This window comes from Hemicordylus capensis, chromosome 6, assembly GCF_027244095.1.
Source record: "Hemicordylus capensis ecotype Gifberg chromosome 6, rHemCap1.1.pri, whole genome shotgun sequence".
In the NCBI taxonomy this organism is placed as follows: Eukaryota; Metazoa; Chordata; class Lepidosauria; order Squamata; family Cordylidae; genus Hemicordylus; species Hemicordylus capensis.
The window spans coordinates 96,242,962-96,513,293 of NC_069662.1; the positions used below are offsets into that span (position 1 = coordinate 96,242,962).

At 43.5% G+C, this 270,332-nt stretch overlaps 4 protein-coding genes and 2 long non-coding RNA genes across 22 annotated transcripts; 2 read left to right on the forward strand and 4 right to left on the reverse strand.

The window, feature by feature from the left end:
* Positions 1-1,793: 1,793 nt before the first annotated feature.
* Positions 1,794-52,650, forward strand: UBP1 (upstream binding protein 1). Of its 8 annotated transcripts, XM_053262497.1 has the most exons (16): positions 1,815-2,745; positions 7,872-8,023; positions 9,072-9,148; positions 11,042-11,147; positions 13,281-13,387; positions 14,038-14,190; positions 14,346-14,456; positions 14,955-15,062; positions 29,222-29,325; positions 30,193-30,247; positions 30,379-30,472; positions 33,392-33,482; positions 34,182-34,294; positions 36,318-36,460; positions 39,919-39,970; positions 50,912-52,650. In XM_053262497.1, the coding sequence occupies exons 1-16, from the start codon at positions 2,633-2,635 to the stop codon at positions 50,947-50,949; spliced, it is 1,617 nt and encodes a 538-aa protein (XP_053118472.1). In that variant the 5' UTR covers positions 1,815-2,632; the 3' UTR covers positions 50,950-52,650. The 8 variants fall into 8 exon arrangements, 7 of the variants coding, with proteins under 7 accessions (XP_053118475.1, XP_053118471.1, XP_053118477.1 ...); XM_053262496.1 differs by lacking the exons at positions 39,919-39,970; positions 50,912-52,650 and adding an exon at positions 36,954-37,870 and having other exon boundaries at positions 1,802-2,745; XR_008309979.1 differs by lacking the exons at positions 39,919-39,970; positions 50,912-52,650 and adding an exon at positions 33,661-33,794 and having other exon boundaries at positions 1,805-2,745; positions 36,318-36,339.
* A 365-nt stretch (positions 52,651-53,015) lies between these two features.
* On the reverse strand, positions 53,016-157,320 carry FBXL2 (F-box and leucine rich repeat protein 2). 6 transcript variants are annotated; one of them, XM_053262515.1, is made up of 18 exons: positions 157,072-157,313; positions 140,024-140,157; positions 102,671-102,732; positions 102,188-102,232; positions 98,542-98,596; positions 97,532-97,606; positions 97,085-97,210; positions 93,767-93,861; positions 84,221-84,289; positions 84,034-84,129; positions 83,658-83,784; positions 83,420-83,494; positions 71,531-71,661; positions 68,327-68,387; positions 67,266-67,310; positions 64,420-64,476; positions 55,338-55,550; positions 53,016-54,898 (listed from the first exon to the last, which is right to left on the reverse strand). In XM_053262515.1, the coding sequence occupies exons 7-18, from the start codon at positions 97,163-97,165 to the stop codon at positions 54,791-54,793; spliced, it is 1,158 nt and encodes a 385-aa protein (XP_053118490.1). In that variant the 5' UTR covers positions 97,166-97,210; positions 97,532-97,606; positions 98,542-98,596; positions 102,188-102,232; positions 102,671-102,732; positions 140,024-140,157; positions 157,072-157,313; the 3' UTR covers positions 53,016-54,790. The 6 variants fall into 6 exon arrangements, with proteins under 6 accessions (XP_053118490.1, XP_053118489.1, XP_053118486.1 ...); XM_053262514.1 differs by lacking the exons at positions 97,085-97,210; positions 102,188-102,232; positions 140,024-140,157 and having other exon boundaries at positions 157,072-157,320; XM_053262511.1 differs by lacking the exons at positions 97,085-97,210; positions 102,188-102,232; positions 140,024-140,157; positions 157,072-157,313 and adding an exon at positions 156,798-156,862.
* On the reverse strand, positions 141,390-156,789 carry LOC128330145 (uncharacterized). The gene is made up of 2 exons (XR_008309981.1): positions 156,562-156,789; positions 141,390-144,298 (listed from the first exon to the last, which is right to left on the reverse strand). It is a non-coding gene; the product is annotated as an uncharacterized LOC128330145 (long non-coding RNA).
* A 38,737-nt stretch (positions 157,321-196,057) lies between the features above and the next one.
* LOC128330144 (uncharacterized) lies at positions 196,058-199,212 on the reverse strand. The gene is made up of 3 exons (XR_008309980.1): positions 199,117-199,212; positions 198,320-198,450; positions 196,058-196,567 (listed from the first exon to the last, which is right to left on the reverse strand). It is a non-coding gene; the product is annotated as an uncharacterized LOC128330144 (long non-coding RNA).
* SUSD5 (sushi domain containing 5) lies at positions 197,916-232,195 on the forward strand. 5 transcript variants are annotated; one of them, XM_053262505.1, is made up of 5 exons: positions 197,928-198,381; positions 203,997-204,174; positions 210,637-210,755; positions 218,783-218,971; positions 230,263-232,195. In XM_053262505.1, the coding sequence occupies exons 1-5, from the start codon at positions 198,288-198,290 to the stop codon at positions 231,312-231,314; spliced, it is 1,632 nt and encodes a 543-aa protein (XP_053118480.1). In that variant the 5' UTR covers positions 197,928-198,287; the 3' UTR covers positions 231,315-232,195. The 5 variants fall into 5 exon arrangements, with proteins under 5 accessions (XP_053118484.1, XP_053118480.1, XP_053118481.1 ...); XM_053262506.1 differs by lacking the exon at positions 197,928-198,381 and adding an exon at positions 199,200-199,321; XM_053262507.1 differs by lacking the exon at positions 197,928-198,381 and adding an exon at positions 199,359-199,693.
* A 14,390-nt stretch (positions 232,196-246,585) lies between these two features.
* CRTAP (cartilage associated protein) lies at positions 246,586-269,666 on the reverse strand. The gene is made up of 7 exons (XM_053265258.1): positions 269,038-269,666; positions 265,094-265,243; positions 263,441-263,612; positions 256,857-256,985; positions 255,970-256,115; positions 255,296-255,379; positions 246,586-250,266 (listed from the first exon to the last, which is right to left on the reverse strand). The coding sequence occupies exons 1-7, from the start codon at positions 269,521-269,523 to the stop codon at positions 250,210-250,212; spliced, it is 1,224 nt and encodes a 407-aa protein (XP_053121233.1). The 5' UTR covers positions 269,524-269,666; the 3' UTR covers positions 246,586-250,209.
* Between the last annotated feature and the right edge of the window lie 666 nt (positions 269,667-270,332).

A 270,332-nucleotide genomic window follows, 5' to 3' on the forward strand; every position in this document is an offset into this window, starting at 1 on the left:
AAATGTTGGCTTGAATATCTTGACAGAAATGGAGTGCAAATTTTAGTAATAAATAAAAGCCACCAGGAAGGGACTTGGGTCTTATTACAGAGCAAGTTAAGCAGCTGAAACAAATGGTGGAGTCACAGGAGTCATGAGAGTTTTCTGTAGCCTTCCTTGTTTTGGTCATATCTGCTCTGTTGATTTCATCAGTTTTATTACCTGGAGTATGGATACTAGAAAAATTGGTTACAGGAAATGAAACTCATGCAAGAAATCTATGGAAAGGTAAAGCAAGGTTGGAGTGGTTTCTGGAACAAGATGCTCCCCCTCCATCTTCTTTGGAGGTCTTCTGGTAGCAAGCATGACTTGTCCCCATAGCTAAGCAGGGTCTGCCCTGGTTGCATATGAATGGGAGACTTGATGTGTGAGCACTGTAAGATATTCCCCTCAGGGGATGAAGCTGCTCTGGGAAGAGCATAAGGTTTCAAGTTCCCTCTCTGGCTTCTCTAAGATAGGGCTGAGAGAGATTCCTGCCTGCAACCTTGGAGAAGCCGCTGCCAGTCTGTGAAGACAATACTGAGCTAGATAGACCAATGGTCTGACTCAGTATAAGGCAGCTTCCTATGGAGAGGCAGGAGGGATGTGTGAAAAGAAAGCTGTCACTCAGCTGGCAAGGACCTCTTTCCCTCAGGAGCCCAGAGCTATTTGTTCCCCTCCCTGGTCCAATTAGCTATGCCCCTGAATCTATGCCTCTTGTTTGCTTGAGATCAGCAGGTTGTTCAAGTGACTGAATAGCATAGGAAGCTACAGTGGTGCATGGAAATAAAGGAGAATCATTCAGGCCATTCAAATGTTAATCCACGTTTGCTTAGTAATTTTCCATGCTAATTAAGTGCTTGGGAATTTGGGATCAAATAACTCAACCCAAGCAGTAGTTTCAGTCTGCAAACTTTTCTTTCAGCAATACAGGTAAACTCAACACCTGTCAGTCTACAGCAGGGATTCTCAAACTTGGGTCCTCAGCTGGTGTAGGACTGCAACTCCCATCATTCCCAGCCATAATGGCTGATAACTGTGGCTGAGGATGATGGGAGTTGCAGTCCAAAAACAGCTGGGGACCCAAGTTTGAGGACTCTTGCTCTACAGCAGGCATCCCCAAACTGCGGCCCTCCAGATGTTGCTGAACTACAACTTCCAGCATACCCAGCCACAAAAAATTGTGTCTAGGGATGCTGGGAGTTGTAGTTCAGCAACATCTGGAGGGCCGCAGTTTGGGGATGCCTGCTCTACAGCTTTGCTTAGGAGTTATTTTTTCATTTAGGTTCAGGACTGAAATTGTTCTATCACATTAGAAGAAATGTTCAACAAATGTTTGAATAAGAATCTAGTCAAACTTTTAAAATCTAAAGAACTGATTCGCTTTCATCTATTTAAAATTGCATTTATATTAGACATGAATTAAAGTAATAAATACCAAATAGAACTGACTTGCCTTTGCTTTTGAATTCAAAACACCGTACCCTAAGCCTACAAGCTCCTGTTATTTTTCTTTCTTTCAGCATTCTTTTACTTTTAACTCATCCTTTCAACAATTAGTATACGTCCAGTTGTTTAGAATAATGGGTCAGCCTGACAGTCGCTGGGCAGGATAATTGTCATTCTCTCTGCTCTGTGTTGGACGAACAAGAATTGCAAAATTTCGTGTACGTGCCCTTACATAAGAATGATCAGCTGAGCGGGGGGGGCTCCCTATCCCTACGGCAACGTAGTACTTTCCCCACAGCCAGTATTGCATTCTGGGTCTTGTAGTAGCCATGGCCCCCGAAGCGATTGAACAAGACAGAAGGAAAATCTTGCGCAGTAGTAGGTGCGCGCAGAGAAGGGGCGGGAGTGCCTTTTGATTGGCTTAAAAGCAGAAACACTGTCCTCTTGTCTAGCTTCTGAATAGTCAACGCTCGCTGTCTGTCAAAATAGGTTTAAAGCAATCACCGCCTCCACCAGCAGCGACGGGGAGGAAGGACAGGATGAGGAGAATGCGACCGCCATGTTAGTTCAGGCTCGCCTGTTGCGGTTGCTGCTGTCGCGCACCAGGAAGGAGGCGGAGACGCCGGAACAAGCCCGACCGCTGGCGGAGCCGTTGCGGTTTGCTAGGCGGGGCACCCACAGAAGTGACGGCGGCAGCAGCTGCTGTTGCGGCGGGCGAGTCCCCGCGTTGCTGCCGCCGCCGCCGCTGCCGCAACAGCAGCAGAGGGTGGTGCTGATGCGGCTAGTCGGGAGCAGCTCGCGACCGGGTCGCAGAGGTGGCTGTTGAGGAAGTGGGGCCCCGGCGTGGCTGGGGGACGGCGGCGGCCGGCGAAAGCGCAGGATGCCGTTGAGTGCGTCGCCGCCGCCCTCTGCGACCCCCGGTTCCTGCGCGGAGGGGAAGGGGCTCCCCCGAGGCTGAAGCGCCTTTCTCTCCTCTTCCCCTTCCTCCTCGCCCCTTTCCTGGGTTTTCGTTATTTCCTTTCTCCCGCCAAGCAGTCCCAACTCGGTGAACCTGCCGCAGGGGGGTGGGGAGGAGATCCTTCTCCCTTCCTTCCTTCCCTGCCGCCGCCGGTTTCTCGTCTACCTTCCTCCCTCCCTCCCTTCCTTCTGGGACCGCTGCTGGAAGATGGCGTGGGTGCTGAAGATGGACGAAGTGATCGACTCCGGGCTGGCGCACGACTTCGATGCCAGCCTCTCCGGCATCGGGCAGGAGTTGGGCGCCGGCGCCTATAGCATGAGGTGGGTGGAACAGCCGCCGCCGCTGCTCCTGGGAGTAGGGGGCGGGGGAGGGAGGGTGGCGGGTTGCCTTGGCTATGATTCCTCTGGCTCTCTGTGCTGGAGATGGAGAAGACTCGCTTCTCTGACGTTCGGCTCTTCCCTTTCAACGGAGAAGCCCTTGGATGGTGGTTCATCTCCTCTTTCTCCTGCGCTGTGGGTATCTTTCATATTGGCTTCCTTCTCCCGAGGAGGGACCCTCGGCGGAAGAAGCGCCGCCTCATTAGCCTGCTCATCTCCCTATGGGCTTGTTCCCTCTTCAGAAAGAAACAAGCGATTTGGCATAGATAGGTCTTGCACGGATGTTATTCGCAGAACAAATAGAGGGAGCAGTAGTCGGAAGGGTAATCTAGCCTCGGGGTCATGCCAATCCCTTGCTTTGTAGTGCAGAGGAAAGAATCGCAGGATCTGCTCTAGTTCAAGGGTTATACATGGTACTCTTGGTGAAGGAAACCCCATACACCATCATATCAGCTTTTCAGGCTGCTCCCTGAACATACGTTTTGTGCTAAAGGGCAGTTTTGGGAGTGTATTTTGAAAGGTCCACACTCTAGGTGATCTTCTAATATAACTCTTTTAAATGTATGGCTGGCATTTCTGACTTGTGTGCATGTATTGTTAATGGAAGAGAGAGTCTCTGAAGTAAGTGTACTCTCATGTGAGCTTGTTCTCAACTTGTGGTGGGCTAGCAGAAGTATATGGTTCAAACACTGGTCCTATAGGGCCTTGCTGTAAAGAGGGATTTAGTACGAAAGTTGGGTAGTCTACTGATTTGATAGTAGTATACTGATTTGGTCCCAGTAGTGGGGTTGGGAGTACAGATATGAGTGAGGAGAGAGAGTACAGAATTCTGCCCGTTTTCCTCTTCCAAATTAAATGAAATTTAACTGTTCGTTGTTGATTCTAGATTATGAATTTTGTTCTGTGTATTCGATTTGTCTGCATTTCCATAGCTTTAATTCAGTTGTCATTGAAGTTTCCACCCACCCCTTCCTGATGTCAGACTTGGTTGTTGGTTGTGAGGTTGAGTCGGTGTCGACTCCTGGCGACCACAGAGCTGTGTGGTTTTCTTGGTAGAATACAGGAGTGGTTTACTATTGACCTTCCTCCTGCTCAGTGCAAGATGATGCCTTTCAGCACCTTCCTATATCGCTGCTACCTGATATAGGAGTATTCTGGGAAACACACCAGTGGGGATTTGAACCAACAGCTCTCTGCTCTCTAGGCAGGTTACTTCCCCGCTGAGCCATGTGGAGTGGTTTCAGTTGCCACAGATCCATCCCCTCCCCCAACTCAGAGAGGTGTGGGATCTTGCTACTGATGTCTGGCTAAATTTCAGGGCACTTAGAAGCAGCAAACAGTCTTGTTGCTTCTGAAGCCCGGAGTCAGCGTTGAGCCTCTGCTCTTGTCTCACTTTGGACTGTGCCAGGTGCTTACCAAAACAACATGCATAGTCAGTGTTGGTTAACACCTTGGTGGACCCCAGACCATACAATTCAGCACATATATTCTTTTAAAATCATAACTAATTCTGGATACATTAGAGCCTGTTGCAATGTCAGTGCAGTTGCATGGAAGGGCAGCCTTCCCCCCCCTTGACCTTTAATTCTCAGACTATTTCCAGTGTGCCAAGGGCCTGTGTATACAGTTTGACTGAAACAGCCTGTAATTCACAACTTTCAAGGAATTTGGCCTTCCCTGATAAGTTAACCAGAGCACATTAAGTTGGTCACACACTGGAAAACTTTAATGTGAAGCTCACCCATGGGAATTATTATAGGAATCAGGTTATGTGAATGAATCTGGCATCTTCAGCTTTCCAGTTTGACATAACATTTAGAGATAATCTAAATATTATTGATCTTATTTATTTATTTAACATATGTTTATACTGCCCAAAACCTGTGTCTCTGAGTGGTTTATAAAATTGCAAAGAGCATAAGGGATGTATAGAAGGAAGTATTTGGATAGAGAGGAGACTAGGATAAATAAAGTTCAGAAATTTAACTGATCCTTGAACTCTTCAGATAATTGAATGAATGCTTAGGATTTGGCCTATGAACCACTAGATCAGTTCACATGCCATGTAGTTGTACAGGTGCTGCATTGTTGGTCTATTCACAACTGAAAAGTGTGGCTTAAAAAATAGCAAAGAGATAATAAAATAGCAAAGAGTAATAAAATGCTGATTAGCATTTAAAGATAGTTAACCTAGCAGATTGCCACTCTACAGAAGATGAGAAATCCCACGGAATATTCTGCCCTACTTTTGAAATTCTCAGGATTCTTATCTGAATAGCAGCAGCAAGCAATACTGAAGAAAATAATGCTGCACATGTTCAGGGGTTTGAAACCCTGGTTTGAGGATTTTCACTCTTAGCTTAGTTATCCTCTAGTATTAGTCTCCTTAAGCTCAGACTAGTGTGTGTTTGCTGTGGGTTTCTTTAGAAATTTGTAGACAGCAAGGAACTAATAAAAAGTCATCAAGTCAATCACTTTTCAATTTTAGATTTTTCGTTTCATTGGTAGGCAGTTTGATGGTTCTCCTCCTTCTATATGGTCCTGCCTGTTTAAAAAAACAGCCCACACACTTACAGGAAGGCCTTTTTGGTTGGGATGCTTCAACTTGGGATGTTGCTGTCTTTAAACTGTCAGCTGTTCTGACAGACATTTGCTTGATAGAATGTGAAGTAAAGCAGTTGTGTTGAGCTTTAGTATTTCTTTTTCTATAAAAATGGTCTGAATGGTTGTATTTGGAATCCTATAGGGATGTGCAGAACTTTCCCAAGAAACTCCCCTAATCTTACGATAGGCTCCCATGAAATCCTTATGATGTTTTGCTTAAGATATCTCCCATTTTTGCTTTGAATTCCACTTTAGTCAAAACTTACTGACAGCTTTTAGACAGTCTGAGTGGTATGAATACTATAGATGTAAATTGCTTTTTTGTTGTGACAAAATATAATGTAATCAAAAATTGTCACCACATTTCTCCTGTCCTCCTTCTGTTGAGGTACAGTCAGTCACCATAAGCTTGTAGTCTGGCTGCTAATCAGCACTTAATTGAAAACAAGAATTATGTTCTGTGAGATTTCCAGAGGATGGGAATATTAACAGTGGAAGAAAGTCTTCTGCTGGACAAGGTTCGATTCAAGTTGATTAAAGAGCCTGTGAGCCAAGTCTGGAGGGGGGAAAGTAATCAAAAGTTAATCTGCAGTCATATCTTCTGTATGTGTAGTTCAAATATCGTACTTAAGGGCTTGTGACTAAATCTGTCCTGATGTGTTGGTACTTCAGGGTAACCTGCCAGAACATTCTGATAACCAAGATGGCACATAGCAGGAAGGTGACTTCTTGGGTAACTCATCTCTGTTACAGTTAAAATTTTGTCTAGAGTAACCAGTACCTTGGATGCTTAGATGTGTGGGTCATTAGCTTATATATCACTTAGCATTTGTTGGCTTTCTAAGAGGTGGACTAGACTGAAGATTTGTCTATACTAGATAAGTGGTGTGTTTACATTTTGCTCCCATGGTTCAAGGTAGCTTTATGCAAACTTCATTGAGTGCTGTTTCCAACTATCTGACAAGGGCTAAAGCTGCTGCTACTGTAATATTTCAGTTCTGAATGTTTAATAATGTGTTGAATGAAAATCCTGCTGCTCTTGCTTCCACCTCATTTTAACCTTGTCTAATCTCTCTACATTATTAAAGTCAGGTTTTTGCATCCAGATAATGAAGCTATGAACTGTTCATGTACTTGTTTTCCTATACCATTTGCTTACTTTGAAAACTGATGCCATGTGTTAATGAGCGGTATCTGACTGTATGAACTATTTGATTGACTAGCCACAAACTTAAGATTTGCAAAGATAATGAGAAAATCCCTGGAGATTTTGAGGCAGATGGCATCTCGCCATGTGTTTGGGGCTCTTAAGCCATTAGGTTAAATGAATCCTTTTTTATTCTTTTGTCACTTTTTCTACAGTTTCTCTACAGTATTAGCTTTAAGTAACTAGACCAAAGTTTGTGAGGAGTCTGTAGGATTGACTATATACTAAATTGAAGCAGGGACTAAATTTTTAGCCGTTTTTGCATTAAGTGCAACGTATCATTAGAAATGCCTGATTTATTTGTGTGTGTGTGCAAACAGCAGCTAAATACCAGTGAGTTAACATCTGTGATAAATAGTTACATAATCTTGATAGTCAATACACATGGCAGACGATGGGTGTCTCCCCGCCCACCTCCCCAAAGAGTTTGATTACCATTATAGAAAGATGTGGAATGGTCATGTGTTAAGCATGTGATTATCAAGATTATAAGTGCTTCAAGACAGTAAACAAACAAACAAAAACAGGTTATGCCTAGACTATAATTGACATTGCCAGAGTGTACTCCTATGCCTTTCCCCACATGGGATCTCTTGCTTTCCCCTACTTCCTTCCTTCATCTAAGGTCAGTAAAATACAATTATGGCTAAGACTGACATTGAGGGAGAGAACTAGCATTGGAGAGAGAATGAAGAGGGAGCATGCAATCTCATTGGCTTATACTCAAAACCTTAACTGGGTTTAAGGGATGGGCTATAGCAGGGCTAGACAACTTTAGTTCTCCATCTTTTGTTGAACTGCAACTCCCATAATCCCCAGCTACAATTTAACTTGGAGAGCCAAGGTTGTCTACCCTTGGGCTACAGTATGTCTGCACTAGTCAGACGTAATGAGCAGTGCAGCCATAATGTAGCCCATCCTCTTCCTCTTGGTGCATTAAGACCACTGGAATGGAAACTGGATTTTGAAGATCGCTTTTTAACTAAAAATAGTTGGTGCTGCTTTTGTTGGCAGAACTATTGCTTGCAACATTAAATTGCAAATTGTGAGTGACATGTTGGTGGCTTAATCAACAGAGTCATCGGTTCATTTACAAAACTGCTAGAATTTCCATATAAGATGTTGCTTTGAGAATGCTATTTTTAAGAAAACAAATAGGAGTGCTGCTTGTACCTCTGCCAAGTAAATAGCTTGTTGCTAGTATAACCAAAAATTTCAGTTTCTTACATCTAATATTTTAGCTTTTTTCTTATTTCAGTGATGTTCTAGCGCTGCCCATTTTCAAGCAAGAAGACTCTAGCCTTCCACCTGACAACGATGCAAAACATCCACCATTTCAATATGTTATGTGTGCTGCAACCTCTCCAGCAGTCAAGTTACATGATGAAACCCTCACTTACTTAAATCAAGGTTAGAATTATACTTGCTGTAGTTACATTTTAACACACCTGGAATGCCTGAAAACATAGAGGTGTTAAAATATTTGTGCCACGTGGGGTCATTATACATAGCTGCTGTTGTTCACTGAGTGTGTGTGTGTGAACACACAGAAAGAAAGAACACAAACAAATATTGCACTAGAGGAGGTGTTTTGAAAATATAGTAGGTCCAGTAGTCAATTATTAATAAAGAATAGAAACATCTTAATTAACAGGAAAACTGGGCTTTTGTCTAGGTGCTGAAAATCTATAATCAACTGTTAGCTGAACCAGACATCAAACAGAGTGGTGTCATTTAGTGTTTTTAAAAAAAATATTCAAGGAAAGAGCCAGGCTTGAAGTCATAGCACTGCAGGAATAAGTAACATTTGCAGTCAAGTCTAGTGGTATTGCTAGAAAAAGGTAGTTAAAAACTCATGTGGCTACTTTTATTTTGTTATAGCTATCATATATAGATATGTTGTGCTGTATTTAGTTGTATTTTACTCCAGTATATGATTGTACGGACAGATGATAATGGAGTCTTCAACTCCATTAATGTGTGGACTCCCAACTAATGGAGTCTTCAATTCCAAAACCTTTTTGTGCTCTGAAAATAAAAAGCAGATGAAAAAGCTGTTGTGACTGAAAAGCTTGTTGTGCAGACCCCTTAAATTGTGGTCCTTGAGCTCTATCCAGAACAGTTGATAATATCTGTAATTTACTCTACACTTGGTTTATTTTTCTATTATATATGAGTTGCATGCTTTAATTTGTAGAACAAAAACAAGTGGTTTGCCAAGCCCCCAAGCAATTTTCAAGTGAAAAAATGTTCTGACCTAGAAAATTTTCTTTTGTCCTTGAGCTAAAGATGCCGCTACTGGCACCTCTTGATTCCCCTGCCCCCCTGCTTTCTGCTTCTCCTTTAAATAAATAAATAAATAAATAAATAGTTTTAACATGCTGTATCAGATGAGTTCTAAATTAAAGTAGAATCTGGCTTTGTACATAAATCCTTTTCTTTTTTTCCCTTCTGGAAGGTCAGTCCTACGAAATCCGCCTGTTAGATAATCGAAAAATGGGAGATATGCCAGAGATCAGTGGTAAACTGGTGAAGGTATGTTATTGACTCCATCCTGATTCCTGAATCTCTTTGTGTTTGTCTCTTAGTGAACTTTTGGGCTGCTTCCAGCATTAACATTTCTCTGTTTTGGGTCTCAGAAAATGTATAGAGAACATGGAGGAAGCATTTGTAATATCTCAACTCATCAGAGTTCTGTGAATGGTGACTCTTCAGACATTACAAAGATGAATATGTTGCCTGTGTGGGTAGTGATGTTCCAGTATTTCTACATGGTAATAGCAAGACCCCAAATACACTAGAACTGTTATACCAGTTCAAACGTATGTGTAATTCATGATTAAAGTATCAAAACATGAATAGTTGAATGTGAAAACTTCAGACAAAAAACCACTACCTAAAACTCCTCCTGTATTCTACCAAAGAAAACAAGAGGGCTCTGTGGCCGCCAGGAATAGAAACCAACTCAGCGGCACACTTTACCTTTAATTACTTTTTAGTTAGCCACTCAACTATGGGAAGGAAAAACTTATTCTATGTGAATAGCTTGCAAGGCTCATTGTTTGAACAGCTCTGTGACACATTAGTGCTTGTACGTAGATCTGCTTGCCTACAAGATGGATAGCACCCAAGTAGTCTTTGCTTTCTATTGGATGCCTGTATTAGCTTAAAATCTTCATTGTAGAAGGGGAAGAGACTGATATAGAGATTAAATTATGGATTTCTGAGCACCTACAACTCATCTAGTCATAGCAGCTGTGAATGTTTATCACCTTAGGAAAAGCATACCCTAAGCCACCTGGCAAGTTGGTGAGAAGACTCCTGGCTCTCATGATTCCCAGTTCTCCAATCTGTTGATGTCACCGGATACTTCTAAATCAGTATTAGGGCTGTAGTCGACAAAATAATTTAGAGTGGCTGTCATAGGGTACATTTTAGTTGAGTCATACAAGTACATTTCAAGTTGTTTATCTCCTTGGCATCAGAAAGGAAAGTGAAAAGGACAACTTGCAGGATATTCTTAAATGAAAAATAATTATATTGGGAAGCAGAGAATAGGTTGTGATTTTCCCTTAAAGAAATGTGTGGTGCATATTCTTGCTGTTTAATCACCATTCAGACAAAAAACCTTTTAAAGCACAAGTACTGAGTATCTTGCTGATGGATTTATAGAGCCTAGACTTGATGGGTGATATTCTCATTATGCACACTAGTGTGCTGTTGTGATAGTTCCAAGATCTTATAATGGCTTAGATTTTTCACTGTATCAAAATAAATCCAAATTATAGCTTCTGCTAAAGTAACTTGTAATCAGCTTTCTCAGCTGCTTTCTCACTAATTTAGTTTCTTTTGTTCCGCTACACCCCGCCCCCTGACATTTTATCTTTTTAATACATAGCTTTACTCAAACCTATCAACTTCTCTAGATTTTGGGGGGGTGGTCAGATGCGCCCTATCATTTCTAATGAGGTTGGCCCCTCTTTGAGCCCAAAAGCATCCCAAAACTTTGCCCATGTATAAAGTGATTTCTCTAGGCTTTCCTAAGTTAGTTGTGTGTTGTTGTTGTTTTTAATTACCCTTATGTTACCAGGGAGAGAAGCATCAGAATATTTGCAGCCAGTTTAGAACTAAGAATATTATTGCTACTCTGGAGGTGATCTGAGAAGAGCTCATGTCTCTATATACTCCTACTTATCCTCTTTATGAAGGCATGCCTCACACAGTTGTTGAATCAGTTATTAAGAGAATTTGTTTGAGAACAGAAATGGTAGATGTTTGTGATTTCTAACTACATAGTTCTGCCATACTGCTATAACACTGTGGTCTTAACTTTTTTCATAATATTTTTGTAAAGCTGAAAACTGAATTAAATACTACTATGATGTGATTATTTTTGCAAAAAGTCTATGTGGTTATTTTTTCTGTTAGAGTAACATAAGAGTTGTGTTCCATGATAGAAGATTACAGTACACTGAGCACCAGCAGCTAGAGGGTTGGAAGTGGAATCGCCCTGGCGACAGACTACTTGATTTAGGTATGAATTGAGATAATCCCTTAATGAGAACATTGTTATGACATTATTACTGGAGAATCCTGTTATTCATAGGAGCTCCGTTCCATGGCGGGGGGAGCGGGGAGACTAGTGGTTAGAGTGCTGGACTAGGGGCGGGGAGACCTGAATTCAAATCCCCATCCAGCCATGATACTTGCTGGGTGACTTTAGGCCAGTTACTTCTCTCTCAGCCTAACCTACATCACAGGGTTGTTGTGAGGAGAAACCTAAGTATATGGAGGAAGAGTGGGATATAAAATGTAATAAATAAAAATAATAAATAAAAGAATTTTCAAGGGAAAGTGCTTGTCCTGTTCAGGATGCATGTTGTCCTGCTTCTTTACCACTTTATTATTATTATTATTATTTTTTATTAACGTTGAAAGCTGGCGTGTGAAGGCGGTGAGAGCTCTCCCAACAGCAGAATGGCATCTGCTGCTGCTAGGGGCTGGGCTGGGGCAGGCACATTGACTGAGGGGCCGGCTCAACAACTCTGAATCCAAACCACTCACCAGTGCATGAGTGACTGCACCGAGGAGCTCTCAGCAGCAGCAGTGGAGGGAGGGAGGCTGTGGAGGAGAGAAGGCAGCTGAGCTGACAAAATACTGCCTTCCTCCAGCCCCGCCTTCCTCCAAATGAGGGAGAAGGTGTGCACAGGTTGTGCACAGGTCCCTCAGTCAGCATGCCTGTCCCAGCCCAGCCCCTAGCGGCAGCCATTCAGCATTTGGGAGGCGGCCCAGGAGAGCTCTCACCGCCGCCGTCGCACGCTGCCACTCAGTGGCAGCTTAACACCATGTTGGCAGCTGTAGCGGAGGTGGGTGGGCGGATAGTGAATCTGCAAATAACGGGGCATTAGGGCTATGGGAATTGGAGGGGTTAAGTTACTGCACCACCCAAATGCCAAAAACCACAGTTTCCCACCAAATCTCTCCCCAAAGAGCCCTGCTGTGCTCCAGAGGTGCTCACAGCGCCAGAAATCACACACCCCATTTTCCTCCAAAAATCATCCCCAAAAGAGCCCTGCCATGCTCTAGAAGTGAAAATTGGTTGAAAATTATGCCCTCTTTTTCTTCCCCAAATCACCCCTAAAAGAGCCCTACAATGCCCCAGAGGTGCCCACAGCACTGAAAACTGGTTTCTCCCCTGTTTTCCTTCCTCAATCACCCTCAAAAGTGCCCTGCTGTGCTCTAAAGGCACCAAAAATTGTTCCCCCCCCCCCCCGTTTTTCTGTTCCGGCTACCTGAGAATATGCAAGTTTATCCCTCCCCTCCTCCCATACTGAGGCCAGGTGCTAATTACCCAACTGCGGATATGCAGAATCGCGAGTACTAGACCCACTATTAAAGTCTCTAATTGATTTTAGGAAGATCCTTTTACAGCAACATCCAGTGTAAGAGACTGTGATGTCTGGCACAGCATTTGTCTTAAGACTCCTTTTATACTTGTGTGCTGCTTGGAACTTTAAATTTCTTGCAAGTTTACCATATAATGCTGCTGCTTCTCCACTGACATGATAGGGTTTTCCACTGTGCAGGAAGGTGCAATCTGTCTGTGCCTCCTGAAACTATGTCTCTCAAGGACATAGTTTCAGGAAGCTGCAGCAGAAAGGGGTTTTTTGGTCAAAAATGGCCTCTCCCCACTTACTTGTGCAGTAAAAAACCCTTGGCTTCAGCTGAGGATTAGTTTGGGTGTCAGCCACCTTTTTATAAAGGTTAAAATGTGCATGTTGAAGGGCCAGTTTAAATGTCACATGGAGCCAAGATTAAACCTTGGCTTTGCACAACATCTCTGAGCCTTGAGAGTGCACTTCTCCCTCCCTTTGTGCCTGAGCCTTAGAAATGTTATGCTTCCAGCTGCCATTAGAAGGAAGGCAGGATCGGTCATGACATCCCAAGCGCCCAGTCCTGGTTTATCTAACTATGAAAACAAACCCCAATCTGAACCATACTTCAAATCTTGGGTTAAGGTCATGATTTATGTTTTAAGGCATCTGATTATTATAAACCAGGATCAGTTAGTTTGGATATCACAACTGATCCTGGCTGGTTTCTAACTACAGCTGGCCCCTATGATATATTGCTTGGTTTCCCTAAAACGTGTGTGTGTTTTACATAGATATTCCTATGTCAGTTGGAGTAATTGATGTAAAGACAAATCCAAGCCAGCTCAATGCAGTTGAATTTCTCTGGGATCCTGGAAAACGCACATCTGCCTTTATTCAGGTTTGAAAACTTGTTATCCTGAGTAATGATGGGGGCCAGAGGTGACCCTCCCCCCTGCCAATCAAACCTAAGTGTGGTTCCCTTACTAATTGTTTCTTTGACCTATGTAAGGCTTCAGCCAAAATGGAATACTCTTTACAGTCCCCCGGCACCATGCGGAGATGGCCTTTCCCACCCTTCAGTGCTGCATTTTGCCCAGGGCTGGGGAGCTCCTTTTTAAGGGAAAGGGAGCCCTCCTGAGCCCTTGGATCATCTTGGAAAGCATGCACAGAGTGCTGCGATGTGTAGCCCTTCCCAGTGCTTCTCTCCTAGAGCTCTTAAGAGAGGGCTACTTATAGGGCCCTCCCAGCACTGAGAAAAGTACTGTACTGAATTTAATTTGCTTCCTGATGTGCCAGAATAAAGTTATTGAAAATAACTATTCTGAGTACTTGTTTTTTTTCCTAAGATCTTTTACTGAAGCATTATGAAAATATATAAATGGTGTGAGTGTCTGTGGGCAATATTTGGGATCTAGGAGAAGAAGTGGGGAGTCTGTAGGGTAAAAAGATTAAGAGCCTCCCAGAGTGAATAGATTGTGACTACTTCATCTTTTCCAAGAAAAATGATAAGTAGTGACAAACAAGCAACACATATATGGTTTTTTCCAGGTACACTGTATCAGCACTGAATTTACACCTCGTAAACATGGAGGTGAAAAAGGAGTTCCTTTTAGAATTCAGGTTGACACTTTTAAAGAGGCAGAGAATGGAGAATACACTGATCATCTTCATTCAGCAAGCTGCCAAATCAAAGTGTTTAAGGTAAGAGATGGAAGTGAAGATCAGGAAAAAAGTTGGTATAAGCAGGTTGCTTACCTGTAACTGATGATTTGGTAGTGATCTGTTGTATTCAGTATTGTAATTCATTTTTGTAACAATGTTTTCAATAAGCTTTCTGTGTGTAACTTTGTTTTTAGCCGAAAGGGGCAGATAGAAAACAGAAAACAGACAGAGAGAAAATGGAGAAACGAACTGCTCATGAAAAAGAAAAGTATCAGCCTTCATATGACACTACAATTCTCACAGAGGTAATAATATGGAAATGCCTTCATTTTTTAGAGAGAAGTGGTATGAAGTACACATGGCATACTTTAATATAAGCAGTGTTAGCGTCTTGGGGTGGGGTATAAGTTATATATATATTTATAAAGGTAGGCTTTTTATTTGACAAATGTTTTTCATGAAGAAACAAAGACCTGTAAGATTTAGGATCAAATGTAAATAGATGTTTTATTAAAACATTTAGTATTAATTGAGGGTGTCTCATTCATGTCTAAAAATCTTTCAGTGCTGGAAAACTGTGTTAGGATTTATTTTTTGTTTCTCCACTTTGGGTCCACAGCTGTATTTTAGAAATTATTGAATTTATGGGCAGAGCCTCACTGGGTTTTTGCATTTCTTTTTATTTAAACACCAGTGAGTTTTCTATAGCTTTCTAAAGATTGCAGAAGTTTTTAAAAGGCTTTAAAATTTTTCCTCACTGTATAATGAAAAGAAATTGATCCACATCTTTGGTGTTTGTCCAGATGAGGCTTGAGCCTATAATTGAAGATGCAGTTGAACATGAGCAGAAAAAGTCCAGCAAGCGGACTTTGCCAGCAGACTACGGTGATTCTCTGGCAAAGCGAGGCAGTGTAAGGGACTTCTGCTTACTTTTCATTGTGCAAGTTATCTTGTGCAGTGTTAGATATAGGACCAATTTCCATAATCAAAGTTCAAAAAACAAAGATTTTGTCTGCCTTGGCTTAATTGCATTCACTTTTGCATACCCACAAATTATTTCATGCTTGTATCTTAGTGAGAAATGCTTCCTAAATCTAACACGTGAGAAAAATGTTAGCAGGCCTGTAACTTATTAAAAGCAAGAGCTTTGATTTACACATGAAATGGCTGTATTGAGTAGCTGTGTTCTTGAAAGCTGTTTTCTCACATGCAGTTAAATGGATTAAGCAGTAGCAACATCATTGAGTTAAGATGTATTTTTCTTTATTTCCACTTGCATGATTCCACACACAGTGGTTTTTCTTATCCCTGTGTTTCATCAAAAACTACTTGCAGTAGTAATGCTTTTCTTTTCTTATTACTGCTATTCTCTTTCTGATCTTTATATTCTTTCAAAGCGAGTACAACTTTAATAATGAACACTAAATTTCTTAATTGGCTTGCTCTGATCATGTATTTGCTTAAGATGCAAACATGCATATGATATGCTTCTTCATATACAAGCAGACTCTTAAATAATGCTATATATGCACCCATTGCTCTTTTACTTACTAGTTCCTGTACGATTGGACCTTCTCACGTCAGTAGTATGAAAGCACATTGAAACATACTTGCCTATCTGGGCTACTGACAGTCCATATGGGGAGTAATGTTTGTGTTCTCCTTCCCCTGTGCACTAGCCTGTTCATTCTACCATTACCTTACCAGCGTTGTCTCTCCCTGAGATGGGTAATGCTGGTGTGCTGTCAAATGGTTAAGATCACTGGGACCCAGTAAAAATGTTTTCATAGGTCATTTTAGCTTGTGGGATGTCATTAGCCTCCCCTGCTGTATATCATCTCATGTGAGGTGCAGGGGCATTTTCCTTATGCAGGTTTTCTGTCTAATGTGGGTCAGGTTTTTTTTCATTGCAAGGCTCGCAAGTTGAGGACAGTTGCTATTAGCCCTAAGTACAGCTCCCTGACTAATTGTTTGTTAGGCCTGTGCAACATTTTGGCTGAAGCCAAATACTCTACACAACCCACCTCTGGTCATTGTGCAGAGACAGGTGTTCCCACCAAACAGTTCCACTCTGCCCAGCAGCAGTGGAGTCCTTTAATGGAAATGGAGCCCTCTAGAGCCCCAGTGCCATTTTGGAAAGCACGCATGGAGCCTCCCCAGCGCTCCATGTATGTCTTCTAAGACGACTCTGGGGCTCAACAGGACTGTTACTCTTAAAAGCCTCTTCCCCCAGCACTGAGTTGAGCACAGCTCTGGCAGCCTCCCATGTCGAAGACTTTTGCCAAAGTGAACATAAGAACAGCCCTGCTGGATCAGGCCCAAGGTCTACCTAGTCCATCATCCTGTTTCCCACAGTGGCCCACCAGAGCCTCTGGGAAGCCCACAGGAAAGAGGCAAGGGCATGTCCCATCGCTGTTGCCTCCCTGCAACTGCTATTTAGGGGCATCTTGCCTCTGAGGCTGGAGGTGGCTTATAGCCACCAGACACCAGAGGAATAGGAGCTCCTATTCATTATTTCACAAAAATTGTGAAGATCACTGCTCTGATCTTTGAGGTGATCAATGTTCCCTCACAAAATGGCTTCTGTGCCTGCGCAGTAGCCCTGTGGAAGAATTGAAAGGCTCCATGAGGCGCTCTTAGGCTCTGATAAACTGTTCATGTACTGTGACCATTATTTTCAGCGGGAGAGTGCCTTCTACTCAGTTCCTTCTCAACCGCTGTGTTTCTTGCATCATGAAGGATTTGCTCCGTTCATTCCCAGTTCCTGAAAAATTTAAACTTGTTGGATTACTCTGGCTTTGATCTTTGGACTGTTTCTGGCTTCTCTTTTGGATTTTGACTCAAACTTGTTCTTCTGTCGGTGAAATTGCTTTCTGACAACAGTTCTGTTTTAACGTTTCTCCTTCATCTTTACCATAGTTGAGGTTCTAACTTTCAAGTGCTGTGCAACCTGTAAAGGGACTCTGCCCTCCTCTGACAGGCACGACGAGTGCATGATTTGCCTGGGGGGAAATAGTGTGAGTTCCTGCAAAATCTGTTTCTTTCTCAAAATAAAAGCAAAAGAGCAGAGAACTCGGTTTAAGAGCTGCATTGTACAAGAACGCACTCTGACCCCCAACTCCAATGCCAAGCCCATCGACATCGAGACCAATGTTGGATGACTGTTGACCCTCTGGCTGGAGGTTGACATCAGAGATCTCCCTGAGTTTGATGAGACTACCTTCTCCACCTAACAAAGACTGTGGAGGACTCAACACTTAAAATACCTATGTCTGTTGATAAGGGAGATCAACACCAACACCATAAGAAGCGAAAGCACGGAAGGGCTGACTCATCAAGCCGCTTGGACTCTAAGCACTACCATACTTTGACATCCCCCAACTAGACATCAGTTTCAACTGTGTTGGTAAGGGCTTCTATGTCTGCATCGACTTTGGGGGAATCCCCACATACACCATTGCCATCCACGGTACAAGGACACTTACCGAGCTTCAAAGGTACACCAGATACTGCAAAATTCTCAAATTTGGATTCCACAAGACCATCAACAGCGGGATCAATGCAGACTTGGATACTGAAAGTGTCTGTATACTAAGTCTACTCCACCAACTTCATGGATTTTGCACTCGACATCGACGGCTACTGCAGCTGTACCTATATAAGTGACATCGATTCCCTGGACTTCTGGCAACCCCAACCAAGACCATGTCACCAGTCATTATAGATTTTTCACCAGAAGCCTCTCCAGCTCACCTAACCCATGGAGATGAGTCTGACTCCATCTCTCTTCAAAAGACAGCCTCTCTTCTACATGAGAAATCCCCAGCAACAAACTTGGAATCTCTGATGGGTTCTACAACTGCTATTTCACTTTCAGAGACTTCCTTATACATGGCCTGAATGATGATGAGGATTTGGACAACTCTAGTCCTTAAGACACCTTCAGCTTCTCTTGTCAGACCTACTCCTTGCTGTTCTCCTTCCTGCCCCTGGTGAGTACCACAACTCTGCTTCTACTTCCTGTCCTTAACTAGACCAATGGACTATCAGAGCTCTCCAGGGGCTCTGGATCCAGGATACATAAGAGGCCACAGACGCTATGGGGACCCTTCGTTTCTGTTGTCACCTGGCCTACATTATGATTTTGATGATTACCACATGTGGAAATCAGTGAAATTAAGGGGTGATCTGGAAAGGCAGTCAGCCCCTAAAGAACAAGGCCTCTCGTCTAGACCCATTGCTGGTTTCCCTTTCAAAAGGCCAGGGGTTCCAACTGTACCCCCTTTGACAGAGGAACAGAAGACCTCAACCCTTACTCACCTGACTGAACTGGACATAGAGATTGTACACCATTCTCCAGCTCCATAGTCACCTCTGGTGGAGAATAAGATTCCACTTCTTCTTTTTGAGGGGGGTTCTATTCAAACTGAACATCCCTCAGACCCTTCCCCGCATGAAAATGTTGCTAACCCACTCTCTAACTTGCCTTCAGAGAAGACAAAATCCTATAGAATACAAGTAGCTGACATGGCAAAGGCAATGAATGTAGAGCTCAAAGCATCAGTGCAAGAAGTTGGAGATCCTGTTTATGATTTCATAGGCAGCTCTTCTACATCTCAGCCAGTATCTTTACCTATGCTGCAAGTGCTGTTTAACAGCCAAAACATCTTGGGGAACTCCATAACCCTCCAACTCCACATAAAAGATACTAGAAAGCCTGTACAGGATCCAGGAAGAGTCTTTTCCCTTCCTCTTCAAACCTCCCCCGTCCAACTCCCTGGTAGTTGATTGTGCTGTAAGTAACAAATCAGGAAAAAAAGCACTCTGCACCAGTGGATAGGGAGGGAAGAAAACTGGATGCCATGGGGCATAGATTCTATTCAACTTTGTGTTTATCAATAAAAATAGCGAATTACATGGCTTGCATGGCAAAATATCACCACTCAGTCTCAGACAATCTGAAGGAAGACCTCCAGAGGGGTTTGGTGAGAAATTTAGGTCTGCCCTCTATGAACCAGGCATTACCAGGCAGCACCTGAGTACAGCAAAGCACTTAACAAAAACAATCTTGAACCATTGCTGGTGCTGTGTCCCTTCTAGAAAACACGCTTGGCTTAGATCAACATCCCTTCAACTGGATATGAAAGACAAAACTGAAAATCTGCCACTCAAGGGAGAAGGTATCTTGTGCACTCAAACTGATAAGACCATAGAAAGGATGAAAAAGTCACGATACACAGCAAGAACATTTACTTCAAACCCACAACCAGCATCTTACTCACAAAAGTACAAACCCTATGGCAGACAAAAAATATCAATAAACAGTCTGATAGGAGAGGCTTCAGGAAGTATTTCAAATATAATGTGAAACCGTAGAGGCAGTCTCAAAGGGCTAAATCCCAAGACTAGTTTAAGCAGACTCTTGGATGCTTTACTTCAGAATGTATCTTGAGTAACATTCCCCTCTTCCTTCCAACTCGTACTCTTTTCCCATGCTTAACATCTCATAACATCGGCTGCCTGGGTGTTGAGCATTGTAACAGTTTGTGCTATAGAATTCACCAACCTCCTGTTTTTTTTTTTTTCAGGGATAAAACACATCCACTCAGCTTCTACCTTGGAGAAAGAAGTTCTTTCCTTGCTTCAAAAAGGGGTTATAGAACCAGTCCTTAGTGGGGGTTGGGAGAAGGGCTTCTACTCAGGATATTTCCAAATACCCAAACCTCCATCCTAATGCGGACTTATGACAACTGAACAAATACATGAAACCAAGAAAATTCAGGGTGATAGCCTTACAAGGCATCCTTCCTCTTCTAGCAAAGGCAGATTAGTTTGTGACACCGGACCTAAAAGATGCCTACTTCCATGTGCGGATAAGGCCAAGACACACACAGTCCTGAGATTCACTCTGAATTCAGGAGCCTTCCAGTACATGGTCCTTCCATTTGGGCTGTTGACAGCACCATGTGTCTTCATGGAATGTATGAGCACAATAATAGCGTGCCTGAGGACATGGGGCATTTCAGTATTCCTCTTCTTAGATGACTGGTTGACCTCCAAATGCAAGGACTCCCTGATCACTCATATTAGTCACATAATAAACCTCCTAGTAAACTAGGAATCAAAGTAAACTGGAAGAAATCGAACCTAGAATTGCAAAAGCAGATTCAATTCATAGGAGCAATATTGAACACAGAGATAAAGATAGCATACTTCCCAGAGGACAGCAGACTGTTAATGGTTCAAATAATCTCCACCTTCACACTCAAATCAAAGCAGAAAGCATGTGCTGTGCAAAGAGTGTTAGGGTTGATGGCCTCTTGCACAGCCACCATTACACATGCAAGGCTAAAGATGTGCCAGTTCCAAAGCTGGTTTCTATTGGTGTTCAGACTGAATGTAGATAACCAGAATGTGTGGCTGATCTTTCCACCACCTGCGCTATGCTATCTACACTGGTGGACGAGAACAAAATCCCTATCGGTGAGTGTAGCCTTTGAACTATCAACCACATCGATCACACTAATGACGGATGCCTCCCTAAAAGGATAGGGAACCCACTGTGTGGGTTTTCACACCCAAGGCAAATGGATGCTGCTGCAGCAATCGCTATGCATTCTGGAACTGCTAGCAGTGCTACATGCCCCGAAATGATTCCTCCTACTCCTGAAAAATTGAGTGGTACAGGTTCTGCTAAACAATACAGCAGCAATTGTGTACATCAACCACCAGGAAGGAACAGTCTCCCAGCTGCTCTACAATCTTGCACTACAGCTGTGGGAGTGGAGCATAAACCATTGTATGCACTCAGTTGCCCTGCACATCAAGGGAGAAGTCAACACCTTGGCAGATGACCTGAGCAGGGAGTAAACCCAGAAATTCTCCACAACATCTACCAGAACTGGGGAACCCCACTGATGGACCTGTTTGCAACAGGAAACAAAAAAAAAAAAGAGTAAACTCTACTGTTCCAGGGCAGGCATAGAGAAGGACACAGTGGGAGATGCTTTCCAGATGATGTAGAAGAAACACCTATTCTATCTGTTTTCTCCATTTCTCCTGTTCTCCAAAATGGTGAACAAAATACTGCAAGAAGGGACTTAGTACATTCTACTCACCCTGAGGTGGCCCAGACAGCCATGATTTCCCATCCTACTGCATCTGTCATGGGGTCAACACCAGTGCCTTCCACAGCGCCAAAATCTCTTGCAGGGGTCAGGCCACATCTTCCGTTCCAACCTCGAAGTGCTGAACTTAACTGCCTGGAAGCTAAGTTGTTAGATGACATCCTCCTGAATAAAAGTAAAGAGTCAACTAGGAGACTGTAGTTGTAAATGAAAGAGGGTCACACACTATGCAACTACAGGTGAAACTCGGAAAATTAGAACATCGTGCAAAAGTCCATTAATTTCAGTAATGCAAATTAAAAGGTGAAACTGATATATGAGACAGACGCATTACATGCAAAGCGAGATAAGTCAAGCCTTAATTTGTTATAATTGTGATGATCATGGCGTACAGCTCATGAAAACCCCAAATCCACAATCTCAGAAAATTAGAATATTACATGGAACCAAGAAGACAAGGACTGAAGAATAGAACAATATCGGACCTCTAAAAAGTATACAGTGTACTGTGCTTGATTGGCCAGCAAACTCGCCTGACCTGACCCCATAGAGAATCTATGGGGCATTGCCAAGAGAAGGATGAGAGACATGAGACCAAACAATGCAGAATTGCTGAAGGCCGCTAATGAAGCATCCTGGTCTTCCATAATACCTCATCAGTGCCACAGGCTGATAGCATCCATGGCACGCCGCATTGAGGCAGTAATTGCTGCAAAAGGGGCCCAAACCAAGTACTGAATACATATGCATGCTTATACTTTTCAGAGGTCCGATATTGTTCTATTCTTCAGTCCTTGTCTTCTTGGTTCCATGTAATATTCTAATTTTCTGAGATTGTGGATTTGGGGTTTTCATGAGCTGTACGCCATGATCATCACAATTATAGCAAATTAAGGCTTGACTTATCTCGCTTTACATGTAATGCGTCTGTCTCATATATCAGTTTCACCTTTTAATTTGCATTACTGAAATTAATGGACTTTTGCACGATATTCTAATTTTCCAAGTTTCACCTGTATAAAGGGCTTTGATCCATACAATGTCTCTGTTGGACGATCCTATTATGCTTGATGAGCCTAAAGCTATCTGGTCTCTCTAAGACGTCCGTCAAGGTTCACATGGCCACACTCTCTGCTAGACATCCGGGTTGTAGTAGTAGTAAATTTATTATGGTCCTTAGACCAGCTTAACATTTAAAATAATACAATTATAATTTACAAAATATTCAGATTGCTAATACAAGCTCTATGAAGTTTGGATGCAACAAAACAGAACTTGGCCACGTTTATAGAAGTAACAAGTTTAAAATTTGACAATAAAACATCCAAGTAAAATTGATCTGTATGCCCAGGATAGTTCTTTAAGAGAGGAGCAATAAACTTACTACGAGCATCCCTATAAAATTGACAATACAGAATAACAAGAAGAACTGACTCTATATCCCCTGAGCCACAAGGGCAATGACACAGTGCATATGGGACTCGTTTATATTTCCCGTCTAGGAGTGCAGAGGGAGACATCCGGGTTGGGATTGACACACTGAGTTCTCCCACCCCAACTCAAAGAGGTTCCTTAAAGGGACCAATTTCCACCAGTAAGAGAGCCAATTGAACCCTGGAGTCTCACCTTAGTTGTATCTATTCTAATGGTGGCTGCTTTTGAGCTGCTAGTCTCCCACTTAAAATACTTGACTCTGAAAACCAAGTGCTTGGTTGCCATTACATTGGTGAGGAGAGTTGGCGAACTAACAGCTCTTCGGGCTGACTCCCCTTACAATTCTACCCTTACAAAGACATTACAGACCCATCCTTCAAACCAAAAATCGTATTGGAATTACATCTGATATTGTCTTACCTACGTTTTTCGTAAACCCTTCTGTGCCCCTAGAGCAGGCCTGCTCAACTTACCCACCCACCCCCGCTGTTTTGGGGCTATAACTCCCATAATCCCCAGCCACAGTGGCCAATAGCCAGAGATTATGGGAGTATATGTTATAACAAACACAGCATCAAGCCTCCCTCTAAAATGAAGGTGCATTCCACTGGAGCTATGGCCACATTGATAGCCCATGGTGGGCATTAGCATGACAGACATTTGCAAGGCAGTTACATGGTCCTCACACCTTCCCTTGGTTAAACATTATGCTGTAGACATCCACTCTGTGGCGGAAACCAGTTCAGACAGGCAGTTCTTTAAAAGGTGCCAGGATACTTCCACAGTAATAGTGACTCACTATTGGACCTCATTCATCCACAGCCTCTGCTCATGGCAGTGGTCTATCAGGAACTGAGGAGAAAGTGCTCTCCCGCCGAAAATAAGTTGCCATGCGTGCAATTCGGCAAAGCCGAAGAGCGCCTCATAGAGCTATTGAATCATTTGCTGGGTTACTGCACAGGTGCAGAACCCATTTTGTGAGTGAAAATGGATTACTAAAAAGATCACTTGTTACAGGTAAGCAACCTGGTTTTATTTCAAGGTTTAATACAACTGGTTCTAGTCCTCTGTCAGGTGCCTAATAAGAAACCACCATAGTCATATAAATACAAATACGACAAGTATTTATATACCACTTTTCAACAAAAGTCTCCAAAGTGGTTTACATAGATATACATAAATAAAATGGTTCCCTATTCCCAAGGGGCTCATAATCGAGCCATCCTTTCCTTGTTAAAAGCCAACAGGATCCTATACAGATGCTCCTTTGGGGGATTTTGTGAGCTGTTGTAGCTTCCAAAAGAATACACACAATGCAGTGCAGGAGCTTGCTTGGCAAAAAGCTAAGAGGATCTGTATTGAGATAGAATTTTTGGTAGGCAACTTCCTTTGCACCCCCATTTGCAAAGAGAATGGGGCCAGGTTTTATTATTATTATTAATTCGATTTCTATACCGCCCTTCCAAAAATGGCTCAGGGCGATTTACAGAGAAATAATAAATAAATAAAATGGCTCCCTGTCTCCAAAGAGCTTGCATTCTAAAAAACAAAAACAAGAAAATAGACGCCAGCAACAGTCACTGGAGGTATTGTGCTGGAGGTGGATAGGGCCAGTTACCCCCCCCCCCGCTAAATAAAGAGAATCGCCACGGTAAAAGGTGCCTCTTTGCCCAGTTAGCAGGGAATTGCCCAGTTAGCAGGGGATTTCTCTCTTATTTAGAGAAGAGAAATCATGGGTTCATCCACATTCTGGCTTTGATTCCTCCTTGAATCTTCAGTGTGTATCAACTTTCTCTCACTGAATCAATGAGCAACATTATACCTGGCCTAGACAGCTATAATCAGATGTGTTCTCCAGGTGTTAACTCTTCTTAACTACATCATTAGTTACTTTAGATAGGAATATGACGAATATTTATATACTGCTTTTCAACAAAAGTTCCCAAAGCGGTATACATGTATATAAATGGCTCCCTGTTCCCAGAGGGCTCACAATCTAAAACAGAAACCTAAGATAGGCAACAGCCACTGGAGGGGTTGGGCCAGTTGCTTTCCCCTTGCTAAATAAAGAGAATCACCACATTTAAAAGGGGACTGCTAACAGAGCAGTAGCGATCCAGTAACTGCTAACAATTCAGTAACTCCAGTATCCTTGCCCCTCTGCTGCCTGTGCTCCAGCTCTGTTGAGTGCTTTCTGCTGGAGGGGTGAATAGTGCACTTAATATATTTGTTTGAACAGTGCCTAGTTGATATAGATATTTAATAATCACAATCCTCTGGTATATGTTCCTTGGCCTGTTGATGCTCTTTTTTTCTAGAGCAGCCTGTTTCACTGTTTATTAGGACATTCCTCTTAATGTCTAACCTAAATACCTTTACTTGTAATTTCAATCATTTCTAGTTTTGTCCTCAGATAATAAGTCCTTCAACTTCAGGTTAACAGCCTTCAAATATTTGGAGAGCTTTCATATCTCCACTTAGTCTTCTCATCCCAAGTCTAAACATACCCAACTCCTTTAATCGTTCCTCATATAACTTTATTTCCAGACCCCTCATCATCCTTGTTGCTCTCGTTTGAACCCATTCCAGTTTATCAATATCCTCCTTAAAATGCCCAGAACTGGACACAGTTCTGGACTGCACAGAAATGGACACAGAGGTCAGACCAGTGCATAAAAGAATGGAACTATTGCATCTTGTGATCTGAACATCATGCTTCCATTACTGCACTCCAAGGCTGCATTCACTTTTTTTAGCAGCTGTACTGTGCTGCTTGTTCATGTTTGATTTTGATCCATCAAGACACCTAGATGCTTTTCACATGTACTGCTGACAAGCCAGGTCTTCCCTGTCTTATACTTGTGTGTTTGATTTTTCTTATCTAAATGCAGAATTCTGCAATTGTCACTGTTGCACTGCACCTGGTTGGTGTTAGGAGAGGAGAGCTGGTCTTGTGGTAGCAAGCATGACTTGACCCCATAGCTAAGCAGGGTCTGCCCTGGTTGCATATGAATGGGAGACTTGATGTGTGAGCACTGCAAGATATTCCCCTCAGGGGATGAAGCCGTTCTGGGAAGAGCAGGTTTCAAGTTCCCTCCCTGGCTTCTCCAAGAGAGGGCTGAGAGAGATTCCTGCCTGCAACCTTGGAGAAGCCGCTGCCAGTCTGTGAAGACAATACTGAGCTAGATAGACCAATGGTCTGACTCAGTATATGGCAGTTTCCTATGTTTTTCTATGTTCCTATGTGTTGGCCCAGTGTTCAAAGCTGTCAAGCTAACTTTAAATCTTGATTCTGTCTTCTAAGTTGTTAACTATCTACCCTGCCCCCCAAAGCATTGTGTAGTCTGCAGATTTGATCAGCATCCCCAAATTGTTGAACAATTTAAAGGATTGTTGAACAGCACAGGACCCAGAACAAAGCCTTGTGACATTCAATTTGCTATAGTCTTCCAGGCTGACATGCAGCCATTAACAAGCACACATAGGTACATTTGTTCAGCTGTGAATCCTCTTAACAGTGGTATCATCTAGTCTGTATCTTACTATCTTGTCAACAAGGATGTGTTGTGAGCCTTTGTCAAATGCTTTGCAACAATCCAGTTAATGCTATGTCTATGATATTCCTGTGTTCTGCTAAACGAGGAATTCTTTTTTTAAAAAGAGAGAGATAAGATTAGTCTGGTGTGATTTGTTCTTGACAGACCCATGCTGGCTTCTGCGAATCACCATATCCATTTCTAAGTGTTCACAGACCAGCTTCTTAATAATATATTTAAGGATGGATCCTGCCAGGTAGTGACATCAGGCTGACCTAGCTAGTTTCCTGGATCTTCTTTCCCCCACTTTTTGGAGATGGGGATTGTCTTTTTGGAGACTATTTGCTTGTTTGCAGTCTTCTAGGACTTGATCTCCAAGAGTTCTCAGATGACAGAGAGTAGCTCTGCGATAACCCCTGCAAGTTTCTTCTATACCATGGGATGCAGTTCATCTGGTCCTGGAGACTTAATTTATTTAAAGTTGCTGAAATGTTCTGTTGCCCACTTGAGCCATCATTCCCTCCTTTCGTTGTTAGGCAGCTGTTGCTGGGTTGGTCCAAGTTTCCTTTTGAGGAAGAAAATAGATGCAAAATATGAGTTAGGCAACTCTGCCTTTCACTTGATTGCTCCAGATGGACATCTTCCTTGAGTTTTGTCTTGATTCAGATATGGCAAAAACAATAAAAAGGGTGGTTTTTCCCCGAATGAGTCATGACCCTCAGTGTCTGTTAGTTTTAGCCTTCTTGGTATCATCCCTCTGCCATCCTGTTTTTGCTTTTGTCACATATATTCTTGTCTCTAGTGTTTGACTTTATACCTGGTTCTGGGCTTTTTTTCTCCTACCCACTCTGGATTCAGTTTAAAACTCTTGATGAGGTTTGTAAGACTACCACCAAATATGTTCTTCTGAGCCCTCATAAAATGAAACCCATCTCTTGCCAGGAGTTCGTCATGTTGGTAGCACAGATGTGGTCCAAGAATCCAGACCTTTTCTAACGTATCTTCATAGTCAGCTGTTTTCTTCCAGGATTTGACTTTCTCTTCCTGTTCCTTGATTTTTGATGGGAACAATCCAGGAAAACACCACTTATGCCCCCAACTTTCATTCCCAGAGCCTTACATATATATATATTTTTTAGATCCACTCAAGATTTTTTCTGACAGAGATGGCAATATGATTTGTTCCTATGTCTCTGCAATCTCTCCATCTATCCTGGGTGCCTGTACCTTGGAGATGACATATTGGGTCTACACATAACTACCACCTCTCCCTGTTTGCCCATCATGAGTGCCCCAGAATGTCTCTTGACTCTACTGCTCTTATTTGACATTTGCTTCAATGTTCAGTACCTACCTCTTTCAATGGGATTTATTCATCCTTTGTGGAAACTTCTTCCTTCTGTCATCGTCCCTGGAGTGCTTTTTGCGTCCTAAGAATTTCTCTTCTTTCCTAATAGATCGCAGCATAGAAGATATGCCTCAAGCCCTTTCCATTTTCTTCCAGCATAGATACTGGTTCACACTTGCAGTAGGTGTAGTTCATTTCAGATAGGAAAACAACATGTGCCCTGCAAGTCACCAGAACACATCCACTGTTGTCCATGTTGTCTCTCAAGAGAGCTGGCCTAGAATTTTCTATTTTTATTGGTGCCTGAGTTTCAAATCAAATAACCTTCACCCAGAACTTTCAACAGTGAGTGCACAGAAAATGTGAAATAATACTTCAGAAATTGGGGTAAAAAATGATAATCTTGGATTTTTAAAAAATCATTGTGCAATTTCCCTAATCCAGTAATGTGTTCTGGATGCAGGAACTCTAAAAAGCAGTGCCTTGGTTTGCAGCATCAATTGACTTAAGTTCTGCAGCAGCAACATATATAGAAATAGTTTCTCCATATCTGGAGCTGCTGTTTTCTCTCCTGTTCCACACCAGTTTTGAAGCAGAATATAAATTCTTTGCTGCAGCTGTCTGTAAGCTGAGGGCAAGAATCTCATAATTTCCAAACTTTTACTTGCAAGAGCTCAAACGTTTCCTGCTATGCACAAGTACTTAGATGCTTTTTGGGCTCACATACTTATTCATCTAATCTCTTGTGAGATCAGTCCCCTAGGCCACATGTACACTGCAAATTTAAAATTGTTTAACAATTTTACGTTGTCATGGTTTCTCTTGAGGAACCTTCAACGTTACTTTTAAAACTGTCTGTGAGATTCCTGCCCCTCATTATCTTCCATTTCCAAGACTTCTTTGAAAGGAAGCAATGTCAGTTTAAGCTGATTTACAGTTGTAGTCCATGAGTGGTTTCCAAAGGGGTTTCTTAGTTTCTAAAATGTACCTTCAGGTGGTTTCTGTTTATAGTGGTGAATTCTGGTCAGCTGTATTAGAACAAATCCCCTGAGCAAAACCCTTAGAGAAGTGATAAGACATGGTACATTAATTAGCTTTCCTTTTAAGCTATGAAGATTTTAAAGCTAAAACCTTATTTATATTTTTTTTAAGTTCACTTTTTAGTTCAGAGTACATAATACTAGAACTGAAAGAACTAGTGTATTGAAGGTGTGTGTTAGATTATTAGTTGTAAGGCCTTTATAAAATTTATCTTGCTTTCTGATAGGTGAAATTTCTGTAGCCATTCATTGGAGGCTGAGTTAGTTTAACATTTTAAGGACCCAGGCTTGATTATTTCTGGGTAAATTATTTTCTGGGTAAATGTAATCGGTTCTTATTGTTTGTTGTTCCCACAAGGCAGCAACAAACTTAGTTTATTTCCTGCACATAACAAGAAACGTGCTTCGTATAAGAGGAGAAAAGTACAGAAACATGTATTTTGCGGATCTTTGAGCCACATGCATAGCAAAGCATAAATGAGGGCTGAAACCTGTAGTTCTGTGTTTTAAAATGAATTTTGCTCCTGCAACATGATGCCCAACTTTAAAGGTAAAACTGCTGTTCACTGTATCTTTTTACTCTAGTGTTCACCATGGCCTGATACGCCTACTGCATTTGTGAACAATAGTCCTACCCCAACTCCAGCTTTTACCTCTACTCCACATAATACTTACAGTGTCCCAGACAGGTATGTCTTCTACTCTAGGTGAACATGTTCTCTTAAGATGAGTTTCGGTTTAAGGTAGTATCATACTATTGTGTGTGTGTGTTTTGTTTAATGCTATCAGTGGCACATTCCAACATGGGGAAAATAAGTGTTATGTGGAACTCTTACATGGTATTTTCTTCATGTGTGCATGTTATCCCTGTTGGCTTTTGATTATGGTGATCTTTTGTATACTTTAGCAAAGGTATGAGGGAGACTAACTAGCCACGTATAGGTGTGGATTAGTGGTGGGTTTTGGAAGACAGGGAAGTCCTAGTGACCCTGCAGGCCTCCACACTAGGTGATGAATATAAAGATCCAAGCAGCATAAGCATGACTAGTCCAGTTCTGCATTATAACGCTACTCTTCTTTCACTTCTGAAATAAAGTCCTCTTGTATGGCATTGTTGCTTGTTAGTGTATTATTTAGATGCTTCTACATGTGTGCAGCACTTCAGAGGTACTTTATGGTGTTTTTCTGTCAATCATTTTGTTTTAATAGTGAACTTGCTGCTTAATCTTTGCTACTTGGTACCAAAGGTGCTGACAGAGAAATGCGTAGATGTACACACATCACACAAGCGTACTCTGGAGGCAATTTTCCTGGTGACAACTCTAGCACCAACCAACTCTAGCACCAACCGATGGCTTGTTAAACTTTAGGAAGCTGAAGCAGTAGTTTAAGGTTTGCTATGAAAAACCGCTAATAGGAAAATAGTTGTGATGTGCCCCTCTGCATTACACCTTAATTCTATAAAGTTTGATTTCAGAATCTTGTTGAACACTGATTAATGAAATCAAAGTAAATTAAATTTGTAATACTTCTTTCCGCATCTTCCTCCTTTTTAGTAATTCATCATCTCCAAATCACCAAGGAGATGGCATTCCCCAGACATCTGCAGAAGTAAGTACTGGTTTATATTACCAAAAACTCCTCTCACCTTGTTCATTTGTATTGTCTTTTTAAAAACTTACGATTGTACAGTGAATTATACAAAACACAGAAATAAATACCGGTATTTTCTCCACCCCCAGCAACTTCATCCGTCAGCCACAATCCAGGAAACCCAACAATGGTTGCTTAAACATAGATTTTCCACTTATACAAGGCTGTTTTCAAATTTCTCAGGTACTTAAACTTTTAGAAGTTCTTATTTTGTATTTAAAAGTACATAATCTATTGAACATTTATTCTCATGGACCTACTTATATTCATGATTTATAGGTCGACTGGGTTTGAGGTGTATAGATCTAAAAGGCCACTTTGCAACTTAATGTTTCATCTGAAATTTAAATCTGTTTCCCTTATGAAGTCTTACCAGTAAATCTTGCTGCCATTACACACTGAATTTTCATTGAGCTATCCACCATGATCCTAAGACCAATCCTGGGTAGTTGGTGCCAGTACAGGCCATATCAGTTTATATGTGGTTGGGATTTTTTGCTCCATTGCCCTATACTTCAAACATTATTTGCCATTTTGATGCCCACCCATTTTGGAGCTCTTTGGAGCTGGATTATATCTTATATCTCTGAATAATCTGGAGTGCAATCTTGGCTACCATAGTCCTCATCTCCCTCTTCCCAAATAAATAGCACCTGGAGCAACATAATACAATCATTATGTTTCTAATTTGAGTTTAGGCTTTAGTTGTACTAAATATCTTCTCTTCTCTACCGTATCTGCTGATTCCTTGATGCACATTTTCATATGTTAGGAAAATCAAACTACCTTTTTTCCTATTAAACTTTTTTTTGTTTTTCTGTCTCAAATTCTCTTCTGCCAAACAATGTGTCAAGATTGGGTTTTCTGTCCCCCTCTCCTTTTATACCTAGCCACTGATCAAGCAAGTCCTGGAAAACAGCTGCACACTGGTTAGGGCAGTGCTGAACAACATCAGTGCTGCAGTTGTTGTTGGGCTGCAGCTCCCATCTTCCCAATGATTGTGGATAACAGCAGTTGTGATCCAACAACAGCTGGAGAGCTGGAGTTTTGCAGCCTTGGGTTAGTGCAATTGTGAAATGCTATGTTGGAAATAGCAAACACTTATCTTGGGGTTGTGGCTACTGTATCCTTCTCTTTTATCAGTGTGTTATTACTTCCAGTCATCCAGGAGAGGCATAGTTTGAACCCTAGCACAATTTCCATTGATTCTAGGGAGAGGAGAGGAGACAAGGCAGCTTGAGTGTTTATCCTAAAGCTGAGCTGCTATACTGCTATACTGAGTGGGAGGAGCAAGAGAAGCGGTAAATGCAGGCAACTGCAGTGGGAGCATCAATCATATCACAAGTTGAGACCAAAGTAGGGGGAAAGGTAGATAGACTAAAAAGAAGGCTGAGTTTCTTAGCTTTCCATTTTAATCTTTTGAAAGGAATACTTGAAATTTATTTTCCTAGAGAATCTCCCCAAACGCCTCAAAAGCAAAAAAGTGCTTTGATCATTACTTTGGGGAATCTGAATCTATGTCTTAAGATTGATGTAAACCACCCAGAAATGTAGGTTTTGGGTGGTTATAAAAATATGTTAAATACATAAATAATAAATAAGATTCGTTGGCGGAATACCATAAATGAAAGTGTGTGTGTGTGTTGTAAATGCGTGCTGCTTATTAGGATTCCCATATGGGGTAAACATATAAATAACATACTGCGGGTTTTCCCCCTCTTATGTATCTTCTGGCAGTACTAACAACAAAACTTGAGTCCTGTCAAATACAGATACTGCTCACAGGCATTAAACAACTAAGTTAGAGCAACTGCTTTTTTGCTGGCTTCCTGAAACCAAACTTCCTTTCCCAAACAGAGCTATATGGCTGAGCATGCATCTCTGTTCAGCTAAATACTTTGTGGGTTGAGGGTGCTAAAGTATCCACTACAATGCATTCTAGGCAACAATGGGCATTACCAGCTCTTGTGTCAGAAAGTAATATCTTTTGCTCAAAAGAGCCATTAGCCTATATGGTATGGCAGACTTGGTCACTTGGTTGCCAAAGACTATCCGGAATTACATCTAGGTGAGTTGCAGTGGTGAGCCTCGTTCCCCCTTGTTTATGTTGCATGGCTGTGGGCAGTTGTAGCTTCAGTTGTTTGAGGTGCTGTTGCTGTTCGATAGCCAGTTTAAATTGCCTCCCTCGCCCCTCTAGAATCTGCACGGAAGTGATCCTTTGACATGCGATAGGGCCATTTCCCAACATGTTTCAGAGGGGGTGGGGGGAGGTGACCAGCAGCAAATGTTGCTGAAGCTGCCGCTGTCTACAGAAGCATTGCATAAAAATCTGCTTGGATTGTGTCCAAACCCTTCCTTCTGCTTGTATTATCTAATGCTCACACAGGAGGATGGGGTAACGGTCAGTCCACAAACTCTTGGTAGCAGATTTTTTTGAAGGTGCAGGGGCTTTGAAGGGGCAATAGTTGAAAATCACGCCCTCCCTCTCATGCAAGTGCTGGATAATGTGAGTGGGTGATAAGGATGAAGTGCGAGCCAGAGGAAAAATGCCTGCCTGCCTTCATCCACCTCAATATTGGAGGCAAGTGAAACTTGTTAGGGCTTGTAGTGTTTGTGGTCAATAGCCATGAGGCTGCTTGTTAACTCTTCCTGAACTTCATCTTATTGAAACACATGTTAAACATAATCTAAATGTGTGCTAAATTGTGGTACAGAATGCGATCTGATTGTACATAATCACTGACTTTTAAAATGGAAGGTTGAGTTTATAGTCCAAGGAACTGAAGAGGGAGGTGCTCTACAGAGGGTTCTATAGGCTCCCTTTGAAGGCTCTGATATCACTATGCCTTAAGGGGCCGGAGCACCTAAATGGAGCTAAAGATTCTTCTGTGGGCCTACTGCATAGGTGCAGAAGACCCTGCTGTGAGGGACCATGGATCCCTACAGAGATCATAATCTTCCTTAAAACAGTTGCTGGTTTACTTGTGCAGAACTTTTGTCAATAGTCTGGCATGTCTGTGCATGGCAGTATTGCTTTCCAGCAGTTAGACTTAGCATTCTAATCTAGAAACTGTCTAGATGGTCTTCTGTGTATCTTTGTAGGTGCTGATTTATTGAAACTGACAAGAGAAGATCTGGTACAAATCTGTGGTCCAGCTGATGGAATTCGGCTATACAATGCACTTAAATCAAGGTAAATTGTATACTGGTGCTAACTCTGCTAGTTTCTAATGTGTAAGAAAGTCTGTCTTAGATTAGAGGGATTTGGGAGGTATTAATTTAGATTTTCAATTGGCATATGCCTGTGTGAGCTCATGCAGGAGTTGGAAGTACTGTGCTCAAAAGAAGAATGTTTTGTTGTACACCTTCAGGGCAGGCCACAGATATGATGCAGGCACTGATGAGCTCAAAGGTAGACTGTAAGACTGATAGCAATGCAGTTGGGCAGTACTGATTTCTTGAAGACGGATGGGTTTGTTGCCAAGAGACAATTCTTCTCATTTAGGTGAGCTATAACCAACCTAAAAGTTCTTGAGGTCATGGCTACTAAATATTAACAATTGCAGATTTCTAACTATGAATTAAGCTGGCATAATAGATTATGTTAACTTGCTGTTACTTCTGCTATTTCGATAGTTGTATTGCAAAATTGCACCATACACCAATATCTTAATTGCTTTAATTTAAATTTCAAGATTAATTCACCAGCATCTGACAGTCTCAGTGGTTCTGAGATCAGTCATTAGACTAAACAATCTTTAATAGTTTGCATCAGATATTAAGTAGTTTGTAAAGTAGTAGTAAAGAATAGTGTTAAAGTAAGAGAATACAAATACATTGTATGTCCACTATATTTTTTACAAGCCATTTATTTTTCATCTTTACATTTCAGGTCAGTTAGGCCACGTCTAACAATCTATGTATGTCAGGAGCAATCAAGAAGTGTGCAGCTGGAAAGGCAGCAAGACTCAGGCAGTGGAGAGAGCAGGAATGGTGCAATATATGGTATGTGTCAGTACCTTCTTTTAGTATCAAAATCTGCTGCTGCTGTATGTTGGAGGAATACCATTTAGTATCACAGCTGCTTTGGGAGCCTTGCAATAAGTCAGAGGATTGCAAGTTCTTTGAATATTTATATTATACAACAATGACAACAGTGCCATTTTGAATGGTCTATAATGAACATGTGGGGAAATCTCAGAACTATGGGCTCTTACTGTCAAAGACATGGAGAACAGATAATTGTACTTCAGGAAGTTTAATCTGATCTAACACATAGAAAGATATAGCAGTGTATTACAATTTGCAAGCACTTAAAGGAAAGTTCACTGGTTCACCCAACATTGATGTTGTCCCACTTGCCTTAAGTATCAACCACACTGATGATATGGGGTGGAGTGTGGGTGCAAGGAACGTTAGCATTCAGCCGTGAGGTTCCCACGCAGGCACAGAACCCATTACTTATGGCTGGCGACGGATCATGATCCAGATCAAATCATGCTAAACCTACCTGTCTCAGTGTGAGTTAGTAAACTAATGAGATGCAGATGATACAGACTAGACATAAGCAAAATTTAGATATGATCCCGTAAAACAGCTTTCTGAAGAAAAGCTTGAGAAGGGATTGCCATTCACAGCTGACTGATAGACTAGTATGAAATGAATCCGCATTAATTTCCAAAGGAGTGTAGTGGGGTTCTGCAGTTCTTGGTCTGATGATCAACGTCTTCATGTATGATCCGGACAAAAGGTAATATAATCACATTTGCAGATAACAAAACCGGGAGAAATTGCAAACACCTCTGAGAAAAAGCTAAAACCATCTTGATGCACTTAAAAAATAGATTAGCATCACTAGCATGGAATATGAACAAGTGTAAAGTGATACGTGTTGGAAAGATCAAAGACCCAAGCACAAAATGTAAGCCCTAGTTGGGGTGGCTGCAGATAGTAGGCTAGGTTCTGTGGCAAAGAAAGCTGTGGGCACTTTACACTGTCTTAATCAACTCATTTTATACAAATTGTTGGGAGTTACCTCTGTGCTTTGCACTTAAAGCCACATTTCATGGTTCAGTTTTGGCCACTGCATTTTAAGGAGAATTGGCAGATTGGAAAGGAGACACCGAAGCAGAGGGCTTGGAAGGCAAAACATACAAAGAGAGCTAGTGGGAGTCAGCATGTCCAATCTAGGGGGAAAGCTTAATAAAGAGGTGCATGGAACCAGGCATCCACAAATCCACTTGCCAGAGACCAGTGCCTGTGGCAACAAGGATGTCTAATAACATACATGCCCTCCACCAAGCACTCACTTCCGTTGCAGTTTGGAGAAGGTGATAAACAGCAGGAAAATCCTGGTGGTGGTCTATTTTCTTCAAACCTCAGCCCAAGTGAGATAAGACCTCACCTTTCTTTCAAGCCATCTACATGTGCCCAAGGGCCCATGTGGTGGTAATACTTTCAGGCCTTGAGAAGAATTCCCAGGCTGATCTCTCCTATCCTTGATGCCTACCATGGTATTACCACAGAACCTTCCAGTTGCCATGTAGGTGCATTGTATTGAAACTGGAAAGTCATATTGCCCACTCTTCTTAGTAGTAGATAGGCTTCATTTGGAAAGAATGACTGTTCAGAAGGAATCATTGTGTGTTAATGTACTTGGGAATCCACAGTACTGCAGAAAGAAAATGATGCAGGCTGGTTTAGGATTCTGGCAGTTGTTTCAGGCAGTTGATAAGAGACTAGAGGTTGTATTCTGTGTCGCTGAGAAACAGATACCTGCCCTTGAATTGGAGGGGAAAGATCTTTAGGCCATATGTTACAAACATCAGCTTTGGGAGATGGAGAATGCAAGGGAGTCTCTTTTCCAAGGGCGCATTCTCCAATTTTAATTTTTATTCTACTTATTTATTTTGCTGAATGGCGTAAATTGTTTAGAATAAGATTCTAACAACTTTTACAAAAGGAACAGTGGGGAAAATCTGTGTGTGAAGAATGCTGCAGGAGTATTTAAAGATTTCTTTACTTTTAGTTTATCATGCAATCTACTTGGAAGAAATGGCTGCCTCAGAAGTCACTCGCAAACTTGCTTTGATATTCAATATTCCTTTACATCAGATTAACCAGGTTTACAGACAAGGTCCTACTGGCATTCATATTCTTGTCAGTGACCAGGTAAGCTAAATTATATATTTTTCATCTGCTTATTCAAAGTTTTGGAATGGGAGTTTTAACAAGTTCAAATATTGAGTAAAAAAAGTACAGCTGAGTTCCATGTTTGAGCTCCTTAGTGACATGACAAAGGACAAACACATGTAATTAGGGATTTAAAAGTCTAATGTAAAATGAATTGTATACACACCAGCAAACTGAATAATTTTTAGCGACTTTGGTCAATAGCAAGATTTGCTACACCAATCCTGTTTTGGAGTCGGATGTACCCCAAGAAAGCCATATAAATAATGCACATGGGAGAAGACTTGAAGCACGACACCAAAAAGAATATTTTGGTAACATTGCTTTTTCAGTAAAACAGTATCTTGGCAAAGAGGTTATTAGAATCAGCAATACCTTGTAAATGGCATAATGCCTAAAAGAATGGTATGTTGGCTGATCCAAAAGGCTCCCCCCGTCACCAACACTGCTGCTTTCGCTCTTGCTCCTACAGGCTCAGTTGCTGTGCTGTGACAGCAAGAGGGAGACAGCCCAGTCCATTCCCAGCCTACATGCTGCTTTCTGTTGTCCTCTTTCCTTCCCTATCTGTCCATTGTCCAGGAAGAGATGGAGACAAGCTGCCCAATTGCCTCCTTTCCTTCCACTGAAAAGTGAGAGCCAGGAAGGGATTGGGTAGGAAGGACGAGCACCATTGACTTCTCTGCTGCATCTCTGTGACAGATACACCACCAGCTTTGACAGCAGCAGGAGGGAAATAGCAGCAAACTCGCATTCATAATATTGTTTCCTGTGAGGAAAGAGGTTCCAAGTTATGATCGTTCAACTTAAGTTATGATCGTTCCAAGTTATGATCGTTCAGGAACCAGTTGTATCATAAGTCTGCGGACTTCCCATATGCCTGAGGGCAACTCTCAACAACACATTTTGTGAAGATCTTTCTGTGAACAGAAAAGGGTCATCTAAATGTTCTTGATTGGGAAGTGCCAGTAAGCCTGGTCACTTGCTGAAGTTTGAGGATGAGGGTTGCTTGCAAACATTTGCGGATTCAGTTGGGGTCAATTGACATCCAAAAGCAGAGTTAGTGAGGACTGCTCAACATGAACTTTGCAAATAGCTGTGATGGGGGGAGGGAACAGTTTTGTTGGGTCAGAAGGAAAGTTCTAAATGGAATCCAAATGTTTCAATAATTCATGTTTGTAAAAGCATTTTATAACTCTTAAAACCATTTGTAGTGATATCAGTGATACTACAAAAATTAGAAGTTTGTCAATGAAAATGTAATATTTTGTATATTTTTTCACCTTCTATACTGTCTCATAAGAAAGAATATTTTCTGGTCTAAGTATCTATGGACAATTAATAGTAACTGAAATATTAAACGGCATTTTGTGAGGTCACTTTGATTCCTAACACCTTATGTGCGTAGTTTTCAGTTTACTTTCTCATGCACAAAGGAGAAGAATTTGCCCCCCAAGCACTGTATGGCTATACATACCAGTTTTCACTAGAATTAGGAGAGGGAGCCCTAAAGCACTCCTTGACAATTCAAGCCTCATCATAGCTGAGGAATGTATGGAGTTCTAGAAGACTCGCATAAAAGTGTTCTGAATTGTCTTTATCACACTCTGGATACATTTGACATATGAAACGGTAGCTTATTTTCCCCACCAGTGTTCCCTCTAACAGGAATTCCCAGATGTTGTGGACTACAACTCCAATAATCCCCAGCCAAAGGCCATTGCACCTGGGGATGCTGGGAGTTGTAGTGAACAACATCTGGAAATCCCTGTTAGAGGGAACACTGTTTCCCACACTATTTGCTATTTAGCCATTCAGTTTCCATCTTGCCTTGCTCTTTTGGTGTAAATTTGAGGCAACTAACATCTCAAAACAACAGTAACATTACAGTAAAACAAAAGCTGATTAGTTTCTCTTGGCTCATTTCTCCTACCTGTTGGTACTTGCTGTAACCATAATGTGTACATAATGCCAGAAATATTTTCTATTGTGTGATGTTTCTCAATATACTCAGTAAATGTAAAGATTGCTATTTCAGTTGATTTAGATCAATTTAGGAAGATGGGTATGCAAATACTTTTGAAAACAAAGCTATCAGCACTGTGTAGACCAAAATGACAGATAAGCTTCACTGTTTGACCTGAGGGCCCAAACCAGTCATTGCTCCCATGGGCATGCCCACTGGTGCCTCAGGCCCTGCTTGCAGGTTTTCTGCATGTTCAATATATTAAAAATGGCTATGTGTACACACAGCCAGCTGAAGCAACTATGTAATGCTGCATCACTGTCACATTTTGTTGAGATGCAGTCTTTTTTTATTTTTGGACCTACTTTCCAGTAGGCTTATGAGATCACCCGGCATTATCTGTGTGTGTCTGTGTGCCCTCCCCCACCCATCAACTGTACCCAAATAGGGTACAGTTGTAGGGACGCATAGGGACATCTCAATAGCATAGTTTGTGATGATGTCATCCACCCTGATCCAAGATGGCGGATGCGTAAACCTTTGAGGTGCAAGTGGGCTAACTTGTGAACTGCCTGATTTGAACCAAATTTGCTACAGATGTAGAGACACATAGGGATGCCCAAAGGGTGTGGTGTGATGATGTCATTCACTCAAATTCAAGATGGCAGCTGCATGAACATCTGACATGCAAGCGAGCTAATTTTTGAAGTGCCTAAGCTATTTGAACCAAATTGGGTACATTTGCAGTGAGTGACACATAGGGACACCTCAATAACGTAGTTTGTGATTATGTCATCCACCCCGATCCAAGATGGTGGACACAAATTTTTGAGGTACAAGTGGGCTAACTTGTGAACCACTTAACTGATTTGAACCAAATTTGCTGCAGCTGTAGGGATACATAAGGGCACCTCAATGGCGAAGATTGTGATAATGTCATCCACCTCAATTCAAGATGGTCGACGCGTAAGCTTTGGAGGCACAAGTGCACTAACTTGTGGACAGTCTAACCGATTTGAACCAAATTTGCTACAGCAGAATGGACACATAGGAATGTTCCAATGGTGCAGTTTGTAATGACATCCACCCTGATCCAAGATGGTGGACACATAAACATTTGAAGCGCAAGAGATCTAACTGTGGACCTTGATTTGCAACAAATTTAGTCCAGATACAGAGAGTGAAAGGAAAGTAGGCTGATTAGTTCTTACTAGAACATATTGTTTATATAGTGCAACCCATATGGTGGAAGTGTTGGACATTCAGGAGCACCAGCAGCCATTGAGAAAGCGACAGAGCAAGTTAAAAGTATGAAGACTGAGATGGGGAGAGGAAGGAATCTAAAGTTTGAGTTACTGCTTGTAGAACAGTGGTCCAGCTCTTCTTGTGACAGCTTTGCATGAAGTGTATAGAACTGTGATGCAAATTGCTGTGCATGTTGTCAACAACAAATAGTATTTAATTTTCTTCCTAGATGGTTCAAAACTTTGAAGATGAGAGCTGCTTCTTAGTTACCACAGTAAAAGGTAAGATGCTAATAATTAGGATAAACAAAACCCACATACTATTATCTATTATATATCAAAATAAATACATCACGTGTGTGTTTGTAAAAGTTCCAGGCTTTTTACTGCGCCATGTTGATTGATCTTTCTGGTTATTTTAAATTACTCTGTATGTGTAGTTACTTTTTAAACTAGCGATAATGGTTCTGATTCCAATATGGTACATACACACACGCACAAGGACACACATCCCTCAAAGTACATCTTAACATTTCTGCATCTCTCAAAGAGCTTCTAAATTGGGCATACAAGTTAAGTTATTTCTCAGAAGAGGACATCATTCTGGCTGACCAGACCCACTGGCAGAACATGCAAGCAACTGTGATTGGTTCTGTCCCTCCACCACTCCAAAGCAGTGGGTTTGGGTTGCAAGAGGAATGAAGGCCAGAAATAATGCTGACTTGAGGGCATAAGCTTTGCTGACTCCATGCTCTGGAGTGAGATGGGAAATGAGAGCTAAGGGAGCTCCACCCTACCATATAATGCTATCTGAAGCTGAAATTTAATTGGCCCTATCCTGGTGCAGGTGGGAGGAGTAAATCTTCATCAGATATACTCTGCCACTGAGGGAGAATGGAACAAATTCATGGGAGGGCAAGGAAGATGATTATGGTCTTGATAACAAATCCTGTGAGGAAAGACTGAAGGAAGTGGATATGTTTAGCCTAGAGAACAGAGTGGGGGTCATAATAGTATTCTCAAAATACCTGGAAGATTATCACTTGGGACAAAAACAGTTTTCTGATACCCCAGAGGGCAGAGCTAGATCTGGGTAATTTGCACTCTTCTTGGGAGTGGGGGCTCTAGTTCCTATACTACTACCTGCTGAATTCAAGTGTAAGATGCAGGATGCTTATCTATTATTTAGGGGACAAGAGTTGGACTTGTTTCCAGAATCTGGTGGGTGCTGCTTTCATACATGGCTGCAGCAAGATGCCTGTTTGGCAAGGGAGCACACAGCCCAAGACAATTAATTGCTTCTGGAAAAGGATATATTGGCCACTTGTGCTGGGCTCCAAGACCAAACAGGAAAGTCTGCAGGAAAGCTTGCAGGGGATTTTCTCCTTGTGAGTCCCAACAAGATTCAAGGGCTGACTGGAGGAGTTCGCCCACATCATCTGGACCTTCTCTCTCAAATAATTGATTAAGACAGCAGGGATTATATGGAGCAATTCTTGTCTTGGATTTAAAAGTTTTGCTATGAAACAGGCAAACACTTTCCTCCTCAGGAGGAAAAGGGAACAAATCTCTCTTTGCACTATTGAAATTAGTACCCATTTAAGGCTCCTGTCCTCTGAGGCAGAAAGGGCAACATTCTTTCTTGTGGTCTCTGTGCAACACATTTTGGTATGTGCTTGCACAGAGCCATGGAATCGGAACTTTCCAGAGCTGCTTTCCTTGATTGATTGGTGACTTAATCACCACTAATGCTGAGAAGAATGACACAGCACTTACCTCAAAGGACATTTTGTGCAGTTTGGTCTGAATTCAGACCAAACCACGGGTCTACAAACTGGTTTAGTCAAATGGACTGGCTGCCAGAACATTCTCACTATGCCAGGATGCAAGGGACAATGTTGTGAGCTACACCTGGTTTCACACTCTGTATATGCTCAGAGGGAAAGAGGCAAAGTCACATCATACATAAACTGAATTGGTTCTTGGAGATGGTGACCACATAGGATCTGGGCATGCAAACAGAGATAGAGGAAGACACACTCAGAAAGTTCAATGGGCTTTATTACAGAAGTTGTTCATCAGGATAAAATTCAAACAGGTCATCCAAATTAAACATGTTTCCGATTCAAGGTGTAGTGCCTAGCTATGCTATGTTGCTGGGGCTTGGGAGCCATGCAGGCTTCAAGCAGTCAGGCAGGCTGGTGGTAGATGCTCAGAGCAAGGCAGAGAGAGAGAGCACCATGGTTGGGTAGTCTTGACTTCTCACTGCGCAGCAGAGGTCACAGACAGTCCCTGTCCATAGAAAGAATTCCTGCTTTAGCCCTATGGCTTGAACAGCGAACTTTGGGATTGCTCTTGAGCAAAGATAAACAGGTTGCTCACCTGTAACTGATGATCTAGTAGAGATCCGTCGACATCCATAAGAAGTGGGGGTACTGCGCCTGCGCAGGGACCATGTGGTAGCTATGCCAAAGCTCGTTGAGGCATCTTGGCCACGCCGCCACACTCTGCGCGTGCTATTTAAGGGCGGCCAGGACGCACGTTCCTCAGTTCTTGGACGACCGCCGCCAAGGTGACGACCAGCCAGGTGAGTTTGAAGGTTTTTGGTTTTTTTAATACACATATAAGATCCTTATGGAAACAAATGCTGCACACCTGGCACACTACTGCAGAGGGGTAGGAAGGGAGGGTCTTATGGATGTCGACAGATCTCTTCCAGATCATCAGTTACAGGTGAGCAACCTGTTTATCTGGGTTGAGATCCATAAGAAGTGGGTGTTTGGCAAGCTCCAACAAGGAGGAGGGTGCAGTAGCAATTAGGGTAATACCCTTTTCAAAACACTCCTCCCAAAGTTAGCCTCTGCAGCAGAGCGAACGTCTATAACATAATGTTTCACAAAGGTAGTCTCGGAGGACCAGATTGCTGCTTTGCAGATGTCCATGAAGGTCACTCCGGAGAGGTGTGCAGCCACGGAAGCGTGGGCCCTGGTAGAATGGGCTTTGATGGCTTCTGGAGGGGTTTGGTTCTGAATCTTATATGTAAACAGTATCAGGTCCACCAGCCATCTGGATAAACGTTGGCGAGAGATCCAGGTTCCCTTGGAGGAGCCTGCATAGGCCACAAACAAACCGAACCATGTTGTGAAATGACTTTGTTCGTGTCAGGTAAAAAAGGAGCGCCCTGCGTACAGCGAGAGAGTGCATGGATCTTTCCAGAGCTGAAGATAGGTTCCTAAAGAAAGTCAGGAGGACAATGTCCTGGTTCAGATGGAAACCGGAGACTATTTTAGGTCAAAAGGTAGAGTCCATGCGCATCAGGACCTTATCCTAGTAGAATTGAGTGTATGGGGGGTCACTCCTCAGAGCCACGAGCTCACTAACATGTCTGGCCGACGTGATGGCGACTAAGAAAGCGGTCTTCCAGGAGACTAGCTTCACAGGTGCTGTTGCCATGGGTTCGAATGGCAATTCAGTGAGTGTGGAGAGAACCAAGGAGAGACTCCAAGGCTCCACAAGCGGTTTAACTGGAGGGTAGATGTTAGTCAAACCCTTCAAAAAGGCTTTACTTTCCGGGTGAGAAAAGAGGGTTGTGCCATCCAAACCAGGGTGACGTGAGGACAGGGCTGCCGGGTGCACCTTCAAAGAAACATTAGCTAGGCCTTGGGCCTTTGAGGAGAGGTAAAGTAATACTTGCTTGACAGACGCATGTTGGGGCCAAAAAACCCTGATTCTTGCGTAGTTTCGGAAACGGAGCCATTTGCTAGCATAATTTCGCCTTGTGGACTCCTTCCTGCGATTCAAGAGGACTTCTTTCAAAATGCTATGCGCCACACTGTCAGTCTCAGGGTGTGTACGTCCGGGTGAAGAATGAGGCCGTCGTCTTGAGAGAGCAGATCCGGTACCTGTGGAAGACGTTGGTACCTGTTCTTGGATAGTCTGCGTAGCTGTGGAAACCAAGATTGCCTTGGCCACCACGGCGTTACTAGGATACAAGGGACGGGAGTTGCTAGAAGACGGGCCACCACTCTGGCAATTATCGGCTGAGGCGGGAACATGTATGGTAATTCCTTCGTCCAGTCCAACTGGAAGGCATCCCCCCAAAGACAGTGGGTCGTGTCCCGCTCTGGAGCAGAAGCGGGCACACTTCGTATTCAAGGCTGTTGCAAATAAGTCCACCGTAGGTTGAAGCCACCGGTCGAAAATGGGGGTGATCTACTCTGGTTTGAGTTCCCATTTGTGGGGCTTGTCCTGAAGGAAAACCCGGCTGAGGTCTTCCGCTAGAACATTGTCCAACCCCTGATGTGGACAGCCACGGATGAGACTTGGTGGTGGAGGCACCAATTCCATATTTGAACAGCGAGGGCACACAGGCTGCGAGACACCATCCTGTCCTGGCGGTTTATGTAAGTCAGAGCTGTCGTGTTGTCCAGTTGAATTTGCACGGACGAGCCCTGGAGGAGTGGTTGGAAAGCTTGCAGTGCAAGAAAAACTGCTAACTATTGGAGAAAATTGATGTGTAATTTGGCTTGTTTTGGTGTCCACCTTCCCTGAGTCCGGTAGCGGCCACAATGTGCTCCCCACCCCTGAAGAGAGGCGTCTGTCGTCAGCCAGACTGATGGAATCAGGGTTTGGAAGGGTATGCCTTCGAGGAGATTCCGTTCCTCTGTCCACCAGGTGAGTGAGTCCAGGACCAGGGACGGGATTTCTAAACGTCTTCGCTGGCTGTGTCTGGTCGGGGGGGAAGACAGACAGGAACCACAGCTGCAGTTTCCTCATCTTCAAGCGCGCAAAGCGGATGATGGTGTTGCAATAGGCCATTAGGCCCAGAAGGCGTTGTACTGTGTGAGCCATTTGAACAGGGGATTGTTGGCATAGACCCACTAGGTCCCAAATGCATACATATCGCTCTTCTGGCAAGTATGCCCTTTGGATGTTTGTGTCCAAGACAGCGCCTATGTACGTGGTCACTGGGACTGGGTCCAAGTGGGACTTCTTCCAGTTCACCTGGATGCCCAGGTCGTGAAGTAGGTCCAGTACACAGCGGATGTGCTAAAGTAACTCATCTTTGCTCTTCAAGAGCCAATCGTCTAAGTACGGATAAATCGAAATCCCCAGTGTCCTTAGATGGGCGATCACTGGGGCCATGCACTTTGTAAAGACCCTTGGGGCTGTTGAGGTCTGATGCTGATGTGGAAGTAGGCGTCTTTGAGATCCAGCGGCGCAAGCCACCTTTCTCCTTGTAGGAGAGGGAGAATTTGTTGCAACGCCATCATGTGAAACTTCCGGGCGCGTACAAACTAGTTCAAATGGTGGAGGTCCATAATGGGACAAATTCCCCCATCCCATTTGGGGATTTGAAAGTAGCGGGAATAGAAGCCTCTCGGCCTGTCCGCCCATGACACCAGGGCTATTGCTCCTTTTTGCAGTAGCTCGTTTACCTCTTCCTGTAAGGCACATGTTGGAGGAGTGAACCTCATTCCTGTGAACCGTGGTATCGTCCTGAATTCGATGGCATACCCCGAGGATATGATCTTGAGGACCAAGCGGTCTGATGTTATGTGGTGCCATGCGGGGGCATGGCTTGCCAGTCTGATGTAATGTGGCGGCACAGATTATTGTTGAACCCCCGCAGGCAGGGATGGGGAAAGAGGAGGTGTCAGTGAGTGGACAGATGGTTCAGGGACGCTTTTGGGTGTCGGTGGATTTGCGCTGAGCTTGGCCAGATTTTGATTTGGCTTGATAGTCTCTCCTTTGGTACTGGGTGTAAGGCCTGCGGTGATCCTGGCGATGGTATGGAGGCCTCTGTCTCTGGAAAGAGGAGCCGAACCATGACTGGTAGGAGGTCAAAGTGGAAGCTTGATTTGTAAAAGTTTTTGCCGTAAACTTCGATTTTTTTAGTTGTTCCATCGTCAAGTCGGTTGCTTCGCTGAAAAGGCCAGAATCATCAAAGGCCAACCCTTCTATTTTTTTCTCTCATATTGGGCTGCAAATTAGTGGAGTGCCGCCAGGCATGTCTGCGAAGGCAGAAAGTGAGTGCAATGACTGCAGCAATCACCCAAGTGTTTTGAGATGCTAAGGAGCTGTCTGGTCAGGTCACCGGATCGTTCCAAAGTGTGGCAGAATTTCTTTCGAAACTCATCTGGGGGTAAAGTGTCCAAGTCCATAAGTAAGTTTTCCCAGATGCTGTGGCTATATTTAGCTGTACAAGCGGAGTAGTTAGCCACCTTAATGGAAAGGCAGGAGGTTGAGTAAACCTTCCTGCCCAAGAGATCCAATTTTCTACTCTCCTTGTCAGGTGGTACTGTATAGCGCTTCCCAGTTTTAGATGTAGATGCGCAATCAATTACCAAACTATCTGGTGCAGGATGTTTGTGGAGGTAGGCATTATCCTTGTCCTGGATGCGATACAAGCTTTGCAGGCATTTAGACATTGGGGTGGAGGTGTGAAGTACCTCCCAGGTGCATTTGGTGGCTCGCGTTGTAACAGGAAGCATTGGCAAAGCAACGGGCACTGTTGAATGGGTCTTGAGCATGAAATTATAGACCAGGTCATCTATGGTGTCTAGTTCTGAGCGAAGATCCAGTCATAATGCCTCAGCCATAGCCCGCACGTGTTTATGATACGTCTTGAGCTCTTTATTTGGTGACACATAGGTGGCAGGGGCCACCTCAGTTGGCGGCTCTACAACAACTTCCTCCTCCTCCTCCTCCTCCTCCTCCTGGTCTGATACGAAATTGGAGGAACCACAGTGGTCAGAGTGTGAGGTAGACGGTGATGCAGGTATTGTGGTCTGGGTTTCTGCAGCAGTTCTTTGAAAGACAGGGATATCCGTCTGGGTGGACACCGAGCGTGTCCCAACGGATCTAGTCTGCGAGGCTTGGTGTGTCAGAGTAACAGCATTAGTCTGCGTGGAGGCTGTGGTGCGTTCTGGGCGTGTAATCACAGGCAATGTTGCACGTAGGGAAAGTTGAGAGACAGGTCTCCACGGTCTGGCTGAATCACACATGTTGGCAGCCGCCGGTGAGGAAGAACCAAGACCCCAGATAGACCCTGTGTGGGTGAAACCGCATGTGTGCCATGAAAGAGGGCTCTGCAGGTGGGCTGTTGTCAGTGTAGATGATGGACGAGCGAGCAAGGATGCAGGCTCTGGATTCTCCATTTCTGGAAGAAAACCCAAAAACGTTGACGTCGATGGAGTGTTCGACGTCGAGTCCAGCAAAGTAAGGAGTGCATTTGACTCCGTTGGAACGAGAGGTACTGCGGGATCGAGGGGAGACTTGCCTGGATACAGACACCACTGGTGTATGAAGTGTCAAAAGAGGAAGGGCCGTCGTCCTCAGTGTGGGTGGAGGAGAAGAGGCAATCGGCGTCGGAGCCGGTGAAAGGGAAAGGGCTCTCGGAACAGTAGCATTCGGCTTCAGAGTTGTGTGCGTTGGGTGTTGCACTGGGGTCGAAGCCTCGGTGTCGATCGAAGACTGTGGCGCGCAGGTGGTGCAGTCAGGCTCTGGTGGAAGGGAGCGAATTTGCACACTTGAGGGTGATGGAGTATGTTCTACCGTCAGGTCAATAAGCCTTTGACGCTTCCCATTCAGTGTCGAGGGGCAATCGGTGTTCTTGCGCTATGGCGATGTCGGTATCGAGGGGAGAGCAGCCTTTGAACCTGAGGTCGATGTCGAAGGGTGGTCCTCTTTGCGCATCAATGTGGATTTCCCACTAGATGTCGATGGGGGTTTCGGTGTCGATGTCAAGGGTGGCGTTGGATGAGCGGTCGGTGTCGAGTTTCGTTTGTCAGGTTTACTCGGAACAACTTTGGAAGGACGGTCAGGACTTGGGGTCGAGGCTCGTCAGGGCTGCGATTTAGTTTTGTGCGAGGTCGACGGAAGAGCCGAGGAGGACTTAGGGGGAGTTCTCTTTCCCGACGTCGAAGGGCAGGGTGTCCCCGGTGTCGAAGGGCTCAGCATGTCGTCATATATAGCAGCGTGAAGACGAAGCACGCGGTTTTTCCGGGTCTGCTTGGGAAAAGATAGGCATATCTTACACGTGGTGACGTTATGCTGTTCTCCCAAGCAGATGACATAAGTCATGCAAATCCTTAGAGGGGAGTTTTGCTTTACAGTGCTCGCACCGCTTAAAGGATTTCTTTTTCATCAGCCATCTCGCAGTAAGAGAGTCGAAGGATCGTCAGCCAGTCAATAAGTTAGAAGAGCCAGAAGAGTCCATCAGCCAGTCCGAGTTGAAGAACGAGGGAGAGAGTACGTCAGCCGGTCCAAGTTCACAATGAGGGAGAGTGTACGTCAGCCAGTCCGAGTAAAAAAAACCGAATAAACAGGTCCGTGGAGAGAAAAAGAGATCACAAACTCCTGAAGAAAATATGAGGAACTTCCCGACTAGCAGCAGACCGAGGTCCTATCACAACGGCGGTCGGAAAAGAACTGAGGAACATGCGTCCTGGCTTCCCTTAAATAGCACGTGCAGAGTGTGGGGGCGTGGCCAGGACGCCTCGACAAGCTTCGGCATAGCTACCGCATGGTCCCTGCGCAGGCGCAGTACCCCCACTTCTTATGGATCTCGACAGATCTTGACCCAGATCTGCTGGTTAGGCAAAGCTTGCTGATTGGCCATGTCCAGAGACCCCTTTTTATAGCAGCTGGATCCTATAGACCTGCACTAGGAGTTTTTTCAAGATAGCAATCTATGTCCTCTATCTCCAAAGTGTCAGTCACTCTTATCATAAAACTTCCCTCTTATGAGAAAACTGTTTCTTTGTTAGACCAGTTCAGAGCCGCATCATCTGCATACTGTCTTTTTGTTGTCAGGAAGCAATTTGCTCCTCTGTTTGTACTCCAAACATCTGCATTTCTTAAGTTGTTGGTCTGTCTTTGCCTAAGAGCCATTTTGGAAGGGTGGTATACAAATTAAATAAATAAATCAATAAAATAAGAGGCAGGCTCCTGGCGCCTCTTGCTCCAAAGAGTGTTAAAAGGTCAAAAGGGGTTCTTTAAGAAGGAAAAAGCTAAGCTATATGTGCGACAGCAATTAAATTACTACTTGTGTACATCTACCTAGTGTGTAATTATTAAAAAGAATGTTCAAAGTAACAGCAAAAGGGTACATGTTGGAGGCTAGTTAATCAATGCCTTTGACTAAGGCAGAACAATATAGGCGACATCACCATGATACGCATTCTGTCAGAGGAAGTAAGGGATTAGCTTCCAGCTTGTCTCCTAGGAGTTAATCATTTCACTCCAGAGTTGAGTGAGGCCCTGCAACAGGGACTCTCTCAAAGGAATTGTTGGCAAAGACACACAGGCCTTAGCCTGGCCCGCTGGGCTATGAGTTCTGCTCCAATATGAGTGGCCTGGGCCATAACAACAGCAAGAGGCACCTGTCAGAGTAAATGCGAAGGTGCTTACTGGCGGTGGTACTGAGCAGTGGCACTTCCCCACCAACCAGCAGCGTGGCTCTACACTCCTCTGGCCTCCTGCTTTTGGGAGACAATGCACTGCACCTTGGATTGGGCTTCCCCTAGTTGCTTGCACGCTTCCTGGTGAGAAGGCCAGCTCATTGGTCAGAGAGGCCTCATTGTCACTGCAGCCCTCGTACGTAGCCATGGCTAAAGCCAGCCAGTTGGGTGAGTTGGAGGCAAGAAAACTTGTTTCCTCACGGTGAACCCTCGCCTGCCTGCCTGCAACTATAAACCATAGAGAAGACGAAACAGAAAGTGGCACCAAAGGCTCATGCTCTGGAGCAGACAGGACAGAAAACGGAGGCTGGTAGTAGGCTCCTCCCCATATATCTGATCTGAACATCATTCTAATTGGCTCTGTCTCGGGAGCGAATGGGAGGAGCAACCCAACACTAGATACACTCCCTGCCCTCAGCCCCCAGGAGAAAGCATTGTACCAAGATGCTTTATTCAAGGACTCTGATCTGTCGCATTCATAATAGTGGGTATGGTTCCTGGTAGCTCAGAAAGTTATTAAACAAGGATTAAAGAGAACAGTTCATATAACTGACAGATTTTAAATTTGGGGGGTGGGGATGTATGGATTTATACTTTTGCATAGTTAGAACTATAATTACAGTAGTTATGGTTTGCTTAACTGCTAACTGGGCAAGAAGCACCTTTCTAAAGTGGTAACTCTTACATTTAGAAGGGGGAGCAACTGTCCCAATTCAGCTCAATCTAGTCTCTCTCCAATGGCTGTTGCTGGTGTCTCCTCAGAGTGGGTGGTTGTGTTTTAAACATTGTGAGCCCCTTTCGAACAGGGAGCCAGTTTCTCATATACTACTGTTTAAATCACTTGAACTTTTTTTGTTGAAAAATGTAAAGTAAGTTCTTTTTAATAATAGCTAAACAGTCTGCCTTCTTGAAACACAGGCATTTTATGTAGTAAACTAGTTGTCCTAAACAGATAATAACCAGGATCCAAAGCACTCTCTGTGGTGTTTCTGAGGGCTTTTCAGCCCGCCCCCCCTTTTTAGGGCAACTCCCTGAAAGCCAAGCATGGGGGGAACTAGAGAGGCTGCTGCTTTGGAAAGAGGCCAGTTCCCCACATATGCATGCACGTTCCTGGATTTTGACCCACAGATACTATTTGTGGTGTTGCTTAAGGCAGACTTGCACTTAAATGCTATAACACTAGAATTAATTTTTAAAACTTTTCTATAAGGTATTGTGCTCTATACTGAATATATTATGATGGTTGCCTTTTATATTCAGCAGTTCAGCAGCGTTAAGAACTACTTTGGATTAACCACCTATGTAGATATAGGGTGGAGACTTTTTGTCCTTTCTAGTAAAAAGTCAGATTTTAGAAACCAAAATGACTAAAACTGCACTTGAGAAAAGTGTTTTAACTGTTTAAATTTTGTGGAATGTGATTTTTCAGGATCTCCAGAAATCCATAATTGCCTGATACTTGGACACAAGAATGATGTGATCAGTTTCTATAAAGTAGAATGAAAACATGAAGAAAATTCATTCATGAATTGAATGGGGGGGAAATGAAGCCACTAAGTAAGTGGTTTCAGGGTTTTGTGTGTGGGTTAGCTTTGCAGTGAGCCATAGAAACAGTTTATAAACAGTTCCATTTAGCTTTTTTATATTCATATGACCATAGGAACATGTTTGCTTTTTGAAACTAGTCTTTTGAATTGGCTACTATGAACTTTATTTAAATGGCACTCCTTTAATTGAATTGCTTTCTCTCTCTCAACAGCTGAAAATGGCGAAGGCTTCCATATAATTTTGAAGTGATGTTGCCATACCTGTGATGGACTGATATTCCAGTATAGAATGAAGTCATGCTCAAGAATGACAAATAAGATCACGTCTCTTCAGGGATCTGACTTCACCATATAGAATGTTTCATATTGAAAACACAAGATGACCTTTCTAATGAGCTGTTTAGTAGATGAACTTATCACTGCCATAGCCAAATGTCCTCATAAGAGGTATAAATGCCATGACAGCTTGTGTACAGGCATGGAAAAAACAAAGTAAGCAAAGGTGTTTGCCCTTCTTCTGAAATAAGGCAAGCTATGGCCAGTAGATGCAGTTGCTAGAAGCAGTTCTATTACACTGTATCCAGTTTGAATGTAAACTTATTCTGGGCATTTACCTTTCTGTGCCAGTTTGTCTATTACTTGCTTGTACCTTTTTATGCTGATTTTATTTTTTGATGTTAGCAGAGCACATAGCAATTTGTGTGGAGATAAGTAGTAAAGATGATAGCAATCAGGTTTTTGGGTCTTGAGAGTAAAGCTGTCAAAACAGCAACCTCTGTGTACATTGTGTATAAGCGTGAATGTAAGAAGTGTAAATGTCAGAGTTGGACTTCTTAGTCCTAGCCAGATGAAAATGAAGCATGCAGCAGAATGCATTACCATGAGTACCTAATTGAGAGGATTAGTATAAATCCTGTGAGGTACTGTATTTTGCTTTGTAACAGGTTCATTGGAAAAGATCTGCCTATGCAGCTTGTCTTTTTGTTTTTGTTTTTTCTAAGAAGCACTGTTGTAATTCAGTGTGTGTGGTGTTTTTTTAAAATCACATGATTTAACAGTAATGAGTTGGGACTTCCGAATGGAGAAAAAGGGAATGTCACTTTCACCAAAGAACAATTTTGAAGCATTAAGCAAGAATCTGTAAATCGCTCACTAAAACCACCAGTTAAGTTATAGGCCATTGTCTTTCCATGATGGCTCCTAGGCATGAATTGTCACTTCCTTTTTCTCTGCTTTTCTGGGAGGACCATTGTTACAGTGCCTCTTCCATACAACCAAATACTTGACTGGTAATGGCATACCTTAATGAAGTACTGCAAAAATATTGCAACAGAAGATCAGAGAGAACTATCCATAGATACATCAAGAAGAGAGATATGCATCAGTATGGGTACTTGTGGGAGGCTCTCACACATACAACTCAGGTGCTTCAACACCATGGTCTGTGTGTATGCCCCTTTACCAAATAGTTGGCGTTTTGAATGGTGTAGTGCATGTTAGAACAAAACACTTCATCATAGCAGTATGTCAAATACTGCTTTTAAAAATTTCATTCCCATATCTGATTATGCCTGGGCTACATATGTAAAGTCTAATTAGTATTTTTAAAGAAAATCTTATAATTAGAATGAGTGCTTGCTCCCCCTGCCCCATCACCTGTGACTTAGACTATTCTGCACTGATGGAGATGGGGAGTGGAGTTTGTAAACCTAGTTAGAGTATTTTGAGTTTTCCCTTCTTTTAAATTATTTTTGGGTGTATTTAGATGTCTTGAATTGGCTTGACCTGTCATCTCAGCACCATTTTTCAAATCTGGAGAGTTTTCAGTCACTAAATTCTAAATGCTGTATAGTAGTTTGGTTCACTTGGAATTAATTATGGCACCAGCAAATTGCTTTTGTTTTAAAATAAGATGTGCACATTTCAATTTCAGTAAAAACATTTTCTAATACTTTTGTAAGTATTGTTTCTATAAGTTCTTTACAAAATCCAGTAACAACTGTTGGAAGTGCAGGTGGTACTAAAGTACTTACTTGGAAAGAAGTGTTCTATCCCTTTCTTGCTGCTGCATTTTATAGAGCTCTTAATAGGGTGATGTTTGAGATAATACACACATCCTGTTAATTTCAAAGTGTGCTGCTGATCTAAAGCTTTCAGGGATACACTGATTTTTCCATTTCTGGAGTTTGAAATGATTTAAGCCAGTCTAAATATGGATGATTTTATTTAAATGGTATCCTGTACCAAATTATTGGAGCAAGTATGTTAAACTTAAATGTCAAACACTTGATCTATAAATCACACATACCAAAACAGTTTCATTTGACAAGCTATTAATATTTTTCATTGACAGCTTACATTACCATAGACAAATAGCAAATTTTAACAGTTATGTGCTGCAATAGAATATGCCACTATAGAAGTTGAAGAATAGTTGAAGAATTTTCTATTATTGGTGCTTTCAGTGCAGTATATCCTTTTCTCATATTTAATTATTTAAGTAGTTCCCATTTCAAATCTTGCTCTAAAATAGTCCTAAAGACATTAATATAAAGCTCTTTTACAATACATTCCAAGCAATACCTTCAGAATTAGAGGTCTTGAACCTTGGCAGAATTGAATCATTTAAATAGAACTGTGTTATCAAAATGCTTAAAGAACATTAAAGAAATAGCTTGGAGTAAAACTAGTTGTATGATCTTTAAGAAAAAAGTTACACATTAGTTGCATAAGAATGTGTACATATCTTAACTCGACAATCTTACAGAAATGCTACCTTAGTCGATCCAGTAGCTAACACATCCTGCCTATGCTGAGTTCAAAGCAGTGAAGCCAGTGTACACAACTAATTGCAGACAATGGCTAACACGAGGAAAATCCTCCACATAATCCCACTTAAATTAAAATGACAAGTTAGGTATGGCCTAACTTGTCCTTTTTAATTTCAGTAGGACTGCTTTGAGTAATTTTCCTCATGTTGGTACTGTTTTTGCATTTGGAGTATGAAATCTGTCATGTTTGAGGTGATCAACCAGGGTGTGCTGCGTCCTCTCCAACTATAGTACTACTTGTTCACCACCTACTCTGTCCTGCAGCTGTATCTTAGCAAGGAAGGACCTAGCCAAGAATCATTCCACTGCTAAAGGCTAGGGCAGTGGTTCCCCACCAGGGTTCCTCCAGATGTTTCTGAACTACAACTCCCAGCATTTCAAGCCACAATAAATTATAACTGGGTATTATGGGAGTTGTAGTTCAGCAACATCTGGAGGAACCTAGTTGGGAACATGCTAGAAGCCTCTGCCATAATGAAAACGCTTCTGGGGAGTTCTTTGGCACTAAGAGTATCCAGGTAAAGATGATGTCCCAAATACCTTTATATATGAGAGAAGAGAATCTGGGATGATGCAGGTATGTTTTCCTCCAACAAAATTTTCAGAGCAAATATAACTCCCAAATTTTCTTAAAGATCTGTCCTATTTAGGAAGTACTGTATTTGCTTGCTTTGACAACATATGGCTGACAAATGTTCTGTGATACTTGAAGGGTTCTGCTTAAATAACTGCATCCTGAAGAACTTGGTAATCTGCTTAAAGCTGCACTTCACAAAACAAACTGGTTTGTTCAACAAATGAGGTTGTTTGTAGCCTTTGTTTAAAAACATGGTTAACTTTTTCCTGAATTATGCTCTTAGTTGAAGATTTCATGAAATTCTGTTCTAGCACTTCAATACATCTTTGCTATATCTTCTAGTTTACTTTTTCCTGATTGTCTAATACTTACATTTGAGCTACCACTTATATAGTAGGGATTTACTGTTGGTATTTAACATCTTCAGCCAGCCGAATTCCTTAATTCACCAAACCACTTAGTACTATTTTGGCATTGCAACAGCAAAAGTGCTAAAATAGACATCAATCAGAATGCCAATATTGCTGTATCTCTGTATAATAATTTATCTAAACCTGCATTGAAATCATGATCAATACAAAACGGGATGATTTAAGATAGAGCATTACTTCCATGGGTTCTAGATACACCCAGTCATTCTTTCGTTCATCAAACAGCTCTCAATCTTCAGCACAGCTCTTCATCTAAAGAATAATGCAACAGCGGCAGAGTCGCTGTCGAGTGCCTCCTACAGAAGGAGGTGGAGTTACTGGAGCAAAGTAAGCATGAACTTTCACATCTGGTAGATGAGCCTGTAGACAGAAATTCAACATTAATGGAAGTCTCATAACTGCTATCTTATAGTAAGTCTTGCTACAGGACCCCTCCCCCTCACACAGCCAGGCATTCTGAGTTAACTAAAGTCGCAGCAATAAATTAAGCTAAAGTCGCAGCAAGGGACAGCTTTTGTCCTTAATTTATGGACCTGCAGAATAAAACGAAGGTCAACAGAAGCCATACACTAGCATTTCTCACAGCCCTCAATAGGGTATCTGAAAAAGCAAGCTACTATCTAGAACAGATTCTGATATCGGACTTCACTAGTGCTGATTTCAGTAGTGAGTGCATTTTTTTTTGCTTATGATATAAGTCATTATTAACCCTTAACATTTTAAAAATATGCAGCAAGCTAATTCATGACAACAGATAACATGAGGCACTAACAATTCAGAGTAATTGTGTGGTACGTACTCTTATTCTTTTGATGCCTGCACGGGTGACTTGCTGACAGTCATATAGCTCAATTCTCTCTAAGTTGTGGCAGTTCTCAAGGTGCTCTAGAGTCATATCGGTGATTAGAAGGCAGTTGTCCAACTCAAGTACCTGTAGTCTTTCATGCCCACATGTGCTGCTACTCAGATGAAGAATCCCATCATCTGTGATCAGTTCACAGTGGGACAAGCTCTACAGCAAAGTGGAAAAGATCACAGCTCATCAATATATATTTCTGCAATTGGGTTTTAACACTGTCCCCTATTTTATGGACAGCTGCTGGAGGTCGTAACATCCCCAAATGGTCAATTTATCCTAGCCACTTAGAAGGCAGAGCATTGAGAACTTTAGCTTCTAGAGGGAAAGACCACCCTTTTATTTGTCCTGCCTCCACTGAAGAAAGCAGGGCTGTATCCGTTCTAGAGTATATGATCTAGAGGCTATTGCTTAAGCTAAACAAAAGAGTTTTTCTTCTCTCCCCACCCCACATGCTCATTCATTTCAGATTTTGAGGTTCCCTTTATTTTTCCCGTGGTCTCTTCCTTGCATTTGAGTATCTTATTGGGGAGCAACAAAAGCAAACAGTAGTTGCTAGGTACGCTAGTGTTCTTCCATGGATGGAAAGTTATTGTACATGCTGTTTGGTTTGTAATCTTCAATATGAAGTGAAACCAGCACACTAGAGCTCAGGTAATTTGGAGGGCATAAAATAGAAGTAAAAAATTATGCACATAAACTCAGTAAAAGCAGATTGTTTTTAAAGAGAGATACTGTAAAAGTGTTTTTTAATCCTTCCCCACTACCTTCATATTTTCTGGACATCAGGTTTGTTGAAATATGTCTGCATTGCCTTTCTAGTCACTTCAGCCAGCTCGGAAGGGCGGTATAAAAATCAAATGAATGAATAAATATGGGCACTTAGGTCAATTTCAACAAGACACCATGTTAATTTAATTTAAAAGTCACACTTTGCCATCTTCTTGTTTCCCCGCCCGCCGTTGTCTTGTTCCCTGTTTGCCCCTGCCCGTCGTCTTTTTGTTTCCCCATCCATCCAATGCCCATCTTCCTCCTTCGCTGCCTGACATCTTCCTTCCCTACACACCCACTGGCCGTCTGTTTCTCCACCTGCCCGCCACGGTTTTTGCCGGCTGGCCAGCTGCCACCACCATTTGCTTCCCCCCACCCATCCCGTGGCTATCCAGCAGCTCTCTGAACAATCGCAAGAGCTGCCACACATTGGATTAGCCATGGGTATGCCTTAGAGAAATATACATAAAGAAGATTGAACAAACAAATAAAAATGCCAGCAGCCAAAAATAAGCAAGATCCAAAAGACACAACAGTACGAAATATACCCAGGCAACCACTATATCCGGCCACAGGCCTGGTGGAAGAGGGTTGCCATCATAACCCTGCAGAAGGAAGAAGCCAGGCTGAAGAGGGAATTCCACAGCCTGGATATGACCAAAGAAGAGGGAATTCCACAGCCTGGATATGACCACCAAGGGAGGAGGCTGAAGACAGAGCACTAATACTGACAGTTGAGACTAACGACAAGTAAGGTGGTTCTTTCTGAACTAAGCAGGTAGCATGTCCTTTTTGCAGTATCGTGGCAGGGCCGTGAAGAAGCTGGAGTATGGGATGGAAAACTATAGCACTCACGGTATTGCTCTGGGAATTGCAGAGCAATTCTGGGAATTGCAGAGCAATGCAATAGGAATTGTCTAGAACATGGTTTCTTAACCTTGGGCCCCCAGATGGTTTTGGACTGCAACACCCATCATCCTCAGCCACAAAGGTCATAGCTGGGGATGATGGGAGTTGTAGTCCAACAACATCTGGGGGCCCAAGGGTAAGAAACCCTGGTCTAGAAGGCTACTTTGAATACCTTGTGTAAGTAGGGGAGTTTCTAGGATGACACTCCCAATCTCATTGTTAATGATACAGGGTTGATCACCATAACATTGCTCCCAATAAACTGCTCTTTTCTCCCTGTAGAAGTCACCATTAGCCTTCCAATAATTGTCAGAATAGCTGGCATCTTCCCAGTAAGACCTGTAGTGAACAGTATACGTGGTGAGAGTGGGCAGGGAGATTCCTCCACTTTGAGCCTGATAAGATATACTGGATCTTGGGATCATCTTGGGGAGAACAACTTGTGGGCAGGATAATGGTCTGGATCTTGCTTAGAATAGGAGGAGCATCAGACTGTGCTCTATTGTTGATTCTCTGAGGTGGGTAGGAGGGCATTACTTACCCTTTGGGTTTCCACTCCTACTTAGACCAGGAGGCAGGCCTCTAGACTTAACTCCTCTAAGGAGTGGACCCAGCATTCCACAAACTTTCAGCTAGAAAACAGGGCTTCTCAGCAGTGCTCCTTAAGAGCTTGCTGAAGAGTGACATTTTAAATTTTTAGTTTATTTCCTTTTTGTGTTATTCCTCTAACCTTCCCCACTCTTGCCTTATCCCTAGTAGGGACAGGTTTTTGTTTTTTTTCCCCTCCTCCACAGGGAAAGGGAGGAAGCCTCCACTGGGACTATGCCCATGAGGCTGAAGGTGGGAAAAGACAATAACTTGTACAATGCAGCAGCAGAGGTGGTGTGATCCAACAATCCTGGCTGAGATTCCAACCTTGACTTTTCCTCCGGGCAGGGCAGGTGGACAATGTTTCTGCAACAGGATCACTGCAGTTTTGTCCCCAGCTGTGGACACTCCAACACTGATCATGGAGGAGTCTTCTGCTTCAGGACCAGAACCAGTACTTCTGCCATCTCAGCAATTTGCTGGTGGTAAGATTTCATTTCATTTCTTCCATTGGCGAAATGGAAGGAGCTACAAACACATCCTGGCTGGACTCTGGGATATGTCTGAACCCTACCTGGAGGAGTCCATAGCATAACTTTCTTCGTCAGAGGAGTCTGAGCTATCATCAGGAGGTTGGTTGGAACCACCCTGCGTGCTTCAAGCGTCTGATGTGGGTAGTTTTCTACTATCCCTTCTTCTTTCATCACTATTCTGAATTGTCTGAATCGCTGAGTATTGCAGTGTCTGTGAAGATTGCGAGGGTACCCCTGGTAAGGGTGGAAAACTCTCCTGAATTGAAACTGTCCTTATCTGAGCTTTTGGTTGCTGTGGAATCAGTGTCTTCGCATAGGTGTCTCTGACAGGCTGTCTTACTGGTATGACTTGTGTTGCTGCTTGAGATGACTGCCATCTCTGTAATTGCCATTCTCTAAACAAGGAGTATTCCTTTGGGGATAAGGTAATGGAAGTGTCTCCCTAGCCTCCATGTGGTAACAACCCTGGAATTCTACAGAGGCTTACATATGATACCGAAGGTGTCCTCAGTATCGAAACATGTTAGTCAGAGTCTTCTTCATCTTTGATGTCGATGAGTCAGGAAACTCCGAAATGTCGATGTCGATGGGGTAGTCTCTCCTGATTGTAGGAGTTTAACGATATCTGGATCTGGCTCGGTTATGACGTAGTGCTCAACATCAAGTCCCATGTCTAGTTCAGTGTTGATGTTCTGCTCGATGTAGATTTCATGTTCTATGCCAAGGTTGATCAATGTCCGCTCAGCTGGCCTCGATGCCTGATCATTCCTTCTCATATTTTCGATTGAGTGAGGTGTAGGTTTTGACGCTGAGGTAGGCGTCGACAGAGGCCATTCACGATGATGGGATTTGCTCGAGTGGCCACCCGGCTTCAACACCAAGACTGTAGGTACTGAGTGCGGAGTCGACGGTGACTATTGTGGAGTCGGAGCTGGCAAAAGCGATATTGCACTATGTCGTGTCCTTTGAAATTGTAAGTCCAATGATGGAGTAGCCTCCGATGGGTGGCCATGCTGTTTCTTCTTTAGATTCTAACGGAAGCTGCAAGGCACGTGCAGACGGGCGGGGCGCGAAGAGGAGCTAGCTAGTCAGCCCGGGAGGTCCCTGCGCAGGCGCAGAAACCCAGTTCTTATGGATACAATGGATCACAATCCAGATCCTTGAGCTTCTTGGCCGCAGGTGCATCCAGTGACGGCTTGTCCTTTCATTTTGGGCTTGCCTGCATGGAGGCTGGTCTTTTAAAAGGAACATCCTCCTTTGAGGTCAAAGCAGCTGTTTCCAACACCGAGAGTTTAGACTGCGTCTGAACTGCAGTTCTCGGTGCGGTCTTCTAGGTCAAACTCAAATTACTGGGGCAAAGTGCGGCTCCATTAAAGCAACCTTAAGACGTGCAGCCCTGTTCTTTAAAGTTTGCTTAGAGAAGCAGATTTCACACGCTGCTGTACTATGGCCCTCCCCTAGGCACAACAAACAGAGCTGGTGCCCGTCCGTCGAGGGGAGTTTCCTCTTGCAGTTTACACACCTTTTAAAGGTGGTCTTCTCCCTAGATTTCACACTCTTGGGAGGTATGGAAAAATGAACAAGGGAGTGCACACAGAAGAATAACCAAAATCAGTCCAGGGATAAGCCAGTAAATCCCGCCATCACCAAGATAAAATCGTAAAAGCTTCTCGTATGTCATTACCGTTCCAAACTGAAAGTCCATAAAATTGATAAGAATTATCTTTTTTTTTAATGGGGGAAAGCAAAGAATAGTCGTTCTGCACCGATTTCAAGCCGCTGAAGAGATATTAGCTATAATAGTATCTGGATCGTGATCCGTTGCATTAATAAGGAATGGGTTCTGAGCTGACAAGATCAGAAGATGTGATCGCTAAGGTGGCCAGAAAGAAACTGAGAGGAGGATGCCTAATCCCCACTATGAGGTAATGCAGGGCACGTGCAGGAGGTGGTTGAAGGTGTCTTGAGGAGCTAATGTGTTCTACCCGAAGTTGATCTGCGCAGGTGCAGAACCCAAATTTATGATTGTTGATGGAATCACTTAGATCTTGCTCTCTTGGGCTTTCAGTTGGAACTCCAGAGCACACACCTCCTGATCAGAACAGACAATATATCCACAAGGGGCTACATAAACAGACAAGGAAGTACCAAATCACAGATCTTTCATCATGAGGCAAGCTCCTCCTCTGAGCCACTCACAGAATTTGTTATGGGGTGGCTATTAAAGTTTATTATAACTTCACACAGACACATAAAACATTTCCTCAGGGGCATAGCATTGTTGAACCCCCAGATGGTGCATTGTTACCCTAATTGGAATGTGAATCGGGTCTTTATAGCCTTCTTGGGCCTGCCCCTTGAGCCTATGGCTATGGTGCCACTTAAGGAGCTTACTCTTAAAACTCTTTTCCTTATGGCTATTACATAGGCTAGATGAGTCTCTGAGAATGGGGCCTTATCATTTAAATCTGAATTGTGTAGCATTTATCCCAACAAGGTTATGCTGTGTCTAGATCCTGCCCTTGGGCCAAAGGTTAGCACACTCTTGCATAGGTCCCAAGAGATTATTCCTCCATCCTTTTGTCCAGATCTGCAACATCCTCAGGAGAAGAGGCTGCACAGATTGTACTACAAAGAGCTATTTGTTTTTATCTAGGATAGGAAGGGAAAATTTTGTAAGGCAGAGGCACTATTTATACCCTACCAGGTCAAGCATAAAGGGCAAAAGGTGTCTAGCACCAAGCTTTCCAGGTGGTTGTGAGAATCCATAGTCTGCAAGGCTATTCAGAAAGAACTCTCTTTAGGGATTACAGATCATTCTTTATGAGGGGCTACAACTTCAGCAGCATTCCATAGTTGGGCACCTTCGGTGGATATTTCTTGGGCCACCACTGGCGCCTCTGTTCATACCTTATAACATAAGTGCAACTTGGCCCTACTGGATCAGGCCCAAGGCCTATCTAAATCCAGCATCCTGCTTCACAGTGGCCCACCAGATGCCTCCAAGAAGCCCACAGGCAGGGGTGAAGGCTTTCCCTCTTTCCTGCTGTTGCTCCCCTGCAACTGGTATTTAGTGGCATCTTGCCTCTGAGGCTGGAGGTGGCCTATAGCTACCAGACTAGTAGCCACTGATAGACCTGTCCTCCATGACTTTGTCTAAGCCCCTTTTAAAGCCATCCAAGCTAGTGACCACATCCTGTGGTAATGAATCCATAGGTTAATCATGCGCTGTGTGAAAAAGTACTTCCTTTTGTTAGTCCTGAATTTTTGTTTCATAGGTTTACCCTGGTTCTAGTGCTGTGTGAGGGTGAAAATTTTCTCTCTGTCCACTCTTTCTACTCCACACATAATTTTATACACCTCCATCATGTCTCCCCCATAGTAGCCTGTTTTCCACACTAAAGAGCCCCAGATGCTATAGTCTTGCCTCATAAAGAAGTGCTCCAAGCCCCTGATTATCTTGGTTGACCTCTACTGCACCTTTTCCAGTTCTACAATGTCCTTATTAAGATATGGTAACCAGAACTGAACACAGTACTCCAAATGTGGCCGCACCATAGATGTGTATAAAGGCATACTAGCATTTTTATTTTCAATCCCCTTCCTAATGATCCCTAGCATGGAATTTGCCTTTTTCACCACTGCCGCACACTGAGTCAATACTTTCAATGAGCTGTTGACCCCAAGTTCTCTCTCCTGGTCAGTTACTGACAGCTCAGATCCCATCAACGTATACATGAAGTTGGGGTTTTTTGCCCCAATATGTGTCCCTTTACACTTGCTTACATTGAACTACATCTGCCATTTTGTTGCCCATTCTCCCAGTTTGGAGAGATCTTTTTGGAGCCCCTCACAATCGGTTTTGGATTTCACTACCATAAATAGTTTAGGGTCATCTGTGAGCTGGGCCACTTTGCTGCTTACACCAACTTCTAGAGCATTTATGAACAAGTTAAATAGCACTGGTCCTAGTACAGCCCCGAGGGACACCACTTCTTACTTCCCTCCATTTAGAGAACTGTCCATTTATTCCTACCCTCTGTTTCCTGTCCATCAACCAGTTACCAATCCTTCAACCAGTTGCCAATTGACACATGAACTCGTCCCTTTATTCCATGACTGCTAAGTTTACGCAAGAGCCTTTGGTGGGGAACTTTGTCAAAAGCTTTCTAAAAGTTCAAGTTAATTTTTAGTTTTTCAAGACAGTTTGGAATACTATTTCTCATCACCTCAAAGTGGCCCAGTCTTCAGCCTCCAATCCTGAGAAGGTATATGGTCAGTATCCTCTGCTATGAAGACAGATGCAAAGAACTCGTTCAGCTTCTTTGCAATCTCCTTATCTTCCTTAATAATTCCTTTCACACCCTCATCATCTAAGGGTCCAACTGCTTCCCTGGCAGGTTTTCTGCTGCTGATATATTTAAAGAAGTTTTTGTTATTCCATTTTACACTTCTAGCTATATACTCCACAAACTCTCTTTTAGCATCCCTTATTGTCTCACTGCATTTCTTTTGCAAGAGTTTATGTTCCTATCTGTTCTCTTCATTTGGGCAGGACTTGCATTTTCTGAAGGAAGTCGTCTTCCCTTTTCTAGCTTCCCTGACTCTACTCGTTAGCCATGCTGGCATCCTCCTGAACTTAGTGGGACCTTTTCTCCTTTTTGGTATACATTCCATCTGAACTGCTATTACCTTCACTAAACACTACAAGGTGGATGTGTTTGCATCGGCTGATGTAGCCTTTGGCAGGTGGGTGTTATTTCCTAGAAGGTTGTGTCCCAGTAAGGTCTCATGACTCAAACTGAGCCCATCCTCATTTCTTTTGTTACTGCTGAGGTCTATCCCAAAGGATAAATAATGCCCTCTTATCTGCCTCTGAGGAAATCACATTTTTTATTTAACAAATTCCTGTTATTGAGGAAGTTGGAGGGCATGATCCCACCCAGTTATTGAGTTGTGATCCATAGGGACGTGCATGAGCTGGTTTGGTGCATTCTCTGGGGAATGCCAAACCGGCTCGACAGCATGGATGAAGACTGCCCTTTTTAAATAGGCATTTGGCTAATGAGTGCCCCCTGGCTCTCTTTTTAATGTAGCTGTGTTCTTGTTTTACAAGTCTTTACTGAATTTTTATTACTGTTTTTATCTTGTTGCTAGCCACCTTGGAGTCTTTGAACAAAGGTGGTATAAAAATAATAAATAAGATGCTTGGATGGAGTCTGGTACATTGATCTTTCTGAGCAGCTAATGAATTTGTTGCCAACAGAGCTTTTCCCCACACAAAAACAAATGAAGGTGAGACGATCTATTTGTTCTCACCTGTTTGGCAAATTTTAGACAATGCTGACATGTGAACCTCTCTCAGGCAAAGGAAATATTGTTAGTGGCCATTCAAGATAGGTAACGTGGCCTTACAAGAGGTGCACTTTTAAAACGTTACTTTGCCAGCCATGAGATCAGGATCACAACTGGGCAGGGAAGGATAGGGATGGAGATGTGGGGTGTGTAGAGGACAAAACAAGAATACAAAACAAAAAGACAGAGTTAGGCAAATTAAGAATGAACCTAAAATAAGAAAGGGAACAAAGAACTAAAAACTCTAGTTTTTGTTTTAGGGAAGAAGAGGAGGTAAAAGAGCATTCAAGCTACAGGGCAAGGACGAGGTACACTTTGCCAAAAAAAGAATGGAGAGGATAGTGGCAACTGCATCCTCTAAAAGGGGCAGTTTGGAGGGTAGGTTTCCTACCAAAAAAGGACTGATGGGAAATTATAGAAGGTTCTTGACCAGCTTCTGTGCAGGTGTAGAAGCCCTGTGAATGGCACAGAGATTACAAAGAAGTTGGCCCTTTCCCAGGCCAGCATTGTGTTAGCAACAGAACGTGGAACAGAGTCTCTCCAACTAATCTCAGAGGGTGAGCAACTTGATTGTCCAGCATAGTTCCTTGACCTTCCCCATGACTGACACATGCAAAATAAGCAAAGCTATGCAGATTTTATACATATAGGATACAGAATGCTGCTTTTCCATGTGCAGAAAGTGGGTAACCTTTGACGCATAGTATTTTGTTGAAACTGCCTGTGCTCCACATAATAGCAGGGATGTGATCTTAGATTTCCTACTTCCAAGACTCCCCTAGCAACAAGATGAACCAGAGTATTTCTTATCAGCAAATGGAATGAGTTTATTTTACATTTAACAGACAAGGAAGTGACAAGAAACTAACCAGTGCTTGCAGTTTAGGACAGTGAATGGAAAGTTGTATCAATGTATTATCGGTTATCTAGAAAAGAAAAGAAAAAAATAGATTACATGTAGAACAGTGGCTAACACAACAGTGAGCAAAAATAAATCTGTGTAGTCTACAAGTTTTTGCTGGAAATGAGTATGTCATAATTTTATATATTTATCATAATATATATGCCAGGTCTGAATGCCAGGCCAGTAAATGCACAAACATCTCTCATCCATGATTTAACTGTGGATGAACATGCTGACCTGGTACATGTGACTGAGACCTAGTTGGGCAAGCTTGGGGGATCGGGCCTCTCCCAACTCTCCCCTCCAGGATTCATGATCCTACAGCAAGCCCGCCTTGAGGGTCAGGGAGAAGGAGTTGTGGTCAGCCATCATGAGTCCATTTCCCTCTCCAGATGCCCAGTTAGGCAATATCAGGATATCGAGTGTTTGTCCCTGAGGGTGGGCCTTTGAGATAGGCCCACCCTCAGGGATTCTGTTGGTGTTCCAAACACCCTGCTGCACCTCAATCTCTCTGCCTGAGCTCGTGGGGGTGGTCTCAGAAGTGGCATTTATTTATTTATTTATTTATTTATTTATTTATTTTTACTTTACATATTTTATACCGCCCACAACTTACGTCTCTGGGCAGTTTACAACAAGAGTGTGGCATTCAATGTCCACAAAGAGCCGCCACCCCCAGTAGGAGCAGCTCAAGACTCCATGACCGTCATGATATCCATAGGCCTATCTCAACTAATATTGGGCCCTACTTACATGGTGGAACACACGCTGGACCTGGTTTTGTCAACCAGGAACTGAATGATCTGCAGGTGGGGGAGTTTGCTATAACTCCTTTGACATGGACAGATCATGATCTGGTGAGGTTTTAGTTCGACTGCCTCAATGAACCTCACAGGGGTGGTGGACCAATTAGAATGGTCCATCCCCAAAGGCTTATGTATCAGCTCGGTTTCCAGACCTGGAGAGTTTCCAGTGTCCAGAACTGGTGACTCTGTTGAGGCCCTGGTGAATCTCTGGAATGTGGAGACAGCCTGGGCTATTGACATGGTCGCTCCTAAATGCCCTCTCCAGTTTGGTGGAGCCTGTTCCACCTCTTAGTTCTCCTTGGAGCTTAGGGCGATGAAACAACTCGGACAGCTAGAGTCAGACTCGTAACGAATCTGACTGAACACGGGCTAGAGCCCGTTTCAGGGACGACTCCGTAGTAGTGGGGGCAGCAAAGAAACATTTTTTCTCCGCTTCTATTGCATCTGCCCAGTGTAGGCCAGCAGAGCTGTTTCATGTAGCAAAGTCACTGCTTCACACAGGCCCCCACGTGATGGGGGAAGAACCAGCAGCAGCCCACTGTGACCAGTTTGCATGTCACTTTGCAAAAAGTCACTGGCATATGTGCCGATTTGGACTTCAGGATTTTGGCAGTTCCAGAAGATGTGCCTCGGGAACCATCTGGTCCAACAGTAATGGATTCTTTTCAGTTAGTGCAGCTCGAGGAGTGGCCAAGAGCCTAGGCAGTGTGTGCGCAACATCATGCACTCTGGACCCTTGCCCTTCATGGCTAGTAAAAGTATAGGTAGGTGGTTGGGGCCAATTATTAATGCTTCACTAAGGGAGAGCAAGATGCCACCAAGCCTCAAGCAGGCAGTGGTAAGACCATGATTTTAAAAGCCCTCCCTTGATTCCACCAACTTTTATAACTATCAGCCTGTTTCAAATCTCCCTATTAAAGCAAGGTGATAAGAGTGTGTGGCAGCTGCAAAGGGTCTTGGATGATATGGACTATCTAGACCCTTTTCAATCTGGCTTTCGCCCTGGGTTTGGGACTGAAACTGCCTTGGGAATGAAACTTCCATGTTTCCCCTGCTGGCACTGTGTTAAAAAAAACGGTCCTGCGGAGTGACAGCATACCTCCTTGCCACCCCGGTGCATGTTGGACCAGAAGTACACCCAGAAGAATCCAGTGTGTGTGCCGCCCCATGGAGCCATTTTTAACACAGTGCCGGCAGGGAAAATGCAGCGGTGGTGGGAGGAGCAGCACCCTCCCCGGTCCCTTAAAGCTATCCCCTCCCCAACCTTCAAACTGGCAGTCACCGGTTCCATGCACATCCCTACCGGGGACTGGAGGTGGCAATGGGCTCAGTCTGTGCTAGCAAATGGAGATTAAATCCAGACAAGACAGAGGTGCTATTGGTCAGCAGAAAAGCCAGTTGGGATAGGGTTGTACTCCCCTTGAAAGAGCAAGTGTGCAGCTTGGGGGCTCTCTATGGAACTGCTCATTCGGAGCATATTACAGATACTTTGAAAGAGCTGCACTGGCTGCCAATTTGTTTCCAAATCCAATTCAAGGTGCTGGTTATTACCTTTCAAGCCCTCAACAGTTTGGACCCTGGATACCTTGCTCCATGTGCGGATGTTGAGAGAAGCTAAACTGCTGTGCAAGCAGGACAGGGCTTTCTCTGCTGTTGCCCCCAGGCTCTGGAATGCGATCCCAGTGAATGTCTGCTCTTTGACATCTGTGGCTGCTTTTTAAATAAACAACTAAAGACCTTCTTATTTGTTCAGGCTTTTACCTGCCTAGGGGCTGCCAGATCTCTCAGCTTTTCTGCTTCTGTTTATCTTTTCAATGGGTTTTGTTTTTTTGGTGTGTGATGGTTTTTACTGTTTACTGGTTTTAAAGTTTTAACTATTATTTCTATGAAATTTTTATTGTATTTTAACTTTTGTAAACCACCTTGGGATGCCTTACGAAAGGCAGCATTACAACTGAATGAATGAATGAATGATGCACAGCCCTTGTGCAGAAATGGTTCTCACCAGAACACATTCTTCTAGGTCCATCTTTTCTAGTTCATGGCAATTCTAAAAGTTAGAATAGACATTCCACAATTAGAAACGAGACTAAACTTAACATTTATTATGACAGTCTCATAATTTGTATAGCAGTGCTTCTCAACGTTTTTGGAGTCATGGACTGGTATATTATTCATGCACAGTTTCCTGGACCAGCCGTTAGTAAGGGGGTTGCCCCCCGCGCCTCCACCCCCAGGCACCCCTCAAAAAACAATTGTGGGCAGCTCTCCGGAGCTCATTTCCAGGCAGTCCTCGCTGCTGGATAATGTTCATTTTGAGGAAGTGAAATGAATGTTATCCAGCAGCAAGGGCTGCCTGGAAATGAGCTCTGGAGAGCTCCCAGTGGCCCCCTCCAGCCCAAAATTGGTTTTTTTGTTGGGTGGGGGGTATTTTTTTATTAGTGATGCCTCATGGACCGGTACCCAACGCTTCGCGGACCGGCACTGGTCCACGGACCGGTGGTTGAGAAACACTGTTGTATAGGACTCACATGTATTATAAACGATGAACAATGCAAATGGAAAATGTATTACTATTTGGGACCATTTTTTTCTCACACCCAGGCAACACACTATATCCTCAACATTTTAGGCCTTACTGAAATTCCAGTCACTATTTCAAGGGTACTGGATCAGTACAAGCATGGCAGCTCCACCCTGATGTACAGCTGGGCAAAAACAAAGATCACAGCCATTTCAAGTCTTACCTTATCAAACTCTCTTGAATAAGATTCCCCCTCCCACCACTCTTAAAATCAGGTAAATGTGAAGATGTATTATTAAAACCCATATTTTTCAAGAGCCTATGTCAGTGATGCCAAAGGTTTGTTGGACAGGGTGGGTTCAGCTATCACAAACCCAGTCACATGTCCCCACTCAACACTGAAGCTCACTAAGTGACCTCAGGCAAGGAACTATCCTTTAGCCTAACCTGTTCCAAGGAACTGCTGTGAGGCTAAAATCCTGGTCAAAGCTACTTAGCAGAAGAATAGAATAAAAAGTAATAATAAAATTAATCTTACCTACCCGTGCTAGAAGAGTAAAACCGGCATCAGTGAGATGGGAGCATCTTGCAGCCTCCAAAATCCTGAAAAAACAATGTTTATTTTTAGAGTTGAGAATAATTAGTAGCAAGTCCTTATGCTGACACTAGACAACAGAACCAGGAATGAATCCACAGCAACAATGGTGTCCACTGCCCTAGAAAATGGCTTTACCATCTCTGTTGGCAATGGAGATGCTAACCTCAGAACCTGCAATATGGCTAAGAATGTGTTTCTATGTCAATATATTACAACAATTGTAAAGCTCCTTTATTTTAGACCTGAAAACATTTTAACTGGGCCAAGGGAGATTAACAAGGCTGAAATCAACAAAAACGCAACTGTGATGAGGCAGGCAATCTGAACTCTCATTTATAGGGTACAGACACCCCATCTTCCGCAGAGCATCAATAGTCTTCTGATGTTCTGGGCTTCATAACCTGCTCAAATTTCAGGTTAGTCTTATGTGCCTACATCACCTTTGTTACATTTAGACCAGGGCTGCTCAGCATCAACCCTCCAGCAGTTTTTGGACTACACTATCCCAGAATCCCCAGCCACAGTGACCAATAGTCAGGGATTATGGGAGTTGCAAGCCAGGAGGCCTACAGCTAAAGGAGGACCAAAGTTGAGCAGCCCAGATTTAGCCCATGAATCCATGCCTTCCTATGATTAGGCTAGACTAAAATAATGTGCTCCTAAACTAGTATGCACCCAACTACCCTCTGAAAAATTCAGCTGTTGCATAACCTGGCAGCTTGCCTCTTTACTGGGTTTGGTTGTACTAGGGCTATACTTCACTCTATTGCACCAGTGGGACTAACTTGCTATAACATTTCAGGTGCAATTCAAGATACTGGTTCAGACTATTTAACAGTAGAAAGTTATGACACAGTAGAGATATGATGGCTTGCAATGGAAGGATAGTAATATGTTGCAGTATATCTCATATAGTTTATTACTTTATTGACTTTCTCCAAATTAAAAGGGAACGGGCACAACTACCTCTTTTAAAATTTACAAATAAGCCTTTAGTTTCTATTTCATCTTGCACATACCAACTTTTCTCGTTCTGAATTTGAACCATTCAAACCCACACATCCTAGTTTGATATTTTAAGCTACTAGCAGCAGTTCTATTGTTAAGGAACAGATCGGAGGAGTGGAGTCTATGTTCCTGGAAAGGCTAGAAATTTTTTAGAAAATAAGTTGAAGAAAGCCTCAATTGCTTGGAGGGAAGAGAAACTACTTATTGATGTAATGGCAATATTTCCTAGCCACAAGAGTCTGCTTTTACAGCAGGATTGCCCTTTTTATCTTGCTAAAGAGGTGTTTCGGCATTTAACATTGCAGCTACAGTGTGCTCAAGAATGAGATCTTTGGGGGGATTAACTCCTGGTTTTGCGTGGCATATCCCTTGACTAATTTTAACAGTAATGATTTTTAAAATGGGAAAAAAGCAGAGAGAAAGCAAAAAGGTTGCAATCATAGCTATCAGAAAACAAAAATTAGAAAACAAAATATAAAATGCACCAACCTTTCTATATTCACCTTAAGGGAAATAATGCAGAAATACATTGCAAAGAAAAATTCACCTCCACAAACAGACCCTAAGAAGAAGTGGGAGGGGAACAATATCAGGAAGAGGGAGACTCACAACAAACAGAACTGCCAATAAGTATCAATTTTGTTAAAGACTAGTAAATGTCTGCAATTGTGTGGGCAGGAAAAGGATGGAGAAAAAGCCCATATACAACAAGGGGGTGAAGGAAGCATATCTGAGTGCTCCCTGTGGGTTACCTTTTAGAGGAGAGAGAGCTACCCAGTGTTAGAAGTGGGAGACATATCTTGCCCCCAAGTACATTTTATTTTCATCCACATAAACTAGTGCATGACATTCATTTCTATGGGGAAAGGGTAGATGGGTGCACTCGGACTCTGCTTGTCCCAATGACGATGCTGCTCGCCTTCTATCCCATTTCTTGAGGGTGTAGGTTTTTATCTTTTCTAATTAATGGTGTCTAAAAGTACTGGTTTATCCTGTACCAATAAGGAATGGAGTCTACCATGTTATCCCTTGCAGTCCTAAGAGAAAGGTTATCCCCAAACTATGCTCATGTCTCAATGCCTAGTGATTCTTTAGCAGGGCTTTTGCTTGCCTACCATTCTTCTAGATATTTAAAGAGTTCTACATTTATGGGGGAGGGGGAAAACATGATTATATATTCCCACAGTGCTGAAACGCATTAGTGTACACGCCCTGGCAAAATGGATAAAGAAAGCAAGGGAAAAGGATGAAAGAAGGCCCAAAGACAGACCACAATACTCAGAGGTTTAATTAGCAACTCCATATATTTTTCATAGAGGAAGCCACACTGTATAAGCAATCTAATCATTATGTATATTTTAATTTCATAAATAATGAAAAAGACTTGCTTTCCCATACAATTTCATATTAGTAACTTTGCCCCCTTCAAAGTGATAAAATTTCAACTGTAGAAATGATGTATATTGTGGTATCAAACCATATTTTTCCAGTGTAAGCTTATGAGGCCTTCTATGATTTAAATTGCCTTCCACACCAACTACTAGAGCAGTCTTACAAACGTTACTAGCCCCTAAACATTTTTACTGATCCAAATGCCCTTACAGACCCATGCTAGTCATATCAGGTCTAGAAACAAAACCAATTATTGCAGAGTCATCTGAAGGAGATCTGCCCTAGGAGAAAGACTATTTTCAAACCAGTGTAGAGGAACCCCCCAGAACACAAGACACTTCGGCTGCAATCCTGTGCATACTTATCTGAACACAGAAGTAGGGCTTACTTCTGAGAAAACATCCATAGGATTGTGCTGCTCATCTCACAAACCTTGTTGGCATTTGAACTGATGCCACTTAAATGTTCCTCTTAAATACAACCTATCAAAAAGCATGCATTCAAACTGGCTTTTCCAAGATCATAGTCTAATCTAAATTACATTTTTCAGTTGGTTTCCAATAATGTGTATGCTTGAATATAACTGAACCTTTAAAAACATCAGCAAAATATTGTAGTAACAACTTTTACTACAAGTCATGCAGTTTAATGCAGAAAAGTATTCGGTATCCATTATCTCCATGAACACTAATTCAAGACAGAAGATAGACAACACCACTCACAAATATAAAATCTGAGAAATACTCACTTCAGTCTTGGACAGTTCAAACCAAGTGCTATGAGAGAAGCATCTGTAAGGTTTGTACAACCAGAGACACATAGTGACTGGAGTCTGTGACATCCTCTACAGATACCCGCTATGCCTTCATCCGATATTTGCTGCAACAGAGAACAATTGAACATTTTGTCCTCTAATGTTACATGATCTGTTTAAAGATGTACCAGGTTAACACAATTTACAGGTTAACACACTAATTTCCATTGCAAGAATAGTTGCCTTGATATAGGCTTACCCTTACATCTACCTTTGTAGGCTACAAACAGTTGCTTATTCTTACTAAAGTCCTTAGTCCAATCTAAGTAAAGTAGAAGTGTCAACACTAGTTGACACTTGACAGCATTTGAAATACAAAGATGTGGAAAGTTCACTAAACAAACACTCAGATTTGCAAGTTGCTTCATAATATGGTGTAGCTATTTCAAAGATTGAGTTCCTCTCACCCTTGATAATTTGATCATTAGTACATTTCTTTAAAAATAAAATTAAACATTTAAACATTTAATTAAAATTTCAAATGTTTTCTTTATTTAAAATAATTAAAACTAAAACGTATAGTATAATCAAATCAAAAAAAGAAAATACAAATATAATACACACACACACATACTAAAAAAGAAAAGGGGGGTGGGGAGAGAGAGCAGGAAACCCTCTTTGGCCCGGCCTGGCTCAACTTCGAGCCGAACTGGGCCTGGGCCTGCTTGAGGGCAAGCCCTCAAGCTGGGCCAGTTCAAGTGCAAGCCACCACAACCTCGAGCTGACTTGCATATCCCTACTCACTGGTTAACAATTGTTTGGGCTTGGTCTGGAGGTTAGTGTGGCAACTGCCGAGTACTGGGATTGACAGGGAGAGTTCCATGGCTCTCGGAACCTAGGAAGGAGAAGCAGTTGGAGGTGGACTGCCAAGGAGGAGGCTGGTAGAAAGGGACTTGGACTATAAGATGGAAAGTGTAACTGACTGAGTTCTGAACTGTGTGTTACTTGGAAAGGATACACCTTTGTTTCATTTGTTTTTCCTTTGTGAAACAAATCCTATTTATTTTTACAATATTTGGACTTTTTTCTATTGATGTAACACCCCATGCCTAAAGCATTCCTTGCTATCAAGGCTATTATTATAGGTCTTTTGTTTTCCCCAAAAGCAAATGTTTGACTCATTCACCCCAAACTCCCAGATTGCTGCTGCATTCCACTATGTGCACAACTAACTTTAAGTTTAAAGACCCTCCTTGCTGCCATGGAATTTCCATGCCACAGAAATATATGACGGAACCAGACACCTGGCTCCCAGGGAGATTCCACGGCTGGCCATGGTGGCAGAGCCTGCAGGTCTGGAGGCAAGCTCTGGCCGTCTGGGTGCCATTCTGCAGGGTGCTGGCTCTGCCTCCCAGGGCAGCTTTGGAGGTCCCTGGCTGTCAAGTGCCCACCTCCAGGGAGCTTTCCCCTTTCACCACAAACTCCCAGCCAGGTACTTGGTTGCTGCTGCATTCTGCTATGATGCACCTTTGTGTTTAAAGATGCTAGGGTAGCTGACTCTCCCTACAGCCATGGGGTGCCCTGCAGGAAAAAAAACACAGGTTGCTCACCTCTAACATGATCTGTAAGTGATCCACTGACATTCAGTGGGTTCTGTACTGGCATAGGACCTCATGGGTGGAGTATCTAAGCTCCTCATGGCATTCACGCACCATCCCTCACACTCGACGTGTCCATTTATTTTGGCATGTGGAGCACCATTCCTTCAATTCCTGGATGACCACCTGCTTCTGGCAATCATACCACCAAGTCTTCAAGAGAGCATAGGTAAATCTCCTTCTATGCACTTAATGCTGCATAGCGGATGTGCGGGTCAACGGATCACTTACAGATCATATTTTACAGGTGAGCAACCTGTTCATCTGTAGCATGATATGTTGGACATTCATAAGTCTGGGTGTTTAGCGAGCTTTCCTCAGGCAGAGAGAGCAGTAAGTTATTGCAAGACTCTCTTCAGAACACCTCTCCCAAAGTTAGCCTCCACCGCACAACAAAGGTCAATTGCATAGTGCTTCACAAAAGGCAGCTCTGATGATCAGGTGGCCACTTTACAAATGTCTTCAGTTAGAATACCTGAGAGATGTGCTGCCGGTTTAGCAAAAGCTCTAGTAGAGTGAGCTCTAATTGTGCATGGTGATTCTATCTTCTGAAATTTGTATGCTAAAGATATTAGTTCTGCCAGCCAATGAGACATTAGTTGCCTTGATATAGGCTTACCCTTACATCTACCTTTGTAGGCTACAAACAGTTGCTTATTCTTACTAAAGTCCTTAGTCCAATCTAAGTAAAGTAGCAGTGACCTCTTGGGCATCCAATGCATGTAAGGACATCTCCAGAGCAGTGATCTCTCTATTCCCCCACCATCTATGTGAAGAATGTTTTGTTCTGGGTGGCAGTATCAAGGCAGTGTGTGTGCATGTGCATTCAGAGTGGGGCCTTACTAATTCAGCCTGAGCGGGGTCTAAAATTAGCAGAGTGGACATAAACTTGTATGTGCACACACATCATAGAGGGAACACTGCTCCAGAGACGTAGTAGGGTTTCTGAGAAAAGTGGGCAGCACTATATCCAGATTCAGGTGAAAATCTGATAGCACTTCATGAAGAAACAAGGGTTCTGTCCATATGAGCATCTTGTCAGGATAAAAACTAGTATAAGATGAATCAATCTTTAGAGCTTTGCAGTAGCTATGGCCACTAGAAAAGCAATATAACATAAGAACAGTAGCCACTAGCTCAAAAAGTAGTGCAATCAGAGTGGAAAGAACCAATGAGAAAATCCATGTTCAATAGGCTAACTGGAGGACAGAAATTATTTAACCCCCTCAGAAATATTTTGCATTCTGTGTAAGAAAACAACAGTTCTACCATCCTCTTCCCAGCCCTTATGTTTTGAGGATATTGATGCCAAGTGAACCTTGAGAGAAACATTACCAAGCCACTGTTTTTTTAGGCTTGTCAAATACAAAAGTACCTGGCCAGGAGAGAAACCCTTTACCGTGCATGTTTTAAATCTCTTCCACGTGTAAGCATAATTATACCTAGTGGAAACTTTTATCTTGTTTAAGAGTATTCTATCTAGAAGCCAACCCTCCAAGCTGTCAGCTTTAGAGTCTTTAGATTGAGTTGTAGAATCTGACCCTCTTCCTGGGACAGTAGATCTGAACTCTGAGGTAGTCAACAGTAGGGAAGTGCACATAATTGGTTCCATGCACTCCCAGGAGGGTGGGGGGGGTTTACTTTAAGGGGCAGGGAAGGTGCTGTCTACTTTCCAGCCCCCACCCCACCAGCGCTCTCCCAAAAAGTGCGGGCACGGGACTGCAGTGTTCCTCCTTGCAGACACATAAATGGCGAACACAGGTGTGTGCTGTGCACCTGCACATTGGCCATTTGCGTGGTAACGCTAAACTTGGGCACTATACCCCATTGTTGGGCACTACTCTGCCCAACAGTGGGTAAGGAGGAAATATGTACAACAGTCCGTTCCCCCAATTCTGTTGGAATGTTCCCCCAGAGCTGCCCTGGAGCAATATTTGGGGCACTTCTGTTCCATCACAAACAGATCCAGTGTTGGATGCCACAGGAGTTAAATATTTTTGTTATGTACTCTGGGTGAATCTCCCACTCGTAATACTGCAAGCCCATTGTTGCCCTGCTCAAATTGTCCACCAGAGTATTCTCTATCCCTTTTATATGCAGAGCAATTGGGTAAATGTGATGAACAATGCACCAGTTCCACAAATGAACACTGAGGGTGCAGAGGGAACGGGGGATCATACCCCCTTGTCCGTTCAAGCAGGCAATGGCAATAGTATTGTCTAGTTCTATCCGAACCACCCTTCCTTAAAAGGTAGGAAAGATTTTAATGCCTAGAAACAGCTAATAGTTCCAGAAAATTTATGTGAAACTTCCTGAATAGAGTTGCCTATATTCCCTGTGTTTGGCAACCCCCACAATGCAACCCCCAAGCTGAGAGTGACTCATTGATTGTAACCCTGGCAGTAGGAGTTGGAATCTTGAACGGGACCCTTCCAGATTGTTTCTATCCAGAGTCCACCAACACAGGGAGTATAGAACTGATACAGTGATCTGCAGGTTCATTGGTTGACTGTTTACATTGGGTCTGAAAACAGAGAGAAACAGATATGTTTCTAGACAAAGTACTGGTTATTACCTTTAAAGCCCTGAAAGGCTTAGGTCCGGGTTACCTGAGAGACCTCCTCTCTTTACAAGATCCCTACTGCTCATTAAGACCATCAGGAGGGACCAGTCTTCAGGTGCCATCGTTTCATCTGGTGAAGACCTGGAATTGGACCTTCTCGGTTGTCACCCATGGGTTGTGGAATGCGTTCCCCGTGGATTTAAGAGAATTATCTTCCTTGGAGGCCTTCAGTAGAGGCTTGAAGACCCATCTTTTTAGCCTGGCTTTTAATGATATCTAGTTTTAATTTTAATTCTAATCTGGTTCAAATGTTTTATTTTAATTGTTTTATAATGTGTGTTTTATTTTAGTGTAAACCACCCTGAGCCTCTTTAGGAAGGGTGGTATATAAATGGAATAAATAAAAATAATAATAACGGAAGAGAGTGCATCCTTAGACGAGCACATTGGACAGTAGCATTGAATGAGGCCATAAGCCCCAGTAACCGTTGAATTTTGATGTGATCTCTGTGTAGACTTCTCCCAGAAATTCTGAACTAATTCTTTTATCAACAGGTATCTCTCTTCTGATAAGTGTGCCCTTTTTGTTTGTGTGTCTAAGGTGAACTCAATGTATTCTTTTCACAGGGTCCAGATGTGACTTCTTCCAGAAGGTGCAACAGAATACAATTTGAAAATGTAACTCTTTTCCCTGCCCTGCTGCTATGAGACTATCGTTGAGAAAAGGAAATATTGTAACATCCTTCGTCCTCAGATGTGCTATGACCGCACTCATGTGCTTTGTAAAAATTCTTCAAGCCGTTGACAATCCGAGTGAGAGCATATTATATTGTTACACTGCATTTCCTACTGTGAATCACAAGTACTTTCTGTACTATATGGAAGTATGCGTCCTTCAAATCCAATGTTGCAAGCCATTCCTCCTTGTAAAGGAGGGATAGGATACCTTGCAGCGCTATCATATGAAACTTTCCAGTTTTAATATATTTGTTCAGCCATCTTAAATCCATTAAGGGCCAGATTCCTCCATCCCTCTTTGGAATTTGGAAGTAGTGATTGTAGAAACCCTCTCTTTGATAAATCTACCACACAAGGGAAATAGCACTTTTTTCCAACAAAACCTTCACCTCTTCTATTAGAGTAGATGTTGCAGAAGTATATTTTATGCCTAGAAAAAAAGGTAGAGTTTTGAACTCTATTGCATAACCAATGCATTGACAATGCACAGTACCCACGCATCTCATGTTATGTTTTGCCATGCAGATGCATAGCTTGCCAGTCTTATGGATGTGGAAGTTGGAATGGAGTCCGTTGGAGCAATCAAAGCATCCAAAATGCTGTTTAGTACAGAAGGACCTCATTATCTGCAAGGGTTCTGTTCCTGCAAATTACTGCGGGTAACGAAACCGCAGATAATGAGGCATTGATGAGCAATGGGATTGCGGGAGCTAGATTCCCAGACTTCAGAAATACCACCAAAAAAGAAGCCACCTCAAAGGCAGGCCAAATAAAGTGCCCTACCATGCTCTGCAGTAGACATGTGCACGGTCCGGAGCAGTCTGGACCGGACCCGAAGGGGGGGCCTTCCTTTTAGGGCGGGGAGGGCTTGCTTACCCCTCCCGCCTCTTTGCCCCCACCAGCGCCCGTATTTAACAGAATAACGGGGCGCTGAAAACCAGCCGCCACCCCCCGCCGCCGCGAGCAGATTTAGCCCAAAAACTACCGATACCACTGCCGCTGTCGCCCGCCAGCCCTCCCTCCCTCCCTCCCAGCCGCCCGCCTGAGTCCTCACCCGAAGCTTTGTAAATAACGAGAGGAGCTACCGAACAGAGCTCCTCTTGCTAGGAAGTCCTGCAGCATACTGAAGCTTTGCGCGCATGCGCATGCGCGCGCCGCAAGGGACGCCGATTGCTGGATGCCCGGTCTACCCGCCGGGAAAAGGCCGGGTAGACCGGGCATCTGGTGATCGGCGTCCTTTGCAGTGTGCGCATGCGCGCGCGCGCAAAGCTTCAGTATGCTGCAGGACTTCCTAGCGAGAGGAGCTCTGTTCGGTAGCTCCTTTCATTATTTACAAAGCATCGGGTGAGGACTCGGGCGGGCGGGCGGCTGGGAGGGAGGGAGGGCTGGCGGGTGGCGGCGGCAGTGGTATCGGTAGTTTTTGGGCTAAATCTGCTCGCGGCGGTGGGGGGGGGGCGGCGGTGGGGGCGGCTGGTTTCCAGCGCCCCGTTATTCTGTTAAATACGGGCGCTGGAGGGGGCAAAGAGGCGGGAGGGGTAAGCAAGCCCTCCCGCCCTTAAAGACATACCCCCCACCCGGACCCGGACCAGCCAGGGCCGAACCAGTCCGGCAGTTCGGCCATTCTTTAGAATGGCCGCCGGACCGGTTCAGACACACCCCTACTCTGCAGGCCTCCAGGAGTCCAATGATCCCCCCCCCGCACAAGCCCCAAAGTCCCCGAAATTTGGCAAAAAATTTGAATCTTTTAATACAAACAAGCCACAAAATGGCAGCTGGAGATGACTTCTAAGGTCATTTCCGGACACCACCCACGGATACCCAAATTTAATCCCTTATTTCCCTTCCCATCAAAGGGAAGGCCCTCAATTTTTTCCTTCATGTCTGGCTGTAGGTTTGCTGACTGTAATCATGCATGCCTGCATGTGAAACAGCAGAAGTCAGTGTACATGGCTCTGCCTCTGCCAAGTGCTTTGCTGTGCTAAGATGTTAGCAAATAATGTTTGTGACTTTAGCCAAAGTCTCTTTGAACTTCTGATGGAAGAATTGTTTTGTACTGTATTTTGTTTTTTGGGTGTGTGTGTGTTGTGATTTCATGTGTTTTTGCGAGCCACCCAGAGAACAATTTGCTATGGGGCAGCTAACAAATAATGATTATTATTTTTAGGCAAGAAAAGGATGTGCAAATGTGGCAGGTCCTTGTATTATGATCCTTGCCTAAACAGAGCAAGCAGGAGTCATGTTAATCTGCTGAGGGCAACTTTCCTTAACAATCCTTACATTGCTTGAATGTCTAATGTCCACTGAGATAAGAGAAACCTAAAATTAGACTTGTCGAACTGGAAAAAATATGAATTCTTCAGCAAAACCAGTCTGTTCAGCAGGAAAAGAGTAAAAAAACAGTCCGATATCAAAAGCGCTTCACAAAAACTCTCTCCGTCTATAGCAGGCCTGCTCAACTTTGACCCTCCTGCAGATGTTGGCCTACAAATCCCATAATCCCTGGCTATTGGCCACTGTGGCTGGGGATTATGGGAGTAGTAGTTCAAAAACACCTGGGGGCCCAAAGTTGAGCAGGCCTGGTTTATAGGAACCAATATAACCGAGGAACCCAAGCCAACAAGGCGAACACTTGGGTGGTTAGAAAGGAAGGGCACTCCAACTGTCAAAATAAATGGTCACACTGAGCATGAGGGGCAGGTGCATGAGTGCCATGAGGAGCTCGGATAGTCCACCCGTGAGGTCTTGTGCAGGCACAGAACCCAGGCTTATGAATGTCCAATGGATCATGCTACGGATCAGAAAGATACGATGGCACCAGGCACTGACTTCCAAGGAGCTCCAAGAGTACCCCTGACAGGACAGCCAGCACTCTATAAGCGGGCACCAGCCGGCCAAGGAGAGTGCTCCAAGGGTGCCTCTGCTGACAGAGCCAGCACCCTGCTGGTGAGCACCCGAGAGCCAGAGAAAGCATGCCAAGGGTTTCCCTGGCAAGACAGCCAGCACACTGCAGGTGGGCATCTGACTCTCAGTGAGGCAGCCTTAGAGGCCACTAGGATGCCGTCTGGCAGGGTGCTAGCTCTCTCTGGCCAGCTGCTACCTGCTTTCTGGCTCTGCCACCAGGGATGCGCTTTCCCATTATCCCTATCCAAAGGGAGGATACAGAGAATGGTGGCAGCCACACTGCACTCAATGATGGGGGAGCCTCACACAGGTGACACCACCTGGGCCTTAACCCTCCCCCCTGCTGGGGTGACAGCCAGCAGCAGTCCATCCACACACATGGGTGGGCTCCACTGACCAGCCTCCGAGGGAGGTGTCCTAGCAGAGCAGAAGGCAAATGTCTTTCTCACCTTCCTAATCCTGTTAATGATCCTTCCACAGGTTCACCTACAGAAATCTTATGACTTCCTCTAATCAATGCAAGCCTATTACCTGCACTTGTTGGGAATTCATTGTTCATGGGGGATAATTGCAATCTCCGATCTCCATCACATATGGGGTTCAAGAGGCCACCCATATTTGTCAATAGAGGGTAGAAACATGCAGAGCCAGTCAATGTAGCACATGTGCAGCCCTGGACATCTAAGGGCTTCTCACAGACCTCCTACTGCTTAATCTTGGGTGGCTGAACACTACCTGTCCCTCTAAGAAGCTAGATACCAACTGCTCACAGGTCACATAACTAGTTAGCATGCCAGAATCTAGTTCATTATCAGAATTAACTAGACAAATTGCTCCACCAACTATGAACAGCCATGCATCACCACCCACAGAATTGAGAAGGAGCTATTAATCTGTCAGTTCTTTCCATGTCCAGGCCAGGTGACATTTCCTGTAATGAGGCAAATTAAGCTGCAGGCTATACTCCTGGTGGTGCCCTTCCATCCATTCCTTTAAGTTTCAGCTTTACAACCATTGTTCCCCCCGAACCCAAAGACTTTGGTTTCCTGGAAACTGCCTAGTGGATCATGGGAATAATGCTACCAGATTGACAGTCGGTATCATTTATGGTTGAAACCATGATGGTATCTGATCATCTTTGAACCTCAGACTTTCATTCTTGATTAATGAAAACATGATTGACAAATGATTTTGCTCTGGTTCATCTTGTACCAGTCCTAGAATTTCACCTCTAGTGGCACAATATGAATGCCCTTGGCTGTCCCTCTTAATAAAGGTCCCAGTTTAAAAAACCAAGAAAGTAGAACCTATTCCATTATTCCTAAATTGAATATTCTGTCAACTGGCCTGCTCTGAACTCCTAATTTTTCCAAGTAAACTAGCCTACCCCACACAGAGCATCTGTGCACTCTTTGGGGCCAGTGGTTACATCTTTCCCCCCACCTTCTGCCCCAGTTTCCGCTTCTGGGCCCAGCCACCTCTCCTCCCCACTGCCACTTCTGCCCCCCACCCACTTTCTTTCTTCCCTCCTGGGCCTTGCCTCCGTGGCTGGGCCCACCACCACCTCTCACCCACTGCCGCGGCGACCAATCCTCCTGGGTGCGCCTCAGCCAATCAGGCGCATCCGCCATCCAGCCAATCAGCTGGGTTCTGGGACGCACATTCCAAGGCATACCCAAGAGAATTAATAGAATAGATGCTTCTGACCCCCAGGACACGTTAAGAGTATCAAGGGAGCACCAAGGGGCAAGGGCTGGGATATGCGATAGTTCACCCTGAGGCAAAATGCCAGCTCAATCCCAAGATCCAACTATGAGCATTTTAACTGCAGCAAATTTAATACACATTATTGCATCTCAAATTACCATGGTGGCTGGCACCAGATTTGCCCTCCAATTGATCCTTGCTAAAGGATTTAATATGCAATCATTTCAACTGCAAGGTCTCAAAAGAGTCCTGTATTGATACTTTTTGTCACAACCTCACTGGGTTAGGAATGGGTAATTTGTGAAACTGCTGCCTTCCTTGGATGTGGTAGCTATTTTTCAGGCTCCTTCTCCAGAACTGAACCCTGATTCTCCATTACTCACCATGTTAGGCTTAGAAAGTACTATTGAAAGCTGATAGGCAAACATTTGAATATGTCATAGCTGCCACAAGGGCATGTGATCGATTCAAGGTTATCTAGAGTCACCAAAGCAGCTGGGCAAGCCTGGGTTGCATCCATAACTGATTTAATGAGTCATTCGCAGTTTAACTGTAATGCCCATGTGTACTTAGACATGGATGGCTTAATCTTTAAGACAACCGTATGATACTGGCAAGATCAACAAGGTAGCTGTGCTGCTGTTACCTGACAGGCCCAGGTGAGGTACCTGGAAGCCCCACCTCGCCTCTCCCTTCCAGGAGGAGGACACAGGAGGCCACTGCACAGTGGATCAGACAACAGAGCCTTCTACTCCAGGAAGGGCAGGAGGAACAGGAACTTGGGAGCTGTCAAAGGATACATCCACAGCAGCAGGTCAGGGAGTGCAAGCACCATGCACCAACAGGCAAGAGTTCCCTGGCGCTGAAAAATCAGATCGGCCCCAACCATCAGAATGTGCATGGCCTCCCCTGAACAGGTCAGGGAAAGGCCCCCTTGGAATTTGCTCACTCTGGGCACCACATGGGGGGGGGGAGGTATCCACTCCACCTGAAACACTGACCCACAGGCTGGCCCATGGAGGGCCCTTCCCATGGTGGCAACAGAGACCTTGTCTCGATTAAGCAACACAGCAGAGTGTCTGCCACTGTTGAGCATGGGCCATCCCAGCTCTTCCCATTCCCCAGTGGGAGAGAAGAGCCAAGCCATTCCCACCCCTCCCAGCCCTAAGGCATAGTGCCAGGCACAGGGGGCCACTCTAGGGTTCCCAGGACCCAGTGCATGGGACTTCCCACCACAAAACTGACTCCACCCCTTTCCTCCCAAACTGCCAGGGGAGAGAGGGGGCTGCTCATCAATTCAGAGAGAGACCTGGAATCAGTCCACTCACCAGACCCAGACAGGGCTCTACTGGCTGGGTAGGGGTAGCCAGGAAGCTTGGGAGTTCACTGGTGGTTCTCCGAGGGTCCTGAAAACCCAGTTGACAGAAATGTCCACAGGCACTCCCCTGAGTGGGTATGGCTTCCCCCAGAGTCCATCCAGGGACCTGGACAAATCCAAATGAGTGTTTGGGCCTCTGGAACTCCTTCCTTGGTAAGTTAGTCAAATTTGCTCTTATCCAGAGATTTAGAGGTCCACCTCAGAGAGTAGGTCTACCCATTGGCTCCAATGGATGGACCAGGCCTCCTTCCAGGACTTGAGCAGTCAACTTGCCTCGGAGAACAGTTCCACCAATTAGCTCTGACAGTTACACCAGCCCTCTCACCTGCCCTTTCTCCTCAACCTTCCTGGGTGCTCAACCTGTCTTTCCGGCTAGACTCTGAATGTTATTAAATGGGGTGGGGTAAAAAATGTGCACCGTAATGGGGAAAATATGGTATTTAATTTTTTGAACTTGCCTACAAGTGTAATCCTCTCAAAATGACTTTGCCCAGTGAACAATGGGTATCACCTCCTAGTAAATAATATTTTCAGAACAAAGTAGGGGAAACCCATCACTCAAGAGTTGGATACAGATACAAGATGAACAAATCAAAGTGCCGGTGATCCCTCTTGCACCTTCCCTCTCAATCTTCCTTAGCCATATCTTCTTATGGATCTAGGCTTGACTTTTTCTAATTAAAAAAACTATAGGCTGCCTGGATGCAGGAGCCCACTAAAGACTGCCTGCAACAAAGACAGGAAGGCATTTGCCAGGGGGTGGGGGTGGCTTTTCTAAAGCTAGCTCTCCTCCTCCCCTTGAGGGAAGAATCAGCTGTTTTTAGCTGCAAACTCTTATGCATTTCCAGGAGCTCTAGGTGTCCCAAGATCTCAACTGCGCACGCACACTCCATTATGTATGCATTCCAGGAGGATCACGATAAGGATGAAGTACTTACCATACATGACTGCAAGTTTAAAATAACCAGTTCATGGCAGTGAGTCTCAATTTGGTGAAGTGCTTCATCTACTAGCTGTATCAATGAATAGAAAACAAATCAGAAAAAGATTTAGAGATCAGCTGTATGGTAGTGGATGATATATATAAATATTTTCTCACTGTAAGGGAGTTTTCCAAATATCTCAACATAAAATTAACCCATAGAGGTTCAACCTGGCACCTAAGCAGGTCTGTACCTGTGTGCATCCTCTAAGAAATAATGCCTTTAGTCCATTACACCCTTTCACCAGTGCTTCAACACCATCCTTTGTAATTTGATCACACCATGAAAGGTTCAAGAGTTCCAGATTCTGGCAGCCCTCACTGCAAGAAGAAAACAAAGGAAACTTAGAATAATTTTTACAGTGGTAAACCCAAATTAAGCCCATGTTTAACCATTACAGATAACTACCATCCCTTTTCAGAAAAATATTGGGAAAAGACAACATGTGGCAATTTGACATAATTTATACATCAGCAGTACCAGATACAGCCAACACAAATCAGTATCAATATATACATCAATGATAAACTGTATCACATTAGCATATGTTGAGCTGAAAATGACCTTACCTTAAACTCCTCAAAGAGTTGTTTGTGATAGAAATACAAGATGTGAGATCCAGATGTTTTAGCCTAGGGCAGAATTTACTAAGGCTGTAACAAGTACTGTAAAGAAAGGAACACAAAAAATGTCATCAGTGCATTTTTTAAAAATTGCAGTTGCTACACCAAATTATATTTGATACTATTCACTTACCTATCAGTAATTTTTGTGCATCCATTGAGGTTTAGATGTTCAATGTTTCTACAGTTTTGTGCAAATGTTCTGCAAAAAACAAAATAAAATAGCTCACTTTAAGTGGAACATGTTTTTATTGAGAAATATTCTCCCTTCAGGCACTTCTAGTTAATATTTCAGAAAATATCAAAACAGTAATATCAAACAATAATCAAAAACCTATTCTTCGTCCTAATCTGTTCCAAATCTGTAACCAAAACACAAACTATCCGAGGAGCTAAACAGTCCAAGGTGTTGACGCAACGGCGGTCAAACAGAAACTGAAAGAGACACGCCCCAACTGCCAAGGTTAGGGAGAGCACGATCTTGTGCATGGCAGTTAGGGGCGGCACGAGGAGCTAGCTAATCGGTCCGTGAGGTCACTGCGCATGCGCAGAACCCCAATGTTATGAATACAACGGATCACCTCCAGATCATCAGTTACAGATAAGCAACCTGTTTTTCTGTTACAGCCTTGACTCTCAAAATCTATTTGCCAGTTTGCAGCTTATTAATGTCATATTCGTTTTTTAATTACCATGTAATCATATTAAGGAGGAAAGTCCCATTCTACTGAAATTCCCCAAGCAATCAAAAGACGTTAATTACAATAAGAAGTTTCAGTGTTTAAACCAGAACACACATTAAGAGATTAACAGCCGAATCCTACAAAGATTTGAAATAAACGAATTAAGTGTACCCAACTCTGCACAAGTTCACCGTTTTTAAGAGTCCAATTCACAATCCCATTGCCAGGCAGCTCCAAAGGGTACTGCGCTGATGGTTCTGGGTAGCTCCAGCATGCGTGGGAAATTAGCACCCAGTGCCTGCTTTATCCTACCATTGTGTTTTTTACAGTAATGATACTGCAGCTGGGAGAAGCAGTTTCAGCAGCTTCTAGCCAAGACCTCTAGGTCTGCAGTGCTCTGTTCCAGGATTGGAGGCTGTTGAGACTGGTTAACCTGAAACACAAAACCCTGGTTGCTCACCTGTAACTATTGATCTGGTAGAGATCTGTTGACATCCATAAGAATGGGGTTCTGTGACTGCACGAGACCCTCATGGTTGAATGCTGCAGCTTGTTGTGGTGACCAAACTCCTCCTCCATGCCTACAGCATGCTATTTAAAGGCGGGCCAGCAGCACCATGTTCTTCAATTCTTGGATGACCACCATGGAGAACGATCATCTGGAGTCAGATGAGTTCATCATCGAATGAGAATAGCATGCACACGCAATATACACATAGTGGAATTCTACTGCAGAGGGGTGATTCGGGAGGGTCTTATGGATGTTGACGGATTTCTACCAGATCAATAGTTAAAGGTGAGCAACCTGTTTATCTGGATCGAGATCCATCAGATCCATAAGAATGGGTGTTTAGCTAGCTCCCAGTGGAGGAGGGCGCAGTAGTAGCTATTATAACACCCACTTCAAAACCCGAAGCTTGCTTCAGCAGCAGAGCACACACCTATGGTGTAATGCTTGATGAAAGGTAACTCTGAGGACCAATTTGCTGCTTTACAGATGTGTAGAAGGATCTCTCAAAAAAAGTGGGAGGAATGATTTCTTGATTGAGGTGGAATTCAGATACCACTTTAGGTATAAAGTCAGGATCTAAATGCATGAGAACCTTATCAGGATAGATCCTCATGTATGAGGAGTCAATCCTCAAAGTTGTCAGTTCACTAACATGCTTTGCCGTAGTTATGGCCAGAAGGAAAGCAGTCTTTAAAGTTACCAGATTGATGGAAGTAGTGCCCATTGGTTCAAATGGGTTCTGGGTCAGTGCTGAGAGAACCAAGGATATGTTCCATGGTCCTACAGGAGTACGAATAAGTGGGTACACATTCATGAAGCCTTTTAGGAAGGCTCTACTGTCTGGGTGAGTCTTCCTACCACAGCCTGGATGTTTGGAAGAGAGTGCCACCAAATGAATTTTGAGGGACACATTAGCCAGACCCTGCGATTTTAAAGTAGTCAAATAGAGAAGTATGTCCTTAATGGTAGCTTACTTAGGGCGAAAACCATGTGCCTTGGCATAGGTCTTAAAACACAACCATTTGCCAAAGTAATTACACCTGGTGGAAGGCTTTCTACGGTTAAGTAGAATGTTACTCAGAAGTCGATTCACCATGCTGTCAGACCAAGTCTGGGTGTAGGGTATGACCATTGCCGTGTGTCAAAAGATCTAGTTCTTGAGGCAATCTCTGGTACTGGTTCTTTGATAGTCTGAGTACCAGTGGAAACCATGGTTGTCTTGGCTACCATGGAGTCACTAGAATGCAGGATGTTGGAGTGGCCAGGAGATATGCCAACACATAGCTGATTAATGGGCATGGAGGGAACATGTAAGGCATCTCTTGAGACCAGTCCATCTGGAAGGCGTCCCTCAGTGATTGTGGTTTGTGACCCGCCTTTGAACAAAAATGAGTGCACTTCATGTTTTCCGAAATCACAAAAAGGCCTATGGTGGGGATCATCTAGATGTTGAAGAGGGGAGCAATATATTCTATTTTGATCTCTCACTCGTGTTGATGCTGTTGCAGAAACGTGCAACTCAGATCATCCACTAGGGCATTGTCTAGACCTTTTATGTGGATGGCTATTGGGTAAACCTGATGCACCAGTGCCATAGTTGAAGGCTGAGAGCGCAGAGGGTCCATGACACTGTTCCACCCTGACGGTTGATGTAAGCAAGAGCAGTAGTGTTGTCCAACTGCACCTGTACAACTTTGCCTTGCAGAAGTGTTAGTAGGAAGGCTTTCATTGCCTGGAAGACAGCTAGTAACTCCAAGAAGTTGATGTGAAACTGGATCTGTTGTGGTGTCCATTTGCCTTGAATTTCATGGTTCTCATAGTGAGCTCCCCAACCCAGTAGAGACGTATCTGTCGTCAACCAAATTGAGAGAGAAAGAGGCTGAAAAGGAACCCCCTCTAAGAGATTCTGGCCATTTGACCACCACAAAAGCAAATATAGTATCTGAACTGGAATTTCCAGACGCTTGTTCTGACTGTCTAGGTTTGGACAGAAAGCTGACAGAAACCAAAGTTGTAGCTTTCACATCTTCAACTGTGCATAACATACTATTGTGTTGCAGGAAGCCATGACGCCCAAAAGCCATTGAATGAGTTGAGCTGGCTGTGACGGAATACATGGATCAGGTCCCTGATACACTTGTACCGTTCTTTCGGTAAGTAAGCCTTCTTGGTCTCTGTGTTCAAGATTGCTCCACTGTAGTTGATGATTCATACTGGTTTCAGATGTGAATTTTCCCAATTTACTTGACTCCCCAAGTCTTGGAGGAGATCTAAAACATATTGTGTCTGAGAAAGTAACTTTCCTTGATCTTTTGAGGTCAGGAGCCAATCGTCCAAGTACAGGTATATTGCTATACCCTGTGTCCTCAGATGGGCCACCACAACAGCCATACATTTGGTAAATATGTCCTTAGTCATGTCACAGCTGGATTACTGTAACATGCTCTACGTGGGGCTGCCCTTGAAGAATATCCGGAAACTGCAGCTAGTGCAAAATGAGGCAGCTAGGATTTTATCTGGAGCTGCCCAGTGGGAGCACATCACACCCATTTTGAAAGAGCTGCACTGACTACCAGTTTGTTTCTGGGTCCAATTCAAGGTGCTGGTTTTGACCTTTAAAGCCCTTAATGGTTTGGGCTCGGGATACCTGAGGGACCGCCTGCTCCCAAGGTTTACTGCCCGCTTGATGAGGTCATCTGAGGGGGCTCTGCTCTGGGTGCCGACAATGAGGGAGGCCCGGTTGTCGTGCACGCAGGACAGGGCCTTCTCTGTTACTGCCCCCAAACTCTGGAATGCTCTCCCGGTGGCTATTCGCTCCTCGGTCTCCATCACAGCTTTTAGAAAGAGTGTAAAATTGTGGCTTTTTGCCCAGGTATTTATTTGATTCTCTGCTGCTGTTCTTTGTACTCTGCATTGCTTTTATGCTTTTGTTTTAAATTTTTAAATCAGATTTGTTTAATATTTTTCACTTAATATTTTAATTGTGTCTTTCTTACCATCTTGTTTTTAAATTTTGCTGTAAACCACCTTGGGATTGTTTTAATGAAAGGCGGTATATAAATTTAACAATAAATAAATAAATACCTCGGGGCGGTAAAAAGTCCAAAGGGTAAGACCTTGTACTGGTACACTTGTTCTCCTACGGTAAATCTTAAATACTTCCTGTGTTGTTCTCTCATGCTGATATGTAAATATGTGTCTTTCAGATCCAGCGTTGCGAGCCAATTCTCAATAAAGAGGTAAGATCTCCTACAATGCTATCATGTGAAATTTCTTACTTGGATAAGCTTGTTCAGGAAGCATGGGTCCATGATATGGCATATCCCGCCATCCCTCTTTGGGATCTGAAAATGACAGGAGTAAAAACCTTCCCGTCTGTGTGCCCACCGCACGGGGTAATTGCACCCTTTCCCAACAACTCCTTCACTTCTTCCCATAAAGAGAGGGACGGTTGAGTGAACTTTATTCTTGAAAAGTATGGGGTTGTTTTGAATTCTATGGTGTATCCCAAGGATATGATCTTCAGGACCCAGCAGTCTGATGTTATGCGGTGCCATGCAGGGGCATGGCGTGCCAGTCAGATGGAACTGTGAACTCACTGATGGTATGGAATTGAAAGGTTGGTGTAGTTGCTCACTTGCCAAAATGTTAATGTCCCTGAAGTTTGGAATGGGGAGGAGTGTAGAGGATGGTGGGCAATCCTGATCTTCAAAGATGTTTTTGAGGTTCCGCCTGTTGAGTGCATTGGGACTGAGTGCTTCTCCCTTTCCCTTGATAAGGATGCTTATGATTTGGGTGGAATTGCTTGCTGAAATCCCAGTGCTCCTGTTCTCTAAATGCAGGTTTTTGCCTGGAGTAGGAGCAATATTTTGTCCCATATGAAGAAGCTGAAACAGTGGTGGTAAAGATCTTAGCAGTGAACCTGGACTTCTTCAGTTGGTCCACTGTACAGTCAGTCGTTTCACTGAAGAGACCCTTACCATCAAAGGGTAAGCTCTCAATCTTCTCTTTCATATCACTCTGAAGAGAAGTGGAGCGAAGCCATGAATGTCTCCTTAGAGAGACCGCCGCAGTCATGGAGTGAGACTCTGATTCGGCAAGATGTTTTGCTGTGCTCAGCTGTTGCCTAGTGAGTGCTGCCGACTTATTTAAGGTTTGTTGGTACCTCTTTTTAAATTCTACAGGTGACAGTGCCTCTAGGTCATTCTAAAGAGCTTCCCATAGGCCATGATTGTACTTGGCTGTCCAAGCTGAATAACTCCCAATTTAAATTGATAAGCAAGATGTAAAGTAGATCTTCCTCCCTAGGAGATCCAATTTTCTCCCTTCTTTATCTGCAGGAGTCGTGTGGTGTGTCCCAGATTTCACCAAGGTGGCGCAGTCGATGACCAGCGAGTCTGGAGCAGGATGCTTTAGTAGGTAAGTATTGTCCTTTTCCTGTATGCAATACAAACTCTCCAAACGTTTGGAGGTAGGAGTTGATGTATGAATAACCTCCCATGCACACTCTGCTGCCCTGGAGATCGCTGGGAGAACAGGGAGAGCTACAGGTTGGAATGTTTATGACTTGACCATGAAATTATAGACAGGGTCATCTATAGTGGCTAGTTCAGATTTCAGATCGAAACCCAGAGCCTCCGCCATCTCCCTAATGTGTTTGTGGTAGGCCTTCATTTCTTTGTTTGGGAAAGCAAAGGTAGAGGATCCGTCAAATTATCCGGATCATCTGGATCCAATTCAAAGTTGGAGGAACCATGATGGTCCAAAGGTGATCCAGTTGGGAAAGGAGGGATGTACAGGTGAAACTCGGAAAATTAGAATATCGTGCAAAAGTCCATTAATTTCAGTAATGCAAATTAAAAGGTGAAACTGATATATGAGACAGACGCATTACATGCAAAGTGAGATAAGTTAAGCCTTAATTTGTTATAATTGTGATGATCATGGCGTACAGCTCATGAAAACCCCAAATCCACAATCTCAGAAAATTAGAATATTACATGGAACCAAGAAGACAAGGATCGAAGAATAGAACAATATTGGACCTCTGAAAAGTATAAGCATGCATATGTATTCAGTACTTGGTTTGGGCCCCTTTTGCAGCAATTACTGCCTCAATGCGGCGTGGCATGGATGCTATCAGCCTGTGGCACTGACGAGGTATTATGGAAGACCAGGATGCTTCATTAGCGGCCTTCAGCAATTCTGCATTGTTTGGTCTCATGTCTCTCATCCTTCTCTTGGCAATGCCCCATAGATTCTCTATGGGGTCAGGTCAGGCAAGTTTGCTGGCCAATCAAGCACAGTACACTGTATACTTTTCAGAGGTCCGATATTGTTCTATTCTTCAATCCTTGTCTTCTTGGTTCCATGTAATATTCTAATTTTCTGAGATTGTGGATTTGGGGTTTTCATGAGCTGTACGCCATGATCATCACAATTATAACAAATTAAGGCTTGACTTATCTCGCTTTGCATGTAATGCATCTGTCTCATATATCAGTTTCACCTTTTAATTTGCATTACTGAAATTAATGGACTTTTGCACGATATTCTAATTTTCCGAGTTTCACCTGTATGTCTGAGTCTCAGAAGTAGATTTCACCAGAGATGGTGGTTGAGAACGCATTTGAATCCCCACATCCAAGCATGTAAGTTTGGGAGAAGGTGGAGCTGTTTGTGTTGATGTATACACCAGGGTCAAGGTAATGGTTTAAGTAGCCACAGATAATTGAATAAGTGGCCTATGCGGTAAAGCAGGTGCACTTGCATCTGCCAAGGTGTTAATAGTCAAAGAAGAAGAAAGGTGATGGTAAGATTTTGAAGGGGTCGACTTCCATGGTCTTCTCTCTTGATAGTCGTATGGAGCACCAGGAGAGGTGGCTCCTAAGGCAGCCATAGACAGAGTAGATTCCGCTGCTGAAGTCTGTGTAAAACCACAGGAGTGCCAGACAGATGGTTCCTCTAAGTGGACAACATACAGGGTGCCAGAAGATGGTTGATCTACTATGAGAACAGGAACAGATCCTGTTGGTGTAGTCATTCCATCAGCACTTGATGGTGAAAAACCTTTTAATGAGGACATCCAAGGAATGCTGGAAGATGAATCAAGGATTGACAGCAACATTCTTGCAGTGGAGGGACCCAATCCTGCACTTCTGTTCGAATCTTCTTCTTTGTCAACATCAAACATAGGCATTGGCATCTTACATTGAGGTAAGACCTGTCTCAATGCCAATAGCACAGGTGTGTGTAGTGCCGATATTGAACCTGGAAAATGAGGAGTGGGAGTCTCCGGCGTCAATGGAACATCTCAATATCGATCAGCATCTATCTCAGCATTGATCAGTTGAAGGAGCCAAGGAATCAATCAGTGATGGAGCTGGTGACAGAGATCGAGCCCTCAATGTCAATTGCGTTGGTGTCCGGATGGCATAAACAGGTTGCTTACCTGTAACAGATGATCTGGTAGTGGTTCCATACATTCCATACATTGTAAACTGCCCAGAGACGAAAGTTTGGGATGGTGTACAAATCTGATAGATAGTGGGTTCTGCGCCTGCGCAGATCAGCTTCGGGCAGAATTTGTTAGCTCCTCGCGACGCCTGCAACCGCCGATTGCACGTGACTGCAGTACCCTCTAGTGGCGGTTGGGCGTCTCTTTACTCAGTTTCTTGATGACCACCATAGCGATCAGACCTCGGAATAGCTGGTTCCTCGGAATATCGGATTTCAGTTTGATTTCAGTTTGTGTCTCTATTAAAACCCTCTGACTACTTGCTAACGGACTTTGACTATTCTTTGGCTAACCCTTTGGTTTCGGTGCTATTTCTGACTCTCTCCTGATGACATCTGGATTTGGACTTTGACGAATTCTGCCTGAAGCTGATCTGCACAGGCGCAAAACCCACTACTTATGAATGTTGGAACCACTACCCAGATCGAAAGGTGGCTTGGTAGATTTCTTCGATATCGAGGGAGTTGATGGTCAAGGGTCAATATCGAGGATCACTTTCGATTTTGAGGGTCGTACATCCGATGACAGCTGTTGTAGTGCCAACAGTGACGGTATACAATCTTTAGTTAGGTCTATAGTCTTAGACTTCTTTGGTCTTGGGGGCAGAGGGCTAGTCTCCAAGGCTGACTGCTTGGTCTTTGATTTTGAATGTTTCAATGCCGAGCCTAAATCCAAAGGCGGTTAAGAGCGTCTAAAAGTTGTGGATGTCAAAGTTGATGCCAATGGTCTTAAAAAACTTTGGTGTTGAGATTGTCTTAGATGGTGATTTCAACATCAGTGTTGAAGGGCAGGGTTCGCCTGGAGTCAAGGGGCTTAACACCTCATCATATGGTGGCACAAAGTCTCAGAGCCTGATTTATGTGCATCTGTTTTGAGAAAGACAAGCATATTTTCCAAGCAGACACATTGTGCTCTTCTCCAAGGCAGATGAGACACAAATCATGGAGGTCTTTAGAGGGGAGTTTAGCTTTGCATCCCACGCACCTCTTAAAGCTCCATTGTTGTTGTTTTTAGATGAACTCATGATCAGCAAAAAACCTTTCTGAAGAACTTTCCAAGAGGAGCGACAGACCAAGTTCTGAACGCAATGGCAGTTGGAAAAGAACTGAGGAACATGGCACTGACCCTCCTTTAAATAGCACACTGTAGGCATGGAGGCGGGGCTCAGTCACCACAACGAGCTGTAGTATTCTACCACAAGGGTCTCACACAGGCGCAGAACGCCATTCTTATGGATTTCAAAAGATCTCGATCCAGATCCTGGGAACAAGGAAACATTAGTGCACTGCCCAAAGCACTCACTGTAGCAGAATCACTGCTTATAGAGACACTCTAGGCAATGCATCTCTCGCTGCCTAGACAGTTTTGCACAGCAATGGCAGGCTTTTCTCAGTGACTGACCCACACGGGGTTCAGAGCACAGCTGCACTAGCTGTGCAGTTCAACTGCACTCAGAGTTTAGACTGGATGAGAGGCCAGGGAAAGACAAGGAACATAGGAAGCTGCCATATACTGAGTCAGAACACTGGTCTATCTAGCTCAATATTGTCTTCACAGACTGGCAGTGGCTTCTCCAAGGTTGCAGGCAGGAATCTTTCTCAGCCCTATCTTGGAGAAGCCAGAGAGGGAACTTGAAACCTTCTGCTCTTCCCAGAGTAGCTCCATCCCCTGAGGGGAATATCTTACAATGCTCACACTTCTAGTCACACTTCACTTCTAGTCTCCCTTTCATATGCAACCAGGGTGGACCCTGCTTAGCTAAGGGGACAAGTCATGCTTGCTACCACAAGACCAGCTCTCCTTTCTCTCAAGGAAGACTGCATGTGTTGCTCACTGCCACAGAGTGTCACCTCTGCTCTTCTGTCACACTGAAGGTTGTGACTGAAGAATAGGCATTTACATATACAATATGTATCATACACATCAGGTATATGCATAAAGCTGCTAATATTTTAAGCTAATACTTACTTCAAAGAGGAGTCTCCAACCCCAAGGCAGCCTCTCAGACTTAGTTGTCTCAGGAATCCACCACATCTTTTGGAAATATTTTCTAATACCCGGCCCTTAAACAGATGAAACAAATGTCAACTTCATATCTAATCAGATGGATTTCAAGATGAGGTCCATGCCAGGAAGCAAACTGTCTAAAACAGACAAGAAAAAGAAAACATGTTTCTTGTTGAAGACCTGATTCTTCAGGAATTCTGGAAAGAACCATAAAAGAACCCAGCAAAATTACTACTTTTTAAAAAACAGAGATTTCTTAAAATAAAATATAAAAGTATATGATTGCTAAGCACCCCACATATCTGAAAGTTTTAGATCTGGAAAATGTTTACCAAATATTACTGAGAATCAGTGACACAGAAATGGCTTGCTAAATCACAGTTATTTTAAGTCACATACTTCCCTCTTCATCAGTATTCCATTCTAGAGTTCTACACTTCTAGAATTTAGTTCCAGTATTAATTCTTCATCAGTTTTGTTGACTTAATTGCATGCACTCTGGAATTGTGACCATTAAGAATGCTTTTCAGAGAAGAAAGCTTTCCATTAAGTCTATTCTGAGGATTTCACTTGGCCTATATGAGTCATTGAAGTCTCCTCCAGCCCCAGTTTTCATTTTGTAAACTATTTGCAAATGCTAGCTGTAGAATGTTTATAATAAGGATGAAGGGGGGAAACAACCCCATCACACATACATTAACCAAATGAAATGAACTAAATCAGCTCAGCTTAAGGTCTTTAGCCACCAGTAAGTAAAAGAGACAGTCTTTCTTATCTGCCATACACCCTTTTGAAAGCCTAAATGGTCAGATCTACAGCTTCTAAAATGGATGTGGGGTGAGAAGAAGCAGCTGCTGAGGGCCTCCCCTCTACCCTGGCCAGCACCATTCTCTTCCTCATGGAAGGAGGAGAAAGTGGTAAGAGTGTGGAGATGGAGAAGCCACTGCAGAAGCAGTGGTGGCAGCTGGCAGGAATGCCTGCATGAATTGTGCCCTGCTGGGATGAGGAGAGGGAAGAGGCAGTAGCAAGGGGCAGGCAAATTGTGGTGCTTGCAGCAGTGGAGGGGAGCAAGGTGGCAGTGCCTGTCACACCTGACATATGAGATGTCCACCCCATTGCACCTCATAAGATGGCTGGCCCTGAACTGAATTATTTTTGTTTCAGATTCTTCATATGCCATAGTTTGTCCCTGCTACCCAGAAGACTGGAGAACATAAACTAAGAAGTTGTTTCATCTCTGACAGAAAATTGAGCTTTATTTTTTCATATCCGTTACAAAAATAGGTTACTATATCAACATGTAAAAAAATTTACATTCCCTATAGGGATCCTTACCCTGATGGACATACTTTCCACATATGGAGGGAACATATATTCACAATAAATTTTCTACCTGTACCAGCTTTTCTGATATAATATGCTTTAAGTGAACTTCTGCAATAAGATAACCTAAGATCTTTTTACCCTGAAGACTGTAAATTGAAACACATTGGGCATGCCATCAACTTTCTATTTCCGAGCATCATTGTGAAGCAGGTGGATCGGATACTTCCAGTTAATTCCAGTAAACGGGGGCAACAGAGTGGCAGGGAGGTACGCTGCCACCCCATGGACTTTGCCAAAAAGGAGTAATGTTGGGGTGAAAGCAGTGGGAGGGGTAAGTGAACCCTCCTACACCCTTAAAGCAGCACCCTCCACCTTCGGTGGAATCACCTGCTGTTTGAACCGGTTCAGAGGCTCATAAAGGCCCTCTGAACCAATTCTGTGCACATCCCTAGGCCACCCCATGGACTTTGCCAAAAAAGGAGTAATGGTGGGGGGAAAGCGGCGAGAGGGGTAAGTGAACTCTCCTCCACCCTTAAAGCAGCACCCTCTGCCTTCGAACCAGTGGTATCACCTGCTGTTTGAACTGGTTCAGAGGCTCATAAAGGCCCTCTGAACCAATTCCGTGTACATCCCTAGGCTGAATGTATGTATGTTCAAAGGTATACTAAATGAGTATGTTCCCTCCATATGTGGGTATAATATCCATGTCAGAAAAGATCCCCAAGAGCTCAATAAAACCTAGTGTCCCCTCCCCCACTGTCCCAGCAAGTGCAGGCACTCTGGAATGTCCAGAAGGGGTTATGAGAACCAAACATAGATCTTTCACTCTTCATACTAGCCCACTGTACTGCCTGCCCATTTGCAGGCCTGGAAGAGAGAAACCCTCTAAAGATCCCTCTCTATATAGATCAGGTCTGCTCAACTTCAGCCCTCTCGCTGTTTTTGGACTACAACTCCCATAATCCCCAGGCACAGTGGCCAATAGCCAGGGATTACGGGAGTTGTAGGCCAACATCTGCAGGAGGGCCAAAGTTGATCAGGCCTGATATAAATGGGAAAGGACAATATCCCATGTGAATAAACTCTTTGTTATATGGTTAAAACTCAAAGTATAGTTATAATCTAGCGTGCCCACCTATCTGCAGTAGAAATACCTTTGATGCACTAGATGATTTTTGTTAAGGGGTCTGTTTCTGAAAATGAATTACTATATGGTATTAAAATGGATGGGCTGAATAGTTAACATCTTGTGTTATTATACAGAAAAATTGTGGCCAACATGCAGTACACAATATCACGTGTGATACTCAAGCAACTAAAATTAGGCTTCCTCTTTCTTCCCTTAGCCCCTTGACTGGTAAAAAAAAGCAGAGAAAGAACCACTACAGCAACAGATTGGTAGTCTATGTGCACAGAGAGCCACATAATATCCTACTATGCTGAAGATACAAGTGTGTTATGAAGAGTGTGGAGTGTGTGTGTTACAAGAGGAATGAAGACAAACACGAATAATATATAGGAATAGAAAAGATTTGAGGAGAGAAGTTATTACGCAGCCTGCAGCTGCACAGGACAGAAAGAACTGGGGTAGGGTTATCCCCATCAGGCTCGAGTGGGCATGTTTTTTAATCTATTAGCAAATCAAAGCTGTCCTGCCTCAGAGCTCGTGAGGGATATAACCCATGGAGATGTCCTTGACCCCAGCAACTGAGAAAGAAGGCCTTAAAGGAACTATGAACAGGCAGATGGTGAAAGTTCAGGACACTGTTTGAAGCAACCTAATGCTTGTGGTTTTTTTAAAAAATCTGGCATTTATAAACTATAGTTACAGATCCAGTCTACCAACTGAAGTTGGTGGACACCAATAGGAAACCACTGTCTGATCTCAAAAAGGTATTTATATAGGGAGTGGAAAAAACAAATAAAGTTTGGGTATAAAAAGTGTATTCTCACCTTTAGGTGCAATTCTCTATAGTCAACCTTTTGAGAAAGCTGCCTGCCCCAGTGCATGTGTTCTGTGCACAAAGAAATCATTCTTCATTATCATCAGTCCCATGCTTCATACAAGTTTGTGACAAACTAAAAAAAGGTAACCAAACCAAGTTGATTCTATGATGTGTTGCAGAAGGTCCAAAGAGGCTTCAAATAATTCCCTGCTGCTCTTAAAAGCTATTAACAAGTTTCAAATACAAGCACAACCAATAGTATTAGAATGGTACTAAAAGTATGTTTTATCTTCCAGAATCTTACAGTGCAATACTATGGACATTTACTCAGAAGTAAGTCCCACTTTGTCCAATAGTACTTACTCCTGGGAAAGTCTGTATAAGATCATAGTCTTAGTTTCATGTTATGTGCATATTGCTTTTAACAATCGTGAAGAACAACAATATTACTAACCTCTACATCTGTTTGAAAGTTGAAAAGATCTATTCTTTGCCAGTTACTTCCATCCAGGGCCAAGACATTCCAGGACTAAGATACAGAAAATACATAATATACACTTAAGTCATATGAAGACAATAACCATAGGTTTTTCCCCCTATACTTGCCTCTCAAAGGTATGATAAAGGCATTTAAAAAATTAGAACCAAGTTTTTTCATGCTAAACATGATCAGATTATGAATACAGTCTACTAATAATTGAACTGGGTAAAGCAGGATTTAAAATTTTAAGGTCCACATTTTTGGGCGAGAGCTCTTGGCATACAGGAAAATTGACTAACACATTAGGGTAGGAAGAAAGAATTTCTACATTATAGTATAAGAAGAAAGAATCCTAAATTTTTAAAACAAGTTCTTGTATTGATTGGTGTGGTTATAATGGCTATGAGCTAAGCCCTGGTTCAAAGCTCATTTAGCCGTAAATTCACTAGGAAGCCATAGGGAAGAAACAATTCTCTTAGACTGAAACCTGCCCCCTCTGTAATATTTCTTTGGGGGGTAATACTGCAGGGGTGGCATTTAGACAGCATTCAAACTGAGCTAATATTTAGAAATGTGGTTCTTAAATATTTGCACATGAAACAAAGATTTTTAAAGTACAAAATATTTATCAGCAACTGTATTACAAAACCTTGAATAGTAAATGCCACATGCTACAAAATGTGATCTTGTTTGAAGGGATGGGCTTCCAATATCTCTCTTCAAGAAAAAATGTCTACAAGTATATCTTCCTTTTATTTATTTATTTATTTATTTATTTATTTATTTATTTAATCAGTCAATTAAATTAATTAATTACATTAATATACCACCTCATCCAAACGGTTCTCTATACTATATCCCTGAGAAAATAGACTGGGAGTATAAAATTCAATCCAATTAAAGTGAAAAACCACTTACACTGGCTTTTTGGGGGGGGGGAGGGGGGTAACAACAAACATTATAAAGCAAATACTTAGCTATACCTTAGAAACTTGTGCACATCGACACAAAGTAATTATGTCCAAGAAGGAAAATATTCTACAAGAAAACAGGAAAGAAAAAAATAAAAACATGTTTTTCAGTAAATCAGTCAAGCATACTTCTGTAAACGCAATACCTCAAGTTTAAGAACATATGAATTATTATATACTGGGTCAGATCTGGGCTCAAATCTCACGATGTGGGTCGCTCTTACTATTTACCACAAAAAATGCTCTAAAGCACTATTGTAAGTTCTCACATAGTCAAAATCAATAATTGTTACACAGGAAAGTGTATTACAGAAAGATGTGAAAAATATGAGATACAGATGTATTCCATACAATGGAATACATTGAGCTTCTAGCCTAAATCATCTTGCTTTCTGTCCTCATAGGGGACAGCAAAGGGCTTTTGCATGCATTTAAGAATGAAAATATCACAGCTGGGGAAGAGCTTACTGGTTCTAAAACAAGACAGGAATGTTCTGCCCAGCTGTGTCTCCACGTGGTTAAGACAGGGCGTGACAAATCCCAGACACCAGGGAGTCATGGTACCTAGAAATGTAACCATGGTGTGCAGGGTGGATTTGATTTAAATCAAACTGATTTAAATCACGATGTAAATCATGATGTAAATCACTAGCAGGGTGGATAAAAATAATAAAAATCCGATTTAAATAAAAAAAATCCAATTTAAATAAAAAAAATCAGATTTTTTTATTTAAATTGGATTTTTTTGATTTAAATCAGATTTTTTTTATTTTTATCCACCCTGCTAGTGATTTAAATCGTGATTTACATCATGATTTAAATCAGTTTGATTTAAATCAAATCCACCCTGATGGTGTGTAACCTCAGATATTCAGAGGCAGATATAATTTGTCCCAGGAAGTTCTGTTTATGTTCTAAGTATGTTACTTGTAAAGGAGATAAAGAGAAGCCCATTTATTCTCCCTCTTCACAATGCATATCACTGAGTCTAGTAATTTTGTCAGGTTTCCATAGTCCAGCTCCTACATTTTTGGGAAAGTTCCTAGATCCAAATAAAATTTATCAAGGCCTGAGTTCATTAAAGACCTTGCTGCAAAACTCAATATGTAGGGATAAAACACAACACGAGAGCCTTAATTTGCCACATTTTCAATCCTATCATTGGGCATTTATTCTATCTTCAGTCCTTTGGTGGAACAATGAGTTTCAGTTTCAGCCATGCCTTAGGCACAGCTTGAAAGTTTTTTTTTTTATCCCATTGAAATCTTGGCAGGTGCTGAGTTCATTATTTGTTCATGTATCTAGGTCATTACCGGTGTTTAAAGCCACAAGGCATATATATGGATAATTTTGGGTTCTATATATGGTTTCAATCCTTTCTTGCATGAAAAGCTGAAATTGTAGGAGAATCCCTGTTTGAAGATGACTTGTAAATCTTTTTATTGGGCTAATTGGACCTCCCACAACATTATTACATTAGATCAAGGGATCTCTTCTGGAGCTGTTTTTAAATCCTTTGAAATTTTGAGAACTGAGTTTGATTTATCTCTAAATGCTAGTTGGTAGTTTATTCAGCTAAAACATTTATCATCACGGTTTTTTGGTCGTGATGCAATTGCAACTTCTGAAACTCCATTTCTGTTATTCGACCGGGAACATTTATTGGATGCACCTAAGCCTGTAACCTTGCTCCATCAGAAGCGTGAAGACACTGATAAGATTATATCTGAGATCTTTGGAACAATGATCTTGAATACCTTATTTTATTAAACCAATGGTGTAGCTTTGAAAGCAGTGAAACATGCCTCTTTGGATCTTAAAATGAGGCTAATACAGCAAAAATATTCCACATTTATTGGACACCTCAGAGAATGTTTAACAAGGGCTGGTTGGAGGTGTAATTTGTATGAGGGGAACACATACACATATGGTTTGGTCCTGTCTGGTTATTGTACCATTCTGGCTTGAAATCCATAAGCTTGTTAACACGACTCTGCAGCAATCATTGCCTGTCAAAGACATTCATGTTTTGTTGGGATACATTCCCAGCATATGGAATCTAGCATTACATCAAGAATTGTGGATTCTTCATGCTTGGAGGGTCACCAAAAGGATAATAATACAGCACTGGAAGTACAAATTTACTCCTGAATTGCAACTTTCGACAACTGATATATATGTGTTCCCTGTCAGCATTTGAACTGGGCTTTTTCCGACAGAAAGGTAAAGAAGAGGAATTTTCAGAAATTGGTCAAATTTTAATGACTTGTGTTGATGTTTTTAAAAGAGATATATCTACTTGACTACTGCAATGCACTCTATGCAGGGCTGCCTTTCTATGTAGTCCAGAAGCTGCAGTTGGTACAGAATGCAGCAGCCAGGTTGGTCTCTGGGTCATCTTGGAGAGACCATATCACTCCAGTATTGGAAGAGCTACACCGGCTGCCGATAAGTTTCTGGGCAAAATACAAGGTGCCGGTTATAACCTATAAAGCCCTAAACACTTTAGGCCTTGGGTAGTTAAAAGAACGTCTTCTTTGCCATGAACCCCACCACCCATTGAGATCACTAAGAGACATTCATCTGCAGTTGCCACCAGCTAGTCTGGTGGCTGCTCAGGGACGAGCCTTCTCCATTACTGCTCAAAGGCTTTGGAATGAACTCCCTGGTGAAATTAGAGCCTCCCCATTTCTGACAACTTTTTAAAAAGGCAGTTAAGACACATCTGTTCACCCAGGCTTTTAATTAGCAATAGCACTAGCACTTACATTTTTATACTGCTCTATAGCCAGAGCTCTCTGAGCGGTTTACAATGATTTAGCATACTGCCCCCAACATTCTGGGTACTCATTTTACCGACCTCGGAAGGATGGAAGGCTGAGTCAACCCTGAGCCCTTGGTCAGGATCGAACTTGTAACCTTCTGGTTACAGGGTGGCAGTTTTACCACTGCGCCACCAGGCACAGTGGTACTGTTTTAATAGTTTTAAACATTGTTTAATAGTTTTAAATATTGTTTTAAATTTAAAATTACTGCAATTTTTTAACCTTTTTATTTTTTTTTACTGCCCAGAGATATAAGTTTTGGGCAGTATACAAATATGTCAAATAAATTAAATATCCTTAGAAGAAGGTGGTTCCCCCCTTCCCCCTTTTCTTCTTGGTAGGTTGTATTTTATCATGTTAAAGTTAAAATTTTTCTTATTATTATTCTCTTTTTCAGTTATTCTTGCTTATGTCATAGGCACTGCTATAATCCTATTGAAATAAAAGGAAATTGGAGTGGGGGGACATAAGAACACAAGAACAGCCCTGCTGGACCATCCCAAGGCCCATCTAGTCCAGCATCCTGTTTCACACAGAGAAACTTGAGAGCCTAGTTATTACATTGGCCTTGTCAAGCTATATTGGGCTGAAGGAGGAACAGAACTGTTTGTATTGCCACTGCTGTGCGTAAAATCAAACCAAAAGCAGCATGCCTCTTTACAAAAACTGCAAAGAAACTTATGGCAAGTGAGCAGAATTTGATCTGGAGAGAGGACCCTTGTGACCCTGCAGTCTGCTCTTGAATCACAGTCAACAGAGATTCAAACATTACATCTCCACCAGCCACAGACACAATACAGAATGTTATGAGTACAAGTGAGCTTAGCTAGTACCTGTGGACTGAAAGCCAACACCATCATGACACAGGATAATTTAGACTGGGGAAAACCATATGAGAGGGAGTATTAAACATTTCTTTTAAGCATGTGGAGTCACTCACAATTCTCTTGCATTATATCAGTTTGGGCCATGACTGGACAGTTCTCAGTTAGTTGTTACATAACTTTGGTTACCAAGATAATTCTCTTCTGTACTTCCTCAGTAGACATAAGACATCCTGTATTTACCAAAGCTTCCCACTTGATGTTTTCACAGATAGTTACCAAGCAGAATATACCATCAATATAAAATTTACTGTTTTCTAATTGAATTGTAATTTTTAAAAATTATCCCCAAATTACATATTGATTCATTTTGTACCAAATGCAATTAAAACTAAGCCTATATTAACCATTCTAAATCTCATACTTCAGCCAAGGCAGTTTATTCTATGAGCAATAATAAGTTTCAAATTATAAATTGTAATCTAAAATTACCTTAGAAGAAGTTCTTTGGGTAACTTTTTATTAATAAGGGCTTCATCATCATTTGAGAAAGCCTAAAAACAAAAACAAAAACAGTTTGAAGGAATTTTAAAGGAATTGAAAGAATATGTGTTTTGTCTAATTTGTTTAAAGGGAAATCCAAAGGACAGCTTCAAGCAGGCTGGAAATAATGGTATAAATCTTCAAGAAAAAATATTGGCCGACATCTGGACTAACTTACTCCCAAGCAATCCTACAGGAATTGAATAGTCAAAGTAACTCCCGGGTAGTACCATTGAGTGACTTAGTCTGGATGCCAGACACTGAATTTAAAGTTTCCCATTTTGAAATTAATGCATTTCTTCACAGGGTGGGTTAATTTCAAATCAAGACTTACATCAACAACAAAAAAGTTGATTTACTTCACATTTCCCACTAATACTTCTTAAACAAACTCTGGTCACTAAAATATGTTAATTTACAACTCAATAGAGCTTTCAAATTTAAAACATATAGGAGGGTATACCTTTTTCTAATTTTTATATAGCTTGATTTTTACCAATTTAGGAAATACTACACATTACCAAGGTTTTTATGTAACTGATATGTAAATGATATCTTTACTCATTACCTGTGTCAAGTAACAGATGCAGCAATATTAATGTTCCTAACATTACCAACAGTAAAAATGTTAAGTAGTAAATCACATGCACACCAACAAAACAACACTTTTAGTTTATTAAACAAAATAATCTCAAGTGTTACATATATTGTTCACATTTGTAAATGCAGAAGTCTGAGTTGCCTAGGCTGTCCTTGAAACGTGTTATTGTTCTTGGCAGACATGTTGTACAACACTCAATGTGGTTGATTCTGAACTGCCCATGCCACTGCGGGGATTTTAAAGCAAGAACAGGGCTCATCTAAAGCTCATTTAAAGCAAGAACAGGGCTCATTAACCCCTGCTAACTTGGCAAAGAGGCACCTTTAAACGTGGTGATTCTCTTTATTTAGGGGGAGTATAACTGGTCCTATCCACTCCCCAGCACAGTACCTCCAGTGACTGTTGCTGGTGTCTATCTAATGTTTCTTTTTAGATTGTGAGCCCTTTGGGGACAGGGATCCATCTCATTTATTTATTATTTTTATGTGTAAACCACCCTGAGCCATTTTTGGAAGGATGGTATAGAAACTGAATGAATAAATAAATAAATCTGCTCCTACCTAAAATTGCACAATCTACCATAGAACCTACCTATGATAGCTAGGGTAGCCAAGTGCACATTGCCAAAAAAAAAAAAAAGGAGGACAAAGGATAAAACAATGTATAAATGGAAGTTTAGAGATGATTACTGTTAATTTAAATAGAAATACAATACAGCTCACCATAGTGGAGAATACTATGACCAAGTAACCTGTGTACCTGATTAGTCTGCTATCCAGGTGCTAACTGCTCTCAAAGTTCTTAATCTTGAATTCACTCCAAACAGCTTTCTGTTTGTCTCCCCTTGTATTGTTCCTGGCTAGCTTTAACAGCCCTTCTTCCAACTACAAGTAGCTCTAGATACACTGGGGCTGTTCAGGAATCCAGCCTTCACAGCCAACTGAACAACTGGTATGTGCATGCATGTGAGAGAGCTATATACATATACAGCATGCACTGCATATATTAAATACATTAAAATATGCACTGTGACAAAATATGTTCTGCATACAAAATTCAAAACAATTTTTAATGAAGGTAAGTTAGCTCTTGGTTTGATTTTTTAGCTAGTGTCCAACTCATCAACTTAGCTCCATCAATATAAGCTGACGGGGTGTAGGGAGCTCGCCGGCAGCTGTGAAGATTTTGATTGGTGGACCCGCCCCTGTGGTGATGGCCACACCCCTACATATGACAATATATGCAAGGGGCATGGTCACCAGTAGCAAGACAGGCATGCTGCGCTCATCTGTTTGCTGCACTCAGCGCTTCATCCACGCACCGTTGGGATAGGGGCAAATGTGTTCTTTCTCTGCTCACCCAACCAAACTCCAATGGTGCATGAACGAAGCACCCAGTGCAGCGGGCAAAAGGGCAATGCACCCAGTGTGGAGAGAGTGTGGGTGGATGAGCAACTCCAGTGCTCCCCAAAGGTGTGGGGGGAAGCAGGAGTGAGTCTCTGGAGGCCCTGGAAGTGCACAGTGTGGCCACATGCCTGTTAGCTGGCATAACTATCTGTCTTTTGACATTATTCACAGGCTATTTCATAACACAGGAAGAGTGCTGGATAAAATGTAAGATGCAGAAGACTGGAAACATCTCTGCACTGTATTCAAAACAAAGAAGGAAGAAGTGAAGCAATTTACTACATTTACAATCTGAATTGAGTTGAATTGTTGAGTACTGTAAATTTTGACTTTTTAGCTTCTCCAACATCTTGTCAGTTTAGGCGCTAACCAGACCATTGCCATTGAAAAGGAGATCCTCAATCCTTTTTCTGATGTCTGGTAATGAGGAAGAACAGAACCAGGCATGACAACTCAACACCACTGTCCACACCAGATTCTTAGATTCACAGTCCAGTGAATGGTTCATATTCCGAATCAGTTGTTCGCCAGATCCTCTGACTTAGCACAAAGTCAGAAAATACTTCTTTAAATCTTCCAGACAGAAGTAAAGGTGTCCTCGTAACTGCTCCCAAAGGGAATGTTAGAATTTTGACGTATATTACATAAAGTTGGCAATACAGATAGAAAGAGATGAAGTGGAATTAAAATCTCTTTCCCAGAGAGTCCAGTTTATGACTCTACTTGTCCACCGGTGCTGAGGGTCTGCAACTGGTATGGCCGAGCACTATAAGTATGCACTATCAAATATGGCCGAGCACTATAGAGGTAAGGACGAGGTAAAAGTACACTCCTCCACCTGCAGGCTATACATATTTTCAAATCTCCCAGAGGTAGATTTGAAAACAGAAGGAGGCTTAATGCGAATTTGCTTGGCTGTTTAAACCAAATATGGCAGCACAGGGAAAGCTACAGAGCAAGAAGAGGAAAAGGTATGCACAAATTTAAACACAGGGTCCTCAGTTTGTATGGAGGTTTTTTAATGAGTAGATCAGGAGTCTTTGTTGTGTCCAGGTTATGAAGACTGTGGTTTTCTAAGTCTTCTGAGGAAGATGATAACTTCCTAAGCCACACTGCATTATCTCCCAATGGCTCTGAAGGTTATTAGTGTAGGTAGAGTCATCTTCAGAGTAATAAAAATTCTCCAATACCAAAACCGAAGCCCATTGATCTTCACTCTCTTTTGCAGACAAACATTGTGGACCCAACACTGGAATCCAAGACAATGGAAGCAATGCTGAAGTCACTACAGTAGGCACCAAAAGGGATGTAATTGTCTGCAGTGCAGAGACAGTTACAGTCAACATCAAATGCACTGTCATAAGATCTTCCAGCTCAACATCTTCAGGTAAGGAAAGATGCTCTATAGCAGTGGCCTTGAAACAGTAGTGGGAAGCTGCTCTCCTCTTCTAGAATACTGAAGCACAGGTCGATGTGGGGATTGCTCTTTCCATGCCAAAAGTCAGTGTTGAGAATAGTAGCATGAGTATCAATACCTCTTCTTGCAGCAGGAGTCTCCTGTAAAGGAAGCAGGCAAGTAAGGTTTGCTATGACAGTCACATACAGGGTGATAAGAACACACACACACTGATCTAACAGGAGTTTCCCAATGTCTGTAAGGCAAGAATGATGGATTCCCAGAAGGATAGCACTGATTCCCATACTGTTCCCCCCGAAAGTCAGTAATAATAGTAATTTCAGTAAGCTGAGTGGGGATGTACTCATGAGGTGCTGCCAAAACTGCCCTTGCCAAGATGAAGGAAGTTGGAATATAACCCAGTCACATTTGACTCTTGACTGGGAGAAACCAGAGTCTTCAGTACTCCACTCCTCAGACAGTGGATCAGCCATGAGTAGTGGCAGCTGCAATGATGAGTTAATTACCAAGTATAAAGAAAGTCTAATAGGAATCAATGTCAAAGTCGAGGTTGAAGTCAAGGCAGATGTTAATGCTGGCACTGAAGCCTGAATCAATGCTGCAACTTATGTCGCCTCAGTCAATATCGAAGTTCCCTTCACTGTTGATGTCGGCAGTGGTAAATGACGGGACTGAGGAATGCTTCCTCTTTTTAAACTTCTTTAGGCTTAGCTCCTGTTCCCAAAACATCTTGCCGAGTTTTGAGCCCAGTGTTGTCTTCTCACAGGACTGTCATCCACCAGAGGACACATGCCCTGTCCATTCCTCGGCTGCACCTCACCAGTCACAGCCAGGGCAGGAGCCACTCTCTGTCTCGATTGCAAAATGTCAACAGTTAATATTGATGGTGGGGATGATGATGACACCTATTTTGAAGAGCATAGCGAGGACACTGAAGGAGTTGCAATCAACACCAAGCCAGACACCAAAACAGGATGAAGTACCAAATCATACACAGCCACCCATAAGCATAATCCCTTATTCTTTCACATTTGTTTTGAAAACTCCAAACAAATCCTGCAAGCACTGATACTATGATTCTCCACCAAGCAGACCAAACTGCTACCATACCTGTCAGATGAGGGAATTTTAGCTCTACACATAATATTGTTTGAAAGCCTTTTTCAAGTCCAAAAGAGCCTACAAAGAAGCATGGCACTGGAATCCTCTTCTTTGACTAAAGCAGGATGCTGCTGGAAACACAGGAACTAGACAACAGAGGGACCTACATTTGCTCAGCTTCACATCTCCCCAAAAGCATGTGGTGGCATAGTGTCATCACCACCATAGTATTGTTGCTATGACAATGCTACAGACAATGCAAATTTCAACAAAAAGGTAGGCCATCCATCAGGAGACTATGATTGGGAGATGTGGCAACAGATCGTAATAGCTTATACAAGATAGCAACAATGGCAATACACTGCACTGACAGTTTGCATCCCAAAACAGAGAAATAAGATATTGCTCCAGACAGAGAAGCCCCCTTCAGATGTTAAAATAATTTTTTTTAAAGCCCCAGCTTTCTGATCACTGAGACAATCTACCCATGGTTAGAGCAGATAGCAGGCGGGTGGGGTTTCTGAGCATATCAACGCTTCAGGGCACACTCTCAAGACACTGTACTTGAATAAAACATCTATGTTCTTTTTCAGTCTACTTTCCAGTAGACTTATGAGGTCAACTAGCATTCTGTGTGTGTGTTTCTGCCCCGTCAACTTCGAAATGCCAGGACCAATATAAACCAAATCAGGTACAGTTGTAAGGACACACAGGGAAACCACAACAGCATAGTTTGTGATGTTGTCATCAACCCCAATTCAAGACGGCAGACACATAAACGTTTTGAGGTGCAAATGGGCTAAACCGCCTAATCGATTTGAACCAAATTTGCTACAGCTGTAAGGACACCTCAATGGCGTAGGTTTGTGATGATGTCATCCACCCTGATCCAAGATGGTGGATGCATAAATGCTTGAGGCGCAGTTGGGCTAACCTGTAGACTGCCTAACTGATTTGAACCAAATTTGGTATAGTTGCAGTGGGTAACACCCACTACACAGGGACACCTCAACGGCGTGTTTTGTGATGATGTCATCTACCCCAGTTCAAGATGGCAGACACATGAATGTTTGAGGTGCAATTGGACTAACTTGTGAACTGCCTAACTGATATGGAGCAAATTTAGACCAGTTGTAGAGATAGTGAGAGGAAGGTAGGCAGATTAGTTCTTACTAGAACAACTTGTTAATGTCTGAAGAGGCCTAGCAAGGGCGTATGCTAAATTAGGCAGGGGGAGACAGTTGTCTCCTGGCCCAGTTGCCTCAAAGGTCCCCCCAAGAGGCCAGTCCCCCCCATGGTGCAGCACGGCAGGGCATATGTACACCCTCACCGCTGCTGCCTTCCCAAGTTGCAGCCAACCTGAGCAGGCCGCACAATGGCTTGCCGCTGCTGCCCTTGGTGTGGCAAGAGGGCAGGGGCTTTCCCTTGCAACAAGACCAGTCGCACATGTGTGCCCTGCCCTCTCTCTTCCGGTCTGGGCTTGGAAGGGGTGGTCAGAAGCCGCCTGTTTGCATTGCCAGAAATTGTAATTTAAAAAAAAAGAACGAGAAGACCGGAGACAAAAAGTAGCAGCTCCACAGTAGCTGCCTCAGCTGCTCCCCAACGACTGCTGGGGTAGGGACTCACTGCTCCCTGTCGGTGGGCCAGCCGCTCTGTTCCTCCTCCTATTGTTGCTTGTTCCAGCAAAGAACTTGAATGAAGGAGACAAGCAAGGAGTGGTGCTGGGATTCCCACATTCTGGACTGGAGCTTCCTTGTCTTTGTGACTGAGAAGAAATAGCTCTTCCTCGTCCCTCACATCATTCAGTCAGAGGAGCATGGAGAGGGTCGGAAAAATTAAATCCTCCCTCCCAGTCCCCAGGATACTGAAGCAGAAACTAATCCTTTCCTTATTCTTCGTCTTCCCTCCATCAAGGGACTTATTTATTTAATTTATTTATTCAATTTCTATACTGCCCTTCCAAAAATGGCTCAGGGCAGTTCCCTCCCGCTCCCCAATACATAGCTGCGCTTCTTTTTCCACCCTTCTTAGCAGGCAGGACAGAAAGCTCAAAACACTGGGGAGCACACAGCTACAACCATCTGCTGACTGCTGCTCCCCCCTCTTAAACACATCAGAATACCTGCTTTCCCCCCTCCACACACACTGTTAGTCCCTTCCTTGCCCTCTTACTTTGTGCATTCCATCTTTCTCTTTGCTGCCCCCTTTATTTGTTCTTTCCCCTTTTTCTTTTGCCCCCCCTTATGCTTTTTCTCTGTTGTCCCCACCCTCTTTGTTGCCCCCCTTTCTTCCACAACCACAGCCGCTCATCACCTCCCTGAATTCCTGTCTGCTTGTACTCTTCCCACCCTGCCCCATCCTTAGCATTACTTATTAGGGATGTGCACGAATATCTTCGGCGGCGGCGGGAGTAGTACTTTAAGGGCGGGGGAGGGTGTACTCACCCCTCCGGCCGCATTTCCCCCACCGGCACTCTGTTATTTTTAAGCCCCTCAGGGCAGCAGCATTCTTCCCTGCCATCCCGTTTCCCCCATCGGCTGGAAGTAGCAAGCATGCGTGCACCAGTTGCGTGCACGTGCGCTCGCTACTTCCAACCACTTCTGGCCGATGGGGGAAACAGGGCAGCAGGGAGGAACGCTGCCGCCCCGAGGGGCTTAAAAATAACAGAGCGCTGGTGGGGGAAATGCGGCAGGAGGAGTGAGTACACCCTCCCCCGCCCTTAAAATACTATTCCCGCTGGTGCTGAAACCGCCCCCCAGTGCCGAAACATTTCGGAGGCCTTTATAATGGCCTCTGAAACGTTTCAGGCACATGCCTGTTACTTATTTGAAGATTGAATAAGTTACTGCTCAGATATCTATCTGAATCTGCTGAAAAACATTTTATTTAATTTTACTATAGTGAAATGTACCTGGAGGTTTTCAGAAGCAAAGGGAGCCTCTTACTATATAAATCCCTCCATAGTGTTCCGTGTTCTGTTCTGTGGTGTTCCGTGGGTGGGGACTCCCGTGATTTCCCCATTGTCATGGACAGACCACCATCTGGTTAAGGTTAGGCTTACAACCACTTTCCATCTCTGCAGGGCCGAAGGGCCTATTAGAATGTTCCGCCCAAAGAGGATATTGGTTCCAATAGGATTCCAAGAAGCCTTGGAGGGATTTAATGTTGGTTCTGCTGGTGATCGTGTTGATGCCCTGGTGCAAAACTGGAATAACATGCTCACCAGGGCAGTAGACACAATTGCTCCTAAGCATCCCCTCCAACCCGCTTCAAAACAGGCCCCTTGGTACACAGAAGATCTATGGGGGCAGAAGCAGCAAGGCAGGCGACTGGAGCGCAAGTGGAGAAAGACTCGACTTGAATCCGACAGGTTACGACATAGAGCACATTTAAAGATCTATGCTCAGGCAATACGTGCGGCAAAGAAGCGGTGCTTTTCTGCCCATATTGCATCTGCGAGTTCACGTCCAGCGGAGTTGTTCAGGGTTGTGAGGGGATTAGTATCTCCCCCCCCCCGCCCCGAATCAGAATTTGGAGCCATCAGTTACACGCTGCGATGTGTTTAAAGAGTTTTTTGCAGATAAAATATCTTGGATTCGGGCTGACTTTGATGGAGACTCCACAATTAATTCGATGTCTGAATTGGAGGTGTCCGACAACTCCTCTTATGTGGTTCTACTGGATCAGTTTCAGTTTGTGACTCCTGAGGATGTGGACAAGCTGCTCGGAGCGGTGAGGCCTACCACTTGTTCTCTTGACCCTTGTCCAACATGGCTTGTTCGATCTAGCAGGGAGGCTGTTGTAAACAGCCTGGTGGAAATCATAAATGCTTCTCTGAGGGAGGGCAGGATGCCTCCTTGTCTTAAGGAGGCAATTATTAGACCACTTCTTAAGAAGCCTGCATTAGACTCCTCAGAGTCGAGCTACTATAGGCCTGTTTCCAACCTCCCATGGCTTGGCAAGGTAACTGAGAAGGTGGTAGCCTCTCAACTCCAGGCGGTCTTGGAGGAAATTGATTATCTAGACCCATTTCAAACTGGTTTTCGGGCAGGCTATGGGGTGGAGACTGCCGTGGTCGGCCTGATGGATGATCTCCAATTGGCAATTGACAGAGGAAGTGTGACTCTGTTGGTCCTTTTGGATCTCTCGGCAGCTTTCGATACTATCGACCATAGTATCCTTCTGGAATGTCTGAGGGTGTTGGGGGCACTGTTTTACAGTGGTTCCGCACCTACCTCTCAGACAGATTCCAGATGGTGTTGATTGGAGACTGTTGCTCTTCGAAATCTGAGCTTATATATGGCATCCCTCAGGGCTACATACTATCTCCAATTCTCTTTAACAACTACATGAAACCGCTGGGAGAGATCATCAGGGGATTTGGTGTGGGGTTTTATCAGTATGCTGATGACACCCAGATCTGCTTCTCCATGTCAACATCATTGGGAGATGGCATAACCTTCCTAAATGCCTGCCTGGAAGCAGTAATGGGCTGGATGAGGGAGAATAAACTGAGACTAAATCCAGATAAGATGAAGGTACTTATTGTGCAGGGTCAGAACTCTAGAGATGATTTTTATCTCCTTGTTCTAGATGGGGTCACACTTCCCCAAAAGGAACAGATTCACAGTCTGGGAGTACTTCTGGATCCACACCTCTCCCTAGTTTCTCAGGTTGAGGCAGTGGCCAGGGGTGCTTTTTATCAGCTTCGGCTGATACGCCAGCTGCATCCCTTCTTGAGATGAATGACCCCAAAACAGTGGTACATATGTTGGTAACCTCCAGACTTGACTTCTGCAATGCACTCTATGTGGGGCTGCCTTTGTACATAGTCCAGAAGCTTCAGTTGGTACAGAACGCGGCGGCCAGGTTGGTCTTTGGGTCATCTCGGAGAGACCACATCACTCCTTTGTTGATAGAGTTACACTGGCTGCCAAAAGGTTTCTGGGCAAAATACAAAGTGCTTGTCATAATTTATAAAGCCCTAAATGGCTTAGGCCCTGGGTATCCAAGAGAACGTCTTCTTCATTATGATCCCCACCGCCCACTGAGGTCGTCCGGAGAGGTCCGTCTCCAGTTGCCGCCAGCTTGGCTGGCGGCCACATGGGGACGGGCTTTCTTGGTTGCTGCCCCAAGACTTTGGAATGCACTCCCTACTGAGATACAATCCTCCCCATCTCTGACAATTTTTATAAAGCTTTTGAAAACCCACCTCTTCACCCAAGCTTTTTCTGTTCTTTAAATTTTTAAGGTTTTAATTCGTGGTTGATTTTAAATTTTTAAATTGTTTTAAGTTTTTGTATATATTTTAACTTGTTATATACTATTGTTAACTGCCCAGAGATGAAAGTTTGGGGCGGTGTACAAATGTAATAATAATAATAATAATAATAATAATAATAATAATAATAATGTGTATATGTGTGTGTGTCAGTGCTGTAAAAGAGATTAATTATTTTGACTTCTAAATGTTCACTGCCACACCTCCCTCTGTCATAGTTGAGATGTAGGCTATAATAAGTTGGAACAGCATATAAGTTCAGTCGGAACTTCAAAAGTGATATGGGGAAAACCATGACCGTAGCTGTACGTGGCTAGAGTAGTTTAAGAGGTGACCAGTTTTGCTTTATTATTTGTACATTTTGTATAAAGAACAGCCAGGCTGATGTTGGGCTGCTTCCTTCTTGTCCCCATAGCACTTCCTGCCAGTTGGAGATGTTGTGGAGAGAAAGGGGCAGAAGGCAGAGATTCTTTTAGACCTGTGGTTCAGTGGAGGTGAAGCCTTACACCCCCTGGAATGTTTCTACTAATGTATATATGCACAGAGAGTCTTGCACATCTTTACAAATTCAGTTGTTAAATATTGGATCCTTTAGAGCCAGAAGGGGTGCAGGAGGGGGAAATATGTGGGATGGGAGTATGTTAAGTTGTGTGTTGAAATGTTTCTGCTAATGCATATTTGCATGAATATATTTGTTTTTATATTCTTACTTTCTTGTGAGTTCAGTTGCTGTTTGTGCCCTCAAGAACTCACATGTTAAAAACACTATATGTGTCGCAGAGAGAGGCACAGAGAGAGAGAAAGAGATGATGCTTAACTTGTCAGCGGAGTGGGGGAGGGGGCCTCCAAAAACCTTTAGGCCAGGCGAAGGAGAGGAAGGCAGTGAGGGGCCCATTTTAAAATCTCATCTCTGGGCCCACTCCAACCTTGGTATGCCCCTGAGGCCTAGAGTAATAAGGAAGGTACTCCCAAGTTTCTTTACTGTTCTATCATCTCCTTTATTCATGCATCTCCTCCAACGATAATTCAAACTATGCACATTTTTTCAGATTAATGGCAGTTATATGGCACTGAAAGACAACTTTAAAATAATTGCCTTTACAATTACTACAACTGTATACAGATAGGAGTGTTTCACCATATGCATTTCCAGATATTTAAAAATGGTTTTTTGTTTTTTTTAAAGTTGGGGCTTTTAAAAGCATACTGCTTGGAGCATTATCAGTTTCACAAGCAAAGAAGTAACATTGGGGGGGAAATCTGCAATATTTACCCTCAGACTGACTCCATATCCCCAGGGAATACAGATGGATCACAGACATGAAAAAAAGTGCTTGGGATATGCTTGTGCATAAGCACTTTAGCATTACAGGATGAGATTTACATCTTAAACATAAAGTGAATGATAGCAAGAAAAAGCAGTTATAACCAGTGTTGCATGGAAAACTATTAGCTGTGCAATGAAAGCTTGTGCTACAATACATATGTTAGTTAAGATGAACAAGATACTTTGTTTTAAAAAGAAAGTAACCCTTGTTTTCCAAGCAGTTATTTAAGTAACTGGTGAATAATGTTAAAAGAATGTGCTTCAGAACATAGAATTCTGCTCCAACATCTTAAGTACACTTATGGAACAGGATCCAGACTAAGCTAGTCATGACTGAGTCCCACTGAAAGTAATGGGATTTAATTTAGTTATGACTAACTTGTCTTATTTATTTCCAATGGTGCTTAGTCATGATTAAGTAACTTAATCTAGTGACTGCTCTAGGTTCCTGTGGCTTTTCAGTTTTAGATCATGCATGGTCAGGTTCTAACAAGACCATAGTTTTAAGACCTTTCACCTCTTATAAGAAATACGTATTTTTTCATTCAGCATATACAAATCAGATTATTATAAGGCTTTGAAAAATTTAGAACCAGAGATATCGGGTGGAAAATTATTCCATTTCTAAAATTTCTTCTTGGCTGCTTGAAAATCTTTTGAGCTATAGTGAGGGGAAATTAATAAGGTGGAGGGTTTTTTTTTACTGTATACAAAGGTCAAACAACATGGCAGATCATAATATATTTAGGGCATCAGGAAAATTTGTATAGTGATTTTTTTTTTAGAAAAATGCAAATGAAGGTAAGTTTGCATGGGAAAATTTTCTAATTCTTTTTTTTTCTTTTCAGAAAACCCACAGCTCTGTCCAGGACATAAATATTATTATTATTATTTATTTGATTTGTATACCGCCCTTCCAACATGGCTCAGGGCGGTTTACAATTAAAATATCTATGTGGGACAAATGTGCCTGATTTTAACAGAAGAAGGGTGTACATATGAGGGAACCTGAACTCTCTCTCCTGTCTTCCCCACTCACAAACAGTGACATCATGCATTTTTCTCCTCAGTCTGTCTAATTTCTGGTATAATACATAGGGGAGCAGGGAGACACGTACATGGTTTAAAATGTCCAAACTGTCTAAGCTGTTACATGTATACACTGAAATAGATGGTAGCAGCCACATTTGCTGGTTCACATGTCTGTCCAATTAAAACAGAAATTCCATAACACTGCTTGAACACTACCCACTGCGCCAACACTTTTCTCCCATACCCAATACAGAGAAATAAAGACCTGGCAATGGACTGCAAGAAGGTAAAGTGAGAAAGGAAAGAAGGTTCCACTCCCCACACTTGTGCACCCCTTCTGACGTTAGCATTAGACCCTCCAATGACCCTGCTCTATACATTATTCAGCTAGTGTCTGACCTAAACATAATACATGCGAAATGCTTTGCACACTCATAAAACACTAAACAAATGCCAAGTATTATTGCTGTCAATGTTACATCAAGTTTGACCCCTAGAACAGTTTCGATTGGGCTTCTTCAGAAACAAACTTGTTACAAAAGCATAAGACATCACCACGCTGCTGTTTGATCTGTATGGGACACAGCTTAGGGTGCAATTCAAATTGGGAAAATAGCACAGTGAAAAAGGTTAAGCAGCCCCACTCACTGCTATCAACAAATTGGAAGAATCGCCCCCTGCTGCCTTTTATTAAAAATATGAAGTTGTTAATCTCCTGCAAAATGTGTAGTTTAGCCCTTTTCTATATAAAACAATTATCTATAGACCACAATAGATGATACTGTCAAAATAGTAACATATGCAGTTAGAAAAGGGGTCATGCCAAGAGCACACCCAATGTCGGTGCACTTCCTGATGAACTATCTGCACATCCTTTTATCTCACAAAGGGGACCTGTTCATCTGAATTGCCCCTCTATACACACTCCAAATACCTGTTTAAACATGCAAAGGAGAGACTCACAGGACACACAGAAAAGGGAGAGAGGTTGGGTTGGAAGGGAAAACCAAGGAAAATTTCCGGTGGATGAGGCATTATGGGGTGGTGGCTTATGGAAGCAGTATTCTTAATTGTTAGAACTATGGTAAGGAACAAAGAGGCAAAGTATGGAAAATGCAGTTTCATGGTGGAACATGAAGAACACTCATTCATGAATGCTCATTCTGCATGTTCTGTGGGCTTTGTCTCTCAAGCATTCTCTCTGACAAACACCTCACATAAGTCTCCCCTTGTAAGGTAGAATCCAGTGCTGAATCCATATTTTTTAATGCATGCACTTGATAATGTAATATGCAAAGCCACCTTATAACCAGGTAAGAAAAACACAAAATGTACATTTAAAATATTTTAATTAAATTGCAGTAGTTTGTTGTTATTTTAATTGTCATATATAAAGCAAAAGTTAATGTATGGAGTTCCACAAGGCTCCATACTGTCTCCAGTGCTAGAATATCTACATGAAACTGCTAGGAGATTTCATCAGGAGATTTGGTGCAGAGTTTTATCAATATGCTGATGATACCCAAATCTATTTCTCTATATCAACTTCATCAGGTAATGGCATTACTTCTCTAAATGCCTGCCTAGAGGAAGTAATGGGCTGGATGAGGGATAGTAAACTGGAATTGAATCCAAACAAGATGTAGTTTTAGTATCTTCAGTATCTTCCTAAAGTTACTGGCAGTTGAGTTTGGGGTTGCTCAGCTCTTTAAGATCTTGTCCAGAGCTTGTATATTTCTGACTGAAATGAGGTTGGTGGGGTCAGAACTCAAGAGATGGTTTAGCTCTGCCTGTTCTGAAAGGGGTTACACTCCCCCAGAAAGAACAAGTACATAGCTTGGGAGTGCTCCTGGATCTGAAACTCTCACTTTCTCATTTCTCAGGCTGAGGCAGTGGCCAGGGACACTTTTTATCAGCTTTGGCAGATATGTCAGCCATACCCATTTCTGGAGGTAAATGACTTTAAAACAGTTGTACATATGCTGGTTTCCTCCAGGCTCAACTACTGCACTCTACATGGGGCTTTCTTTATACGTAGTATGGAAGCTACAACTGGTACAGAACATGGCAGCCAGACTGCTCTCTGGGATAACCCAAAGAGACCATATAAAACTGATCTTAAAAGAACTACACTGGCTGCTGCTAGGTTTCTGAGCGAAATACAAAGTGCTGGTTATTACCTATAATGCCCTTAACGGCTTGGGCCCAGGATATTTAAGAGAGTGCATTCTTTGTCATAAATCCTCCTGCCTATTAAGATAATCTGGGGAGGTCTGGTTATGACTACCACTATCTCATTTGGTGGCTACTTGGGTCTGGGCCATCTATGCAATTGCCCCAGGACTCTGGTATGCACTCCCTGCCAAAATCAGAACTTCTCTATCGCACTCCATAAATTAAAAAATAAATAAATATGAGACATCTTGCAATGTCTGTTCTGATACCTTTTGTGGGATGTGTTTGAGGTAAAGAAGGGGCTCACCTCCGCCCCTCATGTGAGTTTAGCTTTTCTTTCCTTCCCCTGGGGGAGAGCTGCACAACTTCAACTCTCTTGCAGATGTTGGCCTACAACTCCCACCATTCCTGACTGTTGGCCACTGAATCTGAGGATGATGGGAGATGTAGTCCAATGCTGGAGGGCCAAAGTTGTGTAGCCCTGCGCCTGGGGCATGAGAACAGGGTGATGAGTAATAATGCCCGCAGGCAGCTCCTACCAAATTCCCATTCACATGTGTATACTAAAGTCTCGATTTCCTTACCTCACATCTTGCCTCCCTGATCAGTCAGTTACAGCTCTATTTTCATACACAGCAAACACCTACCTAACTCCCACTTACGTCCTCTCCATCTTGGCATGCATCCTATAAACCTATTATCCTCTACACACATCCTATGGGCACGCCCAGTTTTCTTTCCCATGCACCAAACTACCCCAACACGTAGGTAGCCCCCCTTCAGATGTGTACCGCTTCCAAACCGCACTTCCAATGCCCACCCCGAAAGTCTCCCATCTCCGCGCGGCGCCCAGTCGGTTGTCTTCTCCATTCCCAGCTAGCCCCATCATCACCCTCAACCCCACAAACGCATAAACCCCACCCTGCCCACAATATTTTATTATCCCGGGAACGGAGGAAACCGACCGGGAAATGGGGGCTGCCAGCTCACAGGGACTCCTTTTGTATCTCCCCCTCCCCTTAACGCCCCGCCTCCTGCGCGTGAGGGGAGGCGGCCGGTTCAACGGCCCAGGTGTGACCGTTGGGCGAGCCTCACCATTGTCAAAGGCAATAGCGACACCGCGGGCCGACAGTTGTCCCGGTAACGAAGGAGCCACTTCAAAGGCCGACCAACCAGCCAGGTGCAAGACCTGCGCTCGCGCGCCACCCACCGAGCGAAGAGGGGAGACGGAGAGAGGTAGGCGGTGTCATCCCTGGCACGTGACAGCAGGAAGGGCCCTGCGGATTGGAAACCCAACGGCAGGGGCAAATGCGCGTGACTTCTAACCGACGCGAGCAGCTTGGAAGGGAGGGCGGGAGAGGGAAGGGGAGGAGGAGGAGGAGCTACCTGAGAAAAAGGAGGAGGAGGAGGGCTTATTAAATTACCTGCCTCCAGTCCAGTGTCAGTGGTGTAGCTTTGGCTGGAATAGAGCACGGCATAGGAAGGACGGGATGTATGTGTCATATTTGAGCGTTTCCGCCTTTAAAAAATGCTTCTTACATAAATAAAATGTTACTCACACACACAAAAACTGGACGTCAGGGGGAAGATCTCTCGCGATCTCCCTTTCTCGCTGCGTGCTTCGAATTTAGATTTCCCCGCCCTTAGGGGAGCATTTCACTAGCACACCACAGCGCATCTGTTATGGCAACACTGAAAAGCTTATCTTTACAGAGAACTGGGGGAGCCTACTGATGACATCCAACTCCAAAACAGAAAGATCTCTCAGCACAGCAGATTCAGCAAGATATGCTCAGCGCTGTTTCATATCCAGAGCCAGCGTGGTGTAGTGGTGGACTAGGACCGGGGAGTCCGAGTTCAAATCCCCATTCAGCCATGAAACTAGCTGGGTGATTCTGGGCCAGTCACTTCTCTCTCAGCCTAACCTACTTCACAGGGTTGTTGTGAAAGAGAAACTCAAGTATGTAGTACACCACTCTGGGCTCCTTGGAGGAAGAGCGTGATATAAATGTAAAATAATAATAATATCCTACAGTGGCTTGGTAAAGAGCCAAGTGCTCCTACTGCAACAACCATTACTACTGCTTTGGCCCTGGGGGACTGCATAAAAAAAGAGTACCAACCTGGGAAGCTACCATGGGCAGGGGCCAGAGAAGGAGCAAAATTGCTTCCCCACTCTCTGTCAGTGAGAATATATTGCACCAGCTGCCAAGGTCAAACTACATATTACTTTAACACGTGCTATGCAGCTACATGCTTGTTTTTTCTTTGTTAAATAGCATATGCAGAGCCCCAATTCAGACTGGGACTGCTGGGCGGGGGGAGGTTCTTCAACACTGACCAGAGAGAAAAGTTCTCATTGTCCAAGGAATGCAGAAGCAAAATAAATTATATTTCCCCCCAGTTCAGCAATCCTTGGTTGGTTCTCTGACCCATAGCCACTGACTAAAGAACTAAGGATTGCTAAAATGTATGTGGGTTGCGGAGTTAGTAGTAATACTACTGCAATCTCCTGCAAATGCTCTGAGGATCATTTGAAGACTGGGGAAGGAGAAATCCTATGATTATAAACAAACACATTCAAACCATTTAGATCTAGGCATTAGACAAGTAAGTGTCAGCTCTTTTGCCAGGCAGTACTGGCAAGGCACTTTTTTTTTTTTTTTTTTTTTGCACAATGATTCCTATCATCTATTTCCAAAAGAGGTGATCTTTATGGATGCATAACCAGAGCACCTACAGATGAAAGGGAGGTACTAGCAGACTCAGGGTAACCCGCAAATACATCAGTTTCATAAAAATCAAAGAAAATAAAATCTAACGGGGTTTTTAAAAAAAACCACCCAAAACTGCCCTAATGGAACTTAATGGAGCAGAATGTCTATTAACTCGGAGGGCAGTTAACAGACAATCTAAAACTTTCACAATGCTCAGGCACAGGCTTAGGTAACACATGTACACCAAAGATAAACTGCAACATTTTGTTGCAAACAAGCTTGCAGAATTTCTGTCTACCATGCAGCTATTACTGAATCTCTTCCGGGGAAAAAGAGTCTTAGCACAGAGCAGTAGGGATGTGCACAAAACAGATTGTGTGGTTTGTTTCAAGCTCAAAACAAAGCATAGATGGCTAAAATGTTTAATCAAAACAGCAGGAACAAAACTCAAAATGTTTCAAGTGTTTCAGCCATAGGTAACAATGGAGAAATTTGAAAGACCCCTTTGTTCCCCATGGGTAGCTCCTAGGAACACCAAAGTGGGTTAGGTGGAAGGGTATGATGGGTACTACCTAGGTAAAGGTAAAGTTGTTTGTCAAGTCGATTTCAACTCCTGCCACCCACAGAGCCCTGTGGTTTTCTTTTGGTAGGAGGGGTTTACCATTGCCTCCTTCCATGCAGTATGAGATGGTGCCTTTCAGCATCTTCCTATATCACTGCTGCCCAATATAGTACCAGCAGGGATTCAAACTGGCAACCTTCTGCTTGTTAGTCAAGCATTTTTCCGAGGCATGGGGAGGGCATCCTCACATGATGGGTTGTCAGCCTCCGCATGCTTCGAGACAGGGCCAATCAAATTTCAGGACTGCATATATTTTGCTGCAGCAGCCACACCCAACCCAGTTCCGGTCCTGTCTTGCTTTGTAGTCTCTGTCAAGCTTGTTTTTTGTCTTCCTTTCCTTTCTCTGTGTGCAAGGGTCAGAAGGGAGTCACATTCATTTTCTGACTAGCTCCTCGCGACGCCTCCAACCGCCCTGCACGTGATCGTGCCCATACTTTAATAGGCGGTTGGGGGGTGTCTTCCTCAGTTTCTGCAGACCGCCAGACACCGTCGTGCATACTGACGATCCTTCTTGAAACTTCAATTTCACCGCCTTGATGTTGCGGGGAGGCTGGGTGGGTATTATGAATACAACGGATCACCTCCAGATCATCTGTTACAGGTGAGCAACCTGTTTATCTGGATCGTGATCCGTTGCATTCATAAAGAATGGGTGATTAGCCAGCTTCCCGCTTTGGTGGCGGGTCATCAAGGCAGCACCCTCTTCAGGATACTTCGACCAAACTCTGCATCTTTCGCTTGCCGTATGTCCAAAGCATAATGCTTCACAAAAGGATGACATGAGGCCCATGTGGCTGCCCTACAGATCTCCGGCAGTGGCACACCTGCCAAATTTGCTGCTGATGCTGCATAAGCCCTCGTTGAATGCGCTTTAATAGAACTTGGGGGTGTCACACCCTGAGCATTATATGCCAGCCGCACGGCACGTACAATCCACTGCGCGAGCCGCTGACGCGTCACTGATAAGCCCTTAGGCTTGCCACGGTAAAGTACAAACAACTTGTTCGTTTTCCTTATGGACCTAGTGGCGTGTAGCTAATACAGCAAGGAACGCCTTACATCTAGCTTATGCATCTTGATTTCCAACTGCGTCTGTGGGCCTTGGAAGAACACGGGAAGCACAATATCCTCATTGATATGAAACTCCGACACTATTTTGGGCCTGAACCTAGGATCCAGGCGCATCACTACTTTCCCCGGGTAAATTTGGGTGTAGGGCCGATCAGCCCGTATCGCAGCCAATTCGCTCACCCTACGTGCTGACGTCATTGCTATTAAGAATACAGTCTTTAAAGTCAGCATGCCCAAGGGCGCAGCCCCCAAAGGTTCAAACGGTGCTTCCGTCAATGCATTCAAAACTAAAGTTAAGTTCCATTGCTGAACGGGACGCCGTACAGGTGGGTACATGTTATTAACCCCTTTCAGGAATTTCTTAATCTTGGGGTGTGAAAACACAGTCTTTCCATCCCAGCCACCATGCCCGGCAGATATAGCCGCCAGGTGCACCCGAAGTGATGAGTTTGCCAAGCCGGACATTTTCAAGGTCGTCATATACAGTAACACCTGCATGATAGATGCCCGTTTAGGGAAGAATCCTTTCCTTCTCGCATAGCTGCGAAATCTCTGCCATTTACTATTGTAATTACGCCGGGTCGAAAGCCTCCTACTATTAAGTAGGATCCTTTTCATTAACCTATCAGCCACGCTGTCAGCTTCAGCGTGTGTAGTTGTGGGTGTAAGATCATCCCCCTTTCTCGACTTAGCAAGTCCGGGTAAACGGGAAATTGGTGATACCGGCCCTGCGACAGCTTCAGCAGAAGAGCGAACCATGGTTGTCTGGGCCACCATGGTGCCACCAGAACCCCCTGCGTCTCGTCTCTGAGAATTTGCGCTAATACCCTGGGGACCAGCGGTTGTGGGGGAAACAGGTAATATAGGCCCCCCCCTCCAGAGACGCTGGAACGCATCTCCCAGTGAGTGTTTGCCATGTCCTGCACGAGAGCAATAACTCTGACATTTTTTGTTCGCAGCAGTGGCAAACAAATCTATTTGCGGCGTACCCCACTTCTTGAACAGCGGCCGAAGGTAACACTCGCTCAATTCCCATTCGTGCTGCTGGTTCAGCTGAAACGATCTGCTCAGCATGTCCGCCTGAACATTGTCCTCCCCTTTGATGTGCAACGCCATAGGGCGTATGGAGTTCGCAATACACCAGGTCCACAGACGCTGGCTCAAATGACACAGGGTTCGGGACACCGTTCCACCTTGTTTGTTGAGGTAAGCTATGGCGGTTGTGTTGTCGAGGTTCACTTGTACAACCCTTCCCTGCAACTGGGGGCGGAAAGCCTTCAACGCCAAAAACACCGCTAAAAGCTCCAGATAATTTATGTGCTTCAGTTTTTGCTGTGGAGTCCACCGACCCTGTACTTGACAATGACCACAATGCGCTCCCCAACCCCATAGGGAGGCGTCCGTTGTCACCCAAAAGGATGGTGTCCAGGGTCGGAACTCCCTTCCTGATAGTAGATTGTCTCGTTGAATCCACCACCGCAGTGACCTCAGGACACCGACAGGGATGAGTAACATCTTTTTCTGGTTGTCCACATTCGGACGGAAATTGCAGAGATACCACAACTGAAGGTCGCGCATATTTGGACGGGTGTAAGCTACAGTAGAGTTGCAGGATGCCATTAGCCCCAGAAGCCTCTGGACGGCCTCCGCTGGTTGACGTGGCAACTTCTCGAACAGAAGCACTAAATCCCTGATCTGCTCGTACCGTGACTCCGGCAGAAAAGCCCGCTTCTTCGCCAAATCCAGTATCGAGCCTATAAAGTTCACTCGTCTTTGGGGGTCTAATTTGGATTTCTTCCAATTCACATTGATTCCCAACTGTTGAAGCAGCTGCAAGACCAATCGTATCTGAGAAAGTAACCCTTCTCTGTCTGCGCTCACCATAAGCCAGTTGTCGAGGTAAGGGTACAGCCTTAGGCCCTCTGTTCTTAAGAACGCTACGACTGTTGCCATCACCTTTGTGAACACACGCGGGGCTGTTGAGAGCCCGAATGGCAAAACTGTGTACTGGTACGCTGTATCGCCTACTGTGAAACGAAGGAATCCTCTGTGATTCTCGCGAATCCCTATGTGAAAATAGGCATCCTTCAAATCCAAGGTGACCGCCCATTCTTCTTTCAGTAAGAGATGCAGAATGCCCTGTAAAGTGACCATTCTGAACTTCTTCGTCTCTATATAACAGTTCAGCTCTCTTAAATCCATTATTGCCCTTATTCCCCCATCCTTCTTGGGGATCTGAAAATATCTGGAGTAAAACCCCCTCAGTCTGTCCATCCACGGCACACGCATTATTGCTCGTTTCTCCAGCAGCACCTGCACTTCGTCCTGAAGTGCTGGTGTTGACCTGGTGTATTTCACACCCTGGAAAGGTGGCAAATTCTTGAACTCTATTGCATAGCCATAAGTTATAATTTTCAGCACCCACTGATCTGATGTTATGTTGTGCCACGCATTGGCGTGGCGTGCCAATTTGATGGATACATTGGCTAACGCGAGGCTGTTCTCGGGAGCCTCGGGTACTCTGGCTAATGCGAGGCTGGTGTTGGAAGCCTCGGGTATTATAGTTGGTGTCGATATGCGGTGTTGCAGTGGATGGACCTTCACTTCAAAGAGACTGCTTAGATTGGTCTTTAGCAGCCCTCTGGCCTTTAGGTTTCTGATAATAGGGCCTATTCCTTTGATAAGGCCTGTTTTGTCTCCTGTAGTCTCTTCGATCCTGCTTATTCGAATACCTATTTTGCTGTCTTCCGTAGGGGCGACTACGAGACTGCTGACTAGCTGAAGAAGTGGATGTCATGAACGTTTTTGCCGTGACCTTCATCTTTTTCCAGGATTCCATGGTGTCATCCGTAGAGTCTGCAAATAGCCCTTTCCCATCAAAGGGCAAATACTCAATTTTATCTTTCATCTCTGGCTGTAAGTTAGTAGACCTCAGCCACGCGTGACGCCGCAAAGTAATAGCTGTTGCCATTGCCCGCGATTCCGTCTCCGCTAAATGCTTGTACGTGCTCAGCAACTGCCTGGTCACCACCGTAGACTTTTCATAGGTCTGTGCTAGAGCCTTTTGTAAATCATCTGCAGACAACGTGGACGAGTCCTGGAAAAAAGTGTCCCACAGATGGTGGGCATACCGTGTCATACATGCAGCATAATTAGCGATTTTCACTGCTAAACTGGATGTAGAATAAACTCTACGTCCCAGGACATCAAGCTTTCTCCCCTCTTTATCAGCAGGGGTAGTATGGCGTTGTGCACCCTTTGACGATGCACACTCCACCACTAAAGAGTTCGGGTCTGGGTGCCTCACCAGGTAAGTGTTATCAGCTTCTTGCACCCTATACAAACTCTCCAACTTTCTCGAGGTGGGCGTTGAAGTCCTCAAAACAGCCCATGCCGACTGTGCCGCCTTCGTAATTGCTGGAATCATTGGTAGCGACACAGGGTGAGTGACCTTAGCTTTTGCCATCATATTATACACAGGATCTTTCAGATCTAAGACTGGTAGCTGAACTTCCAGGCCCAAAGCCTCCGCCATCTCACGTAGTTGCGCATGGTACGCTTTTAGTTCCTCTGAGGGAGAGATCGAGGTACCCGGCGCTACCTCCTCTGGAGGGTCAGGCTCTCTGGGCTCGTGCATGGTGCTTCCCTCAGTGTCTGACAAATATGATGTGTCTGAGTCGCTGTTCCTACTGCTCCCAGTCTCATGTGATGAAACACACTGCGTAGCAGGGACAAGGTTAGAAGGTGCTCCTTGCAACGACACTTGGGGACGTATGGACTCTGAGCGGTGTGGCAAGGACGGGTTATTTTGCGGCAATCTGGCCTCCAATGGACGCTGCCGCTGTGGCAGTGGATCTTCACGAAGTGACTGCTGCGCCTTCCATATCTCGTATTCCGCATAATCTGGTGGAAAAAACACTTCGGGGTTGTGGCGGAAACCACAAGCATGTGTGATGCGGCCCACAGCAAGAGACGTGGCCGTTGATGCATCTGCCGTTCGTGCCAGAATAGGTATCGGCTTCGGCAGATTACGATGTTCCACCAAAGGAGTCATGAGCTGTCGAATGGGACTCGTGGCTGCTGAAATGAGTCGAGTAGTCTCTGGAGTATGCATGGACGGTCGCCCCGGAGACGCAGATGGAGTCTTAGGCACCGCTGTCCCACTCAGCTGGTCGAAGGTAAACGCGTGAAAGGTCGACCCGGATGGCGTGCCTTCACTTGAATCCAATAGGGCCAACAATGGAGTCCGAGTTTTCTGCACAACAGTTTGTTCCTGCATGACTCCCTCACCAAAGTCCATATAGTCCTCCGGATGATAAGTCACCCTGGGCGACGCCAGAGAGTGAATTGGGGTTCTTGCAGGAGTTAAGTCCGCCACCAGCCGGTGTCAGTCTCCAGTCTGGAAAACACTCGGTGTTGAAGCAGTACATTGTTCTGTAACCTGAACTCCCGCAATCTGTGTAGACGAGGCTTGTAACTCTGACACCTTCGGTATCGAGTCGAACCCCGTCGACGCCGACAGCAGCGGGTCTATCGATGTCGGTGGCGAAGTTGACGCCGGTAATGCCCGATCTCTAGATTCCGTTCGATGTCGAGCTTTCGATGCCGACGCGTGTTCGTGCCTCGACGTCGATCTCGGCGCCGACCTCGATGTCGATGGCGAACCTTCCGATGACGGGGAACTTTGTTGCACCCATGGAGACGGAGTCACCTTTAAAGTAGTATCCCAATCTTCCGCCTCGGTCTGTAAACCCGTTGGCAAAGGAGTCCTACTACGGACTCGTGTCTTTTTGGACCTCTTCCTCGGTGGCGAGGAAGCGCCCTCTTCGTCTGTGGAGGAATATCGCGCCTTTTTGTGTTTGCGCCTCTTCTTCTCCACACTCCCGGGCCTTTTAAACTCCTCTTCCATAGTGGCTTTAGACTGCGATGAGGCAGAGTCCACAACAGGAGGAATCGAAGTCGACGGTATCGTAACGCTCGTTACCGACATCGATGTCGAGGGCCCCGAGCCCGGCCTCGGCGTCGGGGGTCTAAGTGCGTCCTCGTACAGTGCCGCCCGCAAACGCAACGCCCGATTTTTCAAAGTTTGTTTAGAAAAAGAGCAACAAATCTTGCAGTTCATCGGGTTATGTTGCTCACCACGACAAAGCAGGCAGGCATCGTGTGTATCCGTTGATGGTAATTTTGCTCTGCAGTTAGTGCAGCGCTTGAAAGTTGTCTTAACCGCCGCTTTCGACGCCATAGCGCTCAGCGTCTCACGGCCAATAATAATGTTCCAATTTACGAATTTCTTAAGGGATATCCAAAAAACGTAGTCCAAAACAGTCCAAAGTTCAAAGCCAAACGTAGTTCCAAATCCGTTCCAGTCGTTGTACCGTGAAAACTATTAATTTACCGAGGAGCAATCGATCTGAGGTTTAGACGCAATGGCGGTCTAAAAGAAACTGAGGAAGACACGCCCCAACCGCCTATTAAAGTATGGGCACGATCACGTGCAGGGCGGTTGGAGGCGTCGCGAGGAGCTAGTCAGTCGGTCCGCGAGGTCCCTGCGCAGGCGCAGAACCCATTCTTTATGAATGCAACGGATCACGATCCAGATCATCTGTTACAGGTGAGCAACCTGTTTTTTTCCTCAGTTTGCTGTTCCTTGTGTTCTTTTTGTTGTTGTTAAGCCTTTGATTTTTGCTGTTCCATTCTCCGTTTGTGAAGCCCATTATTTTTCCTCTTCCTCCTCCATTTCTGTGTTTTTTCTGGCTCTGCTATGGAGGTCTCTCATTTCGGGGACATGTTGAAGGGAGCCCTTTCAGAGGGGCCCCTCTCAGAGGCTACTCCAGTTCCCACTCCCCTGACTCAAGGGTCCATGATTGCAGCAATGGTGGCTTCCCAGGAGGGAACTGTGCCCAGTAGCTCTGAGATGGCTCTGCACCTAGAGCTCGCGCTGCCGCCGTGAAAAGTGGGGGGGAAAGTCCAAGCACCTCAAAGACCAAGAGGGTGGCAAGAAAAAGAAAATACACAAGCTGGTCTCTGGCAGGGCTCCGCTCAGTGAGAGGCTTCAGCTTCAGGCTGTATGGGCGCAGCAACCTAAAGCGGTTGCGTCTGAGATTCCCGCCCAAACTCCAGTGGCCATTTTAGAGTCTCCTCAGCCTGCCTTGCTGATAAAGAATGCCCCTCCTATAGCGCCACATTCAGCCAGGGGAGATTTACAGGGGACGCACGCAGAGACAGCCGAAGCTATACTTGGCCCGAACAACGAAGCGTTGTCTGTGGGTGAGTTGCAGTGGTTGGGGGAGTTTGTAAAGAAGCAGTGTCTATCTCTGGTGTCCCCTTTACTAGATCGGTTGGGTTCCTCAAGTCAAGCCCCTGCAGTAGTGCCTCCTCCTGTCAGTTGTGAGGGGCCTTCCCACTGGGGGTGGGGGCGGTGTTGTTTCAGAAGTTTAACCAGGCGCCCGTCCTATTCATCTTTGCCTGATTCTAGTCCTATTAGAAGGGCTATTCCGCTGAGTGAGCACTGTCAATTTTCTACGCCTCCTAAGAGGCGTTTACATAAGAGAAGGAGAGTTACTCAAACTTCCTCCAATGAGGGAGTTCAGTTCCCTAAATGACCTGTGGTTGTCCCTATGACAGCAGCTGCACCATCTGCAGTTAATCCAGTCCTTCTAAACCCCTTGCTGTTACTTCTACTAACTCTCAGAGTTCTGATTCAGAAAAGGAGGAAGGGGAGTTATCTGATGAACAGACTCCTACAGAGAAACCCAGCTCTTCTCATTTATTCTCCTTATCAGAGTTTGAGGTATTATTGGCCAAAGCAAAGAGGGTCATCAAGGATGTGACTCCGGAGTCTGGGGTTCCTCCTGCATCAGGTTTGGATCAGGAAGTTTTCCCTTCTACTTCCTTTTCTGCTGCTACGGTTCCTTTTCCCTCCCTCTTTAAAGGTGTAATGTTAGCAGAATGGGGTGTGCCAGTAACCACCAAGCCTGTCTTAACCTTTCCTAAGAAGTTTGTATACATTACCACCTGACATTATGTCCTTGTTAGCTATACCTGTTGTAGATGCTCCTGTGACCCAATTGGTGTCAGGTGCTCTGTTGAATAAAGAGGGCGATGAGTTTCTCAAATCACCCGAGGAGAAGAAAGCGGATCATCTTCTGCAAAAAGGTCATGAAGCCTCTGCCACCGTTATTAGAGCAGCGGCAACTAACTCGATTTTTGCCAGAGCGTCCATTCCTTGGGCAAAGGAGCTAGTTAAATTGGTGCCCCCAGACAATATTAAACTTTGCCAAGGCCTTTATAAGCTAGCCAGGGCTTCGGATCTTATGGCTGATACAAGTCTTGATTGTCTTCAGCATGCTTCCAGGGCTATGGCAGCAGGGTTGGCGGTTAGGAGAGGCCTTTGGTTAAGGCATTGGAAAGTTGACACAAAGTCTAAAGTCGCCTTGGCTGCTACCCCTTTCTTAGGAGGGAAGTTATTTGGAGAGTCTCTGGAACCATTTCTGGTAGACACCCGTGACAAAAAGAAGGCAGTGCCTATGGGGCGAGGGGAAACTCGTAGGGGGTTTAGGGGCAATTCCTCTTTTCAGAGTTCCTTTTGTTCCTACAGAACCTCACCCGTGCGGGCTTCGCTGGCTTCAGGGATCTCCATAAAGACAGAGACAACCGAGGCTTCACTTTCAGAAGCTCCTGGAGAAGCTCCTGAAAGAAGCTTCCTGGCCCAACAAGAACAGGGCACCAAATAGAAATCTACCAGGGTCCTTCACCAGCAATGCTGAGCCAAGAAATTGTAAGCAATGACTCACTTCAGGTGGGGGATCAACTTTTGAATTTTGCCAACACCTGGGTGCTGAACACCTCCGATCAGTGGGTGATTGTATGGTCACTCAGGGTTATTTAATAGATTTTGTTTCTGTTCCTCCTGATTTTCATTTTGTAACCCCTGTGTACAAGCTGAGTTCAAAAAGGTTACTGATGGAACAGGCCATTCTTCATCTGTTAGAAATTCAAGCTATAGAGCCGGTTCTATCGATGGAATCATGGCTAGGCGTGCTTTCCTTGCTCTTCTTTGTTCCCAAGAAGGCCGACTCCTGGTGTGCAATTCTTGACCTGAAGCGCCTGAACAGTTTTGTGCAGAAGTGAACCTTTTGGGTGGAATCTTTAAAGTCCATCAAAAGATCGATTCACCCGGGAAACTGGCTTTCATCAATAGACTTGTCGGAGGCCTATCTCCACGTTCCCATCCATCCACGGTGTCATCATTTCCTGAGGTTCCCCTACAATCAACAACAGTTCCAGTACAGAGCTCTTCCTTTTGGCCTGTCATCAGTGCCAAGAGAATTTATGAAATTGATGGTGGCAGTCATTGAGCACATTCGCCAGCAAGGAATTCATGTCTGTCCATATTTAGATGATGTGTTAATCAGGTCTGTGTCTTATCACCAAGCAGTCCACGATGTCGCCTGCACAGTTCAGATCCTGGAGGAGCACGGGTTTGTGATCAACCATTTGAAGCGCCATCTCCAGCTGTCTCGCATCCTGCAACATCTGGGCATTCTTTTCAATTCAGAATTGGCCTTGGTCTCCCTACCGTTAGGGCGCCAGGACAAACTCATAGCGGCTATATCTCTATGAATGTCAAGGAGAAAAGGGAACCTCATGTCCCTAGCTCAAATTTTAGGTCAAATGATTGCCTGCTTGGACTGTGTTCCTTGGGCCAGGTAGCACTCGAGGCCACTCCAGTGGTTCCTGCTTCCTTTTCAACTTGCAATCATGGAGAAGGGGCATGTGGAGGTCACCCTTCCATCCAAAGTCAAGGAGTCCTTTCTTTAGTGGCTGTCTCCAGACGTACAGAATGGTACCCCTCTCGATGTTCCCCAGAGGATAGTGGTAACAACAGATGCCAGTTTGTCTGGTTGGGGGGGCGCATTGTCTCAACCGCCATGCCCAGGGGCTGTGGGAGCAGCTAGACCTTCAGTTCAATATCAGTTGGCTAGAACTGAAGGCTATTCGCTTCACTCTATTGGAATTTCAGGGACTAGTGAGGGGCCATCACGTATTGGTCAGAATGGACAATGTGATGGCCAAGGCCCATGTGAATCATCAGGGCGGTACGAGGTCCCGGGCGTTGATGAAAGAGGTGGACCTCCTTTTGGCATGGGCGGAGTTTCACTTACAGTCCATAGCGGCCAAACATCTAAGCAGTCAGGAGAATATCCAGGCGGACTGGTTGAGTCATCAGCGGATAGACCCGGCAGAGTGGTCGCTGCTTCTGGCAGTCTTCAGCCAGATTGTGCACAGATACAGTCTTCCTCTACTGGACCTTTTTGCAACAGCGCATAGTACCAAACTTGCGAGGTTCTATGCCAAACATCACTGCAGCCAAGTGGAACAAATAGATGCCCTTGTGTCTCCTTGGCCGCTGTATGCCTTTCCTCTGATTCTTGGCCTGGTGCTGTGGAAGATCATGGCAGAAAGGGCAGAGGTCATTCTGATTGCTCCGTATTGGCTACGCAGACCTTGGTTTTTGGATCTGGTGGCCATGTTGGTTCAACTTCCTTGGGCCCTTCCTCTCAGGAAAGATCTGCTATTCCAGGGGCCTCTTCTGCATCCAGACTTGTCTTGGTTGAGACTTCATGCCTGGAAGTTGAGCGCAAGCTCTTAGTAGATAAAGGGTACTCTTCTCGGGTTCAAGACGATTCTGGCATTCAGAAGGGCTTCCACCTCTCGTATATACCAGCTCACCTGAGCGACCTTCTGCTCATGGACAGCAAAGCGCGGTATTGTTTCTACTTCAGCAGGGGTTTCGGAAGTCTTGGGTTTTCTCCAATCAGGATTAGAGAAGTGTTTTTGACCAAACATGTCAAAGCGCCAGGTGTCAGCATTGTCTTCGGTGTTGGACATAAGGGAGTCAAGCTCCTCCACACTGCATCCCCATATTTCTCATTTTTTGAAGGGAGTGTGTAATTTAGCCCCACCACCGGTTCATTGGTTTCCCACTTGAGATTTAAATAAGGTCTTGAATGCCTTGACTAAGGCTCCTTTTGAGCCCCTGCGTACAATTTATTTCAGATTACTGTTGTTCAAAGTTTTGTTTTTAGTGACTATCACCTCCTCTAGGAGAGTTTTGGAGTTTTGGGATGAATTGTGTGTTTTTCAAAAGGAATCTGTAGTTTTAAAATTGGACCCTACCTTCTTGCCGAAGGTCAATTCTATTTTCCATAGGAGTCAGGAGGTGGTCTTACCATCCTTCTGTCCCAAGCCCACTCATCCCAAGGAATGAGTGTGGCATAAACTGGATGTCATAAGAGCCTTGAAGGTTTATATAGTCCTTTCTAATTTGAAGGTTTACTAAGTCCTTTCGGAAATTGGACTCTCTTTTTCTTTCCAGCTGGGTTCTCTAGGAACCAAGGCTTCCAAGTCATATTTGGGTCGGTGTATTAGGGCGACTATAGCCCTGGCTTATGAGGTGCTGAAACTTCTGGTTCCAAAAGGCATTGCAGTGCATTCCACGAGGAGCTCTGCTACTTCGGCAGCTTTCTCTGCGAGAGCTCCTTTAGACAAAATTTGTAAAGCTGCCACTTGGAGTTCGTTTTCTCCCTTCTTGAAACATCATAAAATTCCACCTTTCTATGATCAGCAGGCGGCAGTTGACCGGACGATCCTGCAGCAGGTGGTATAGGCATCCGCTTCCCGCCCTAGGTAGTCTGAGCTTTGGTATGTCCCGTCATGTGAGGATGCCCTCCCCATGCCTTGGGGAAAAAACCATTGGTCGACTTACTGTGAACTGTTCTTTTTCAAGGTATGGGGAGGGCATCTGGCCCTCCCGCGGATGCTTAAGGGGAGTGTTTTCCATCGGGTGGTGGAGCGACTCCTAGGGTTCTAGATTTTGGTATCCCCCTTTTTCCTTTTCTGTGCTTCATTAGATTATCCTCCTGCTTTCTTTCTGTTAATTCTACTCTTTTCCTTTAGTGAGGAGTATTTTTTCTCCAGAATGGGGCTACAAGCATCTCGCTCACAGTCCCAGAACTGGGTTGGGTGTGGCTGGTGCAGCAGAGTATATGCAGTCCTGAAATTTGATTGGCCCTGTCTCGAAGCATGCAGAGGCTGACAACCCGTCACGTGAGGATGCCCTCCCCATACCTCGAAAAAGAGCAGTTTATAGTAAGTCTACCAATGTTTCTTTCCCCACTGTGCCATTAGGTACTGCCTACTACCCACAAAAGAAATGGGCAAAAGGGCAATTTTAAACAAATTTTAAACTTTCCCCTAAAACCACCATAGGATCGCAAGCCAGTCAGAAGCCAGTGCCAGAAACCCAATCAGCAAGGGTAAAACAGCTCTCCAAAATGGTGCTTGAAATGTCAAAACATTTTGAATCAAAAGGGGATTGTTTTGTTCCGAGCTCAAAACAGGCCCTTCATTTAAATGAAATTTTGTTTCGAGCTCAAGACCCATTTCAAATGGCCCATTTCAAGTTAAAATGTTTCAATGTTGAAATGTTTTGCACATCCATACAGAGCAGCTGCCACTTTACTGTTGGTTGGTTTTTCTCTGCCTCTTTTTTCTCTACCCTGCACTTTCCACAAAGAGGCTTGAGCACTTCACTTTGTTCCCCAAATGGAGCAGACATTTCTCCCCCAGGTGCCTTGGTAGAAGGTGCATGGGGTGGGCAGAAAAAGCAATCTCTGAGCAAAGCACAGCTCTCAAGCCTCTTTGTAGAAGGCTCAGGGTGGAGAAGGGAGAGATGGAGAAAACAAACCAACTAGGAAGCAATGGCTGCTCTGTACTGGAAGTTCCTCCTTGCTACCACCTCTACTGGAGTTGTACTTTTAAAATGCAGCTGGAGTTGCCATGCCCCCCGGAATTCCTGTCACTGGCCACATACCCTGATGTCACCACTAGCATCAGGGATGGGGGTCAACCTTGCCTGCACAACCCTTCCTCTTCTTGCAGTGTGGCTACCCAGAAGATAAATCAGCTGCATCTAGGGTTGCCATATTCTGGCTTTCCAAATCTGGGTGCCTAATTCACATATTATGTAAATTGGCTTGAAAATAATTTTTGAGCAGAAGAGTGACTGCACATTTTGCTCCATAACTCCACTTCTGCAAGGGCTAGAGATTAGCTTCCTTTTTAAAAATGAAATCTGAAATCTGGGAGAATCTGGGTGGGCTAAGCAATCTGGGCGAGATGCTTAAAATTCAGGTGAAACCTGGAATTCTGGGGGGCATGGCAACTCCAGCTGCATCTTAAAAGTACAACTCCAGTAGAGGTGGTGGCAAGGAGGAACTTCCAGTACAGAGCATCCATTGCAAGTTTTCAAGCTGCCACTGATACTCTGATATAGTTATCAAATTATCTGAATTTCAGAAGAAGTAATGTAATATCCACCTGTCAGGTATGGCTTGGCTCACCCACATGTCCAAAGATTTCACACAATTAATGTTTGTGGTACATGCTGTCAGTCTGTGGCCTGCCATGATGCATATATTATTGCTATACATTTTTTTTCTCAAGTTCCAGTTAGAAAATTATTGAGAAATCTTATTTGGTGTTTAAACACAATCATAATGTGACTTCCAATGACATATCTTAGAGGTAAACTTTCAACAAATTCTTTCCATGGGGAACATGAAAAACTTTATACCCTATACAAATGCAGTAGTTGTTTAAATGCATTTAGCATACCTTAATAGCTTATATTGAAAAGTCAAAATTCCAACTACTGAACTGAGATTCAGCAAGCTCAAATAAATTGTACTAGCTGATCCAGCACAGAGAATCTGTGCCCCTAGTTCGCCACCACTGCCGCTTTCTCCCCCAACCCTAACCGCCCCCCACTTTTTTTGCCTGCCCACCTTCTTCTTCTCCCCCCAACAGCCGTCTTCTTCTTACCCGCCTGCCACCCCCTCTTCTTCTTTTGTGCCTGCCGCCGCTGCCATTTTGTGGCTGCCTGCTGGCCAGACAGCTGCCTGTCATGGCTGCTTGGCTGACCACTCGCCTACCACCCGGTAGCGGCCACTCAGTTGCACCTGCCTGCTGCCTGGTCACAGCCACTCAGCCACACCCTCCTGCTGCTCGGTCATGGCTGCTTGGCCGCCCGTCTTCTGGTCACAGCTGCCTGCCTGTCCACCGGTTGCAGCTGGCCGCCCGCTGCCATTTTCTTTGGCTGGCTGCCACCACCGCTGCAGCCACCATTTTCTTCCACCTATCCCTGGCTATCCGGCAGCTCTCCGAACTCTTGCGAGAACTGCCACACATGGGATAAGCCACAGGTATGTCTTAGAGAATTAAATATATAGATCGTGCATTATCTCTATATATAATTCTCTAAGGCGTACCCATGGCTAATCCTGTGTGTGGCAGCTCTCATGAGAATTCACCAGCAGCTGTCGGGAGTTGTGAGAGCTGGCGAGGAGGGAGGGAGACCAAGGAAGCGGAGGTGCCATTGCAAGCCGCTGAGGATGGTCAAGCAAGCAACGAAAATGGGGCTGGACAAGAGCTCGCAGGGGGAGATGGGGGGAGGTTGAGGAGAAGGCGGTGGTGCCACACCGAGTAGCTGAGCAGCCGACAAAAATGAACTGCCGGGCTGCTCGCGAGGACAAGTGATGGTGGGGGAGGGAGGTCGATGGAGGAAGAGGCCGAGCAGGCAGCGAAAATGGGACTGCCAGCCTCTTCATGAGGAGGATGAGAGCTGTGGGCAGAGAGGGCGGCGAGGGAGACTGGATGGGAGGAGAACTGGCTGAGCCCTGAAATGGAAGGAGAGGAAGGAAGAACTAGGGACGCAGATGCTCTGTGCCTGGGTCAGCTAGTTGTTGTTTTTTTTATAAAATGCAAAGTTTACTCTCCAGTTTTGCTTCAAATTAGGTTTTATGGCTTTTATGTAAAAAAAAGTTATTCTGGAAATTGGCAGATGGGGCACAATCCTAGACTTTTACAATACCAGTTTGAATGGCACAAATTCTGTCAGTCCAGGATCAAACATGGAATAGCGATTTGGGCAGGATGGGCAACTTATGCCAAATTCCATACCCCACAGATACTGTGCATGCCTCCAACAACAGCCTAACATTATGTCTAATTTAGAAGAATAAATTAAAAGGCATCCAATAAACAACTAATGAGAGCAAACAGCTACTGCCACTATCTCCTGCTTCACCCATTCTTCCATAACAGAGTATAAGTTCCAAATTCATCCTCTACTCAATCACAGCATGACTACCCTAGTATATGAATCCCTGATAGGGAGATTGGCATGTGGCATCGGGCTATATCTGGCCTCATGCACACAAAGGGGAACTTTGATGGCACGTGAGTGCATTAACTAGCTGAGCTGTGGGGCAGCCACACAGGATGGCATTTTGAACAAAAAGAGAACACTTTCTACAAATAGCCTATTGCCATCATAACACAGATGAGAAAGCACTTTGCTAATACCTGTCTTTTCAGCATCCTTATGAGTTGCTGTTGGCACATTACCAATTTCTTCTTAAACATTGCTGAATGAAACACTAATCCCCAGCTTTTGCTTTTTGCCACGAGCCAACACAGGTAGTGCACTGAATCAGGAGGGCCTAGCCAAATTATGCTTCCATGGTTATGATTTTGTAGGCCAGTATAATATCCAGACTGGCTATTCAGATCTTTTGCCCTCATGGCATGAATATCACAGGCGATCAAATTTCCTCATTTTTTGGAGCGCAGTTGAGTTGCCATATCCACAACTATCCTAAAAGTTTTTCCCCCTTTAATTGAATGCCCTTGCTTTTTAATATAGAGTGCCATATGTGCCACCCTCAATATAAGGGTGTTCACAGCAATGAAAGTGAAAAAATGCAGGTGTAATAAAGAAGCAGGCATCAGTGCTTGGGTTTAAAACAAGCCATAACTTACATTAACAAAAATGGGGAATATAGTAGGCATGGTGCAAACATGGTAGTTTTAATAGTTGAAGCATTACTTGCTTCAGTTCTGACTGTCAAGCATCTGAAATACAAGGAGAATATCAACAGGTGCTATTTTCACCCTCATATGCACTTGTTGAATGTCTGCCGGTCACACAAAAGCCCTTGGCCCTCTCGCCCTTACAAGGAACTCAGCAAACCTTCCCCCATATGAGATAAGTTGAAGGGTTATAAAAACCAAACAGGAGCACTAATGCCTATCAATTCTGAGGTAAAGTCAAGCCAAATGATAGAGGAGGCCACTGTCAGATAGAAGCAGTAACACCTAAGAAGCCAAAGTCTATGTGATTGATCCTGCTTCCTTATCTATCTCAGAGATTTAATCCATGTAAGTGTAATGGCTGCTCTTTATTTTCAAGACATTTCTCTTTCTTGGGAAAGATTGCATCAGCCAGACCTGACAGAGGCCCTTCACAGCTGTTTCCAGGTCTGAAGACAACAAGGGCAGAAGCTGTTTACTCCCCACTCCCTTTTCTGCTGATTCACTCCCTCCCCCCTCCAATTTTATCCTTACAAACATTTCAAATGATCTAAGCGCATGTGAAACTGACATTACAATGCCATCTATTTTCTTAAATCTGTAGAAATTCAAAACATATTTTCTTTGACAAACCCATCAAAGAGCCTCATGCAGAAGACAATTCGATCATAAAAATGTCCCTTCTAGCATGAATAGTGGAAACAGAAAGCTTTGGGAAATCACAGAAGGTTGGAGGGGTTCTGGTGAAATAATATGACAAAATGCTGTTTTACCTTTCTATTCATAATATGCAGGCATTCCCATGCCTGTGTAATAATTATGACTGGCATAGTGCCTGCTGTGTGTGGGGTGGGGTGCTGTGCTGTTAAGGGGCATCTTTACAATGACATGCTGATGTCACAAGGATGTCTCCACATCAGCATGGTGATTGTAAAATAATTAAATAGAAAATATGAAACAAAGCAATTTAAAAGTTCACTAAGTGGTTCAAGCATGGGCGAGGGAACGGCATCACTCATCAGCAGTATCCACAATGTGGTAGGATACTCATACAGCCACATACCAACATGCCATTGCTCTCATAACTGATGTGCTAATTGGAAAACACAATTTTGCCACAAAGTATTGCAGATCAAGTGTTGGGAAAATATAATTTACTTTTAACAAATATGATTTCCTTCAAATATACAGGAGAAATATGTTTATACAGCTCACAACCAGTGTTCCCTCTAAGGCATGTGCATGTGTGCACAAACACAAGTTTTTTTTAATGTCCACTTAGTTAATTTTAGATCCCACTCAAGTGGGGAAGGCCCCACTCTGAATGCACATGCGCACATACCACCTTGATACTGCCGCCTAGAACAGAACTCATTCCGCACATAGATGAAAAATTTTAGAGAGAAGACTGCTAACAACCATTGAATAATAACTCACATTTATTGCAGTTTTTCCTTTGGGGATGATGGAACAGTTAAGGCTTGGGGAGAAGGAAAGGGACTGGAAGGTTTGTAGACATGGCAAAAATATTCCTAGAAATAGTGTCCCTAGGTTGACATTATTATTCCCTACAAATATTTGAAGGCAGCATTTTATAAATATGAATAAATTTACGGTGCTGAAGAAGCAGAATTGATTAGTTCATTTTTACTAAAGAAGATAATTTCCAATGGAAACTCTTTATGATTTCATATTTTCATTCCCAAGCACAATCAGAAACAATATCCAGAAGCTGGGCATAAGGAAAAATAATGTCTCTTTCATTCACATGAAAGTTGTTATATTTTCCTAGAAATCTATGACTTCTTTTATGATGAGAAAAAATGAGACATATTCAGAAGCAGAGTTTTCTTTCATATTTTATTCCTGCCCTCCTGTCAACTGCAGTAACACAGAGAGAAACAACTAATAAGTCACATGAGCAGAAGTGGCTGTACCTGTTACCAGTGCGTGATTGGAAAAACTTTAACATGTTTTAACATTTTTAGCATGTCTTATAATAATATAGACGAACATGCTATATGATGCCAAAAATGTTGTTATTGTGGGCAGAAACTATTTCTAGTATATGCAATGTTAAAGTAATTTCATTTTCTATGGTATAATCCTATACTCCCAGCACACCAGCCAATTACTACACCACGGCTAACACTGGTGAAACATAGTCACAACAATCCTATGCCCAGTCAGCAGCACAGTCAACAGAACAACTATATCTATAGAAACAAAAGCTAACCTAGTAATACTGATACCCTTGCAAACAGTATCCCTGGCAACTCCACCAATCACAGGGTTGTTGCAGGTAACCCCACATTACCCAGGCACAAAAGGCACCAACATTTCCATTACATCACCCAACCCAACAGATACACATTCTGCACAAACAACACATGACTAGAGAGTCAGAATGAGACCATGACACCTTGTGAAAGAAAGTCTCCATGTTGCTATAGGTAAAAACCCTGCCCTAAACATCAGTGTTCTTCATTGCAAGGCCCGGGGGCCCCATCAACCCTAAGGGTGGCCTCCATCATCCCTAAGGGTGGCCTCCTGATTGTTTATTGAGTGACGCTTCAGACATAACTGAATACACTGCACAGTCCCCCTGGCACCATGCAGAGACCACCATTCTCACTCTGCAGTGCTGCGCTTTGCCCAGTGCTGGTGGGGGAGCTCCTTTAAGGGGAATTTAACCCTCTTGAGCCCCTGCACCATCTTGGAAGGCATATCCTTGTCTAGTGCTTTCCTCCTAGATCTCTCAGGAGAGGGCTCTGTCTCTCTTAAAGGGCCTTCCCAGCACTGAGAAATGGGCATTATTTCAGTGTGATACAAGAACAACTTTCACCCCATTATGTTAAATGATATGTCAGGAAATTGCTCACAGTTCTACAAAAATGTTCTCTTTAATATAGTGCATATGTGAAATACATTATACCAGGGAATGCTGCTGTCAAATATTTATTTAGTATCTTAATTCTTGGAACCCTCTTGCCAATCAGATAAAATTCGTTTTGACTTCTTTGCTCCTGACATCATATTCCTAGCTTGCACATTCATTTCTAGACACAGAATTAACAACTGTCTTGGCATTGGCTTGTTGTGATTAGCATGAATGATTAGGAATTTCCATATACAATTTCATGTTTTCCAACAGTTAGTGTAAATTGGGGCTTAATTTTGTATGGCAGCAATTTAAGAGTAGTTGTTTGATGTATTTTGTTATGGTTCAACCTAAATGTGGGGGTTTTTTTTTAGTTCAACCTAAGTGTTAAAGTTTGTCAATTACAAGAGTTTTGCATATCGTATCAAAAGCTAAACATTTCTCAGACTAGAACTGCACCTCTTCATTGTTCAGACCATGCAACACACATAATCAGATTCCTACACTGGTTTCTCATCCTTCACAGTCCACCACACACACCTTGCCCCAGCTCTTCACGGTTCTCCCACCTCATCTCTCCTTATCTATCTGCTCTTATGTCCCGACATATCCCGACATATATCTTGCTTTATTGATTTATTTTGCCTTTATATACTACTTTTCAGGTGAACCTCCCAAAGCGGTTTACAAAAAACTTGAATAAAGAACAATACGTTTACATCAAGCCAAAAGCTTACTTCTTTACGTGGGCCTTGGTCTCACTTCTTTCTTCTCTCTTCCCCTCAGAGCAAGATGGTCCCTGGTCACTTTGTGGTGGTAGTTGGGGGAGGGAGGGGCCACTTCAAACAAAGGATAATGTGGATATAGCTGCCTTGAGGGCCAAAAGAAGAGAAACTCCATGTATAAACAATTAGTGCTCAAAATGGATTTTGTTTCATTTTGAGCTCCAAATGAAACACAAACACATTTCATCTCATTTGCTATCATATTATAAACAGGGCTGCCCCAGGCTAAGCCTGTCCAGGTGCCCCCCAACACCCTCGTCACCCACCCTGGCACCCTCCTGGCATCAGCAGGCAGGAGGGTGGCTGGGCAAAGGGGAGTGTGCACTTGCCCTCCTTGCTGCCACCACCTGTTGCTTGGTGGCAGCGGCAAGGAAGAAGGTGGGCAGGTGGGTATTGGGGAACAGCCACCCACTTGTCCGCCCTTCTCACCGCCACTGCTACCCACCGCTTGGTGGTAGCAGTGGCGGCGTGGTGGGTGGCCGGCCAGGCAGGCAATGGGGAACACCCACCCACCACCTCCCTTTCCGCCACCACCTCCACTCACCGCAAAAATGGCAGGTGGAGGCACTGCCAGTGAGGATGGTGGGCAAACAGGTGTTCCCCATCACCCTCCCTCCCTCCTCACCACTACCACTGCTGCAGGTAGCAGCGGCGGTGAGGAGGGCAGGCGAGCAGGCAGGTGTTCCCCATCACCCACCTGCCCACTGGTGGCCACGGGGAGGCAGTGTTCCCTCTAAGAGGGATTCCCAGATGTTGACTACAACTCCCAGAATCTCAGGCTGGAAATAATGGTATAAATCTTCAAGAAAAAATATTGGCCGACATCTGGACTAACTTACTCCCAAGCAATCCTACAGGAATTGAATAGTCAAAGTAACTCCCGGGTAGTACCATTGAGTGACTTAGTCTGGATGCCAGACACTGAATTTAAAGTTTCCCATTTTGAAATTAATGCATTTCTTCACAGGGTGGGTTAATTTCAAATCAAGACTTACATCAACAACAAAAAAGTTGATTTACTTCACATTTCCCACGAATACTTCTTAAACAAACTCTGGTCACTAAAATATGTTAATTTACAACTCAATAGAGCTTTCAAATTTAAAACATATAGGAGGGTATACCTTTTTCTAATTTTTATATAGCTTGATTTTTACCAATTTAGGAAATACTACACATTACCAAGGTTTTTATGTAACTGATATGTAAATGATATCTTTACTCATTACCTGTGTCAAGTAACAGATGCAGCAATATTAATGTTCCTAACATTACCAACAGTAAAAATGTTAAGTAGTAAATCACATGCACACCAACAAAACAACACTTTTAGTTTATTAAACAAAATAATCTCAAGTGTTACATATATTGTTCACATTTGTAAATGCAGAAGTCTGAGTTGCCTAGGCTGTCCTTGAAACGTGTTATTGTTCTTGGCAGACATGTTGTACAACACTCAATGTGGTTGATTCTGAACTGCCCATGCCACTGCGGGGATTTTAAAGCAAGAACAGGGCTCATCTAAAGCTCATTTAAAGCAAGAACAGGGCTCATTAACCCCTGCTAACTTGGCAAAGAGGCACCTTTAAACGTGGTGATTCTCTTTATTTAGGGGGAGCATAACTGGTCCTATCCACCCCCCAGCATAGTACCTCCAGTGACTGTTGCTGGTGTCTATCTAATGTTTCTTTTTAGATTGTGAGCCCTTTGGGGACAGGGATCCATCTCATTTATTTATTATTTTTATGTGTAAACCACCCTGAGCCATTTTTGGAAGGATGGTATAGAAACTGAATGAATAAATAAATAAATCTGCTCCTACTTAAAATTGCACAATCTACCATAGAACCTACCTATGATAGCTAGGGTAGCCAAGTGCACATTGCCAAAAAAAAAAAAAAAAGGAGGACAAAGGATAAAACAATGTATAAATGGAAGTTTAGAGATGATTACTGTTAATTTAAATAGAAATACAATACAGCTCACCATAGTGGAGAATACTATGACCAAGTAACCTGTGTACCTGATTAGTCTGCTATCCAGGTGCTAACTGCTCTCAAAGTTCTTAATCTTGAATTCACTCCAAACAGCTTTCTGTTCGTCTCCCCTTGTATTGTTCCTGGCTAGCTTTAACAGCCCTTCTTCCAACTACAAGTAGCTCTAGATACACTGGGGCTGTTCAGGAATCCAGCCTTCACAGCCAACTGAACAACTGGTATGTGCATGCATGTGAGAGAGCTATATACATATACAGCATGCACTGCATATATTAAATACATTAAAATATGCAGTGTGACAAAATATGTTCTGCATACAAAATTCAAAACAATTTTTAATGAAGGTAAGTTAGCTCTTGGTTTGATTTTTTAGCTAGTGTCCAACTCATCAACTTAGCTCCATCAATATAAGCTGACGGGGTGTAGGGAGCTCGCCGGCAGCTGTGAAGATTTTGATTGGTGGCCCCGCCCCTGTGGTGATGGCCACACCCCTACATATGACAATATATGCAAGGGGCATGGTCACTAGTAGCAAGACAGGCATGCTGCGCTCATCTGTTTGCTGCACTCAGCGCTTCATCCACGCACCGTTGGGATAGGGGCAAATGTGTTCTTTCTCTGCTCACCCAACCAAACTCCAATGGTGCATGAACGAAGTACCCAGTGCAGCGGGCAAAAGGGCAATGCACCCAGTGTGGAGAGAGTGTGGGTGGATGAGCAACTCCAGTGCTCCCCAAAGGTGTGGGGGGAAGCAGGAGTGAGTCTCTGGAGGCCCTGGAAGTGCACAGTGTGGCCACATGCCTGTTAGCTGGCATAACTATCTGTCTTTTGACATTATTCACAGGCTATTTCATAACACAGGAAGAGTGCTGGATAAAATGTAAGATGCAGAAGACTGGAAACATCTCTGCACTGTATTCAAAATAAAGAAGGAAGAAGTGAAGCAATTTACTACATTTACAATCTGAATTGAGTTGAATTGTTGAGTACTGTAAATTTTGACTTTTTAGCTTCTCCAACATCTTGTCAGTTTAGGCGCTAACCAGACCATTGCCATTGAAAAGGAGATCCTCAATCCTTTCTCTGATGTCTGGTAATGAGGAAGAACAGAACCAGGCATGACAACTCAACACCACTGTCCACACCAGATTCTTAGATTCACAGTCCAGTGAATGGTTCATATTCCGAATCAGTTGTTCGCCAGATCCTCTGACTTAGCACAAAGTCAGAAAATACTTCTTTAAATCTTCCAGACAGAAGTAAAGGTGTCCTCGTAACTGCTCCCAAAGGGAATGTTAGAATTTTGACATATATTACATAAAGTTGGCAATACAGATAGAAAGAGATGAAGTGGAATTAAAATCTCTTTCCCAGAGAGTCCAGTTTATGACTCTACTTGTCCACCGGTGCTGAGGGTCTGCAACTGGTATGGCCGAGCACTATAAGTATGCACTATCAAATATGGCCGAGCACTATAGAGGTAAGGACGAGGTAAAAGTACACTCCTCCACCTGCAGGCTATACATATTTTCAAATCTCCCAGAGGTAGATTTGAAAACAGAAGGAGGCTTAATGCGAATTTGCTTGGCTGTTTAAACCAAATATGGCAGCACAGGGAAAGCTACAGAGCAAGAAGAGGAAAAGGTATGCACAAATTTAAACACAGGGTCCTCAGTTTGTATGGAGGTTTTTTAATGAGTAGATCAGGAGTCTTTGTTGTGTCCAGGTTATGAAGACTGTGGTTTTCTAAGTCTTCTGAGGAAGATGATAACTTCCTAAGCCACACTGCATTATCTCCCAATGGCTCTGAAGGTTATTAGTGTAGGTAGAGTCATCTTCAGAGTAATAAAAATTCTCCAATACCAAAACCGAAGCCCATTGATCTTCACTCTCTTTTGCAGACAAACATTGTGGACCCAACACTGGAATCCAAGACAATGGAAGCAATGCTGAAGTCACTACAGTAGGCACCAAAAGGGATGTAATTGTCTGCAGTGCAGAGACAGTTACAGTCAACATCAAATGCACTGTCATAAGATCTTCCAGCTCAACATCTTCAGGTAAGGAAAGATGCTCTATAGCAGTGGCCTTGAAACAGTAGTGGGAAGCTGCTCTCCTCTTCTAGAATACTGAAGCACAGGTCGATGTGGGGATTGCTCTTTCCATGCCAAAAGTCAGTGTTGAGAATAGTAGCATGAGTATCAATACCTCTTCTTGCAGCAGGAGTCTCCTGTAAAGGAAGCAGGCAAGTAAGGTTTGCTATGACAGTCACATACAGGGTGATAAGAACACACACACACTGATCTAACAGGAGTTTCCCAATGTCTGTAAGGCAAGAATGATGGATTCCCAGAAGGATAGCACTGATTCCCATACTGTTCCCCCCGAAAGTCAGTAATAATAGTAATTCCAGTAAGCTGAGTGGGGATGTACTCATGAGGTGCTGCCAAAACTGCCCTTGCCAAGATGAAGGAAGTTGGAATATAACCCAGTCACATTTGACTCTTGACTGGGAGAAACCAGAGTCTTCAGTACTCCACTCCTCAGACAGTGGATCAGCCATGAGTAGTGGCAGCTGCAATGATGAGTTAATTACCAAGTATAAAGAAAGTCTAATAGGAATCAATGTCAAAGTCGAGGTTGAAGTCAAGGCAGATGTTAATGCTGGCACTGAAGCCTGAATCAATGCTGCAACTTATGTCGCCTCAGTCAATATCGAAGTTCCCTTCACTGTTGATGTCGGCAGTGGTAAATGACGGGACTGAGGAATGCTTCCTCTTTTTAAACTTCTTTAGACTTAGCTCCTGTTCCCAAAACATCTTGCCGAGTTTTGAGCCCAGTGTTGTCTTCTCACAGGACTGTCATCCACCAGAGGACACATGCCCTGTCCATTCCTCGGCTGCACCTCACCAGTCACAGCCAGGGCAGGAGCCACTCTCTGTCTCGATTGCAAAATGTCAACAGTTAATATTGATGGTGGGGATGATGATGACACCTATTTTGAAGAGCATAGCGAGGACACTGAAGGAGTTGCAATCAACAACAAGCCAGACACCAAAACAGGATGAAGTACCAAATCATACACAGCCACCCATAAGCATAATCCCTTATTCTTTCACATTTGTTTTGAAAACTCCAAACAAATCCTGCAAGCACTGATACTATGATTCTCCACCAAGCAGACCAAACTGCTACCATACCTGTCAGATGAGGGAATTTTAGCTCTACACATAATATTGTTTGAAAGCCTTTTTCAAGTCCAAAAGAGCCTACAAAGAAGCATGGCACTGGAACCCTCTTCTTTGACTAAAGCAGGATGCTGCTGGAAACACAGGAACTAGACAACAGAGGGACCTACATTTGCTCAGCTTCACATCTCCCCAAAAGCATGTGGTGGCATAGTGTCATCACCACCATAGTATTGTTGCTATGACAATGCTACAGACAATGCAAATTTCAACAAAAAGGTAGGCCATCCATCAGGAGACTATGATTGGGAGATGTGGCAACAGATCGTAATAGCTTATACAAGATAGCAACAATGGCAATACACTGCACTGACAGTTTGCATCCCAAAACAGAGAAATAAGATATTGCTCCAGACAGAGAAGCCCCCTTCAGATGTTAAAATAATTTTTTTAAAGCCCCAGCTTTCTGATCACTGAGACAATCTACCCATGGTTAGAGCAGATAGCAGGCGGGTGGGGTTTCTGAGCATATCAACGCTTCAGGGCACACTCTCAAGACACTGTACTTGAATAAAACATCTATGTTCTTTTTCAGTCTACTTTCCAGTAGACTTATGAGGTCAACTAGCATTCTGTGTGTGTGTTTCTGCCCCGTCAACTTCGAAATGCCAGGACCAATATAAACCAAATCAGGTACAGTTGTAGGGACACACAGGGAAACCACAACAGCATAGTTTGTGATGTTGTCATCAACCCCAATTCAAGATGGCAGACACATAAACGTTTTGAGGTGCAAATGGGCTAAACCGCCTAATCGATTTGAACCAAATTTGCTACAGCTGCAAGGACACCTCAATGGCGTAGGTTTGTGATGATGTCATCCACCCTGATCCAAGATGGTGGATGCATAAATGCTTGAGGTGCAGTTGGGCTAACCTGTAGACTGCCTAACTGATTTGAACCAAATTTGGTATAGTTGCAGTGGGTAACACCCACTACACAGGGACACCTCAACGGCGTGTTTTGTGATGATGTCATCTACCCCAGTTCAAGATGGCAGACACATGAATGTTTGAGGTGCAATTGGACTAACTTGTGAACTGCCTAACTGATATGGAGCAAATTTAGACCAGTTGTAGAGATAGTGAGAGGAAGGTAGGCAGATTAGTTCTTACTAGAACAACTTGTTAATGTCTGAAGAGGCCTAGCAAGGGCGTATGCTAAATTAGGCAGGGGGAGACAGTTGTCTCCTGGCCCAGTTGCCTCAAAGGTCCCCCCAAGAGGCCAGTCCCCCCCCATGGTGCAGCACGGCAGGGCATATGTACACCCTCACCGCTGCTGCCTTCCCAAGTTGCAGCCAACCTGGGCAGGCCGCACAATGGCTTGCCGCTGCTGCCCTTGGTGTGGCAAGGGGGCAGGGGCTTTCCCTTGCAACAAGACCAGTCGCACATGTGTGCCCTGCCCTCTCTCTTCCGGTCTGGGCTTGGGAGGGTTGGTCAGAAGCCGCCTGTTTGCATTGCCAGAAATTGTAATTTAAAAAAAAAGAACGAGAAGACCGGAGACAAAAAGTAGCAGCTCCACAGTAGCTGCCTCAGCTGCTTCCCAACGACTGCTGGGGTAGGGACTCACTGCTCCCTGTCGGTGGGCCAGCCGCTCTGTTCCTCCTCCTATTGTTGCTTGTTCCAGCAAAGAACTTGAATGAAGGAGACAAGCAAGGAGTGGTGCTGGGATTCCCACATTCTGGACTGGAGCTTCCTTGTCTTTGTGACTGAGAAGAAATAGCTCTTCCTCGTCCCTCACATCATTCAGTCAGAGGAGCATGGAGAGGGTCGGAAAAATTAAATCCTCCCTCCCAGTCCCCAGGATACTGAAGCAGAAACTAATCCTTTCCTTATTCTTTGTCTTCCCTCCATCAAGGGACTTATTTATTTAATTTATTTATTCAATTTCTATACTGCCCTTCCAAAAATGGCTCAGGGCAGTTCCCTCCCGCTCCCCAATACATAGATGTGCTTCTTTTTCCACCCTTCTTAGCAGGCAGGACAGAAAGCTCAAAACACTGGGGAGCACACAGCTACAAACATCTGCTGACTGCTGCTCCCCCCTCTTAAACACATCAGAATACCTGCTTCCCCCCTCCACACACACTGTTAGTCCCTTCCTTGCCCTCTTACTTTGTGCATTCCATCTTTCTCTTTGTTGCCCCCTTTATTTGTTCTTTCCCCTTTTTCTTTTGCCCCCCCTTATGCTTTTTCTCTGTTGTCCCCACCCTCTTTGTTGCCCCCCTTTCTTCCACAACCACAGCCGCTGATCACCTCCCTGAATTCCTGTCTGCTTGTACTCTTCCCACCCTGCCCCATCCTTAGCATTACTTATTAGGGATGTGCACGAATATCTTCGGCGGCGGCGGGAGTAGTACTTTAAGGGCGGGGGAGTGTGTACTCACCCCTCCGGCCGCATTTCCCCCACCGGCACTCTGTTATTTTTAAGCCCCTCAGGGCAGCAGCATTCCTCCCTGCCATCCCGTTTCCCCCATTGGCTGGAAGTAGCAAGCATGCGTGCACCAGTTGCGTGCACGTGCGCTCGCTACTTCCAACCACTTCTGGCCAATGGGGGAAACAGGGCAGCAGGGAGGAACGCTGCCGCCCCGAGGGGCTTAAAAATAACAAGAGCGCTGGTGGGGGAAATGCGGCAGGAGGAGTGAGTACACCCTCCCCCGCCCTTAAAATACTATTCCCGCTGGTGCTGAAACCGCCCCCCAGTGCCGAAACATTTCGGAGGCCTTTATAATGGCCTCTGAAACGTTTCAGGCACATGCCTGTTACTTATTTGAAGATTGAATAAGTTACTGCTCAGATATCTATCTGAATCTGCTGAAAAACATTTTATTTAATTTTACTATAGTGAAATGTACCTGGAGGTTTTCAGAAGCAAAGGGAGCCTCTTACTATATATATCCCTCCATAGTGTTCTGTGTTCTGTTCTGTGGTGTTCCGTGGGTGGGGACTCCCGTGATTTCCCCATTGTCATGGACAGACCACCATCTGGTTAAGGTTAGGCTTACAACCACTTTCCATCTCTGCAGGGCCGAGGGGCCTATTAGAATGTTCCGCCCAAAGAGGATATTGGTTCCAATAGGATTCCAAGAAGCCTTGGAGGGATTTAATGTTGGTTCTGCTGGTGATCGTGTTGATGCCCTGGTGCAAAACTGGAATAACATGCTCACCAGGGCAGTAGACACAATTGCTCCTAAGCATCCCCTCCGACCCGCTTCAAAACAGGCCCCTTGGTACACAGAAGATCTATGGGGGCAGAAGCGGCAAGGTAGGCGACTGGAGCGCAAGTGGAGAAAGACTCGACTCGAATCCGACAGGTTATGACACAGAGCACATTTAAAGATCTATGCTCAGGCAATACGTGCGGCAAAGAAGCGGTGCTTTTCTGCCCGTATTGCATCTGCGAGTTCACGTCCAGCGGAGTTGTTCAGGGTTGTGAGGGGATTAGTATCTCCCCACCACCACCGCCCCGAATCAGAATTTGGAGCCATCAGTTACACGCTGCGATGTGTTTAAAGAGTTTTTTGCAGATAAAATATCTTGGATTCGGGCTGACTTTGATGGAGACTCCACAATTAATTCGATGTCTGAATTGGAGGTGTCCGACAACTCCTCTTATGTGGTTCTACTGGATCAGTTTCAGTTTGTGACTCCTGAGGATGTGGACAAGCTGCTCGGAGCGGTGAGGCCTACCACTTGTTCTCTTGACCCTTGTCCAACATGGCTTGTTCGATCTAGCAGGGAGGCTGTTGTAAACAGCCTGGTGGAAATCATAAATGCTTCTCTGAGGGAGGGCAGGATGCCTCCTTGTCTTAAGGAGGCAATTATTAGACCTCTTCTTAAGAAGCCTGCATTAGACTCCTCAGAGTCGAGCTACTATAGGCCTGTTTCCAACCTCCCATGGCTTGGCAAGGTAACTGAGAAGGTGGTAGCCTCTCAGCTCCAGGCGGTCTTGGAGGAAATTGATTATCTAGACCCATTTCAAACTGGTTTTCGGGCAGGCTATGGGGTGGAGACTGCCGTGGTCAGCCTGATGGATGATCTCCAATTGGCAATTGACAGAGGAAGTGTGACTCTGTTGGTCCTTTTGGATCTCTCGGCAGCTTTCAATACTATCGACCATAGTATCCTTCTGGAATGTCTGAGGGTGTTGGGGGCACTGTTTTACAGTGGTTCCGCACCTACCTCTCAGACAGATTCCAGATGGTGTTGATTGGAGACTGTTGCTCTTCGAAATCTGAGCTTATATATGGCATCCCTCAGGGCTACATACTATCTCCAATTCTCTTTAACAACTACATGAAACCGCTGGGAGAGATCATCAGGGGATTTGGTGTGGGGTTTTATCAGTATGCTGATGACACCCAGATCTGCTTCTCCATGTCAACATCATTGGGAGATGGCATAACCTTCCTAAATGCCTGCCTGGAAGCAGTAATGGGCTGGATAAGGGAGAATAAACTGAGACTAAATCCAGATAAGATGAAGGTACTTATTGTGCAGGGTCAGAACTCTAGAGATGATTTTTATCTCCTTGTTCTAGATGGGGTCACACTTCCCCAAAAGGAACAGATTCGCAGTCTGGGAGTACTTCTGGATCCACACCTCTCCCTAGTTTCTCAGGTTGAGGCGGTGGCCAGGGGTGCTTTTTATCAGCTTCGGCTGATACGCCAGCTGCATCCCTTCTTGAGATGAATGACCCCAAAACAGTGGTACATATGTTGGTAACCTCCAGACTTGACTTCTGCAATGCACTCTATGTGGGGCTGCCTTTGTACATAGTCCAGAAGCTTCAGTTGGTACAGAACGCGGCGGCCAGGTTGGTCTTTGGGTCATCTCAGAGAGACCACATCACTCCTTTGTTGATAGAGTTACACTGGCTGCCAAAAGGTTTCTGGGCAAAATACAAAGTGCTTGTCATAATTTATAAAGCCCTAAATGGCTTAGGCCCTGGGTATCCAAGAGAACGTCTTCTTCATTATGATCCCCACCGCCCACTGAGGTCGTCCGGAGAGGTCCGTCTCCAGTTGCCGCCAGCTTGGCTGGCGGCCACATGGGGACGGGCTTTCTTGGTTGCTGCCCCAAGACTTTGGAATGCACTCCCTACTGAGATACAATCCTCCCCATCTCTGACAATTTTAATAAAGCATTTGAAAACCCACCTCTTCACCCAAGCTTTTTCTGTTCTTTAAATTTTTAAGGTTTTAATTCGTGGTTGATTTTAAATTGTTAAATTGTTTTAAGTTTTTGTATATATTTTAACTTGTTATATACTATTGTTAACTGCCCAGAGATGAAAGTTTGGGGCGGTGTACAAATGTAATAATAATAATAATAATAATAATAATAATAATAATAATGTGTATATGTGTGTATGTGAGTGCTGTAAAAGAGATTAATTATTTTGACTTCTAAATGTTCACTGCCACACCTCCCTCTGTCATAGTTGAGATGTAGGCTATAAGAAGTTGGAACAGCATATAAGTTCAGTCGGAACTTCAAAAGTGATATGGGGAAAACCATGACCGTAGCTGTATGTGGCTAGAGTAGTTTAAGAGGTGACCAGTTTTTCTTTATTATTTGTACATTTTGTATAAAGAACAGCCAGGCTGATGTTGGGCTGCTTCCTTCTTGTCCCCATAGCACTTCCTGCCAGTTGGAGATGTTGTGGAGAGAAAGGGGCAGAAGGCAGAGATTCTTTTAGACCTGTGGTTCAGTGGAGGTGAAGCCTTACACCCCCTGGAATGTTTCTACTAATGTATATATGCACAGAGAGTCTTGCACATCTTTACAAATTCAGTTGTTAAATAATGGATCCTTTAGAGCCAGAAGGGGTGCAGGAGGGGGAAATATGTGGGATGGAAGTATGTTAAGTTGTGTGTTGAAATGTTTCTGCTAATGCATATTTGCATGAATATATTTGTTTTTATATTCTTACTTTCTTGTGAGTTCAGTTGCTGTTTGTGCCCTCAAGAACTCACATGTTAAAAACACTATATGTGTCACAGAGAGAGGCACAGAGAGAGAGAAAGAGATGATGCTTAACTTGTCAGCGGAGTGGGGGAGGGGGCCTCCAAAAACCTTTAGGCCAGGCGAAGGAGAGGAAGGCAGTGAGGGGCCCATTTTAAAATCTCATCTCTGGGCCCACTCCAACCTTGGTATGCCCCTGAGGCCTAGAGTAATAAGGAAGGTACTCCCAAATTTCTTTACTGTTCTATCATCTCCTTTATTCATGCATCTCCTCCAATGATAATTCAAACTATGCACATTTTTTCAGATTAATGGCAGTTATATGGCACTGAAAGACAACTTTAAAATAATTGTCTTTACAATTACTACAACTGTATACAGATAGGAGTGTTTCACCATATGAATTTCCAGATATTTAAAAATGTTTTTTTGTTTTTTTTAAGTTGGGGCTTTTAAAAGCATACTGCTTGGAGCATTATCAGTTTCACAAGCAAAGAAGTAACATTGGGGGGGGAATCTGCAATATTTACCCTCAGACTGACTCCATATCCCCAGGGAATACAGATGGATCACAGACATGAAAAAAAAGTGCTTGGGATATGCTTGTGCATAAGCACTTTAGCATTACAGGATGAGATTTACATCTTAAACATAAAGTGAATGATAGCAAGAAAAAGCAGTTATAACCAGTGTTGCATGGAAAACTATTAGCTGTGCAATGAAAGCTTGTGCTACAATACATATGTTAGTTAAGATGAACAAGATACTTTGTTTTAAAAAGAAAGTAACCCTTGTTTTCCAAGCAGTTATTTAAGTAACTGGTGAATGATGTAAAAAGAATGTGCTTCAGAACATAGAATTCTGCTCCAACATCTTAAGTACACTTATGGAACAGGATCCAGACTAAGCTAGTCATGACTGAGTCCCACTGAAAGTAATGGGATTTAATTTAGTTATGACTAACTTGTCTTATTTATTTCCAATGGTGCTTAGTCATGATTAAGTAACTTAATCTAGTGACTGCTCTAGGTTCCTGTGGCTTTTCAGTTTTAGATCATGCATGGTCAGGTTCTAACAAGACCATAGTTTTAAGACCTTTCACCTCTTATAAGAAATATGTATTTTTTCATTCAGCATATACAAATCAGATTATTATGAGGCTTTGAAAAATTTAGAACCAGAGATATCGGGTGGAAAATTATTCCATTTCTAAAATTTCTTCTTGGCTGCTTGAAAATCTTTTGAGCTATAGTGAGGGGAAATTAATAAGGTGGAGGGGTTTTTTTTACTGTATACAAAGGTCAAACAACATGGCAGATCATAATATATTTAGGGCATCAGGAAAATTTGTATAGTGATTTTTTTTTTTAGAAAAAATGCAAATGAAGGTAAATTTGCATGGGAAAATTTTCTAATTCTTTTTTTTTCTTTTCAGAAAACCCACAGCTCTATCCAGGACATAAATATTATTATTATTATTTATTTGATTTGTATACCGCCCTTCCAACATGGCTCAGGGCGGTTTACAATTAAAATATCTATGTGGGTCAAATGTGCCTGATTTTAACAGAAGGGTGTACATATGAGGGAACCTGAACTCTCTCTCCTGTCTTCCCCACTCACAAACAGTGACATCATGCATTTTTCTCCTCAGTCTGTCTAATTTCTGGTATAATACATAGGGGAGCAGGGAGACACGTACGTGGTTTAAAATGTCCAAACTGTCTAAGCTGTTACATGTATACACTGAAATAGATGGTAGCAGCCACATTTGTTGGTTCACATGTCTGTCCAATTAAAGCAGAAATTCCATAACACTGCTTGAACACTACCCACTGCGCCAACACTTTTCTCCCATACCCAATACAGAGAAATAAAGACCTGGCAATGGACTGCAAGAAGGTAAAGTGAGAAAGGAAAGAAGGTTCCACTCCCCACACTTGTGCACCCCTTCTGACGTTAGCATTAGACCCTCCAATGACCCTGCTCTATACATTATTCAGCTAGTGTATGACCTAAACATAATACGTGCGAAATGCTTTGCACACTCATAAAACACTAAACAAATGCCAAGTATTATTGCTGTCAATGTTACATCAAGTTTGACCCCTAGAACAGTTTCGATTGGGCTTCTTCAGAAACAAACTTGTTACAAAAGCATAAGACATCACCACGCTGCTGTTTGATCTGTATGGGACGCAGCTTAGGGTGCAATTCAAACTGGGAAAATAGCACAGTGAAAAAGGTTAAGTAGCCCCACTCACTGCTATCAACAAATTGGAAGAACCGCCCCCTGCTGCCTTTTATTAAAAATATGAAGTTGTGAATCTCCTGCAAAATGTGTAGTTTAGCCCTTTGCTATATAAAACAATTATCTATAGACCACAATAGATGATACTGTCAAAACAGTAACATATGCAGTTAGAAAATGGGGTCATGCCGAGAGCACACCCAATGTCGGTGCACTTCCTGATGAACTATCTGCACATCCCTTTATCTCACAAAGGGGACCTGTTCATCTGAATTGCCCCTCTATACACACTCCAAATACCTGTTTAAACATGCAAAGGAGAGACTCACAGGACACACAGAAAAGGGAGAGAGGTTGGGTTGGAAGGGAAAACCAAGGAAAATTTCCGGTGGATGAGGCACTATGGGGTGGTGGGTTATGGAAGCAGTATTCTTAATTGTTAGAACTATGGTAAGGAACAAAGAGGCAAAGTCGGGAAAATGGAGTTTCATGGTGGCACATGAACATGAAGAACACTCATTCATGAATGCTCATTCTGCAAGTTCTGTGGGCTTTGTCTCTCAAGCATTCTCTCTGACAAACACCTCACATAAGTCTCCCCTTGTAAGGTAGAATCCAGTGCTGAATCCATATTTTTTAATGCATGCACTTGATAATGTAATATGCAAAGCTACCTTATAACCAGGCAAGAAAAACACAAAATGTACATTTAAAATATATTAATTAAATTGCAGTAGTTTGTTGTTATTTTAATTGTCATATATAAAGCAAAAGTTAATGTATGGAGTTCCACAAGGCTCCATACTGTCTCCAGTGCTAGAATATCTACATGAAACTGCTAGGAGATTTCATCAGGAGATTTGGTGCAGAGTTTTATCAATATGCTGATGATACCCAAATCTATTTCTCTATATCAACTTCATCAGGTAATGGCATTACTTCTCTAAATGCCTGCCTAGAGGAAGTAATGGGCTGGATGAGGGATAGTAAACTGGAATTGAATCCAAACAAGATGGAGTTTTAGTATCTTCAGTATCTTCCTAAAGTTACTGGCAGCTGAGTTTGGGGTTGCTCAGCTCTTTAAGATCTTGTCCAGAGCTTGTATATTTCTGACTGAAATGAGGTTGGTGGTCAGAACTCAAGAGATGGTTTAGCTCTGCCTGTTCTGGAAGGGGTTACACTCCCCCAGAAAGAACAAGTACATAGCTTGGGAGTGCTCCTGGATCTGAAACTCTCACTTTCTCATTTCTCAGGCTGAGGCAGTGGCCAGGGACACTTTTTATCAGCTTTGGCGGATATGTCAGCCATACCCATTTCTGGAGGTAAATGACTTTAAAACAGTGGTACATATGCTGGTTTCCTCCAGGCTCAACTACTGCACTCTACATGGGGCTTTCTTTATACGTAGTATGGAAGCTACAACTGGTACAGAACATGGCAGCCAGACTGCTCTCTGGGATAACCCAAAGAGACCATATAAAACTGATCTTAAAAGAACTACACTGGCTGCTGCTAGGTTTCTGAGCGAAATACAAAGTGCTGGTTATTACCTATAATGCCCTTAACGGCTTGGGCCCAGGGTATTTAAGAGAGTGCATTCTTTGTCATAAATCCTCCTGCCTATTAAGATAATCTGGGGAGGTCTGCTTATGACTACCACTATCTCATTTGGTGGCTACTTGGGTCTGGGCCATCTATGCAATTGCCCCAGGACTCTGGTATGCACTCCCTGCCAAAATCAGAACTTCTCTATCGCTGGCTGTTTTTAAAAAGACCTTAAGACAAGCCTGTTTTCTCAAGCTTTTAATTAATTAATTAATTAATTTCAAATGGTCTGTTTTATATCACAAAATTGTTTTAATCATTTAATCATTTTATCTTTATAATTCTTTAAAATAAGTACACCACCTGGGGATGCATATCTCATAAATATGATAAATATTTATAACAGTAATATTTGCTGCTCCAAAACAATACCCATCCTATCCATTAACCCACCCTTTTCATTAACCTTCCCATAAAAGCAGGATTACTGAATAAACAGGAAATTTCAGCACAAAGATTGTCTGTCTTTCTCTCTCACAGAAAGTATGTGGCCTTTGGGCCATTTTTGCAAAATAGCAAGTTTACTGAAAGGAGACAACAGGAAACACAGTAGAATGAAGCTGTTAAAAACTCCAAAATTAATTCTGGGAGTGATAATTTTACTTAACTATATGAACTTAAGGCATTAATGGAATCAAATACTGCTATGCAGTTTGCCTGAATGCTTCAATGCAAGTAAATAGCAATGGGGACTTTTGTGCTTTGTCAGACAGATGAATCATTACTACTTTTGCAGCAGGCAGGGCATTAGTATTGAATGCTAGCAGTTACACAAATTAGAATTATTTCCACATATGCTAAAAATTGATGTTTTCAATATCCTACACCGGTGGTTTGAATGCACAATACTTGCACAGCCTTTTGAACATAGCTGATTTGATGCTACTGTTCATTATTTGTGCTGCATCATATGTTATTACTACTATCTCAGATGTAAACTTTACTAAGTTCAAGGTGGTGTTAGAAAAGTCTATGTTTTAAATTTTGCTTTAATGGTATTTTTAAATTGTAAACTGCCTAGAGACATGCGTTTCGGGTGGTAGATAAATTTGTTAAATTAAAAAATAAATAAATATGAGACACATCTTGCAATGTCTGTTCTGATACCTTTTGTGGGATGTGTTTGAGGTAAAGAAGGGGCTCACCTCCGCCCCTCATGTGAGTTTAGCTTTTCTTTCCTTCCCCTGGGGGGAGAGCTGCACAACTTCAACTCTCTTGCAGATGTTGGCCTACAACTCCCACCATTCCTGACTGCTGGCCACTGAATCTGAGGATGATAGGAGATGTAGTCCAATGCTGGAGGGCCAAAGTTGTGTAGCCCTGCCCCTGGGGCATGAGAACAGGCTGATGAGTAATAATGCCCGCAGGCAGCTCCTACCAAATTCCCATTCACATGTGTATACTAAAGTCTCGATTTCCTTACCTCACATCTTGCCTCCCTGATCAGTCAGTTACAGCTCTATTTTCATACACAGCAAACACCTACCTAACTCCCACTTACGTCCTCTCCATCTTGGCATGCATCCTATAAACCTATTATCCTCTACACACATCCTATGGGCACGCCCAGTTTTCTTTCCCATGCACCAAACTACCCCAACACGTAGGTAGCCCCCCTTCAGATGTGTACCGCTTCCAAACCGCACTTCCAATGCCCACCCCGAAAGTCTCCATCTCCGCGCGGCGCCCAGTCGGTTGTCTTCTCCATTCCCAGCTAGCCCCATCATCACCCTCAACCCCACAAACGCATAAACCCCACCCTGCTCACAATATTTTATTATCCCGGGAACGGAGGAAACCGACCGGGAAATGGGGGCTGCCAGCTCACAGGGACTCCTTTTGTATCTCCCCCTCCCCTTAACGCCCCGCCTCCTGCGCGTGAGGGGAGGCGGCCGGTTCAACGACCCAGGTGTGACCGTTGGGCGAGCCTCACCATTGTCAAAGGCAATAGCGACACCGCGGGCCGACCGTTGTCCCGGTAACGAAGGAGCCACTTCAAAGGCCGACCAACCAGCCAGGTGCAAGACCTGCGCTCGCGCGCCACCCACCGAGCGAAGAGGGGAGACGGAGAGAGGTAGGCGGTGTCATCCCTGGCACGTGACAGCAGGAAGGGCCCTGCGGATTGGAAACCCAACGGCAGGGGCAAATGCGCGTGACTTCTAACCGACGCGAGCAGCTTGGAAGGGAGGGCGGGAGAGGGAAGGGGAGGAGGAGGAGGAGCTACCTGAGAAAAAGGAGGAGGAGGAGGGCTTATTAAATTACCTGCCTCCAGTCCAGTGTCAGTGGTGTAGCTTTGGCTGGAATAGAGCACGGCATAGGAAGGACGGGATGTATGTGTCATATTTGAGCGTTTCCGCCTTTAAAAAATGCTTCTTACATAAATAAAATGTTACTCACACACACAAAAACTGGACGTCAGGGGGAAGATCTCTCGCGATCTCCCTTTCTCGCTGCGTGCTTCGAATTTAGATTTCCCCGCCCTTAGGGGAGCATTTCACTAGCACACCACAGCGCATCTGTTATGGCAACACTGAAAAGCTTATCTTTACAGAGAACTGGGGGAGCCTACTGATGACATCCAACTCCAAAACAGAAAGATCTCTCAGCACAGCAGATTCAGCAAGATATGCTCAGCGCTGTTTCATATCCAGAGCCAGCGTGGTGTAGTGGTGGACTAGGACCGGGGAGTCCGAGTTCAAATCCCCATTCAGCCATGAAACTAGCTGGGTGATTCTGGGCCAGTCACTTCTCTCTCAGCCTAACCTACTTCACAGGGTTGTTGTGAAAGAGAAACTCAAGTATGTAGTACACCACTCTGGGCTCCTTGGAGGAAGAGCGTGATATAAATGTAAAATAATAATAATATCCTACAGTGGCTTGGTAAAGAGCCAAGTGCTCCTACTGCAACAACCATTACTACTGCTTTGGCCCTGGGGGACTGCATAAAAAAAGAGTACCAACCTGGGAAGCTACCATGGGCAGGGGCCAGAGAAGGAGCAAAATTGCTTCCCCACTCTCTGTCAGTGAGAATATATTGCACCAGCTGCCAAGGTCAAACTACATATTACTTTAACACGTGCTATGCAGCTACATGCTTGTTTTTTCTTTGTTAAATAGCATATGCAGAGCCCCAATTCAGACTGGGACTGCTGGGCGGGGGGAGGTTCTTCAACACTGACCAGAGAGAAAAGTTCTCATTGTCCAAGGAATGCAGAAGCAAAATAAATTATATTTCCCCCCAGTTCAGCAATCCTTGGTTGGTTCTCTGACCCATAGCCACTGACTAAAGAACTAAGGATTGCTAAAATGTATGTGGGTTGCGGAGTTAGTAGTAATACTACTGCAATCTCCTGCAAATGCTCTGAGGATCATTTGAAGACTGGGGAAGGAGAAATCCTATGATTATAAACAAACACATTCAAACCATTTAGATCTAGGCATTAGACAAGTAAGTGTCAGCTCTTTTGCCAGGCAGTACTGGCAAGGCACTTTTTTTTTTTTTTTTTTTTTGCACAATGATTCCTATCATCTATTTCCAAAAGAGGTGATCTTTATGGATGCATAACCAGAGCACCTACAGATGAAAGGGAGGTACTAGCAGACTCAGGGTAACCCGCAAATACATCAGTTTCATAAAAATCAAAGAAAATAAAATCTAACGGGGTTTTTAAAAAAAACCACCCAAAACTGCCCTAATGGAACTTAATGGAGCAGAATGTCTATTAACTCGGAGGGCAGTTAACAGACAATCTAAAACTTTCACAATGCTCAGGCACAGGCTTAGGTAACACATGTACACCAAAGATAAACTGCAACATTTTGTTGCAAACAAGCTTGCAGAATTTCTGTCTACCATGCAGCTATTACTGAATCTCTTCCGGGGAAAAAGAGTCTTAGCACAGAGCAGTAGGGATGTGCACAAAACAGATTGTGTGGTTTGTTTCAAGCTCAAAACAAAGCATAGATGGCTAAAATGTTTAATCAAAACAGCAGGAACAAAACTCAAAATGTTTCAAGTGTTTCAGCCATAGGTAACAATGGAGAAATTTGAAAGACCCCTTTGTTCCCCATGGGTAGCTCCTAGGAACACCAAAGTGGGTTAGGTGGAAGGGTATGATGGGTACTACCTAGGTAAAGGTAAAGTTGTTTGTCAAGTCGATTTCAACTCCTGCCACCCACAGAGCCCTGTGGTTTTCTTTTGGTAGGAGGGGTTTACCATTGCCTCCTTCCATGCAGTATGAGATGGTGCCTTTCAGCATCTTCCTATATCACTGCTGCCCAATATAGTACCAGCAGGGATTCAAACTGGCAACCTTCTGCTTGTTAGTCAAGCATTTTTCCGAGGCATGGGGAGGGCATCCTCACATGATGGGTTGTCAGCCTCCGCATGCTTCGAGACAGGGCCAATCAAATTTCAGGACTGCATATATTTTGCTGCAGCAGCCACACCCAACCCAGTTCCGGTCCTGTCTTGCTTTGTAGTCTCTGTCAAGCTTGTTTTTTGTCTTCCTTTCCTTTCTCTGTGTGCAAGGGTCAGAAGGGAGTCACATTCATTTTCTGACTAGCTCCTCGCGACGCCTCCAACCGCCCTGCACGTGATCGTGCCCATACTTTAATAGGCGGTTGGGGGGTGTCTTCCTCAGTTTCTGCAGACCGCCAGACACCGTCGTGCATACTGACGATCCTTCTTGAAACTTCAATTTCACCGCCTTGATGTTGCGGGGAGGCTGGGTGGGTATTATGAATACAACGGATCACCTCCAGATCATCTGTTACAGGTGAGCAACCTGTTTATCTGGATCGTGATCCGTTGCATTCATAAAGAATGGGTGATTAGCCAGCTTCCCGCTTTGGTGGCGGGTCATCAAGGCAGCACCCTCTTCAGGATACTTCGACCAAACTCTGCATCTTTCGCTTGCCGTATGTCCAAAGCATAATGCTTCACAAAAGGATGACATGAGGCCCATGTGGCTGCCCTACAGATCTCCGGCAGTGGCACACCTGCCAAATTTGCTGCTGATGCTGCATAAGCCCTCGTTGAATGCGCTTTAATAGAACTTGGGGGTGTCACACCCTGAGCATTATATGCCAGCCGCACGGCACGTACAATCCACTGCGCGAGCCGCTGACGCGTCACTGATAAGCCCTTAGGCTTGCCACGGTAAAGTACAAACAACTTGTTCGTTTTCCTTATGGACCTAGTGGCGTGTAGCTAATACAGCAAGGAACGCCTTACATCTAGCTTATGCATCTTGATTTCCAACTGCGTCTGTGGGCCTTGGAAGAACACGGGAAGCACAATATCCTCATTGATATGAAACTCCGACACTATTTTGGGCCTGAACCTAGGATCCAGGCGCATCACTACTTTCCCCGGGTAAATTTGGGTGTAGGGCCGATCAGCCCGTATCGCAGCCAATTCGCTCACCCTACGTGCTGACGTCATTGCTATTAAGAATACAGTCTTTAAAGTCAGCATGCCCAAGGGCGCAGCCCCCAAAGGTTCAAACGGTGCTTCCGTCAATGCATTCAAAACTAAAGTTAAGTTCCATTGCTGAACGGGACGCCGTACAGGTGGGTACATGTTATTAACCCCTTTCAGGAATTTCTTAATCTTGGGGTGTGAAAACACAGTCTTTCCATCCCAGCCACCATGCCCGGCAGATATAGCCGCCAGGTGCACCCGAAGTGATGAGTTTGCCAAGCCGGACATTTTCAAGGTCGTCATATACAGTAACACCTGCATGATAGATGCCCGTTTAGGGAAGAATCCTTTCCTTCTCGCATAGCTGCGAAATCTCTGCCATTTACTATTGTAATTACGCCGGGTCGAAAGCCTCCTACTATTAAGTAGGATCCTTTTCATTAACCTATCAGCCACGCTGTCAGCTTCAGCGTGTGTAGTTGTGGGTGTAAGATCATCCCCCTTTCTCGACTTAGCAAGTCCGGGTAAACGGGAAATTGGTGATACCGGCCCTGCGACAGCTTCAGCAGAAGAGCGAACCATGGTTGTCTGGGCCACCATGGTGCCACCAGAACCCCCTGCGTCTCGTCTCTGAGAATTTGCGCTAATACCCTGGGGACCAGCGGTTGTGGGGGAAACAGGTAATATAGGCCCCCCCCTCCAGAGACGCTGGAACGCATCTCCCAGTGAGTGTTTGCCATGTCCTGCACGAGAGCAATAACTCTGACATTTTTTGTTCGCAGCAGTGGCAAACAAATCTATTTGCGGCGTACCCCACTTCTTGAACAGCGGCCGAAGGTAACACTCGCTCAATTCCCATTCGTGCTGCTGGTTCAGCTGAAACGATCTGCTCAGCATGTCCGCCTGAACATTGTCCTCCCCTTTGATGTGCAACGCCATAGGGCGTATGGAGTTCGCAATACACCAGGTCCACAGACGCTGGCTCAAATGACACAGGGTTCGGGACACCGTTCCACCTTGTTTGTTGAGGTAAGCTATGGCGGTTGTGTTGTCGAGGTTCACTTGTACAACCCTTCCCTGCAACTGGGGGCGGAAAGCCTTCAACGCCAAAAACACCGCTAAAAGCTCCAGATAATTTATGTGCTTCAGTTTTTGCTGTGGAGTCCACCGACCCTGTACTTGACAATGACCACAATGCGCTCCCCAACCCCATAGGGAGGCGTCCGTTGTCACCCAAAAGGATGGTGTCCAGGGTCGGAACTCCCTTCCTGATAGTAGATTGTCTCGTTGAATCCACCACCGCAGTGACCTCAGGACACCGACAGGGATGAGTAACATCTTTTTCTGGTTGTCCACATTCGGACGGAAATTGCAGAGATACCACAACTGAAGGTCGCGCATATTTGGACGGGTGTAAGCTACAGTAGAGTTGCAGGATGCCATTAGCCCCAGAAGCCTCTGGACGGCCTCCGCTGGTTGACGTGGCAACTTCTCGAACAGAAGCACTAAATCCCTGATCTGCTCGTACCGTGACTCCGGCAGAAAAGCCCGCTTCTTCGCCAAATCCAGTATCGAGCCTATAAAGTTCACTCGTCTTTGGGGGTCTAATTTGGATTTCTTCCAATTCACATTGATTCCCAACTGTTGAAGCAGCTGCAAGACCAATCGTATCTGAGAAAGTAACCCTTCTCTGTCTGCGCTCACCATAAGCCAGTTGTCGAGGTAAGGGTACAGCCTTAGGCCCTCTGTTCTTAAGAACGCTACGACTGTTGCCATCACCTTTGTGAACACACGCGGGGCTGTTGAGAGCCCGAATGGCAAAACTGTGTACTGGTACGCTGTATCGCCTACTGTGAAACGAAGGAATCCTCTGTGATTCTCGCGAATCCCTATGTGAAAATAGGCATCCTTCAAATCCAAGGTGACCGCCCATTCTTCTTTCAGTAAGAGATGCAGAATGCCCTGTAAAGTGACCATTCTGAACTTCTTCGTCTCTATATAACAGTTCAGCTCTCTTAAATCCATTATTGCCCTTATTCCCCCATCCTTCTTGGGGATCTGAAAATATCTGGAGTAAAACCCCCTCAGTCTGTCCATCCACGGCACACGCATTATTGCTCGTTTCTCCAGCAGCACCTGCACTTCGTCCTGAAGTGCTGGTGTTGACCTGGTGTATTTCACACCCTGGAAAGGTGGCAAATTCTTGAACTCTATTGCATAGCCATAAGTTATAATTTTCAGCACCCACTGATCTGATGTTATGTTGTGCCACGCATTGGCGTGGCGTGCCAATTTGATGGATACATTGGCTAACGCGAGGCTGTTCTCGGGAGCCTCGGGTACTCTGGCTAATGCGAGGCTGGTGTTGGAAGCCTCGGGTATTATAGTTGGTGTCGATATGCGGTGTTGCAGTGGATGGACCTTCACTTCAAAGAGACTGCTTAGATTGGTCTTTAGCAGCCCTCTGGCCTTTAGGTTTCTGATAATAGGGCCTATTCCTTTGATAAGGCCTGTTTTGTCTCCTGTAGTCTCTTCGATCCTGCTTATTCGAATACCTATTTTGCTGTCTTCCGTAGGGGCGACTACGAGACTGCTGACTAGCTGAAGAAGTGGATGTCATGAACGTTTTTGCCGTGACCTTCATCTTTTTCCAGGATTCCATGGTGTCATCCGTAGAGTCTGCAAATAGCCCTTTCCCATCAAAGGGCAAATACTCAATTTTATCTTTCATCTCTGGCTGTAAGTTAGTAGACCTCAGCCACGCGTGACGCCGCAAAGTAATAGCTGTTGCCATTGCCCGCGATTCCGTCTCCGCTAAATGCTTGTACGTGCTCAGCAACTGCCTGGTCACCACCGTAGACTTTTCATAGGTCTGTGCTAGAGCCTTTTGTAAATCATCTGCAGACAACGTGGACGAGTCCTGGAAAAAAGTGTCCCACAGATGGTGGGCATACCGTGTCATACATGCAGCATAATTAGCGATTTTCACTGCTAAACTGGATGTAGAATAAACTCTACGTCCCAGGACATCAAGCTTTCTCCCCTCTTTATCAGCAGGGGTAGTATGGCGTTGTGCACCCTTTGACGATGCACACTCCACCACTAAAGAGTTCGGGTCTGGGTGCCTCACCAGGTAAGTGTTATCAGCTTCTTGCACCCTATACAAACTCTCCAACTTTCTCGAGGTGGGCGTTGAAGTCCTCAAAACAGCCCATGCCGACTGTGCCGCCTTCGTAATTGCTGGAATCATTGGTAGCGACACAGGGTGAGTGACCTTAGCTTTTGCCATCATATTATACACAGGATCTTTCAGATCTAAGACTGGTAGCTGAACTTCCAGGCCCAAAGCCTCCGCCATCTCACGTAGTTGCGCATGGTACGCTTTTAGTTCCTCTGAGGGAGAGATCGAGGTACCCGGCGCTACCTCCTCTGGAGGGTCAGGCTCTCTGGGCTCGTGCATGGTGCTTCCCTCAGTGTCTGACAAATATGATGTGTCTGAGTCGCTGTTCCTACTGCTCCCAGTCTCATGTGATGAAACACACTGCGTAGCAGGGACAAGGTTAGAAGGTGCTCCTTGCAACGACACTTGGGGACGTATGGACTCTGAGCGGTGTGGCAAGGACGGGTTATTTTGCGGCAATCTGGCCTCCAATGGACGCTGCCGCTGTGGCAGTGGATCTTCACGAAGTGACTGCTGCGCCTTCCATATCTCGTATTCCGCATAATCTGGTGGAAAAAACACTTCGGGGTTGTGGCGGAAACCACAAGCATGTGTGATGCGGCCCACAGCAAGAGACGTGGCCGTTGATGCATCTGCCGTTCGTGCCAGAATAGGTATCGGCTTCGGCAGATTACGATGTTCCACCAAAGGAGTCATGAGCTGTCGAATGGGACTCGTGGCTGCTGAAATGAGTCGAGTAGTCTCTGGAGTATGCATGGACGGTCGCCCCGGAGACGCAGATGGAGTCTTAGGCACCGCTGTCCCACTCAGCTGGTCGAAGGTAAACGCGTGAAAGGTCGACCCGGATGGCGTGCCTTCACTTGAATCCAATAGGGCCAACAATGGAGTCCGAGTTTTCTGCACAACAGTTTGTTCCTGCATGACTCCCTCACCAAAGTCCATATAGTCCTCCGGATGATAAGTCACCCTGGGCGACGCCAGAGAGTGAATTGGGGTTCTTGCAGGAGTTAAGTCCGCCACCAGCCGGTGTCAGTCTCCAGTCTGGAAAACACTCGGTGTTGAAGCAGTACATTGTTCTGTAACCTGAACTCCCGCAATCTGTGTAGACGAGGCTTGTAACTCTGACACCTTCGGTATCGAGTCGAACCCCGTCGACGCCGACAGCAGCGGGTCTATCGATGTCGGTGGCGAAGTTGACGCCGGTAATGCCCGATCTCTAGATTCCGTTCGATGTCGAGCTTTCGATGCCGACGCGTGTTCGTGCCTCGACGTCGATCTCGGCGCCGACCTCGATGTCGATGGCGAACCTTCCGATGACGGGGAACTTTGTTGCACCCATGGAGACGGAGTCACCTTTAAAGTAGTATCCCAATCTTCCGCCTCGGTCTGTAAACCCGTTGGCAAAGGAGTCCTACTACGGACTCGTGTCTTTTTGGACCTCTTCCTCGGTGGCGAGGAAGCGCCCTCTTCGTCTGTGGAGGAATATCGCGCCTTTTTGTGTTTGCGCCTCTTCTTCTCCACACTCCCGGGCCTTTTAAACTCCTCTTCCATAGTGGCTTTAGACTGCGATGAGGCAGAGTCCACAACAGGAGGAATCGAAGTCGACGGTATCGTAACGCTCGTTACCGACATCGATGTCGAGGGCCCCGAGCCCGGCCTCGGCGTCGGGGGTCTAAGTGCGTCCTCGTACAGTGCCGCCCGCAAACGCAACGCCCGATTTTTCAAAGTTTGTTTAGAAAAAGAGCAACAAATCTTGCAGTTCATCGGGTTATGTTGCTCACCACGACAAAGCAGGCAGGCATCGTGTGTATCCGTTGATGGTAATTTTGCTCTGCAGTTAGTGCAGCGCTTGAAAGTTGTCTTAACCGCCGCTTTCGACGCCATAGCGCTCAGCGTCTCACGGCCAATAATAATGTTCCAATTTACGAATTTCTTAAGGGATATCCAAAAAACGTAGTCCAAAACAGTCCAAAGTTCAAAGCCAAACGTAGTTCCAAATCCGTTCCAGTCGTTGTACCGTGAAAACTATTAATTTACCGAGGAGCAATCGATCTGAGGTTTAGACGCAATGGCGGTCTAAAAGAAACTGAGGAAGACACGCCCCAACCGCCTATTAAAGTATGGGCACGATCACGTGCAGGGCGGTTGGAGGCGTCGCGAGGAGCTAGTCAGTCGGTCCGCGAGGTCCCTGCGCAGGCGCAGAACCCATTCTTTATGAATGCAACGGATCACGATCCAGATCATCTGTTACAGGTGAGCAACCTGTTTTTTTCCTCAGTTTGCTGTTCCTTGTGTTCTTTTTGTTGTTGTTAAGCCTTTGATTTTTGCTGTTCCATTCTCCGTTTGTGAAGCCCATTATTTTTCCTCTTCCTCCTCCATTTCTGTGTTTTTTCTGGCTCTGCTATGGAGGTCTCTCATTTCGGGGACATGTTGAAGGGAGCCCTTTCAGAGGGGCCCCTCTCAGAGGCTACTCCAGTTCCCACTCCCCTGACTCAAGGGTCCATGATTGCAGCAATGGTGGCTTCCCAGGAGGGAACTGTGCCCAGTAGCTCTGAGATGGCTCTGCACCTAGAGCTCGCGCTGCCGCCGTGAAAAGTGGGGGGGAAAGTCCAAGCACCTCAAAGACCAAGAGGGTGGCAAGAAAAAGAAAATACACAAGCTGGTCTCTGGCAGGGCTCCGCTCAGTGAGAGGCTTCAGCTTCAGGCTGTATGGGCGCAGCAACCTAAAGCGGTTGCGTCTGAGATTCCCGCCCAAACTCCAGTGGCCATTTTAGAGTCTCCTCAGCCTGCCTTGCTGATAAAGAATGCCCCTCCTATAGCGCCACATTCAGCCAGGGGAGATTTACAGGGGACGCACGCAGAGACAGCCGAAGCTATACTTGGCCCGAACAACGAAGCGTTGTCTGTGGGTGAGTTGCAGTGGTTGGGGGAGTTTGTAAAGAAGCAGTGTCTATCTCTGGTGTCCCCTTTACTAGATCGGTTGGGTTCCTCAAGTCAAGCCCCTGCAGTAGTGCCTCCTCCTGTCAGTTGTGAGGGGCCTTCCCACTGGGGGTGGGGGCGGTGTTGTTTCAGAAGTTTAACCAGGCGCCCGTCCTATTCATCTTTGCCTGATTCTAGTCCTATTAGAAGGGCTATTCCGCTGAGTGAGCACTGTCAATTTTCTACGCCTCCTAAGAGGCGTTTACATAAGAGAAGGAGAGTTACTCAAACTTCCTCCAATGAGGGAGTTCAGTTCCCTAAATGACCTGTGGTTGTCCCTATGACAGCAGCTGCACCATCTGCAGTTAATCCAGTCCTTCTAAACCCCTTGCTGTTACTTCTACTAACTCTCAGAGTTCTGATTCAGAAAAGGAGGAAGGGGAGTTATCTGATGAACAGACTCCTACAGAGAAACCCAGCTCTTCTCATTTATTCTCCTTATCAGAGTTTGAGGTATTATTGGCCAAAGCAAAGAGGGTCATCAAGGATGTGACTCCGGAGTCTGGGGTTCCTCCTGCATCAGGTTTGGATCAGGAAGTTTTCCCTTCTACTTCCTTTTCTGCTGCTACGGTTCCTTTTCCCTCCCTCTTTAAAGGTGTAATGTTAGCAGAATGGGGTGTGCCAGTAACCACCAAGCCTGTCTTAACCTTTCCTAAGAAGTTTGTATACATTACCACCTGACATTATGTCCTTGTTAGCTATACCTGTTGTAGATGCTCCTGTGACCCAATTGGTGTCAGGTGCTCTGTTGAATAAAGAGGGCGATGAGTTTCTCAAATCACCCGAGGAGAAGAAAGCGGATCATCTTCTGCAAAAAGGTCATGAAGCCTCTGCCACCGTTATTAGAGCAGCGGCAACTAACTCGATTTTTGCCAGAGCGTCCATTCCTTGGGCAAAGGAGCTAGTTAAATTGGTGCCCCCAGACAATATTAAACTTTGCCAAGGCCTTTATAAGCTAGCCAGGGCTTCGGATCTTATGGCTGATACAAGTCTTGATTGTCTTCAGCATGCTTCCAGGGCTATGGCAGCAGGGTTGGCGGTTAGGAGAGGCCTTTGGTTAAGGCATTGGAAAGTTGACACAAAGTCTAAAGTCGCCTTGGCTGCTACCCCTTTCTTAGGAGGGAAGTTATTTGGAGAGTCTCTGGAACCATTTCTGGTAGACACCCGTGACAAAAAGAAGGCAGTGCCTATGGGGCGAGGGGAAACTCGTAGGGGGTTTAGGGGCAATTCCTCTTTTCAGAGTTCCTTTTGTTCCTACAGAACCTCACCCGTGCGGGCTTCGCTGGCTTCAGGGATCTCCATAAAGACAGAGACAACCGAGGCTTCACTTTCAGAAGCTCCTGGAGAAGCTCCTGAAAGAAGCTTCCTGGCCCAACAAGAACAGGGCACCAAATAGAAATCTACCAGGGTCCTTCACCAGCAATGCTGAGCCAAGAAATTGTAAGCAATGACTCACTTCAGGTGGGGGATCAACTTTTGAATTTTGCCAACACCTGGGTGCTGAACACCTCCGATCAGTGGGTGATTGTATGGTCACTCAGGGTTATTTAATAGATTTTGTTTCTGTTCCTCCTGATTTTCATTTTGTAACCCCTGTGTACAAGCTGAGTTCAAAAAGGTTACTGATGGAACAGGCCATTCTTCATCTGTTAGAAATTCAAGCTATAGAGCCGGTTCTATCGATGGAATCATGGCTAGGCGTGCTTTCCTTGCTCTTCTTTGTTCCCAAGAAGGCCGACTCCTGGTGTGCAATTCTTGACCTGAAGCGCCTGAACAGTTTTGTGCAGAAGTGAACCTTTTGGGTGGAATCTTTAAAGTCCATCAAAAGATCGATTCACCCGGGAAACTGGCTTTCATCAATAGACTTGTCGGAGGCCTATCTCCACGTTCCCATCCATCCACGGTGTCATCATTTCCTGAGGTTCCCCTACAATCAACAACAGTTCCAGTACAGAGCTCTTCCTTTTGGCCTGTCATCAGTGCCAAGAGAATTTATGAAATTGATGGTGGCAGTCATTGAGCACATTCGCCAGCAAGGAATTCATGTCTGTCCATATTTAGATGATGTGTTAATCAGGTCTGTGTCTTATCACCAAGCAGTCCACGATGTCGCCTGCACAGTTCAGATCCTGGAGGAGCACGGGTTTGTGATCAACCATTTGAAGCGCCATCTCCAGCTGTCTCGCATCCTGCAACATCTGGGCATTCTTTTCAATTCAGAATTGGCCTTGGTCTCCCTACCGTTAGGGCGCCAGGACAAACTCATAGCGGCTATATCTCTATGAATGTCAAGGAGAAAAGGGAACCTCATGTCCCTAGCTCAAATTTTAGGTCAAATGATTGCCTGCTTGGACTGTGTTCCTTGGGCCAGGTAGCACTCGAGGCCACTCCAGTGGTTCCTGCTTCCTTTTCAACTTGCAATCATGGAGAAGGGGCATGTGGAGGTCACCCTTCCATCCAAAGTCAAGGAGTCCTTTCTTTAGTGGCTGTCTCCAGACGTACAGAATGGTACCCCTCTCGATGTTCCCCAGAGGATAGTGGTAACAACAGATGCCAGTTTGTCTGGTTGGGGGGGCGCATTGTCTCAACCGCCATGCCCAGGGGCTGTGGGAGCAGCTAGACCTTCAGTTCAATATCAGTTGGCTAGAACTGAAGGCTATTCGCTTCACTCTATTGGAATTTCAGGGACTAGTGAGGGGCCATCACGTATTGGTCAGAATGGACAATGTGATGGCCAAGGCCCATGTGAATCATCAGGGCGGTACGAGGTCCCGGGCGTTGATGAAAGAGGTGGACCTCCTTTTGGCATGGGCGGAGTTTCACTTACAGTCCATAGCGGCCAAACATCTAAGCAGTCAGGAGAATATCCAGGCGGACTGGTTGAGTCATCAGCGGATAGACCCGGCAGAGTGGTCGCTGCTTCTGGCAGTCTTCAGCCAGATTGTGCACAGATACAGTCTTCCTCTACTGGACCTTTTTGCAACAGCGCATAGTACCAAACTTGCGAGGTTCTATGCCAAACATCACTGCAGCCAAGTGGAACAAATAGATGCCCTTGTGTCTCCTTGGCCGCTGTATGCCTTTCCTCTGATTCTTGGCCTGGTGCTGTGGAAGATCATGGCAGAAAGGGCAGAGGTCATTCTGATTGCTCCGTATTGGCTACGCAGACCTTGGTTTTTGGATCTGGTGGCCATGTTGGTTCAACTTCCTTGGGCCCTTCCTCTCAGGAAAGATCTGCTATTCCAGGGGCCTCTTCTGCATCCAGACTTGTCTTGGTTGAGACTTCATGCCTGGAAGTTGAGCGCAAGCTCTTAGTAGATAAAGGGTACTCTTCTCGGGTTCAAGACGATTCTGGCATTCAGAAGGGCTTCCACCTCTCGTATATACCAGCTCACCTGAGCGACCTTCTGCTCATGGACAGCAAAGCGCGGTATTGTTTCTACTTCAGCAGGGGTTTCGGAAGTCTTGGGTTTTCTCCAATCAGGATTAGAGAAGTGTTTTTGACCAAACATGTCAAAGCGCCAGGTGTCAGCATTGTCTTCGGTGTTGGACATAAGGGAGTCAAGCTCCTCCACACTGCATCCCCATATTTCTCATTTTTTGAAGGGAGTGTGTAATTTAGCCCCACCACCGGTTCATTGGTTTCCCACTTGAGATTTAAATAAGGTCTTGAATGCCTTGACTAAGGCTCCTTTTGAGCCCCTGCGTACAATTTATTTCAGATTACTGTTGTTCAAAGTTTTGTTTTTAGTGACTATCACCTCCTCTAGGAGAGTTTTGGAGTTTTGGGATGAATTGTGTGTTTTTCAAAAGGAATCTGTAGTTTTAAAATTGGACCCTACCTTCTTGCCGAAGGTCAATTCTATTTTCCATAGGAGTCAGGAGGTGGTCTTACCATCCTTCTGTCCCAAGCCCACTCATCCCAAGGAATGAGTGTGGCATAAACTGGATGTCATAAGAGCCTTGAAGGTTTATATAGTCCTTTCTAATTTGAAGGTTTACTAAGTCCTTTCGGAAATTGGACTCTCTTTTTCTTTCCAGCTGGGTTCTCTAGGAACCAAGGCTTCCAAGTCATATTTGGGTCGGTGTATTAGGGCGACTATAGCCCTGGCTTATGAGGTGCTGAAACTTCTGGTTCCAAAAGGCATTGCAGTGCATTCCACGAGGAGCTCTGCTACTTCGGCAGCTTTCTCTGCGAGAGCTCCTTTAGACAAAATTTGTAAAGCTGCCACTTGGAGTTCGTTTTCTCCCTTCTTGAAACATCATAAAATTCCACCTTTCTATGATCAGCAGGCGGCAGTTGACCGGACGATCCTGCAGCAGGTGGTATAGGCATCCGCTTCCCGCCCTAGGTAGTCTGAGCTTTGGTATGTCCCGTCATGTGAGGATGCCCTCCCCATGCCTTGGGGAAAAAACCATTGGTCGACTTACTGTGAACTGTTCTTTTTCAAGGTATGGGGAGGGCATCTGGCCCTCCCGCGGATGCTTAAGGGGAGTGTTTTCCATCGGGTGGTGGAGCGACTCCTAGGGTTCTAGATTTTGGTATCCCCCTTTTTCCTTTTCTGTGCTTCATTAGATTATCCTCCTGCTTTCTTTCTGTTAATTCTACTCTTTTCCTTTAGTGAGGAGTATTTTTTCTCCAGAATGGGGCTACAAGCATCTCGCTCACAGTCCCAGAACTGGGTTGGGTGTGGCTGGTGCAGCAGAGTATATGCAGTCCTGAAATTTGATTGGCCCTGTCTCGAAGCATGCAGAGGCTGACAACCCGTCACGTGAGGATGCCCTCCCCATACCTCGAAAAAGAGCAGTTTATAGTAAGTCTACCAATGTTTCTTTCCCCACTGTGCCATTAGGTACTGCCTACTACCCACAAAAGAAATGGGCAAAAGGGCAATTTTAAACAAATTTTAAACTTTCCCCTAAAACCACCATAGGATCGCAAGCCAGTCAGAAGCCAGTGCCAGAAACCCAATCAGCAAGGGTAAAACAGCTCTCCAAAATGGTGCTTGAAATGTCAAAACATTTTGAATCAAAAGGGGATTGTTTTGTTCCGAGCTCAAAACAGGCCCTTCATTTAAATGAAATTTTGTTTCGAGCTCAAGACCCATTTCAAATGGCCCATTTCAAGTTAAAATGTTTCAATGTTGAAATGTTTTGCACATCCATACAGAGCAGCTGCCACTTTACTGTTGGTTGGTTTTTCTCTGCCTCTTTTTTCTCTACCCTGCACTTTCCACAAAGAGGCTTGAGCACTTCACTTTGTTCCCCAAATGGAGCAGACATTTCTCCCCCAGGTGCCTTGGTAGAAGGTGCATGGGGTGGGCAGAAAAAGCAATCTCTGAGCAAAGCACAGCTCTCAAGCCTCTTTGTAGAAGGCTCAGGGTGGAGAAGGGAGAGATGGAGAAAACAAACCAACTAGGAAGCAATGGCTGCTCTGTACTGGAAGTTCCTCCTTGCTACCACCTCTACTGGAGTTGTACTTTTAAAATGCAGCTGGAGTTGCCATGCCCCCCGGAATTCCTGTCACTGGCCACATACCCTGATGTCACCACTAGCATCAGGGATGGGGGTCAACCTTGCCTGCACAACCCTTCCTCTTCTTGCAGTGTGGCTACCCAGAAGATAAATCAGCTGCATCTAGGGTTGCCATATTCTGGCTTTCCAAATCTGGGTGCCTAATTCACATATTATGTAAATTGGCTTGAAAATAATTTTTGAGCAGAAGAGTGACTGCACATTTTGCTCCATAACTCCACTTCTGCAAGGGCTAGAGATTAGCTTCCTTTTTAAAAATGAAATCTGAAATCTGGGAGAATCTGGGTGGGCTAAGCAATCTGGGCGAGATGCTTAAAATTCAGGTGAAACCTGGAATTCTGGGGGGCATGGCAACTCCAGCTGCATCTTAAAAGTACAACTCCAGTAGAGGTGGTGGCAAGGAGGAACTTCCAGTACAGAGCATCCATTGCAAGTTTTCAAGCTGCCACTGATACTCTGATATAGTTATCAAATTATCTGAATTTCAGAAGAAGTAATGTAATATCCACCTGTCAGGTATGGCTTGGCTCACCCACATGTCCAAAGATTTCACACAATTAATGTTTGTGGTACATGCTGTCAGTCTGTGGCCTGCCATGATGCATATATTATTGCTATACATTTTTTTTCTCAAGTTCCAGTTAGAAAATTATTGAGAAATCTTATTTGGTGTTTAAACACAATCATAATGTGACTTCCAATGACATATCTTAGAGGTAAACTTTCAACAAATTCTTTCCATGGGGAACATGAAAAACTTTATACCCTATACAAATGCAGTAGTTGTTTAAATGCATTTAGCATACCTTAATAGCTTATATTGAAAAGTCAAAATTCCAACTACTGAACTGAGATTCAGCAAGCTCAAATAAATTGTACTAGCTGATCCAGCACAGAGAATCTGTGCCCCTAGTTCGCCACCACTGCCGCTTTCTCCCCCAACCCTAACCGCCCCCCACTTTTTTTGCCTGCCCACCTTCTTCTTCTCCCCCCAACAGCCGTCTTCTTCTTACCCGCCTGCCACCCCCTCTTCTTCTTTTGTGCCTGCCGCCGCTGCCATTTTGTGGCTGCCTGCTGGCCAGACAGCTGCCTGTCATGGCTGCTTGGCTGACCACTCGCCTACCACCCGGTAGCGGCCACTCAGTTGCACCTGCCTGCTGCCTGGTCACAGCCACTCAGCCACACCCTCCTGCTGCTCGGTCATGGCTGCTTGGCCGCCCGTCTTCTGGTCACAGCTGCCTGCCTGTCCACCGGTTGCAGCTGGCCGCCCGCTGCCATTTTCTTTGGCTGGCTGCCACCACCGCTGCAGCCACCATTTTCTTCCACCTATCCCTGGCTATCCGGCAGCTCTCCGAACTCTTGCGAGAACTGCCACACATGGGATAAGCCACAGGTATGTCTTAGAGAATTAAATATATAGATCGTGCATTATCTCTATATATAATTCTCTAAGGCGTACCCATGGCTAATCCTGTGTGTGGCAGCTCTCATGAGAATTCACCAGCAGCTGTCGGGAGTTGTGAGAGCTGGCGAGGAGGGAGGGAGACCAAGGAAGCGGAGGTGCCATTGCAAGCCGCTGAGGATGGTCAAGCAAGCAACGAAAATGGGGCTGGACAAGAGCTCGCAGGGGGAGATGGGGGGAGGTTGAGGAGAAGGCGGTGGTGCCACACCGAGTAGCTGAGCAGCCGACAAAAATGAACTGCCGGGCTGCTCGCGAGGACAAGTGATGGTGGGGGAGGGAGGTCGATGGAGGAAGAGGCCGAGCAGGCAGCGAAAATGGGACTGCCAGCCTCTTCATGAGGAGGATGAGAGCTGTGGGCAGAGAGGGCGGCGAGGGAGACTGGATGGGAGGAGAACTGGCTGAGCCCTGAAATGGAAGGAGAGGAAGGAAGAACTAGGGACGCAGATGCTCTGTGCCTGGGTCAGCTAGTTGTTGTTTTTTTTATAAAATGCAAAGTTTACTCTCCAGTTTTGCTTCAAATTAGGTTTTATGGCTTTTATGTAAAAAAAAGTTATTCTGGAAATTGGCAGATGGGGCACAATCCTAGACTTTTACAATACCAGTTTGAATGGCACAAATTCTGTCAGTCCAGGATCAAACATGGAATAGCGATTTGGGCAGGATGGGCAACTTATGCCAAATTCCATACCCCACAGATACTGTGCATGCCTCCAACAACAGCCTAACATTATGTCTAATTTAGAAGAATAAATTAAAAGGCATCCAATAAACAACTAATGAGAGCAAACAGCTACTGCCACTATCTCCTGCTTCACCCATTCTTCCATAACAGAGTATAAGTTCCAAATTCATCCTCTACTCAATCACAGCATGACTACCCTAGTATATGAATCCCTGATAGGGAGATTGGCATGTGGCATCGGGCTATATCTGGCCTCATGCACACAAAGGGGAACTTTGATGGCACGTGAGTGCATTAACTAGCTGAGCTGTGGGGCAGCCACACAGGATGGCATTTTGAACAAAAAGAGAACACTTTCTACAAATAGCCTATTGCCATCATAACACAGATGAGAAAGCACTTTGCTAATACCTGTCTTTTCAGCATCCTTATGAGTTGCTGTTGGCACATTACCAATTTCTTCTTAAACATTGCTGAATGAAACACTAATCCCCAGCTTTTGCTTTTTGCCACGAGCCAACACAGGTAGTGCACTGAATCAGGAGGGCCTAGCCAAATTATGCTTCCATGGTTATGATTTTGTAGGCCAGTATAATATCCAGACTGGCTATTCAGATCTTTTGCCCTCATGGCATGAATATCACAGGCGATCAAATTTCCTCATTTTTTGGAGCGCAGTTGAGTTGCCATATCCACAACTATCCTAAAAGTTTTTCCCCCTTTAATTGAATGCCCTTGCTTTTTAATATAGAGTGCCATATGTGCCACCCTCAATATAAGGGTGTTCACAGCAATGAAAGTGAAAAAATGCAGGTGTAATAAAGAAGCAGGCATCAGTGCTTGGGTTTAAAACAAGCCATAACTTACATTAACAAAAATGGGGAATATAGTAGGCATGGTGCAAACATGGTAGTTTTAATAGTTGAAGCATTACTTGCTTCAGTTCTGACTGTCAAGCATCTGAAATACAAGGAGAATATCAACAGGTGCTATTTTCACCCTCATATGCACTTGTTGAATGTCTGCCGGTCACACAAAAGCCCTTGGCCCTCTCGCCCTTACAAGGAACTCAGCAAACCTTCCCCCATATGAGATAAGTTGAAGGGTTATAAAAACCAAACAGGAGCACTAATGCCTATCAATTCTGAGGTAAAGTCAAGCCAAATGATAGAGGAGGCCACTGTCAGATAGAAGCAGTAACACCTAAGAAGCCAAAGTCTATGTGATTGATCCTGCTTCCTTATCTATCTCAGAGATTTAATCCATGTAAGTGTAATGGCTGCTCTTTATTTTCAAGACATTTCTCTTTCTTGGGAAAGATTGCATCAGCCAGACCTGACAGAGGCCCTTCACAGCTGTTTCCAGGTCTGAAGACAACAAGGGCAGAAGCTGTTTACTCCCCACTCCCTTTTCTGCTGATTCACTCCCTCCCCCCTCCAATTTTATCCTTACAAACATTTCAAATGATCTAAGCGCATGTGAAACTGACATTACAATGCCATCTATTTTCTTAAATCTGTAGAAATTCAAAACATATTTTCTTTGACAAACCCATCAAAGAGCCTCATGCAGAAGACAATTCGATCATAAAAATGTCCCTTCTAGCATGAATAGTGGAAACAGAAAGCTTTGGGAAATCACAGAAGGTTGGAGGGGTTCTGGTGAAATAATATGACAAAATGCTGTTTTACCTTTCTATTCATAATATGCAGGCATTCCCATGCCTGTGTAATAATTATGACTGGCATAGTGCCTGCTGTGTGTGGGGTGGGGTGCTGTGCTGTTAAGGGGCATCTTTACAATGACATGCTGATGTCACAAGGATGTCTCCACATCAGCATGGTGATTGTAAAATAATTAAATAGAAAATATGAAACAAAGCAATTTAAAAGTTCACTAAGTGGTTCAAGCATGGGCGAGGGAACGGCATCACTCATCAGCAGTATCCACAATGTGGTAGGATACTCATACAGCCACATACCAACATGCCATTGCTCTCATAACTGATGTGCTAATTGGAAAACACAATTTTGCCACAAAGTATTGCAGATCAAGTGTTGGGAAAATATAATTTACTTTTAACAAATATGATTTCCTTCAAATATACAGGAGAAATATGTTTATACAGCTCACAACCAGTGTTCCCTCTAAGGCATGTGCATGTGTGCACAAACACAAGTTTTTTTTAATGTCCACTTAGTTAATTTTAGATCCCACTCAAGTGGGGAAGGCCCCACTCTGAATGCACATGCGCACATACCACCTTGATACTGCCGCCTAGAACAGAACTCATTCCGCACATAGATGAAAAATTTTAGAGAGAAGACTGCTAACAACCATTGAATAATAACTCACATTTATTGCAGTTTTTCCTTTGGGGATGATGGAACAGTTAAGGCTTGGGGAGAAGGAAAGGGACTGGAAGGTTTGTAGACATGGCAAAAATATTCCTAGAAATAGTGTCCCTAGGTTGACATTATTATTCCCTACAAATATTTGAAGGCAGCATTTTATAAATATGAATAAATTTACGGTGCTGAAGAAGCAGAATTGATTAGTTCATTTTTACTAAAGAAGATAATTTCCAATGGAAACTCTTTATGATTTCATATTTTCATTCCCAAGCACAATCAGAAACAATATCCAGAAGCTGGGCATAAGGAAAAATAATGTCTCTTTCATTCACATGAAAGTTGTTATATTTTCCTAGAAATCTATGACTTCTTTTATGATGAGAAAAAATGAGACATATTCAGAAGCAGAGTTTTCTTTCATATTTTATTCCTGCCCTCCTGTCAACTGCAGTAACACAGAGAGAAACAACTAATAAGTCACATGAGCAGAAGTGGCTGTACCTGTTACCAGTGCGTGATTGGAAAAACTTTAACATGTTTTAACATTTTTAGCATGTCTTATAATAATATAGACGAACATGCTATATGATGCCAAAAATGTTGTTATTGTGGGCAGAAACTATTTCTAGTATATGCAATGTTAAAGTAATTTCATTTTCTATGGTATAATCCTATACTCCCAGCACACCAGCCAATTACTACACCACGGCTAACACTGGTGAAACATAGTCACAACAATCCTATGCCCAGTCAGCAGCACAGTCAACAGAACAACTATATCTATAGAAACAAAAGCTAACCTAGTAATACTGATACCCTTGCAAACAGTATCCCTGGCAACTCCACCAATCACAGGGTTGTTGCAGGTAACCCCACATTACCCAGGCACAAAAGGCACCAACATTTCCATTACATCACCCAACCCAACAGATACACATTCTGCACAAACAACACATGACTAGAGAGTCAGAATGAGACCATGACACCTTGTGAAAGAAAGTCTCCATGTTGCTATAGGTAAAAACCCTGCCCTAAACATCAGTGTTCTTCATTGCAAGGCCCGGGGGCCCCATCAACCCTAAGGGTGGCCTCCATCATCCCTAAGGGTGGCCTCCTGATTGTTTATTGAGTGACGCTTCAGACATAACTGAATACACTGCACAGTCCCCCTGGCACCATGCAGAGACCACCATTCTCACTCTGCAGTGCTGCGCTTTGCCCAGTGCTGGTGGGGGAGCTCCTTTAAGGGGAATTTAACCCTCTTGAGCCCCTGCACCATCTTGGAAGGCATATCCTTGTCTAGTGCTTTCCTCCTAGATCTCTCAGGAGAGGGCTCTGTCTCTCTTAAAGGGCCTTCCCAGCACTGAGAAATGGGCATTATTTCAGTGTGATACAAGAACAACTTTCACCCCATTATGTTAAATGATATGTCAGGAAATTGCTCACAGTTCTACAAAAATGTTCTCTTTAATATAGTGCATATGTGAAATACATTATACCAGGGAATGCTGCTGTCAAATATTTATTTAGTATCTTAATTCTTGGAACCCTCTTGCCAATCAGATAAAATTCGTTTTGACTTCTTTGCTCCTGACATCATATTCCTAGCTTGCACATTCATTTCTAGACACAGAATTAACAACTGTCTTGGCATTGGCTTGTTGTGATTAGCATGAATGATTAGGAATTTCCATATACAATTTCATGTTTTCCAACAGTTAGTGTAAATTGGGGCTTAATTTTGTATGGCAGCAATTTAAGAGTAGTTGTTTGATGTATTTTGTTATGGTTCAACCTAAATGTGGGGGTTTTTTTTTAGTTCAACCTAAGTGTTAAAGTTTGTCAATTACAAGAGTTTTGCATATCGTATCAAAAGCTAAACATTTCTCAGACTAGAACTGCACCTCTTCATTGTTCAGACCATGCAACACACATAATCAGATTCCTACACTGGTTTCTCATCCTTCACAGTCCACCACACACACCTTGCCCCAGCTCTTCACGGTTCTCCCACCTCATCTCTCCTTATCTATCTGCTCTTATGTCCCGACATATCCCGACATATATCTTGCTTTATTGATTTATTTTGCCTTTATATACTACTTTTCAGGTGAACCTCCCAAAGCGGTTTACAAAAAACTTGAATAAAGAACAATACGTTTACATCAAGCCAAAAGCTTACTTCTTTACGTGGGCCTTGGTCTCACTTCTTTCTTCTCTCTTCCCCTCAGAGCAAGATGGTCCCTGGTCACTTTGTGGTGGTAGTTGGGGGAGGGAGGGGCCACTTCAAACAAAGGATAATGTGGATATAGCTGCCTTGAGGGCCAAAAGAAGAGAAACTCCATGTATAAACAATTAGTGCTCAAAATGGATTTTGTTTCATTTTGAGCTCCAAATGAAACACAAACACATTTCATCTCATTTGCTATCATATTATAAACAGGGCTGCCCCAGGCTAAGCCTGTCCAGGTGCCCCCCAACACCCTCGTCACCCACCCTGGCACCCTCCTGGCATCAGCAGGCAGGAGGGTGGCTGGGCAAAGGGGAGTGTGCACTTGCCCTCCTTGCTGCCACCACCTGTTGCTTGGTGGCAGCGGCAAGGAAGAAGGTGGGCAGGTGGGTATTGGGGAACAGCCACCCACTTGTCCGCCCTTCTCACCGCCACTGCTACCCACCGCTTGGTGGTAGCAGTGGCGGCGTGGTGGGTGGCCGGCCAGGCAGGCAATGGGGAACACCCACCCACCACCTCCCTTTCCGCCACCACCTCCACTCACCGCAAAAATGGCAGGTGGAGGCACTGCCAGTGAGGATGGTGGGCAAACAGGTGTTCCCCATCACCCTCCCTCCCTCCTCACCACTACCACTGCTGCAGGTAGCAGCGGCGGTGAGGAGGGCAGGCGAGCAGGCAGGTGTTCCCCATCACCCACCTGCCCACTGGTGGCCACGGGGAGGCAGTGTTCCCTCTAAGAGGGATTCCCAGATGTTGACTACAACTCCCAGAATCTCAAGCCAAAGGCCACCGCAGCTGGGGATGCTGGGTGTTGTAGTCAACAACATCTGGGAATCCCTGTTAGAGGGAACAGTGCGGGGAGGGGACAGAGGGTGGCACCCTGGGTCTCACATGACCAAGGCTGTCATTCCTCTTGTTGGTTTGTGCCCTAAGTAGGTGCTTAAGCCGGCTTTAATGGGTAGGTGGGCCCTGGTTATAATCCTTGTTTTCTGATGTTTCCTTTTTTTTTTTTTTTGGCAACCTGTTATTCCTCAAACCAGGAGCAAAGGAGATCAGTTGTGAATTAACTTTGAAAACTTTAAAATATTGAAAGGTGGGATGAAAGGAGCAGCTCTGTGACTGGTTTTGCCTTTGCTCCTCCCACATTCCTCCTCCTCTCACAACAATGTGATGACAGATTCTAGGCTTGTTCACATGAACATGGTTGGAGAAACATCCAGTACATGCTTGTATGAACAGCCTTATTTTCTAAAGAGGGGTTGACACGATGAGGAAAATTACTCAAAGTAATCCCATTGGCAACTAACTTGTCCTCTTAACTTCAATGGGACTCCTTTGATTAATTTTCCTCTTCATATCATCTTATGGTCTTTTAGAAAGTACTCTTGTAACATGACAATTAATTTTCATGACATCCCTGAATCTTGTGAATCATGTGGCACAAAAAGATCAAGTTGTGTGACAACAGTTCTGAAATGCTGCAGGAATCTTTTCATAGGTTACACAGAATTAATTTGCTGCTGCAAATGCCAAAGATTTCGCTTCACAAGTAATTTACAAAGATATGGGGCTGAAAGTCTTCAAAACTTATATGAGTTTTCAAAAACCTTTCTTTTACACATGTCTAGCATTTGGAGCAGGGACAGAACTACAACTGAGCAAACATGTGCAATGAACACAGGCTGTCACTAGGGGGAGCTATGCTCAAATTTCCAATTTAAATCATACTATCCCCATGGAAATAAATTGGAAATTCAAAAATATTAATAACTCCTGAATGGCTGTGCAGAAAGCTCTGAAATTTCACATGGTGTTCCTACACTATTGATGGAAGGATGGATGGATGGATGGATGAATTGAATTTCTATACTGCCTAATATAGAAATCTCTAGGCGGTGTACAAATTAAAACATAATATAAAATATAAAAAATTTAAAATTAATAAAAACAGATAAAAATCACAATAGATTAAAACACATTGAAATATAAAATTAAAATTTCAGTTAAAAGCCTGGGAAAACAGGTATGTCTTCAGGTTCCTCCTAAAAGCAAACAGAGAAGGAGATGTTCTTATTTCAGCAAGGAGCACATTCCAAAGCCCTGGGGCAGCCACAGAGAAGGCCCAGTCCTAGGTTGCCACCAAACAAGATGGCAGCAACTACAACTGGACCTCTCCTGATGATCTTAGTAGGCGACAGGGTTCACGACAGAGAAGGCGTTCTCTTAAGTACCCTGGGCCTAAGCCATTAAGTGCTTTATAGGTAATAAGCAGCACTTTGTATTTCATTTGGAAATGTATCTGCAGCCAGTACAGTTCTTTTAGAATTGGAGTTATATGGTCCTTTGGGTAAACCCAAAGACCAATCTGGCTGCCACATTCTGTACCAACTGTAGTTTCCAAACTACGTACAAAGGCAGCCCCATGTAGAGTGCATTACAGTAGTCAAGCCTAGAGGTTACCAGCATATGTACCACATTACTTAATTTAAGGATTTAATATTCAAGAAGATCAGTCTGCCTGTTGGTTTTTAATTATTTATGTATGTATTTATTTATGTATTTGAAAAACCAAACTTTTTTTTAAAAAAATCATAAAATAACAAGAAGTGAACTGATCTCCTTGAACATCAACATATTTAGTACTACTTAATAAGCCATCTTATTTGTTATTTCTCTTTATAAACCGCCCTGAGCCATTTTTGGAAGGGCGGTATAGAAATCGAATCTTGTTTACACAGTCAGACAGGTGTTATTGACTGGTTTGTTTTATCCAGACATCAAGTCCTTCCCAAGGACCTGGGATGCCAGAATTTTATTGTCAATTGTTATAGATATCATCGCAGAATATAGGCTGTTCCCAGTAAAGCTGCTTTTTGTAATTGGCTGATGGTGATTTCTGTGGCCCCTATGGTGCTGAGGTGCTCTTCAAGGTCTTTTGGAACTGCACCCAGGGCGCCAATTACCACTGGGATTATTTTGGTCTTTTTCTGCCACAGCCTTTCAATTTCAATTTGTAGATCTTTGTATTTGGTGATTTTTTCTATTTGTTTTTCTTCTATTCTGCTATCCCCTGGTATTGCTATGTCGATTATTTTGATTTGTTTTTCTTTCTTCTCCACTACAGTTATATCTGGTTTATTGTGTGGCAGATGTTTGTCTGTTTGTAGTCGGAAGCCCCATAATATTTTTATATCTTCATTTTCTTCAACTTTTTCAATCTGATGGTCCCACCAATCTTTGGCTACAGGTAGCTTGTATTTTTTGCAGATGTTCCAGTGTATCATCCTTGCTACTTTGTCATGCCTTTGTTTCTTTTTTTAAGTTGCCATTCTTAAGCCATTGCCAGGTCTTGGTGATGTCTGATTTTCCACTTATATTGTGCAAATATTGACCATGCAGTGGCTTATTTTTCCATTTTTCTGCTCAGTTCTTGACTTGTTCTTTCTTGTAGGCCTGCTTTGTTTCATTGGTGTTGAATAGTTTCTCCTTATTGACCATTTGAAGTGCATCTTCTTCACTGTCCTTTCTATATTCTTGAAGGCCTCTTTTCTCTTCCTCTACTGTTTGATGGACTTGCAGCATTCCTCTTCCACCCGAGCTGCGAGGGAGGTATAGCCTATCGACATCACTGCGGGGGTGCAGAGCATGATTGATGGTCATTATTTTCCTGGTCTTACGATCTAGCGTCTCTAGCTCTGCCTGGGTCCAGTCTGTTATTCCTGCAGTGTATCTGATAACAGGTATAGCCCAGGTGTTTATGGTTTGTATGGTGTTCCTGCCATTGAGTTTGGACTTGAGGATTTTTCTAACCCTCCTGATGTATTCACTTCCAATTTTTCTTTTAACTTCAGTGTGTGCGATGTTATCAGCCTGGAGAATGCCCAAGTATTTGTAAGGTTCTTTCTCTTCAAGGTTCTTGATCTTGCTTCCATTGGGCAGTTCTATTCCTTCTGTTTTTGTTATTTTCCCTCTGTTCATTATTAATGCAGCACACTTGTCAAGTCCAAACTGCATTGCTATATCGCTACTGAATATACGGACAGTGTTTAGCAGTGATTCGATTTCTGACTGGGACTTTCCATACAACTTCAGATCGTCCATGTACAGCAGATGGTTGATTTTACTTGATGTTTTAGATGTTTGGTATCCCAGGCCTGTTTTGTTTAGTATTTTGAAAGTGGGGTCATGGCGATTACAAACAACAGAGAGGATAGTGAGTCCCCTTGGGAAATGCCTCTTCTAATGCTAACCTGTCCAAGTGTCTTGCCATTGATTGTTAACTGTGTACTCCACATGCTCATTGCTTTTTAAATAAATATCTGGATGTTTTTGCTGACACCAGTTGTTTCTAAACATTTTAGTATCCATGTGTGAGGCAATGAATCGAAGGCTTTCTTGTAGTCAACCCATGCAACACTTAATATTGTTTTTCTTCTCTTGCAATTTTCTAAAATCATTTTGTCAATCAGCAGCTGGTCTGTTGTGCCTCTGGTGTTCGGGCAATTTCCTTTCTGTTCAACTGGAAGCTGTTTGTTAGTTAATAAGTGTTGCATGACTTCATCTGCTATTATTCCAGTTAATAATCTGAACATGGTTGGCAGGCAGGTGATCGGTCTATAATTACTTGGGACTGCACCTTTTGCTGGGTCTTTCATTACGAGATGAGTTTTCCCAGTTGTTAGCCATTGTTCAATATCACCTCCTTGCAAAATGTGATTGAACTGTTTTGATAGTTGTTTATGAAGGCTTGTTAGGTGTTTAATTATTATTATTATTATTATTATTATTATTATTATTATTACCATCATATGCTACTCCCAAAAATGGGGAAAGGGATGATCTGGGCAATTACACACCAATAAGTTTGTTAAGTATTATTAGCAAACTTTACACAAGACATCTGCAGTGGAAATTGCCAGATTGGATGGAACAATAATCAGTTTTAGCAGAAGAGTAGCCCACTCTGTGGTAGATAAAAGTTTAGTGCTCCGGCATATTGTAGAAAAATATGGCAGTAAACCCAGTTCATCATGCTATGCTGCCTTTATTGATTTTAAATTAGCCTTCGATCCTGTCTCATGAGGTTTATGGTCAAAGCTTAGGGCAACCTTGATTGATAAGTGTTTATTACTCTTGATCTGTAAATTACATGGTACTACTTCCCTCCGTGTGAAATATAATCCTAGTCGTGACCTTTCAAATTCAATTTCTACAGGTATTGGTATTAAACAAGGATGTGTTCTAGCCCCCCTGTTATTTAATTTTTATATTAATTCACTTGTCAAGTATTTGAATAAGGCAGACATGCCCCCTCCTAAGCTAGTAAGAAGACTTGTGTCTATACTCCTTTATGTAGATGATGCAGTTATTTTATTTTTATCACCCATTGGTCTTAAGAGACCACTGAAAGCGCTTACCCAGTTTTGCTTAGAAGATTGCTTACTAATATATTATTAGAAAACCAAAGTAATGGTGTTTGCTAAGAGACCCAAACTATACAGTTGGAAAAAGTAATGTCATATGATTGAACAGGTTAAGTACTTTAAGTACTTGGGGGTGGTATGTCAGGCTTCCAGAAGGAGAAATATGCATTTGGACAATATAGTGCAAACAGCCCTGCAAAGTACTGCTACGATTCTGAAATTTTACTGGTCTAGCAGGCGGCATTCTGTGCCAGCAACTGTTAAGCTGTTTCAGGCTAAATCAATGGCTCAGCTGCTTTTTGGAGCTCATTTGGGACCTTATACTAATTTTGCTCCATTAGAAGCTATTCAAACTAAATTTTTAAGAGCGGTCCTCCAGTAGGGATGTGCACGAACCAGCACTTGGCCGGTTTGGCAGTGTGTGGGGGGTTTACCTTTAAGGAGCAGGGAGAGTGCTCATCCCCTCCACTGCATTTTCCCTGCTGCGCTGTCTGCAAAAACGCTGGCATGGGGCAGCAGCATACCTCCTTGCCACCTTGGTAAGAATAGGACTGTAAGTGGCTGGTGCACATGCATGTGCATGATGTGCGCATGTGCACTGGCCACTTCCAGTCCGACGCTGACCGGGGCAGCAAGGAGGTACACTGCCATCCCACGTCAGCGGTTTGCAGACATTGCTTGTGGGGGAAACGTGTGTGGTGGGGATGAGCACCCTCCTTGCTTCTTAAAGGTAACCCCCCGCTGCTGAACCAGCCCGAACTCTGGACCGCCAAACTGGTCCGGTGGTCCGGAAAAGACTGCCAAATTGGTTCATGCACATCCCTATCCTCCAGGTGTCAAAAGGTGTATCTAATTCTGCCTTTAGGTTGGAGGCTGGGGTGAACAAGGTGGAGAACAGAGCATGGACAGCAGTATTTAAATACTGTTAAAGACTCAAATTTTGTCCAAGTGTATTGCCCCCCACCCCCTAGTTTTGGAGGACCAGTCCCACTCTAAGTGGTTAAAAAAAAATTAAAGCTGAAGAGTAAACATCTTACGACGCCAACAAATTGCCCCACTTTTGATTAATTTTCTGGGTCATGGAGAGGATTTTTATTTAAACTATTTGCTCACTAATCCTAATCCGGATGTTATTCATATCGTGGCCAAATATTGTTATACTAGTATTTTTAAGCCCGTTTCAATAACGGGCTCTAGTGGGGGGGGGGGGTGCTGCTCTCAGCCTCACCTTGGGCTGCCAGCGGGCCCAGTCCCCCGGACTTGGGGTGGTTTTGTTTCGGCATGGGGGTGGTGGGTTCTATTTAGGGCGGGGGGGCTTTACTTACCCCTCCCGCGCTTGAAGCCCCCTGCAGCTGCTGCCCCCTTAAGTCTCGGGCCGGACTGACCGGGCGCTCTACAAACGGGTGGGCAGCGCGGCAGCAGGATGTACTCCCACCCGCCCCCTTCCCTGCCGTGTCTCTGCTCTGCAAAAGTGTTTTGGAAGGAAGCCTTCTGCGCGCGCACGCGCAGAAGGCTTCCTTCCAAAACGCTTTTGCAGAGCAGAGACATGGCAGGGAAGGGGGCGGGCGTACATCCCGCTGCTGTGCCGCCCGCCCGTTTGTAGAGCGCCCGGTCGGTCCGGGGCGCTGGATCAGGCCCCCCCTTCTTCCTCCTCTCGGCCGCCAGCCAGGGGCCATTTTTCTCGGCGGCCACCGCCAGCAGGGCCATTTTTCTCGGCGGCCGCCGCTGCCGTGAGCAGGGCCAGGCTTCTCCGGCAGCAGGGCCAGTCCTTCCTGCCACCGCCGCCTTTCCCTGCTTAGAGCCAACATGGCCGCCCGTCTCTGGGCGGCCATATCTTTTTGGCCCGATCTGGGCATGCGCTCCGCTCCGCGCATGCCCAGAATGGGCCAAAAAGACACGGGCAGCACGGCCGCACGCCGAAGGCTTTTATGGTATAGGATAATATGCCAAATGCGTATAAATGTTGTCTGATTTTATATTATCTTATTTATTATTATTATTATTATTATTATTATTATTATTATTATTATTATCATCATCATTATTTTAATATTGTTGTATTGCTGGTCTACGACCGAAATAAAGTTTTACTTACTTACATTTGGACTCTCCTCTGAATTCTTAATTGCTAAGGGGTATGAACAGGCCATTAGAACAACAGAGCAGCGCATCTTGGATGTTGAAATGCAGGAGGAGAGAAATAAACTTCCCAACTATATTAAGAACTGGTGGGTTACCACTCCTTAATCCTCAGCAGGTTATCTTTATAATGTGACATGCCCAACACATCAGAGAACTTTTACCATTTCAATGTTTTCCCATTAACATTGTTGGAGAAATATAAAAAGATAGCTTATCATTTGCTCAGGTGCCTCTGTGATTCAGGGGAAGTAGAAAATGTGGCACATATTTTAATTCACTGCACTTTTTACAGCACTCTAAGCAGTAAATTGATTTTACCCCTTTTAATGGGTTTGCCAGGAAGATCTATGGAATTTTATGAACCATATCGTTTTGCTGATAAAAATGTATTTGTTACTTCCTGTGTTGCAAATTTGGTGCTATTGCATATAAAATTCACCAAGTAATGGTTCATACTCCCTCATTCGGTTAAGTAAAGCTGCCAGCCCTGCCGTTCTGTGGGCACCCAGAAGCCTCTCTGCTTGTGTCTGGGACTACAGGCTTGTAGCTCCCACTCTTAACATGCTCTGGTGCCTCAAAGAATTGTGGGTTCCCCATTTGTTGACATGTGGGGACATGCCACTTAACAGGCAGAGGGACGATCATCCCCAGGTTCACCAGCTACCAAGCTAATTGAAAGGTGATTAGCCTCGCAACTTTCCCTATACTGGGAATGTCTAAGCTATGTTGGGAACATCTAAGCGCCTTCCTCTATGTTGGAAATGTCTGAGTTATTATATGGAGTCCTTCAGGGCTCCATTCTATCACCAATGCTTTTTAACATTTACATGAAACTGCTGGGTGAGGTGATCAGGAGATTTGGTGCAGGGTGTTATCAGTATGCTGATGACACCCAAATCTATTTCTCCTAATCATCATCATCAGGAAATGGCATTCACTCACCAAATACAAAGTGCTGGTTATTACCTTTAAAGCCCTGAATGGCTTGGGTCCAGGGTACCTTAGAGAATGCCTTTTTCTGTATGTTCCCCATTGCATGCTGAGGTCATCTGGAGAGGTCTGTCTCCAGTTACCACCAGTGCATCTGGTGGCAACTCGGAACCGAGCCTTTTCTGTAGCTACTCCTGGCCTATGGAATGCAGATATCCGCAGTTTAGACTCACTGTCGGCCTTTAAGAGAGCCCTAAAAACGTACATTTGGCCTTCCTTCCTTAATTTTTTAATTGGTTTTAATTAGTTTTGAATTGTTTTTAAATTGTTTGTTTTGAGAACTGTGTTTTAAATGGTGTGTGTGTGTGTGTGTGTGTGTGTGTGTGTGTGTGTGTGTCTTTTTAAACTTGTTGTACACCACCCAGAGCCTTTGGATGGGGCAGTTTATAAATGAAATACATACATACATACATACATACATACATACATACATACATACATAAATATGGTGAATGAATGAATGAATGAATGAATGAATAAGCAGACCCAGCGTTAGCTTTCATGTTAACTCCACTTCAAGTTCTCTCTGTCCACAGATTGACGCCCCCCCCCTCGTGGTTACCTCAAACAAGCTAACACTGATCCCCTCAGTAGGAAAGCAGATAAGGCACTGTGAATGCTACTCCCTTCCCCATCACAAAAGAGCTAAGTGGACAATAGGAACTCAGGAGATGCGCTCATTAAAAGTACTGATTGGTTTACCAAGTCCTTATAACCTGATGGATACCATCTTTGTACATCTGTTCAGTCTATTTCCATACAGGTTATTCTTGACCATTCACGCCATTGTTATACTCAAGCACAGCAAACATAGACAATGGATCCTTTTAAGACCCACCAGAATTTCCCTCCTCGAGAAGAAGGAGCAGCTGGTATTTCACCTCAGGACACATTTTGGGCTATAACTTGCCCTGGTTTCATGAACCAGTGTGCTTCATTTGGTCTCTATACCTTGGGGTCACCCACTGTTTGGGTGGTTGACCTAATACCAGCCATAACACAGCCAGTTCTTGCTCTCCATGCCATTCACGCTCTCAGCCTCCAGATTAGCCTTCCTCACTGCCCCAACCTACTCAGCATGCCTCGCTGCTATGAGAAACTGGCTACACAAGGACACATTTTGGATTTACCCCTGCTGCCTAACCCCTGAACTGTGTTCAGTTCCCCAGCTCAGTTTCTGAGGAAAGAGGTCCTTTAGTTGCACCTGAGCCATGAGAGTCCAATCTTCACTAAATGGAAGGACAAGATTGTATGATAACCACTTTGCCCCTCTGGGCTCTTTCTATCCCTGCTCTTTCTTAAATCCAAAACCTGTTTCTTTTCTCTAGCCAGTCTGGAGTTCATCGAATTTGGACACCAAGCCAAATTGCCTCTTTGCAAGTATCTGATTAAACTTTGTAACATATTTTAGTAACAATATTGCCTTAATCAATTCTTTTCTCCACTGTACCCCTAAATCCCCAAATAAAAACTTACTTTATTTGAATCTTAACCTACTCTCTGTCAGTTCATTTCCCCAGGACCAGAACTTTGGACAAATTTATTCTGATGTGGGACTGCTTCACTCTAGCTCACTAATTCCCCCACACAAGCCTGAATGCATTTCGGGGTGTTTGCCAATCACGCCATAGCAGTTCCATTAACAATAATGATGTTCACCTTATTAGGTGAACTTTTTTTTATCTAAATGTGATAGATTGATCGTGCTGACTGTAGGCTGTTTTGAACTTACAGTTTTAGAATTTTTAAAAAGTCATTACAAAATCAACCAATATCCTTGAAAGTCTGCACACTCCATCTTCAGTGACTGGTCTGAAAAGACCAATGGGCAGCCAATTCCATTAGCAATAAATGACTTGCTTTCTAAGGGTTTATTTCCATGTTTCACATGTCCTGAAGCAAAGCAGCAATTCTGATGTTCCTTACATCACACCAGACTTTTTGTTATGCATTTGTTGCTTTCTTAAGCTTGTAGGAAACCAGGGATTATTTTATGCTTTTCAAGTCAATCAATTTCCTGCAAAACAAGATTCCTCGCCCCCCGCACACACACACTGTTCTCTGCACAAATCTGTTACCATGCAACACAAAGGTCTGTTTTGTGATTAGGCTGGAGAAGCATCTCTTGCAAGAACAAATAGATTACAGTTTGTTTTGTACTATAAAATTACCTTTCAGTTGGCAAAACAGTAATCAAAATGGTCAGATCAATGTTTAATCATGACATATGTCTTCTCTGATTTGTTTGAAAAGGCCACTATGCCAGAAAAGAAACCAAGTAGCCATTTGCCTTTTCAAGAAAAGGCTTACCTCTTCAGGACTAACCTCCATATTGGTGGAGACCACCAATGATCTTTTCCTGAAAAAGTGCAGCAATGTGTATCATCATCAGGGCTACATTAGCATGTAACATGAAACCAGAGGTTGCCAAACCCACGCTTAATGTTTCAAACTGTGAATTGTATCGCAGACGTTCATCCTGAATTTTCAGGTCAGGAGCGCCTCTCTCTTTCTGGTTCACTGAGGCCACATCCCAGAAAACTCCATAGAGTTTGCATTGCCAGACTGTGGGCAAGGCATCAGCACATCACAAGAGTGGCAGCCACTGGCCAAGTCTTCAAGGGGATGTGCCGAGCGTGATCGTGCCTTTTTGGAATGGTCTACCCACCCTTGGTAGAGAAAGGGCATTTACATTCCTTTAAATGTTGTGCGGTGCAAGCCTCTCTTTTGACAGCAATTGCACCGCTGCCCTCATAAGAGCCCTGAAACAAAACTGTTTCACACAAGTACAATTTCTGGCTGGGGGAGGGGAAATTTTGGGGTGGGGGCACTATTTCCCTCTTACTCAGGAAAGGAAAGGGAACATGATGAATTCCTAGGAGGGTATATATATATATATATATATATATATATATATATATATATATATATGAATGAAGGAGGGCAAGATTCCTGGGGTCTGGCCCGCTGTGACCAAGGATGCTCTTACGACAGCTCACCCCAGAAAAGCAGTCCTTCATGGAGACCAAACCACACTCCTGCCCTCATGGTGGCTTGGTACCAGGGGACTAGCACTTTCATGAGAGGACCAGTCTAATGGGAAGAACCTTAGGCTCACCAACCTTTGGTCTTCCATTGGACTGTGCACTCATGAGTCAAGCTAACCCCCTCCCAAAGGGGGCCCTGATTGCATGGGGCTACTGTTTTCTCTGGTTAATGATAGAACCTTTGCATAACGACACCCCCCACCCTCCAGGGAAACCTTTAACACACAGCAAGGAGATTTTGACATTCCTTGTGTCCAGGTGTAGCCTGGTGGGGAGATTGGAGAAACACCAGGACTGGGGACAGATCTTTACTCTCATTCAGATTTCCTGGATTTGGACCAGCGTTGCACCGTATGCAGATATGCTGCCACAGGAATCACAGGAGAGAGGAGCCCTGGTTTCAAGCAATCCCAGGAGAGTGGGGTCACTGTTCCAGGCAAAAACAAAGATGGACGTGTTCTGATGGGCGGACAGGCTGGCAGAGGGCACACTTTGACAGCTTCTTCACAGCAGTTGCCAATACAGGGAGAGCTATTGCCGGAGTATTTGTCCCCGTGGCTTGCTTGTATAGAGCAACCTGGCTGGGGGGCATCTGCCGTCCAGAACCCATGTATGTTTCCATGGCCTTACACTCTTGTGAGAGAGAGGTCTGTGGGAGAAGGGGATGTCATCATACATTATTAGCAATTCAGCTCGACACCCGTCCCCACAGATGGTTCTTCTCATGAGTTGTGAAGGGGTATCCCCATGGCCTTACACTCTCATGAGTGCTGCTCAGGAACAGCATCCATCATCATCACAGAAGAGGAATCTCCCGTCAATGCTGGCAAAGCTGATCCTGCTGCCCGGTCCTTCTCATGAGTAAGCCTAGGGACTGCACATGTCCCCCCAAGTGGAAGGGGCTGGGGGCCCCTTCCCCAACATCAATGAACAAAAAATAGATCTTAGCCATTCAAGAATTCCTGGTTGGGGCTGCCTTTTAAACCCAACCCCGGGTATCGCTGCCCTGCCATATGTTGCCATCCCAGTGCTCTAATGGGGTTGCCCTGCTTATGTTGCTACCTCAAGTGCATATGCTTCTGAACATACATCATTGTTTTTTCATTTTCAGAGAGCAACGCACGTAGTGCCCGTCTTGCGATCCCATCCCTTCTCTCCTGATTGCCAGGAGGAAGGGGAGCAAGGAACAAGGTGGGAAGAGGGCATGTCCCTGTGTGACTTTGCCATTTGACAGGCTGACAAGCATGGGATGGGGCGTGGTGGCATTCCTGCTGCCAAGCAACTGCTTTGTTGGATCGGAGATGGGGGTGGGGCAAGTGATCAGAGACACAGTCAGTGAGAAGCGCCACAGGCATAGAGCAGGCGTGAACCCAAGTGGGTCTGCGCCACCATCTCTATTATTACGGTTCCAGAAAGAGAACGAAACTGCAGTTGTGACGCTGTCCGTGTTCGGATGTAACGTTCCCACTGAAAAACCTCAGGTTATGCCGGCGAAACTCACTACAAACTGAAAGTTCAAACTGGAGGGTTTTTTTCTGAAACTGTGAAACAAATTATGTTCCTTCCCTTGTGTCATTCTTTACCCTGCATCACGATTTTTGTTATGAGTTAATTTTGTTAAACTTGTGGAATCTATGGGGTTGGGGTTTTTTTTAGCTTTTCCAGGTCATTCCCAAAATGAAGGTTGCCTTGTTGTCCATTTGTCTGTAGTTTTCTGTTGGTCTATTTCCAGGGTGAAATTTTTCTCCAGGTAATATAGTATCTTTTACCCTAGCGTCTCTAGAATTAAGCCTTGGCAAAGGTTGGATAATAAGCCAAAGAAAGAAAGAAAGTGAAAGAATTTGACATTTAGAGATGCTGAAATACTACTAGTACAAGTTGGTCCGTGTTCCCAAAGGACTCATGATCTAAAAAGAAATATAAGGCAGACACCAGCAACAGCTACTGGAGGGATGCTGTGCTGGGGTTGGATAGTTGCTCTCCCCTACTAAATATAAGAGGACCACCACTTTAAAAGGTGCCTCTTTGCCCAGTTAGTTGGGCAACTGAGCCTCCTCCTCTGCTGGATCTGCTTGGTCTCAAACTACCTCCAGCCCTAACAAATTACTATTGTAGAAAAGAAAGATACTTACTGGCAGCCTTATCACTCATTTATATATTTTTAAAGGAGCATAACTGCTTTGCCATGATTATCCCATCTATTCTTGGAATAGGAGGAGAACCAAACTGCCCCAGTGAGATGCTTCTTCTCTTGCATCCTCCACACCTTGGATGGGTAAAGCTTGGTGGAGCTTTAACCTTCACCAAGGAGACAGTGAGGGCATCATAATAGAGAAGACACAGGTGATGTCATAATTGCTACCAGCAGAGGTGGGGACAAAGTGTCATCCTTCAGCACTGGGGAGAGATGTAGCTGGAGGGCACCTATCTTCATGACAAACATGTGTGTTTTATACTAGCCTTATCCTGGGAATTCTAGTTTGGAGAGAATGATGATAATTCTCAAAGTTATTAAATCTTTTCGAGTTTCCCATTGATTCATATGGGGAAATTAACTGATGGGGCCCATGTTCAATTCTTGCACACAGGGCTCTTCAGAGCTTGTTACACCACTGATTTGGAGTGGCCTTTTCCAGACAGCCTCTGCTTTCTTTTCTTGAAGCTATTCAGTCTTCCGTTAGTGAAGTGCAACTTCTGACAGTTGACATTGCATTGCTGTGATTTATACGGAGTCAAGATTTGTCACATGGTGCACTTGACCCCACATCATGCAGTTATCAGACTACCACCCTGACTGTGCATTGATAGGCCCACAAAACAGCCACCAAAGTTTCCTCCACCACATGCAAGCTGATCCATATACTTTCTTATTATAGCGTTCCAGCCAGCTCCCCATATTTCTTTCAAGCAGCTCTGCATGTTATTACTTTTCCTTTAATTGGGTGAAAACACTCTGTATAAATAAAATAAAAAGTTCCCTACAGCTACCAGACTGTGCTGCCTGCCAGGCACTAAAAAAGGCTTGCCTGCATCCCACTTGGTATAGGTTCATAATTCAGATTCTATAAACAAAGACACCTTTTATTCCTCTTCCCCTACCCCAACTCTGGAGGCAGGGCGTGGGGAGGAAGTGAAGGTGAACACTTCAGAAGGTTAGGTAGAGCTGTGAACAATTTCATATTACAGCATACAGTAGATACACGATAAATTCATACAATAAATGTACAGTGTTAGGAGAGTTTTCTAAGAGCATTAGTCACTCTGGCTCCTCCATTCCCTTTAGGACTGGAGTGGGCTGACAATCAGTCTTGAGTGTGGTCCACTGATGTATTTTAAATGGACAAAGCAAGAGTGCATTCTCAGAATCTCTTAACATCAAAGGCATAACTAAAATGTGTTAAAGAATCCTGAGTCTGCACTCTTGATAAAGAACATAAGAAGTGCCTTGCTGCATCACATCAAAGTCCGCCTGGGGGCTTTAAAGACAGGGCTGTTACCCCGAATCTCCTCCGGAAGAGATTGTGCATTCACACACCAGACCAAGCTTACCCTGAAGTCCATTCGAGATCCTTGGAAGCACTCCACACACAAATCGGGCTTTGTCTTCTGAATTCTAGTTTATCTTGATGTATTTACGGGTTTCAAAAATACTGGGTTTAAGCGACTTTTTCTAAAAATGCTGGAGCAAATAGGGAGAGGCACTGACATAGAATCATTACCATGATAAGAGGGAAACCCTCTTTAGGAATGCAAATATAGGCTCTCCCCTTCCCCACACCCATTGGCTAGAAGGAAAACACGGAGGCATGCGATGTGAACCTGCACCAAAAAAAAGGGGAAGGGCTGCGTCCCTCAATGGCGCAAGTGTAATTTGAAGTGGCTTCGCTCAACATTTATCCCGCAGCATGAAGCCATGTGTGAATGACTCCAGCAAGATATGCCAGTCAGTCACTGCAGTGTTATTTGTACATGTTTCATTGTCTTTGGCTATTGAGTAACCTTTTGTATAAAATTTGACATTTGGAATATGATCATACAAATACCAATAGCAAAATACTTTTGCTAAGGCAGAACCAGTTAACTACAAGAAAAGAAAAACTCCAATAAAATTTAACAATTACATTGCAGTTATCTAGTGTGGTCTGTTACACACATAACAGCTGAATCACTAAACACAGAGAATGGGGAACTACTCTGTTGTGTTTGAAACACTTTGGTAGAGTAATGTGGGGATACTTTCAGTGTAAACTGTTGATCAAAGGCTCTGAAACATCACTCTGAAACCTTGCATAACAGTCTCAGTTTGCATGCAATATGTATTTAATATGTATTTAACACAGAGTAAGGTCTATCACGAGAACATCCAAAACATTTAAATTCACTGTTCTTAATTCTAAGGCACAGTGGGACAGTGCTGCAGTTGCTCCATAGTAAGGGAAAGACATTTTGAACATGCTCAGAAGTAAGTTGATATAATATTACATCATATCTGTTTCTTTAAATATAGCCTTGGCCCCCATTTGCTGATTTGAAGTCAATGGGAGCCTGCAAAAATTCCCTTTTCATGGCAGCACCTACTTTATTCAATGCCCCTTGCCAGTGAGATCAAGAGACATCACTATTACGGATGTGCACGAAACCGGGTGGGGGTGGCTCAAGGGGGTGCCATTTTAAGGGCGGGGAGGCTGCATTTACCCCTCCCCCTGCTTTCCCCCCACTGGTGCTCATTGTCCATAAAAGCCTCCACGGCAGCAGTGTACCTCCCTGCCGCCCCTTCCTCTCGTTGGCCGGAAGTGGCCCGAAGTACCGGGTGCACATGAGACGTGCACATGCACACCCAGTACTTCCGACCACTTCCGGCCGAAGAGGGGGAATGGGCAGCAGGGCAGCACACTGCCGCCCCAAAGGCTTTTACCGACAGTGAGCGCCGGCGGGGGAAAGCGGGGGGAGGGGTAAGTGCACCCTCCCCTGCCCTTAAAGTGGCACCCCTCCCCCCGCCGGCTTCAAACTTCGAACCCCCTCCTGATGTTCGAACCTGTTCAGAGGCCCATAGAAGGGCCTCCAAACAGGTTCATGCACATCCCTAATAACTATTAGCCTTCTTTGTCTAGTGAAAACTGGTTTTTTCTTACAATAATTCCCAAGTGCTAGCTGATGGTATTCATTGATTTCTGTGCAGTTTATGTTTTAAGTAAGACTGTGGTCCCATTGTTTTAAAGTATTTATATCTGATGTTATTTTGGGTACTTTTATTTTTTAAAAAAAAATATATATATATATCCACTTTGAGTATATGTTTTATAGAAGGCAAATAATTGCTCAATACACAGTAATAAATTTAGGAGAAGCTTGGCCCAAGATGGGATGAAGTTGTGCTAAATCGACATGATTGCAGCATGGTCAATAGTACCCAAAGCACCCTCCCCGCCGTTTATATCATTGCCTTCAATATGAAGAGTCTATTAGAAGTTTTCAGAACATTTTCTACTTTACCACCAAAGCCTCTGACACTACCTTGATATCCGATAATAGCTCTACAGTAATTGTTGAGAAAATCCAAGGATGCTGAAAATGAGCTTCTGGATCCTCAAGAGTATCACTTTCTCCATATCTGGGCATTAGAATAATGGTTACTTCAGTAGTCTGGGACACAGAAGGGCAGGATAGAAGGAAGTGCTTTATAGGAGGTCAGCTACTGCTTTTGGTTGTTGTTATTCATCCTCTAGGATTTTCCAGGAGGCTCACACATTCCTTGCCAACCTCACATTTCTAGGAGGTGGGGGTAACTCAAGAAGTCAGGAAAAAATAGCAAGTAAGGAGAAGAATATGAAAAACATCATTTTGGAGCTTTCCGTTTCAACAGAAATAGCAAATTATCTTGTGCATGTATATTAACCAAAAAGATTCTGGCAGCAGTAAGGATAGGTTTCCTTTCCATCACAGGTTTTCCTTCTTCATGTCTGGGCAAAACCGAACAGACTGTGCAAGCAAATACAGTACAAATATCAGAGGCTGAAGATCTAGAAAAGATGCTAATCAATAGTCTGCGTACAGCCCTTCATACACTTACCCTGACACACAGTTTGGACGTTTGCCTAAATGGCCCTCCCACTACACCAAAATTTGTTCTGATGGCTACATCTGAGATTACAGGCTATATTCATATGAACAGGGTATTCTGTGCTTCTAGAGAGTCCCTCCCCCCTCCAGGAGTACATGGTTTAATTCTACACAGTTCACACATTTTTATAAACAAAATACATTCCATATTTTCCTTCTCAGTTGTGCACACAAACAGCAGGGGGGAGGGTCATTTCACACATGCAAGAAGTGATAAAGTTTGTGGGGATTAAACTAAGTAGATAAATTTGTGTGAACTCAGCGCATGTGTGTGCATGTGTAATACAGAGCCAGCCATCTAGCTAGCTATTGTTGTGCTCATGGCTGCGCTTTTTCCAGTGGCTGCAATCACAGATATGGCAATGACAGTCTCCATGGCACCCCTTTCCCTCATTCTGAATGAAAACACACCTATTTTATCAGGCTTTTAGTTCATAACGTTTTAAAGTTTAATTGATAAATTATTTTAGAATTGTTTAAAATGGTCTACTGTTTTAATTGTTTGTGTTTTAATCTGTAAACTGCCCAGAGATTTGTATATGGGCCAGTATTATTTATTTATTTATTTATTTGATTTATATACCACTCTTCCAAAAATGGCTCAGGGCAGTTTACATCAAAACAAAAGCAAAAAAATCAAAATCAAAACTAAATTAAGCAATTAAAATCATGTAAACAAACATCAAGATCATTTAAAACCAACATTAAAAATTTAAGGCCATAAATCTAATTAAAAGCCTGGGTGAACTAATATGTCTTCAGTGCCTTTTTAAAAGCTGCCAGAGATGGGGAGACTCTTATTACTATTTACAGTATATATTGTAGATGCAATAAATCAATAAGCAAATAAATAAGTAAATTTTAAAAATCATACTGATGTTTTCTTTATGCAGTCATTAAATCACATGTCCCCCAAACCCCCACAACTCACTTGTTCACCCAGGCTTTTAATTAGATTTATAGAATTCATAATGGTTTTTAAATTGTTTAAATTGTTTCAAATTTTCTTTTAATATGTGTTGCTTTACTGTAACCCGTCCAAAGACAAGAGTTTGGGGCAGCATATAAATATGATAAGTATGCTACATAAATAAATGTGTGAACTGAGGGAAGTCTCAAGGTTTTTAGGACTGTGCTTGACATATCCTAACTGAACATGGGACTTGCTTCTACAGAAACATGTCGTCTGTCTCCCTCCAACTGGACTCCAACTGCCTCTTTGGCTCCTTTCCCCTCCCCTTTCCCTTATATGCTTTTTGAATTTCTTCTGCTGTGATGTATTCAGCAAGCATTTTCTGACAGAGCAATGAGACTTTTCACACCAGTTCTCCATGTGCACATGAGCTGGAGAAAACCTCTCTCCAAACCTAGCGGCTGGACAATTTTTCTCCCTCCCCTTCCCTATAGCAGCTTTGAGAAGATTGCTTCTCTCTCCCTCTCTCTTTCCATTCCTCCCTTCTCTTCCTCTATGATCCATCTCCATCAGTGGGATCTTGCTACTTGAATTCCTCAGCATTCCTCCCCCCCACCCCTTCAAGCTCGGTGGAAGCTCTTTCTAAGCAAGCTTAAACTCATTGCCATGGCTCCAGCTCCTAAGAAGTCGCCTGTCACCTTCGTCCAGTGTGTGGGATCTGCTTTCTTCTTCCTCCAGATCACCTCTGTCAGAGCTGACGGTGAGTTCTACTGGGTCTTTTTAAAGATATTGCTAGCAGAATCACCAGGGGTTCGTAGTTAAGGGATCACTGGAGAAAAAGTTAAAAGAAATACATGTGTGCAACTTATTCTATGATGTTATGAAAACATGTTGGGAGTCAACATTTTGCATTGCCTGCCCTGAGGAGCTCAACAGGGAAAGAAAAACAAACTCTAAACATGGTTAAGATAATTTTACCGATAGTGAAAGAAGATGACTTTTTTCTGATGCTGTGTAGGGAAATTAAATAAAACACACCGCTGTACAAAAATTAGAATTACATGATCCACAACATAGTTATGTTAGCCTTCCCCACCCCCACCCCGATTCTGAAATAATTCCCAGATACTATTTCCTACAGTTCTGCCACCTGGAACTCTCTAGATATTCACTTTGAAAGCAGCAGGGTATTTTTTGGAAGGAAGATCCCCTAAATTGGATCTACTGCTTCTTGTAATATTTTCTTGAAACAATTAAGAGGGTTGACTTAGCCTTCAAAACCTTTATTGTACTCATACACAATCATGTAAATGCTTTAATAAAGTCATCTGTAATAAAATCCACACATTAGTAACTCCTCTAAAAAGCTTATTGGATGCATGTGCTTGATAAATCCTCTCTGGGCTCTCCCCAGTTAGAAAGGGTATTGATGAGCCAAATGTCAACCTCCTGTCTTTGCTGTGTCTTGAACATGCTTTGAATGAAAGAAAAATACCTGCGTTGTGATTGTACCATAGCCAGTCTGATGGAGTAGCATATTTCCCCTTCATAAGACCCACCTCTTCCCTTAACAGTCCAAACGTATTTTTTCATATTCAAACAAACTGCCTAACGGATTTATTTACTGGTGGTTGTGTGATGTGAGGAGAGAGGAAGGGAAAGGAAAAAGAAGAGTCTCACAGGCATAGAGCTGAATTTTGGTAAAAGTACTTTCTCTATGTTCAATGGAGAAATGATTTAATTTCATGTTTGCATATGCTGGTGCCCTTAACTGCAAACCGATTCCCCACCCCACCCCAATTCTCTTTATAATTTCATGCACGTTCACAATGAGATTCACTGAATCAGTGTCTAAATGAATGTTGTATTAGATAACACACTTTAGTAAGTGTGTTGAAAACTGCAGCCTTAGTATGATGTTGAAGTATGCCAGCTTCCAAGTTTTACAGATGTATTTAAAGCAGAAATGCAGAATCCTGAACTTTTCCTCAGCAGGGCAAAGAGCAGTGAGTGCACCCCTTCCGTGCCAGGGACCTGATTCAATGCCCTGCCCTCCCATAGCAGTTTTGAAGGTAAAAAGGAAATGGGAGTTTTCTCCCATAGTTTTGAAAAATGTTTGAGGATTCAGATAGGGAACATGGTTCTACAGAAGAAGGGCTTAACCCTTTCCTTCATGCTACTTTCCTGATTAAAATCTACTCTCACCCCCGAAAGGTGCTATTTTTCCCACAAGGGAAAACATACAGGTACCTATGTAATAGCAATATGTTTTGCCCTGCAAGGCAAGTATCAGTTTCAGGAGGGCAATTTTAACCAGGAAAATTGTGCAGGAGGAAGGATTAACCTCTCTTCCACAGCACTGATCCAAATCTGCCCTCTGCCCTCCACTTCTAAAAACTATGCCCACAAATCTCCCACATAACATCTACATGCTTCCAAATAAATATGTTTATAATTAAGGGGAATTTCACAGAAGCAAATTGAATCAAATCAGATAGTAACTTCCGTTGATTCAGTGGAACTTACTTCCAAGTAAGCATGTGTAAGGTTTAGGGTTGCAAACTCTGACAGAAGCTATTCATGGATTTCCCCCCAATATTTTTCACAATATCTAGCCATAAACATATTCTGAATAGTAACCTGGAGGTTGATGCTTATTCCTGGAGATCCCCAGGCCAATCCTAGAGGGTCAGCAGCCCTAGTAGGATTAGAGTCTAAGACTGTGGTTCTAATCATGCTTGTTAGGGAGTGAGTTCAATGGGGCAGTGGGGCATACTTCTGAGTAAACATGCTTAGGGCCATGTGGCATGCCTGTCCTACAGCCCTACCCTCCAAGAAAAAGCCCCCAACCAGTTAGAACAAAATAGATCTCCTATAGGATACACCTTGCAGCTAATATATGAGCTTAAAAAGATGCCCAAATGCTTTGTAAGAATAAGAAAACTTTTCATTTTAACATGCTAAACTGCCCCTGCTAACTGGGCAAAGAGGCACCTTTTACCGTGGTGATTCTCTTTATTTAGCAGGGGGAGAGTAACTGGCCCTCTCCACCCCCAGCACAGTACTTCCAGTGACTGTTGCTGGTGTGTGTCTTATGTTTCTTTTTAGAATGTGAGCCCTTTGGGGACAGGGAGCCATCTTATTTGTTATTTCTCTTTGTAAACCGCCCTGAGCCATTTTTGGAAGGGCGGTATAGAAATCGAATTATGATGATGATGATGATGATGTCCTTTTCTGATGAAGCCATAGCTCAACTTCCTCTGCTACTGTCAGAGCTCACTAAGCCAAAGGAGACCTATCAGAGGAGGTGGAGGAGCCTGCCCCAGCCAGGATCCAGGATCCTGATGGGAGTCCTCCAGATCCTTTGGAGCCAGAGCAGCTGGAGCTGGTCACCTCCTCAGACACCTCCTGGTGTCCCCTGCAGGGCTCTTGCCCCTTCCTTAGAATCCTCCCCATCACCTCCAAGTCTCCAGGAGTGAAGGTGACATTGTGCCCAGGCTGAGCTCCCTCTTGCCTGTAGGGAGGCGCAAGCAACCAGAACCAGGCCAGCTTGGCTGCTTGGGCCTCCTTCCAGATGGGCCTATTCAGGAGGACAGGAAAACTAGCTCAGGAATCTCCTCTAGAGCAGGGCTTACCTGAGGATCCAGGAAGGGGTAGGGCTCTTGCTGCCTATACACACCTTCAGTAGGAGACAGTCTTTTGTTGGTTTCCTTTGAAGAACTTGGGGTGTCAGCTGGTTTGTTTGAATGAGGTTTAGGGAATTACACAGCAAAAATATGTATAGATGTACCTTAAGGGCTAAAGGATCTCCCTGAAACTAAAACATAATTCCAAGCTTTGCTTTTTAATGTGGTCTGGTGGGCCACTGTGTGAAATAGGATGCTGAACTAGCTGGGCCTTGAGCCTGATCCAGCAGGGCTGTTCTTATGACTGTGAGTTTTGTAACTTGTTTATGGCGTCTGGAGCCTGGTCAGGTAGATCTTGCTTCTCCTTTCACTTACAGTGCTTTCAAGTTTAATTGTAAGCATTAGTTTTTTTCTTTGTGAATGGGATTTAAAACCTGTGCAAGAAGAGTTGTTATGCTCCAGTGCAATAAACACAAGTGCTTTTGCTGGTCAGTGACCGAATAAACCTATCCAATGCTTAGCCTTAGATTGTTCCAGTTAAGTCTTGATAGTTAACAGTTGTTAGTAAAAGTATAAATGACATGTAAGGAACATGACATAAATGACAATTGGAAAAGATATTATTCTAGAACAACTGGTTGGGGCAAAGGATGGAAAAGAACATTGTTAAGAACATAACAGCCCAGCTGGATCAGGCCCAAGGCCTATCTAGTCCAGCATCCTGCTTCACACAGTGGCCCACCAGATGCCTCTGGGAAGCTCACAGGCAAGAGGTGAGGGCATGCTCTCTCTCTTGCTGTTGCTCCCCTGAAACTGGTATTCAGAGACATTGTGCCTCTGAGGCTGGAGGTGGCCCATATACATTCTTTATTGCTATCATATCTATGCCCAGAACTCCCTACCACTTGTGCAATACCTTCTCTTCCTTCCTTCCTTCCTTCCTTCCTTCAAATCCCTCCTTTTCCACAAAGCCTTTGGCACCACTCCCTAGTCCCCATACTCTACTGCAAATGAGCTTAAGTACATGGACATGAAACCACATATTATTTCCCTGTTTACCCTGCTTCCACTTTCCTTCCCCACCTCTCCTTCTTTCTCCACCAAACGTTGGGGGAGTGAGGTTTTTTGCTATACATTAAATAAGAACTGGTCTTGCGGTAACAAGCATGATTTTTTCCCTTAGCTAAGCAGGGCCTGTCCTGGTTGCATAGGAATGGGAGACTAGAAGTGTGAGCACTGTAAGATATTCCCCTTAGGGGATGGAGCTGCTCTGGGAAGAGCAGAAGGTTCCAAGTTCTCTCCCTGGCGGCATCTCCAAGATAGGACTGAGAGAGATTCCTGCCTGCAACCCTGGAAAAGCCACTGCCAGTCTGTGAAGGCAATATTGAGCTAGATAGACCAATGGTCTGACTCAGTATATGGCAGCTTCCTTTGTTCCTATGTAAGTTATAGAGGTATGGTAATTAATGATGTTTATTATTTACCTTATTCATGAACATAGCTTGATGTTTTCAAACTTATTCAGGAATGGGCCAGATTTCTCTTAGAAAATACTGTCTCCTTGGATTAGGTCAAACCTTCCAGTCTGTTAATCAAGCTAGTTTTCTCCTCTTGTCCAAGTCCATATGACAAGTAAGTCTGGATTGGGGAGAGAGGTCAGTACTAGGGCAGCTGAAATCTGCAGGAGAGATGACCCTGCACACAGGGTCTTGCCTAGCCCAGTTGCTGGGAAGGCAACAGGTTGGCCTGTCTTCTGAGAGGATGGGGGAGGCTCCTACTGCTTGTTCTGGGGTAGAAGAGTGAGTGCATGAGGCTTCTTTAAACAACAGAGGTCCTTTGAAATAATTGAGGCTATAGGCCCATAATATGCTACAACTGTATTGTCTGACACTTGGTTGTAAAATTCCAGTCTGGTGGATGAGGGACTGAAAGGAGGAGTGGGAAATACTTTGGTGGGAGCACCTACCACCCAATGCCCTGAGCAGCTCACAATCCAGAAATGGCTGCAAGGGGGTTCATAGAGATGGGGAAGGAAAGTGGAAGCAAGATCAACAGGGAAATAACATTCTGTTTCATATGCATGTACTTATGTCCACCTGCAGTAGGGTATGAGGACCAGGTGGTTGTGCCAAAGGCTTTGTGGGAAGGGGGTGGGGGTTGAAGGAAGGAAGAGAGAAGGTATCACACAAGTGGTAGGGAGTTCCGGGCATAGCAATCTTGCTATGATAGCAATAAAGAATATTCTTCTCGAGGACTTAATTGGGAGGGGGGGCAGAAGTATGCAAATGTGTAGTGAAAATATTTGTTGACTGATGTCTGCACTGAGAAGAATAATTAATTATGAGTCAGTAATTTGATCTTCAGAAAGTTTTCTGCTAGATTCTCTGGTAGCTGCAACACGAAGAAGATGTATGTGTGTAGAAAGTAGCTTCAAGTTGGTGGAAGGGATCATTTTGGAATGTGAGGAGTGTGGGAAACTCTTCACTATGAGGAGCTCTGGGACTATCTGAACTGAACATGAAGTTCACTTAATACAGAACAGTTTTTACCTAAAAATGTTACGCATAAATGAGAGAAACCCTCCTCTATTCTTTCATTGTACAGAATGTCACACAATTTCAGTACATGTTCACTTATACAAAGTTATCAAATAAATGATCAGGAGTCTGTTGGAAACATCATCAGTATTTGGAATCATATACGATTGCTTGTGCATTTTGTAAGTTCTTGTATGTCCCTTGCCTTGTAGGAAAGTTATTTGCCATTGGACCCAGGAATGGATCCTGGAGTCTGGACTTAGCAATGGCTCAGCAATCGTGTGCTGCCATAGGAGCACATCTGGCTAGTGCAGAAGAACTGAAGAAAGCCATTAGGGATTGCTCCTTTGCTGTGTGTACCAGAGGCTGGCTGGCTGATGGCACCATTGGGTAAGGAGAAAAGCAACGGTGACATTCACTCTAAAGGACAGGAATAAGTCATTTGAAAATAGTATTATCTGGGTACACTATAATGTTAACCAAGATTCTAGTCAACACCATGCTGAACACAAAAGATGTTGTCCACACTTGCGCCGATGCTGTTTACTGTATGTGCCAATGCTGACCATGGGCTGCTGGGAACAGGGAATTTCCTGTTCCCAAGTAAGAAGCAGCTGGGCGGTGTGGCTTTTTAAAACAGACAGCACAGTTGCTTAATATGAATAGCACTGTGGGGGGGCGGCAGAGAAGCAACGGGGGGGGGGCAGGTAAGACCTGCCTTCCTCCTGTTTTTTAAAAATTATTATTATTTATATCCAGCTCTTCCTCCAAGGAGCCTAGAACGGTGTACTACATACTTGAGTTTCTCCTCATAACAACCCTGTGAAGTAGGTTAGGCTGAGAGAGGAGTGACTGGCCCAGAGTCACCCAGCTAGTATCATGGCTGAATGGGGATTTGAACTCGGGTCTCCCCATTCCTAGTCCAGCACTCTAACCACTACACCATGCTGGCTCCTTCTAAAGTGGCCCACTCACCCCCGCTGAAACGCTTCGGCTGGGGTAGCTCAAAGCATTTCAGCCCCTCAAAATAGAGGCACCGAAACGTTTCTTGCACATACCTAAGCCAGATAGCCACCACATGTGGATGTAAGAGCTTATATACAAAGGCTACAGCACTCATGGAGAAGATCTAGGTTATAGATGAGATTACAGGGGTCAGAATACCCCTAATAGCTGAGGCCATATTTCTGCATCGCTTTGATGTAAACCACACTTTAGTTAAAGAATTGATAGAATTGCTCTTGGTAGCATTAAAAAGTGTTATAGCGAAGCACTGGAAAGATTTTTAAAAGTCTCTAGCCTTGTGTTATGGTTCAATAAAATAAAATCAAAAATAAAATATTGACAGTTTTGGTAGAAGACAAAATCTTCTCGCAAATTAAATGGGTGTTATATAAATCATGCAAAGGTTATTTCTTAGAAAGATGGTTGCCCTATCTGAATTATATAGTTCAGAAGAAGAAAAATTTTACAAGCCAGAAAGATTGAAATACGTGTTTGTTTTATAATCAATGCTCTATAAAGTGCATAAACATACATTTGAAAACAGTTTGACAGTTGTTGGGCAGGAGGGAGGGAGAGGGAGGGTGTGGGGTTTGTGAGTTTTATTTTATAAGAAGTTATCAGATACGTGCATCATATAAGTTTTAAGAAAAGATAAAAAGTTTACAAAAGGGGTATTGTAGAACTGGAAAAGGTGTGGAAGAAGACAACTGAAATGATCAGGAGTCTACAGTGCCTTCATTATGACAAGCTCATTATTTGAAGCTTTTTAGTTTAGAAAAAAAGGCAGCTAAGGGGTGTGGGGCATGATAGAGATTTATACCACTATGTATGGTGAGAGTGGATGGAGAGATATCCCCCTCCTCACAACACTAAACCAAGAGGTCATCCCATGAAATGGATTGGCAAGAAATGTAGAACAAATCACAGGAAGTACTGTACGTCTTCACACAGTATATCAATAGTCTATGGAATTAGTTGCCGCATGATGTGGTGGTGGTCACCACCGTGGGTGATTCTAAAAGAGGGCTAGATAAATTTGTGGAGGGAAAATTATTAATGGCTACTAGTCTTGATGGCTATATGCTGTTTCCAGGTTCAAAGGCAGTATATCTCTGAATACCAGTTGCAGGGGAGGAGGCATGCCTTCATCTCCTGCTCGTGGACTTCCCAGAGGAATCTGCTAGGCCACTGTGGGAAACAGCTCTGGGGCCTGATCCAGCAAGTCTGTTCTTAGGTGGCAGGCAAGTCACCTTCTGGAAACATTCTTCCATTCACAGAAGTTCGAATTTAATGCGATGTGTGAAACATTTTGAGCACTCATTTCTGAGTGCTATATGAATGTCAAAGAGCCCTGATAACTGGGCAAGAGGGCACCTTTTAAAGTGGTGGCTCATATTAAGCAGAGGGAAAACTGTCCCTATTCATCACTGTATAGCATGTCCCTCCAGTTGCTGTTTGCTGGTGTTTCCCTTGAGTCTTTTGTTTTGTTTTGATTGTGAGACAGGCAAATACGTATTTTTTCACTCATTTTGCTATGTGAACCACTTTGAGAACTCTTGCTGGAAAGTAATATATAAATAATTCCTAATTACAAACGTACATATGAAGTATCATTATATGAAGTCAGCCCTACTTTCTTCAGTTTTAGATACTTATCTGCATGTTCAACAAGGCAAGTAAACCAATTTGCTTCCATAAGCCAGGTACTACTTTATGAATTCAGCTACTGAATGTTGAAAATGAAAGCAGAAGGTGGCGTTCAAAGTGTAATTGTACTTCAAAAAGAGAGAGAGCAATGCTGAAAGGGAACAATCATTCCAGCAGTACCCTGAGAATTTTCACTTGGTTAACATGTCTCTCTTCCCTCTGAAAAGCAAAATATTTTTGGCCAACAGCTTTCACCCTAATATGCAAAGTGATAGTTTTCCATTTACACATCCCTACAAAGTATTTGCAGATGCATTTCGTTTTTGCTATACTGCATGTTTAAAGTGTCATCCATCTGGCAAAATCCAGTGGTGTTTGAAGTACATATATACCAGGCTCAATAACTAGGAACAAGGAAGGATGGAGCACCTCAGCATGACTCAGGATAACGCCCCTAATAAATGGACTAAACAGGTGGGGGGGAGTGTACTGAAATGCGCTTAAATGTTATCTTGTACTTAAATAACTGGAGCCAGTAATAAGGTTGTTTAGGAAACATTATGAACCTGACCAGATAAAAGGAGCGGTGGCAGGCCTGAGGCAGTGTTGAGTTTTTGTTGCAGTTCTGAGAGAGCACGGGACACCTACAGAATTCAGTTTCCTGGGAATTTTAGCTTTCATTTTGAAAAAAGAGCAAGTTTCTCCCCATAAGGAGCATTTCCGGACAGCAGGCTTTATTGCAGGTTTACTGCAAGGCTTTACTGCAAGTTCAAATTTGCCCAAAAAAACTGATGCAAAAGGGGATTTTTTTTACCCCTGACATAAATTGGGCTACGCTCTAACGCACAATTCTGAATTGTGTCTGAAGTCCTCTCCGATCGCTCACAGGGACTTCAGAACAAATCTGGTCAATATGTGAATGCACACCCTCCATTCCACAGGAGAGACGAGCTTAAAGCCCTATCTGGGAAATGCTCAAGGTTGTGAAAATATGCTTGAAAGCAATGTCAGTGTGTGAGCAATGTCCACAGAAAACAAAGAAGCTGAGGAGTCACTGAATAAGATCCCTGTTGAATAGGTCTAGCAGTCTTATGCTCTGTAGAGCCCTCCCTGTGACTAGAATAAACTAGAATAAAATTACGCAAATTTGATTGCTTTCCATAATTTATAGAGCCTGCAAAACCAAGGACAGACTTTTAGGTGCAGAATTTCAATTATTCTGGCATAGAATTTCAGTCTTATAACAGGAGACATAATACCTGGTGTGAGAATTTTCCTGTCAGACATGTGTTAATATATCTAATCTTTGCTTCCAGCAGCATGCAAGGTTTGAAGCAAGCCCTACTAAACATTGTGCCTAACATACTGCGCAATAGTATTAGCAACATTGTGTTACACAAGAGTAAGTCCATTATTTCAATTGGACTTACTCTTGTGTAATGTGATTTGCACAAATTTTGCATTTGTACAACTTGCACAGTTTACACAAATGCAACATTACTAGGCTGATGTACACTTGAGCACTATGTCAGCCAATGGATCTGAATTGACTGTTTCTCCTTGTCATTATGGCATTATCCCATTAAATGCCTGTCTACAGGCAGTAATAGGCTGGATGAGGGATAATAAACTGAAGATGAATCCAAACAAGATGGAGGTGTTCATTCTTGGAGGTCGTAATCTACAATATGGGATAGAACTTCCTGTTCTGGAGAAGGGTACACTCCCCCAGAAAGAATAGGTTTGTAGTTTGGGAGTGCTCTTGGACCTTTCTCACCCTTGTGCCTCAAGCTATGTCCAGGAGTGCTTTTTACCAACTGTGATTGATTTGACAACTCTGCCCATCCCTTGAAGAGAATGACCTGAAAACAGTGCTACGCCAGCTAGTAACCTCCAGGTTGGACTACTGCAATGTGCTCTATGTAGGGCTGCCTTTGTATGTAGTTTGGAAAATTCAGTTAGGTAAAAATCAAGCAAGGATGGTCCGCCCAAGAAGGTTACTGAATCCAACAGGATTCCAAGAAGCCTTGGAGGGATTTAGTGTTGGCTCTGCTGGTGACCCTGTTGACACTCTGGTGGAGAATTGGAATAATCAACTCACCAGGGCAGTGGACATGATTGCTTCTAAGTGTCCTCTCTAACCCGCTTCGAAACTGGCCTCTTGGTATATGGAAGAACTATGGGAGCGGAAGCAGCGAGGTAGATGACTAGAATGCAAGTGGAGAAAGACTAAACTTGAATCTGACAGATTTGAAGCGCAGGTAATACGTGTGGCAAAGAAGCAGTTCTTTTCCTCCCGTATTGCGTCTGCAAGTTCACATCTGGTGGAGTCATTCAGGGTTGTGAAGGGACTAATGTGCATCCCTTCCCCCTTGAATAGGTACTTGGAACCAACAATTACTCGCTGTGACGTTTTTAATGAATTTTTTGTGGGGGGAAATCTCTCATATTTGGGCCGACTTAGATTCAAAATCTCTCATATTCGAGACGATTTAGATTCAAACTCTACAATTGTTACAGAGTCTGATGCTGAGGTGTCCAGCAGCTGCTCTCATGTGATTATTCTGGATCAGTTTCAGTTTGTGACTCCTGAGGATGTGGACAAGTTGCTTGGAGCGATGAAGCCTACCACCTTTCCTCTTGATCCTTGCCTGACATGGCTTATACTATCTTGCAGGGAGGCTGTTGTATGTAGAGGGCCTGGTAGAGATTATAAATGCTTCTCTGAAGGAGGGCAGGATGCCTCCTTGTCTTAAGGAGGTAATAATTAGACCACTTCTGAAGAAGCCTGCCTTGGATCCCTCAGAGTTAAGCAATTACAGGCCAGTCTCCAACCTTCCATGGCTGGTCAAGGTGATTGAGAAAGTCTTGGAGGAAACTGATTATCTAGACCCATTTCAAACTGGCTTTTGGGAGGGCTATGGGGTGGGGACTGCCTTGGTCAGCCTGATGGATGATCTTCAATTGGGAATTGACAGAGCGAGTATGACTCTGTTGGTCCTTTTGGATCTCTTGGTGGCTTTCGATACTATTGACCATAGTATCCTTCTAGAATGTCTGAGGAATTGGGGGTGGGAGGCACTGCTTTGCAGTGGTTCCACTCCTACCTCATGGGCAAATTCCGGATGGTGTTTCTTGGAGACTGTTGTTCTTCAAAAGCTGAACTTTCCTATGGTGTCCCTCAGGGCTCCATATTGTCTCTGATGTTATTTAACATCTACATGAAACCACTGGGAGAGATCATCAGGAGATTTGGTTCAGGGTGTTATCAATATGCTGATGACACCCAAAACTATTTCTCCATGTTAACATCATCGGGAGAAGGCATAACCTTCCTAAATGCCTGCCTGGAGGCAGTAATGGGCTGGATGAGGGATAACAAACTGAAGCTGAATCCAGAGTACGTTTACAGGAGGGTGGCAAAATTTTTTTTCATAGAAAGCAAGATTCGGTTTAGAGTGATTGAGGCACGAGATGCCGGGCTGTGCATTTCAGATTAACCGGTTTCATTTGAATGAAATTAATCATGTATTCAGTATTTGAAGGTATTAATGTTTTATGTATTTTATTGTTGTTGTTTCTTTTTTTGTATTTATGCTGGCCTTGGGCCGAAATAAACAAATACATACATACATACATACATACATACATACATACATACATACATACAGTAACCTTTTCAGGCCACTAGAGGCATGAGGAGTTAAGTTAATATGTCTCTCTTGGTTAGATTCAGTTGTTGAAGGCTAGTGCCTGTTTGGGTATGTTGTTCAATGGCTCTCTCTCAATATGTGATAGTTTTTCAGTTTCTTAATAAATATTTATTGTTTTTTGAACTCAACTTCCTGTGTCCAGATAATCTCTTGGGCTAAACTTCTTTACCACCGAAGCATACCCTGCTGTGTGAGTACTTTAATGGTTCTCCTCATGCCTCTCAGCAGGCAAGACCAGAAACACATTTGTTAAATATTTGTAGGTCAGTACTGTTTGATATACTGTTTGATATCAAAGTCTTGGCAGCAGTGATATCAAAGTCTCACAGCACAAGTGACAAGACCAGCATTTTTCTATACTAGATGTTCCTTAATACTTTTGCTGTTTTACAGTAAAATATTAATGTCAATTGACAGAAAAGATTACAGGGAATGTAATTCTTACACAACTTCTGATCACTTTTTTTGTCCTCTTCCTCTCTTTTAGGACAACTGTGTGCAACAGGACAGGCAGCAAGCCACAGAGTGTAAAAGTTACTGATGTTCAGATTGAAAAGGATCCATCTCCAAGTGGGAGATATGATGCTCTTTGTGTGAAAGTTCAAGGTTTGTATTGATGTACTACTGGCATAATGAGTATGGCAAGCTAGATCAGACAGTTTTGCTTTTTAAAAAAATCCTTACTAAAAGTAGGTAGAAGTCAATTTACAAAATGGGTGGACTGGTATGAAACCACTATGGTACTTCTGTGAGAATGCAGGCTGTTGCTAGATGGAATCTCAGCTTTATTACTATTTTTAATGGGTGGACATTCTAACATCTACCAACTGGGATCCTTCACAGGCCATCTTATGCAATCAGACCAGAGTGTGGCACAAGCTGACAGCAAGTGCTTTGCAGTAAAGTGCTTATGAAGCAAATATCCCAGTTCTGTTTTGCAGCTAAGCTTCTATGTTTATTGCTCCAAAATAACCTCCAAAAATTAATCCATGTTGCTCCAAAAAATAATCCATACAAATTTTGCATAATTTATTCTGTTTCTGCTAATGAGGAGAAAAGCAATATGGGGGCCACTGATGTAACAGAGCAGAAACTGAGGCTTGTTAAGTTTCTTGAACAATGTTACTAAGGTTTATTACTTAATCATTACCAAATCATAAAAACAGTCCTACTCTGAGTGAAAAATCATCCTAACAGAAAAATAAGAGACTCAAGCGTCCAGTAAGAAACACAAACTGACCAATCACTCTTCACAACTGATGACTGACACGAACATTCTAAACTCTACCCCAAGCCTATACACAGGTATACATACAATACATCAGTGGCAAGAACAAATCCAATGTATATACTTTTTCCAGGTCTCATTTTTAGGGCAACAGTTTCAAAATAACCGACTAGATCAGCCAGATGCAGGAATCTTTAGTCCAAAAACCAGATTCAGTTGCTGATTGTGATAAGTCATTCAAGCTGCAGAGAAGCGGCACCTAGAGCTAAATTGTCCTATCACTAGATGCCCCAGTGAGTGTACCCATCTAGACTGTCCATTGACCCCCCCCTTCGCCAAAAAACCCACAACCCAACAACAACAGATGTGGTAGGGCTATAAAAGCTTCTGTCAGTTTAGGGCAACTGTTAGCACTGGTCTTGCTTGTTTGCCATTCCTGGCTTTTGTTGCCTGCTAGATTACCCTGGTGCCAGGGACTGCCACTTGCAGCAATAATGCTGTTTGTTTTATGTTGTGAACCTATTGCCCACCATCACAGTAATAATATCATTATTAAATTAATGAAGTAAACTTACCAGGTGTCATGCCATACAAACTATGTTGAGTAAATGTAAATAAAATAAGCAAATGAGTTATTCCCCTTTCCTTCTATATTACTGTGATATGATCTAAACGGTTCTCTCTCTGCTCTCTAGCCATGCTTATTTCAACAGAATATCAATATCTCCATAAAAACTACTGGCTTGCATTGTATATTTTTTACTAGCCTTCCCAGGGCTGATCCATCAATGAGACTGACTGGGATGGTCACTTCAGATTGGAGTGAATCTGGTAGACTGAAGGGGAGGGAGAGAAAAAGCAAGTCTCTATTCTGTAAATTAGTTATAATTTGTTACCCAAAATATGGCCTAGAACTCTGTAGTGGTTTAGCTATGAACAGAAATCAGATTTTGCAAGCCAGGCAAACTTGTAGCACAGGTTCCTCATTAAAAGATGTTGGATCAAGTAACTTGCCCTTATATCGGTAGTTTGCAAAATGCACTTTAATGGACTGGATTAGCAATAGCAATAGCAATAGCACTTACATTTATATACCGCTTTATAGCCGGAGCTCTCTAAGCGGTTTACAATGATTTAGCATATTGCCCCCAACATTCTGGGTACTCATTTTACCGACCTCGGAAGGATGGAAGGCTGAGTCAACCTTATTAAGGCTGAGTCAACCATATTAAGATATGCTACAGAGTTGATTTTCCCCAGTCATCTCGCCTGCCCGCCCTGCACAATCTGGGGAAACCTATTGCTCACTTACTTCATCTCTTCTTCTGTGAAAGAAGATGAAAATTGTATAGATGTGTCTGAACTCTTAATAACAGGATAACCCACCACAAACCTCTGAATTCCCTCTAAAGGTTCTCTTGGCTGACCTTCATAGACTACAGGCAGATGTTTCAACATCTGTAGTGCACACTCATCATTTTAAGATGTACTCACACATGGTAAAAATATCCCTGCCATTTCAGACTACCACACAGTTTCACAGAATATCATTATTTTATTATTATTATTATTAATTATTTATTTACATAGTCAGACAGGTGTTATTGACTGGTTTGTTTTATCCAGACATCGAGTCCTTCCCAAGGACCTGGGAATGCCTGAATTTTATTGTCAATGTTGTTGCTGTTGTTATAGATATCATCGCAGAATATAGGCTGTTCCCAGTAAAGCTGCTTTTTGTAATTGGCTGATGGTGATTTCTGTGGCCCCTATGGTGTTGAGGTGCTCTTCAAGGTCTTTTGGAACGGCACCCAGGGCGCCAATTACCACTGGGATTATTTTGGTCTTTTTCTGCCACAGCCTTTCAATTTCAATTTGTAGATCTTTGTATTTTGTGATTTTTTTCTATTTCTTTTTCTTCTATTCTGCTATCCCCTGGTATTGCTATGTCGATTATTTTGACTTTTTTATCTTTCTTCTCGACTACAGTTATATGTGGTGTATTGTGTGGCAGATGTTTGTCTGTTTGTAGTTGGAAGTCCCATAGTATTTTTACTTCTTCATTTTCTTCAACTTTTTCAATTTTATGGTCCCACCAATCTTTGGCTACAGGTAGCTTGTATTTTTTGCAGATGTTCCAGTGTATCATCCCTGCTACCTTGTCATGCCTTTGTTTGGAGTCAGTCTGTGCAATCTTTTTACAACAGCTGATTAGGTGGTCCACGGTTTCATCTGCTTCTTTACAAAGGTGGCACTTGCTGTTTGTTGTTGACTTTTCTACTTTTGCTCTTATTGCATTTATTCTTAGTGCCTGTTCTTGTGCAGCCAGTATTAAACCCTCCGTTTCTTTCTTCAAGTTGCCATTCTTAAGCCATTGCCAGGTCATGGTGATGTCTGATTTTCCACTTATATTGTGCAAATATTGACCATGCAGTGGCTTATTTTTCCATTATTATTTTTTTGCTGGGTTCTTGACTTGTTCTTTCTTGTAGGCCTGCTTTGTTTCGTTGGTGTTGAATAGTTTCTCCTTATTGACCATTTGAAGTGCATGTTCTTCACTGTCCTTGATATATTCTTCAAGGCCTCTTTTCTCCTCCTCTACTGTTTGATGGACTTGCAGCATTTCTCTTCCACCCGAGCTGTGAGGGAGGTATAGGCTATCGACATCACTGTGGGGGTGCAGAACATGATTGATGGTCATTATTTTCCTGGTCTTACGATCTAGTGTCTCTAGCTCTGCCTGGGTCCAGTCTATTATTCCTGCAGTGTATCTGATAACAGGTATAGCCCAGGTGTTTATGGCTTGTATGGTGTTCCCGCCATTGAGTTTGGACTTGAGGATTTTTCTAACTCTCCTGATGTATTCACTTCCAATCTTTCTTTTAACTTCAGTGTGTGCAGTGTGTGCGATGTTATCAGCCTGGAGAATGCCCAAGTATTTGTAATGTTCTTTCTCTTCCAGGGTCTTGATGTTGCTTCCATTGGGCAGTTCTATTCCTTCTGTTTTTGTTATTTTTCCTGTGTTCATTATTAATGCAGCACACTTGTCTAGTCCAAACTCCATTGCTATATCACTACAGAATATACGGACAGTGTTTAGCAGTGATTCGATTTCTGACTGGGACTTTCCATACAACTTCAGATCATCCATGTACAGCAGATGGTTGATTTGACTTGATGTTTTAGATGTTTGATATCTGAGGCCTGTTTTGTTTAGTATTTGTGAAAGTGGGGTCATGGCGATTACAAACAACAGAGGGGATAGTGAGTCCCCTTGGAAAATGCCTCTTCTAATGCTAACCTGTCCAAGTGTCTCGCCATTGATTGTTAACTGTGTACTCCACAGGCTCATTGCTTTTTAAAAAAATATCTGAATGTTTTTGCTGACACCAGTTGTTTCTAAACATTTTAGTATCCATGTGTGAGGCAATGAGTTGAAGGCTTTCTTGTAGTCAATCCATGCAACACTTAATATTGTTTTTCTTCTCTTGCAATTTTCTAAAATCATTTTGTCAATCAGCAGATGGTCTTTTGTGCCTCTGGTGTTCAGGCAATTTCCTTTCTGTTCAACTGGAAGCTGTTTGTTAGTTAATAAGTGTTACATCACTTCATCTGCTATTATTCCAGTTAATAATTTGAACATGGTTGGCAGGCAGGTTATCGATCTATAATTACTTGGAACTGCACCTTTTGCTGGGTCTTTCATGATGAGATGAGTTTTCCCAGTTGTTAGCCATTGTTCAATATTACCTCCTTGCAAGATGTGATTGAACTGTTTTGAGAGTTGTTTATGAAGGCTTGTTAGGTGTTTAAGCCAAAAGCCATGCAGTTCATCATTGCCTGGAGCAGTCCAATTTTTAATTTTCTTTGCTCTTTCACTTATTAATTCTGGTGTTATTATTAGATCTTGCATTTGTTGGTTACATTTTTCGACCTCTTTCATCCAGCCTGCTTTTTTATTATAACCTATTGGATTGTCCCATAATTTTCCCCAGAATTGCACTGTTTCTTCTTTATTTGTTGTTTCTATGTTTCTTGCAGTTTCTCCTTCTATGCTTTGGTAGAAACGTCTCTGATTCGACTGGAATTGGATATTCTTCCTGTGTTGTGTAATTCTGGCTTCATATCTGCTAATCTTCTTTGACACTGCTATTTGCTGCTTTATTATTTCCAGGACTTCTCTAATTTTCCTTGAATCGAGGTGGTATTTTTGGATCAGATACTGTTTGGTGTTTTCACTCTTCAGCTTCTTGTCTTTCATATCTTTCATTTTACTAGCATCTGATCTAAGCCTGGCGATTTTATTTTCTAATCTAATCTTCCATTTAGGTGATGTACTACTTTCTTTTTTTACAGGTCCACTGATCTTATATCCAAGCTCTTGTGTTGTTATTGTTGCTGCACTGTACATTAGTTGGTTTGTTTCTTGCAAATTATTGGTTGTTTTTTCTGCAAGTGCAGCATTTACATCTTTTAATGCCTGAGCAAGTTGTTTTTTGGCAACTGTTTTTAGAGCTGGAAGTCGAACCCTGGTGGTTGTTTGGTTCATGTGCTCAGTTATTTTTTGCTTTAGTTCTTGTTGCTTTTCTGTTAAACGGCATTCAGGGTTTTGAGGTGAAGGCAAAGGGGAGGTTGCCTGGTTTTGATTTTGAAACAGTTCAACAACAGTGGCATCCTCTATTTCCAACACCTCCTCCACCTGCGCCTGAGCAACTTCTTCAGTTGGTAATTCTTCTTCCATATCTTGAGACTGTGTTGCTCTTTGCAGTTCTTCCAGCTCAACTCCTGTGAATACTTTATTTCTTATTATGACTCTTCACTGGTCTGCTAGCCTTTGTTCTGTTATTTCTGTATCTGGATGCTTCTCTTTCCAAATTTGGTACATTCTTTTTAAATAACCTCTTCTAGTTGGACTAGACTTGTAATAGCAGATCATTTTTTCCTTGCTGGCATTTTTCGTATATTTTTTTCGGTTAAGCGACGTTTCTTCCAGTATTATTATTATTATTATTATTATTATTATTATTAATTCAATTTCTGTACCGCCCTTCCAAAAATGGCTCAGGGTGGTTTATGCAGAGAAATAATAAATAAAATAAATGAGATGGATCCCTGTCCCCAAAGGGCTCACAAGCTAAAAGAAACATAAGATAGACACCATCAGCAGTCACTGGAGGTCCTGTTATGGGGGTGCATAGCAGTTATATGGTGTGTCTCTTTGAGCTGGTCCATACATTATCTTATCTCTTTCTCTGTCATCCTTTGTGGGTTCTTTCCTCTTCTGATATTACATTGTGCATGAAAGTAGAGCAGTACTCAAGGGAGCAGTAACTTGTGCAAGACAGCTAGTTAGCTGAGGTCCTGTATACATTGGCTTTCCTCTTGAAATTGTACTCCAAGGTCTGTCTAGCTTCTCTTTCAAGAGATGTGGAACAAAGGGCAGGTTCAGATACTAGTTCCAGTCCTCAGCTCTCCATGTGTAGCTATGAGTTGTGCAAGTTTCATTATCAACAGAAGGCCGATGCTACTATCTTTGAAAGTACTGGCCACCTGTTCAAGTGATGGAAGGCAAGTCCTTCTACTTACTACTCAAATGGATGTTTGGCACTGTCAAATCTGACTGCACTGATAGTCTGTTAGGAGAGGTATGTGAACATCAAACCAATATAGATCACAATGTGTACCGCCATGAGTGCTGGATTTGAAGATCCACAACTTCCTGCTTCGCATGTTAATAGTGTTCCTTAAATTATATGCAGACAGGGGACAGACTGATTAATTAGAAAGGAGATGCACAAATTTTCATTCATTCATTCATTCATTCATTTATTTCATTTGATACTGCTCTTCCTAAAGTGGCTCAGGGTGGTTTACATTAAAACCAAACACACAAAATAAAACAATAATTTTTTTAAAAAAACAACAGATTAAAATTAAAACTAGATATTAAAAGCCAGGCTAAAAAGATGGTTCTTTAAGGCTCTCCTGAAGGCCTCCAAGGAAGATAATCCTCCCATATCAATGAGGAGCGCATTCTACAACCCAGGGTGACAACAGAGAAGTCCTGATCCCAGGTCACCACCAGCTGAACCGGTGGCACCCAAAGATGGACCCCTTCTGATGATCTTCATGAGCAGTGGAGATCTTGTAGACAAAGGTGCTCTCACAGGTAACCCGGACCTAAGCCATTCAGGGCCTTAAAGGTAGTAACCAGCACTTTGTGCCTTGCCCAGAAACATATCAGCAGCCAGTGCAACTGTTTACGAACAGGCATAATGTGGACACCCCAGAAACCAATCTGGCTGGCGCATTTTGAACTAAATGAAGTTACCGAACTATGTACAAAGGCAGCCCAACATAGAGTGCATTGCAGTTGTCCAATCTGGAGTTTACCAGCTGGTATGCCACTGTTTCCAGGTCATTCTTCTCAAGGAACGGGTGGAGTTGTTGAATCAATTGCAGCTGGTAAAAAGCACTCCTGGCCACAGCCTCAGCCTGAGGAACCAGGGTGAGACCTCTGGGAAGTTCTATCCCATAGAACTTCCTGTTCTTGTCGAGGTTACACGCCCCCAGAAATAACAGGTTCATTGCAGATTACAATCCCCCCCCGCCCACAACAATGAGCAACTCCATCTTGCTTGGATTCAGCTTCAGTTTATTATCCCTCTTCCAGCCCATTACTGCCTGTAGGCTAATGCCATTTCCCGATATTGATGGCAAGGAGAAATAGATGTGGGTGTCATCAGCATATTGATAAAACACAGCACCAAATCCCCAATGACCTCATCCAGCAGTTTCATGTAGATGTTAAAAAGCATTGGTGACAGAATGGAGCCCTGAAGGATTCCATTTAGTAGCTTCCAATGCTTTGATGAGCATCTGTCACCAAGTGCCACCACCTAAAGTCTACCCAAGAAATAGGAGCAGAATAACTGTAAAACAGTGCTTCCTATCCCTAAATCCCTCAGGTGATCCAGAAGAATACCATGGCCGATGGTATCAAAAGCTGCTGAGAGACCTAAAAGAAACAGCAGTGTCATGCTCCCTCTGTCAATTCCCTGGCAAAGGTCATCTATCAGGCTGACCAAGGCAGTCTCAACCCCCCCCTAGCCTGCCCTAAGGCCAGTTTGAAATGGGTCTAGATAATCAGTTTCCTCCAGGACTGCTTGAAGCTAGTCAGCCACCACTCTCTCAGTAATCTTACTCAACCATGGGAGGTTTGAGACTGGCCCATAATTATCTATCACTGGAGAAAACTAGTAGATCACTCTCAGAATAAATTATATTAGAATATGTATTTTCAGAAGATTATTTCCAAAGATCCCAGGTGTTCACCCCTTCAACCATGTTAAAAACTACTGCCTAACCAGATTCTTCTTGCATCCCTACTTGTTTTTCTTCTCAGGCAAACCATGTGGGGATCCTCCGTCCTTCCCTCACACAGTTCTCCATGGCCACACTGGATTTGAAATGGGGGATGAACTGCACTATGTCTGTGCTCAGGGATATGTCATGAGCAATAAAGATACTGCTTTTACTCTGCTCTGCCACACGTGTGGTGAATGGTTTGGTCAAGTGCAGGCTTGTGTCAAAGGTAAATCTGCTGACTAAGGGTGTATCTGAATGTTTTTGTATGGTGCCACAGTGTCCTAATGTCTGTCTTCATGCTTTCTTTATACAGTACAAATGCTCCTTGGGCTTTTCCAAACAATGACTGAATGCAGTCTTGCTATACTTAGACTAGTGGTGGCAGTCGGGGGGGGGGGGAGGAGTTCATACGAGGGAACCATTTACAGTGACATCAGGACAGCGACAGAAGGTACCGTTCACACAGTCAGTGGCATTATTCAGCTTTGCTCCTGATGATTCCTGCACCTTATATGTGTCCTTAAAAAGTTGCACTTTGGTGCAGTGCCCCAAAGGCTTAACTTTAGGCACTTCTTGTCACAGTAAAGCCATCAGTCTGGGAAAGCTGCTCTTCTGGAATTGTGTGTGACTCTTTTGGCTAATTGTTTTTTTAAAAAAATAACCCACAGCACTGAGTATACACACACATTCAGTTGTATGTCCTCTGCTGCTGATATACAAACAAGGGAGTCAAACTGAATCCGAATCAAAACACAGACCAAACATTTACTTTTCTTATATAGAAACAGAATCTGAACTGTTTGTGATTCTCTAATGAAAGAGAATAGGAACGGAACAACAAAAGTTCAGGTTGCTGCCTGTGAATAAGTCCTGATGTGAACATACAGTATGCAGTTGCTATATACTGTGTCAGGGCCATTCATCCATCTAGGCCAGAGCTGTCTGCTTTGGTAGTGGCTCTCCAGGATCTCACGTGGAAGTTTTCCCAATCCTATTCACTGAGATCCTTTTAGTTTGAGACACCAAAAACGGATCCCAGGACTCTCTGAATGAGAAAGCATGTGCTTTACCAATGAGAGTGTTGTGGATGTTCCTGCTCACTGGCCCATGAGCAGAAGTTATGAGCCCATAAAAAACAATGCCTGAGAGGCAGGCAGAGGTGGCTCATCAGTAAGGGCTGGTGGGGCTGTGCCTCTGACCTCCCATCAAACAAGCAGGCAACAAACCCTCCAAAGCACAGAGCTTCCCCAGCCTCTCCTCCTTGCCATTCATTCATTCATTTTCATTTATCAGATTTGTACACCGCCCCAAACTTCCATCTCTGAATGGTTAAAGATAACATTAAAACAAGTTTAAAACATCACAGGAGTCCCCACCCACGGAACACCACCCTGATCAGAGTAAAAGACCAAATCAAGCATGTGACCTGCAACGTGTGTCGCGGTCCAGAGACCACTTGGGATAGGCCCATAGTTTTCATGGCCGCTATGAACTCCTGAGCTGCCCTGGAAAAGTTGGTCCCAAAATGAACATTGAAGTCCCCCAGCTCCAAAAGTCTGGGAGATGCCTATGCAAGTTCTGCAACCAAATTCGTGAGCTCAGTAAGGGGCTCTGCTGGGTGGCGGGGTGATCGGTACACCAACAGAAGTCCCAGTCTATCCCTGGTCCCCAAACTTAAGTACACACATTCGATATGGTCAGATACCCTGACAGGGACCCTGGTAAGGGAGATGTTATCCTTATAGACCACAGCCACCCCACCTCCCCGCCCATGTCCCTTCACCTGCTCCTCTACAGAATACCGTGACCAGACTGGGCCACTAGCCTCCTCCAACCAAGTCTCGGTGATACACACCAGGTGGGCCTCTTCACCCACAATCAAATCATGGATGAGTTTGGGTTTATTTCGGACAGACCTGGCATTGCAAAGGAGCAAGATGAGGTTACATGGGTTGTTGGTAATGCTCCCCGAGGTCAAAGAGCTGGCAGGACAGCCGGAGGGAGAGACAGCTATTAAATTTCTGACTATCATTCCCCTGGAATGAGCTGCCGACCTGCCGTTACTTCTTCTATTTCCCACCACCACTGGCATAGCTACCCCACAGTCAACCAAGGCACCCCTTGTCTCCCCATCTCCAGACAAATCCAGACACATTACAAATTAATTTCAGCCAAGTCTTAATAACAAGTGGGCAAACCAGCTGTTGCAGCTCCTAAAATAACCAGTAGGAATATAGTATGCCCTCGCCCTCAGTCCCACACCAAAGGCCACGCACCAAAGGCTGGCCCCCTTTGGCAACTGGCTTCGGTGGCCGCTTATAGGTCGGCCACTAGCTGCGCCACTGGCTGTGCCGCTGGTGCTTCCTCCGTCTTTATAGGCCACCAAAAACTCAGAGTTGCCTCTCTCACAGGTGACTCCAGCTGGGGCAGATAAAAATTAATGCTCACAGTTGGAAATAGTTGCTAGCACTCAGGAAGATGAAAGGGCAAAGCACAGCTACACAGACCGGCCTCCAAGCTGTCCACGCTGAGCGCTGGGGGGAGGTGGGTGGCCAGGAGGCTATGAAATATCACCAGACCAAGGTCAGGAGACAAGCTGACACAGTCCAAGCCCCCATATCTTCTTCGCTTCCCTTACACTCCCTTTTGCTTCCTTCCTTGGTCTTATTGGCTGAAACAGCCTGCTAATCAAGCTGGTCCAGCCAGTCTGATTCCTAGGGGCTGCCAGCCTGACATTGACCACTCCAGGAACTAAAACCTAGGTAAAAAAATACTGCCCCTGCAGCCACCAGGAAGTTTATTTTTATCCACTTTTTTCATTCCTGGAGTGGTTGATGCTAGGCCAGCGCCCCCTAGGTATCAGACTGGCTGGAACAGATTGATCAGCAGGCTGTTTCAGCCAATGAGACCAAGGAACAAAGCAACAGGCAAGGAGGAAGGGCTGGAGGAAGTTCTGTGCTTTGGAGGATTGGCCAGGCTGGCTGTACTGGTAAGTTTGAGTTTCTCTGGTAGCTTGCTTGTTTGTTTTTCTTTCTTTGGTGAGGGAATGCAGGTCCTGGCTTTCTCTCCCTTGAGTTCTCTATTTTGCCCCTCTTTCCCCCTGCCCCTTGTTTCTGCTCTCTGCTTTCTATCTTTTGCCTTTCCTTTTTGGACCCTGCCTTCAAACCCACCCACCCCCACCACCTTTTGGACCCTGCCTTCTCTCCCACCCCCGCCTTCTGTCCCCCATTCTGCCTTTTGGACCCTGCTTTCTCCCCCCCCCCCGCTTTCCCTTTCCCTTTTTGCCTTTTGGACCCTGCCATCTCTCTCCTCCCCCGCCCTTCTGTCTTCTCCCCATTTCTTGGTCTCTTCCTTTTGCTGTGCTTTCTGCTTCCCCCTGTTTCTGGTTTATTCTTTTTGCCCCTGCTTTTCTGACTCCCTCCTTACTTTCCTCCATGTCAGCTGGCTTCCCCCTCCCCCGCCCAGCATGGAGGAAAGCACAGTGGGGTGTGGGGAAGCTCCTGCCTTGGTGAGTGGACTCTTTTCCACCCCACTAGCCGAAGTGCCCAACAGCTGCCACTGGAGGCAGGGGTTGGATGTGTGCCCTCATCAAGAACTGGGGAGCTTCAAGCAGGATGGAGACCTGCTTAAGGATACAACCCAGTCTAGTGTGAAGACAGACTGGCTGCAGAAGAAGGAAGAGTATTTCTCTGTAGTACACTGTGTGCAGTGTACGGTATTTCTGTATTCTGCAGTGGGCTCCCCCTTTGCTGAAAGGTTAGCCAGTTTGGGTGGTAGTTAAAATTGCTGCTGGAAACTCTTTGGGTGTTGACTTTTAGGCTGGCATAAACTCCTAGTGTAGGACAATGGTGAAGAGGAACTTCTAGGGTGTTAGTCTAGACAGGAAGGCTAGAGCTCTTCAAGAAAGTGCAATCTTTTTAGTGTCTGGTGAGCAAAGAAACTTGAAAGTGGAGTGTGAATTAGGGACAGGTCATGAAATACAGTGTGGACTGCGCCAGCTCTTCAGTGTGTCTAAGGGCATATTGTACAAAAACCAGCCTGCGCAGGCACATCTTTCTTGCAATTGATAACTCTAGTGATATCCTCTGGGATATCCTCTGGATATCAAGATATCCTCTGGGGAGATGGTCTCCACTGTTTCCACTGTTCACTGCTGCCTTGGATGCTTGTGTCTTCAACACTGCTGAAAAATAAAGCCTCTCTAGTTGCTTGGGTACAGTGTTGTTGTTTCCAGAATGCAGTCCTTCGAGCCAAATGCCTAATGAGTCACAAGTTGTGAAGCATGGACACAGTTTCTTGGAGCTGGTTCTCTGATAAATAATGGTAAGAGCTAATCCAGGACATTTCTATATTAGGTAGCAGAGGAACACTTCCCCAAGAAGGAGGAAATAAAAAAGGGAACACAAGGAGTTCAGAGAAGCCATTATAAAATGGAACTTCTATGTAACGTTACATATGAACAAGGAATAATATGAGTACTACTAGTTTAACCAGATGTGACTTTAAGCATACAGTTGGCCTCTGCATTCGTTTGTGGGGTTTTTTTGCTAAACCAAGCCATGGAGGGAAGATTCAGACTGAAACTGTGGTAGAGGTAAAGAGCTAAAGCCTCCCTCCCCCATCCTTTAGTCTTAATCTGGATTGCTCACGATCACATTAGCAAAATCAAAACTCGTTGCGTACTTAAAATAACACATACTTTCCTCAGTGATGTTCTCTGGGATCTGGTCTTGCCTTCCTCATGTGTCTATTTACTGAGCCTACTGTCTGATCAAAGCTCATCAGTCAGTTTCCCATGTAAGCAAAACCCAATTTAGGTTCTTATTCTTATTGCCCCCGACCCCCATAAATATCCTCTAAAGGCAATGGCATTGAGCAATAGTGAAGCCTTCCATTTGAAACAGACGCCAAGATATCCTAAGTAAGTAGTTGTGGAGCAAATGGAACTTCCAGTGAAGCAGATTAGGTGGAATCTTCATTTGCTGGAAAGAGGAGTGCTCAGATCATTGCAGTGGGCTACTTAATTTCAGAATGCATCCTTATTCATGTGGTTATTTTATTTTAAGAGAGCCAGCGTGGTGTAGTGGTTAGAGTGCTGGACTAGGACCGGGGAGACCCGAGTTCAAATCCCCATTCAGCCATAAAACTAGCTGGGTGACTCTGGGCCAGTCACTTCTCTCTCAGCCTAACCTACTTCACAGGGTTGTTGTGAAAGAGAAACTCAAGTATGTAGTACACCGCTCTGGGCTCCTTGGAGGAAGAGCGGGGATATAAATGTAAAATAATAATAATAATAAATAATTTTGCTATCCTCATGTTTATGTAGGCTGGGATTCTAACTCATAAGCTTCAAAGTGTTTGTCCTGTTAATCAGAGAGGATAATTGACTGTCTTCTTGTTTATTATTTATTTATTCAATTTTTATACCGCCCTTCTGAGCTGGCTCAGGGCTGTTTACAGTTAAAAAACAGAAATCATTAAAAACAATTAAAACAGAAATACAAATATAAACACCAATTTAAAAACATCTTAAAAAACAATTAATCAAAACAATTAAAACCCTGAAAACCAGGTTAACATTAAAACAATTAAAACTAATTAAAAGCCCTGAAAGGCCAGGCCAAACAGATGGGTTTTAAGGGCTCTCTTGAAGGTCAGTAAAGAATTAAGATTACGAATTTCTTGTAGTAGAATAATCAATGGTACACTTTCAAAGCAGTCTGGGTCTACAAATTCCATGCCTAAACATGGGATTTTGTGTACTTTGTAAAACATCCATTATTGCATATGTGTGGGCAGCAACATATGGTTTCCAAATTTTCAAAGTCAATTCAGTACACATAGTTCACAATAAAATAAGAAAGGATTAAATCCGACAGTGAGGCATCTTTTAATCAATAACTTTTATGTTGTCACCTTTGACACTACCAGTCACCTGCTGAGAATGTAGGGGTTGCTTAAAATAGTTTATACTGGTGTATTAAAAAGGAGGACAAATGTTGCAATCCATTTGATGATTACAGAAGATGGAAAACTGATTGGGTTTGGCAAGAAAGGTATGAATACACCCATGTGAACCAGTTCCTGACGATGTGTGGATACAAGGAATCTTTACCTGCCATGCTTTATATCACCTGGATTTTTTTTTCTAAGATGAAACCATGGCCAAGGTTTGAGTTACATCCCAAACTGAAATCTGACTAGCATAGCCTCACACCTGACTGGTTAAAAACAATAAAGCCACTCACAAGATTCTATGATGGACCAAACATGTGGTATCCCTGAGAGCAGACTGTTCCGAGTATCTATTCTATTAATTCTCCTGGGTGTGCCTTGGAATGTGCATCCTGGCGCCCAGCTGATTGGCTGAGGCACACCCAGGAGAATTGGTTGCCATTGGTGGGCCTGGCTGGGAGGCCAGGCTGTGGTGACGGCAGGTCCGGCCCGGCCGTGGTGGGCCAGGCAGTGGCGGGCCCGGCCGTGGAGTTAGGTGAGGGGGAGGGAGGGAAGAAGGGGGGAGGGCAAGAGAGAGTTGGGTGGGAGGGGGGAGGGACAAAAGAGTGGGGCAGGAGGGAGGGGGGAACAGCCAGCACCAAAGAGCGCAGATGCTCGGTGCGGGTCGGCTAGTACCCTTCTAAAAACTCCAAAGACATGGTATTTGTTAAGGAAGTCTAGGTTAGTGACTCCTGACATAGAGAGTGGCCTAAGAGCCCTTTCAATTAGATTTATGTAATCATGAAAGCAATTTTTAGTACAATTTTCTGTCTTTTGCTCTGGAACTTTGTGGCTTCAAAAATAGTAGGCCAGATCCTCAAATTAGTGTAGTTTTTGGCCTTCATAGAGCCAAATTAACATATGCCAGAGCTAAGAACTGATCTTATAAAGCCACATCCTGATACCAACATTTATTTCTAAGAAAAGTAAAAATAACTTCACCAAAATGGTACAGCGAATAGATTTTCAGACATAATAATTTTCATAAGAGTTCCTCTGATTTTCCTCTCTCTCCTGCAGCTGTGCATGCATAACACTGTTCAGTAGGTAAAGTAGAGTGTTTTAGAATTTCCTTGTCAACATTTCAGTGTGTTTTTCTGAGAAGTCTAAGACCTCTAAGATGTTGTTTCTGGCAGAACTTTGTCTTCTTTCAGTTAAAATAAGAGAAAGAAAAAAGAGAGCCATGACACAACCAAGACAAGTAAAATAGAACAAACCCAGCAAAGTTCAGAAAGGAATAAACATGTCTCTTAGCTGAAATTTTTGTGTCTGTTTAAGAACATAGATGCTTTGAGAGCTTCTTGGGATGTTTTCAAGTGAAAATGCAAAAAGGACCTCTGTAATAGTAATCCTATTTTGGGTTATTCCAGTGTTAAACGACAACTGCAGAGCTCATTATGATTTTTGATCAGTGTGAATTATATCCCCCCAAATAAGAACATTCAGCGAGTAAGATGATATAAAGATAACTATGCAAAATTCCTTGATATGTGTAGTTTTGATTAAAACATTTGAGAATAGTTGTATTCTATCCAGTAATCTTTTCTATTTAGTTGTAAGGGAAAGGAGCAGGAGAAAATGGACTTGTTGCTGAATAAACCTTTCATTAAATCTACATAAGTTTTCTTTGTGCGTATGAGGAAAGCAGCTGTAAAACAGGAATTTTGGCTAAAACGTTTGAGTGTTTGTTTTTTCAAGAGATGGGGAAGAGATGTTCACGTTGAAATATTGGAGCAATGGTATTGTGGGATGAAAATGGAGGATGGCTTGGACACTTATGGAGACAAGGCAAATTGTATAATAGCCTGGCTGTTCATGCCTGTGCATTCTGTGATGTTATTAGGCTGTTATTAGTCTTTTTGAACATTTAATTCTTTTGAAATGTTTTTATATTTCTACACTATGTGGTGAATGGTTAATGAACAATTGATTCCATTAACATCTGCTGTGTGTATTACTGCATTGGTTATTGTTATATTCAGATTTATTGTGAGCCACTTTAGGCACAATTATATGGAAATGTGACATACAAATAAGAAGACTGACTGTGACAACATTTAGAGCAGACAAGATTGTGTTCCAGTACCTATAGCAGCTTGTAAATAAATAAATAAAATAAAATAAAATACTGCCAGGCTCCAGGTGGTTCACAAAACAAACAAGAACAGCAATTAAAACAAGAATTAAAAATCTAACACATTCAAAAATTACAGCAATTTAAAAATCTAAACAATTAAAAATTTTAAACTCTGAAATTTCTAAAAGCCTGGCTACAAAAATGTGTCTAAAGGGCTCTTTTTATTTATTTTATTATTATTTATTTATTTAAAACATTTATGCCCAAAATGCAAGTCTCTGGGTGGTTTACAACAAAATAATAACAGATAAAAAGATTAAAACAGTACAACAATTAAAATTTAAAATGTTAAAATGATTTAAAACACAATTAAAACAATATCTAATTAAAAGCTTGGGTGAACAAATGTGTCTTGACTGCCTTTTAAAAAGTTGTAAGAGATGGGGAGGCTCTTAAGCAAGTGGGATTGCACAGAAGTAAATGATTTAGTTCAATGGGCTCCTCAGTAAAAAGTGCATGAGAAGGGTTGGATTCAGAAATCTGCTAAGCTGCTCTACCCTCCCCTTCTGTGTTGACAAGATCAAGTTATGTTGGAAGCAAGCGGAGGAGGGAGGTGTGTGGATTGGGATCTGTGGAGTGGAAAGGAGGGGAAAGCCGAAGTTTTTCCCTGCTTGTTTCTCGCCCCACAGTGATGAAATGGAGGAAGCAAGCACGGGGTGGGGGCAAAGAACTGTCCATACTGCAAAACACTACAATGCATAAAATGCAGGGAAAGGCTCCCTACAATGCAAAAATACAGCTACTTTCCTGCAGCGCATTTCTAACATTCTGGGGCAAAAATGCATCATTAAAATTTGAATCAAGACATGGGAAATGTGAACAGCACCCTGCTGACAATGTAGCGACACTGATGTGGAAACACAGGCAATATGGAGGGGCACTTAGCAGATATGTTGCAGCATGTAATATGGAAAAACGCCTTGATGATCTTAATGTGTGGTGGGGAACCTGAGAAACCAGAGTGAGGCCCAGAGTCCAGAAGCACTCCCAAGCTACATACCTGTTCCTTCAGGGGGAGTGAAACCCTATCCAGAACAGGAAGATCTATCATGTCCCTCGAAGTATGACCCCTTATCATAAGTACTTTTGTCTTACTTGGATTCAGCTTCAGTTTATGATCCCTCATCTAGTCCATTACTGCCTGTAGGCAGGTATTTAGGGGAGCTATGCTGTTTCCTGATGAATATGTCATTAGCATATTTCTGACAGTAATATAGATCAGCATATTTCTTTGAATATTAATGGAATCGTGAAATTTTCAGTGGCAGATGAAGTTCTGAATGAAAGTTTTGATTACCCATTCAGTTTGTATCACATGACAAGACTTCCTGAAGAATTAATCTGTTATATCAATATAAAGGCTGGGAACTTGTAGCTCAGCTAATTAGGCTCTCTACATAGCCACTTTCTCTGTGTATTCCAAAAGACCTCAGCCCTCAACCCATTCAGTAAGGTGGAATGACAAGCTGCACATGCTTGTGCCACTCAAGCATCTGGTTTCAATTAATGTGTTTCAGGTATGACTCTGAAAACAGTTCCAAGTCTGTGCGAGCTCTGGCTGAAAGTAAATGCTGTATTTTGCATATGATCAGTGGAACTCTTTTCTATCTTGCTATTTTAACAAGGTCCTGAGTAGGTTTTTGAAAGTTAATTGAAAACAGATTCCTTCCAGGCTCAGCCATGCTCATATCACACACTTCAGATTCTCCACCCATCACCATGTCCCATACCAATCAGTATATTTTAAAGTGGTGATTCACTTATTTTGAGCAGGGGGGTAGTGGTGGTCCCTATTTATCCCAGCATAGCATCTTTTTCAGTGGCTTCTTTTGCTGGTTTCTTTCTTGTGAGCCCCTGTGGGACAGAGTCCATGTTTCATCGTTTAAAAGTATAAACTGCCTTGAAAAGCATAAGAATTCATGTTGTCAGACTCGCAGGGGATGAGGTGGGCTCCTGACCCTTCTTGAACTCCAGAATGACTGGGTAAGCACAAAAAAAGTCAGCCTCAGGAACTGAGGTGCTTTATGGGTGCTTTATTGAGGAGAATATGGATGCCTCCTGCCAGAAAACACATTGCATTGGACAGAAATATGAATGGCCACCAGTCTGCAACGAAGCATTGAACAACCATTTGCTCTTGGTCTGAAAGTGTTGTACTATTCCATTACACTTTGCAACCATTTAACTGGTGCAAATCTTGTAGTCTGGAAAATGCCCTGGAGAACTCCCAGCTCCCATACTCAGAAGCAGCCCCTCAGAGTTAGGTCTGCAACAGCGCACAAACGAAGCGCCGAGTGCAGCAAGCAGATGGGCATCTCACCTGTTTTGTAGCTGGTGACCAAGCCCCTATTGGGCAGCAGCGATATAGGAAGATGCTGAAAGGCATCATCTCATACTGCATGGGAGGAGGCAATGGTAAACCCCTCCTGTATTCTACTAAAGAAAACCACAGGGCTTTGTGGGTGCCGGGAGTTGAAATCGACTTTATGGCACACTTTATCTTTATAGATAATATTGAGCTTGATGGAATCATGACCTGGCTTGGCACAAGGCAATTTCATGTGCTTATGTTTAATGAAGTTTAGCTAAGGGAGGAGTTATTGCCCTTTTAGAAAATAAGAACTGCCCTCTTAGTTCAGACTATATGTCCAGCATTTTGTTTCCAACAGAACCAGCCAGTTGTCTCAGGGAAGCTAGTAAAGCAGGGTACTGTAGGCACTTTAGGCAAGTTAAGTACATCACCATTAATATTTCATGGATACTTACTATCATATAGAGAATTTGAAGGAAACCAAAGTACCAGCAGCTCAGTCTCTCCCTGTATTTTTCTCCCAGTGGGGAAAAATGGAAAGTGAAAGAAAGAAAGCCCTATCCTGCCAAGTTCCTAGGAAGAGAAGTCAACTCCTACTTGCTCTCTGTTAACCCTGTGGGAGAAGTCAAGAAGAGAGGAGGGAGGGTAGTGTCAAAGGTCTTGCATGATCTTGCATTCTGTCCATTCATTCATTCATTCATTCAAAACCCTGTCCATATACCAGCAGTATGTTGGAGTGCATGCATGGCTGCTGGAAAAAATTAAGCAGCAACCATGATATCTTTCAGGGCCACCCCTAGGATAAATAACACCCTGGGTGAGAGTGCCTTTGGTGTTCCTCCACCCTGGTCAGTTTATCAGTGTTGCCAAGCTGTGTGACTTGTGCAAGGCAAGCTCAGATTGGTACCCTCCTCAGATGGGTGACTGCCCAGCTCACCCACCCACAAGGCTGGCTCTGATAAATCTCCTTAATACTTACCTCACATGTATTGTTTAACCTTTGTGCCACAAATGTTTGTGATAGCCCAGAACTAGAAAATGATTTCCCCCTCAAATTACTATTTTTCCTTTCCAGATGAAACTGAGGGACATATTGATTATGAGGATAATTTTCCTGACGACCTATCTGTGCCTGCTGAGGATCATAATGCCAAAGAGAAAGGGATGGAACACGAGCCAGAGAAAGCTACAGACGATAGCAATAAGACACTATTTGCTGATGGTGACAACCACATTGGTGTGAAAACCATGTATAATGAGCAGGGCACCAAAGTGATTTATGAAGGTGAGGACTTCCCCATTGGACCTGTTATTGTAAACAATGATACAAAAGCAGCAAAAAGTACAGATTCTAATACCGATGACCCCTGGCTAGATGGTTATCCTGTTACTGAAGAAGCAGTGGAAGAAGGTAATGATGAGGAAGGGGATAAAACTGATGGATCTATGGGAATGGAAGAGGATGCTAACACTGACCAACCAAACTATGCTGGCGTTAGGAAAGCAAGTGACAGCAATTTGGAAAAGGATTTCTTACAGCTTGGGGCAGTCCCACCACTGACACATGATGATGAGATCAAAGGAATACTAATAACACTAATGCCAACAAGTGCTCCAGAGAATGTAAGTGTAAGCAAAGGCTCTGATGATGTCATCAGGTATGTTCCAACTACACCAATGGAATTTGTTACTCAGGAATTGCCATCAGTAACCACAGTCACTAGCTTGAATTTGGCCACACTGGAGACTTCTACCATGTTCTATCTCGTTGACCACATTCCGTTGCCAGAGGAAGAGGAAATGACAACAATGCAAACAGTTACTACAGACTCTTCTCAAAATGGCTTTACACCAGTTGATGAATCATATGAGAGAGGAACTCTTACCTATGAACTAGGAGGGAAGCTTTTTACCACTTTTGAACCCTGCATAGGGATAAATTGTTCAACTTCAAATAAAGGCCCCATGATAGCCATTGGAGTGACTGTTGTATGCTTGCTACTGCTTGTTGCTTTCTTGGCAGTGTGGTGTTTTAAGAAACAGCATCAGAAGACCTCTGTTTATAAACTGAATGGGAAAGATCATGCCAGGCATCAGCTGCAACAGATTGAAATGCAGAAAGTCTAACCTAACAGTCTACGTTATTGGGAAGGAGTAAGAGGGTAGCAGGTGGGGAGGGAGACTGAAAGACAGATATACTGATATCCAGAAGAGGAAATGCTGTGTCTGAATCAGAAGAATCTGCAACAGTTTGAAATCACAACATAATATATTGATATTGGTATTAATTTAGGTTTCTGTATTTTTTTTAACCATTCATCTTCTTGAGGATTCAAGGCTGATCCATAGGAGCATATTTTATCACATAACTATCAATCACAAGATAGTAAAATGGTTGTGACAGATCAGCTATCGCAGATGGAGCTTTCTTGTTGTATACAATGCTCATTAACATCCTGGAGCCAGGCTAATCAAATCAGAAACTCCTAATTTGACAACTACAAAATAAAGAAGGATGTTTCCTCTTCTGTGGTGAACTGGTTACAGTGCAACAGCATGTATGAAAGAAGTTCAGTAAAGCAGGGACAATCTGGATATAAGGTGGAGAAGATTTACTTGAACTATTAAATGTATCCTTTTGAAAGCAAGGATAAATAGACATAGACAGTTGTTTTATAAATGAAAAGGGACTTGCAGAAAGTATTGCTCCTCCATTTGTCTGTGTTCATTTCATTGAGTTGGTACTGGATGGAGCAGCCCCACACTTCAGTAGTATTGCCTTGGGATGTGAACACCATGGACTTAGCATCTGTTAGCTAGAAGCATGGCATCATTGGAACATCTGCATTTTTTTTAATTGTCAAGGAAGTCCGTGTGTGTGTGTGTGTGTACACGGGATGTTGTTTGAATGGACTTCAGTGAATGACATACTAGTAAACTTCATTCTTCTTTAAAAAGAAATAAATATTCTCAATATGCCAATAAACCTTTCAATTCCTATAAGAGTACTCCCTTAAGAAGTAGATGGATCACCTAACAACACAGCAAAACCATCAAAGGTTATTTATTATTTTTCTAGTGACAATGCTGTTTTTTCTGATGAAATGGACTATCTAATTGAGGGCGTTGCTAGAAGTTCTTACCACTTCTCTACTGATGGTGGCCTTGCCTGTCGTACAGTTTTCCAGCACCATCTGTTGGCCATTTGCTGCTAATTCGTATGAGAACTGAAGTTTTTGAGACTACTTCTAAGGGGAATTTTTAGACGAAGCAATATTTCATTTGAAAATGGAAGTTCTTCGGTTTATCAACTCTGTCCACATTATATAGCTCCCACATTATATAGCTCCCTTTCATGAAGGGTCTTTATGTTTATCAACAAGACTGTTTACATTGTTTACTTTCTCCATGCACTATTTCACAGCACCATCTGCTGGCATCTGTGGGAAATTTGTGAGGAAAATTAAACTACTTTTAAAGTAGTCTCGAAACATGCAGTTTTCATCAAGGATTTCCTGTGAAATAGTGCATGGAGGAAATAAGCAATTTAAACAGCCCATCAATAAACACAAAGACTCTTTGTGAAAGGGAACTATATCATGTCAACAGAGAGCTGATAAACACAAAGAACTTCCTTTTTCTAATTGAATATTGCTCCGTCTGGAAATTCCCTTTAGAAGTAGTCTCAAAAACCACAGTATGGTGCTGCAAAATTGTGTGACATGCAAGGACATCGTTTGGATCCCATCCAGTGGAGTACAGAAGTGATGACTTGCTTTTTAAACAGAGCATTTCTCTGTCTGGAAACTGCCCAATTTCTCTGTCTGGATTACACAGTCAATACACATGTCCTTTAGGAGTAGATCTGCCATCTTATTTTATAGAGTGGTGGCAGTGAAAACCTTTATTCTTAGGTTAACATGGGGCTGATTTAGAGTGAAATCTGATCTAGCTAACATACTTGTTGATAAAGATGCCACAGCAAGGCAAACTCTGGATGAATTTGGAAGTCACTTACTATGACTAAGACACACTTTTTCTCTGAGAGGCAGCGTGGTGGATTAGGAATATGGAGACCCAGATCCAAATCCTCACTTAGCCATTAAATTCACTGGGCATCTCTTAATTTAACCTACCTCACAGGTTTTTTGTAACAATAAAAAGATAGATAGATAGATAGATAGATAGATAGATAGATAGATAGATACTTTATTTACGGCCAATGGACAAAACAACAATAAAAAGAGATAGGGAAGAATGATATATGCTGCCTTAAGCTCCTTGGAGGAAAAAGTGGCATATAGATTTAATAAACAATTAATGCATGTTAGCCCCTATCACACCAAAACGTTCATGTCCGCATACATCAATATATATTGTTAGGCACCAATACTACACTACTGGAGAGCACAAATGGGGCTGCCTTCTGGAAACAACTTGTCAATGTTCAACAATATGCACTAATATATGCAGCTGTACTTGCATCAATGCATGTATTTACTGTGCATAGTATGCGCTAATGCACATAAAGAACAAAAGTGATTTAGGTATAAATGCATGGGCAAGACTATTGGGGCATAGCTATAATTGAACATTTAATTGAATTAAATGTCCATAAGTTCCGGGGGGAGGGAGGCCTGCCAGCTGGGTGATAGCCTGCTCGTCCCCCCGCCCCATGGATTTTTTGTAGGTGCATTTCTAATATTAAATTAGAAGCTCTTGCACTGTGCTATTCAAATAAAATGAAGTTAATACAGAATGGCTGCGCTACTAAAATATTACTGCTGTGAACTACTGTATTCTGCCATCCTGCCCTGAGTTTGCGAGGATATTTCTGCTTGGAACCAATCCAAGCTGAATCTGGAATTGATCTCATTCTGAAACTCCACATGTGTTTCAGCCAGTGCACACACTGTACTTGTTTTCAGTGTACCTGAGGACTGGTTCACTAATGAGGCACGATGAGGTGGCTATCTCAGGTGACAGACTGGTGGCAACAGTGAGAGGCAACTTGCCAGCCACATCACCATTGCACTAGCTGGCTGCATTGCCTCATCCCTACGTGGCAGTGGCAGTAGTGCGGCTGGTTATCCTCCTCTCTTCTTCCCATTTCTCCTACTCCTTGTGTTTTCAAAAGGCACAGGGCAAGGAATAGAGTGGAAGGAAGTGTGGAGGAGTAGAATGGTAGGCTTAGCCCACCACTCGGCTCCCCTTCACTTCCTTTATTCCACCACCTCTCCCTTTAAAAAAAGTAGGGAGTGGGATAAACAAGAGGAAGAAGTGGAACAGTAGCAGCATCCAGCTAAAGAGTTGGGGAGGAAGATCTGATGGTGGGGTGGGGGACTGGTGCAGGGTGCATTCTGGGCAGTGTGAGATGATCTGGGGAAACTGGGTAGGTGTGGAGATCTGTGCACAGCAAGCTTTATGGATCATGGGGGTCAGGGATGTCAGCTTGCCATGGCACCTCCAGCACTGGGAGGGCAGGACTGGTCTACTTCATTCATTTCAGTGGGGGCACATGATAGCAATAGCAATAGCACTTACATTTATATACCGCTCTATAGCCGGAGCTCTCTAAGCGGTTTACAATGATTTAGCATATTGCCCCCAACATTCTGGGTACTCATTTTACCGACCTCGGAAGGATGGAAGGCTGAGTCAACCTTGAGCCCCTGGTCAGGATCGAACTTGTAACCTTCTGGTTACAGGGCGGCAGTTTTACCACTGCGCCACCAGGGGCTCTTCATGATCCATGTGCATGAAGGCAACATGCATGTAAGCAACTGCTTCCTTCACTTAAATCAGCTGTTCTCAAACTTGGATCCCCAGATGATGTTGGATTACAACTCTCATCATCCCCAGGCACAATGGCCTTCACCCATTGAGAACCCATGACTTAAACGAAGGAAACAATTCTTACAGGTGGCAAAGCATACAGTTGAACTCTTGCACACATGGATTGGGGTGCTGAAGTACAAGCAAGATACGACTGAATGTTGGGTTGCATAAAAGTGCTTATCTAGGAAGGAAATATCATGGTGAGTTGTAGTATAGTTGCAGTTGGATAAAATGCTAATTGTGGTGTAATGGGAAAGAGAATGAGCATGAAGTACATAGCAGTTCATTGGGCCCTGTGTTGTTCCTGGGCAATTCAAGAAACTAGATGAACCAAAACAGCAGACACTTGCTCCATGTGTTCTAGGAACACAACAGAGAGTTGTTGCCCTTTCCTAGTCACATGGCACCAGAAGAGGCACTTGGCAAAACATTACAGTCTCTGAGCATCAGGGCAGAATGCTTTTTTAAGGCTCATAAATCAGGTCAGAGTGCTTTCTCTCATGTTGAAATAAAGACCCGCCAGAGGAGAGGTGAAGCTGATGCACTGGGGTTGTGCATGTTGTGGCTCTTCTTGGTGAACATCACTAAAATCTCCAACAGTTCAAGAATTGCACTGATGATTCTGGGATATCCAGCCAAGCACTGGACTAGATAAATGGCTGCGGAAAGGAGGTAAAGTAAAAGTGAAGCATCCCATCCTTTGAACTACATAGAAAGGACAACAAGTGAAGCAAAAAATGTGCCTGCAGCTCAGCAAAGTGAAGAGAGATATCAGGATCAAATGAACCTGACAACCATGTCTGGAAATCCTATTCATATCAGAGTATGAATAAGGACAGAAACAGAATGGCTGGAACTAGGTGTAGTAGTGCTGCCAAAAAAGTGTAAATTAATCTTTTAGTGTCACAGAACTTGGAATCTGTTGCCAATTTTAACTGAAATACTGAAACATACATTAAATTCTGCTGTCCTTATGTGGGCATTGGAGAGGACCACATCTGAGTTATTCCCTCCACCACCACTCCCTATTTAAAGTCAGCATATTATATTTCAGGGCTGCACAACTTTGGCCTGGAAGCTTTTGTGGGATTACAACTCCCATCATTCCTAGTCACAGGGGCCAGTAGTCAGGATGATGGGAACTATAGTCCAACAGCAGCTGAAGTTGTGCACCCTGGTCTTCTAGTTAAGAGTTTTCTGAGAGGGCAAAAGGAGCAACACAGACTGAGGGATTTCTTATTTTTTCAGACCTAGGACCAGGTGCCATGTGGCCTGTCAGAGGTGTAACTAGGGAAAACGGCGCCCGGGGCAAGCACTGAAATGGCGCCCCCCCGCGCCCCCCCCCCCAACATACTACATTATACTTAGGTTTTTCCTCACAAGCGCCCACCGCCGCCGCCAAGCCAGGCCACTGACTGGCCACCAGGTGCCAGCAAAGCAATGGGGGGGGGGGCGTGGGCGGTGCGGAAGGGACCGCTCATGGGGGAGGGGGCACCGACGTGCTCCCTTGACTGCTGCAGCGCTGCAGCGCTGAGCAGGAAACATTTGTATTAACAAAAAATAAAAAAAATAAAGAAATTTTTTTTGTCATGGCGGCGCCCCCCACGCGACCAGAAAAGATGGCGCCCGGGGCACGTGCCCCCCCTGCCCCCCCTATAGTTACGCCTCTGTGGCCTGTACAGGGAATAGTGTGGGTGGGCCTTTTAATAGCTAGCAAGTTGAGACAGAGCAGACAGATAATCCAAGTTCAAATTCCCACTCAGCCATGAAGCTCACTGGGTGGTTTTGGGTATCGTTACTAATCTAATCTACCACAGAGTTGTGGGTTCGATCGAGTGAGATAACTCCATGTAAGTCAGAACTCCTTGGAGGAAGGGAGGGACACTGACATGATAGATAAATAAGAGTAGAATTTCTCACATTCTGTCTGTCTCCACATCCAAGTTTTATTTGTGCATTTATGGAATTTTGAATCACGTTTTGGAGACGTGGATATTGGCCCAGTGTTCCCTGTAGGCATGGAAGATTGATTGTGTCACACACCTCTCAAAGTGCACAAGTTTAAATTGCAATCATGCTGAAATAAATTTTGAGTAATGCCCACAGATAATAATAGTGTTAGTTCCTTAACGAATAGACAATTTTAAAATTGTCTCTATTCCCAAGAGAAATGACTGGTGATTTTGCCATTCATTCATTATGTTTTGTTATGAAACTAAGGGATACTATTTAGTTGTGTCTTGGCAAAACCAGTAGCAGTACAGGTTTTATAAATAGTGGCTACAATCCAGTGCAGACTTAAGTGCAGTTCAACACATGGGAATTAATTAGTTTAAGATCAATTAACTCTGGCCTAGATCATCAGCAGTGTGTTTGCTAATAAACTTCATTAAATTTTGCTCTGAGAGTGTTAGAAGAAATAACTCTGGTTTATACTTTCAAGAAGTATGGACCCATAACAAAATGTTGCAATATATCCCTGTGCATGTGTTACTTGAGCCTGTGTCTGAGAATGCTGGGGGGGCGGGGGACCAAAACTTAGCAACAAAGACAGGAGTTTCAGTCTGATTTTATATGCAAATTTTGTTCTGTGGATGTTTTTGTGGAGGGGTGGGAAAGGGCAGGGCAGTGCTCAGTCCCAGGTCCTTTTCATCCAGCCCTAGTTTCAAGAGTTAAGGGCTAGGGAGGGATCAGTTTAACACAGGGGGGCACAACTAAAATGTCCTGGTGGGCCAGAGCCAACTATAATTTGGTGTGTGTGGGTGGGGCTGCGAGCCAAGTGAGGTGGCCAAATTTGCAGATGACACCAAACTCTTTTAGGTAGTGAAATCCAAATGGATTGTGACGAGCTCCAAAAGGATCTCTCCAAACTGGGTGAGTGGGCGACAAAATGGCAAATGTGGTTCAATGTTGGCAAGTGTAAAGCGATGCACATAGGGAGGAAAACCCCCAAATTCAAGTATACGCTGATGAGATCTGAGCTGTCAGTGACTGACCAGGAGAGAGATCTTGGGGTCTTGGTGAACAGCTCGTTGAAAGTGTCGACTCAATGTGCGGCAGCGGTGAAAAAGGCCAGTTCCATGCTAGGGATCATTAGGAAGGGGATTGAAAATAAAACTTCTAATAGTACAATGCCCCTATACAAAACTATGGTGCGGCCACACCTGGAGTACTGCTTACTATTCTGGTCACCACATCTTAAAAAGGACATTGTAGAACTGGAAAAGGTGCAGAAGAGGGCAACCAAGATGATCAAGGGCCTAGAGCACCCTTTTTTTTTGAGGCAAGACTACAATACCTGGGGCTATTTAGTTTAGAAAAAAGACGACTGTGGGGAGACATGATAGAGGTTCAATAAAATCATACATGGTGTGGAGAAAGTGCATAGAGAGAAACTCTTCTTCCTCTCACATAACACTAGAACCAGGGTCATCCCATGAAATTGATTGCCAGGAAATCTAGGACCAAAAAACGGAAGTACTTTTTCACTCAATGCATAATCAACTTGTGGAATTCTCTGCCATGAGATATGGTGACAGCCAACAACCTGGATGGCTTTAAGAGAGGTTTGGATAACTTCATGGAGGAGAGGTCTATCATCAGCTACTAGTCGGAGGGCTATAGGCCACCTCCAGCCTCAAAGGCAGGATGCCAGTACCAGTTGCAGGGGAATAACAGCAGGAGGGAGGGCATGCCCTCAACTCCTGCCTGTAGGCTTCCAGCGGCATCTGGTGGGCCACTGTGTGAAACAGGATGCTGGACTAGATGGGCCTTGGGCCTGATCCAGCAGGGCTGTTCTTATGTTCACTCAGAAGCAGAAGAGGTTGTGACTGTCTTGAGGGAGTATTCTTCAAGCTGAGAAATTTCCTGCTTCCCCCACTCCGCCGGAAACCCTCCTCGCCTCTGCCACTGCGTTCCTTTCGCTCCACCCACCTGCTTGTCTGTTACTGCACTCTGAGCCCATGGACATTCTATCCTATTGAGTTACACAGGAGTTAGTTTGGGTGTTTGTTGTTGTTGTTTTTGTCTCCTTAGGGTTTCCCCTTCAGATTTTTGTGAAACTGACAATTCTGCAGGTCACCCCGAGTCTGTCGATATCTCCCACTCACCCTCAGGGGCTGTGGTTATGCATCCCAAAGGATCATAATGTTTCCAGCTCTTTTGGAAATAGATTAGATTCTAATATTAGTGCAGTTTAAAAGCAATACATTGAAATTAGCAGCGAGAACTTGAAAATGAACTATTTCATTTTCATATACTATTTCATGTACTATTTGCTGCAGTATAAGATTTCCACAAGCTGTGAAAGGAAAATGAGTCCCATATAATTGGAGAATTCCACTTGCCAGAGCCAACAAGAGCCATATGTTTGGATGGGGCCCTGGATTGTGGTAGACATTTGGAGCTAGTATAAATACTGCAAATTATTTTTTTAAAGATGTATTATTGAACAGGGGAATTCTTTGTCTTTAAATTAAGATACCAAATCAGAACTTTCATTTAAAAAAAGATAAAATGCTCATAAAAGCTCTTTAACAGTATTTATTTATTTATTTATTTAAACATTTTTATACCGCCCAAAACTTACGTCTCTGGGTGGTTTACAACAGAATAAAAACAAAGTAAAACATTCGTTATGACAAAAATGGGGGGGGGACACACATTACAACAATTTAAAAATTTAAAAATAATATTTTAAAACAGCATTAAAACCATTAAAACAATATTAATTAAAAGCCTGGGTGAACAGATGCATCTTTAAAGACTTTTAAAAAGCAGTCAGAGATGGGGAGGCTCTTATTTCACTAGGGAGCGCATTCCAAAGCCTCGGGGCAGCAGCAGAGAAGGCCTGTCCCTCAGTGGCCACCAGACGAGCCGGTGGCAGCTGCAGACGGACCTCTCCAGCAGATCTCAGTAGGCGGTGTGGTTCATGCAGAAGAAGGCATTCCCTTAAATACTCAGGGCCCAAACTGTTTAGGGCTTTATAGGTTATAACCAGCACCTTGTATTTTGCCCAGAAACATATCGGCCACCAGTGTAGCTCCTTCAATACAGGAGTTATATGGTCTCTCTGAGATGATCCAGAGACCGGCCTGGCTGCCACATTCTGGACCAGCTGTAGTTTCTGGACTATGTACAAGGGCAGCCCCACATACAGCGCATTGCAGTAATCCAGTCTGGAGGTTACCAGCAGATGTACCACTGTTTTGAGGTCATTCATCTCAAGAAACGGACACAACTGGTATATCAGCCGAAGCTGATAGAAGGCACTTCTGGCCACCACCTCAACCTGGAACACCAGGGAGAGGCTCGGATCCAGAAGCACCCCTAGACTACGTACCTGTTCCTTCTGGGGAAGTGTGACCCCATCCAGAACAGGCAGATCAAAATCATCTCTTGAGTTCCGACTCCGGACAATGAGTACCTCCGTCTTAGCCAGATTCAGTCTCAGTTTGTTATCCCTCATCCAGCCCATCACCGACTCCAGGCAGGCATTTAGGGAGGTTATGCCCTCTCCTGATGATGCTGTCATGGAGAAATAGATTTGGGTGTCATCAGCATACTGGTAGCACCCTGCACCAAATCTCCTGATGATCTCTCCCAGCGGTTTCATGTAGATATTAAACAACATTGGAGACAGTATGGAGCCCTGGGGAACACCATACAAAAGTTCAGATTTTGAAGAACAGCAGTCTCCAAGGGACACCATCTGGAACTGGCCCGAGAGGTAGGAGTGGAACCACTGCAAAGCAGTAGTTGAAGCAATAAGGATGTTGAAGTACAGAGTGAGTTTTATTGCACAAATTATGCATCATCTTTGTGTGAAGTTCAATATCTTTGTCACTCACAAAATAAAGACCAAGGATGCACATTACTGGAACACTTTGGGGACAAAATGTAAATAAAATTATAAAGAAGTGTGTGTGTGTGTGTGTGTGTGTGTGTGTGTGTGTGTGTTTCAAACAAGAAAAACCCAGGTCAAAATATTTGTGGAAGAAATGCCACAAATCTGTGGCATCTGTGTTCAGAACATCTTGGAATCTGTGTTCAAAAAGAAAAATCAAGCAGCATTATGTTTGGATTATCAACCAATTTTGCTTAAAATATTTTTAACTGAACTAAATATTTTTAACTGAATTTTACTCTGCACTGGCATGCTCTTTGAATATGTGATTAATTACTTACCAGAAAGATATTAACAAAGTATCAGCTATATAGAAAATGACTAAAATCATTTTAGCAAAATCATTGCATTTAGTTTACCGAGATTTTTCTCTTGTTTAGCTGAGTTGACCAAGCTGAATAACTGGATATATTTAAGTTCAGGCAAGGACAAAATAAATGGTAGAATTCACAGTGGTTTTCAAATTGTGTCCTACAGAACTTGGGTATTTGGAAGCTTACTAGGCATTTCTCAGTGGGAAATTAGTGATGGTAGTCAAAACTGCCCAGAAAGACAATGTACAACTGTATGGGGAGGGGAGTGTGGTGTACATTCTAGACCGCAGGGAATTCACATGGGGCAGTGGTAAAGTCCAAAAGAGCTGGCCAGCAAGTCACGTGAACTGTTTATGTGGATGAGGGCATGGTTTGAGGACACATGATGCAGCAGCTTTGGTGAAGCTAAGCACTGCAGGTCTTGGTCTTGTCAGTACCTGGATGGGTGATTGCCTGGGAACCCCACATATGTCCTCCTGAGTTCCATGATGGATTAAAGGCAGGATAGAAACCTAACAAATTACACATTTTACTTCGAAGCTCCTTCACTTGTGCGAAGGAGGATGGAGCCCACTAGACGGAGGCTCACTGCTGCTTGCTCTCATTACAGCAAACCGTAATTTGCAATTACATCTGAACTGAGAATGTGTCTCAGTTCACTTTGTTATTCTTTTTAACGAATTGCCTAATATTAGCAATAGCAATAGCAACAGCACTTACATTTATATACCGCTTTATAGCCGGAGCTCTCTAAGCGGTTTACAATGATTTAGCATATTGCCCCCCAACATTCTGGGTACTCATTTTACCGACCTCGGGAGGATGGAAGGCTGAGTCAACCTTGAGCCCCTGGTCAGGATCGAACTTGCAACCTTCTGGTTACAGGGCGGCAGTTTTACCACTGCGCCACCAAATTGCCTAATATTACATTGCAAGCTCTGGCCTGTTCATGGATTTGAATATAGTCAGTGAGCCTTTTCTCACGAGCAGTGAGAAAAGGCTGCAGAGTTCGCAGGGAGGAGACCCTAAAGAGCCTACCTTCCTACAGACGATCATGCTGTCTTCCCTGGGCGGGCATATCGCCTGCCCAGATGAGCACCGATGCTGCTGACAGCTCTGAGGGTCGGGGTGCCAGAATGTGCCCCCCCCAGCTCCAATAATGCACTGCACAAGTGTGCGGTGCATTATGGGTATATCGCCCCCCACCCCCGAGTCTGTTAGACGATCCAGAAAATGGAATTAAATGGACTCGCTCCCTTAACATTGTTGTCAAGGGAGGCTCCATAGGCAGGTTTGCCACCGTCGTGCCTGATCCTGGCAGTTTACACGCACATGCCAAACTGGGCTGGGCTTCCTTGGCCCGATTTTGAACTCGTGTGTGAATAGTCTCCGTGTCTTTTTTCTTTCTTACTATACACATTTTTGCTTGTTTTGATACAAATGGACTGCTTTTTGAGGGCATCTATTCTATTGTCTTCCTTTCCTCAAGTAATTTCCCCATCAATCCCCTTAGCACAATATATGTATTCTCCATATTTATTTATTTATTTATTTCATTTATAAACCGCCCCATCCGAAGGCTCTGGGCAGTGTACAACAAGTTTTAAAAGAGACAAAAACAAACACCATTTAAAATATAGATCTTGGCAATTACTGCTAGGGTGCATCAATGTTTCAGTGAGCTGCTGTTCCCAATTTTTTGTCAGAAAATCTCTAACAAAATGTGGTTTTCTTGGACACTTACTAGAAATGGTTTACTACAGTATTTATTATGTTGTGGAATGTCATAATTAGTATATGAATTTCTCTCAAGAAAGCCACAAAATGGAAAGAGAGTAAGATTATGAGCAAGCTTTCAAACCTGCATATTATAATATAAACTATAGTTTATACTCTGTAAGTAGTTGAAGTTAACTGGAGGTTAACTTCATTACTCTGTAACAAATTGAAGTTAACTGGAGGTTTTCCAAGTGGTAATTTACTCCTGCTTCACAACACTTAGGGTAAGGGTGAGTTCATATGAGATAGGTATTTACAGTGCCTTCATTTTGGTGCTGTCCATACAGCCAGTGGCTTTTTTCATGATAATTGCCTCTTAATGTGCAACATAAACATCTTTTAAAAGTTGCATTTTTCTGGAGTGTTGAAAACAGTTGTATGGTATATTACAGAATTTTTGCAGAGAGATCTCACAGATAATGCAAGAGTTGGAGGTGTGGCTACCTGCCTGAGAATGACTTTAGGGAATGTCTGCCCTGCCTGACACCTCTTTCAGTTCCTAACCGGGCAGACTTATTTACTGTGCCCTGCATTCCGGTCTACAGCACAATACAATTTTTGAGGAGTGGTGTGTGTTATTTTCCCCTGTTGCTCTCCTGTACTGCCAGCACACAGGCAAATCCAAAATCCATAGCAGCTTTCATGCTCTGCTGTACAGTAAAGGTATCAGTTTTAAAAAGTGAATATCCGCCACCTTCCACAGTAGCACACACACACCCCAATCGCAGTCATGATAACTGTTCTCTGAGCTTTCTCTTTCTCTTTTGGTTTGACACTCTTATCTTTTGACACTTCTCACTTATCTGCTTTTGCAAAAGGAAGGAAACAATACAGAAATTCTTTTGAAGTAGTGTAGTTGTACAAGAGTACTTTCTCAAACCAAAAAACACAGATGTCTATGGAAGAAGAGAAAAAATTCAGAAATCAGCAATGGCTGGGCAGATAGCTCTGGAAATTGGCAAACAGTTAGTGGGAGATGGGAGGAAGCTGTGTATTGAGTTTCAAGTAAATCAGTCCATTGATTTATATTTAATGATTTTTTTTAATTCTATGATTCTGATATGAAGTTTTTTGCTGTGATTCTGATGTTAGTGTTATTTCAGCTTAATTTTTTAAAAAATAATTGAATATAGACAAATTGACCAATTTACTTGAAATTCAGTACACAGAGCCCTGCCATCCTATCTGTGGGCCAATTAATTTTCAGAACTTTCTGCCTAGCCATTTCTGTGTTCTGAATATTTTTCTTTTTCCCATAGAGTTGGGTTGGTTGAGATATAGTGTTCTATTACAATGGCTAGTGCATCAAGTTGATCTTGCATGCCGATACTCTTGTTCAAAATCACCCAGAAAAATATAAATATTTTATTTTATTTTTTATTCACTATCTGGGCCAAAGGGAAGTGCAGCAATGGGAGGTAGGCACGCTTGTGAGGCTTTGCACTGTGCTATAACCCTCCACTGGCGAAAAGATAGGAATGTGATGAACTAAGCCATGTGGTTTGTTCGGACACCTGAATGGTCTTGTGTGCAGTTGGTCTTGTGCAAGACCACCCAAAATAACACACACACCCCTCCAGAGATCTTGATAACTTCACATGAGAACCACCCTGAGATCTACTCTCCTCCCCTCAGTGAGAATATGGGAGTTGTTACGGATTAATTGCTGAACTCAGTGACTGTAGATGGATTCAACTGATTTCTGGATGGCTTTAATTCATGGAAGACAGGCCTATCAATGGCTACTAATTTGGTGGCTACAGGCCACCTCTAGCCTCAGAGGCAAGATGCCCCTGAATACTAGTTGCAAGAGAGCAACAGCAGGAGAGAGGGCATGTATATGGGGTGTGTATGTGTGTATATTCTTATCCTTGCACAAGTACGCTGGGATATGGGGAGACGATCATTTTTTTAAAAAAATGGTCACCATGCACATGCACACAATTACTCCTTGCCTACTTGGGTGCAAGGTGCACTAATAGGAAACAGAAGGCGAGGCACCCCTGCTTCCCTCTGAACTCTATTGGCCAGAAACAGGCAGGATAGATCAGGGGAAAGCCTGCCATGTGAACAAACCAACATTTGAAAAAAGGAAGGAACCGTAAACAACTGTACTAAAAAGCAGCAATGTAAATGACCCCAACTTATTCCTATTTGTACTTATTGACACATATATGCACTTTATATATACTCTAGTTCTAACTTAAACCACTTTACATCATAGTAAACCCCCCAGTCTGGGAAACCTCTTGGTAAATATGCTGTAATAACCACTTGATGGTATTTATGTAGGTTGCATTAAAGTGAATGATTGAACATAATTGCAGGGCAGGGGACAGTTAAAACTTAAGCATTATCACATAGACCCTAATTTAACAAAATAATTTGTATTTCCGCTTAAAGTTTAGAAGGTGTACACTTGGTTTCTATAAGCAGCACTCACTCAAAAATATGAGGAGAGGTAGAAAAGGAGGAGGGAATAAATAGCCATTTCCTTATTACTATTTGCTTGAATAACTCCAGACGCCAAAGACATCTGAGATTCAGAATGCTGGTTTGCGGGGATGTGAGCTGTGACTTAAAAAACAACAACAACAAAAACCTCCTTAGGCGATTTCTTGACTTAGCTTATTTTTTAGCATGTAGCTTAAATGCCCCACACTAGGTCATTCAAACTTCAAGCTACCAGAAAAATGAAGTTGCTGTTTAAAATATGGCAGACAACCAAGAGTTCAGACAGCTGCTATGAAGGATTAGCTGTGGGTTTTTCTCACTGCCCTGTTACAAACTGCATCACAGCTCTATGTTCAAACATTATTAAATGAGAATGTTTTTTATGGCACCACTAACTTCTCCCTACAGTTTATATATTGATTTTGTTTTAAACTAGAACCTGAAGTAGCCATAGTTTCTACAGCATACATTAGAACTTAAGCATAATGCCATAAAGATGGCACATCAACTGTTTGGGCTCAACAGGAGCTGCAACAGATGCAACAGCATGGTACCTCCTGATCAGACAGGACCTACTTTTATCCTTCTTAGTCACACACAAATTACAAAAAGAGTTAGGAACAGATTCTGTCAGCAGCATCTCCAGTCCCTGATTGGGCAGTTGGACAATGAGCTCATCCTACAAACTAACACCAGTATAAACATGTTGGCTTAGGATGACAAGGGTTTAAGTGAATAGTCTATCTTGTGGAGCAGTCTGCCATGTTTTTAAGTTTCTTCTGAAATAATGGAGACAGTTTATCTGCTTTACAAAGTATGGCATTATCTCCTCAGGTCTGACCCACAAGCTAATCAAAATATAGTCTTTCACTTTGATCCAGCTACAGGCTTCCATCCTTGCATGCATGTGCTCACTCACCTTGAGCTATGTCCTTTCTTAATGGGAGTCACATAAGCAACCCTGACTGTTATATCAGAATCCTCAGACTCCTAATCTGACAGTTTGTGCTTTGAGAGCTCTTTTCAACTAGTTTAAAAGTAACACTAAATAAAAAACAAGAAGATAAATCACACCAAGTCATCAAGACACAATTTACATCGTAGAAAATAACTGTTGAACTAAAAAAGGCACTTTATTGTTTCAGACAGTGGCATTTGGAGGTGCCCATATCAGAATCGGGCACAAAATATAGCACCAAACTCCCAATGAATTCTGACAAAAAACAAAATAGGAAGCCATTCCTGCTTTAGACAACTCACAGTCTCTAGATTAAGGATGAAATGAAGCAACAGGATGAGAGAGAGCCAGGAACAGAATTAATAAACATAACAAGTGACAGGCATAGTACCATCTCTCCTGATCAATCACACATTCAGAAAACACATTTTGAAATGAAAACCAAAGTGAGAACAAGTCTTTAAACCCTTAGGGAACCCAGTGGCTCTTCTCCGAATGCAAAAAAGGACAGCAGAATCCCAAATAGTAGTGCGTTATATCTTCCGGCAAGAATTAGTTTGAAGTTGCACTGGTGCAGCAGGGAAGGTTCCCAATTGGGTGGTGGTGGTTGTTAAAATGCTTTTGACTTAAATTGTCATGTTATGAGTAGAAGCTTTCCCCCTTCACTACATTTACATGCCAGGAAAAGCTTTCCTTGATGATTTTTGTAGCTACTAAAGGCAAAGGGTTTGTATCAGAAAACCATTGGGAACTCTATTAGCAGTCAATGCACACAAAATCCTACATGCATTTACTAATGCAGTAAGGTTTAGGATAGTAACTAGAGATGGGAGTTTGACTGCTGTGTGGGCTAAGTACTTAATCCTACAGTGAACACAAAGAAACAAGAAGCACTTCTGTCAGGCAGCCTGCACTCTAGCTTAAAAAAGTCTGCTCAAAAATCAGAGTTGGCGCTGCTTTAACAAAAGTAGTCTTTGAAGCATAGTTAATGGAAATGATGATTTTACCAGCTCCTATGAAAGAAACTGTATCTTAGTTAACTCTATTGCCCAAGCACACACAAAGACGGGCGCCTAGAGCACCCATCTCACGGCGGTATCCTCCAATGAACTGTGATCATAGCATGGTGGATTGTGGGATAGCTGGGGGGTGAGGGGAAAGTTAGGTTGGTCCCTGCCCACCCACCTGGTCATGTGAATGGGCTTAGTGCTTGGTTGCAGATTCACCCCACCCCATTTCTTTTCTAGCATATCTATTTCAGGTGTTATAAGAAACACCTGAAAAATAAAATAAATAGCTGTTTAGAAATCAATGGCGCTGATAGGGGTGCAAATGTTTGCTGAATAGGCACTGCAACACAGAGGAAGGAATGGGAATGGGCAAAAAATAAAGTTCCTACTACTGGAACAGAGTACTCCACTATGAGGAACCCCTGCTAACGGAGCAAAGAGACACTTTTTAAAGTGGTGATTCTATTAAATTTAGCAGGGGGAAAGCAACTGTCCCTATCCAACCCCAGCACAGCATCCTTCCATTGGCTGTTGCTGATATCTGCCTTATGTTTCTTTTTAGATTGTGAGCCCTTTGAGGACTGGGGACCATCTTATTTATGTATTATTTATTTTTCTACGTAAACTGCTTTGAGAATTTTGGTTGAAGAGCGGTATATAAATATTCGTAGTCATAGTAAAAGGAACTGACAGGTTTGCCAACTGACCAGAAAAAAGGGGTCGGCCTGCTCCTGCATTTTGTTATTTAACTTCAGCTTGATCTATAGAAGCCAGCAGGTGAAGTTTTTCACAGCATGAATATGAGCATTATCATCTCCTCCATCTGTAGATCAAGCTATTGTTAAAGGACAGTCCAGTCCAGTAAACTGGAAGCCAGTATTTTAAAAGGTTGGCAGCCTAGTGTGAAATGTAAGCTAGTAGTATAACAAACTGCATATGCATTCAATTTAAACCAATTAAATTCACACACAAAATTACAATAAATAAGTGTTTGTACCATAAGAATTATAAGGTTAAGTCTGTAACATATGTTCCACATTGAAGAATCAAGGGAGAAAAGAGTCTGTCATATTTTGTTGTCTCTGAAGGTAAGCATGCCTAGATAACTCTTCCCAAACCAATTATTTGCACTAGTGTCCTCAAGTACAGAATTTGGTCCCCTAATGATAAGCAATTTCCATTACTTTCTCAATAAGAATTCAAATAAATGGAAATATTTAAATGAGATAAATAATCATGCATGTGAGGAATTGTTTACAGGACTAAATCATAAAGGAAGTTGCTCATGCCACAATCAGCATATCCAGACAGTGTTTATTCTGGGGCCGGATGCAATTGCCTACATTTAAATTAAGAGTTGTGTGTGGGGAACACTTCAATGTGTGTACAAAAGGGAGGGGTGATTTTCAGTAAATGCCCCCTTTCCTCTGTAGCTGCTTGTGCCTCCTAAAAATATGTCCCTGGGTGTTGGAGGATCCTCAGGGACATATTTTTGGGAGACACAGGAAGCTCCAGAGGAAAACCAAGGTGGGGAGGGTTTCCCGCAGAAAATCCTTCTTCCTCTCTGCACATGCACAGAAGTTTCCCCCCCACAAAATTTCTTATTCTGAATATAGGCCAGTGTTTCTAAATAGCTGACCTGTGAAAGACAGGGTGCTTTCCCCTGTACTGATCTCTCACAAGTCCACACATTGAACAAAGATCAACATGCTGGGCACTCCATATTGCTAGCTTCCCAAGGCGGGGTGAGGGGTTGAGATTATATCCAAGTGGAACGTTAACTGATGCCTAATGTCATGGAATGTCTGAAGCACAATTCCATGTTAATTATTCTTAATTATTAATCTCCAAACACAATTCATGGTGCTTGAATCATGGTCATTGCAGACAAAACTGATTTAGATGGACCAATGGTCTGACTCAGGATAAGGCAGTTATGTAGTCACTTGCCATGGGCAAAACACCTAAATCCATACTTTGGAAATTATATCAGAAACAGAGAACAAAAAACAAGCTTTTCCAAGAGAAAGTAAACATCTAAGTTAACTCTGACATGGCTACTTTTCTAGAATTTAGCCCCATTGTATTATTTACATCAGTGGATGTAGAAATTCTTTTTAAAAATCTACTCAAGCCCTCAAATCCATCAGTTCTACTATCTTACCACATAGACATGTAACTGAGGCCTCAATTAAGAATGTTAAAATGAAAAATGTACTTAAGGGATGGCTCAGCTTGATTTATTGGCATCCTTTAGATGCATTAGGCCAAAATCCTCAAGCTGTTTTCTCCAGTGATATATCATCAATGCCAGTTTAATTACTTCAGAGTAAGTGCTCACAGTTTAAGTGTCAATTTGTCAGAACAAAAAAAAATGTGATGTATAAAACAACAATTCTTCATAAAATGTGCAGGGGACACCTGTGTCTCTCCTAATTTGCTTTATGTTATATGACAACCACATTGCTACATCACTTGAGCCATGACGCATTTGCTGAGCAGTATTAAATACAGGAAGTTGGTGAATGCTCAACACTGTCAATAGTTAGATTTAAAAAAACACCAAAAAACCACCTCCTTAAAGAAAAAGGAAAACATGGGGCATAATGGAGAACTCACGGGATGATACAGGTGACATTAAAGCAAGTTTGGATAAAGATGTGAGGTATTTCTAGCACCTGAGCTAAACATGATGAATGTGGATGTGAAGGAACAAAGGTGAATATTCACTTCTTGAAGGTCATGTTTTTTAAGTTGTTAAGAATTATTGTGCTCCACCATCCACCTCCAGGAGTTCATCAAGGTATTCTACTACTTCACCCTAGAATATAGTAGAAAACAGAGACTGTGTTATGATACACTGTGCAAAATTAATGGACAAACTTAAAGAAGAACTAGGAATATCTGGCAAGAGTTGAAATTCCAGCCAGTGGTTTAAAAAGAATGGTGATTTCTCCTTAAGAATACTCAATTTGGAATAGGGGATGAACCTGTCCAGCTGTTTTTTCCACCTCACCTTTAAATATGGTGAGATTGAGAGGGCTGTGCATGTCCTCCTGGGTCTGGACTACCAACCCTTTCACTTGCTTCTGTGCCTGTGCTTTTTAATAGCAGTATCACCTTCAAATATTATCAGATGATAATGCCTCCCTAAGTGCCATAAAAAGGTTCACTAGCTGATTTTTGCAGATCAAACGATTGTTAAGGGCACAGGACCAGGCCAGGCTTGTTTCCTTTTCTGTCCTGGTTAGTGAGCACTTACCCATCAAAGATAATTCTTGACCCATGAGCCAGCAGACTGCCAGATTATATCTTTTTTTTTTTAAATGTGGGACCTCCCCAATCCTGCAGTATGGAACCTGAAAATACCTTGTATTGCTGAAGGCAAAATGGCAACTAGGCCCTAAATGGCAACTAGACCAGATCCTATCTGGATCTGCCCTACTTGTCAGACAGTCCCTTTTTTGCTCTACTTTTAGCTGAGAAGCACACAGGATTGTCCGGGCCTCTCTTTGGATTCCACAGGGTCATAGGTCATCAGTGCTGCAATACACTTTTCAGGCTCAGAATGGTTCTACATGGGTTTGGCACACCTAATAGTGTGAAGAGGGTAGTTGCTGGTGCAGCATTGCCAAAGATATGCTGATAGCTAGTACAGCACAGCCAGTAAAGGGGCTATGCTAGTACTGGGGCTTTCAAGTCCAGTTTAGCTTTAAGGCTGAGCTCTTGGCGATTAGTACTGGTTAGAGAAGACTAATGGGATCTGCTGATTGGAAATGGAAATGCTGCTTTTCCTTTCTCCTGCCCATTTGCTAGAGCTTTTGCAAAACTATGAAGCAACTTCAGCAGCTTTTGAATGACAACTGTTTATTTTGCTTTTAGTTTTCTTGAAATCTTTAAGCTGTTGGGTCAATAAATAAACTCCTTGCCAAATATTGCTTACCTTTCTGCTAAAAAAGCAGTTCCCTGTCACAGAAATGGCATTCAAAACATGTAGACTTTAGTGCATATACATATTTGCGGAAGGAAAGATTACTATGAAAACAATGAAACCATTTCAAACTAGTGAAAAATAAATGCTCATGTTCGCATTCAGCAACTTTGCTTTATTTTTTCTCCATTCTGAAAGCATATGCAAAGATAAAAATTACTCATCTTTCCATACACTTCCATGAATTTTACGGAATGAAATGAAAAAATGTCCACCTCTGCACAATCCTGTCCCTTATAAGATGCTTTTGCACCCTCATATCAGTAATTACATGTTTTTTTCATGTGATAGACCAGGAGGATTATTACTCTGAATGGACCAGCAGTCCAGTGTCCAAGGCATTCTTGGCAAAGCAAGCACTAATAGAAATGCTTTTTGGTTTGGCACAACAGTATTCCCCTTGAGTATTCCCCCTTGAGGCAAATTATATTTGAGGGCTGCTGCTGACAGCAGAAGCTCTGAACTCAGCTTTCTGTGTAGACATTTAGGCACACTTATCCATGTCATCATTTCCTAGCCTGCAGCGGTCAAAAACAGAGGGAGGAGATATGCATGCCATGACGGTATCATGGGCAATTGTTTAAATTTTATGAAGAGAGGGGGAAGGATCCAATTTGGGGCTGCTATATTTAGTGGCAAGCCTGTATTGAGCACAAGGTCTAGATCTACCCTCAGGCAATTGTTTTTCTACATAATATGCAGTGAAGGAACAGTTGCACTGGTGTAGTTAGGATCTGTACTTTGTTGTATGCAGCTTGCCCTTACTCTCCCTATTTTTATAGCATATATTCTGGGCAAATGACAGTATCTAGGTCAAAATGTTGCTTAGGGTGCTGAAATGATATGGGAGTAAATCCTACTCCCTCCTTAAAGGATTGCCATCCTTATCTCATTAGCACTTCCATGATGTAGCACTATAATCTCTCTCTTGGGAATGCAGAACTGGAATAAATGAGCAATTTGCAACCAGTCTGCAAATGCTTTGTAAGTGTCAAGTCCATGGCAAGAGCCTCATCTCAGCATATACTTACTAGTTTTCTTATGGGTCTGTAGACTAAACAACTGATTTTGTGTACTTAGACTCTCCGGCAAGATACAGAGTGCCCTCAGTTCCTCTCTTCTTAAAAATTAGTAGAGGAATTTTTTTACATCTATCTTTAAAAAATATTCTGAAGGTTGTTCTGCTTCTGAAACAATTATGGGTTGCTGGAAGCTATGAAAGCTTCATTATTAAGAAGGATTATTAAGGAGGATAAGGAGATTGTAGAGAAGCTGAAAGAGTTCTTTGCATCTGTCTTCACAGTGAACAATATTGACCATATACCCACTCCAGCATTGAACTTCTCAGGCTTGGAGGCTGAAGAACTGGGCCAGTTTGAGGTGACCAGAGAGGATGTTCTAAACCGTCTTGAAAAACTAAAAATTAACAAATCGCCAGGGCCAGATGTTCATTATCTTACATAAGTGTTACCAGTTATCTTCACTCTGCTATTCATTTTTATATAGCAATCCAATCATAACTAATGTGAGAATGAATTCCTGTTTTCCCTTTATAAGTGGTGAGCAATTTGCTAAAAGAACTTGTTACAAGAACAGCCTGTTTAGAGGCTACAATCAGCACCCCTCTATGTGATTTGGAACTGCAGGCTTGCAATCTCTATCTTCACTTGTGGGTCTGCGAGGCCTCCACATGCCCATATTTGGCAAACTCTCAGTTAAGTCGCTTAGCACAAGCCACATGGGCTATTTTACCCCAGGTCAAGTTAACATACGACCAAAAGATATCCCCCTCTGGCTCGCAATACAGAGAAGGATGCTAGCTGAGTAAGACGCAAGTTAAGGATGAAGGTTTCTCAAAAGAACAATCAAACTTCTCCTGTTAGCATAAAGGATTAGTTGAACTAATCACCTCAAAAGGAGCTCAAGATAAGCCTATATTATTCCCTTCTCACCATCAGAGCGTTAATGAGCTAGGGAAGAGGATTGTTAGAAGCATTCCAGTTTCCACGCCTAGAAGGTCTTCCTGACCTGGGAGAGAAGCTTTTAGCTTGCTCATTCACTCTGTCCCACAGAGGTTTTTCAAATCAGTTCACTCCATGACCTTTCAAGACTGCACACACGTGATTGAATCATACAACATGTATTTTTTTGTTAACCACGGGTGTCAGCCCCTGCAACGAAGAGGTGTGATCCTTGTTTGGTCCAAAGGCATGTATTTACCTATTTTAACCCTAAGAATGGTGTCCTTCTTCGGACCCATCACCTGTGTGTGCTTTGGCTCTAGCAATTCCATCTACCACGGCCATTGCTCCAGCTTCGCTTCAAGCTCCTGGTTTGGCTTGTCTCTTGATCCAAACCATGCACCACACTTGGCTACCTTAGAGAACCAACCTCCCCTTGATTTTCCCTGGAACCAGCCTCTTTCCTGAATCCCTGGCTTGCCTCCCCTCTACCCCATCCTTTTCTCGGTCCCTGGGAAAAAGAACCCCTGCATTCCTCATCCTGCAAGGATTACAGACACCCCGACAGAACTGGAAGAAGGTATACTAACAATCTTTCCCTCTCTCCCTCCCCTCCTTCCTAAATCTGAACTCTGCACTCTAGGTCCTCTTTCTTTCTGGCAAGCCTTAAGATGATTTAATCACAATTTGGACCTTTAAGCTAAAAACACCTCTTCATGGGCCTTATTTACATTGCCAGTTAAAGTTATATTGCCTTTATCAATTGACCAACCATCTTTTTTATTTTACTGCACCCCAATAACCCTTCAATAATCTGATTGTACCATATGCCTATCTCAAGCCTTTATTTCCATACCAAAAGTTTGCACAAACTGATACTGTAATGGACTGTTCACTCTAGTCTCGCTAATTCCTCACACAAGTCCAAAAGTACATGCATATGTGAAGAGCCCCTAAAACACTGATTGCTTCAGTCCACCTTCTGGCATGCCCAAAATGTTACTGTGAATCAAATGCAAGCATAACTAAGCAACAACACTATTTTTTTAGTACTGTAGGGGTTGCCAGGAGAAAAGAAGTGAAAGCAAAGGTGCATGTTTCATATATCAGATTTGTGTGGGATAAAACTAAAATAAGGTTTCAGCTCCTTTGCAACGGTTGCTTGTCAAGTTTTCACTTCTGATTAAATTTGGAAATTATCATGAAGATATACAGCATATAACTGAAACACAGGGCTGCCGTTTTGCTGGCCCTGCTCTAGTGCCCTTAAGAGCAGTTTGGAATGCTCAAAGCAGGCAGTTGATACTTTTCCTGGCACAGAGATGCATTAAAAATGCTTAGATGATACATGTTGGACTAGTATTAAAGGCATAGAAGCAGGGACAGAGAAAAGATGGCAACCCTACTAAAATACCACAAATGGTCTTTCCATTTTGGTTTTCAAGAAGCCATTTATCCAGCCCCAACACAGAATCCCTCCTGTTGCTGGTGGCTGTTGCTGGTGGCTGTCTGTTTCTCTTTAGACCATGAGCCTTTTGGGGGCAGAGATTCATCTTTATCTGTTTTTATTTCTCCATGTAAACTGCTTTGGGAACTTTTGTTGAAGAGCGGTATATAAATATCCATTGCCGTATCATTGTTGTATTTATTTTGATTCAGCCAATTGTATTGGTCCAGCAGGCCAGCCCTACCATGAAGCAGGCTGAAGAGCCATTTCAGGTGGTAGACTGTAGGCCAGAAGGCAGCATGGCACTCCACCAGCACCTCCTCATAGATGGCCTGCAGAGGAAGGCAGAATCCTTTGCTTCTCAACAGAAGAAAATGGGAATGACTCGAAAGAAGGAAGAAAATTATAGTGTGATTTTAATAGAAATGCATTACTAATGAAGAATACTTACTTCATCATCATCCATAACATGCTCTTTAGCAAACTCATACATTTCCTTCTGAAGTGTGGTGATGTTGTAATACCGAACTGCTTCCTAGGAGAACAGCAGCAAAGTTCCATGTCACATAGCAGAACACTGACTAAAATTTCACTGTTAACACAGACTCGCACAGGTATGAAACAGATTTTTTTTTAAAAAAAATTGCTAGTACATCTACCTGGTGCTTGCATGAAAGGGCAGTTAGGAGTCCCCGGCTTTCCCACTTTTTGTTCTGGTCCCCTTAGCTATTGCTTTTAGGGTTCTATGGTGAGGAATGATGTGGCTAAATGGGGGAATCAGGAGGGGGCGTGTGGACTTCATTAAGGCCTCCCATACTGTACATATTCTTCCATAATCTGAGCACTGTTCCTACCCCTGGATCACTATCCACAAGATTGCAAGGTTGGGAATGGGTGCCTCTAGTGCAGGCCTGCTCAACTTAGGCCCCCCAGCTGTTTTTGAACTACAACTCCCATAATCCCCAGCCACAGTGGCCAATAGCCAGGGATTATGGGAATTGTAGGCCAACATCTGCAGGAGGGCCGAAGTTGAGCAGCCCTGCTCTAGTGGAAGGCACCCACACGCAGAGTGGAAGGCACCGATCATAGCTTGCAGGCTTGTGATAGGTCAGCCATTTTACTTACCGGTCTAGGCTGGAAGTCTTCATCTGTAAGTCCCCATTTGTCTTTATGATACTGATAATAGACCAGATTCTGTTTCATAACTTCATCTTTCTGGTCAAAGAGCATGTAGCTAGCAACACACGGTGCTGCATTCTTCAAATCATTCACTGAATTAATATAAAACAGAACAAGTGTATTAAGCAGTTGTTACTTTTAGTATTCCAACCCAGTGGTCATGCTCAGGGGATGTGAGTGTGGTCTGTAAGTATGCATAAACTGCCATGCAGATTTCTAAAACCTAAACTTGTAATATATATGCTTATAGCTTTACAAAACAGGTCTAAAACCTAAACTTGTAATATATATGCTTACAGCTTTATAAAACAGGATGACACAGGCAAGGTTAAAAATCAGAGTGTAGAGAAATGACTTATTTTTCCTTCTTACCCCTCCCCTTCTCACCCTTTCATATGACCATGGAAATCCTATATGTAGATAGAGCTAGTATCTGTAGGTAGGAGTATCCTTGCAGAGCACTGATTACCATTGTTTCTGTAGTTGTGGATAACCTCTGTGTGCAAGAAATGAAAATGGGCATTTATTGCACAATAAACTGATTGGAGCCTTTCTGCACAAATCAGAAGCAAATCTGGAAATGACAGCATCAGGCAAGAGGACAGGTGGGATGCTACACAGGACAACTCAAGTTGTACACAACTCAGGTTGTACAGGAGTTAAGGATCCATTTTAAATATATCATCCTGTTCAGCAGTTAGACAGAGCCAAGTTTTCTTATCTAAGGAATCAAAACATTTTAAACATGCTAAAGATTAAGTTAAATGGATATTTGAAAATATTTTTTTAAAAGTTGGAACCAATTCAGTTTTTGAAGAGCAGACCTTACTTACACTTATAATAGGCAAATTGCAAGTAATGGTACATAGTTGCCACAAATTTCTCCACTACGTAGCCTCCTATGACAGGTGTTAGATCAGTTTCACACTTTAGTTTGCATTCAAGAACTTCGATGTAGTGATCTAAAAAAAGATACATGTTTTGTTATGGGTCATTGACCATAAACATTCATTCATTCATTCAAAGATACATGTTCTGGCCATTATATAGTTGTCTCTTTAATTTCAGTTTACCAGCTAGCACTTACACTGTACAAACTAATGCTCTGAATTTCAAAAGCGTTCACTCTTGTGGTTAATAGGGCATGGTGATGTTCAGTATCTGCAGAAAAAAGGTCCTAATACTACTTTAATCAACAGCTGCATATAATTCCCAGTAAAATTACACTTGATTATAGTGCCACCTATAGATAGTAATGGACAAAGATTTCTTGTACGATAAATAATAGTTCTAGCCATATTAAAGACTAACAAATGTAGCATAAGCTATAATGAATTAGAGCCCATTTCACCAGATGTTCTCTGGAAGCCATGAGGCGTTTATTGCTTTAGATCTATATTCACAGTATTTCTATAGTTGGTATTTCATGGTTTTGTTTACCAGTTCTATTTAGGGCTCCAAAAAGGGGAGCGGGAAACTGTTTAGGACAAGGGAAATACAGGGAGCATTAGTTACAAGCTAACTACATTTTATATGAGGACCCAACTTTTTGTTCTGAGTCACACTGAGTATTAATGTATGGGGGGGGTGGAATATAAATTAGGGGTGTGCATGAATCATTTTTGAGATTTGACTCAATCTCGAATTGATTAGCAAAATTTGAATCAGTTCATCTAACCAGCTGGTGATTTTTTTTTTAAATTAAACATCCCCAAAAATCCCCAAAGGATCCTATGGGAGTTTAAGTTAAAACATCTTCTAAAATTGTCCACTTGCCCATTTCTTTTGTGGGTTGGGTGGCACTAGCAGATTAATGCACAGGTAAAATAGGCACTTGCCTACATCAGTACATTGTGAGATGCGGCAAATTTTCGGGGGAGTCGGGAGTAGGGATGTGCACGGAACTGGCGAGGGCTGGTTCAACGGTGGTGGGTGACTTTAAGGGCAGGGGTGGGTGCACTTACCCCCACACACATTTCCCCGCCGGTGCATGAGCCACCATTGCTACTTCTGGTGACATCCAGTAAACGACAGCACGGGGCAGCAGGGAGGAAGGCTGCTGCCCTGATGGGCTCTCACACACTCGCACGGCGGTGGGGAAAACGCGGCGGCGGGTGTGGTTGGGTAAGTACACCGACCCCGCTCTTAAAGCCACACAGCCCCGACCACTGAACCGGCCCCATGTTCAAACCTGTTCAGAGGCCCGTAAAATGGCCTCCAAACAGGTCTGTGCACATCCCTAGTTGGAGGCAAGTTAAATCTTTTTTTAACCCTTTAAAACCACTGCTATGCATGTGCATGCGCAGAAAGCCCCCAAATGGGCAAAAAATGGCCCAACCATTTTCCGTGGGCGGGCCCACGTTAAGAGTTCTTGCTGCCACCTCCCTTGTCTTGGTCTCTCATCACCGCCACCAGTGCCGCTGGAGTGCCGCACCCCGCCAGCAGCCCCCCATATCTGCCACTATCCCTGCTGTGCAGTGGCGGTTTTAAAAGGTTTTTTTAAAAAGCATTTAACTTGACCCTGCCACCCTAAGCCCTCAAGCCAGGGCAGAAAATCTTTTTTGCCTACAGGCAGCAAAAAGCTTAATCCACCCCTGTTGGATAGTAGGTAGCACCCATCACGCTATACCACCCAACCTAATTTGGTGTCCCTGTATCCATGGGGGTGATTCGAGTTCCCCATTATTCCCTATGGGTAAGCAGAGTGCAGTGTACAAATTTTGCAACCCTGTTTTGAAAAACAACACGGCAGATCAGAAGCAGCACACACAGTCCCTCCCAACACAGAACACTACATTTTGCCACACACACAAAGTCCAAAGATGGCAAAAAATGAATCATTGACCAAGAAGCCAATGCCAGCTACAGTACCTGTGCTGCAGTAACATCAATGGCACAAGTTGCTCTCTCTCACACAGTTATGACTCCAGCACTGCAAGAGCTGCCACAGCAGCACCCTTAGCAGCCAGTAAGCATAGCCATAAGCTCAACTACAGCAATGTCTTCAGCCACGTTTTGACGAAGTACACCTTGCAATGCAGAATGCAGATTGCAGAGCAGAGCAGAGCAGTGAATGTGAAGCACAAGTTCATCTCAGACATGGAGCTCATCACAGCAATCACCTTGAAATATCACACACAAATACAAAGAGCTAAGCTGCCATTGTCCATTTCTCACCACAACACCATCTCACAAACAGACCAAACCAAAACCACAAATCAAGAAAGACAGGCAAATGCTCAAGTTCTGCCTTTGTCAATCTGAGATACAGCTAAACCAGATAGTTATTATAGCAGCAATAGGTAGGACAGCATAGTACTGAAAAAAGAAAACCACAAAATCAAACCTTCCTCCCTCCTCTCCTGAGGATAGGGCTCTCTCTGCCTTCTAGTCCCTTTGAATACATTTTGAAATTTCCTCCAGATGTGTTCCCACTCCTCCCTCCCTCCCCCCAGTCAACAGGGACACAGCTGCCCATGCCAACATTTGATTTGAATGACAACAAGCCAACAAAGAAGCAAGGAGATCTCAAGCCAATCATAAGCCAGTGCCAGAAAGCCAATCAGCAAAGGGGGAAGGCCTGCCAAAATGGCCACCCAAATAATGGAAATTTATTTGCATTTAACTGGGGCTGATTCAATTCAACCTTGAATCAGCCCCTTCATTTAAGGGGTGATTCAATTTGCAGTCGAATTCACGAATCACCCTCGCTTTGGCACAAATTGATTTGCATGCAATTGCAGTTCCGTAATATAAATATTGCAAAGAAAGAAAGAAAGAAAGAAAGAAAGAAAGAAAGAAAGAAAGAAAGAAAGAAAGAAAGAATTTCTGAAAATGGAAAATGGCTTCATGTAGGAAATGGGCTGGGTTTTTCAGTGAAGAAGTTGCAAGTGGAGTGTAACCCTTTCCCAGCCCACTGTTTCTCCACACCAAATCACTCCTCATAAGAGTTCCCTCCTCATCACAGGCTTAGAATGAGTATTTAAAGCTGCCTTTCTTTTAAAAAAAAAAATCTGGCTGTATTACACCCGTTTGCACATACTGTGTATTTAACCCTTAAGAGTATTGTAACTATAGTTAGTTGCTTTAATGTCACTGGCTGTCATCCAGTACAAGAGGCACATTCCTAACACAAGTATGCCTGAGCTGCTAGCCCCCATGCTCCTAAAGTATGGGTGCTTGTGCACAAGAGTGTTAGTATTTTAAATGTTCTCCCTGTGCTTCGGAAGCACTCTGTTACACCAGAAACACATTGCTGATAATCAGTGACAGGTTTCTAGTATAATAACAGAGCACTTCCAGAGTGCAGGGGAAATGAGCAGGAGCATAGTGCCCACACTTCAGAAACACTGGGGCTAGCAGCTGCAAGTGCACTTGTGAGAGGAGCACAGCTGCTCCGTTGCTTATGGATGTCAGCCACTGTGTTCCTTGGTTTGCAGCCGATCATTATATATTATGGTGTATCGTTGCAATAAGTGACCGAGAGTCGGACACGACTGAATGTATAGAGAGAGTTAGTTGCAATGATATTGGAGAGGAAACAATGGCAGTTTTGCTACTGATTTCAGTCGTCCTGATTTCGCAGCTTCACTTGCTGAATGAATAACTTCTCCAAAACTCGAATTTACAGTCATAACAATACTTTGCCTTGTGGTCATCCTCTGGTATTGCATGATACCACATAGTTCACTTATAGAAGGGATAGATGGGACAGACAGACGGGAAGTATGGCTTTATTTCTCACCAACCAATTCTTGTTTGTTTCACCCAGAGAGAACAAGAAGAGTCGAATGAATAAGGGAAATACCCATCAGAGTACAAGACAAAACTTGATGTGTTGTGTGTTTATTAGGCTCTACTATGCTATCCTACCATAGTATCTATTATATATTTTGAAGAAGTTTGTGCAAAATAAAGCCATACTTCCCAGTGACCTACAGATCAACACAAAACAAAATACAAAATGCAATACAAAACAATTTAAACACTTTTTAAAAATCAATTTTAAAAACCAAATTTAAAAAGCCTGAATGAACAGAAGGGTCTTTACCTGGCATCTAAAAGTGTTATTTTAGAACCAAGCGAGCCTCACTGGGGAGGCTGTTCCATAAATGGGGCATGGCCACTGAAAAGGCCCCCTCCCCAGTAGCTACCCGCCTCACCTCGTTTGGCAGGGGCTGTCACAAGCTCACTCGACGGTAGACGCTGGCCAGAAATATATGACGCCACAGCCAGTAGCTCAAGTTTCAGTTTTACTGCTAAATAGTCAGGTTTAACAGTCTCACCAAGAATACAGAAGTGAGGACTGAGAAGCCAAAATTCCAACGTCACAATCTCTCTGACAAAAGCTCCAAGCTGATTTGACGTGTTGTTTCCAGCAGTTTGTTCAAGGTACAGGCTGCCCGATTTATAGTCAGCAGCCACGTGTACTTAGTCAACACTCCACCCCCGCCAGCTGCCATAGATTCAATCCGGATTCTGTCTTCTCACCAGCCGACCACTCCTTCATAACTCCCTCACCGGCTGCTGACGTTTTCCCCATCTGTGTTCTCGAGGAGATAGTGGCCGTTCAAACTCTGGCTTAGATCCTGACCCTTCTCTCCAAAGATCACCTGGCCCTGCTGGCCCCTCCCGCACCAAACACTTACCCTGGCCTGTCTCAATTACCTCCCCAGTCACATTACTGGCCTGCTCCTCCTCAGGCGCCTCCCCACTTTCTAGTAAGTTGCTTGCCTCCCACTCCTCTCCAATGTCCTTGAGTGGGGGCATGATACGGGCACTTGGGAGCAGGGCCTCTGAATAAGATCTTAAGGTCCAAGTCGGGAGATATGGGGCAAAGTGCTCTCTCAGGTAACCCATTCCCAAGCCATTTAAGGCTTTAAAGGTTAAAACCAGCACTTTGAATTTGGCTCAGAAATGGACTAGAAGCCAGTGCAGCTGATGAAGCACTGGCATGATATGATCAAAGGACTCAGCCCTAGTTAAGAATCTTGCAGCCCTGTTTTGTACCAACTGCAGTTTCTGGACCGTTTTCAAAGGTAGCTCAATGCATTACTGTAATCTAAGCGAGAGGTTACCAGAGCATGAGTAACTGTGGCCAAGTTACCTCTACTCAGGTAAGGTCGCAGTTGGAGTATCAGCCAAAGCTGCTAAAAGGTGCTCCAAGCCACAGAGGCGCTTTCCAGATTAACCACTCAACAGCAGAAAAATGCTTCCGTTCAGGCAAATCGCATTAACGTAAACAGCAGGGGGAGCAGTTATTAGTGAAGACTAATAACCCCACAAAACAGCAACTTCTTTACGCCGGATATACGAAGTCATAGCACGATATCGCGGCGATTAAATTTGAAACAAGGCTTTGGAAATATGAACAGCACCCAGCTGTCAGTGTAGGGACTGCGGTGTCACAACACAGGAAGTGTGGAAGCACACTTCAGAGATATGTCCTGACCCCACTGCAGGGTCCAATCTGGAAAGCGCCAGAGCCCACATATTTTAACTGTTATTGTTCTCAACAGATTTTTAACATTCAATAACCAAATCAATAGTTCCAAAACAACGTCATGCCCAAGAGAGATGCAGATCTTTCTCAGATTCAAATTGACTAAGATTCAGATGTAAAGCCCCAGGCTTTTAATTAGATTTATAGTTTTAATATTTTTAATATTGGGTTTTAAAAGTTTTCAATGTTTTAATTTTAATTGTAAACCACCCAGAGATGCAAGTTTTGGGCAGATTAGAAATATTTTAAATAAATAAATAAATAAATTTACCATATATGGTAATTATTCAATAAAATGAATAACTGAAGTCAAAATCCTACAAATTTCAAACAGTTCTTTTACTTCTGCTTTGGAGACTTTTGTTGAAAAGCAGTTTATAAATATCCACTGTATTCCTTGTATTCCCTTTTGCAAGCACATTAAAAATTCTATTACATATGTTTAATTTATTGCACGTTCCTATAAGTGTACTCATGTACTAGTATCCTAATAAAACATAAAGTGACAGGTATGTTTCCATACCTGGCCTAAAAGTTGTTTCATTCTGTGATTTAATATAATTCTAAATGTTGCAACACGTACTCTACCCCATGCTTTCTTTGTTTTTTGAAGAAAAATATTTTCATTTGTACTTGGTTCTTAATCAAGTATTTTAAAAATAAATACCTTTGAAAAAACTAGGTACCATCTGTATGACTGCCTGGACAACCAGTGTGTGTATCACCCAGTATGGCATGCACTCTTTCTTTCACAATTCCCTCCTTACTTGTAATTAAAATAAACTGACATGCGGAATAGCTAGTGTTACCAGAAAGGAAATCCATAAATAGCACACATCAAGCAGAAGTATTTTAGAAGACCAAATAATCCTTCAGGAACCTTTCTCCTAATTTTAGGACACAGTTGACACCCACCTGCTATGGAGAGATAGAACTCCTTAAAATCAGTGATCTCCCGGGAGCCTTCACAGGCGGCTAAGCAATCTTCATAGGATTTGAAGAAATCAGGAAGTGCCAGCTCCATGTCTGTGATGGAAGTCCTCCAGTTTTCTCCATTGTATGCTCTCACTGCCCTGACAAATAGGGTCTGAGGAAATCATAAGAAATTGTTAAGAAAGCAGTATGGTTGCTAAGTTAGTTTTTTAGAACCTCAGTGATTTGAATTGCCTGATTAAAATCTATGTTGCACAGAACAAATTTTCTGCACAATAGTCACTTCAGTGTAGAAAATTGTGTGAATCCTGTGTGTCATAGATATTTCTGTTTTGTTATGTAGAGGCCAGCTGCTGTTGACAGTGGCTTCCCAGTATATGTACATGGACACCTTGTGTCCTTATGCCACAATCAAGATTTAAACAATAATACATAAAACTCTGAAATTATTCTTCAGTCCTGTCTGCTCACATATAGTTATACACACAGGATGCAAAGCCTTACATGTGAAAATACAGGATCTAATGCACTTTGCCTTTACAAGATATCTAAGAAAAGTGACATTTGTTAACTGGCTATCTGTACTTTATTAAATAAGGATGCAATCTAAACATCAAGTTGTTAGCTAGATAGGACAGGTTCAGGTTTGTGCCTAAGTCCCTCTGTGCCTGCAGCTCCCAATACCCTTCAACATTTTTATCAATGACTTAGATGAAAAGGTGGTGGAAATCCTCATCAGATTTACAGATGATGCAGAACTTGAAAGAATAGCTAATACTTCAGAAGACCAGAACAAAATTCAATATGACCTTGATAGAAAACTGGGCTGAAACTAACAAAATGAAATTCATCAGAGACAGAGGCAAAATTCTAGTTAGATTAAAAAAAGAAAACTCAAACCCACAGATACAGTATGGAGGATATCTGTCTTGACAATACCACATGTAAAAAAGATCTTTGGATTTGCAATCTGTCACAAGCTGAACACAAGTCAGCAGTGTGATGTAGCTTTGTAAAATGTGAATGTGGTTTTAGGCTACATTTATAAAACCATAGTTCCAAGTCATAAGAAGCAATAGTTCCGCTTTCTTTCACACTAGTTAGACCTTATCTGGAGTATAGCGTGTTGGTGCTACACATTAAGAAGGGTGCAGATACATTGGAACGGTTTCAGGGGAAGGCAACAAAATTATTCAGGGATCTGGGAAACAAGCCTTGTGAGAAAAGGTTAATGGAACTTGGTATGTTTAGTCTGGAGAAGAGAAGACTCAGGTAGACATGACAGCACTCTTCAAATAGTTGAAAAACTGCCTTCAGACTTGCTTTCTGCTACCCTAGAAGGCAGGACTAGATGCATTGGCCTTGAGTTACATTTCTGTTGAATAAGAAACTTCTTAACAGTCAGAGCAGTTCAACAATGCAGTCAGTTATTAGGAGTAGGTGGGCTCTTCCTTGCTGAAGGTAGGTCTTCAAGCAGAGGCTGGACAGTCATCTCTTAGGATTCTTTAGCTCTGGATTTCCTGTGTCAAGCGGGGTGGGTGGGCTAGATGGCATTCAAGGACCCCTCCAGCTCGATGATTCTTCTTTTTTAAACAAAATATATGTTCAGGACCATGAGTAACAAAGAAAAAATACCTCATATAATTTTGTTTCTAAATCTTTAATATGCTCTTCAGCATCAGGCATGCTTTTGTAATATGCCATATTCCTTTTCATCATCTCATCATCAGGATGTTTCAGAAGAAATGTGTGCGCTGCTGCAATTGCTTTTGGAAGATTATTTGCCTAGCCAAAAAGATTTAAAAATATAGATTAGAATTCCACTTTGAAAAAATCACTTACACTTTATAAACTCGTTCCCCCAATGCTACAGTATGGGCATATCTGGAATATTCGCTTTTGATAGAAGAATGTCATAAAATGTATGTAAAGAGAGATATGTGAATCACATGTATTAGCAGAACAAGTCACTTTCAGTGACTGAAAAAATTGATTTGGCTGAGGTTGGGAAGGAGAACTGAAGGGGCTGATGAGATAAGGGGAAAGCTCAGGAAAGTGAAGTCAGTCAGTGCAGGGGTGAATGATCACAGGAGGTGTGTGGAGGAAAAATAGTAGTAATGTGGAAGGAACAAAATGTAGCATTGTCCTGAAGAGAACCAGCAGTTAGGTAATGAAGCAACTGACATGTAGATAAGGGATCCAGAAAATGCAGCAATAGTGTGAGTGGACATACAGAATATGTCCAGGTAGATGGATTTGTAAGACAAGAAGTGTGTATTCTGTTGTACAATACAGCACTAAAGTGCAAGATAATGAGTTGAGCATAACCCATAAAGAAGTGGTGGATTGTGCAACCTCAGCTTATTTATTTATACATTTATATCCCACTCTTCTTCCAAGGAGTCCAGAGGAAGATGGCTATGTTTATCCTCACAACATCCCTGTGAGATAGGTTAGGCTGAGAGATACATGACTGGCCCAGTCACCTTGTGTGTTTTATGGCTGAATGGGGATTTGAACTAAGGTCTCCCCGGGCCTAGTTCAACACTCTAACTACTACACCACATTGGCCCTCACTCTAACTATACCACACTGGTGGATTATTAACAGGTGATCTGGCAATTGGAGCAAGATGTCTAGTTGCATCTAACCTATGGGTGTAGTCATAATGAATAGGAAAGGACTTGGACCTAATCTGGCAGGATCACTAAGGTACGTGAAGAAATACATGGATCTGCAGTAGATGCCCACTCACCTCCACCCATTTAAAAAGTGCAGAGAATGTGGAAGTTTGTGTTAGGGATGTGCACAAAACAGCTTGGGCAGGTGTGGGGAGTGATTCCCTTGAAAAGCAGGTAAGCAGCTGCCACCCTACTGTTTTTCCGGGTGCAAAAAAACCAAAAACAAACCGTGCACACTGCTGGATAGGGGAAAACAAACTAGTAGAAACCTAGAGGAGCACAGGCTAGACTAGCCTGGGGACCTGTGTGTTTATAGTATCAAATAAGTAAAATAGTAAAATAATACCCATTGACAAAGTTTTCCTTCAAAGAGCTGTAGGAAGGAGTGTTACCTCCATGAAGACTTGTATACATAGAGCTACAGTTTATCGAGCTCATTAGGATCCTTTTTGCTATGTCAAGATACTTGTTTCAGCACATGAATATTTTTCTATATAATTTGCTAGTGCTTTCTGGAACTGCTACAAGCACACGGTTGTGCAGTTGAGGACTTGAATTGCTATTAGTGTTGCTCCATAGGATCTGTTTTCTGTGTATCTAGGTCCAATTTTGTAAACAGAGGAAATTGTCCCTATATAAGAATGTCCCCCTATATATGAATGTCTTTCCAGTATATGTATGTCTGTTTACAGAATCTGCAATTGCTTTTTGTATCTTAAGGTTTATGCTTGTTAGCAGGGGCGTAGCAAGGTTGGAGGGGGCCCAGATACAAGATTTTAAAATGGGCCCCTCACTGATACACACACACAAACACACTTCACAATATATAATGCACTCACATCCCCATTATGAATATGGTGAATATCTAGTTCACATTGAATCTAGTTTTTTACTCTCTGCTCCTGCCGATCTCCAAGAGACTCAACATAATTCATAGGGGATGCAACATGGGCAGGTGGGGAGTCATGTAATGTGCCTCTGGGGGGCCCCTTGAGGCAGTGGGGCCCCAAGACAACTGCCTCCCCTTGCCTAATGGTAGTTACGCTCCTGCTTGTTACCGTAGTACTTGGAACTGTTATAAGTGTGCTGCTGTGCAGTTGAGGATTTGTACTGCCACTAGCGTTGATCTATAGCAGTGTTTCTCAACCACCGGTCCCTGGACCGCTGCCGGTCCCCGAAGGGTTGAGTGCCGGTCCCTGACTGGGAGTCAAACCCCCCCCCCAACTGAAATCAAGGCACTCACTTACTCAATTTTGCACATGGCACGGAAGAGGAAGAGTATCACGGAGGCGTGGGACCCTTCTTGTACCTTGCCTCCACGTGCTGCTGAGATCTTCCTACAGCTATCTTATTCCCTATCTTTACAGCTTCAAACTGTATGCGATGCGGGGGCATGGAGGAAAAAGTATGGCAGTGGGCGCCACTTGAAGGGCTGCTGGTTCTTGCATGCTCATTGTTTGCAGCCAAAGGTTGGTTGATTGAAACCCAGCTGCCTGTTGTGGTCAAGGCGCCTTGAGAGGGAACGCTGTTTCCCTCTTGCATCAGTGGGGCTTGCTTGTATGTTGTTTTCATTGGCCCCATGTAGCTTTTGAATTTTTCTAATGGCCCAACATCCCCTCTCCATTGAGTAATCACAAGCACCTCCACTCCAGACATACTGGAGACAAATTTGTTCACCCAGGCTTTTAGATTCAGGGGTTCTCAACCTTGGGTACCCAGACATTGGTGGACTTCTACTCCCATAATCCCCAGCCATAATGGCCAAATGCCATTGTTGTTGGGGGTTATGGGAGTTTAACTGAGGGACCCAAGGTTAAGAACCCCTAATATTCCATGTTTGCAAAAGATTCCAAATTTAATTATTTTAATGCTTATATTATTTTCATTCTAAACTGCCCAGAGATGCAAGTTTTGGGCAGTATAGAAGTCTGATAGACAGACAGACAGACAGACAGACTTGAAACCCCTTTACTAACTGCTGGTCCGGGAAACTGCGCATGAAGAATGTAGCGGTCCTTGAAACTCTGCACGAAGAATTTAGCGGTCCTTGACTCCAAAAAGTTTGAGAAACACTGATCTATAGGACCTGTTCTATGTGTCCCCAGGTCCTATTTTGCAAAGGGAGGATATTGCGGGAACATATGAATGTTTTTTCAGCATATGTATGTCTGTCAACAGAATTTGTTATGATATTTGATATTGACATTTGTTCATTTTACTGTTTCCAATACAGTACCCCTGCCCAGAAGAGAGGTGGTATATGCATTTTGTCAGTGGGTATGATTTTACTTATTTGATACTATCAATACACAGGTCCCCAGGCTACAGTCTAGCCTGTGCTCCTCTAGGTTCTTACTAGTTTGTTTTTCCCTATCCAGCAGTGTGCACGGTTTCCTTTTGGTTTTTTCGCCTTGTTATGCGTGCACCCCGTTCTTTTTTCTGTTTTTCCGGTGGGGCTGTGATCTGCTGTTCCCTGCAGCCTGCACATGGCATCGGCACGCACATGGACTCCGCACATGTGCGGCAACCATTTGCGTGGTCAGCATATTGCAACAGGGTAGCAGCAGAGCAGGGAAGGACCTTTTAACTTGCTTTTTAAGGGAACCACTCCCTACCCTGCTGAACCGGTTCGGCTGCGGGCACACGAACTGGTTTGGCGCTTCCTAAAGGAGGCGGTTCGTGCACATCCCTAGTATGTGCGTCTGAACCATGTAGTACAAGACACTGACTGGTGTTTTTTTTTGGGGGGGGCATCGTGGCGTAGCCTAGAGAGTAGAAGGAGCGCAGGAGATGAAGAAGCAGTGACGCGCGGCGCGAACACTCAAGGAGGACGGGGTGCAGCAGGGCGGGCTTGAACGGAACTGGGCGGCCCTGAGGCGGCTGCAAGCGGCACGCTACCTTGAAGTAGGCGAACTGCAGGAACTTGTAGGGCTCGAGGCGCTGGAATTCGTCGAGCACTTCCCGGCTGGGCTGAGACTGGCGGAAGGCCGGCAACCCTTGCTTGCAGCGCTTGAGGCACTGCGCTCGGCGCAGCATGTCCCCGAAATAAAGCAGCTCTGGGAAGCCCTCGAAGCGGTCGGGCGGCAGAAGTCGCTCGCTGTCTGAGCCGGCGACCTCCTCCATGCGGGCGGAGCTGCAGTTGAGGTGGCAGAAGGCCTCGCTGTCCCGCAGGAGACGGTAGAGCCTCAGGCTCACTTCCAGGTAGCTGACGCTCTCGGGCCAGTTCTCGTTGCTGTACTGGTCCAGGCCGTAGCGGTAGGCGGACTCCAAGGGCATCAGCTCGTCGCGCGGGAAACTCCTGAAACTGTAGCGGTCGTACTGAGCCCGCGCTCCCCCGGTCACCAGCAGGCAGAGCGCGGCCAAGAGCAGCCGGCGGCTCCACATCCTTCCTGGCTTGCAGGCAGCACAACCGGACACCACGTAGCAAAAGGGAGACGGGAAAAAAGTTCGGAGTTTCCCCAGCCCACTCTCGGGCCAGGCGGGGATACTAGCGGATTGACGTGGAACGAGAACCCTCCTCCTGCTGCTGCTGCTGCGACTGGCAGTTGGCCCCTCTTCCAACCGCGTTGAGCTTGGAAAATTAGTGGGGGGGGGGGAGAGAGAGAGAGACAAAGAAGAGTTCAGAGTTGGTTTCCAGAGAGCAGATTTAGAGAGAGTTTAGATTCCATAGCACGCTTGCTCTGGCAGCCGCAGCATTTGCGCCACAAAAATCTTCCCTCAGATGTTCCGTGTTTCTTGGTGCTTAATAGTTCCCATTTCCTAAGTACCATACAGAGGAAGGGGAGATAGATAGATAGATAGATTTCAACAAATGAACACCGTCCAGTATCATGAGCAAACTAATGTGGAGGAAAGCCTTGTAAAGCACATTTTCACCATCTGTGTCACAAGAATTGTAAACCACTTATGGTAGTGGTTTCTAGCACTTAGACCACTTTATAATAACAAATAGCAAACTTCATCTGTTCTTGGTGTATATATACCTATCCACTCAGGTAACTGCTTCATGTTCCCTTTTGAGTGGGGTCCCTAATCCACGAATGCTTATGCCACAATAAATGTTAGTCGTTAGGATGCCGCACAAAACTTTTTGTCATTTTTGCTGCAATAGAATAACTGAGCTAGTCCTCTGAATTTTTTTTACTCTATTGTAAATCAAATTATTTGTCATTCCCTAGTCAGGGTCATGACCA

What these genes read in the sequence shown, in the direction of transcription:
- UBP1 (XM_053262496.1), top strand. Translation starts at nt 2,633, where the DNA reads ATGGCGTGGGTGCTGAAGATGGACGAAGTGATCGACTCCGGGCTGGCG. An exon ending in CTCTGGCAAAGCGAGGCAGT is followed by an intron (nt 15,063 to 29,221) that starts GTAAGGGACTTC and finishes TTTTTACTCTAG; the next exon opens with TGTTCACCATGGCCTGATAC. An exon ending in ACTTACAGTGTCCCAGACAG is followed by an intron (nt 29,326 to 30,192) that starts GTATGTCTTCTA and finishes CCTCCTTTTTAG; the next exon opens with TAATTCATCATCTCCAAATC.
- SUSD5 (XM_053262505.1), top strand. Translation starts at nt 198,288, where the DNA reads ATGGCTCCAGCTCCTAAGAAGTCGCCTGTCACCTTCGTCCAGTGTGTG. An exon ending in TCTTTGTGTGAAAGTTCAAG is followed by an intron (nt 210,756 to 218,782) that starts GTTTGTATTGAT and finishes TTTTCTTCTCAG; the next exon opens with GCAAACCATGTGGGGATCCT. An exon ending in AGTGCAGGCTTGTGTCAAAG is followed by an intron (nt 218,972 to 230,262) that starts GTAAATCTGCTG and finishes TTTCCTTTCCAG; the next exon opens with ATGAAACTGAGGGACATATT.
- CRTAP (XM_053265258.1), bottom strand. Translation starts at nt 269,523, where the DNA reads ATGTGGAGCCGCCGGCTGCTCTTGGCCGCGCTCTGCCTGCTGGTGACC. An exon ending in GTTCTATCTCTCCATAGCAG is followed by an intron (nt 256,986 to 263,440) that starts GTGGGTGTCAAC and finishes ATCTTTTTTTAG; the next exon opens with ATCACTACATCGAAGTTCTT. An exon ending in ATGTTATGGATGATGATGAA is followed by an intron (nt 250,267 to 255,295) that starts GTAAGTATTCTT and finishes ACTATATTCTAG; the next exon opens with GGTGAAGTAGTAGAATACCT.
- FBXL2 (XM_053262510.1), bottom strand. Translation starts at nt 118,539, where the DNA reads ATGCCGTGCTCTATTCCAGCCAAAGCTACACCACTGACACTGGACTGG. An exon ending in CCCAAAGAACTTCTTCTAAG is followed by an intron (nt 98,597 to 102,670) that starts GTAATTTTAGAT and finishes GTTTTCTTGTAG; the next exon opens with AATATTTTCCTTCTTGGACA. An exon ending in CAGGCATCAAAAGAATAAGA is followed by an intron (nt 54,899 to 55,337) that starts GTACGTACCACA and finishes TTCTGTCTACAG; the next exon opens with GCTCATCTACCAGATGTGAA.